The sequence below is a fragment of the Saccopteryx bilineata genome, chromosome 3 (genome assembly GCF_036850765.1).
Source record: "Saccopteryx bilineata isolate mSacBil1 chromosome 3, mSacBil1_pri_phased_curated, whole genome shotgun sequence".
NCBI lineage: Eukaryota > Metazoa > Chordata > Mammalia > Chiroptera > Emballonuridae > Saccopteryx > Saccopteryx bilineata.
The window spans coordinates 16180302-16411380 of NC_089492.1; the positions used below are offsets into that span (position 1 = coordinate 16180302).

General features: G+C 41.3%; 1 protein-coding gene and 2 pseudogenes across 3 annotated transcripts; 1 reads left to right on the forward strand and 2 right to left on the reverse strand.

Annotated features, from left to right (window-relative positions):
* Window positions 1-10044: 10044 nt before the first annotated feature.
* Window positions 10045-220712, reverse strand: COL14A1 (collagen type XIV alpha 1 chain). Of its 3 annotated transcripts, none has more exons than XM_066265751.1 (48): window positions 220431-220712; window positions 205406-205531; window positions 197582-197698; window positions 194238-194381; window positions 186266-186349; window positions 168211-168366; window positions 166603-166722; window positions 164475-164639; window positions 161665-161826; window positions 158806-158957; window positions 157555-157684; window positions 155886-156031; window positions 152897-153026; window positions 148430-148569; window positions 141971-142097; window positions 140127-140266; window positions 138822-138954; window positions 137445-137504; window positions 135718-135860; window positions 124868-124997; window positions 121531-121653; window positions 118811-118960; window positions 115225-115341; window positions 109020-109166; window positions 105123-105179; window positions 101757-101896; window positions 99691-99814; window positions 98578-98721; window positions 97024-97188; window positions 96397-96435; window positions 96109-96247; window positions 93510-93652; window positions 91892-92001; window positions 88545-88703; window positions 79600-79677; window positions 76638-76724; window positions 68496-68549; window positions 65114-65209; window positions 63947-64000; window positions 63611-63664; window positions 48794-48847; window positions 48234-48305; window positions 38577-38612; window positions 37518-37584; window positions 33559-33747; window positions 14303-14380; window positions 12526-12681; window positions 10045-10925 (listed from the first exon to the last, which is right to left on the reverse strand). In XM_066265751.1, the coding sequence occupies exons 2-48, from the start codon at window positions 205491-205493 to the stop codon at window positions 10846-10848; spliced, it is 5379 nt and encodes a 1792-aa protein (XP_066121848.1). In that variant the 5' UTR covers window positions 205494-205531; window positions 220431-220712; the 3' UTR covers window positions 10045-10845. The 3 variants fall into 3 exon arrangements, with proteins under 3 accessions (XP_066121848.1, XP_066121847.1, XP_066121849.1); XM_066265750.1 differs by having other exon boundaries at window positions 135709-135860; XM_066265752.1 differs by lacking the exon at window positions 10045-10925 and adding an exon at window positions 11360-11779 and having other exon boundaries at window positions 135709-135860.
* Window positions 132203-132426, reverse strand: LOC136328466 (small integral membrane protein 15-like; annotated as a pseudogene).
* LOC136332583 (small nucleolar RNA U3) lies at window positions 210980-211103 on the forward strand (annotated as a pseudogene).
* Window positions 220713-231079: the final 10367 nt, after the last annotated feature.

Consider the following 231079-nt stretch of genomic DNA (forward strand, 5'->3'; position numbering starts at 1 on the left):
GCTGCCACTGGGTCCGCGAAGAGCTCTTTGATTTCAAACACATCTGTCTTCCAAGGCCTCAATTGGCGCTCACGGCCCTCCTCACTTTTTAATTCCAAAGTTAATACCCATTAAAGCCTTGCAAACAGCGGCTGCTAGCAGGCCGGCCGCTTCTAGTGGAACACCTGGGCTTTATGGGTCGCGCTGGGGCTCCGGCTTGTCAACCTGCATTAAATCGTCTACAGTCCACCCTGAAATTATGATGCCATCTGGCATCTTCCTCGGCAATCACACAACTCAAAAGGGTCTAGAAATTCAGAGAAAGTTCTGAGTATAAAGCATCCGTCTTTGACTTTTTGGCAAAGGTTCACAAAGTCCGGATAAAATATTTTTATAACTTTTTAGAAAAGTGATTTTTTATTATTATGCACCGTTTACCGGCACGGTGTATACACGGAGCCAGCAAACCGTGGAGACATGTGAATGTGTGTATTCTTCAGAAAAGTTGATCTGGAAGTGGAAACCTTGGAAGCGGTGATTAATAGCCAACTCTCCAGTCTGTATTAACAAAGGATCAATCAGCCAACCAATATTTATGTTCCAGAAACTCTTCTATGTGCTTGAGAGACGTATCGGAATACATTTCTTGTGTTCCGTTACTGACACAGAGCTCCTAAAACCCTTGGAATGTCCTAAATGCTGAAAAGCTAGAAAGGCACCCTTTGTTATGCTAATGAGCGAGCTTTGAAAAGCACCGAAGGATGGGGAGGCTGGTTGCCACGCGGCCGACCATGTGATTAGAGATAGGGTTGGGACTTTCAGTGACACCCCCAGACCTTTGGGGAGGGGAGCGAGCTGGACCTTGGGCCAATTGCCAATGGCCAATGATTGAATCAATCATGCCTATGTAAAGAAGCCTCCACAGAAATGTGAAGGACAGAGTTCAGAGAGCTTTGAGTTGGCCGCAATTCAGTTGACTTGGGCTGGGCTCAGTCGGGCTTGCCTCCAAGCCACAGCTTGGGCCCAGGTCTATTCCACATGTCTCTGTTTGTCCTTGGGCTAGCGGCTACCTGAGGCCCATTTTCTCGGTGGAAGGCAGAAACAAGAGAGAAAGCCCAACCATACAAGCACATTTCAAACCTCTCCTTGTGTTAAATGCACTCACACCTCACGGGCCAGTGTAAATCAAAGTTAAGGGTTTGGAAGATATTTGGCTACCGTCAAGATGATGGACAAGGGTGGAGAGGAGTAGTTATTTTTGTGATTTCCCCATCACCTGGCTTAAACACCACACACCTTAGTGAGGCCTATAAGACCTGCTCAGATTCCTGTAGTCCCACTCTCCGTTCCCATCTCCATCCACTCCTGTTGTTGGACCGTGCATTCCAGGATCTCTAAACTTTCATTGCTAATGCCCACAAAACATGCCCTCATGTCTCCAAGTCTTGGACTAACTCCCCAGTTTTCCTCCACTGACCCTGTTTCTATCAGGTCTGAGAAATCTCAGTTCTTTCCAGGCATTCTTAGGTATTTCTTCTCTCTTGATATCTCTGTTCCCTGCACATAATACACTATAAGCACTCCCTTATGGTGTTAAAGTTGCTGCTCTCACTTGAGGAGTGGGCTTGCTGAGGGCCAAGAATGTGTCGTTCCTTCTGTGTATTCCCAGCACCTAGTACAATGTCTGGCTCTTGGAAACCCTTAAAGAGTGCCTGTGACACATAGTAGGTTTGTAGTCTATAATAACTGTTTGTTGCCTGAGTGACAGCAGCTATATATGCTATGTGATACTAGCTAATATAACATACATTTCTGGGCTCTCCTTCAATACATGTTTGTTTCTCATTCATATAACAATATAAAACAAATGTTCCTGATTAGTCACCAGCCTTCCATCAACTCATTTCAGTACTCAACCATTCATCTCAGGACTCCACCCTCCTGTAAGACCCTGGTGAATGGGAAGAAGCAGGTGGACAGGACCCACGCGTACTTCCTAATTCCCTTGACTCGAAATTCACGTACATATTTCATTGGATGAGAACATGTCACAAAGCCCATGCTGAGGGGATCTGGGCAGTGAGCAACTCATTTGTATTCAAGAAGAGGAGAATGTAGTTTTGGCCGAAGGGAGCTAGTTCTAACACAGCAGCCACCAGTATGAAATTATCGAAACCTCGACAGCAGTGTCTCTTTGGGGACAGCAGACTTACAGTAGATGAGAAGTCCAGACTTTCCCCAGTTAAGGAAAAAATGAACAACTTCAAGCTAATACAGGTCCGCCAGGAGGAACAAAGTAGGTGACTGCTTCCAAACACACCTGACATTTCTGCAGCCAGCAACTTTTTTGATAAGCATGAAAAAAACACATTTTTTAAAAAATGAGTAGGCCCTGGCCTATTGGCTCAGTGGTAGAGCGTCGGCCTGGCGTGCAGAAGTCCCAGGTTCGATTCCCGGCCAGGGCACACAGGAGAAGCGCCCATCTGCTTCTTCACCCCTCCCCCTCTCCTTCCTCTCTGTCTCTCTCTTCCCCTCCCGCAGCGAGGCTCCATTGGAGCAAAGATGGCCCGGGCGCTGGGGATGGCTCCTTGGCCTCTGCCCCAGGCACTAGAGTGGCTCTGGTCGCGGCAGAGCGACACCTCAGAGGGGCAGAGCATCGCCCCCTGGTGGGCAGAGCGTTGCCCCCTGGCGGGCGTGCCGGGTGGATCTCGGTCGGGTGCATGCGGGAGTCTGTCTGACTGTCTCTCCCTGTTTCCAGCTTCAGAAAAATAAAAAAAAAAAAAAAAAAAAAAAAAGAAAGAAAAAAAAATGAGTAAATGTTAAGGATAGAAATGTAGTCTAGGTCCTGGCTGGTTGGCTCAGTGGTAGAGCATCAGCCTGGTGTGTGGATGTCCCAGGTGCAATTTCTGGTCAGGGCACATGGGAGAAGGACTCATCTGCTTTTCCACTTCTCCCCCTCTTGCTTCTCTCTCTCTCTCTCTCTCTTTCTATTTCTCTCTTCCCCTATTGCAGCCATGGCTCGATTGGAGCAAGTTGGCATTGGGCAATGAGGATGGCTCCATGGCCTCCACCTCAGGTGCTAAGAAGAGCTCAGTTGCTGAGCAACGGAGCAACTCCCCAGATGGGCAGAGCATCTCCCTCTAGTGGGCTTGCTGGGTGGATTCTGGTTGGGGCACATGTGGAAGTTGGTCTCTCTGACTCCCCTCCTTTCACTGAATTAAAAAAAAAGAAAGAAAGAAATGCAGTTCAAGCCGCAATCTTGCTGATAACCATAAATGTCATTGTTCAGCCGTCTAGAAATATGATGGCAGAAATCATCAGCCTGTTTCCACATGGCAAACTTCTGGGTAAGCAGGTTGCTGGGTGAATGGTCACTTTGAGCATTCCCATTGGTGAAAGTTATTTTTAGCCATGCAGGTATAGATCCAGTTCCTTCAGAAACCACCCCAGATATGGGCAGCTAGATATTTCGGGAGAAGAAAAGCTTCCCCAGAGCTGTAGCTTGTGGATAAACGGTGATGGCTCCTGCTCAGTCAGCTTTGGAATTGTATCCAGTCTTCTAGCAACTCTGTTGCTCATAATTGCCAGAGCAGTGGCTCTAGCCTGGCTTGATAAAACACGCTCACACTTGAGTGTGGAATCAGATACAGAACCTGTTGGCCATGTTCCAAGAACATGAGCAGGCGGCCAATGACAAGAGAGATTTAGTTTGCAGCTTCCTGCGGTGTCCAGATCTGATAACCGGAATGTTTATTAAAAAGAACTCTTTGTGAAGTTCAACCCTTTCAGCCTCCAAATGTCCCTGTTCATAGGCACAACATAGACACGTACATGAGAAAGGACAAGGAAAGTGAAAACACATGGATTTTCGAATGACCCAGTTCTCCTCAATACATCTATTCAATAACTGAGCACATTTTAGATACCAATAATTTCTCATAGTGAAAGTTGAGCTGGTTAACACTCTTGTGGACGTGATTTTTAGGACCTAACAGGGCTAGAGGGTTTTTCAGGGTCCACTGAATCTGGGCTGGAGGACAGGACCCTGACAAACTAGAAAGGTCTTCGGTAATGACACGTCTCTTTTCTGTTTCACTCCATCAGTTTTGCTTTGTTACCCATACAAAACTCATTTTAGATTTGGAAAAAAAGAATAGTTTTACTTCTCTGGATTTTGAATAAAACATTTTTAAATTTAGATTAATAAAGTTGAGTTTCACAACATTGATCATGGGTATTTTAAAATCAGTAACATAAAATACAATTAACACAAAGAAACAGACAACCGAATGTGGTTACTCGTACCAGCATATAAGCTTTATTACTGAGCAGGATCCAGAGAAAAAATAAATGATTACTAATATGTATGCATTTATGAATGTTCCCACAAGAAGTAACTAATGCAACCACTCCTGGTAATGCAGTTAGCCACCTGCCCCGTTGTTGTTTTTAAAAATGACCAATGCCTACTGTCTTTCTAGACATCAGTAACTCATTCTTCTTCACTTATTCCTCATCATTAATTGTGAGGATATTACAAAGGTAATAGATTATTTTATAAAGTAGACATTCCCTCCAAAATCTTTTGTAATTTTCCTGTAAAATTTAAGCGCCGAGAGCACATTCTTGTTGCAAAATATATTTCAAACAATACAGAAATGTTAAAGATGAACAGTTAAGTGGAATTATCACTTTAAAAAGTATAAGTTCCCACAATCCCATATCCAGGAGGTAACCATGGTTATGTGCCTGGATAGTACTCATCCCAATTTTTCAATACAGATAGATGAACAGAGTAATAGATAAATACTTATTGTAATACTATTCTTCCAACTTGCTCTTTCCATTTAACCATAGATGTTTGTTATCTTGTGTCAGCCAAATTTTTAATCAAATTATTTGGTTTGAGAATAATGTCAACCTATTGTAAGTCTATTCATGTAGTTAATTTTTGTTAATGACAGAGTTAACCTGAAAAGTATAGAAAACCCAGGACTCTGGCAAAGGAACTCTCTGACTCTGAGCTTGTCTAGCACAAATGAACCCTTTCATCAGCATTTCCAGTGCCACATCAAATCAGAATGAGTGATTTTTTAAAACCAAATATTTTGGTTCATACCTTGGCAACCTCCATTCTTCATTTGAACAGCCCTTTTTGCTGGAGACAGGCCCCAAAGGATTAAGTCTTGCCCAGTTATTACAGCCTAAATTAGTCATCCAAAATCATTCCACCCTGTTCCATCCTTCTTAAGCCCCTATCTGCTACGAAATATTGCACTTACTCTGGAAAAAGCAGAGAAACTTCAAAACCAGCATGCCATTCCAGAATCATTCTCTCTTCCTCCACAAGTTCCTATCTCACTTAGTGAAATGACCATTCACTTGATCCTCAAAACTTGAGATCCTGAAGCCGTTCTTACCTTCCACCTGTCAACCCTCCCCGCCCCCATTCAACCCATCAGAGGTTAAATTCTTCCCATAGTACTTCCCCATCAGTGCCCGAAGCTGGCTTCTCCTCTTAGTCCTCACTGCCTGCTGTGGTCCAGGCCCTCCTCACCGGAATTACGGTACCAGGCAGCATAGTATATACGGGGGAGGGGTCATGGGCAATGGGGACAAACTAGTCAGAGCTGGAACCCATTCTTTGCCCCTTCTGTGTATGTGTGTGCCCTTGGACATGCTGCATATCTTCCACGTGTGATCATTTGTAAAAAGGGAATACTTACCTTAACTTGTAAAAATCAACTTAATACAGAGAGCCTCCAGAACAGAAGCTAGTAGTACAAGGCAGGTCTTAAATGTCTTTTTTCTTTGCTGATCTTTCTCCTCACTAGTCTAACATGTACACTATTATCACAATTCTGCCTCCAAATTATAAGCCCAATCAGGTGACTCATCTGCAGAAAGATACCCCCTGATTTCCTACTGCCTACAGGCAGAAATCTGAACACTTTAACAGAAGCTAGCTCTTTCACAATCTGATCCAAATGACCTTACCTGCTTCAACTTAGAGCAAGAAGTTAGGAAGCTCCTATGCCCTTGTAGACATCTTTTCTTCTCCAGCACCCCAACACATGGCTGAACTCCTGGCGGATACTAATTAGAAGCTTGCTAGATGGATGGATCCATGCACAGAGAGATGGACAAGCACATGAATGAATTTATAGGAAGACAACATTCAAATACTTCCTTATAGTCTGAAATACCTAATTAATGGGAAGTTGTAATCTTTTAGAAAAGTTGATCTTTCATTTCTAGGCATTATTCCTGTCTCCCAAATGCTCTGGTGTAATTCTAGAGGAAAATGTCTCCACTGAAGAGAGAGGGTGAGATTTAATGTAGATTATAAGTGAATCTGTGTAGGGTGAAAATGATTCTGGAAACATTTATCGAGCTGCTGTCACATGCTAAGCACACTGTATGCAGTCTGAACCTTCTTCAAGGATGCACACAGCAATATGGGAGCAGAGGGGTTAGAGAACTAACTAGAAAAGGGAACTGAGGTGTCATGATTATCCAGGTCGTCCAGGCGGATGTGCTCGGGCAGGGAAGGCTTCACACAGGCAGAGGAGCCACGCTGAGTTTGGAAGATGGAGTATGACTCTAACTAGGTCAGTTAGACCAGGGTGAGGCAGAAAAGTAGGGCTTTCTAAGCAGGAAAAAAAACTGTCAAAGAGAGAAACAAGAGAGAGCATGCAACAAGGTTGTGCAACTACTTCACTGTGACCGTAGTTTGGGGAAAATTTAGCTGAGTGGTACATTTCAATATAAAATAGAAAAAAAAAAAAACCAGGTTGGGAAATTTGTAGAAACAAAACTAGGAGAGTAGGAGGCAGGAAACTGTCTAGTTCGTCCCACTCATTCCTGTGGCCTAAGCGCTACCTACATGCGCACGACTATTAAACTTCTGTCTCCAGTCCTGGCAACTCGCCAAAGCTCCCACTCGCCTACTTAACACCTCACACTCAGTTACCTCCTAAGCTGAGCTTTGTAACCTCTCTGCCCCAAATCCGCAGTTTCCAGAACAACATACGTAGCTCCGCCCACCTAGCTGTTAGTCTCCATTTCTAGTTAATGGACAAGTCCTGTCAATACCACGAGCTTGGTCAGTCCTGCACCGGCTTTTATTAGACCATGGCGATGTGTTCCCACCCACTCTGATGCCCCCCAACCCACTCTCCACTGTGCGTCCAGAGTAATCTCAGAATAGTGGTTCTCAAAATGTAGTAGTCCATGGTCACCAGAGGTGCTTGGTTAAAATAAAGTTCTCAACCCAGATGATGGAAACAGATTTGGGGGGATTTCTCTGAGTCCAGAAGTCTGTGCTTTAGAAAGCCACCCCTTATTGCCATTAACATTTAGGAGTCACCAACAGGTGGGGCGGAGGAGCCTAGAAGTGAAGATTGGATACCTTGAGCCAAAATGCCTAAGTTTGAACTCTTTGGCAAATAACTTTTCTTCTGTCTCCTCATTGGGACAATAGTGAACTAGCACTTGGGTTGCTGTGACAATCAAATGAGTTAAAATATAAGTGGTAGTTTTTATTGCCTATCACTAATATTTCTAGTTCTCTTCTGCTTTTCAGTACACGGGAAGATTGAACTTCTCCACCCCGCTGAAGCTAAATGTGCTCATGCGATTCACTTAATATAATGAAATGTGAGTGGAAGTAATGATGGAGATGATTCTCCATGTTCTCTCCTCTCCTTCATGGCAATCATGGAAGCACATGCTGATATGGAAGTGTCTAAGACAGCAGCAGTCTGGAACAATGAGCCAAGACATGGAGGACAGCTGGTGCGCTCTCTTGTGTGGGCAAGAAACAGAGGTCTAGTGTGCTAAGCACTCAAGACGTTAGGGCTGGTTGTTACCGCAGCCTAGCATAGCCCAACCTAACTGGTACAACTTTATAGCCCTCGGAGGACGCCTGGCTGACTCTTCAGAAGAGATGTTCAGCAGCATGGCTCATTGGAAGAGCAACTGTCCCTTCACTAGCTTCAAACATACACCAACCAGATCATGTCGCTTCTCAGCTGAAATGTATCAGTTGCTTCTCATGGAAACAGATCTAACTCCCTGACTGCACGCAGTCCTGCTGGCTTCGACCTCCAGCCTTATCGTGTTCACACTTCCATTCGTTGTCCTGCCATACGGACCTTTTTGGTGCCTTGAACATGACATGTATGTTCCTGATAAAGGGCCTTTGTGCTTGACAAGAGCTGAGCTTCAGTTTGCCTCCCCCGCCTTCTCTCGTCTTCATGTGTCAACTTAAATGTCAGGCGATCAGAGAAGGCTTCCCAGTGTGTGTGACGGAAGCAGACTTTCCTTTGTATCCATTCATACCCCCATCTCAGCAATTTTCCTGTGTCTTTCACACTATTTATCACAATTTGAAGTTAACTGTGCTTATTTGTTTATACATTTCCTTTCTCCAGCTCTGGAGGGGCAGCTCCATAAGGACAAGCCACATCACTCCTGTTCATGGCCTGGTCCTCAGGACTGAACCAGGTCCTGGTACACGGCGAGATTAGTTATAGAAGGATGGGGTGGGGCCGAGGGGGAAGAGAAGAGAGAGGGAGGAAGGGAGAGCTGTCCTGGAATTAAATGGAAGCCTATCTGAATATGAAACACTACCTTCAAATAATTATTCCTCAAAGAAATTGAGTTTCTAATGGAAGTGATGAAAGTTCTGAAGAGTAATGTCTTTTTTAAAATGAAATGATGCTTTATTTCTTTCAGAAATAGTATAAACTATAAATTAAGGTATAAATATATTCCTGCCAAAACAGGTAAGTCAATAAAAATACTGTTCAAAATCAGGTGAGGTATTAGAAAGACAAAAATCCTGAATCTGAGTCACACCTTTTATTTTGAGCATTTCACTCAATAAAAAATACAGCATATTGGGTCCAAGTGGCGACACATTCCAAACTAAGGAAACTTTCCTATAGTTGAAGTAAACAAATGTAGATCACCCAGTAAAACCAAAGCCAAGTATATTAGCACAACTCAAGAATGTTGGGAATGGATTAAAACCTCTAATAGTTTATACGTCATCACTGGTAACAAACTTCGATAGTCTTGAGTGACACCTTATTGGACTGAGTATCCTCTCTCTACTCACTTGTTAAAAGACTAAGAAATCTAGGATTCAAGGGTAGGAGATGACTGGGGACATACCCTAGTCATTAAGGAGGCATTCTCTCAGGTGATGCTGGGTCAGACCATCCTCACCAACCTTGGGCAAACTTTCTTCTTTACCACTCCTGCCCCCTCCACGTGGAATCACATTGCTTAACTAAAAGGGAACCACTGTGGGTTATCAGCTCACTGTCTTCTCTCATTCCTGCAAAAGTGCCGAACAACTCTTTGCCTGGACTCCCCCCAGGCACACAAGAAGACCCTTCTGCTTCAATCCTTTAGCTGGAAAGGTCATAAACCAGATCTGTATGGTGAGGGGAACCAAAGAAGGTCAGATCTTCTTGATCCTGGAAGAATCCAGCTTCTGGTTATAACTGACCCCATCTCTACTATTTAAAATGAACTGTTATTAGAAAGATGCTACAGGGAAAAGAGCACACATGAAGTTTATGGTTCTTTACTATTTCTATTTTCAACAGTAAACAACAGAATGCAAATCTTTCCTCAAATATCTAGCCTTTGTGAACAAAAGATAAGTTATAGTGTAGGGGTTAGAGTTTATTAGATTCATTTATTTCTTCTCTGCCTTCTAGAGTTCTTTAGGTTTTTTTTCTTTTTAACGTCAAAGGATATATGGGCTCTTCAGTCAACCATTGGTTAGCATTTCATTAGCATCTGTCTTGCATTTTCACTGCTGTTGCTGTTTAGTGGGTTATAAATGAATAATAAAATCCAATACAACTGCTTCCTCTGTTAAGCTTCATACTACACACAGAAGGAAGGAAGGAAGGAAGGAAGGAAGGAAGGAAGGAAGGAAGGAAGGAAGGAAGGAAGGAAGGAAGGAAATAGTTTTTCTGGTAAAAACTCAGTTAAAACTCAGCTAAGTTTAAGGTGACATTTAGAAATGTGGAAAAAGAGTCCACACATGTTTTAAATTTTTATTTGCTTACAAAAGACAATGGAAACAGGTTTGCAAAAACTTATCTGCATGTACAAAGTAAGCCACGAAGATAAGGAGGGTGAGCCTTGGAATAGGGCTGGATAAATTGTTCATCAACATTGGGTCTCTTTGTATCAGAGCCGGTGGGCAGTCATTACTGTACACATCAAAAGCCACTGCAAAACTAAATCTATTTCTAATATCACCAAACTCAGAAAGGTTCCACTGTAACACATATTCTTGGATAGCAGTGAAACTAGTTACCAAGTGATCTCAGAGTTGGACACATCAATTAGGCAAGAGGTAGTTTCTCCAATAATATCCCTTTCTTTTCTTTCAGCAAGGCTGTAGGCGATAGAAATAAATGGCATAATCTTTGAATCTCTTTAAATTCCTCTTATGCTAGGACCCCATTTCCCTTGAATACAATCACATCTGTCTTGTAGCATTTTAGGACTCGTGATCATCTAACACAGAAAAGATTCCATAGTTCAAATTTATTTTTTTATTTTTATTTTTTTGCCAATTTTTCTCTGAGCACTCTTCTCTGGAAAAACCAATAATCTGGCATATCATTAAAACAACAAAGAAAAACCAACCCTGCCATGTCCACAGATCAAGTGGATTTTTTAATATAATTTTTTTTTGGTCAATAGTCACAATATCCAAGGAGGAGATTTAGGCTGATGAAACAAGCCCCTAAACGGTAGTATACAAACCATATAATGACACTTGTCTTGAACAAGGTCCCTTAAGCGTTCTTACAGCTGGTCTTCCGGAGGCTCTCAGATCCCAGAGCCCCAGAGTTCCATGGCTTCCAGCTCATCTTGGACAGGAGTGAACTCCGGCTGATCAGGATGGGGCACTAGAGAGGAAGAGGGGGGGTGGGGACTTGATAGGACCCAGAAACCACAAACTGATATTCTCCCCTCATATGGACCCACCGAGCCATAGATGTGATCATTGAACTACAGAGGCACCCTGCTTGGGTGGGAAGCAGAAACGGCAAGAGCTCCCGGTGCCCACCACACTGCTGTTCCTCCCCCGTGAGGTTTCAGATGGTTAGCAAATGAAGGGAGGGACAGATACATTATAGACATGGTTAGAAAACTAGAGTGCAGCCAACTGATTAAATAGTATGTGTTTTATTTACAAAAGGAACCCTGAAAATTCAGCAGAGTTATGAAAAATAAAATTTAAAAACCAATCTCATGTTAGAAGTCCATCACCAGCGGGCAGAAGGGAGGGGAGGTGATCAGAGGGACAATGGAGAGTAGGGTGGTCAGGGAGAGAGATGCCCATCCACCTTGTGTGGGGACAGGATAGAGGAGAAGGCGTATCTAAGTGGCTTCATTGCTGAGCCTTCACACAAGGGAGTGTGGGATAAATTCTTGGCTTACAATCATATACTTCTCTCCCAGCTGATATTGACACATGGGATTTGGTTAAGTTCCTATTTCCATAACAAGTGACACGTGATTTGGTTAAGTTCCGGTACTGACAGTGTTGTGTATTGGGAGCAAGGAGGGCAAGAGATGTGACAGAGGGCAGACAGGGAAGCAGGGGAGGCAGGGAAGCAAAGTGCCCATTGTTAGGGGCAGGGGCTGGGTGGTGGCGGTCAACAGGACAGTTCTGTCTCCAGAGCCAATTTCCCAGGCCAATGCCATCAGAGTGGAGGACCTCCACTTCAGTGCTGGTAATCATTGTAAGGGATCAGATCTTAACAAAGGACAGAGAGAGTTGAGAGAACAGGGAGGGAAGAGATGAACAGAAAAACACATCAGCAAAACTTCGACCAGTTCCTTTGGCAAATAAGGTTAAATCTTCCCTAAAGCAGAAAACAAATCAATCGACTAAAAAGCTCATAGCCTCAAAGCAGTCTCTGAATCTATGTCTTGATGCTCCCAAGAATGACTATGTCAGAAAATTTCTCATCACACAACCCGCCAGCATGTAGACTGCAGATGTTTTTAGGAAGCATAATCTTTTCAAAGTCTCAGTCCAAGGATAGCATGGCCACCTTTGTTTCTTTTTTTTGTTTGGTCATCTATGCAGGTGGTGGGCAGGCTGACACCCCAGAGAATCTAGGGGATCCCAGTTACGGGCAAATTCTAAGGTTGAGGATTCCCCCAAACAAGAGTGAAATGTTACAGGACATCATGGCCACACCACAGTAGTAACACAGAATGAGGGACCCCAGAGAATGTTTGAACGTGCCTCCCAATGACCAAACATGAGGTCAGAGGCCAAGCCAATGTTTAAACTTCCTCTCCCAGTTTTTAAAAACTTAATCTCTAGAGTCCTTTGCAATTTAAAGAAGATGTCTCTGGATAAGTTAAGGTAGTGAGAAATTCAAGCTCTGCTTCCCTCCCATAGTTGGTCTACTTTTTATAGCATCCCTTGGCCATTACGGTAAGAATCATACTAAAAACACTGCTCCAAGCCCACACGATGGTGGCACTTACCTGCTACCCCATAGGCAGAACATGAAGAGGGGTCGCAGTATCCAGGTTGGCCGGAAGGACCTTGTGGTCCGGGCACCCCCAGGTGACCCGGTGGACCCCTTGGTCCTGGAGAGCCCGGGGGCCCTGGGCTTCCTTGCCGACTCTCCCCTGCAGGCCCTAAAAAGCACCCGCAATGAACACAGTTGGTCTTTTACCACCACAGGGTGAGTTTTGAGTCACTAAGATGTAAAGTAACTCTAACCAGAAGCAGCCTTATACATCTCAACTCTTAGGGCGATCTGCCTCTCTCTTCCCATTGAGTTATTTCTAAATCGCAGCCCCTGGACGGAGAGGACTGAGCTGGAACCCCACGTTCTCCTGGAGGACTGAGCTTTTAGTCAGCTCAGAAAACTGAAAAACAGATCTACTCTTTTCTATCATCTCTTGGATATTGAAGGAAAAGGAACACAGCACTCTCAACCCTGTTTTCTTTATGAAACCCGTTTCCCAATATGAATCCAGTGTATGAGGGTGCGTGTGCACATTAACAGACACACGGACACATCTCAGCCGCATCATCAGCACTGGTTGACGGTCCCAGGGAACTGAAATAAATTAGTCTGAATCTGAAAGAAGGGATCCTATACGGGAAAAAGAAAAAGTCTAAAATTGGACCCAATATACTAACCCACAATGTTCTTGGGCTAACTTATATCAATTAAGAACACAGATTGTGTGAACGCGGGGATTAACATTTTTGTGAATTTAAAAAGATTGTTTGACTGGGTTTGTTGTTTTGTTTTTGTTTGTTGGTTTTTAGGCTTGGATTCCAGAAGTATTATCCCAAAAGACATTCTTCAACTAGAAATGAAATTCTTTAACTAGAACCGACATGTAAATGTAAATTAGGAACATATTTGAAAAACATTGTGGCTCTCAGATGCATTCAGTTCCGTTTCATCAACATTCACCAAGCGTCAGTTCCATGTAACTCATGATGCTGGATCAGTTCAACAATCTCAAGTAACAGGAGTGTTTACACTCAGAAAGGAACCTATTGCATTAGGAATCTCTACTAGAAGAAGTGTTTTCCAAAGTAATTATTAGGTGGAAAGAAAAGTCTATAAAGCATTTGATTCAATGTGGTGCAGACTGGGATTGCAAATATCTGATAGAATTGCTAACTTATACTTCTAATAATGAGCGTGATCGTCCGAAGACCCTAGTAGTGCACACAAAACTCATTCAGTGAGACTGTCGTGGTGGCAGAAGCTATCAGTGCCTCTCAGAGCTCCGTGTGTTCCTCTCGATTTTGAGTCTCCCCTGCAGGCCAGTTGGAGCTGCAACTAGTTCCAGCCAATGAAATATGACAAGTGACTTAAATCATTCTGCATTAAATTTGAGAACTGATATGCCTCCTTTATCTTTCTCCTGGGGGCCTTTGGCTCCACACGGTGGTGGGGGGGGGGGAGGGGGGAGGATGCCTTACATCAAACTTTGTATCATATGATATAAGCCTTTATGGTGTCAACCCACTAAGCATCTGTTACTACAGCATAACCTAGCCTAGCCTAACTCGTGCAACCAATAATATCGCAGAACATACTGTAACTTTGGGAGCTAGAATTAGGAGGATCGTTACTATCGAACTGGCCTCCTGCCAACAATAAATGAGAGATACAGTCATTCCAGTCAGACACACGGGTGTAATACGGCCATTTTCCTCATCTGTGGTATCCAGTGAATGTAGAAATTTAGGATTTTCATATGCAATTTTCTGTTAGGTCAGAATATTTACCTGCTGGCCCAGGGGGTCCTCTTGGACCTTGGCTTCCGATGCCTGGATTTCCTTTTTCACCCTTGGTACCAGTTAGACCTGTTTATTTAAAAGAAAAAGTTCTCTTTAACGTGATATCTGGGTAGTCCATTTTTCTAGATTTCAAAAGGACCTCTCTAATGAAGACAACGTTGTGGGTTGGTCTGGGCCTTTTCAATTAAATTCTGACACCGGTGGCTTTTGGGGCAACCACATGGGGAAGCTTGGTTCTGCGTCTGAGCACACAGTCTGTATCTGCAATACTGCGAGGTCATCCTCCTCCTTCACACTAAAGTGGTTCAGTCTGCCAGGAGCCAGCCTCTGCCTTTGCACGACCAGGCCGCTCCATGTATGCAGCTGGCACTCCACAAATAACACAATAGAAGCCACCAGTAAACGTGTCTAACATTTTCCTCTTGGTCCACCCTGTAATGTATCTGCAAAAGGCATGAATTATAATTAGGCAGCAGAGTTCCGAAGAGCGTGAGTTTCCATTAAAAACTTGGAAGCCTCAGGAAAGCGAAAGCCTGTGTTTGATTTGGCTGACTCAGCCCCATAAAAATCTAAACCTATTCATGTGTCTTTGCCACGGGACAGACTTCTGATTCCAAATAATTTATGGCGCTATTAACAAACTCGATGTTTTCACAGGCAGAAAACAAAGACGCACATGCTCTGACACCTCGTTGCCCCCACGGGTTCTACCGAGAGCGCTGGACAGGTGAGAGCACGCGCTACTCAGGCCCGGCCAGTCCGAGAGAGAGAGAGGGGCATCAGACTGGGATCTGGATTACCCTGACTCTCACATCACAAAAGATCTCTGGTGCCTGTTTGTCATGGGCAACAATGCTTTGAAATAGCAAAATACTGAACTCTGGCTCCGTGTAATTAATTACACTTAACAGGGAAATTGTGCGATTTGGCAAAGCCTAGAGGGGAACATAAATAAATGGAAAACATAACCAACTTGAGAGGTGGCAGGCGGACACGTGATTGAAAATGTTTAAGATTACAAATTGCTGTTTTTGTTCTTACTCAATGCAGCCCATATTCACTGTAGACTAATTAGAAGACAAAACAAGCAGGAACCCCAACCTTTGAAAAGAATCACTTTCAACATCTCGGTTTATGACTTCCGGAAAGAACGGTGTTCATGTAGTATTTGCTCTGGAAATAGTTGATCAAAAAAATAAAAATAAAAATAAAAGACTCATGAGCCCCTAACTGGTGTTTCTATGTGGTATATGTAAACATAATCACTGCATATAATTGTCCCTTGATTTGAAGCTTGGGTGACTGCTGTGCTCCTTGTAATCACCTCTCTGGTTAAGGTATGTTAGCATCTTTAAAAAAGCTCTTCCTCCTTGTTATTGGTCGTCAGAGCTACTCCTCCCGCTGCTATGCCTTCCCAACAATCCATGCCTATTGTGCGCTAGCTTTGTACGGTTTCTGGACTCCCAAAAGACCAGCACCGCAGAAAGAGGTCAGGGCGCTGACCACTGAGCACACGGGTTCCTGTTTCTGGCCTGAGTCTTGTCTTTCAAATGGATGTGGAAGAGAGTGATTTCTCAAAAGAAAAACAGCATCAAAGCTGTGTTTAAAAAGCACACAACTTTTTAAATTTTTTTATTGAAATTAAAAGTAAAAATAGCACATGACTGAACTTGAATGAGTCATATTTAATGCTCAGTTGCTAATCAAGCCGTTCAGACAGAAAGCCCACCCTGAGTGCATCTACCAGGCATTACCCAATTAACTAAACTAGTAGCTAATTGGTTAATAATTGGAGCGGGTACATTTTAGCTGGTATGCACTTGCTTGCTTGCAGACGAGCGTATCCTAAGGTATATCGGGGGGGGGGGGGTTAGCAGAAACTGCCTCGTCTGCTAGAATCAGAGTCACTTTCCCCACAGGGAACCACTAATGTTTAAAGCCTTAGAACACAATAAAATACACCACTGACTAATGCCAGGCTGCTCCTGATTAACTGTGGGGTGACTAAGGGCCTCCCATGACCTCATGGTTCTCAAGGATCGGCATTGACAATGTGGCTTCTCAGAGATTCTGCACAAATAGAAGACACAGGTGAACAGGCTGAATGGGACATCCAGGAGCGTATTCTCAGGAATAGCCCTCTGATAAGGGTTTCCTGATCTATCCTTTCCTCATTCATAAAGAACACAAAAGGTGGGGAAGATTGGGGAGTAGAAAGTCTAGTTGTTTTGATGTTCTATTTTGTGTAGTTGGTGGTTTTCAACCTTTTTACACTGGGGGACCGGTGAAAATAGAAGAATTATTCTGGGGACGGCTAAGGCAGAAATCACCCTGAGCATGAACGAATTCAACCAAGATCACCGGGTCTGCAGTCTTCACACAATGTTAGGGTGGTTAACTTTTTGGCAGACTGGCATGAAATTTCTGGTTGAAAACACTGGATAGATTAAAAAAAAAAGTGTACTTTGTTATTATCTGTACTATATAAGTCAAGAGAGGAAGAGCCTCACAAAAACACTGGCTGCGGTGATTACCCATAATTATCACTCTGATATCAGATCCAAGCAGTGTCTCACACACAGTCAGTGACCTATGACCCACCGGGGGACTAATCAAACAACGGACTGCTGCTACCAAGGAGCAGCCAGCAGTTCAAGGCAAGCGTGACATCGAAGGATCAACAAACAGAATGCCTTAGGTGGGAGCTCCACTTTTACTTTCAAATGCCTGGCGCATGTGAACACTGCTCTTTCTGCCAAGTTCTCGTGTGCCATTATGAACTTCTAGTGCCTCTCAGAGGTGGGCATCCTGGACTCCAATGATGTTTCCCTTTCTGCCATGTTTTAAAATGCTCATAACTGATATATATGAAGGCCTAATTTACCAAAATATGATTTAGCTGGTAGCCTTCATTTTCTGTGGAGTTACCAAAAATATTTAGGATAATCAGAGAAAGGTCTTTTCTATTATTCATCCATTACTTTCTGTGTGTGTGTGTGTTTTTTGTTTTTTTTTTTTTGTATTTTTCTGAAGTTGGAAATGGGGAGGCAGTCAGACAGACTCCCGCATGCGCCCGACCGGGATCCACCCAGCATGCCCACCAGGGGGCAATGCTCTGCCCCTACGGGGCATCGCTCTGTTGCGACCAGAGCCACTCTAGCACCTGAGGCAGAGGCCATGGAGCCATCCCCAGTGCCCGGGCCATCTTTGCTCCAATGGAGCCTCGGCTGCAGGAGGGGAAGAGAGAGACAGAGAGGAAGGAGAGGGGCAGGGGTGGAGAAGCAGATGTGCGCTTCTCCTGTGTGCCCTGGCTGGGAATCGAACCCGGGACTTCCGCACGCCAGGCCGATGCTCTACCACTGAACCAACCGGCCAGGGCCTGTGTGTCTTTTTTTAATGAGAACTTTTATATCTTACTCTCTTATTAAAATCTTGATATCTTACTCTCATTTCTTTTTTTAAAACTTCTTTATTATTTATTTATTTGTTTACTTCTAAGTGAGAGAGACAAGAACAGAGAGAGAGACAGGCAGGAAGTGAGAGAGATGAGAAGCATCAATTTTTCGTTGCGGCACCTTAGTTGTTCAGTGATTGCTAACTCAAAGTGCCTCGACTGGGGCTCCAGCAGAGCCAGTGACTCCTTGTTCAAGCCAGTGAGTTTGGACTTAAGCCAGTGACTTTGGACTTCAAACTAGCAATCTTTGGGCTCAAGACAGCGACCCTGCGCTCAAACTAGTGAGCCTGCACTCAAGCTGGATGAGCCCGCACTCAAGCCGGATGAGCCCACACTCAAGCCGGATGAGCCCGCACTCAAGCTGGTGACTTGGGGATCCAAACCTGGATCCTCTGCGTCCCAGTTTTAATGCTCTTTTCACTGCACCACTGCCTGGTCACGTTCTTTTTTTGAAACTTTTAAAAATGGATCTTCCTTTAGAATAGTTTTAGGTTTGCAGAAGTATTAAATAGAAAGTACAGAGCTCCCACAGACCCCCTGCCTGACACTCACACAGCCTCCACCATTATTGACATCTCCCCCTGAGTGTTAACTTTGACATCTTCATTCTTCCTCAAGAGTCTCATTAGAAATGACTTAGGGCTACCTGAGTCTCCTTTACCCCTAACATAACACTGCCACTCCAATGTTTAATTTTACTGGTCTATTAAGTCAGAGACCTGTTTGTTTTCTTCCCAGTTAAAGGCACATAGTAGGCACTCAGGAAATATCTGTCAGACAAATGGATAGAATACAACATCCGACTGTGGACCTTCACAAACCAAACATATGCTTAGTTTGCGTATCAGCTATGCTTCTAAATGACCTCAATAAGTTTGGAATGCTGGATGCTTTATCATTTAGTCTTTGCAAAAACAAGAGGGCAGGTGCTACAATTAACCCTTTTTGAAAAGAGGACTATAACAGAGAGGTTGAGTCACTTGTCTTCAGCTAGTAAGAAAAGGAGCTAAGATTTCAACACAGGCATGTCGGTGTGGGGACTTACGCACCTGGCCTTCGCTGTCCCTGCCTCTCTCCACCCCAAGCTGGCTCTCCGGGTTGTGTTTCTAGTCTTGTTAGCTGTGGCTGGAGCTTCCTGAACTGCCTGCCGAAACAGTCTGCACATTTTCTCTGGCCCGAAATCAGCCCTGTGGTTACCGTGTTTCCTTTACTGGCTTCCCTGGGTTTATACATTTGACCTGGGCTCTGAGCAAGCTTTGGACTTGATTTTAAGAGAATTTATCTTGCTTATACGGACAATATGTCCAGGGTCTGACCCTTACTGGTTTCTCACTTTTCTTTAACCTTGGAGCAGGAAGATTTTACTAATTTCTTTGCCCCCTGACCACACCAAGCACTCCAGGCTGGAGTCTAATGCTACTCCATAGAACACAGTAGTCATTCCGAGCCACGCCCAGGATTTATGTGCAGACAGATATGCAAGGCCGGGTTCACACTTTATTGTAATTCTACCAAAACGTCACAGAAGCTGTGAGACAAGGCTGCAGCTCTGTGGTTGTGTTGTCTGTTGCCGGGGAAATGCTGGCAATGGGCTGCAGGTAGAGTTTGCTTGTCATTCAGCGTGTTTGCATGCCTACTGGGTGCAAGGTACGGGACCTGCTGCCTGGCCACAAGGTGGCAGACGTATTAGACTCACTTCAACAAGCGTTGTTTGTACTTATCCAGGCGCTGCTATTTCTACACGCCTGGAAGAGGATTCGTGCCAGCATGTGTAGCTTTATGCTCGGGGCGAAGGTGGCCAAGATTAGAAAATACATGGTTACTTTAAAACTAAACAAACTTTGCCAACTGTTGCTAAGTTGCCTCTTCGTATTGTCTTTTCTATAACACAACAGTCTATCTAATATGCCTCTCCAGGACAGGGGTCAGCCAGGAAAACTTAAACCATTCTAGATCTTTGAGGCACAAGGAATTTAATATAGGGACTTAGTTGCCTCAGTGATAGAAGGACTGAGCAACCAAATAAAGATGATGATACAAACTATAACTTAGCAACAGCAGGAAGCCACCATCAGCACTAGGAGGGTAAGGACAAGGGGAAGGAAGGGTGTGACTGGAGCCCAGTGCCCAGGGCCTTTTGGTAGGATCTAGAACAAGGGTCAGGAAACTTTTTGACCGAGAGAGCCATGAACGCGACATATTTTAAAATGTAATTCCGTGAGAGCCATACAACGACCCGTGTACGTTATGCATTATCCAATAATAATTTGGTGTTGTCCCGGAGGACAGCTGTGATTGGCTCCAGCCACCTGCAACTATGAACTTGAGCGGTAGGAGATGAATGGATTATAATACATGAGAACGTTTTATATTTTTAACGTTATTTTTTTAATTAAAGATTTGTCTGCGAGCCAGATGCAGCCATCAAAAGAGCCGCATCTGACTCACAAGCCATAGGTTCCCAACCCCTGATCTAAAATGACAATAAGACACTGTCCAGAAGACGCAGGAGTCACACAGGGGCTGTGGCCACCACTGGAGTCGCAGAGGAAGCCAGGGTACAGTGGAGGGGAGAAATACCCTGACTTTCCCCCTCGATGACTCCCATTGGCTGAGGGTCCTGGAGCAGAAGGCGGGAAGTCTGAAAACAGAGATGCGCAGAGAAAGGAGAGAGGGGGGCAAACCACTGAGCTGCATCCCAGCTGCAGGATCAGGCACTGAGAATTCAGAGTTGAAGCACCCTCCCTGCCCAGGGCAGGTCACCATGTCATAGAGGAAGCAAACAAGTAGGCATACAGCAGTGTGAGAGCTGCTACCAAATATGAGAGCACAGGACTGCGGCATTGGCGGGGAATCGCAGAAGGCTTTCCAGTAGGCGCTCTCTTACAGCAGTCCCTTGAAATGAAGTCTTGAAAAGCCGGCCATAGCTGTTAGGAAGGAGCAGATAGACGCGCCCTGTGCAAAGGTTTGCAGGGGAGAGAACAGCACCACCTGGGGGACTAGTTGGGTGTGGCTTTGGCTGCTGCAGGTTGGGGAGTGCTAGAGCAGTGGTCCCCAACCTTTTTTTGGGCCACGGACCAGTTTAATGTCAGAAAATATTTTCACGGACCGGCCTTTAGGGTGGGATGAATAAATGCACAAAATAAAATTATGTGACCGGCATAAAAACTGTGGTATTTTAAAATATAATTCTTGAACTTACAAGACAAGCGTCAAGAGTGAGTCTTAGATGGATGTTACAGAGGAATCTGGTCATTTTTTAAAAATAAAATATCATTCAGACAAAGATAAATAAAACAGAAATAATGTAAGTTATTTATTCTTTCTCTGCGGACCTGTACCAAACGGCCCACTGACTGATACCGGTCCGCGGCCCGGGGGTTGGGGACACTGTTAGAGGAAGGCCAGGCTGGCCCCCTCATGACACACTTTGTGCATCAGACTAAGGCCCCTCTTTCATTGCCTGCTACCTAGTTTTTTGTTTCTAATTTCACATTCTTTTTTTTCAAAGAACTCCAATCTCTTCAAGCTTCAGGCCCCGCAAAACCCGGATCTGCTCCCTGCCGGGAGCAACCCTGCTGTGCAGTTAGTTGAGCAGGGGTTGGAAGTCTGGGAAGCTTGATGCCACCAGTAAACACGGTGCTAGTTCTATGGAAAAGCCAGAGGGAAATGTGCTGATTACATTCCTGCCCAAGGGTCCAAAGAACCTACTAACCAGGTCAAAATCAAGGCAGCAGAATATTTACACTTTCGATTTTTGTACTGTAGTAATGTCGGAAAGGGGTCCTTTTGGCTTTTGACCCAGGCATCTGTGACATTGACACACTGATGCTTGGGCAGTAAGGGGAGGAAGGAAGTACAGAGGGGAGGAGGGAGGAGTGCAGAGGGGAGGAGGGAGGAGAGCAGAGGGGAGGAGGGAGGGAGGAGTGCAGAGGGAAGGAGGGAGGGAGAGAGGAGAGCAGAGGGGAGAAGGGAGGGAGGGAGGAGAGCAGAGGAGAGGAGGAAGGAGAGCAGAGGGGAGGAGGAAGGGAGGGAGGAGAGCAGAGGGGAGAAGGGAGGGAGGGAGGAGAGCAGAGGGGAGAAGGGAGGAGAGCAGAGGGGAGGAGGGAGGGAGGAGTGCAGAGGGAAGGAGGGAGGAGAGCAGAGGGGAGGAGGGAGGGAGGAGTGCAGAGGGTAGGAGGGAGGGAGGAGAGCAGAGGGGAGGAGGGAGCAGAGCAGAGGGGAGGAGGGAGGAGAGCAGAGGAGAGGAGGGAAGGAGGAGTGCAGAGGGTAGGAGGGAGGGAGGAGAGCAGAGGGGAGGAGGGAGGAAGGGAGGAGAGCAGAGGGGAGGAGGGAGGGAGGGAGGAGAGCAGAGGGGAGGAGGGAGGGAGGGAGGAGAGCAGAGGGGAGGAGGGAGGGAGGGAGGAGAGTAGAGAGGAGGGGGGAGGGAGGGAGGAGAGCAGAGGGGAGGAGGGAGGGAGGGAGGAGAGCAGAGGGGAGGAGGGAGGGAGGGAGGAGAGGGGAGAAGGGAGGGAGGGAGGAGAGCAGAGAGGAGAAGAGAGGGAGGGAGGAGAGCAGAGGGGAGAAGAGAGGGAGGGAGGAGAGCAGAGGGGAGGAGGCACATGAAGGTGGGAGAATGGAGGTTGTAGAGGGGAAGGGAGAGAGAGAAGAGGACTGTGAGCTGCAGACCACCCATGCACACCAAACCCGCATCGCTGTTTGCAGTCTGACTGTTCACAACTACAGGGGCACAGCAGATAGAAACATGGGTTAAATGGGGCACCAGGAATCCTCGCTGTTTGTCCGCCTACGTTTGCCCCGGATATTACGAACTTACAGGGACATCATAAGAATGTCAGGCCAAATGCTGATCTATCATCATCAGTTCCAAAGTTATGATTGCTCTTCTTTAAATATCAGTATATTATTTCCAGCATTGACTGTTTGGAAAAATATAAATATCATAACTCAAAGTTAGCCAGGGAAGTGAGCCAATTTCTACGGCTTAACAAAGATGACCATTTCAGGTTCAGAAGGAATACTCAGCCAGTTGAAGATCGCTAACGTGAAGCTTGGTCTGGTCTTTGCTTGCAGAAATAAAATGTGGACTGATGCCCTGTACTCTTGGGAAGAGGAGAGTTGCCTCTGGGGACAGGGAGAAGGCCAGGGTCTGCAGCGTTGAAAACAAAATATGATATGACCAACAGCCCTTCGTAATAAGTAGGAAGAATCCATTATCAAGATAAAACATCTTGTGTCTGGGATCCTTATCATGGTTTTCCAAACCAGCAAAGAGGTTCAGAAAAATCAAACTACTGTACTGTAGTCACACAGTAATTTAATGTCAAATTTAAGTTGAGAACCAATGAAAACGGAAAGGGTTAACGGATAGATCTTTCTTATATCTGTTTTCACCCAGCTATACAAATGAATTTTTGGTATATTTATTTATTATACTTATTGCTTTAAAAGTCATGTAAAAAAATTCAGTGGAATTGGTTTAAAGCAAATATGAACAGCCCTGGCCGGTTGGCTCAGCGGTAGAGCGTCGGCCTAGCGTGCGGAGGACCCGGGTTCGATTCCAGCCAGGGCACACAGGAGAAGCGCCCATTTGCTTCTCCACCCCTCCGCCGCGCTTTCCTCTCTGTCTCTCTCTTCCCCTTCCGCAGCCAAGACTCCATTGGAGCAAAGATGGCCCGGGCGCTGGGGATGGCTCTGTGGCCTCTGCCCCAGGCGCTAGAGTGGCTCTGGTCGCAACATGGCGACGCCCAGGATGGGCAGAGCATCGCCCCCTGGTGGGCAGAGCGTTGCCCCTGGTGGGCGTGCCGGGTGGATCCCGGTCGGGCGCATGCGGGAGTCTGTCTGACTGTCTCTCCCTGTTTCCAGCTTCAGAAAAATGAAAAAAAAAAAAAAAATTAATAAAGCAAATATGAACAGGTTGAGTTTTATCATATAAACAAACACCTGTTATCTTGACAAATCACTTGCTTACTTATGATCAAGGCCAGATATTTGGAAAATGGCAAAACACTCCTACATTTTACAAAAAAGGGAGCATCTCTCAATCTCTCTCTCTGTTTCTCTGTACACACATACCTACAGACTCACACACACACACACACACACACACACGCACACACACAGGCAATGTAGGCAGAAAGTCTGTTGGTCTTTGATCGCAAACATCTCAATTAGACACACTTACATTTGGACACTGAAATGTCCAATGCATTTGTTATATGCATTTCCTAACCAGTGTAACCAAAACTCCTATTCAAAAATGTCACATTACTCTTCTGGCTAAATTTATACGATGATGACTTGAATAAAATGCTGACACTGTCCACTTGGCAGTAGTTGACAATTAACAGGATGTCTTAGGATTGACATACTCAAACCACATGGGGTTCTGCTTAGAGCACGGCTCGAGGGCCAATGAGGACTGGCAGCTGAAAACCTAATGGTAACCAACAGCATAAATCACTGATGACTCGTGAAATAACTGTTGTATTTCAGGTATCATGAAGAATAAAAGGAAAAGAGACATTAAGTTCGGGCTCTGGGGAACGTGTAGCCTCATTGGTGAGATAGGATTAACAGGAATGAAATCAATGAAGGACAATTAGAGAAAGTATACTCTACCTGGGTGCTAAATGATGTTTTCCACCCTAATAAAGGAGGGGCTTGTCCTCTATTCATTTATCAAGCAAATGTTTGCTCAGACTCCTTGTGGGGCCACAGAGAGATGAAAGGGACAGCCCCATCTGAGCGACTCCCAGCCCAGGGGGGAGACAAGGACATGAACAATCACAGTGGAACAGGAAAACGCTGTGATTGGAGGCGGTGTCTGGGGACAGAGCAGCATAACCAGGAAGATCTTAGTCCAGTTCAGTTGGAATAAAGCAGGGTTGCATCAACAAATATGTCAGCCAAACAAATAAATCATGATGAGGAAGGAGTGGTCTGGCAGAGGTGGTTCTTGAGATGAGTTCTGAAGCTTGCATACCAGTGAGCCAGAGTTAGAAAGAGGGTTCTGGGGAGTGGGAAGAGCATGGGAAAATCCAAGACAGGGTACATGAACAGGGCACAACAGGGATCAGCATTGAGGATGGTAGGAAAGGAAAAGGCCTGTATGAATAACACAGTAAACTGAAATAGTGGTCTAAATTCTTTACTACTTTACAATAGAACTAGCCATCCATTCTCACACTGTGGACTCATGCGTTTTCCTACTCCTTGGATTTGGGCTTGACCATGTGACTTGCTTTAACTAATGGGATGTTGTGGCAATGACAGGAACAGAGGCATGAAATGGGAATGGGGGGTTGGGTAGCCCTGTTTTGTTTCTGTCATTGCCACAAGGAGAATGGGGTGTTGTTTCTCCTCTAGCGAGGGTCCCAGCAGAGCAGAGCTGCCCTCACCTCCCACAGACCGGTGATGAGAAATAATGTTTATTGTTGTATGCTACCAAGACTTGTGTGGTTTGTTATGCAGCAAATGCTGACTCATACCTGGAACACTGAACAGTTCAGTTTGGCTAGAGTAAAGGGTACATACTTGAAGGGAGGCTGATTAGAGAACAGAAACCGAGACCACACAAAGACATCTTACTGAGATGGCGTTGAACTTGAGGAGTATTTCTAGCACAACACCCACGACCCCAGACAGTGACTAAAATTCAAGGCAAGGACTGTTCTAAACCCTACTACACAGACCTTCCAATTAAGGGCTTAAAAAAAAAATCTTAAATCACAGTAACAATTATATTAACTTTCATGGCTAAAAGCAAACAAAACATCAGTTACAGTTTTTTGTTATGGTAATTGTCATGTTCTACTCAGTACAGAGTGTAGGGACATAACTTGATGGTAATTTTAGTTTGTCAACTGCTTTTTAAAAATAATTCTCTGTGTTTATTTGGAAAATGATCTTTTCCTGACTACATTTAGTTCTAGAGGTAGGAATACCAAAAAAAAAAAAAAAAAAAAAAAAAAGTCTACAGAAAACTTTTTTCCAATAGGTGCTACTCTTTCAAGGTGCTTAAATCTACATCTGATATTTCCCTCCAAAAAGCTACATCTGGCATTTGAATAATTTCAAAGGGGCGGGAGAGAAAAATACTCATTTAAATAGCAAAAACAGGCATACACAGAGGAAGCCAAGCCTTCAAAAGTGTCCTACAAGTCAGACTGCTTGGAAATCATTCTTCGCAATGAAAGCATCACCGTGTTTACACTGCAAGACCAGAGGCCTTGGTTTAATTTAGAAGAGTGTTTTAAATACATATTCACAAATTCTGTGATACTCCTGTCTTTGAAACATACTGCCTAGTTTTCTCCCACTTGAGCGTGGACTGAGTGACTCCCTCCTCATAGAATAAGCTAAAAGTAAAAGCTTGTGACTTCTGGAACGAGTCAAAGAAAAAAAAAGGCACTGTGAACTCTTCCAGGCTGTCTCTGTTGGGTCACTGGCTCTGAGGAAACAGGCACCATGTTTTGAGAACATTCAAGCACCCCTGTGGAGGCACCCACCCCTCTCACACTGACTGTGAGTGGAGTTGTCAGGCAGGGCCCCAGGCTCCTGCCAATGATGCCGTGAGTGAGCCAGATCCAGTGACATCTTCAGATGACTGTGGCTCTGGCTAATATCTTGATTGCATCCTCATGAAAGATTTTGAGCCAGAAGCAACCCTGACCCATAAAAACCACGACCATGTACGCGCTGCTGTCTTATAGGAATAAATTATGGAGTAATTTGTTACATAGTAAGACACCACTAATACTTAGAGCTTCTCCCTGCAGCCATGATGAATGTAGAGTCACTTTGCAATAAGAAAAAAATCCCTACCAAATAAAAGATGATACAAAGAGAAAAGGAGAAAGAACATCCATTCAAGTTACTGTATATTGCACTAACACAACCCCTCCAACCTTCAGGGAAAGGCCTTTGTTCCAAAGGACATTCAAATTGAACCTTAGCGGATAATTATCAGGTAAGAGAAAAAACTGTCTTGTTCCTCTGGAGCTCAACTCAGGAGACGAGAGGCAGGGGATGGGGTAGCAGCAGAGGAAGAAGGTGAACATGTATTTCAGCAAATGAAGACTGCCTCATGCAACACAGTATCAACTAGAACACATCACAGGGAAGGCTTGTAAATATTTAAGCAACAACCAGCAAATTATTATGAGAGCTCCACCAGCCCCCCCCCTTTTTAATCAAGTTAATCTGTCGCATAAAGATAATTTTTTCCAGGAATTAAACCAGGATACAAGGGTCATTAAGAAGTTTCACAGATGCTTACCACCGAGGCATTGCTGGCTCCTAACTGCTATGCTTTAATTCTGAACTTGTGACCAAATCTTTCTCGCCAAATGTATCGTCAGTGCCAACAGCCCTTTCCAACCACGGGAAGGAATACTGAGCCTAAGAATCTTACTTCTTTCACAGCTTTGAATGCATCTGGGCTCCAGTTTTCTCTCTAGCCGTCTCAGCCTTGTTGATTCATAACGAACTGTGGCACGAGCGTTAGGGATGCAGATGTAGCTTTAGGGTGCGTGCAGCCTTTCTCTGTCCCGACTGCCATGTCTGTGTCTCCCAAGGGTTTGCCGCTGACTGATGGCAACCAGAGCATGGCTGCTTCCTGTAATACCTGTGGCTGCTTCCCGTGATACCTGTGGCTGCTTCCCGTGATACCTGTGGCTGCTTCCCGTGATACCTGGGGCTGCTTCCTCTGATACCTGAGGCTGCTTCCCGTGATACCTGTGGCTGCTTCCTCTGATACCTGAGGCTGCTTCCCGTGATACCTGAGGCTGCTTCCCGTGATACCTGAGGCTGCTTCCCGTGATACCTGTGGCTGCTTCCTGTGATACCTGTGGCTGCTTCCTGTGATACCTGGGGCTGCTTCCTGTGATACCTGTGGCTGCTTCCTGTGATACCTGGGGCTGCTTCCTGTGATACCTGGGGCTGCTTCCTCTGATACCTGGGGCTGCTTCCTGTGATACCTGTGGCTACTTTCTGTGATACCTGTGGCTGCTTCCTCTGATACCTGTGTCTGCTTGGGGCAATTCCGTTGTGATTTCTCTTCTTACCCTTCTCCCATCCCCTTTTTCTCATTTTCTGAAACAAAGTCCATCTTTTTTTTTTTAAGTTAACCACAGAACCTTAGGATTAATAAAAATCAATCCTTAAATCTTTATTTACTTAATCATTAGAAATTAGGTTATCTACAAGGCAGGAAAAGTTCAAGGGAAATAATTTTCCAGTGTCCAAAGCCCTTCAGGGATTTTATCCTTAACAAACAACAAAAAAGCTAATATGTGCAGCTAATAAAATATAACATTTTCTCTTGATTTAAGATGACATTTCAACACAATTATTTTTATCCTCAATAATAATACTGGAGCGACTAGCACGCTTAGCACCCAAAATAGTTGAATCGACAGAGTAAACGTAAAGTGCCAATGACATATATAGGAAACAATGAGTTCCAATGGGAAAGTCGTTGGAATGACCCCTCCCAGTCATTTTCACTCAACTTTTTACAGGTCTGGACATAAAAAGACACTGCCACCCTCAATTGGTTTTAGGGGACGGTCAGTATTAGAAGGCTTCTCTGCAGAAGGCCTTGGTAGGAAAAAGGAATATAATAAAAACCAACAGATGTGTTAACCCAGTAACATGTGCCTTCATCCATCACAGGAGAAGATAATCTACATTTATTTGCATAACGCCAATGATGTGTTTGCTGTTAGTGGATCTTCACTGTGAACACCATAGAGACAAAGGTAGAAAGACTAAGTAGTTGATAAAGCTCAATTATATCAGACTGATTTGGTAGCTGTTGCATTCTCAGTAATTCTTACATATAAGTACATTCTGACTTCTTCATTATGCTTCCAGTATAGTCATGCTGAGTGTTTGCACATTAGAATAAATTATTAGACTATAAATTACTTCCCTTTTACTGTTTTATATTACACTAGAGAGTATTCTAGTTTTTAAAATTATGTGTAAAGATAGGTTATATTGATTATCTATGAATTTTATTTTAGAGCAGTGGAAGAGATGTTGCAAATTATTTGTTACAGAAAAGAAACAATATATTTGGTAGGGTTGAGAACCTGGCTTTAAAGGTTTCAAGTCCTTTCCCATCTCAGGACCTTTGCACATGCTATTGCTACCTCTGCCTAGGATGGTCTCCTCTAACTCATTTATATGCCATACTCCCAAACTCGCTCAGCTAAAGCATCAACAGACTATCAGATTTTCCTCTTTTATGCTCATACAGCATCCTGCATTTGTTCATAGCACTTATAACAACTGATATTAAACCATTCATGTATTTTTGGTTTAATGCCTGTCTCTATGCTGGGTACATGAAAGGCAGGACATATATGTCCTATTTACACTATTACCTTAATATCCATCACTATACCTGGCATGTAGTAGATGCTCAGTAAATGCTGATTAGATAAATAAAAGAAGATCTCAAAAAATTTAAGATATAAAGTCAAGGAGCCAAAATGACATAGCTAACAAGTGGCAAAGCTAACATCCTAACCCAGGGGTCCCCAAACTACGGCCCGCAGGCCACATGTGGCCCCCTGAGGGCCGGCCCCTGCGCACTTCTGGAAGGGGCACCTCTTTCATTGGTTGTCAGTGAGACGCGGGAAAAGTGCGGCGTTGCTCACGTACAGTACTACTTCCGGTGATGGCTCCGGAAGTGCATCATATCACTTGTTATGGCTACAGTGACAAATATGGAACCAGACATTGACCATCTCATTAGCCAAAAGCAGGCCCATAGTTCCCATTGAAATACTGGTCAGTTTGTTGATTTAAATTTACTTGTTCTTTATTTTAAATATTGTATTTGTTCCCGTTTTGTTTTTTTACTTTAAAATAAGATATGTGCAGTGTGCATAGGGATATGTTCATAGTTTTTTTTAGAGTCTGGCCCTCCAATGGTCTGAGGGTCAAGAAACTGGCCCCCTGTGTAAAAAGTTTGGGGACCCCTGGCCTAACCTGTATATGATTGATGCCTCAAACTCCATGCTTTCTACCCATCATCATGTTTCTGACTAAGGCAGTCTCATAAATGGTTTCTCTTCTAAGATATCAGAAGTAAAACAAGACTGAATCGCCTTCTTCCAGGTTTCTCCCCTACTTGCCCCTAAGGTGCAATATTAGAACAGAAATATAACTTCTATAAGTATAGCCTAAATTGTTAGACCCATGACCAGTTTCCCTATAGGGAATTCCCCTACATGGGCTCTTACATAGCCTGAGCACATGCTACAATCTTAGAAGAAGAGTCAAGTGCCCAAATGTGTAACTATAGGGAATGTTTTAATTCCATTCCTATTTATCCAACAGATCATCTGGCTTCATCTCCAAGCAGGTCATTCACCAAGCCACGGATGCCCCAAGACGACCCAAACACAGCAGGACAAACTACACAAGGAGCTTGCAAACAGCACAGCCAGAGCCCACAATGACACTCTGATCAGTCCCGCAGTTCATGCGTTTTGAAATGTGGTATCAGTAGCCAAGTTGAAACAGGGTTTGCCAGACGCTGCACAGTTCTGGCCTCTCATCTGTGAAACGTAGTAAACAGTAAATTCACAGGTAGCAACAGGGCAAAATGGAGCAAGTACAGATACTAGAATCACACAGATCTGGATTTAAATTCTAGTCTCCTATTGGTCAGCTAAGTGACCTTGGACAACTGACCATCAGTTGATCCTTTAGCTTCCTCATCTATAAATGGGACTAACACTGATGGCATTAGATTTGTTTTTAAAATTTTTCTTAAGTGAGAAGTGGGGAGGCAGAGAGACAGGCTCCCGCATGCGCCCTGACCGGGACCCACCCGGCATGCCCACTAGGGGGCGATGATCGCATCAGATTTTGATGAGCATTAATGATGTGCTAAGCAACCAATAGATTATCAAATAGTTACTTGATAAATGCTAGTACCCTTGCATCAAAGGTCATGTGATGTCTTCCTCTAAAGTCTGCAGCATTTACTTTCTTTTAAATTTTATTGATTTTAGCAAGAGAGAAGAACAGGGAGAGAGAGAGGCAGGAACATCGATGTGTTCCCGGTATGTGCCCTGACTGGGGATTGAACCTGCAACCTCTGCACTTCGGGCTGATGCTCTAACCAACAGAGCTATCCAGCCAGGGCAGCATCTTTTTTCTATCCGTTACCCTGTATCATCTCCTGGTTTGTACATTCAATATCACTTCATCTTCCTTATCCAAACCACATCTGGTGTTTTACCCAAATGAGAACGTGCGTATATAGGACTGAGCACAATACTGGCCAATACATTTGGTGCCTGAATGGGAAAGCCATCATTATAGGATTATCTCGCACATTGCCAAGCCACAAGTCTTGCATCAACATTGCATCCAATAAATGGTTGCTGATTTATTGTACCAAATAAGCCAGCAATGAATTCCAGCTGTTATAGGTCTACAATTTCAGCATGAAAATCTTTAACTGGATGCTTCTTCTGGTCCTGTATTTTTGGGGCATTGGCCTATAAATCCCAACCTTAAACCCAAAGCCACACCCTTCAGTTGGTGATCAAGGAATATCACCTTCCCTCGTGCTCAAAGGGCATCTCACATTCTGTCCCGCTGCCATCCTTCCTCCCTGTGTCTGTGGACTAGGATAATGCTTATCTACTGTGTTCTTTGGTAATATCTATATCAACATCTATAAACTATATGTAGGTAAGAAAATTATACCATGGAAATTCATATTTCAAGGGTTGTCTGGGCCACTGCCTAAGAACTCCTGGGTGATTTTCCCCTGGTCTAAGCCTACAAGCACTCTTGCAGAACAAGAAAGACTCAGCCTGGCAAGAACAACGATGGGCCTTCCAAATAGAACAAAGACAACTTGTGATTTGTTGAGAATGACTCAGGTGCTGGCTCTGTGCTCCCTGAGTCACAGCTGGTCCATCACCAGCAGCATTCGAGGGTGCCCTGCTCCCAGAGCTGGCCTCCCTCCTGGCTGCTACATCTTTGGTGTTCTGCGAAGAAATTGTGCCCATCTCAACATTTGCTGATTTAGTGCCCTTACACAGGAAAACTCTTAAGAAAGGAAAAGCATTTGCCCTGAGATTTTTGCTTTCTTTTCATTTTTATTTTAAAATTATTGTGTTGACATGGTTTCAAGTGTCTTATTTAATATACAACCCCAGAAGTTTTAAAAAAAAATTATTTTTAAAGTATTGTGCTGACATGGTTTCAACTGTCCTATTCAATATACACCCCAAAAGGTGTTTTTAATTTTAATTTTTAAATTATTGTGTTGACATGGATGAGATTTTTGTCTTAATGAAACCTCTCCCAAGTCAAAGCAACAATTATCTAGTGAGTACCTGTTATGTGCAAAGCAATTCACACCTGACCCCACTCCCAGAAATCTGGAAGCCCACTGATACCTGCTGGATGCTAAATTAGGTGGGAGAGATGGTCAGGGGGTCAGGAGGTGGAGATACTTGCGGTCTAGGGCGATCAAGCCAATGTCATGCATGAGTCAGGGGTTAAGCTGAACTTTGAACTCAGTGTAAGACATACAGAAGACATAAAGTGAAAAGAATGTTTCCAAAGGGGAACAATGGGCATAAAAGTGCAGACACAGAAATGCCCTTGGCCTGTTGGCATGACAAGAATGAACTGAAATAGTATCTCTGTAACCTGCATTTTACATCCCAGATTTTAGAAAAGGAATATATCCTACCCCTCTCACAAGAGCAACATGGCCCCAGAGCAGACAGATAATTAGTTTTTGCCCAGATCTACATCCTATGAATTGTGTCTTAGAAAATGCTTTTATCAGTAGTTTCGTTTCCCATCACTTTTTGTGGTTAATATCTAGCCCCAATTTCCCACATGGCTTTGATCTTATTATTGTATTATACAATACTGTTAAGACCTGTAAAAGATAGAAAGAAAAGGCTAAGTAGTATCTCTTTTTAAAAAAAAAATTAGAGGAATAAAGCAAGATAAAAGGACAAAAAGACAACAATTCATGGACATGGACAACAGTGTGGTGACTTCCAGTGGGGGTTGGGGGAGGGGGAGGAGGGTGTGGGGAGTTAGTGGCGATGGAAAAGGACCGGCCCAGAGCGGGGGTGACTATACTGCACAGAGTACAGAGATGTGTTAGAGAATCGGGCGCTGCAACCTGTACAATTACGTTCACCGTCGTCACCCCAGTACAATTCAATTTTTTTAAAAAATAAAAAACCCCACTTTAGTAGAAAATATAAAACATTGACCCATGAAGTTATTAAATAAAATGCGGTCTCATATTATGGGAAGATGAGCCATCAACAGCATTTACTTTGAAGTGTAGAGCTGGCATGCTCCGCCCAGGCATATGTGACTCGTATGACAATGTGACTCACGACTCTCTTTCAGGGCTGCCACTGACTGTCACCTAGAGCGGGCACTGCGCAGGAAAAGCACCAGGCCTGAGATGTGAGCTCCTTGCTCTCCATGATGTATCCGTGATGTCACATACGTCCAGAGGGGACATCATTCTCTCATTAACACAAAAGCCTCTTAGAGGTGAATTGGGGTCTGACCGTCTTTTCTCACATAAGCAGATGTGGCTTTTGAGAAACACTTCATAGATTATTCAGTGTTCTCAATCTTGGGGAAGCCTGAGAAGCTGCTGGGTAAATGGGGGAAGATTAACTTAGGTCCATTGTTTCAGACGTTATCATGGTACACGCACCGCTGTGAGCCTCCGCCTGACGCCCTCAGTGTGGGGAGTGGCCCAGCTTACCTCGTTCTCCTGGGGTCCCCGGCACACCTGCGTTTCCCGGGAAGCCCGGCGATCCCGGGGGTCCTTGTTCGCCGGGGGCTCCAGGTGAGCCCGGCCTCCCTGGCTCCCCGGGGGGACCCTGGATGGTCCGGATCGACGAGGAGTGGCTGGGAATCTGGTTGAGGATGGCTGTGTACCTAGCCATGTGACCTGAGACAGGAGGGACAGAGACAGCTTTCAGTCCACTGTCACACAAACAAAAGGCGGTGTGACTCGTCGAGGCGCCGAACAGTTCTGTTCGAGTCCCACCAAAGGGGGAAAGGAAGCACAGCCCTCTGAAATATGTTGATTTGCAATTTAAAGAGTTTTACATTTTACTTTGGACAATCTTAAGTGCTGGACCGCGTTCAAGTTGCATCTCATGTGCTTGGAATTCCGCAGCTCACATCGGCATCTCAGTAAACACCATTTGAACAGAAGTCATAAATTTTGTCTTCACCCCCCAGCTTGTATTTGACCCCCTAAATCCTCACCCAGCTGCCCCTTTTCTCCAGAAATGTCCCCCAAGTTGTCTTTCCCCCAGCCTACAAAGTCTGTCCCACCCGCTTGCTCACAATCCTCAGACAAGTCTTGTTTCAACTCATCTCTTTATTGCCAAGGGTTTTTACAGGAATCTTACTTGGGTCCCAGCTGCAGGAAACTCCCACTAGCTTTATTAAAAAAAAAAAAAAATCTGGCTTTCTCTCTCATAGTCGCTTAACTCAGTTATGCCTGGAAGGTTGTATTTTAATAATTAGAAGTATAGATTAATAACGTGCTTGATACCATAATGCCTCCCTTTTCTAGCATCATGGGGGCAAGCTTTCCCCCCATAAATGAATGTTCTAGATAACTATCACTTATCCCGTTTCAAACATTCAAACTTAATAAAGAATAGTAACCACTGTCAGAGGGATTATTTCTTAAATATATTCAAGCGTTCTTACGCACTGGACCACTGGCTCCCTGGTACTTGGGGCCCTCAGGAGGCATGTCCATACATGTTGGGTGGGGTCAGATGTTTCTGCATCTCCTCCTTTGACGAGGGGATGTCCCCTGTCACTTCTCTTGCTGTCACCATTTTGGCCTCCCAGTTTCCCTTATCACCTTCCCTAGCGTAATTGTTCTGATCAGCTCTGGACAAAAAAACCCCAGATAACTGAGTCTGTGAAGAATTCAACACTAACTGATGAAGCAAGTTCTCTGGGATGAACGTGCAGAGGAAGCCGGAATAGCACAGACACACAGCCCCTGGGTAGGCTGGGTCTCCCTCGACAACCCCTTCCCTCTTTCTCTCTCACAACTGCATCGACAGGCAGGGCCTTCTCCTCTCACAGGCCTATCCCGGGGTTCCTGCAGGACCCCTGGCTGGCTTCCACTTCCCACAGGTCATTCACGAGAATCTGAGAATTCCTGAGGGGGAAACACTCAATTCTAAGCGCTCCTTTCTCAGTGCATGTTTTAAACAATCACATATTTATCCAAGATGTTTTCTTCTACAGTGGAACAAGACAGCCACTACTGTGAAATGCTCTACATATTCTGGCCAGTGAGTCGTATTAGGCTTTAACCCTTAGGTACCCTTAAAATAATGACCTGCTCCTTTACACTGAATACTTGGAATGGGAACCCTACAAAAGTGATCCAAGCTACACGTCAGCTTTGACACATTCTCCCTCCTGTTCAATTTCCCTTTGATAATTTGTTGTGTTTTGAAAGATCTGATTTTGGCATTCAACTTGAACAGTTTTCTTTAACTGGTAAACTTTCTCTCTCCCACACCTTCGGTTTGGGCAATATAATATAAAACGAAATAAAGTTAAAATGTAGGGAGCACTGGCACTGTGCCTGAAGACGGTAGCTGTGAACTCATTTGCCCTGAGATTTCTGTCATGATGAAACCTCTCCCAAGCTCTTGCAGACCTTTTTCTATGCCTTCCCTGGGGGAGAGCTGGTTTCAGCTACTACATATCAGTATTGGACCCTGACGCTAGGGCCTTCTTGGACATTTACTGGACTCCCAAACTTCCCTGGTTTAAGTGAAATATCACTTAAGGCAGCCACTCAGGTGATGTCAGGCCTGGAGGGAGGGGACACTATGGGGTGGAGGGCTTGACAGCAGAGGCCTGAGCTGGCAGGGTTTGAGAGGAATGCCGTATTTCCCCATGAATATATAAGAGACTTCTTTTTTCAAAAAATTGTGGGTCTAAAAACTGGGTGCGTCTTATACGGTGGTTGTAGATTTTTTTTACTTGCATTTCCTGCTTTTTACATGCTTATTTTTGCGCTCTTTGTTGTAGATAACTAAAACTTGAGTTCAGTAAGTTTATGTAATTTTTTTTTTTTCAAATATCGGGCCCCAAAGCTAATGTGTGTCTTATACATGGGAACATCTTACACATGGGGAAATACGGTATTTCACCTCTACTGGGCCTCAGAGCTGCCTGGAACTGAACTAGTTGGCAAGGAGAAGGGCCGTCCAGTTGTCCAGTTAAATTACTGGACAAAAGTCAGTCAGTGGACAGGACGAAAATTGAGAAATGGATGGGTACTGAGCAAATGAGCAGGAGTCAGTCACTGAAATCCTGGACTGTGGAAAAGTTCAGGTGTAAAGTGAAAAAATGGGGCAGGTGTCACGCCACGTGTGTTCCAGCCTAATTTTGGGCACAAAGCATAAGAATCTATCAAATGGCTCATGAAGATTATCTGTGTGTTTGTGTCTATTGGCATGAATCTTTTTTTTTTTTTTTTTTTTTTTACAGAGACAGAGAGAGAGTCTGAGAGAGGGAATAGATAGGGACAGACAGGAACGGAGAGAGATGAGAAGCTTTTGTTGTGGCACTTTAGTTGTTAATTGATTGCTTTCTCTTATGTGCCTTGACCAGGGGGCTACAGCAGACTGAGTAACCCCTTGCTCAAGCCAGCAACCTTGGGTCCAAGCTGGTAAGCTTTTTGCTCAAACCAGATGAGTCCGCACTCAAGCTGGCGACCTCGGGGTCTCAAACCTGGGTCCTCTGCATCCTACTCTGATGCTCCATCCACTGCGCCACCGCCTGGCCAGGCTTGGCATAAATCTTAAAGAATAAAGGAGAAGACTCTGGCTAACCACAGGAAATGGATAGGAAGGAGGCATTGGTTAAATGTAATGAGTTCATAGGAATCAATACTGTGAGTCATTTTTTTTTCAGGCAGACATGTGAACACTTTTACTGGAAATTTAGATACAGAGTCTTAGGAGTCTTTCTAAATCAAATACCACAGTATAGTAGCAAAATACGCTCTGAACTGTGAATTATAAAATCTAGTTAGATCAACTGAGAACATGGGGCCGTGGTGATCAGACCCACCTGAGAGGCTTTGTAAACCCACCTGTGTGGAGACCCAACCTAGAGCTACTGAACAAGAATCACCAAAAAAAAAAAAAAATGGGACTTAGGCACATGTGTTAACAGCAAAATAAGTTCAATAAGTTTATGTAATATTTTACGGTGAGATGAGCCTGCGATGCTGCCAGGATCCGGAACCTCACTACTAGATACACTATCTTATGTTAGGTTTTCCCGAGTCATCTTTCTTAAAGTAGCGGCTGATGCCTCACTTGGCAGCTTTCATGTGCCGAGTACTCAGGGGGAAAAATCCATCCATTTGGGAAGATGAGGAAGAAATAAAAGATTTGGTCTGGGCAGTCAAGTTCAATCTATCTGGACAAAGAGAGCTCTTGGACGTACGATGGAGAGGAATTTGGTGTCTGTACCATGGATGTACACCCTGGGGTAATCTACATTGATCTCCTAGATGCCTTAGTGATGGTAATCTACAAAGCTCATGTGTCTGCACAGACATAAATTTAGAGCTTTTTTCCTTCATCATTATGCTCATGGGAAAGGCCAATCCCTATTAGGACCAGTGACAGAAGACATCCATAACCAGAATGCACTTACTCTGGATGAGCTGTTCGCACACCTGACGCGCCACTGCTCTCACCATGGCCTGAGACTGCAGGTCACCCTGGAGAGAGAGAAGAGCAGACTCCTGACTCTCAGCCACAGCCCAGCCACATGGCAAGACTTCCAGACGGAGACCTGACCTGCCCAACTCTTCCCACCGGAGCTTTTTGGCTCTAAGCAACAGGTAGGGTTGACCACCATAGTACACGCAGAGAAGAAAGAAGCAATTTGACATTCCTGGGGTCAGGTTCCTGGGAACCTTTTTTTAAAAAGCTCAAGTTGACATTTCTGGTCCCAGATTCTAAAAAACTTAAAAGTTTAGAAACAAAACCTTATGTATATTTAATGCCTCATTTATAGCTCTTTGGAGCTTATAAAATGCAGCACTTTCTCAAGAAGTCGCTTACTTAAGACGAATAACAACTCAGAGGAAAGGTATTAAACCCATTTTATAGACAAACAGAGTTAAACACATTGCCCAGAGTTTCACAAAGGTAATTGGATGGGCCCAGGGTCACGTCTGTTTCTACTACAGCCAACAGCACAATTACATTAGCAGCCATGCAATTCCTCAAAGGAGAGATACGGCCCTAAAGGAAGCTAGTTTAAACTCTACAGCCAGTTCTTTGAGTCTCTGCCTGCCACTGTCTCTCTCAGCACCAATCTTGGAAAAACATGAGTCCCATTTTATGCCCTGGTCTTTGTATAGAGCTTTTATTTTTCCAAAGTCTTTTCCCATCCACTACATAGTTTCTTTGTCAAATTCACTTTGTGAGTTAGATGACTTTAATTCTATTTTTCCTTAGAGAAATGGACCGAAGGTCGTCCAGTTGGATGGTAGCAAGTCTGCAACTAGGAACCAGGTCTCCTGACTTCCAGCCCACAAGGTGTTTTATCACTTGCAGATGGGCTCACGGTCAAATGGGTTGAAGAGGGAGTGGGGAGAGAAATAATGGTTTAAGAGCAATGAACGATCCTGACAGTCACTGGGGACGCTTTGTCAGGCTTACGCCACGGAAGCTGTGCAGGTAGCAGGTCAGACAGGAGACTTACTCGTTCTCCTCGCTCTCCCTTTGCTCCAGGAACACCCTGTAAGATTTTAAATTGTCAGGTTACTGGTGACACTGCACGCAGCCACACATAAGGACAGTGCATCTTATTTTATTAAGATGTTTTCTTAGCTTTAGTAATTCTGCAGCAAAAATAGACACACAACAACAGGGATAAACAAACAGCAACCTGTAATCCCACCAGGCAGAAATAGCTCTTTTAAACACTGGGCTCCTCCAGGCTTTTAGTGTATAGACATAGTATGTTCTTTTTATTTCAGATTTTTTTCAATTATACTTTACATTCAGGATTACCATATCTTCCCATGTATAAGACGCTCCCAAATATGAGACGCACCCTAATTTGGGGGCCCAAAATTTGAAAAAAAATGTATTATATAAAGTTATTGAACTCAAGGTTTATTCATCATAAAATTCATACAACTCTTCATCACTGTCAAAAAAGTGGGAAATGCAAGTTAAAAAAATCTACAACCACTGTATAAGATGCACCCAGCTTTTAGACACTAAATTTTTTGACACATGGTGTACCTTATACATGGGGAAATATGGTAGTCTGTATTAGTTTCAGATGTGCAGCAAAAGGGTAAGAAAATCACATACGTTACAGAGTGGCTCGCCACCCACACTGCTTCAGGTACCCCTGGCCCATACATAGTTATCTCGACATTATTGACTATATTCCTTATGCTGTAATCTACGTGCCTGTGGCTATCTGCAACTACCAATTTATACTGCTTTATTCCTTCACCTTTTCCGCCCGGCTGCCCAACCCTCTTCCCCTCCGACAGTTGTCAGTCTGTTCTCTGTATCTATGAGTTCGTTTCTATTTTGTTTGTTTACTCATTTTGTTCATCAGATTCCACATATGAGAGAAATCATGTGGTACTTCTCTTTCTCTGACTGGCTTATTTCACTTAGCACAGTACCCTCAACACAGTGTTTTATTACAAAACTGGCACCATGAAGCAACACTGCTTTATAACACACTGTTTCACTGACTAGGCCATTCATATCTTTCCATACTGAATACCAGCCTATGAATCGTACTTTACTGATGTTTCATAATTTATTTCACAAATCTCTGCTAAAGAGTTAAACTGTTTCTATATTTTAAAGAATAGTTCTGGAAGGAAGGGAAAGATCTTCCAATATAGGAGTCCAAACAAGAGATGAGGGCTAGGAAACCCTACAACCTCACTGTGTACCTGTCCAGAGTAAAATAGCACACGATTCCCTGATAATGGGAGCTCCTGTGGACATGAATTTTCAGCTGAATGATTATTTCGTTTTGTGGCTTAACTACTCTTTGACCCATAAGAAACTATTATAATTGTAAAACGTTTTACTGAAAAACAATGGTGTTTTTGATGTTTCTGAAATGAAATTACACTTATAATGCAAAACATGTATCTTCAGAAGGATTTCATTGTTTTAATTCTGAGACAGTACAATAAGAGTAATTCATTGAATGACATTTCCATAGTCTCTACCCAAAGGATAGTGAATAGCATTTATAGATGGAATCTAACACTTTGTCAGACTGTTCCTGGTTCTTGCTACAATTTCAGATGGTCCGAAACCAAACTCAGTGTCTTCTCCAAAATCTCTATTAACAGTAACCAAAATTCAAAATTCTCGGTTCACCTCATGGTGTGATGGTAAACTGTTCCCCCAGAAGAAAAATGTCCTGACTTGTAGTGCTTGCCTCTACTGGAAGTGTAAATATTTCTACTATCGCTGATTTCAAACTGCAAGTGTGCTGTCATTGAAGATGGTGTACGAAGAGAAGCATGTCATCTGCTCTCCTGAGCAGGTGCCAGCCAGCTCAAGCCCACCACTGGTTGTATCTTTCTTCCTCTTTCCCTGGCTTCACACACACACATACACACACACACACACACACACCCCACTTTACAATACAATTCCTCTTAGATCCACCCCCTCTATTCCATCACTCAGGTGCTAACCTTACCATCTGACACCAGGGCATCTGTGAGTTCCTCCTAATTGACCTCCCTCACTAACTAAAGGCCTCCTGTCCAGTTCATCCTCCACACAACCACCAGCTTTATCTTCCTCAGGTATCATATCACCAGCATACAACTTAGAAAGCACAGTGACTAGTGACGGATGGCAGCTCTTCTATTCATAATCACTCATCAATTCTTAGTCATTCATGTGACGAAGTCAAAGTCTTTGGTATTGAGCCCCGTAGTCTCTCTCTACCACTCCTCCAAATTACAGTTTCCCATCACCACAGAACTGGTCTACTCAGTATATAAAATCGTGTGAAATGTGAGAAAGATGTTAAGCATAAATCTTATAAATTAAGGATCAATCGTAGAAATATTCCAATGCAGGACTTAGTTCGAGTATCAGTTTTTGACACTAAATTTTTATAGTTATATATATTTAACTACAATTCAATGCTTGAATTTCTCTTCTTTGCATAGGTGGCTAAAACTAAAACTGGTGACCATGATTTCAGTTATATATTTCCAAAACCAGCCAGCCTTTTACTTGCTTAAAAGAGTTGCTCAAATATTCAACTAAGTCCAATATTAAATATTAAATTGGAATATTTATTATAAATCTAAGACTACTTAGATTTCTACTTTCTCTGACTTTGAGTTTGCTTTTGTTTTGTTAATAAAATAAAAAAATATTTTATTAACTGACTTTAACTATAAATGTAAACCCACTTCCTTTAGTGTGCCATAATTTTCCAATGTACAAATGAGATCAATAATCAGCAAAGCCCAAGAGAACTTTATTAAAAATGTATACACACACTCATATGCATAATAGCAGAATTTTAGGGCTGGCCATATGGGTATTCAGTCTAAATTCTTTCAGTTTTGTGTGTGTTTGAGAATTTTCATACTAATACTTTGGAAAAAAAGGAATGAGACTTGGGATCTGCAAGTCACTTAAACCTTCTTAGTTCTTTGTAAGATGAGGCCATTAAATTAAGTGGTCTCTGGGTCCCTTACAAAGCTAACTTGCCGGTTATCTCATAATGCAGTCATTATTTGGAACAACGTAACACCAGTGACAGAAATTAATGAAAAATGCTAAGGCTGGGCTTGCAAGAAGTATCGCCACCTCTACAAAGACAGCAGATCCTCACTATCAGTGACCTCTCTCAGCATGTGAGTTCTGTAAGGCTAACTTACAGACTTCTGTACCCCCAGTTCTTAGGACTAAGTTTGGGACAGGGCAAGTGCTCAAAAATATGTGTTAAATGAATGAATGGATGAATAAATAAACAAATGGCTAAATTTCATTTCAAGTCTGGATGACAAACTAATCTGTTTCATTTTAGTTGCCTTAATTTAAAAAAAAATGTATTTAAGACATGCTCAGGCACTGGGCACCTAGATTTTATAAGGCATCCCTCCCCACCCTTATTCTTTTGGGAAATAAATTAACTGGCCATGCCCTCTTCTCCCTTTTTGTAGACTCCACAAATGGACAAGTTCCTAAAGATGCAGTCATGCCCTCTGGTAGGTCCAACTGGAGGAAGGAGCTACTCATGTCACCACAAAATAAACGTTTAATGGAGCCAGCTATATCTATGCATGCCCCAGTATACACCACTACTGCCTCGAGAGAAAGCACTCAACAAACTTGTTAAACAACATCTTCTATTCCAATGAAGATCATATTTTTCCTAATGAAATAATAATTTAAAAATCAGCTTTACATCCCCCGAGCCTAACTCTAGTTATTCAGAATTAGTTTTTAACTTGGGTCATTTGGTCTTCAGTATTTTTATTTCTGAACCAATAGACATTTTGACATTTCCATGGCTAGCTTATTGTTGAAAATAGGCTTGTTTAAAAGTTAGAAATTAGAGGCCCTGGCCGGTTGGCTCAGTGGTAGAGCGTCGGCCTGGTGTGCAGAGGTTCCGGGTTCGATTCCTGGCCAGGGCACACAGGAGAGGTGCCCATCTGCTTCTCCAACCCTCCCCCTCTCTGTCTCTGTCTTCCCCTCCCGCAGCAAGGCTCCATTGGAGCAAGGATGGCCCGGGCGCTGGGGATGGCTCCTTGGCCACTGCCCCAGGCGCTGGAGTGGCTCTGGTCGCAAAAGAGCGACGGCACGGAGGGGCAGAGCATCACCCCCTGGTGGGCAGAGCGTCGCCCCCTGGTGGGCGTGCGGGGTGGATACCGGTCGGGCGCATGCGGGAGTCTTGTCTGACTGTCTCTCCCCATTTCCAGCTTCAGAAAAATACAAAAAAAAAAATTAGAAATTAGATACAAAGACCAGATTGACAGCTGTCAGAAAGGATGGGAGTTGAGGCTGGGTAAAAAAGGTGAAGGATTAAGAAAAAAGAAATCCCTCCCAGACAAAGACAACAGTATGGGGATGACGAGAGGGAAAGGGGGAAACCAGGGAGACGGAGGGAGACCTGACTTGGGCTGGTGAGCACACAGTCCAACACACAGATGCTGTGTTATGGAATTGTACACCTGAGACCTATATAATTTTATTAACCAGTGTCACCCCAATGAATTCAATAAATTAAAAAAAAAAAAGAACAGAAATCACAGTGTAAACTCAAGTGAGAACATGAATGGGCACCCTCAGTGTGGGCACCTTTGGTATAAAGGGACGGATGTGTCTAATGGGCCTGAAATTCCTCAAACCCAGCCTCGCCACGCTTGTTATGAAGGAGCACAGGACACAGCGAGGCAGGCTCACTGAGGGGCCATTTAGGGAAATGTCTGTACGGCAATAAGTTAGTTTTCTTCCAAATTCTCTGACATCTTCCCTTTGATTTTTGCAAAGTAAAACAAAAACAAAATAAAAATTCTTGAGCAAGGGAAGGCCCATAACTCCACTAAAGTATACTTTTGAGGGAAAACACATCTTCCCTGCATATGTAGGCCAAAAAAAAAAAAAAAAAAAAAGGCACATTTTCCTTTCATTTCAGGAACACTTGAAATGTAAAGAAAAGAAAACACAGTAGCTACATTCATAGATTCACAGAATTTTAGTGCAGAAGGGAAGAGGAATAACTTCATGGTCCAAGTCCCATATAATAAAGATGTCTGTTAGCTAAAATGAAAACATCCCCTTCCAGCTCTAAACATCTTCCAATGGTCTGACCTCCAATCTGTAAGAATACTCTTCTAAAATGCCCTGGAACATTAGCCTAAGTGGAATGCAAACATACCTTCATTCTTTCTTTCTCTTAACAAATCCTATTAATTATTCTCTATAATAGGAGGCTGAAGTCTGGCAATGAAAACGTGAGTATGATAGAACTTCTACCCTCAAGGACCTGTCCTTTCATTGGAGAAATGAACATCAACAAGGTACTCAGCCTGAGGATGTGAGGGTGACCTCACACAGGAAGTGCAGTTTTTATTTGTTAGGTTTTAATTTTCCCAGTGATTTAAGAAAGTGGGGGGTGGGGGGATGGAAAGAGAGAGAGAGAGAGAGAGAAAGTGAAGCATCAATTCGTTGTTCCACTTGGTTGTTCCATTTAGTTGTGCATTCATTGTTTTTTGTATGTGCCCTGACCCACAGGATCGAATCTGTGATCTTGGCAAGCTAGAACAATGCCTTATTCATTGAGCAACCCGGCCAGGGCAGGAAGTGCCCAGGTGTAAAGAGAGAATAGCCAGGAGCTCACAGGTAGAGAAAGGGGAAGAAAGCACCCCAGACAAATAGAAGAGCATCCTAAGGGCAAATTAAATTAAATTAGTAAACTGTGGAAACATACAGTTTTTGGGGAGCTTTAATACATATATTTGGGGAGCTTTAAATAGTTTGGGATGATTCAGCTCCCAGGGGAGGGATGATGCAATATTAAGTTAGAGGGGAAAGAAAGGGCCCGTCGTGAAGGGCCGTGTCTACCTGGCTGCATATTTGGGACCCATCGTCTGGGGACAGGGATCCAGGAGGACATTCAGCCAGGGAGCCAGGGACTAACACATCAGAGATGTACTGGAAAGATCTTCTGGCATCTGAGAATGGACCAGACTGGGGCCGGAGCTTCTTGTGACAACCTTGGTGTGGAGTGAGGAGGGCTTGAAATAAAATTTGGCAGCAGTAAAAGAAGCAAGAGAAAGAGCTGAAAAACATTGAAATGTACAAAAGTCGGTGTTTTACTACACTCCCCACTGAAACGGTGACATCTTCCTGTCCTTGTAGGTGCAAATCGCACCATCCTGCGAGATCCCACTGGAACGCCGCCTCCTTCAGGGGCTGCTGTCCTCCCCGCCTCCGCCCAGAGGGGTATCTCCCGCTGTCTCTGTCTCTATCCACCTTTCCAATCCATGGAACTTTCACAGTGACTTCCTTGTCTTTCCCTGAAGGTACTTCCAACATTCTGCCTTTTATTATACCTACTTATACAAAAAAGTACCCTCTTCTCTCGATCATCCACAAATGTAGAAAAATATCTTGGTCACTATTGGGACCCCTCAGACCCTCCTCCCCCATGTGCCTACATGTTGCGGCTACTCAGTACATATGTTTAAGTGAATGCTTCGTGTAACTGACATCATGAGAGGCAAGATAAGTGGCTTAGGGGCTTGCGCGGCTAGTTCAAGTCATGTCAGCATCACATCTAGAAAGAACCCAGGTGTCCTGACTTCTAATGCAGTGTTTTTTTTAAATGATGTAGCACCGGACCTCTTAGCTCTGTGAATGTCAAGCTAAATGCACGAGCCCTTTGCCCACATCCGTCATCACTGGGCTCCCCGTGGGGAGGCACTAGATCTTAGCCCACGCTGACACCTCAGGAGGGAATCAGGACCACAGCAGCCGTGCACAGTCCGCCCTGGGCAGTCAGCGGCTGAAGCAGAGCATGTGCAAGCCAGCGTTCCTGGCAGGACTACAGGAAACACGTAGTTATTTCCAGTGGGGAAGTCTGTCTTTCTTGGTCTGTTTCCCTCCTGCCTTCCTAGACAGATATCCACGGGAAAACGATCAAAGTCTTTACACCTTGACACCGAGCCCGCTTTGCTTGTCACACCAGTCTGGCAGGAGCAGACATCAGGTGGCTCAGGGCAGCCAGGACAGAAGTCTGGGCTGCACAGTTCAGGGAACAACTAGCTTTTGAGAGGACACCCAATACGCACTGTGGCATCCTCATCCAGTGTCTCTGAAACCAGACGAATATGGCTTCAGATAAAAATGCCACCACCGCCCTGGCCGGTTGGCTCAGCGGTAGAGCGTCGGCCTGGCGTGTGGGGGACCCGGGTTCGATTCCCGGCCAGGGCACATAGGAGAAGCGCCCATTTGCTTCTCCACCCCCACCCCCTCTTTCCTCTCTGTCTCTCTCTTCCCTTCCCGCAGCCAAGGCTCCATTGGAGCAAAGATGGCCCGGGCGCTGGGGATGGCTCCTTGGCCTCTGCCCCAGGCGCTAGAGTGGCTCTGGTCGCGGCAGAGCGATGCCCCGGAGGGGCAGAGCATCGCCCCCTGGTGGGCAGAGCTTCGCCTCTGGTGGGCGTGCCGGGTGGATCCCGGTTGGGTGCATGCGGGAATCTGTCTGACTGTCTCTCCCCGTTTCCAGCTTCAGAAAAATACAAAAAAAAAAAAAGAAAAAAGAAAAAAAAATGCCACCACCATCAAGGGTCCTTTTCTGTTCATTTATAACAATCAAAGACAATTATTATTAACAAGTGTTTTATTTCTGGGAAAGAAATTATTGGTATTTCTGTATGCTCCATATTTGGTCTGTTCCGGAGTTACAAGCCCAGGTGGGTAAGCAGAGAGAGGTTCTCCTTCCCTACTGCCTTCCCCGCCTCACTCCACCCCTCCTGCACCCACTGTCCCACCCAAGGTCCAAGGTCTCCAGAGCTGCTCTTCTTCCCCAGCCCAGCCCTCTAGGCTCAGGAGCAACCCAACACTCGTTCTAGACGTCAGCAAGACTGCAACACACAAGATCACCTAATGCACAAATATGCATTTGTTTATTGTCTAACCAAATTAAACAGGCTTTTTTTCCTATTTCTTTCAGGATGCCTCAAAAGCCTCTGATGTTCTTAAATATCTCATGACTTTCTTCTTCTTCTTCTTCTTTTTTTTTTTTTTTTTTTGACAGAGACATAGAGAAGGACAGACAGGCAGGAAGGGGGAGAGGTGAGAAGCATCAATTCTTTGTTGTGGCACCTTAGTTGTTCATTGATTGCTTTCTCATATGTGCTCTGACTGGGGGACTACAGCAGAACACATGATCTCTTGCTTGAGCCAGCGACCTTGGTTTCAAGCCAGTGATGTTTGGGCTCAAGCCAGCGACCATGGGGTCATGTCTATGATCCCATGCTCAAGCCAGTGACCCCGTGCTCAAGCTGGTGAGCCTGCTTTCAAGCAGGCAACTTCGGGGTTTTGAACCTCGGTCCTCTGCATCCCAGTCTGACACTGTGCCACTGCCTGGTCAGGCCCTCACGAATTTCTAAGAGATTTAATATGTACTGTCTCGGACATTCCTTTAACCAGAAGCCTTCATTCTCTTGAGCCCTGCTGACGTATTCTGGAACTCTTGTCCCCAGGAGCACATTCTAAGGAGCTGACTGAAGCCAGGTAGCAGAGGTAATGCTTCAGTTCTCTTTCTGGTGAGGAATAGCCTAGAATCAAATGCATGGTATTGTTTGTGCGAAGCCTTTGGAAGCAAGAAAATTGATTCTTCCCTAGAACCTCCAGAGAGGAAATGCCAACAACTCTTGACTTTTTAACCCAGTAAGATCCTTGTCAGATTTCTGACCTGGAGGACTTGAAGAGAACACACTGGCGCTGTTTGAAGCCACTGAGATTGTGGAGATTGGTGACAGCAGCAACAGAAAGAGAACTCATTGACTGCTCTTACCCTTAGCATTCATATTTCACTGTTCCACAAATTCTTAGCATGTTTGCGGTTGTATAGATATTTACACATCTTGGTTATTTGAGTTGATGGATACAGGCTTAGCACATCACAAACAATATCAGAGTGCTGACTAATGTGATGCGACACCGGAAGGAACAACCCACAAGTCACAGAAGACGCCAAATGTGGCTTTGGAGGCCACGTGACACAACCACCATGTTTTGCAGATGAGAAAACGGGCCCAGGTGGACTCATGTGTCTCTTCTCCATCCTCTCCCCCCGACCCTATTGATCACATTTAAACACCAGCCTAAGAGATCAGAAGCACTAAATGGGAGTTACTACTTCCAATCACTGTGCTTTTATTTACACCATTATCCTCTTATGAGTATGTTTTAACAACAAAAAAATATTTTTTTTCTTGTAGAATTTAGAAAAGTCTATTTCTATACTCACCAACCCTTGACTTTCTCAAGCCTTGTAATTCTGTTTCCCCCAGGAGACGGGGCAAATTAACACACCCTGCAAGGTGGCATTGAGTTTAACTAAGCCAAACACAAAATAACAAATGACGAGGATACATAAGCAGAAGCGTAGCTGGTTCTTCCCTGTTGGGCCCTCTGTATTCAGCCACGACATGTGCCCAGTTTGATCTGAGTCTGCCTCCCACAAGTTTCTGTTTTCCCTTATGGATTCCTGCAGTGTCCAAGGCTAGGTAACATTTTTGACCAACAGAGATGCTGGTAGATTTAAATACATAAATAAACCAGAGGGATGGCTGGGAACCATCCTGACTGGTTTCTGCTGCATACTCACAGGAGGTCCCAGGGCGCCTTGGGGTCCCACGCTTCCTGTGATCCCTGGGACTCCGGGGGCTCCGGGAATGCCCTGAGAGAGAGGAGGGCAATGAAGCCAAGGCGAGGACTCCCACATTCTCCCCGAAGACGGCCAGCTCTCAAGGAGGAGCAAGGAACACACACAAGGATAGCTCCCTTCCCCCTCACCACCAAGACTTCAAAATTCACTGCTCATTTCTGGCCCCAGTTACGAAAGAAATAGGGAAGACATTTTTTTTTTAAAGTCTCCAAACTACCAGTCAGATGTAGTTCTTTCCAATGCAAGCCTTATCTGTGTCTGCTAAAAACTAAGTTAATGCTGGTGATCTCATGGCAAAGTGGCTCAGAGATAGAATGACCAAGCCATATGGGTGTATTAGTTTTAAAGGATATTTTAGGGAGAGGTCTTTACCAAAGGCTAAGCCATTATACTACAGCAAAGATGGCTGCCAAGGTAAAAGGCTGGCAAAAGAAAATCTCTCAAAAGAAGCAAAATGCTTTCGAGAAGAGCCCATCCAAGTAGTTTCTGGAAATACTTACAATTGGCCCTGGTGGTCCTGGAGGGCCAGAGGACCCGTCCTTTCCAGGAAAGCCCTGGGGAGAAGAAACACAGCACGTCAGCTACGCAGTTGCTTTATACGGCTTTCAAAATAAGTGCCACCTGAATCCATTGACTCTTTGGGGGCCAAGTCTTGTCCTTGCTCTGAACTTCCACGGATTCACTGCTTTTAAACTCTTCATGGGAATTGTTCTTGGCAAGACCTGTGTGTCTGTTGGCCCTATGCAATTGACTAGGGCAAGAGTTTTAGGTGTGAGAAATGCTACTTACAAACTTAAGCAACAACTTGTTTCCAGAAAGTGTTTTTATTAAATGAAGCATAGCAAAGGGGAAGGGAGATCAAGCCCTGGTAAACTGATGGTCAGACAAAAGGATGGATCAGTGTCCCCGTGACCTAAGAGAGTTTGGGGGAAGGGGTCCCGATCACAGGGAACTGTGTTACAAAGTGGAAGTACTGTACTATCTGAACCTGTAGCTGTCCAGGAACGACCTGGAGGAGAAGCCGGGGTGGTGGAAAACTTCCTGCTGCAATGACAGGTTTTTGCACTGCTGGGCAGGCTTGTTACCAAGGGCTTACAAATGGGGCACCCTTATCTCTCATTCCATGTTGGAAGAGTTTAAAGCAGAAAACAAATTTTATTCTTTTTTTAAAAAAGCATTTATTAATTTTACAGGGAGAAGAAGGGAGAGAAAGCGAGACAGAAATATCGATTTGTTTATATAGTATATATGTGCCCCTGACTGGGGATTGATCTCACAGCCTTTGCGAATGGAAACAATGCCCTAACCAACTGAGCTATCCAGCTAGGGTACAAATGCTATTCTTTATTTAAAAAAAAAATCTCCCTAAATTACTGAACATGTGTATATGTTATTTTTATGTGTGTAAATTTTTTTTAACAGCTGGAATGACTTACCCTTACATAGCTACAGTTCTTAATTGTAGATACTGGTCTTTATAATGCAGTTAAAAACATGAGAGAGAATTTTCTATCTAAATTTTATAACAGGCTCATAAATTGTTGTCTAAAACAGCACCTTCTACTACCTAGAGAAATGGACTTTTCACCTTGGGATTTGTCTCCTATTAGAATAATCCATTCCCATCTTGAACCAACCCAAACCAACCTCTCCCAAGTTCCTGGCTGGCCTTTTCCAATTCTCTTACTAAAATGCGTCCCACTTTTCCAGGGATCTCCTCCTTCTGCTTATCTTGCTCATGAAAATCTACCTTCTTAGGGCTCCCCGTTCAAGTTCACATTGTTCCTTCCTCCCTTGAGGCATCACAGAGAAGAGAGGAAAATGAAGATGGTGGAAGGAAATGGTGTGTGAGTCGGGAGGGAGGGTATGAGAGGCGGCGTAAAGAGGGGTAGGCAAAGCATTGGTCAGCTCAAGACCCTTTTATTATGACCTCAAGCTCGAGTACTAGTGAGTCCTAAAACCAGACGAGGCAGAGGGTTCGAGAGCTCACCCCATTCGTGGTTCTCCTTCTCTGCCTGGGCGCATTGTGAGGCTACATTTCCAGCCATAGGACTGGGTTCTGGCCAGTGGAAAGAAGACAGTTCCAGTTCTGGCTCCTAAAACTTCCCCATGGGTAATCCTTCACATTCTTTCCCCCTTTTGTAGCAACTTTAGAGGCCACATGTTGAAGAGGAGAATGTCCCAAGATGGAAAGACCCTGAATCCCAAAATGATTGGAGCAGGGATCAGACCTCCCTATTCCCCAACCTACTCTGCTGACAGTAATAGATGGTAAACAAACAATAGACTGCTCTATTAAGTGCATTAAACCATTGTAATTTACAGTTGAGATTTTAGGGTTGTTTGTTATATTGTTGTTCTATACTAATACACAAGCAAGGTTGTTGTTGTTTTACTGTGGTTACTTGGTCAAAAACATTACATCAGAAAGCTGCAGTGATAAACTGTGATACAGTTTAAGTTACACAAATACACACACATGCACACGTATACATTCTTCCTTGGATCTGCTAACTAGACAACAGAAATTAATACTGGCATAGGTGGAAATATATTATTTGACATGGAATGAAATATACCATGTCCAGGAAGAAAAGTATTAAAAAATCAGAATATGTGAGAGATGAACAGGACTCTAGAACTCGTCTGGTCCAACCAGCTCTTAAGTGAGAAAACTTGGGACAAAGAGGTTAGTTAGCACAGCTTCCCATGAAAAAATGGATTGTTAAAAACCTACTTTTCTTTTCCAGGTGAAGTTCACATGAGGAAAAAAGACAGACTCTTCGCACATACTCGATAATTTACGAAGACGTTTTTAAAAGGACAGCTTTTGTTTCCTGCCTTAAAACTCTTCCAGCTCTGGATGGTGAGCAGGCGTGCAGTCACGTGCAAGCCTGCACAGGCGACACACGGCCAGCACAACTGCCCCCATCAAATCTGTAGCCCTGCTGCTGCAGGACGCCTTCCTGACTTTTCCAGGCTGCACCCAGAGGGGAAAAATCTCAAAAACAAGTGGGGGTAGCGGGGGGGGGGGTGGTTAACACACACAGAGAGGCCAGCCACAGCATATTTTCCTAAAGGAAGGGAAGATCAGCAGGAAATAACACATTTACTCCACTCTCACTCATGTGGAAGGAGTTTACAAAGCAGGGATCTGTCAGTATGCTCCTCCATGGTGGGACCATGGATACTCTGGTGGACAGTTCTGAGTTCACGTGATTTATGGATACCACGTGTGCATCATCTGAAGGGAAAGATGATGAAATGTTGTCCTTGCAAAGGAGCTAAGTTTGGCAGAGGGGCTAGTGCTTAAGTGCGAACACATCCAAAGAGGAGACTAAATGACCTGTTTTTCACTGTTTTTCTACCTGATGACCATCCTCAGAGCTGAGATTTTTTCCCTCCCTCCCTCCCTCCCTCCCTCCCTCCCTCCCTCCCTCCCTCCCTCCCTTCCCTCCTTGCTTTCCTTCCTCCCTCCCTCCTTTCCTTCCTTCCCTCTTCCTCTCTCTCCTTCTTTCCTTCCTTCCCTCTCTCCCTTCCCCTTCCTTCCTTCCTTCCTTCCTTCCTTCCTTCCTTCCTTCCTTCCTTCCTTCCTTCCTTCTTTCCTTCCTTCCTTCCTTCCTTCCTTCCTTCCTTCCTTCCTTCCCTCCTTCCCTCCCTCCCTCCTTCCCTTTTGAGGATGGATATTATGTTTTAATCATTGTTCCATTACTAACACTTTCTTAGCACATTGCTGGCACAAAATAGATACTAATAAAATGTTTATTTTGAATAAAATTATTTTTGAAGAAGTGTTGATTATCATGTTAAATAAATATTAATCTCAGGTATAGTCAGTCTGGAGATGTATAATATAAGGCAGGGGAGAGGCCAATGTCAGCCTTCCTTCTTCATGAACATCCCACAAACAGGGAATTATCCACCCTCAGAAGCTGAAATTTCATTTCCGTGAACAACATAGAAGGGATTTTCTAGAAGGAGATCTGAATGTTGTGACTCTGATTTATAGAGGGAGTGTTATTGGGAGAAACCTTTCAGGTAGGAAAGGAGGCAAGAAAGGGCAGGGAAAAGATTAGGTGAGAATTAGATTTAGCTAAAGTTTGGCCTCCAGCTAATCCCACGGCAGCTCTGGAGCGTGGGTTACACATTGGAGCTGACTCAGAATAAAGTTTTATACACTTGTAAGTTAGCCACTGACCGGGACCACGGTGGCATTTCCAAGGGCAATGCTCTGGAGAAGAGGCAGTTGTGAGTTGTTGTCAGTCAACACCCAGAGCAGCTAGGAGCAGCTCCCCTGCCAGGTGAAAGGGAGCTGGTCAGGGCACCAGCAGGATCCATGTCAATGCAGGTTTCTCTAGCACTTTCTCTCATGCCTGCCACAAGGAACCAAGTGCTTACCAATATAACAGTCAAAGGACAAAGGCATTCTAAGGCTATCTACCATGAGTTACTGGCTCCACTCATTCCAAATTAAAAGTTACTTTTCACATATTGTTATAACAACTAAAAGAACTGTAAGCTTTAACACCATTTTAGAAAAGTAATCAAAGCTATTTCCTCCCAAATTTCTTCCTAACCCTAGAAAAAAAAAAAAGTTCACATTTTTCATCACATAAATGGTTTTATTTTTTAACTTTTTTTGTCCTTAATATTTTTTTAAATTTCTTATTCATTTTATTTATTGTGTTAACATGGATTCGAGTATATTTTTAAACTCTTGAATACACTAGTGAATTTACCTTTGAAAGATTTTTCCTTGTAGGTCTCACATCTGTCCCATTATTAAAACCTATCGACAGAGTTACTATGTGCTGGGCATTCTGTGTCAGTTTGGCGTAGACATTGGTGAACAAGAGCCTCTTTCAGAAAAGTTGACAATGTTGAGAGAAGTCAACAATTGGAAGAAAATGACAATGCACTATAGTGATGGAACTGGAGAGTTCCGTGGGCACACGTAGGAAGAGCACCTCATTCAGGAGTGGGGTCCAAGGATGAGTTCATAAAAGAGGTGGTGTTTAAGTCCCGGGACCCAGATGGCTGGCCCTGCATCTGTCTCCGGCTCATCCTGAAAAGCCATCAGCACTTAGCTCAGGTTCCTTTTCTCGTCTCTTCATCTCAGAATAAGCAACAGTTTTTTATTTTTTATAGAAAAGCTGGTGAAAAGAAAACCATTATAAAATGCCTACCCTTTACAGGGCAAAATAACAGGCACATTGTCACTTCGGGATTCCATTTAACTTGAAGTGAAAGCTCATGGAATGGTCTTCAATCCTATAGGCTTAAAATGTGTTTGCATTTTCCCAAACATTTCTCTATAAGTTATAGATTTGTAAATTATTTTTATTTATTTATTCATTTTAGAGAAGAGAGAGAGAGAGTGAGAGAGAGAGTGAGAGAGAGAGAGAGAAGGGGGAGGAGCAGGAAGCGTCAACTCCCATATGTGCCTTGACCGGGCAAGCTCAGGGTTTTGAACTGGCAACCTCAGTGTTCCAGGTCGACACTTGATCCACTCACTGCGCCACCACAGGTCAGGCTAAGTTATTCATTTTTAAAAATTTGTTGATTGATCTTAGAGAGACAGAGGGAAAGAGAGAGAGAGAGAGAGAGAGAGAGAGAGAGAGAAGCAGTTATTTGTTGTTCCACTTAGTTGTGAATTTATTGGTCACTTCCCATCTATGCCCTGATCAGGGATCCAACCCACAACCTCGGAGTTTTGGGACGGTGCTCTAACCAACTGAGCTAATCAGTCAGGGCTAACTCATCCATTTATATCAGGAAGCTAATCTGAGAAGAATTGAGTTTGTGGATTAAGCACCCTCATAAAAAGCAGAAACTCTTAATTAAGCACTAAAGAATGAATAGAAACTAGATTAAATAATAAGCATATATAGGAATTTACTTGAGCTGATGAATCTGTGTTTTAAAGTACATGAAATGAGCCACCCACAGACAGGGATGCTTTATAATGTGAATAGCTCCAAGCATTTTTCTTTTTTGGGGGACTCCCATCTCAAAATATTAAAATGTACCCACAACCCACATTAAAAATAATTTTTGCTATAAAAACTTGAAAGGATTTTTATAATTTGTTTTTGAAAACATTTGGCTATGACCAGCTTGTTAAGTTATTGTTGGCAATCATTCATCAGCAAAAGGAAATCTAACCTAAAATTTTCTTCCAAAATCCCAAGTATCAAACAAATACTAAATTTAACTATAGCTAAAACTGGCAATGCATACCATTTTATAGACATTTAATTAAACATTTATAAATTTCCATCTTTCAGTTTTCTTCTCCATACTCTAGAGCAGCGGTTCTCAACCTGTGGGTTGCGACCCCGGCGGGGGTCGAACGACCAAAACACAGGGGCTGCCTAAAGCCATCGGAAATACATATTTATTGGATAATAAAGTCACAACCCACAGGTTGAGAACCGCTGCTCTAGAGCAAATATATATACTTCTCTTGGTCATAGCATTTTTTATAGGCCCCTAAGTTTCTAGTTTCTAAGTAGTATGCCTATGGTGTCTACAGGACGAGGAGGCCAACATGCCCACAAACAGCACTGTAACTGAAATTAAAGACACATGCTAGATTATTTATTTTTAGGTAGCTGCTAAGAGAAAGAGTCTTCAGAACTAGGGACTTATTCACCCTCCATGCCTTCTTTGAAGCTACAATGGTGGGCCATGGAAACTAACCTGAAAATTCTGGAACGTCAATTGTTAAGGTCCTTCAATTAATGCTACACTCTCAGTTGAGTGGGGTCAGTAAGCAGTTGGCATCTGATGAGTTTGTGGACACAAACCAAACTCAAGCAGTGAGGGCTAGAGAAATACTTGTAGAAACTCCTGATGCACAATTTCCAGCCTATGGCATGGCTCTGGACGGCTGTGAGTGACAGTGGATAGACCCATGTGGCAGTCAGCCATAAGAAATAATGCTGCCACTTGAATCAAAGGATTAAGACCAACCACCAGATTAAGAGGCCAAGCAGCAAAAGCCACAGCCTCTGTAAACACTGGTCCCGCTGGAGATCCAAGGTCAACCTTTATGTGTGATGCCATGTTGGTCACACTGGGAAACTTTCAGTGATATATACACACACACAAACTTACGTATGTGTGTATATGTGTTTATACTTAATAAACTACATTAATATGTGCATATAGGTATATATTACATATATAATTTAAGTGTGTACATATATGTATAAATATATATAAACATATATATTTTTGGTAACCTGCAGTGATAACTTCAGTGAATTAAAAGAATATCAGCAATGGCCCTGGCCGGTTGGCTCAGTGGTAGAGCGTCGGCCTAGCGTGCGGAGGACCTGGGTTCGATTCCAGGCCAGGGCACACAGGAGAAGCGCCCATTTGCTTCTCCACCCCTCCGCCGCGCTTTTCCTCTCTGTCTCTCTCTTCCCCTCCCGCAGCCAAGGCTCCATTGGAGCAAAGATGGCCCGGGCGCTGGGCATGGCTCTGTGGCCTCTGCCTCAGGCGCTAGAGTGGCTCTGGTCGCAACATGGCGACGCCCAGGATGGGCAGAGCATCGCCCCCTGGGGGGCAGAGCACCGCCCCTGGTGGGCGTGCCGGGTGGATCCCGGTTGGGCGCATGCGGGAGTCTGTCTGACTGTCTCTCCCTGTTTCCAGCTTCAGAAAAATTAAAAAAAAAAAAAAAAAAAAAAAGAATATCAGCAATATTCTACCCAAGAAATCACTTAAATATATAACAGGCCTAACAATATATACTATCCAGTGATTCCAAAACCTAGCTGATTATGAGAATCATTAAGCTTTTTATAACTATGCATTCCCAGTTGTATAGTTCCATGTGTAGGTCATGCCTAAGACCTTTCGTTATCTGAATCCCTGAGGTTGAAGCCCAGGAATCTGTATGTTAAAGACAAACAAGCAAACAAAGCAAACGGCAAAGGCAACAACCTGATCACTTAAGTGGTGAAACTGCAGGTTTACAAATATAAAAATGTCTGGCCTGATCCAAAAGGATAGCAACAGAGCCAGAGTGCATGACAGACACTGTCTGTATCCTGTGCCCCAACAGAAGTATCTTTACAGCTCACAATAACATGCAACTAACTTCCTATGCCATGGTTCTCTCTTTATATCTGCCCAGATGTACCAATATCCAAGTAAAGGTTTAACACGATCAAAGAAATACATTCTTAGGAGTGAGATCTCAAGTTCTGCTTCCCTAAGAAAGTAACCCACACTGAGTTCCTACTACCCCAAAATGCTGGGTGCGACATCGTCAGTGATGGGGTCCTGCTTCTTCAGTATCTTTGTGGAAGGCTGTTTTACATGAACAAGATCCCCCAGTGACCTTTGTTCATGTAATCTCACAGAAAGAAAGCGTGAGGTATTGGAGCCAAGGAGATGGATTATAATCCTGGCTCTCATGCGTATTAGCTGCATGGCCTTGTTCAAATACTGCTTTCTGGGCTCCCAACTCTTTGTCTGTAAAATGGGGTGGCAGTGCCTAGCATGCAAAGCTATTCTGAGGATTAGAGAATATAACATTTGTGAAGCACCTGCATTTTGTCAGTAATAAATAATAGTGGTGGCTATTTTTATTCAAATGATCTGGCAAGTCCCCATTGCATTTATTATCATCACTGTAGTCAACTGTGAGAATGTTCTCTGGTGGTTTTGTAAAATCCCATCTAGATCCATGAAATAGAAAAATCATTTTCTCCACTAGCTTTGTTATGGTATGTTACATTTCCTCTTCTGAAGGAGAAAGATACTCAAGGGGGTGATTATGAATCTTACTGTTTAACAAAATATTCCTTAGCTGACACTCTCATCACTGTTTAACATTTACGAGAGAAATTAAATCCAGATAGTTGACTCAAGTTCAAATTCTTGAGTACATTTTAAATCCAGATCACTTTGATGAAATGGGGCATTCATCACAAACATGGTCTTTGTATACTCAAACCCACATAAAAAGGAAGTATGTTCCAAGTGTCTTTGCAATATGGAATCTGAGAAATTAAACACTAACAATAAACTACTTGCTTTTCCTTTAGACATTTTTTCATAGTTCTTTAAAATCTTTTAAGGCATCTTAATATGTGAAGTACAGGCATTATAATAAAGTATTATCCTGCCCTGACTGATTAGGTTTACATTGAAAAGAGTTAGTACTAATATCAGCTAAAACTAAATTTTTATATAGAAATTCTTTATATGAATGAATCCCCACAACGACTCTGCAGAGTCAAATATTATTTTTTCCACTTTGCAGATGAGGAAAGTGAGGGTTGGAAACATTAAGTAACTGGCTCAATATCATATGGTTACGGTTCAAACTCAGGTCTGGCTAACAGTCCAAGTCTAGAATATTCACCACTGGACCATTCAGCTTCTCAAAGCCTCACAAATGTTGCAGAACTTAGATGTAGAAGGGTTTTTTGTTTTTTAAACAGAATCTCATCTTTTATAGGTTAGAAAGAAAGTCTGTGGTCACCAAGGGCATGGAGACACAGGGAACAGTAACCTGGGGGGAAGGAAGTAATTTAAATTGTTTACTTGGAATTTCAAAACTCTGTTCCACACAGGAATGACTATCTTCAGTTGCCATGAACCATATGTCTCCCTCTCTTTTTCATTTCTTGTCTCTCTGACTTTTTGTATAACCACTTAAGAACTGAAAACACCAATACTTTTTGACATTTCTATTGAGAATGTTTGACAAGGAGCTAGCTGGTGGTCTTGGATGTGAGTGAGCCCCAAAACTATAGAAAAGACATTGCTTTTTCTCTTCTTTCTTTTTCAGTTCCTTCTCTCACTTTCTTACACTCATCATCCATGTCTTGCCTGTTCTTCCTAATTTCTCTAAGGATCACCAGGATGTCTGGGGAGAAGGCTGAAAAATCCACCCAACAAGAGAGGAGCTCAAAGGTCACAAGGTGACAGACACCCAACAAGAAAAGTGGAGGGAGGGGACAAGAAGGAGGTGGCAAGATTTACAGTGGAAAGGGAAGACAGACATGACACATCCAGGTAGTTTAGTTGCTAAGTGCGTGGTTCCAAGGTTTCAGGTTCTGTCCTTGGTCAGGGCACGTGCAAGAATCAAGCAATGATGGTATGAATGAATGGAATAACAAATTGATGTTTTTCTCTCTCTCTCTCTATCTAATATGAATAGTAATAATAATAAAGATGAGATGAGAATGCTGTTGTTGGCATGGCTCAGAATGAAAACTGGATGCCTTACTGTATTCAGCTGTTACATCTGCGTCTGCACTATTGCTTTATCAAGTGTGGTTCTCTGACCAGATGGTGGTGCAGTAGATGGAGCATCAGACTGGGATGTAGAGGACCCAGGTTTGAAACCCCGAGATCTCCGGCTCGAGTGTGGGCTCATCTGGTTTGAGCAAAGCTCACCAGCTTGAGCCCAACACGAGCTTGAGCCCAAGGTTGCTGGCTTGAGCAAGGGGTCACTTGCTCTGCTGTAGCCCCTGCCCCATCAAGGCCCATATGAGAAAGCAATCAATGAACAACTAAGGTGCTGCAACGAAGAACTGATGTTTCTTATCTCTCTCCCTTCTTGTCTGTTTGTCCCTATCTGTCCCTCTCAAAAAAATAAAAATAAAATAAAATAATAAAGTGTGTCCTGCACTGTGCTGTCCCTTCCCTGGCAAGAAGCTGGGATATGCTCAAGAAAGAAGTCCAACTCTTGCTGGACCTGCGCTGTGGCCTCAGGCCCAGGATGGAATGTGAGCTGCCTGGAAGAGTCAAAGATCTCCCATGGGAAAAGGCAGAGAACATTAGAAAACAAGTTCCCTGTTTAAAGAGGAGATGTTTAATCTTCCCCTTTGTAGTCTCTGTTAAGCTTTACCTTCTGCCAGGCTAAAGGAAGGGGTACGACTGGCATCAGCTCCGGGAGAGAGATGCCTACCTCACCACAGTGGCAGTGCTAGCTTTGGGCTGTGAGTTCTTCACTGTCAATACGAGAAGACAAAGATTTAACGGAAAGAATCGCAGTAATATGGGACCGCCCACCACTCCTACAGCACACCTAGCTCACTTCCCGTGAGACTCTATGGAGCTAGAAGCACTGATTGGACATCATCACCCAGATTTATTCCAGCTGCCTCCTTCTGTGCGTACAGTAGGCTTTACTCACTCAAGATCAGAGGGAATAAAGGCACAGTAACTGTAAGACACTAAAGTGCTCAGAGTGATGAAAAAAAAACAACGTAGTATCTCTTGCTTCTGGGTTCCCTGCACACTCAAGTCGAACCGGACAGTTTCCTAAGAAGTGGATTCCCAGGCATTTCAGCAGTTAAGTCTCATGCACTGGGTTTGTTTGGTCTGTTCTACACTGTGGTTGTTATTGGTATTATTGTCATTATTATTTTCTGACTGCAGGTTTGCCTTTTAGGATGGCTTAAGGAAGAGCAGAACTCATCAGAAGAGTTCATTTTTAATACTCTTTCAACAAACCCCCCTCTCTTCCTGGCTAACCACAGAGACCTAGACGTTCCTGCTGCCCCAGGAAGACCTGGCCTTCAATGTCCTAGATCTGCCCTACAACCATGAACGTTTGTCCTGAATTTCCTACTTCACAATCCTGCTGAATAACTATCTAAATGTTTTAAACCTTTTACTTTTCTTAAGCCCTGAGATAGCTGACTAAACAGATCAGAGCCACCTAAATAACTCAGTTTTCACCCACCTCTCTTCTTTCTCAACTATCTCTGAGAAAGACCCGTCGGTTTTCCTGGACCAGGAGAAGAATCATGCCCTTGACACCACCTCATCCCACCACCCCCTCCAGGTCTACAAAGTTCCTCTTAGCTATTGAAAGTCTCTCCTTTTCTGCATCCTCCGTGTCTATAGAGTAATGGAAATAGCTCTCTCAGCTGAGCACAATCCATGGTACATAGTATGTGCTCAATTAATATATGTATATTATTAACTAACATGTCAGATATTAACTATATATATATACACAGATATATATATACACATATGTATATATATATACACACATAATCCTTTCCTCAAGCAGGGAAGCCACATTACACAATTTCAGGGGACACTGTTCTATTTTGTTTTCTGTGAATCACATCCCCTAAAGTTGTACCAATAGTATTGGCCTCAAATATTTTTTTATGTGTAAGTCTTTCTTATTTTTAAAAAATATTTTATTGAGTTTATCGGGGTGACATTGATTAATAAAATTATATAGGTTTCAGGTGTACAATTCTATAGTATGTCACCTGTATATTGTACTGTGTGCTCACCACTCAAAGTCAAGTCTCCTTCCATCATCATTTGTCCCTTTGACCCTCCTCTACCTCCCTCACCCCCTTTCCCTCTTGTAATCACTGTACTGTTGTCTGTGTCTGTGAGATTTTTTCTTCTTATTGAATTTTTTTGGGTGATACTGGTCAACAAAATTATACAGGTTTCAGGTGCACAAGTCTATAGCACATCACCTGTACCATTTTGTGTGTTCACTCCCCCAAGTCAAGTTTGCATCCATCACCATTTATCCCCCATCCCCTCCTCCACCTCCCTCCACACTCCCCCCAGCAATCACCACACTGTTGTCTATGTTTGTGAGTTCATTTTTTATTCTTTTTTTGCTTAAGCCCTCCACAACCCCAGCCACCCTCCTTCACTATCTTTTCTGAAACCATCACAGTATTACTAATCTTTTTTTTTTTTGTATTTTTCTGAATACAAAAGAAGTGGAGAGGCAGACAAACAGACTCCCATATGTGCCCAACCAGGATCCACTTGGCAAGCTCACTAAGGGGCAATGCTCTGCCTATCTGGTGTGTTGCTCCGATGTGACCAGAGCCATTCTAGCACCTGAGGCAGAGGCCATGGAGCCATCCTCAGCACCCAGGCCAATTTTGCTCCAATGGAGCCTTGGCTACGGGAGGGGAAGAGAGAGACAGAGAGAAAGGAGAAGGCGAAGGGTGGAGAAGCAGATAGGCGCTTCTCCTATGTGCCCTGACTGGGAATTGAACCCGGACTTCCACACACTGGGCTGACACTCTACCGCTGAGCCAACCGGCCAGGGCCACTAATCTTTTTTCAAAACGTGGCTCTACAAGGAATGAGTATCCTCTGAAACCAGTTTTAAAGCGTAAGTTAGTTTCCATATAAGAGTTTTTCACTGTAGGAGTTGGACATACTGTGAAAGTTTTCCCTGCAAGGGAGGAAAATAAAATCCAGGCACAGCTATCTTATCGCTTAATTACAGCTCTAAGACTTTTAATCTTATAAAAGAAAACATGTTTGGAGGAATAGAAAAATATTTATAAGAAGTCTGTGTTGATATGTTTTCTTAAAAAAAAAAAAAAAGAATTCCAAAGCCAAATAATCCCAACACTAATCCAATATATGTGAATTGGGAGTTCTTGGCCAACACTGAACTCCAGGCACAGATAAATCAAGTCAATTCCCTACACCGAATCGGTAGAGTTGCCATTTCCAGAGCTTCCAGACTCACGAAAGAAACTAGGACTGTAACCACACAGGATCTTAGCCTAAGTCATTTGCCAAAACATATAAATCCTTCTAGACACTCCTTTCACATGGACTAGAAACCCACATAAATCTAACTTTCAGAGAATTCTTCCTTTAGATACATTCATGGCCATGCTTTGTAGACTGAGTAATTCCACTTGATGGACAGAGACTAAACTGAGTTTTTAAGCCATGAAAGTTTGGTTAGAAAAAGAAAAAGAACCAGGAAAGAATTTAAGGTCATACGCCTAGCTTTCTATAGAGAAAACAATTTCCTTATTTTTGAGCAATGTAGGTCCCTTGTACTCAAGGCAAGCTTTGTTTGAGTAGAGAAGGGAGTCTTCTAGCCAATAGTTTTTTTTAATCTAATGGGTAAGTTATACCAAAGATACCACTGAATGCCAACTGTGTTGTCCTTCATTGGATTGGAACCAAGTGGCTGCCACTCCATATAATTCAGCCTTGAGAGAAACTAGGGAGCGGTCTACATGTCTAAGGCAGCGACCATTTAGGGAAGACCAGTCCCTCTCTCCTTTGCTGAAAATTCAAACCTCCTGTTGTCTTCCTGTTAAAGCTCCAAATACTTAGTCTGAAAAAATATAGATGATTTAAGTGGCTGTTTACCTCTGCAGTATCATTTTTGATAACCTCCCCACTCAGTGTATGTGCACTGTACGCACACACACACACACACACACACACACACACACCCTGCACCGTAATCTCCAGCCACACTGAACTCTACGTGATATTGGGAATGCTTCTCTTCTGTACATCTCCACTCCTTTGCATATGCTATTTTCTCGGCTTGCTATAGCTTTCCTCTCCTCATATACCTTATTAGTTTCTATCTCTTAGTTGATACTCAACCTCCTCTGGGAAGCTTTTCCCAAGTCTGGATGAGTTATCTATTCTTTGTATTCCCATGGGGCTCTGTAAATACCCCCACCATAGCATTATTATAGCTCCTGATTTGCTTGTAGCTCCTCCCATTAAGCTACAAAATCTTTTTGAGAACAAAAACCCCAACCTGGCTCAGTGAAGACATGGAGTAACATTAAACATTGCCTCGGCCTGACCTGTGGTGGCGCAGTGGATAAAGCGTGGACCTGGAAATGCTGAGGTGGCTGGTTCAAAACCCTGGGCTTGCCTGGTTAAGGCACATATGAGAGTTGAGGCTTCCAGCTCCTCCCTCCCTCTCTCTCTCTGTCTCTCTCTTCTCTCTGTCTCTCTCTCTCCTCTCTAAAAAATGAATAAATAAATAAATAATTTAAAAAGGAAAAAAAACCTTAAAAAGAAACGTTGCCTCGTCCCTCTCCTAACCATCCTTATCATTTCCCTGATTACTGTGTACTTCAACAAATTAAAAAACAGTTGACATGCATTAAGCAATCAAGAAGCCTGCAGATCATCGTAATAATTTAAGTTCCTATTCACGTGATTCTTGATTTCCTTTAGGGTTGTGCCTTGAGAATTAGGAAACATTGGCACACCTGCTTCCCCGATATACACAGTTCAGTGAAGACTGTATTCAGGTTATGGGAATGTTGAGAAAGAGGGATTGCTAATTTGGGATGGTTTGACGAAAGTTTCCTGTTTTTGATGAATGTGGTAGAGATTGAAGGTGTCAGTGAAGGGAAATAGAATAGAGAGACTGTAAACAGATGGGAGGAAAAAGAAAAAAAAAACATGACACCTGATTTGATTGGCTTCCCTGCATAGAAACCTACTAGAAGCAAAAGGTGACTTGGTGAGGAATCTACTGTGTTAACAGCCAGCCTTGGGTGAGTCCTTACCCTCTGGCCCGGAGAGCCATCGCGTCCTGGCGCACCAATGCCTCCTGGGATGCCCTACATGGAGCAAGGCCAAGGTAAGTGTCAGATTCATGGAAATGAATTACCCTCTCCCCAGCTTCCCTGAAATGAATCAAGGCCTCCCAACGAACCATCATATGACCCTCAAAGTGGGGCATTAATGTAAATACATACAGACTAACCGTCTTTAACATAGACACCACTTACTGCCAAGATCCCGGCTGACTTCAGAACCACTGTCTTTTTCCTTCCCTTAGCAAAGCTCTAGTCTAGAGCTGAGAGCACTAGACTAGAGAAAAAACAAACCAGAACTCATACCTGTGGACCAGGCAGACCAGTCTCTCCTTTCTCTCCTTTTTCTCCTGGCATTCCCTGAATAGCAAAAAGGACACGGGGTTAAGTTTGCATAGGTCAATTCCTAGTCTTTTCTTTTTCTCCACGAACTGTCCTAATATTTTCAACATGGCATGGCTTTCACACTAACATCCAAACAGAGCATATTTCACTTCTCACATGCGCTTATGTAAGCATTCCTATGAATCTGAACCCTTATATATCAGAATAGTTTAAACACAGAACATACAGTCTGATGTGGCTCAGCCCTTCCCGTAAATATGCAGAGGGGAAGTCTTGAACATTTCAATATGGTTTATAGTTTAGATTTTAAAACCATTATCCATATAGATTTTTGCTTTGCTTTGGCTAGAAATTTATAAGATTGGAAAAGCAAACACAGAAACTGCCAGGTAGAAAGACCTCGACAAATGCTTCGTATTAGTAGTACTGATTGTGCAGCTTGGTGTGTTCGTGCTTTCTAAGACGTGAACAGAGCTCGGGACAAGAAGACTGAGTTCGGGAGACGTGTCATATGCACAGAGAGGTTGTTCAAAAACGGCTAATAAGGATCTGTTTAATTCAAACATTAACAACAGTGTTTGGTTTTATTCTGTAAGTCTGGATCTCTATGACATGTTTAATGATAATCAGTGACTGGAATGAAATTTGTTTTTGGTGGTCCAAACAGCTTTTAAAAAGAAATAAGGCTATAAAAAATACACTGTTTATGATCTAAAACTCACACTAAGTGCACTGCACTTTGATGTTTATCGAGATAAAGATGGTAAATAAAAGACTCTCATGAGTCTATATCCACCATCGCTACAAACACATAATGAATAACTTAAATTTTCATAACATTTGTGAATGGTAAGGATTCAGTCGAACAAGAAAAAAAACATGGCAAGTCCTGTTTTTATTCTATAGATAAGTAGTGCATGGATGTACTTACTCCCTGGCCTTGTATGTGTTTACAAAAGACCCCACCAGGGAACAAAAATGGCTAATGACTGAGCTCTCAATCATTCCTTTCATTTCTCAATTCTTATTTGTAGGCGTTGACAGGAGCCAAGGCTCATAATGAAGGCACAGAAGACATGGAGAAATGATCATCATAAAAACCTATCTGAACGTTTGCATAGAACTCACAGGCATTCCTTGAATGGACAGACCACTTGGTCCTTGAGGTCCAGGGGGACCCTGAGGTCCGGCAGGACCTGTTTCACCCCGAGGGCCATCTGGTCCCTGGAAAGCAAGAGAAGAAAGTCAAGTCAGAGGTAAATTAGACCCTCCGGTACCCAGGAGACATTTCTGCTTAGAGCACTTACAATGTATTTCCTTAAATAATTTTTTCCTTAGCTATGAAATAGTCATGGGATAATAAGACACCGAACCTCAGATGATTCACCTCCAGGCAAAATGTTATCAATAAACCAAAAGAGTAAACACACAGGGGTTGCTGCAACTTTACCTTTTTTTTTTTCTTCCATAAATAAGAGTGCAATGCCTATTATGTGAGTTATAGACCTCCCACACTGTGTAACAAATCCAAGAGATATAAATGCTTTGAGACCACCCTCCTGGCCTGTGAAGAGGTATACCACCCAGCTGAACTACATTCTCTCTGCCTTCACCACTGTCAGTTGTCTACCCTCGGGGCGTTCCTCTGCATTTATTGAAGACTTTGCACCTACACTCTGTTTTCTTGGACATCATAATTCTGTCACCACCCCTGTGTCTCTTCAGTGGCCAATGAATGACCTTCCTGTGCCTCAACACGATTTAATTTCCTTTCTTCCCAGAATCAGACATTCCTCTCAGTTTAACAACTCTAACTTCTACAGTTTGGAACTTGTTGTGGTTTGGCTAAAATGACACATCTCTGTAATATCAGACCCAGAAATCCTACTTATTTTTAGCCTTGTTTCTTTCCCCTTCTCCCATTTTGTGACTCCAATGAAAGCCAATCTTTTATAAATTAAGACCTTCAGCACCTGGGTGTCATCTTACACGGGAGATTGACAAATCCGTTACTTGGGATAGCAGATACAAAGAAAAAGCAAAATGGTGTTTAATGGGGGTTATATAATAAGTGTTAAACATCAGCATTCTGAGCTGAGATGGATTTTGGACTGAGGATGTATTTGTGGGTGAGGTCATTAAGATTGTTGATAGAGTAAAAGAGGAAATGGATAAAGATTAGATGACAACTTGGTAAAAGGGAGAGGAAGAGAAGCCTGGGAGGGGGGCAGGAATCTGAAATGAAAAACCCTAAGCATTAGGGAGAGAATGAAAACAGAGAGGTGGAGTGTTTTAGGAAAGACCATAAAAAGAGAACATTTCAAACACAGAGGTGACAGTCATGTCAAATGCTAGAGAGATCTCCAGTAAGGGAAGAGTTAAACCACAGCCCACGGATTCAGTACAAGGAGGTAACTGGTGACTAACACGAAAGGACTCCTAGAGGAGAAATCATCTGATGGTTAAGAATGATTTGGGTTGCACATAAATGGATTTCCGGACTCTGTGCTCCTGTGTTTGTTGCTTTGTTCACATGACAGAGTACTTTGAAGTTATTTTACAGTGTGGCATGTTTCAGTAGGACATTCCTTTTGATTGCTGAGTAGTATTCCATTGCATGGATAGACAGAAAATTGTTCATTTGCCTATTGGGAGACATTTGAAATGTTTCTCGTGTTTTGCAATTGTGGATAAAGGTACTGTGCCTATTTATGTACCCCCCAGAAGAATGATTTTTGAGGTGACAATGTTGAAGCACTGAGTGAAAGCTATTCTAGCAAGAAACATTGTGTAAGAGAAAGGGAGACAGAGACAGCTAGATTTTTAAAAATATGATGGAGGAGACATGGAGGTGATTTACAAATATTAATTAATATTTATAGTAGTTTAATAATATATTATTTACATATTATTGAAGAATTGAGTAGAAGGGCAAAAGGGAAATCCCATTTTATTCTGTATAGTATGAGATAAAAATGACTGGGAGAGACCAGAGAAAGGGCTGCTTTGAACTTCTGAATTATTAACTATTTACTACAACTGAAATACAAAGCCACAAAGTTTAAAATAATGCAGATGATTGGGGCTTTGCATCTGGAAAGTATAGTTTATCTCTTCTTACACTGCCCACCTTAGTGGACATGCGAGCATCCTTTGTCCAGCAAGACTTTTTCCTAAAGCCACGACATACTGGCATCACCAAAAGCATCGCATAGAAATAACCACATCAGTGGTGGTTTCGTGGGAATGGATTATTAGAGGAAAGAGGTAAATCTTGAGATCATCAAACACCTATGAATTCCTAATATGTCTTCATGATCAGAACCATCATCCAGGGAACGTTGAACAACAGGGTCAGGGTGGTAGAGATAGGAGGGTGCCCGCATCCGCAGGAGCTCATCGGGACTGCCCTCGGGTGACACCAAGGAAGACCCTGTGTATCACTGTCTGAGAAGAAGCTTTCAAACCACTGGCCTTCTTGTAGCATATAAGATATGAAGCCAAGTAGGATACATCATGTCTATGCCCGAGGAAATGGGTCACAATCTCAGGAAACAAGAGGAGATATCTTTTGGTCTGGGTTTTGGGTTGGCTAGTCCCTGAGTAATTAACCTTGGACTCCCTTCGTTTCCTACTCCCCGCCTACATTCTCTTCTACCTTGCTTCACTTGTTTCCATATCTATAGTAAAAAGCCTTGCAATGCTCTCTACTTCAAGGATACACACTATGCAAATTTAATAAGTAACCATATGAGGCAGTAAGTCAAGCAAGATGGATGGAGGGCAGATCACGTGGAGTAACATGGTGAAAATGAGACGGGGAGTCAAATTACAAGGGGCCTTGAATCCCACACCAAGGAGGGTGAAATGTATTCTCAAGGCAAACTGCCAAATGCCAGAGAGAAGATGGTGACGCCTGGACTCAGTTAGTGGCTGGGCTTCTGCAATCCATCCGGGTGCTTTCATGCAAAGTAGGAAATCACGGGCCCTGACCTAGCTTTGCGCTCCTTGGTTCTCTTGGTTGGTGCCTTTGTGCAGTGTACAGCCCGAACCATCACACCTGGTGGCCTTGGGCAGTAAGAAGAGAAAGTAGAGTTGTGTGTTTGCTTATACACAGCTGGGAGAGAGAAAGAGGAACTCACAGCCTGAGCAGCTACTGGGAGGGACTGCGGCCTAGGTGTGATTCAGTGCTCCCCCAGAGAGACACGTTTGTTGTAGATAAAGAAAGAAAAGATTACAAGACAGAGGACGATGCCACTCAGAACACCAACACTCCCTTTCTGACCCAGACACCGTTCTTTTCGCTAAGTTATTAAATATTCTTATTAATAAAAAGACTCAAGTCTGAGAATAAGGGGAAAAGACTGAGACACAACTTTGATAAAAATGTAAGGACCTTTAAATTGCACAGGGTAAATAGTACTGAACTCCAAAATTATTATTGCTAGTTACGAGGAAGAGAAGAGAGAGCCGGAGAGAGGTACTGAGATACTGACATTGACAACGTTACCTTTGGACCCTGTTCACCTCGTTGGCCCTTGGGTCCTCTGAGTCCTGGACCACCCTGACAAACAGATGGTAAGTATTAGCACAGAGACACAACTTAAAGACATTTACTTTATCCATTTTCCTTAATAATATGGATTATGTAATTCTTATTTTGTATCAAGGCCAACACGTTATGTAATGATACATGTTCATCATGATTAACTGGAAATCTGCCACCCAGACCCAGCTTCCCTGCTAATGATTTCATAGTCTGAGCAGACTTTCTACGCCAAATCTTTTTGTTTGTTTTTGTTTTTTTTTATTGATTTTTATTTATTGTGTTTACATACATTCAAGTGTCCCACTGAATACATCCCCTCTACCCCCATGTTCCCCTCAACATTCTCCTTGCCCCCCTCCACCCCAAGTCCTTCCCCCTTCCGTCCAGGATTTGCTTTTCTGCTCTCTATAACACTGTGTTTTGTCTATATAATTTCACCAATCTCTTTCCCTTCTCTGATCCCATCCTCTCATCCCCTTTCTGCTTTCCCTCAGGTCCCTTTGATCCCACCTCTGCCTCTATTCCGTTCCTCAGTTCACATTGTTTATTGGATTCCTCAAATGAATGAGGTCATATGATATTTTTCTTTCTCTGCCTGGCTTATTTCACTTAACATAATGGTTTCCAGGTCCATCCATATTGTTGCAAAAGGTAAGATTTCCTTTTTTTTAATGGCCCCATAGTATTCCATTGTGTATATGTACCACAGCTTTTTAATCCACTCATCCACTGGCAGACACTTGAGCTATTTCCAGATCTTGGCTATTGTAAACAATGCTACCATAAACATGGGGGTACATAGGCCAATAGGCATATGAAAAAATGCTCAACTTCACTAATCATTAGAGAAACACAAATTAAAACCACATTGAGATACCACCTCACACCTGTCAGAATGGTTCTCATTAACAAAACAACACAGAATAAGTGCTGGCGAGGGTGTGGAAAAAAGGGAACCCTCCTGCACTGCTGGTGGGAATGCAGACTGGTGCAGCCACTGTGGAAAACAGTATGGAGATTCCTCAAAAAGTTAAAAATGGAACTGCCTTTTGACCCAGCCATCCCACTTTTAGGAATATATCCAAAGAATACCAAAGCACTGATTCAAAAGAAGAAATGTATGCCAAATCTTTTTAAACTTTAAAAAATTATGGGATTAAAAGAAATAATTTAGTGATGTCAGACTTCTATTCCTAATGGATGCAAATAATAAAATATACCACTAATCTAAAGTTGTATGTCTTATACCTTAACTTTGAGATTCAGTTATTTAATTAAATTGTAAAAAGCATGTGAGAATAGTAAAAATTCAATTTTCTTCATTTATACCATACAAAGCTAATTCGATTAGTCTTTTGTAACTTGTTATTTGTATTTCCCCTCAAGATTTTTGCCATATTAATGCACCAGCTGCATTATTATTTAACAGCATTTTTCTTTACATAGGTACATGTACACATAAATGTATGCCTACTTATTTTTTGCAAGCATATGTTCCTTGTAAATATGTATGTTAATATATATGTGTACATATATAAAACCTTTGATTATTTTTGTTTGACTCACTATTTCACTTAATTTTAAAAGCAAAAATTATGGCACAATGGTAAATGGATAAAGTATCACTTGTTAAAATAGAAGAGGCCCTGGCCAGTTGGCTCGGTGGTACAGCGTTGGCCCAGTGTGTGGAAGTCCCGTGTTTGATTCCTAGCCAGGGCACACAGGAGAAGTGCTCATCTGCTTTTCCACCCTCCCCCCCTCTCCTTTATCTTTATCTCTCTCTTCCCCTCCCACAGCTGAGGCTTCATTGGAACAAGTTGGTCCAGTCATTGAGGATGGTTCCATGGCTTCCGCCTCAGGTGCTAGAATGGCTCCGGCCTCATCAGAGCAATGCTCCAGATGGGCAGAGCATCTCCCCTTAGTGGGCTTGCTGGGTGGGTCCTAGTCAGGTGCATGTGGGAGTCTGTCTCTCTGCCTCCCTGCTTCTCACTTCAGAAAAATAGAAAATAAAATAAAAAAGAATAGAAGTTAACCTTAAAGATATACTATAAATAATGTTATTTAATTTAGCTAGATGTTGTTCCTATTGAAGTGTTTGAGTCACAGGTTTGCTGTTTGTTAAAAGATAATAAGTATTAGAATGTCATGTGGGCACCAGACTGAGAATATCACTTTCACCTGTGCAGAAGGATTAGAAGACAAGCACTCCCTTGTTTACTGTAGTATTTCTTATAGTAGCCAAGATCTGGAAATAGTCCAAGTGTCAGTCAGTGGACAAGTGGATAAAAAAAGCTGTGGTACATATACACAATGGAATACTACATGGCCATGAAAAAGAAGGAAATCTTACCATTTGTGATGGCATGAATGGACCTGGAGATTATTATGCTAAGTGAAATAAGCCAAGCAGAGAAAGACAAATATCATATGATCTCACTTGTATGTGGAATCTAATGAACAAAGTGAACTGAGGAATGGAATAGAGGCAGAGGCGGGGTCACAGAGAACAGAGGGACAGCTGTCAGAGGGAAAGAGGATAAGAGAATGGGATCAGAGAATGTGAAGAGATTAGTGAAATTATATATACATAACGCAGAGATACAGGTAACAGGACAGCAAACCCCAGAGGGAAGGGCAGAGGGAGCCAGGGGGAGGGGAAGAAAGGGAGGGTAACGGGGGACACGGGGGTGGAGGTGAGAGTGTTATATTGAGTGGGACACTTGAATTCATGTTAACACAATAAATTTAAAACATTTAATAAAAGAATAATTATTTTTGAAAAGACCATTGGAAATAGAGTATCTTTCTCACTATATGATTTCAGTTTATTTCCTGCTATGTCCATGACTACTGAAAATCATGTGGGTACCATTGGCTTGCATCACTTGGGAAAAGACTAGATCAGATGATCTTTAAGGTTTCTTCCAGCTTGTGGGGGTTTTTTTGTTTTTTTTTTGTTTGTTTGTTTTTTTTTGTGACAAAGACAGAGAGAGACAGAGAGAGGGATAGATAGGGACAGACAGACAGGAAGGGAGAGATGAGAAGTATCAATTCTTCATTGCAGCACCTTTGTTGTTCATTGATTGCTTTCTCATATGTACCTTGACTTGGGGGCGAGGCTACAGCAGACCGAGTGACCCCTTGCTCAAGCCAGTGACCTTGGGCTCAAGATGATGAGCCTTGCTCAAACCAGATGAGCCCATGCTCAAGCCAGCGACCTTGGAATTTCAAACCTGGGTCCTTCACGTCCCAGTCCAACACTCTATCCACTATGCCACTGCCTGGTCAGGCCAGCTTATTTTTTAACTATTTTAATTCACTTCCCTCCCCCAAAACAGCTGGTTGCTTATCTTCCAGATTTTTTAAATACAATTATAGAATTCATTTTATACACAGATATATATGTATCCTTAGAAATTATTACCTATAGTATTTTTGTGGTATTATTTGATGTATGTAGACTGCATACATGACATCAAACTTTTTATGAGTTTTTTAAACTTAATGTTTTAAAGATTTTCTATAATATAACATTTGGATCTAACTTATTGTTAATGAGTTGCATAGGTGTTGAAACCATGGAGATATATATAATATTAACCATTCTTCCACTATTGGAAATGTAGAAGATTCCCCCACAATTTTTTGCTGTTTAAACAATAATGCAGTTAATATCCTTAAATAGTCCTTAAAGATTAATGTTAATATTTAAGTAAAATTTTTAACATTTAAGACAGCAACAAGTAGAACTACAAAGGAAATTTAACAAATATGCAAATACATTCTCAAATTGTGCTCCAAAGAAACTATGCCATCTGCCAAGAGTGTAAGAGGGTCCTTATTTCTCTGTTAGTATTTGATGGTCAAACTTTACATTTCTACCAACCTGATTGGTAAAAAGAATACCTTATCCTTATTTTAATTTTTGTTTCCCTTAAAGCTACTATGATTGAGCATCTTTTCATAATGTTCGTCCATTTGCATTTTATCTCAATGCAGCTACCTATTTACATACTTGGTTTTCTACTGGGTTGCACATCTTTTTCTCTTTAATGAGCAGAAATCCTTCATATATTTTGATACTACATCTTTAACTGTCTTAGATGATGCAAATATTTTCTCCCGGTATGGCAGATATTGTTGGTCTTTCCTGATTCCTTTCTATTTTATTTCTCCTACTATACAGGTTGAAAAAAGACAGAGATTTGCTTTCCCAGCCTCCTCCGCAACTAGGAATGGGCGTGTTAGCCAGTTTGAGCCAATCTGATCAAGAAGCAACAAGCCAAAAAAAAAAAAAAGCCCAACGGAACAACCTGGGTCCTTAACAGAGTGAGTGAGCAGCCTTGATTCCCTTGGGATCACCCACCTCTCCATCTTTTTTTGAGCAAACAATGCATGTCCAAATGTCCCAACGGGTTACACCACTGTGTTAGTCAAATTTCCTGTTTCCTGTAGCAAGCCCAATGCATCCCAAGTAATATCCCTAGTCTGGCCAACTCTTTAATTTTGTTTGCACATCTTAAATGATTGTGACTAGTTGACTCACAGGTAGTCATGCCAGAGGCACCGTGTCTAAGAGCCAGAGACCATTTCACATTTCTAACTTATTTTCCATCTTTTCCCTGACCCTCACCACTGAGGACATGACAAGTATTCAACAAATACGTGTGGACGTGAAATTCCATCTGTTAATAAGAAAGGGTTAGTCTCGGCAAAGGGAGCACAGTTCCTTCGCCCCTTCTCCCTGCAGCTCTTTATAGTTTCATTGGCACATAATATTACTGTGTGAATTCTTGAATGAGAAGGTAATCACAACTGTGTTAATCATTCAACAGGGCTTATTACACATTGTTTGGAATACTGTTTCCTAAATAGTTTATTATACTTTAAATATTTAAAAATTTCAATAGCTTTTCTCTATTTTACTGCCCCCAGCCCTTACAAGTCAGAGCTCAACCCTCTTGAATTCACTCCTCTGCTGCTTTCTTCTTATTATAAAGTTAGACTCTTAGGTCATATGTAAATATTTTATAACTTGTTCCAGCAGTATTGCAAATAAAAAAAACTTGACAAGCTTCCAGCTAAGAACACTTATTAACGCTGTTTAAAATAAAATAAACATTATTGTAATTAAGAATTGAATCCTTAAGTACCAGAAAGAAAAGGCGACAAAGAAGCAGAGTGGCTGGCATGTGCCCTGAGGCTGCCTGGGGGGTGGGGTGGGAAAGAGGCGGCTGACTGCAGAGCCTGTATTTTATTGCCTACACAAGGCAATGACATTTGAACTTGAGTCTGTGATAGGTGGGGGAAGGGTAGGATATGAAATATGCATTGAAGCTGAAGAACTTGCAATGAGCAGGAATAAAAAAACAGCCCACTAGCAGGTGGATGACCAAGATGTTGTTTTCACTTTAGCTATGGGAGGAGTAGAAACTATCTCCCATAAGAACTCTTACTCAGTAGCTGATTCTTATATCATGCAACCTAGGGACCAGAATTCACACTGCTTGTGAGGATCAAAAAGACTCCCAAGTTATACCTAAGGTGGTTTTTAGTTGGCTGTATACTCAGGAGCTAAGCAGAAGCAGACACAGATATAAATATTTCCTGGAGGAATATGGCTCAAGTACAGGCTCAAAATCATCCCAGAGATAAAGTCTCAAGTAATATGAACTAAAGTATACACCAGGGGCATCACAAAGTACACATGGAAGCAGATGGCATGAGTAAATTCATCAGGAAAACAAACGGCAGAACCAGGACCACTGACACTGCAGATATTGAACCTCTCATATTATCAGATAAAGGACCACAAAGCGAATCTCAAAGAATCAACAAATGTCCAAGAACTGGGACTGTACAGACCATCCCTCATGATAAAGTACAATAATATTAGTATCTCAATAAGAAAGAGATAAAAATTGCACACGTGACTGAACAATGAAAAACCCTTTTAAGTAAATCGTGGCTAAAAGCAGGGATAAACAAAAACATTAAAGATGATAGCTCACAGAAATATTCAATTTGGCTACATTAGAATGAAAATTTCTAGGCAATAGAAATTCCCATAAACAACAACAGAGAATCAACAGAGCAGGAAAAGATATTTGCAAACCGTATTGTTAATAAAGGGCTAGTGTTGAGAATACATAAAACCTCTTACAAGTCAGTGAGGAAAAAACCTGTACAATGAAAACCCAGCAAAGTTTATAAACATATATTTATACGGGGAAAAAAAGTCCGAATGGCTAAGAGACCAGTGAAACACCACTCCACCTCACTAGCAGGGAGGGGTAGTCCTATTTAAAATACCACTGACACTGGGTTTCACAGTCATCAGATAAACAAAGGCGCTCAGATTTGGCAACATCAGAGGGTTTTGGTGAGATGCATGGGAACTTGCTCTCACGCAGAGTTTGGGGAGGAGGATAGTGGGACAACCACCTCGAGAAGCAATCTGGGGTTTCTTCATGAGGTTGAAGAAACACCTTCTTTGTTCTTCAACAAGTCTAAGGGCCGGGGCAAGAGCACTCCCTCATGTTTGCAAAGAGACATACAAAGAGTGTTCACTGCACTAATATTGTCATAGGGACGTACTCCACAGTTTACATAACGGAATACCTTACAGCTGGAACGACGTGCAGACTAAACAGTGTGGCTAGCCTTGATAAAGTTCAAAGACATGCTTTTGGGGTAAAACAAAGAAGAAGAAAGCAATCTGCACACAGTTTGGAAATAAATCTTTGTTTTCAATTCCCAGATTAAACTAAAAACAACCCTTTACATTTGATTCAAGTTTTATAATGCCAACAATCCTTATATACACATTATCTTGCAAATTCTTCACAACAGCAGTTAAATAAGTGGTTGTCACTTTACAGGGAAGGAAATGGAGGTCACAGTAGAGCAACGACCTGCCTGATCTTATGAATTAAATGTAGTGCTTCAACTACTGCCCCACATTTGTTCTTTGGGATACAGAGACCTTTAAAAAAAAATATTTGTCTTCCACATTCATAACTTTAAAGAAGATTCTATATGCCAAAGATAAAGGAGAAATTCCTGGGATATATTTCAGATGAATTCAGCGAGTTCTCATATTTATTTATTTATTTTGTTTGGTTCAGGAAATGCAGTCCACAAATAAAGAAAAATTACGTTGGTGGTGGAGCTGATTTGAAGTGAAGTTTCACGCTGCATGCCAACTGTCCATGTGGGTTACATGCTGCGCCCGTGCGGACTGGGCCGGGCCACCTCTGGGAAGCCAACACACAAAGGCTGGCTGGTTGTTAGAATATTCCTCCTGTGAGATCCGGGCTTCTTTTTTGCTAGCGCCCCCCTCCCCCGGGTTTCTCTGTCTTTTGTGCTGATAGAGCTGTCAGTTCCTAACCAGAGACCAGCTACATCACACATATCTCAGAGAAATGCCGATAATCCCAGTCTAGCAGGTTAGACATAAATGAACAGTCAAACATATTACAAAAGATTTATCATGGTAAATTCAAAGACCCCGGTAGTGCAATTTTATATATTTCATACTTGACAAAATATGTTTTGTTTTTCTCTCTCCTTCCCTTCCTTCCTCCCTTCTTCTCTCCATTTTTTCTTTCCTCTTCCCCTCCCCCCACCCTTTTCTCCCTTTCTCTTTCTCTGTAGAATGTCCCAGGCAGTGATGGAGAACTTCTTGCTCAGATGAGATGCTTTCCTGAGAAATTCAAAACCCTCTTTTCATATATACATGTGAACAGCGAATGGGCAAAAAGGAGGTATGCAAATCTCACAAGAGCGAGTAGAGGGCCCATATTGGCAGCACATCCTGAGAGTAAACCACAGCGTTGAAAGAGAAGACTCTGAACACTCAGCAGCCTGCGAGCTTGTCTTGCACAGTCGTCAAGAGCATCACCTCTAGGAGTCACAAGACCTGGCTTGGAAGAGCTGCTCCTCCAAGCTGTGCTCTGTAGGCAAGTTATTTAACGTCTCTGTGCTTTGGTTTGCTCACAGGATTAAGTGTTTAGCACAGTGGAGAGCACATGTTAGACACACAACATGGGATAGCTATAAGTATTATTAAAAACAATTGAAGCCCAACGAGGCGAGACTCACCGGTGGGCCTGCTGGTCCCAGAGCACCTGTGTGGGTTTCAGAGCAGGAGCAGGAGCGTGGAAGGTCTGGGCAGATCTCCTCGTTCCTCTGCGCAGAAGAGAAGCAGCATAACCGGTAACAGGCTATTTTACCCAAATTGTTTTATGAACTCGAAGAAGAAACTCTGATTTAAGACACTTTAATGTGAGCATTAGTCTAGAAATGTAGGGAATATTCTCTCCTGACCACAAAAATCTTTAAAGAACAACGAATGGGCGTCTGGTGAGTCATTGATAATCATTGTTATTAAAGGAGGTTGTTAAAACCAGTTTGGGATTCCAAGGAAAGAAAGAAATGCAGAACTGGATGGAAAGAAAGAAAGAAAAAAAGGAAGGAAGGAAGGAAGGAAGGAAGGAAGGAAGGAAGGAAGGGAGGGAGGGAGGGAGGGAGGGAGGGAGGGAGGAAGAAAGAAAGGAAGAAAGGGAGAAAGGGAGAAAGGGAGAAAGGGAGAAAGGAAGAAAGGAAGAAAGGAAGAAAGAAAGAAAGAAAGAAAGAAAGAAAGAAAGAAAGAAAGAAAGAAGGAAAGAAAACCCAAACCTGCTTACTACTGTACTTAATTCAGATGCAGCAGTAATAGTCTACAAACTAAAGGTCTTGCAAACTTTCTGTGAGTTACAATATTTTTTCCTTTTCAAAGAATAAAAGAAGATTGTGGGAATTGTCAACTAAAACAATTGCATCTATACTAAAACACACAAAACAAAATTAAAACAGTACCTAAACACATCATCAATTCCCTGTAACAGTTTTAACTACTGCTCACTTTCTGTGGCTGGGGAAAAAAATGATCACAGCATCAACCTAAAGGTTTGAAAGAGGAGTCATATTTCTTCTCTTGGAGAATTGTATCGCCATGTGACATTACAAGGAACATTATGAATGTCAGGCTGAATATATCTGATGAGTTCCTGGGGTGTAGAGAAGACAGAGCACCTGCGAACAGTGATTGAATGACTGTGAACATCCGCTTGGAATAGCAGCCAAAAAGAAGTCTACACTGGGATCAGAAACTATACAACTTCATAGAGTTCATCAGTCAGTCCCTTTCGGAGAGAGAAAATGAGCTTCATTATTTAAGACTTTGGGAAAAAGCAAAGCTAGTACTGAATAGAGCCCAGATGATAATTAAATGTTCAAACTGAAAATAATCTCAGTCTCTGAAATATTCACAACAGAATCCCGAAAATGTTGAGCAAAGGACTGGTATGTACTGTGTATACTTTTCCCTAAATGCTGGGCAAGAATCAAAGCTTTCTGCTCATTACAGGAAAACCCCCTGCTAACACTCTGGCCAGCTAGAGTGAAATACAAACTTGAGTATCCTGGAAGATTCCCAAGAGAAGGCTAACAGCAGGTCCCCTGGGACCAGAGACTCAGCAATGGTTTTGTCGTTGCTGTGCCTGTCTCCATCCATGTCTTCCTACTATGGAGTGAAAGAAAAAGTTCTGAGAAGGCCTAGCTTCTTCCTAGGAGAAGTGATCACATTTTGCTTGATACACCATAGGATTCTGAGCACTTCTTCTAATTTCCAATCTACCTGCACTTAGGGATGGCATCACAGTGTCTCTGATTTAAATCCACCCCAGAGTCCCCTTAGAAACTCATTTTGATGAGTTATTTCCTTCTCAAACATAGTCACCGTGACTTGACTGCCTGCAATAGATGATGTGATCTATTGTAAGATCTTAAAGGCAAATCTCTCTGACTTTATGGTAGCTTCTCTATACTCATTCTTCACATATATTTTTTAAAAATTGTTTATAATTGATTTTAGAGAAATAGAGAGAGAGAGAGAAAGAGAGAGAGAAACATTGATTTGTTGTTCCACTTATTTATGCCATCCTTGACTGATTCTCCTACGGTGCTCTGATGGGGGATCGAATCTGCAACCTTGGCATAGTGGATGGTGCTCTAACCAACTGAGCTACCTGGCCAGGGCTCCACAGGTAACTATTAGGCATGACTACCACCCAACCATTATAAGGTCATCCACTTCAGCTCACTGGCCCTAAGGACCTTAAGATATCAATCTACTTATATATATATACAGGTATATTCCTATTAATTACACATGGCATTAATAATGAGAAAATGTTTGGATTTTCTAGTACCATCACATAGGTTAAATAGCCTATGACTATGATTGAAAACCATATACCAAAATGCCCTGAAACACCATAACAAACTCATAGGGGCACTGTAAATGTTTTAAAAACTCAAGAGAAATAGCAGTATTAGGCACCTGTTGGATTTTATGTGAACAACTAGCTCAAAGTAGTTCACAGTTTCACGATCAGATTTTGAAATACTTTTTTGATGATGTGACATATTTGCAAATCTGTTTTTTAGCAATTGCTATGATGGAAATCAAATGCAATGAAAAAAATCAATATGGAAAAAAAAAGTAAGGGTGGAGATGTCCAATCATATTCCAAAGTATAAGAAATTATACATTCTCAGTAGACACACATATCCCATTAAGTAACTGTAGTGATTTAAGAATAAAGTAAGTATATCACTTTCTTCTTTCAATTTTTTCATATGGCTACTGAGTTATTAGGACATAAACAGTAAGACATTTGGACCTAATCACTTCAGAAATGGAATTGTTAGGTATATTTTTTGGCTTAGGTAATCCATAAAATATTCCACCACTGAAGGGTTCATGAACCAGGAAGCCTGGGAACATCTGGACCTTGTAAATGGCACCTCTGGAGCAGGGCAGTCCCATCATGCACGTCAGTGTGTCCCACTGACTTCAGACACACCCTCTTCTGAACATCCTTCTAACTTTCATTATCATCACAATGAATCATCTCTGCTATGGACTTTGCAAAATAGCATTTCATTTTCAGGGCAAATTCATAGAACTTTAGAAATTTTCCATTAAGAACAGACCAAAACATGAATGAAGATTTCTTACCAGGCCTGGTAGCTCACAGCATTTGTCATTATTGGCCCATGACGTGGAACAAACAATATCAAACATCTGTAACTGGAACTGCAATTTAAAGTGAAAATTGTCATTCAATAAAAGATAGAGACATTGTGTTTATAACCATAACAAGTTCATGTGATATATCAATAATAGAACACTGATACACTTACAATATAACATTACCAAAAATAAATTTAAAAGTCATTTAAATAGTATCAAACTAGCTCCTTAAAGACACAGTGGTCTCTACAATTCTGTCTATAGTTACCCTATCTACCATACAAACTCCTTTATTTATCACAACTTCCCTCCCATCTCCACCTACAGAATCTAAGCGACTTCCCTCCCATCTCCACCTACAGAATCTTAGCGCTTCTGCTGAACCCTTCCCAGTACTGTCCATCACAGTTATCCTACGTGCCTCTGTAATCCGACAACACTCCATATGTCTCTTTTATAGCATATGCCCACCATGCAAAACAATTATTTTTACTCTCCTCCTTAAGACTATGATTTCATCAAAGGACAGCGAACCACTTATTCAGCTTTGTGTCCCCTATCGCAATATGTATCACATAGTAGGTATGTCATGAAGGCTTGATGAATTAATTCCGACTTTAGACATTCAGGCATACATTTGGAACTTTTTTTCTTTAGTAATACATAATACAAGCCGGATACCATGTAGACCTTCAGGATGCAAAATGAACAAAACCACAGTACAAAGTATTCTGTCTTCTGTGAATTCCCAGGGAGTGAGACACAGCCACATAAACAGTTTTCAACATGGTGTCACGACAGAGTCACACATGGTATTGTGAGAACCTGGGCCGAGTGTATTTTTATTTAAGCCATTGACTGTGCCATAAATATTTGGAAGGCCTTGTTCTATTTGTCTATATAAGTAATAATTCTATATGTATCTTGAAATATACAGAACTATCGTTATAATATCATGAGGGGCTGACACTAAGGTCATGCTCTGAATGACCACTTCAAACATTATATTTCTTCTTATATTATTTTCAAATAGTAAAAGTGTTGTCAGTTATAGAGCCAGGAGAAGAATAAGGTTCTTTTCATTTTAAATCTTCAGCAAGTGATGTTTTTAGCAAGAGCCGGTGCCTTATTTTCTCCCAAGGAAAACTATTCATCCCTGTCAATACTATTCCACCCCTGGATGACAATGAGAATGTCCCAGTAGATAGGACTGCTGAAATGGGTTAGCAATGATGCATGTATCATCACAGAAGATTCTGTCCTATTTGATCAGAAATCAGGCTTGCTCTTAGTATGCCCAAGAACTGTGTCGTGCTGAAAACATCTTTCCCCAAGTGAGTTTTACAAAATTAATGAAATAACTCTTTAATTTTGAAAGCAGATACACGCATTAAGGTATCATGTTTTCTTGTGTCTGTACACAACTATGTTGTTTGTTTGAAGAAATATGTGTGTGGCTCACTGATGTATTTTTTTAAACAATTTTTTTTTTTTAACCAAAAGGGTAAGATATCTGACTCTGTGCAGGGCAACCATACAACAAAATAATGAGCATGAAACAAATTTTTTTTTCTATTTTTTTTAATTAAGTGAGAGCAGGTGAGGCAGAGAGACAGACTCCCACATGTGCCCTAACCCTGATCCACCCACCAAGCCCACTATGGGGCAATGCTCATTGTTCAGCAACCGAGCTATTTTTAGGTCTGAGGAAGAGGCCAGGAGCCATCCTCAATGCCCACCCAGGGCCAACTCACTGGAGCCAATCAAGCCATGGCTGCAGGAAAGGGGAGAGAGAGAGAGAGAGAGAGAGAGAGAGAGAGAGAGAGAGAGAGAGAGAAAAGAGAGGGGGAAGGGTGGAGAAGTAGATGGTCACTTCTCCTGTGTGCCCTAACCTGGGAGCAAACCTAGAACATCCACATGCCAGGCCGATGCTCTACCACTGAGCAAACTGGCCAGGGCCACAAATTAGGTTTTTAAAATTAGAACTCTAAAAAAGTACATGACTGTTGATTTTTGTGAACAAGAGAAGCATATTTCAAGAAACATAGTGGTTAGGAGGTTGAGAAGCTATACTATATAAGTATAATTCCAGAATCTTCTCCTCAAAGGTTAATTCATTTTGATCAAATTATTTAACGTGTTCGAGTCTCAAATTTCTTTGTCAATATAACAAATATACTAATAGTAGATAGTGAATAGTAGCTATTTATTAGTGTAAAATAGTAGTTATAACAATAAAATGATGTTAGTACAGGGAATTAATTAGAACAGTGCCTGGAATTTAGTAATTATAAAGAATAAATATTTTAATGTAATATGTACAGCCCTTTCATAATTGCATTCTTTCAGGTACTGGAGTATATAATATGAAGGCCAGAAGTGTAGAATCAAAATCAAAGTGATACAGCATTGAGGGCAGAAATATAATAATAGTTTTGTTTCTATAATAATCATATCTTCTTAATGTTCTGGTTGAGAAAAAAAACTTAGTAAATAACAGTAACAACAGTAGCAAACATTTAGTGAAAACCTATGATGTACCAGACACACTGGAAGGATACTGCCTACATCATTTAATCCTCAGCTTAATTGAGGCATAATAATAGTACTATCATCCCCATTCCACAAAATTACTACCTGGGATGGAAAGGCCAAATGATTGCAGCACGTGTTAAAAGCCGAGTTCTGGCTGGGAAGTGAGTGGCCTACCTCATTTTCTTGTGGATCATTTTGTCAGTGAATCAATGAAACACAGTCACCCGAGCCTAACAGTACAATGCCACTTGTCTGGGGACATTTATTAAATGGGTCCCCTTATGACAGCATTAGATAGAATGAGCTAAATCTGTAAGTCACTCACCCATTAAGAAATGTTCCATTTCCAAACAGAGCCCTCAGTGTGAACTCATGCTGGTGACTGGTAAGACTGATTCAAAGCAAAGGCCGTTCACTAGCCCCAAGCTGGCACCAGGCTTTCTTGAAGTTTTTCAAATAAACATTCGCCATCTAATAGCCTATGACGGTGTGATGTCTACATACACACCTTTCGCTAAACTTCTGCCCCATTGAGCTATTGGAATTCTTATAAGCTCTGTTTAGTTATTCAAGGGGTAGAATGCCTACTGAATGCTGACTGAAGCCAGTGCTATCATATGAGGAATGCTCGTGGGCTGCCTGCCTTCTTTTTCAACTTTGATGAAGTCAGCAGTCTTTCTGTGTGTGTGTGTGTGAGCACAACAAATTTATTCATAATTGTTTTGCATTCGTAATAGTTTAGATTCCTCAGCCTTTGGGTAGGAATTGCTTTTTTCCAGGCATATGCCTGAGGATTGATTAAAAAAATATCTCTGGCTTTTATTTCAAAAGAAAGGACACACATATCTGCCCCAAAGATATAGGAAACAGTACAGAAATGGCATATCAAAAAATTTTATATTGGAGAGCCTATAAATGCAAGTCATGATGGTTAAACACAAACCATACTGCGAGCAACTAATGCCAAGAGGCAGTCCCTTTTCATTTCTGTAACTTTTTTTTCTTTTTAATTGACTAAACATTATAAAAAATATATCTGTGCAAAAGACAAGAAAGAGAGAGAGATGCAGATGCTCCCACTTTTTATAATCTCTTTCAAGGGAATAGTGAGCCAATTACAAATGCTCACTTTTCACTGTCAGACATTTTTGTCTGGGTGTAGCACAAAAGGCAAGTCATTTGGGGTCAAATGTTAGCATGAAAATAAGAAAATAAGATTAAAATACTTCTCGGCAGTTGTCACTGTGAATGGTGATTAAAATGTATCCCTGCCTCCACTTTCCGCTCAGTACCACAGTTGTTTTTTTTTTTTGTTTTTTTTCTAGCAACACATAACTCAGCCTATAATTTGAAGTCAAACTGTACCTGAACTTTTACTACTATTTAGAGAGCCTCACATTACACAAGAATACTAGAAAAAGATTACTGGGGACCTATCTCATCTTCTGCTTTTGACTTGGTATTCAACATGTATTGACTCTATTTCAAAACTAGGATTTATTAAGCATATACCTTTTGTCAACCATTCAACATAGTGTTTTTGCTTGTTCTAGTTGACAGAATTGCAGGAAAACCATAATGCACTAATTAAATTAGGAAATGAGCATTAACAGCTGTTGTACTTGTTAGTAATTAGAATACTGAGATGAAGACGTATTTAGGGTAAAACATTTTGATTACATTAACTTTCAAGCTTGTAATTCAGATAATGTAAGTCTTTGAACTTTAGTAAACTGACGGGACATGTGATAACTCCTTCCTCTGCCTTCAGTTCTGTAATAATCAGTTTGACCCAGGGTAGAGAGCTTAGAATGGAAGGCAGGTAACCTTACACAGGTTAGACATGATCTCAGCTCCCTTTCCTCACTTTTGGAAAGGGGATCCTTCCCTAACTTCAAGTTTCAGTTTCTGCATCTGTAAAGTGGAGCTTAAGTATCTCTTTTTAGGATTATTGGAAGATTAAATGAGATCATCACAAAAAAGTACATACTGCCTCGTCTGAAGTAGGCATGTTATAACATTAACTACTATTATTATTTTGAGGATTAAAGGATAGAATTCTTGTGGAATCATTTTATTGTAATTTAGAAATATTTGTTTTTATAGAATTATTCACTAGTCTACTGTTGATTTTTACATAAAAGGCTTTATTCGGTAAATAAATTTATTAGCCTGACCAGGTAGTGGCAGAGTGTCCACCTGGGACACAGAGGATCCAGGTTCAAAACCCAAGGTCGCTGGCTTGAGCAATAGCTCATCCAGCTTGAGTGACAGCTTATCCAACTTGAGTGCAGGGTGGCTGAGCATGGGATCATAGACAAGACCCATGGTTGTTGGCTTGATTGCTGGCTTAAAGCCCAAGGTCACTGGCTTGAGCAAGGGGTCACTCACTCTACTAGAATTGATACTTCTCATCTCTCTCCCTTCCTGTCTGTCTGTTCGTATCTCTTTGTCTCTCTCTCTGCGTTTCTCTCATATAAAAAAATAACAACAAAAATAATTACATAACAATTTGTATTTATCTTTAACAGCTGAGGGCTAAACACATGTCAACTGGATAAGTGTTATATTTGAAAGGTGGAAGAAAGACATTAATAAACAGGATCCTATACCACAGGGGTCGGGAACCTATGGCTCACGAGTCAGATGTGGCTCTTTTGATGGCTGCATCTGGCTCACAGACAAATCTTTAATAAAAAGATAATAACATTAAAAATATAAAACATTCTCATGTATTACAATCTATTCATTTCCTACCGCTCATGTTTATGGTTGTGGGTGGCTGGAGCCAATCACAGCTGTCCTCCGGACAACACCAAGTTTTTATTGGATAATGCATAACATACATGGGTCATTATATGGCTCTCACAGAATTACATTTTAAAATATGTGGTGTTCATGACTCAGCCAAAAAGTTCCCAACCCCTGCTATACCAGATGATCAAAATTTTTCTAGAATCATCTCTGAATGGCATCACTATAATTTCATTAGGTATCAGAAAAAGTAGAAGACACTTCTTAGGAGAAAGAAGATGGGGAAACAAGAACAGTTGTTAAGTTTCTTCCCACATGTGTTTTGATGGCTAAATTAAGCCTGCTTATTAGTTTAGTCCCACTAGGGCCTTTCATTGCCTATAAAATCTTGCTTTGCAGAACACAAGTTGTTTTTATTATAAATGTGAGTACTTTCAATATAGTAGTATCATACTATATCCCTAAATCCATTAATCTCTTCTCCACTCAACTTTGGTTTAAAAAGGACATATTTTGTTTCAAGACTAAATATTTAGAGTTTTTCCATCATTTGGCATTTCTTGAATCATTGTTGAATTTTCCCAGGGACTGCTGATCTGTAAAACTAATCTCAATGATGTGATAAGCCCCATAAAATAATCCAAAACTTGCACATTACACATTCCCTTTTGCTAGGTAGTGGAATACAAATGCGTATCAAGATTTTTTTTTTTTTTAGTAATCTGTAATTTCTAAATTGAAAACTGAAGACTGAAGCTTCTCTCTTGCCCTGCACTGAAACAAGTAATAACCCCCCAAAAGCAAGTAAGCTTCCAATCCCATTCTTAAAATCTAATCTAATGTTACCCATTTCAACATAATCAAATTCTTCAGGAAGTGGGCAGACTGAAAATCTATTTGGTAATCCTTTGTAGAATTCTAGATTCTAACAAAGGCCACAGCTTTTTTCCCTACTAGCCTTACAAAGAACTCTTTTAATTATTGACTTCTATAAATTCCCCATTGTCTACTATTGGTTGGAAGTTACCACAGAGGGTGCTCTGTTTAATTGCTTTTCTTTAATGGACAAGGTTAAAGATTTATTGCCGGTAGGACTAAAATCTGCAGGAACTTTTGCTTTCAGAAATAAATTCTTTGATGTTTAATTGGCCATATATTTAAGTACCACTATTACATAGGGTGTTGAAATAATTGCAATTATAAAACTGTAACTGTAATTTGAAATGATTGTAATTATAAAACTATAATTGTAAAATACAAATTAGGAGAGGGTATGATATATATCACTCAATGGTCTTCAGTACCATACATAAATAGAATCTATGCAACACATTTAAAAAAATGATGTGATAAAATTCAAACTGATGACACTCTAGTTCATTTCTATCATGTATTTCTTGAGAACTTAGTTTGTTCATATAAGATAAGTGAAGACCACGACATACTGTGGTTGCTATACCGAAGGATTTATACTTTGGCTAGAGGGATGGACTGCAGATATGTGAAAGAGGAAGAAATATATGACCAAAAATAATCAAGTGTTAAATAAAGTAGTAGAGGTTTAAAAAAGGTGAGATGGAGAAGGTATTATTGACATCCTTCAATAATAATAGCTTCTCTTCACTGAATACTTATTAAGTGTAAGGAATTTTATATGTATTATTTATAGAATAAAAAACATAATAATTTAATAAGTAATTTGGGCCCAGAATAGCATACAACTAGAATTGTTTTCCTTAAATTAGAGTCTATTCACTTGTCCATCCAAGCACCCATTTACATACATCCACTTATCCCTACAAGATAGCCTTAGTTTGCTAATTCTGGATCTTTATAAATTCTGGAGTGTGCTATCATAAAAGTATCTTCCATGAAGCACAAGATGGCATGTCTGTTAATCAGCATAAAATGCCACTCATTAAAAGGAGACAACTCCTCAATATCATGTAAACATTTTTAAAGGTCTCTCACTATAAGTGAAAGCAGGAGAGCCTTCCACAGCTTTTATAGTCTATCTTTCTAATCACTTAATCTGTAGTTCTCCAACTAAAAGTAGAAAAGCATTTTTAAAGATATCTCAACACTCATGCTTAGTGAAATAAGTCAGACAGAAAAAGGCAAAAATCATATGCTTTCACTCATATGTGGGATAGAAAACTGAAAGCAACAACAAAACAAACAAGGCAAACAAACAAAGAACTCATAGACACATACAACATGGTGATTACCAGAGGTAAGAGTGGTGGGGAGGTAACAAAGGGTCAAGGGGGTCAAACACTATATATAATGACAAGAGAAGATTTGACTTTGGGTTGTGGGCATATAATGTGACACACAGATGAAGTGTCACAGAATTGTATACTTGAAACATATATTATTTTATTAACCAATGTCACCACAATAAATTAGATATGTTAGCATCAATGTACATAAAGATTTCATTTCTGTTGTTACCACAAAGAGAAATGCAACGAAATAGCAAAGAGTCCCAAATTAAGTCACTTGACCACTCCAGACTGTTGACTAGCGTGTAAAGGAAATGGGTTACACTAGAGTAGTGCGATGAGAGCTGTGCTCCCTTAGGAACCTCTGGAGGTGGGGACAGCCATGACCCCGTGTCCTCTCTCCCACTCAACCAGCATGGATCTCTCCATTCAGTCGGCGTGTTTCATCCTATTTATGTGACAAACTAGACAACTTCACTTGTACAAAGCGACTGTCCGTTTAAATAGATTTTGAGAACCACCAGGTCTTTCTAAAGTTTCATTTAACTGCCTAGCTTTCCCGATCTATGAAAGTGTCAGACAAGAACAGTAATTCAAGTAATTCACAAGTAACTTTATTTTTCTGTGACATAGAAGAGAACTGTAGATTAGAAAAGTTGGAGTTGTTTAAAAGAATAAAACTGGTTCTAACTATAGAATGGCTCAAATTAGAGAATGTTGCTAATTAGCTATGACTGCATGGTGTTAAAACAAAAGCTTGTGTGCACCATCCTTTTTGTGGGAAGTGAGTAAAGAGAATGTGATTTCTTTGCCACATGGAAGTCTCCCAGGCTGAAGTCCATGTTGTACGACGGAAAAGATTATTTTAGAATAATTTGTCACCTAAATAACTATATGATTAAAGGATGAACTTCACATTAGCCATGGCAAAAATCTAGTTGTTAAATTTCCAAATCTAACCCAAATGAGAGTGAGAGACTTATGTCAATTTCCTGTGTATAATAACCATATATTTTGTATGAGTCTATATTTGCTTATATAAATGAAGTTCATTTACAGTTTTGGTTCTCGTTAACAAACCATTTATGCCACAAGCCATATGATGAATATTTTACTGTTTGAATTTTAAAATATCTTTAAAAAATAACTAGCTTAATTCTTGGAGTATAACATAGCAGAAGTTTACTGCCCAGAGCTTTGAGTATCCATGTTTTTATTAATTTATAAAGGCCATCATCTATTGACCATCCCTCCATCTATCCATCCATTCATTTATCCATTCATCCATCCATTTATTCATCCATCCACTCACCCATCCATCCCTTAACTGAACTTATCTTCTTGGTAATAAATAATTATAATTTAAAAATATTTTTTCTATAACAATAGCACAGCTTCACTTGTTTATCCACTTACTGGGGCGGAGTTTCCATTTGGTCCTCTGGATCTAACCATTCTTCCCAGGACTTCAACACCGTCTGCTGTGATATTAGCTGACTCATTTATTGCCTTCTCACCCACTTGCTTGCAGTCGATAACCACTTTGGCCAAAGTCTTGTTGACAGTAATGTGGAGCTAGATAAAAGTCAAAATGTTTTAGTAGGCAAGTAAGAGGAACACTAACCAAATTTACACGCTTGCATCACTAAAAAAGTATGAAGGAGAAGAGCAGGAATTCCACCAATATGCATTTTGTTAGAGGAGAAAGGCTTTTTTCCACCTCCATGACTGTCCCACATTTAGGTACCATCTCTGTTTTTATTTAATTAATACTTTCAAGTAACTTTGAAATGATTCCTTTTTTAAAAAATCTAGCCTTCCTCTAAAGCAGTAATATCTTGAAATCACAAGGATGTTGTAAGAGTTATGCCTTTTCTGAATGTGCATTAATATAAACATGAATGTATTAAAAATTTTTAGAATGCTGATTGACTTACCAGCATGTTTTCTATAATATTATTGGTCATTGGCAAACCATACTTTGAAAATATTTTATTTAAAGTGAGGAGAAAAGATCTACAATCTAATGGGGAAGTAGGAATGCTTTCTAGCAACTCCAGGCACAAATAAAATAAAGCTCTTTGGCTTTAATATATGGTCCAGTTTTCTGAAACTGGAATTTCTGAGATCAGGAGGTCCATGGTAATATATATATACATATTCAGAAGTCAACACATTCTTTGTGACGATTGGAAAAAATCTGCATTATCATGCAGGTGATGGTCAAAGGTAAGTTTATTCTAAATGAGACACATTGTAAGCAAGTTCTGCCATGAAATTTTGATGCATTTCAGTTTATGATGTTTTTGCCCCACGGGTACTTCTTGTTTGTGGTGGGCTACTGTACTTGTTTAGTGAGAATTAATAGGAAAATAATAATTTTACATTAAATGAATGCCAAAAGAAGTTACAAATAGCTGTACAAGGGAAGGTATCATGGCAGTTCAGAGAAAAAGTGTTGGACATGAATCACAGTTATGAGAATCAGAGCAGCTAGTACTATATTGTAAACAGAGGTTGAGTGTCCCTGAAATAATGTCATCTTTCAAACAAAAATAATGTTATTTTTAATTTTATAGATTTTATTCCATCTTAATTTATTTTTGTTTATTTGTTTGTATAGGAACTAAAAGCATAAAAACTTACACCAGTTTTACTTAATATTTTATTTAAATTGTATCATGATACAAATAATTTAAGTCAATAGTGGAGGCATTGGGGAATTCTTTCTTCTTCATAAAGGAATTAACCATAATCTACCCAGACAAACAATATTGGAATAAATTACTTGTTTTATAATCATTTAGAAGGGTATAATTTGACTCGTGTTTTTGAGCCTTGGAATAGTTTTAACTATTATAAATTATAAAAATTTTCATGCTGAGTGCTAGAGAACCTGCTATATAATATTCATACTTTAAGAACTATTAACGTGAAGAAGATTATACACATTAAAAAAAATCTTTTGCTTTACAAAAGGAGACAATGAAAAGTTTTCAAGAATATTTTGCTTCTTTGATTGTACTTAAAGATCTATTTATATAATTATAACATTTTGAAAGAAACCTTGAGGCCATACTTCTTATCCCACATGTAAAAAAAGCCAACTGAAGATCACTAAGAAATTAAGGTAAAGTAGTTATTTAATTATCACTTAAGTTATAAGTAAATCAAATTTGATCTGTACAAATGGAATTTGCATCAAGATTTACCATAAATATATCTAGTAGGAAAGTAACTTTTTTATGATATGCCTTTCTTACTTTATTTGGCTGTTTACCTTTATTAAAAACTTAGCAAAGTGAAGGAAAAATTTTTCTTTGTATTACTTTAAAAAACTTTAAAATTTATAAATTTGAAACCAATTTTTAATGAATGTTACCTACAGGTCTTTGAGTTCTTCTGGTAAGGTAAACAAAGCTTACCATTTACCTAAAATTCACAAAGAATTCTTTGGAATGAGAATGATATGTCCGTGCTCATTACACAGGCGAAGATGGCAATGTATTTTTTTTTTAACAGTCATAAAATCTCATATGCTTTTCATGTGCCTGACAATTTTCTTGAGGACTTTGCAGTAGACATTGCCTCACCAAAAAAAGAATTGTGTCAAAAGGAATTACGATATCTCCAAAGAGATGCTAATGGGACCATTTTGAACCACGAACTAATTGATCTCGTGTTTGCATGATACCTTGTAAAGTCCTATTTAACCAGGAAAAAAGTTATACTTTTACGCAACTCTTCGTATGCAAAGCAGAGTAAAATTTTGTTATGTGATTATTCATAGGCAGTTACAGTATTCAAAGCCCCAGAAAGTAGCAAAGTTGTGTTTTGACCGTGTTAGGAGACAGCCACGATGAAGACGGCTGTACTACATCCCTTTTCTCACTTAACAGGGCAAGAAGGGCTGAGCTGAGAGGCTTCTGCCCCACCACCTAGTAAATGCTCTGCTCTCCCTGCAGTCTTGGTGTTGCACACCCAGCAGCCCAGAAATCGGTGGGCTTACCTGCAAACACAAAGGAAACAGTAGAAATTGGAAGGAAGCATGTCTATTCCAGTGACCACCAAACCTAAGTGTTTCACAGATGTACAATGTGAAGGAGCAGGGCTCCTACCACAAGCGCCAAATCAGAATAAGAGCAAGTAAAGTCACGTTTTACAAAATGTGTCCTCAGGGTAACTTTTATGGTGGTAGTGATAGGTTATCTACATATATGTAAAAAAATAAAAGTATAATCCGTTATATCTATCTTTACATTTTAACATGATTCATCTGATTGCACCCTTTTTTTTTTTTTAAGTGAAGGGAGAAAAGCTAGTGAGGCTGACTCTGGCATGCTCCCCGACCAGGATCCACCCAGCAACCCCAACTAGAGCTGATGCTTAAGTATCTAGCTATTTTTAGCACCTGAGGCTGATAAGCTTGGACCAACTGAGCTATCTTCAGCCCCTGGGGCCACACTTGAACTAACTGAGCCACTGGCTGTGGGAGGGAAAGGGAGAGAAGAGGAGAGGGATGGGAGGAGAAGCAGATAGTCGCTTCTCTTATGTACCCTGACTGGAAATTGAACCTGGGATGTTCATATGCTGGGCATATGAACTATCAGGGGATAGTTCATATGCTCTATCCCCTGAACCACTGGCCAGGTCCTGATTGAGCCTTTCATCTGCACTAGTAGCCAGGTAGACCAGCAATCCTTTCTATGTCACACATAATGCCTGCTTAATAACACAGTCCCCTCTACCAAGGCACTACTTACCTTATGAAAGCTTCCATGGAAAATTTTTCTAATTTCAGGTCCTTCAAAAGTAACGGTTTGAAAGTCCCCACTGTAGTCATAGTTGAAATATGTTAGGGTTTTCCCACCATCTAATCAAACAAATAAAAATAAAACATTTTAGAAAGAATTAAAATGGATGAATAATTTTCTACAATTCAACACAAGACTGAAAACAATGCATCCATTGTTTTTGAAGCTCTGTTTAGAACACAGCAAAGAATAAGGAAGGATTTACAGTCCTTGGGTTGCTCGGGCTGTTCCTTGGTTGTCCTAACTGATTTAACTATGTGGCGATGATAGTGAGGCAAAGACTCCTATACCTACTCTTCCTCTATCCTTCCTTGTCTATACTTTCAACTCCATCACCCTCTTGAAAGTCAGTTGTCTGAAGCTAGGACCAGAGGCAAACAAAAAGGGAGAATAAAGTTAATCAAATCTTTAGTAATAGAAACCAGACTCTTTACCTAATTAACCCACTATAGCAACCAATTTTCTCAGGACATGCAACTTACACCACCTCAAAAGAGTGATATTCCAATGTCTTATTATGACCAAACAAAAACCTTCCTAATCTTGAGCATTTCATGTTACAAAGAATATTTTATTACATAGAAATAGGAATATTTTTTTCTCACTAATTCATTCCCAGGTTACAATTTAATTCTTCACTCTGCTTTCAAAAGGAAAAGCTAGTCTTAATCATTTTGAGAGACTTCATTGTTTTCCAGTCCTGGGTGTATGTGTAGTTAGTGGCTTGCACCTTTTTCATCTGTAGCTTTCCCTTAGTTTTAATATCAATGCAAAACGCTTTCACAATATCATATTTAGTTGTTGACTCATTTCCATATACTGAAAAGTCCTTTCACAAATACTAGCTGAAAACAAGCTTAACATTCTTTCCTTATCCAAATGTTTGAGTTAGCACCTAACAGTAGCCACTAAATTTTTGGTTCCTTGCTTCATTCGAATTCTAAACTAAAAATCCATTTAGATCACTCATTGACATTAACCAAAAACTTGATGATCTTCTTCAGTGATTCTTATGTGTGACAGCCAATAGTGAGAGGTTAAGAAGCTTCCTTTGTTGGTTCCTTCTCCACCTTTCAACATCAGAACAATGGTGTTTCCCAGTCTTCAGATCTATTCTCTTCTCTTTCTGGACCCACTCTCTAGACACAACTTCCAAATTCATTTCTCCATGTCATAATTCTTCCCAAATACACTGCTGCTGATCTGACGGGGCAGGGGGTTGTATGTGTGTGTAGAATATACAACAGGCATCTTAACAACTATCATATCCAGGTTCAAAACATGAACTCCTGGCCTCACCCCTCTGATTGACTCCTCCTTCCCCATCAACTTGACTCTTCCTTGCAGTATTCACTATCACAGTAATTTTCTCTTTTACATGAGTACTACTATATTCTAGAACCTGGTGCTGGCACATAGTAGGAACTCAGTGAGCAGATAAATGAATGAATGAACTGTTTCATAACTACATTGTTTAAGTGAGTTATCCCACAACATACACAAAACAGGCAAGATGGAATGCCGCATGCATTCTTCATAGATGTGGGTACAAATGTTATCTACTTACTATCTAAAATGACCCCAACCAATGGGTCTGAATTTCTATTTAAAATCTCCCAAAGGGCAAATGGCTCCTCCGGAGTGTCTGGAAGAATCCGGAATAAAAAACTGATTGTATAATCAGAAGGCAATCCATCTGGATGCAAGAACCTGAAAAGGGAATGACAATAATATTTAATTGTATCCCTCTTCAAAATGGCATCTAATTATAAAAGCAAGTACAATGAAAAACACAAAAACACTTACATTATACAAGAATTGGGAAAAGAAACACAAGTAACAGCTCACCATTAGTTCCATCCAGAGGTGATCACTGTTTTTGATGTATTACATTTCCATCCAGTTTTTAAAGAATGCCTGTATTTGTCCAATTTATTATATATAGTTCTGCACCTTTATTTTCTTAACACCATTTACTACACATTTCATATTTCTTAAATATTTTTAGGCTCTGGCCGGTTGGCTCAGTGGTACAGCATCAGCCTAATGTGTGGAAGTCCCAGGTTCGATTCCCAGTCAGGGCACACAGGAGAAGTGCCCATCTGCTTCTCCACCCTTCCCACTTTCCTTTCTCTTTCTCTCTCTCTCTTCCCCTCCTGCAGCCAAGGCTCTAATGGAGCAAAGTTGGCCTGGGTGCTGAGGACAGCTCCATGGCCTTCACCTCAGGCACTAGAATGGCTCTGGTTACAATGGAGCAATGTCCCAGATGGGCAGAGCATCACCCCCTAGTGGGCATGTCAGGTGGATCCTGATAAGGTGCATGCAGGAGTCTGTCTTTCTGTCTACCTGCTTCTCACTTCAGAAATATACAAAAAAAAGCCACAAATCATATCTATTTTTAAAGGCATGATATTTAATGTCTGTATAGCCTTTTTTTTTGGCTATTCATAATTTATCTATCAGGTCACTGCTTACTGAACATTTAAGTAGCTTCAAAAGTTTTATTATTATTAGTCACATTTATTTATAGTCCTTTGGTAAAATTTAAGACATTGTTAGTTTCTATGACATGTGGGAGTTAGTCATATTCCTGTCTGTTTTGTGTGGCATGATGGCACCATACATATCGCCTTTAAGGCTTAAGACCATCTTATTCCTGCTGCTGGCAATAATGTCTGTAGACAGCTCTCAGATACCAGCTCCCTGCAACAATTGCCTTAGCTGAAAAAAGAGGCCTCTCCTGAGGTCATGTCCACTTTTCAATGGCATCTCTTCTCAATGACTGGTTTTTGAGGATATACAAGGTTCAAAGCCTCACAAGCCAATGGTGATAGCTCCATTTCCAGAATGCCTGTGGGTGGGTCAGCTGAAGCTTTCTCGAGACCGCTTCACACCTGGCTTCTCTCCTGGGCCCCATCCAACTGCCTCTGTTTGTTTCCACATGGGCACGTCCTCATCAACCTCTCTGCACCCCGGTCTCCCTCCCCCTCCAGGTCTGCCTCCTGGGGCACCCAGCCTGCTACACCATCTCATCTCTCTAACAATGATGTAGATCAACTACACACTCTACATCTGGGAAGAGCCCCATAATAGTTACTAATTATATGACTAAATATGTGAATTTGTGACAAGATAGCATAGATTTGAAAATGAAAGTGTGATTTGCATAAATAAAAATATCCCATTCACTTGTTTATATATTAGTTCATTCATTCATTGAACAAATATTCCTACTGTATGCCAGACATGGTAACAGGTATTTTGAATATATCAGTGAACAAAACTGACAAGTATTCTTGTATAAGCACTTAAATTCTTCTAGTGGGATGAATTATACAGTATGTTGGAATATAAGAATTGCCAGAGAAAAACAACAGCAACAACAAAAATACAGCAGCAGAATGAGGATTGGGAATGCTGCAATGGATTATTTGCAATTTTAATTGTCATTAGCATTAACTTGACCTAGAGGCTCATGAGAATGTTACATTTGGGGGAAAAAAAACCCAAAGGGGGCAAAGTCATCAAGCAAATGCAAAGAGACAAAAGTGGGGTGTGCCTAGTGTGTTTGGAAAATGGACTAAAAGAGACATGAAGTTAAGTCAAAGATGTAACAAGTAGCCAGATAATGTAGTGCCCTGTATGCCATTCAGAACTTTGGCTTTTACTCCAAGGGGAATGAATGAGGAACCATTAGTAGATCTTAGAGTGATGTGGTCTGACTTACATTTCACAAGAGTCATTCTGACTGCTACTTGAGAATAAACTCTAAGAAGGCAAGGGAAGAAGCAGGGAGACCAACTATGAGGCTGCTACAGTGATCTGCGGAAGAGATGGTGGTGACAGTGGAGGTGTTGAGATTCTGTGACAATAGAATTTCTTGATAGACTGCATAAAGAGCATGGAAAGAGAGAAGTCAGGCTTTTAACCCCTGAGAAACTAGTTTTCATTAATTGAGCTAGAACAGGTCTTATTTTAGGTGAAGCTGGTTCTGTAAGGAGGATAAGGGATGTGAGTCTAATGTTTTTAAACATCATCTGCTCTAAATAGTATAGAAAATCTTATCGCAAACTATTACAACATATCAAAAGTTGGTATCATTTTCCCAGTGAGATATAGTATAATAAACACACGATTGGTTTCAATAGCTAGCAAGGGAAACATACTTGGTTGGCTGGGAAACCAGAGCATCCTTATGAAGTCGGTAACAAGGATACACATTGAAGGTACCAGGCTCCATAGAAACTCCTTGCACTGATGAAAAATCCTTTTCAACTAAACCAAACATTTCCATCATCTTAAATCCTAAAAACAACCAGACAGAGCAAAAGGATAAACAGACATCTTAGGATCTTAAATGTCAAAATCAGCCTATTAAAAATGAAAAGACCCCCCCAGTGGGAGTTATTTAATATAATTCTATTTGGAAAAAATGTGATAATGATAATGCATACCAGCAAGATCGATGCCATCTTTGTGCACCAGTGGGCAGGCTGGGAAACAAATAGAAAAAACACACAATATAAAATCCTCATTCAGATATTTCCCAAACATATTCTCCCTTGTCCTGAGAAGAGGAAGCTAACAACCTTTCCGGAAGTCAGTTGCGAGGGAAATCCAAACCAGATGTGGTTATGGTTTTCTGTGGATTCCTAAATATTGAAGTGCTCTCCCTCCTTCTATTAAAACCAAAGGGGCATAGCTTCCTTCTCCCCTTCTGAGTCCATGAAAATCTATGGTGGTCACTTAAGAGCATACGTTGGGATGTCTCAATTCTGGTTAGCCTGATGAGCAATCTTAATGGAGTTTTGAAAACTATTTGTTACAGCCGTTTCAGCAGAGTTGCGTTCGAACACGAACTCTCATCTCATGAGGGAAAGTCTTACCAACCTAAAACTCTAAACCTGGGAGAGAGGAGGTTTACTTCCAAATATTCTGACACATAAAACAATGTCTGCATAAGGAACAGCTCTGCAAGACAATATTCTTTCCTTAGATCAAGATCGGACTCATTATTTAACTGGTATGGATCAATTCAGACTTTAAGCAGCAAGAATAAGCACACATTTCAAAGGACTCACTTGCTGACGCGGTTTCGCAGACAAAAGTAATCAACTCATCTTCGATTTTCTTAAAGGCGTCAAAGTCATCCACAAAGAAGACGTGGCGTGCACTGGGCTTGCTGCCAATGTTAACCAACTCCGAGTAATCTGCATCGGCCACGCCAATTGCAAAAATGTTGTAGCCTGTGGCAGAACGGAAACAGATTTCTGATTACTTTCAATTGCACAAGATACAAATATTGCAATATAAGACATGTTTAAATGTTTAAAATATGTTTTATCAAGAAGGGGGGGATGGATAATTCATTCTTTACAGTTCATCAGAATCCTGCATGCACGTATTTCATTATACTATAACTATTCCATCATCCCCTACAGAAACTTACTTTCTATTTTAATGAAACTCTCAAGCAGGCGATTGCCCGAGTAAGTACTTGAGACAAAGTTGTTACCAGTAGAGTAACATCTTTTCTTCTTTTTTTAAATTTTATTTATTGTTTTTAGTGAGAGAGGAAAAGAAACAGAGAAAGAAAAAGAGATTGTTCCTGTATGTGCCCTGACTGAGGAATTGGACCAGCAACCTCTGTGCTTTGGGATGATGCTCTAGCCAACTGAGCTGTCCATCCAGGGCTGGAGTAACATCTTTATGTTCGCATATTTTTGATAATTATTTTAAAATTTATAAGATGAAGTGCAGTTGAAATAGAGAATTTTTATCTCAGTGTTTATTTCAGATGTAGAAACTGAGGTGTTAGTAGGCTTAGCAGCCTGAAATGAGTCATATCAACATTGGCAAATAAACATTTAACTATTTGTCAGACACATTATATAAAATGTAATCTTCACGACAAGGTTTTGAGAATCTCCATTTTACAGATGATGAGGCTGAGGAGTTGCTTTGATCAAATTCCCTCTCTGGTCCTTTATGATGGTCCCTTTCATAGTATCAGTTGCTGGCATTTCTTTTCTTTTTTTTGTATTTTTCCAAAGTGAGACGCGGGGGTGGGGGAGTGGCAGACAGACTCCCGCATGCACTCGAACAGGATCCACCCGGCATGGCCAACAGGGGGCGATGCTCTGCCCATCTGGGGCATTGCTCTGCTGCAACTGGAGCCATTATAGTGCCTGAGGTGGAGACCATGGGGCCATCCTCATTGCCTGGGCCAACTTTGCTCCAATGGAGCCTTGGCTGTGGAAGGGGAAGAGAGAGACAAAGAGAAGGAAGAGGGGGAAGGGTGGAAAAGCAGATGGGCGCTTCTCCTGTGTGCCCTGGTTGTGAATTGAACCCAGGAGTTCCACACACCAGGCTGATGCTCTACCGCTGAGCCAACTGGCCAGGGCCGCTGGCATTTCTTATACAGGGCATCCTATAGGAAGCAAAAATATTAGGAAAAATACAGAAAAATAAGCTTTATAACCAGGAAAGTATTTTTTAAATCATATTATCTAGCCATACTGAGAAAGATTTGGAATTATTTAAGTCATACAGATACAGCTTATGAAGGTCTCGTCTGTTCAGAAAACGTTACCATATTATTGGTAGTCACTAAGGCTTATCTGTACAGAACTCACCATCTTCTTGCATCTCCCTGGAGATTTTGTTCACATCATCTTGTGATCGCCCATCAGTTATAACCACGATGACTTTTGGGATGCCTTTTCTGGTACCTGACTCTGAATTAAACAAGGTATCTCGGACATGCTTAATGGCTTTTCCTGAAACAAAGGGAGACAACAGTTCAGTTTCATTCCTGCCCATTTTTTTGTTTGTTTGTTTTGTTTTGCTGGTGAGGAAAGGGTAAGAATAAAGTTCTTATATCCATAAAAAAAATCTTTAAAAAATTTATATTACTATGCCCCCCCCCAAAAGTGATTATGGATGATTAGAAAATGAATATACAATGGAATACTATTCAGTAATAAAAGGATGAAATATTGCCATTTGTGACAACATGGATAGATCTAGAGAGTATTATACCAAGTAAAATCAATCAGATCAAAAAAAAAACAAAACAAGACAAGAACCATGTGATTTCACTTATATGTGGGATACAAAACAAAAAAGTAGCAAATGAACAAACAAAGCAAACTAATAGATACAGCCAACAGGATCACTGTTACCAGAGGGGAAAGTGAAGGAGAAAGAGGGAAAGGTGGTCAAATACATGGTGATGGAAGGAGACTGGATTTCGGATGGTGAGCGCACAATAGAGCAGGGTTCGGGAACCTTTTTGGCTGAGAGAGCCATGAATGCCACATATTTTAAAATGTAATTCTGCAAGAGCCATACAACGACCGGTGTATGTTACGCATTATCCAATAAAATTTAGTGTTGTCCCGGAGGACAGCTGTGATTGGCTCCAGCCACCCGCAACCATGAACATGAGCAGTAGGAAATGAATGGATTGTAATACATGAGAATGTTTTATATTTTTAATGTTATCATTATTTTTATTAAAGATTTGTCTGCGAGCCAGATACAGCCATCAAAAGAGCCACATCTGGCACGTGAGCCATATGTTCCTGACCCCTGCAATAGAGTATACACAGATGTCACACCTAAAATTCATATAATGTTATCAATCGATGTTAAACCAATAAATATAATTTTAAAAAAGGTAATTTCAGTAATTCCTAATAATCAGTAATTACTTTGGGTCATAAATGGGCTTTTTTTGGTTTTACCTGTTTTTGTATTTCCACCTTTGTATGAAATGTGTTTAATAGCATCAAGAAGAGTTTCTTTGGTTTTGTAAGTGTCTAGCTTAAATTCTGTTCTGGGGTCATCAGTAAACTGGACCATTGCAACCTGGAGAGAGAAGGAGTATGAGTTTTTACATACATAGTATGTAGATTTCCTCTGGGTCAGACAGCACACAAGATTATGATCTATACTTCTATTTCTTACTCAACCCAGTCCACAACTTCCTTAGTTTAAAATGCCATACAAGTTACATAACAAATCTGATCACACATGAAATAGTATTTTTTTTTTCTCTGAGCACTTTTCAGGAAAGTACTTTATTTTAAAAATTTATCTCTAATGCTTGTGGGCCTTTGTCACCTCACTTAGATGGAAAAATGACAGTGTAGGCCTTTGTAATGTAACCGAGTTCAGAGAATCAGAGTTGGATTCTTTACAAGGATTTCTTCACAGAGCAAACCTATGATTACTACTCCCCTACCATTTTACAGATGATAAAACTGAGGCACACAAAGCCAAGGAATTTGCACACATCACAAGAGCGGCCACTGGTAGAACTCACAATTGAAGACAGGTATATTCTACTTCAAAAATCTGTGTTCTTAATGCTTGCAGTGAAAGCCTTCCTGGCTTCTTTTTCTACCATTTATTTTTATTTCTGTGGAACTTTGGGGCCATTTTTAATTGGCGGGTCTTGTTGGTTTTTCAGACCTCTGATAGGGGGAGTAAATCCAGCATCTTCAGATTGTTGGCTTTGATTTTGTGAGCCGTCAACTTTTACCATTTTATAAAGGTCTACTGCAGATATCCCCATCTTTAGAAAACCTCTTCTGGTCCCTCTATTCAAAGCAAATTTCTTCTTCTCTGAAATGCCTCAGTGACTCTATGTATTCTGCTTTTACGGTGCCTCTTATACCCAAATTTTCTCAGCTGTTCCTCCAAAATATGTTCCAAAACTGTTCATTTCAGTGCATCCCATCGCGAGCACCCTCATGGACCTCCATCATCTCTCTGATGGGCCAGTGAGCAGCGTCTTTACCGGTTTTTCTGCTTCCACTCTTACCCCTATTAATATTCTCATTCCATAACGCAGCCATTCATCCCTTTTCAAAAGCACATCAGATCTCTGCTCTTCTTACTTTCCACTGGCTTCCATTGCATTTCTGATGACACCCAACTCCTTCAGTGGTCCCTATGACTCAACATCATCTGGCTTTTGCTTACTTCTTACACCCTTCTCCTGCCCCCTGCCCCACGCTCAACCACTATATGCTAGCTACGAGTTTTAGCATCGGAAACCTCAAATCTTATTCTTGTCTTAGGCCCTTTGCACTCACTATATTACCTGTCTGGGAATTCTACTCTCTGATTTTCGCTGTTATCAGTCACATCTTAGTTCAAAAGACACATCCTCAAAGAGGACTTCATTGAGCACAAATTTTAAAATACCCCTTTTACACACACACACACACACACACAGACATACATACAAACACACACTTTTAAGTAATTCTCAGCGAATTAAAAACTCGTCACTGTCTTCAGAGCTCATATCCTTACCTGGTGAATTTATTTATTAGCTTATTTATCTTTGTCTCTCAGCCTCCTCATCTCTATGCCTTTAAGAATATGGGCACCATGAAATTAGGGATATTGTTGGTCATATTCATTATGACAGTACTGTATCTGACCATAATAAGTCCTCAATGAATATTTGTTGAATGAATAAATGAGCTTTATGTTCTATTTGATCTATACTAGTGTGGCCACAAACTCTATCTTTTAAGACATAGAAAAGGCACTCCTGTGGACATGGCCATACTAGCCTGTCTTGCTTTGCTGAACTCAGTAGCTTTTAAGGGTGAGTATCTTCTCAAGGTCCATCAGGCATCAGTAAGCTGCTTCCAAATGCAGACTGTGTCTCCTTTCATTTAGGATTGGATCTGATCATTACAATTCTTTATCCAGATCCCTGACTAGCAGCCATCATGATACATTAGGATAACTTTTTAATGCATGGAATGGATAATTGATCTATTTGCCTTACTTGAGTTCCATCGGCACCAATCTTGTTGAGGGCTCCAACGGTGTTATACAGAAAGTCGGTGATCTTGTTGAAATTTTCGTCTCCAATACTCCAGGATCCATCCACCATAAACACCAGGTCAGCCTTGGCAGCTCTGCACACTGAAGATCGAGAATAAATTTTGAATCAGAGGTAAGGGGAAAACATAGTTGTTATTAAAACAACAAAACAGATGATGGTTTCCCTCTGGTAATGTGAGATTTTTCCCAAAGAAAAAGTATCAGTTCTTTAAGTTTTATATTCCAAGCTCTTGCTTACTGTGCTTCCTGACCATCATTTCTTTTCTATACTCAAGGTTTCTATTCATGACTCAGAAGCTTCTACCAAACACTTGGAATGAGAAAGGAAATAAATCCATCAACCATAGTTCCAAAGAATAAAAATGAGAGAATAGAAAAATATAGAACTAAAGGGATTTGCAGACAGAGGACTCAGCAAACATGCTCTGTTATGTACTGATAAGAAGGAAGTCCAAGCTCTCACCCTGTGCACCCTGTCCTCTGCTTGTTGAGTTAGTAAACTTAGATTCAACTTCCGAAGGAAGGCATGTGATATCCACAACTTGATAGGTATCAGGGCTGAGGCCATAAGCAAATTTTCATTCCAGCCTTGTTCAAACATTCTCTCTATGCCTTTCCACCACCCGCTGATACGTGTCAAAAGTGTACAAGTAACATAAGCCCAGGGAAACTATTGGTAGGTATTACTGATGTCAACACTAACAAGTAAAAATTATAATAGCAAATGCCTAGTCCACTGAAAGCATTTTAATTGTCTTTTTTTTTCCTGGTTATCATGTACAGTTTCAAATTATCTATGCTTCTTTCCTCTTCCTTAGTGTGGATCATTGTGACTGACTGTGTCTTATGATAAAGTGATTTACCGTACTCTTCAATAATCTGAGTCTTCTAATTTTAGGCGAGTTACACACACATATTCTTTGAGATATATGTGCCTTTCTCCTTTCTTTAGGAAAGAAAACCTCACTTGGTTTTTATATGATTAAGTACAACGTTATCCTCTTAAAGCTATTTATAATATAAAATAAACCGTCTCCAAGTGAGTCATATTCCAGGAATAATAAGGTTTGAGGGAGGTTGCTCTCATGACTTCTGTGCTTTATAAAATTTTACAAATCCATGGTTTTCATTTAAAGCTAAAAGGGATACAAAATCTGCTAATCATAAGCTTGTAAAGGAAAACCTGGTCCTCCTGTTTCCAAGGGAAGATGAAATCTAGATTAGGTTTCACCTTTGAAATAAAAGCAAAATCTATTTGAATATATAATCAAAATGAAAAAATTAACAAATAAAAAAAATATATCAAAATGCATGAAGAAATTACCTCTGGAATAGGAAACTTTTTAATTTTCTTCTGTGTACGCTTTTCTACTTATTACCACATGTTTAATAAATATTCAGTATCACTTTAGCAATAAAAATTTACAGGCTTTTTAATTAACCACACTCAGCACAAATGGAACCGAAGATAAATAATGCATTCAAGGTGCAAAAGCCCCACCGTCTGGAACAGTGTTTCTGCTTTGTCAATCCTTCCTCTCACAGACTTCACATATCTTCCATGAGCATTCGTGAGCGTTTACTGAATGGTATCCATGTTCAACTATAAATAAACATTCTGACCTCAGAGTATTTTGCAATCTATCTGCACATCAGAAATGCCTAAATAGTAAATTCATCAGTCAGGATTCTGCTTTCGGTTCCAATAGCGAAAATAATCATAGATAGCGAGATTAGAGAAAGCTACATATGAAGACAGAAGAAAAAAATATTCTGGCACTCCAGGTAGGGTAAGTAGCATTAAAAGATGCAGGACAGCTTAAGACATGTCCCGGGACCCTGAGCTGTACAGTGTTGATGTTACCTAACATCATCTGGGAAAAGAGTTTGCCAAGGAGGCTGATCATTGAAGACGTTGCATGGTGTGCTAGAAAGAATGCTGACCTTCATTAGAGTTTCTCGTTGCCTTTTTGTTTCTTTGATCTTACACCACTCCCATGTCTGATCCCATTGACTTTAGGCTGCTATAAGACAGGACCTACTTAGCTTTATCCTGATTCACAATGGGGACTTGAAAATTCATAACGAAAGGAAGAATTCTTCCAAAACAGCGTTCCAACTAGATGCTCCAGCCTTCCTCCGCCCTCAGCACTGCACCAAGCTTATCTTTCTCGAACAGATTTCCCCAGTTCAGCCTCCCTTCGCAAAACTTTGCACGGTGCGCCATTTCCTACAGGATAAAGCTCAAACTCCTTGTTCCGGCACAAAAACCACTTCCTAACTCTGTCTTCGCCCTTTCCCATGTGTCACTCATTGTTCCCCAAATGCATTATCTGTGTAGGTCATCCCATGACCTTGGGTGCTCTTCTCCCACTTATTTGCCTGGAACACTCATTCTTCAAAATGTAGATCAAATTTCTTCTCTTTCTCCTTTGCAAGTCTTTAGCCGTTCTCAGTTCTGGACTACCATAGTATAATCTCCATTTTTGAACACATGTCCTTGACCTGTAAATACCTCGGCACACACCTAGTCTCTTGCAACACTGAGAATAAGCACACAGCAGCAATCATATATTGTTACTGTATTTTAAGTGCCTGTATTTTAAGTTTTGAGAATGAATAGTAGGCTTAATAAGTGTTCATTAATGGAATGAAAAAATATAAACTGTACTGCGTGGGGAAGTTTTTATGAAATGTATCTCAGGTAAGAAGTGATGAAAAACTCTTGTGATGAAGATAGAACTGGAAGAAACAGCTGGGAGAGGCATTTCAGAGGTAAGCTGGGGAATTATTACCCTGTCTACTGAATTATAAACTAGATTCTCACTCACAATATTATGTAACTATTCCTTGATGAGCATTACTACTCTGATATTTTCAACAAAATCAATAGGAAGCAATTCTGTTAGAAAATCTACCCTATCTATAGAATATATGCAATTACATGGGTATTTTTTCTATTTTAAAAATTTGATATATTTAATATATAATATTGCATAAGTGTAAGCTATACAACATGTTAATTTGATACAGTTATATATTATAATATGGATGCCACTGTAGGGATATTTAGTACCTCTATCATATTACATAATTATTGTACGATGTTGTTGTCAATATTCATTATACTGTGCATTATAGCTCTGTCTTATTTAGTACTGGTTGCAAGTTGTACTTTATCAGGATTTGATAAGACTTTGTATTAAGGAGAAAATATCTTTTATTAATACCTTGGTTTTTAAATAAACAAACCAATAAAAGATTGTCTTAAACCTAAACTCACATCATTATTGTATTATTCCTTTACCTTCTTTTGCTGGTGGAATGGTTGGAGGAAAAGTAGGTGGCTGAGTGGGAGGTGATCCTGTAAAAGACAAGGAGAAAGAACATCAATTAGCCATCTCATTTGTATTGAAGAAAGGCAGGTCATGGAGTAATAATTCTTTAGGGGACTCAATGATTGGGAAAGCTCTCTTAGAGAATTTAGTGACTGCCATAAATCAGCTATAGCCTGTGAAAGCTGACTCCATTCAACCTCTTAGCCTTAGACGGAAGGCTTGAAATGCCATTTGCCACGGTTCAGTTAACCCAGCAGTCGTTAATGCCATCAAACTGTCAACTACAAAATGATTCTAATGCTGATTTAAGGCAGGAATCCTGCCAACCGATTTCACATCAGTCTCTTGCTGCTTTCACCCATGTAGTAAACTTCATTTCTATTCTGCCTAAGTCAGGACTGACCATCAGTGCTTGTTTAATAGCACTGTCCCCCTTCTCAACCAGCATCCCCAGGATGTGGTCCCCAGTGGAATCTGATTCACTGTTCTGTTCAGACTGTATCTGGAAACTTGCAGCTCTGGGGACCAAATGGCAGGACATTGGGATGCTACATATCAGTTCAACCTGGATGATGCAGGGTGAGAAGTCCGTGGAGAATGTGGAGGTGTAGTTTGGTTAAAAGACATGGACATGGTCCATCAGAACCAATATTTCTATAAGAAAAAATATCAAAGACATGGATATGGTCCATCAGAGGACTATCATCCCAGTTCATGTGGCAAGTTGCTAGGAAGTTATGGCATCATTAAGCAAACAGCTTAAATATTATTCATATAAATGTTCTTTCCTATTATTATTTGACACTAAAATTTAAGAAAAACTGAGAACATTCTTGTTTTTCCAGTTTCATATGTGGTAAAACCCTCAATTAATCATAGCCATCCACAGAGGGGGGAGTCCAGCCTCTAGAGACAGTGAGTGCCGTGTAGCTGGAAGGATTTGAGCTCAGGCAGACTGGTTAGTTGCCGGGAATGTTGTAAAGAGAATTCCTTCCCTGGCAGGAAGGTTGGAAGAGATTAATTTTTAGGTCTCTTCCAAATCTAAGAGCCAATAAAATAAAATTGAATAAAACAATTCAATATTTTAAAAGAATGAGGTAACAGAATATTACTGATATGGGAAAACCTTCAACAATTATTATGGGAAATGAAGCAAGTCACAGAATACTGTGATATGATCCCACTGTGAAACATAAAAAACTTGTGTCTCTCTGATATATGCATCCATCAGATACATATTGATATATTTCTATAAGAAAAAATATCAATATATCAGTTAAACATCAATACATATTGATATAGTTATAGATGCATATATATCAGGTAGATTTATAAGTCTATATATGCATCAGATAGACTTTTTTTTCAGGAGATCAAGCTAGTATAAATGGATATTTTTGGGAATAAAGAATGGATAAAAGGGGAGGTTGCCAATGTGCTTTATACCTTCTGTTTCATTATTATGACTATATATCACTTTTATTGTTTAAAGACAATTTTTAAAGCTAAAAAATTTCAAAAGAAATGATAAATAATCTTAATGCTAAAAATAGGATTGCAAAACTTTCTTTAAACCAACACAAAATGCCATGGAAGCCAGGTTTATTTATCTTAAAATCTGTGGAGAAAGATTTGTGCATCTTCTTTAATGTAGAAAATTAAGGCATCTCCAAAATTCAGTCAATAAACAGGAACAAATCAATGGGAGGTTATGGCAGACAGATCAATACGTTGGGGCAGAACACCTGCTCAAAGGACTCTTGGGAAGGGAGAACAATAAACTGGTGACACATGTTTACATTCCCTGTGTGGCATACAGATGGTCCTTGTCCTCAAGTATGCGAGGGGCTGTCACACAGAAGGGGCCGTGTTGATCTATCTGTGAGGCTTCAGAAGGTTGCACTAAAGCCAGAGTGTGGAAGCTGCAAAAAAGACAGATGTCCCCAACATGCAGAAAACACTGACATCAAACACAGCTATTCAGACTAACCCTGGGTTGGTAGTTAACAGTCATGAGGTTAAGATTAGGGAAAGTGAAGGAGAGCAGAGGTCACAAACTCAGATGTTTTTAGAGGTCAGGCAAGTAATGAATAGGAGCCAAGAACCAGCCCAAATTTTAAGACGTGGCAACTTGAGAGAACACTGTCTAAAAGAGATAGCAGTTATTGGTCTCAGCAAGTTAGCAGCACCATAGGGTTCTGTGTGCCCTGTGTTGTCAGAGCTTTAGAATTTTCTAAGCATTTTAAAACTTACACATACATGTATATATGGCCCAAAGAAAACATTCTGACCCCTTGGTCATCACTTAGTGTCTTCCAAGTGATGACCGAACGTACTTGCTCAATAAGATACACATTGAAAAGCTGTTCACCACCACTGGGCTAAGAGAGTAGGAGTGTCATTTTACTGATGAACAAAAAAGCAGCTCAGAGATGTTGAATTGCCTAAAATAAAAACACAGCGCTAGATAGGGCTCCAGCTGAGCCTGTTTGATGAGACATCTTGTGTACCACCAGGCCTCTAATAACTTTAAAATTATAGGATCCTCTATCCATAAAACAGAATGCCAATCAGCAACAAGAAGCAAACTACTGATACATTCTACAACAGGCATGAACCTCAAAAACATATGCTAAGTGAAAAGACGCCAGATGCAAAAGATGACGTATTATATACTTCTATTTATATAACATGTCCAGAAAAGGCAAATATGCTACAGAAGACAGTCAGTTGCCTGGAGCTGAAGATGGGCCTGGGGTCTGGGGCCTGGCTGAGCAGTGAAGGAGGTCCTTGTGTTGATGGAAATGCCTGACGGTTGGGTGGTAGCAATGGGCGCACAACTGTTTACATTAAAAGGTACCGAATTGTATGCTTAAAATGGGTGAACTCCGTGGTATGTAACTTACACCTCAAAAATACGTGTGTATTAGAAGTGATGATTATTTCAGTTATGAAATGAAGTCTTTATATTAGAAAAAATTAGATGATTCCATTTATTAAACTTGGACTGACGGTTTTCGAAGGTCACACGTCGATGATTTCCTTCTGCCTGTCCCAGATCAACCGAAAGACGGGCTCCTAGGCCGGGGAGCTCTCTAAACATTAGATAAATTGCAGAGGGGCGTCCTCCAGGAAAGCCCACTGCCCACCGCCTCTTCAGACACAAATCCTCAGGGATTTTGAGTTTAAGTTCAAGGTACTGAGTTAAGTACACAAATGTGCCCCTGAATTCACTGCAGTTCAAACCCTTTTAGTGCTTGTGGCCTCCAGGGTCAGGAAGCCCTGATTAAAAAGCCATTCCAAGAAGCTGACCCCCTCCTTGCTCTTTCGAACATGTAAAAAGTGCTTTGTTTTAATTTTATACTTTTGCCTTTCCCTTTAGTGCATCAGATCTGCTGCCAACTTGGAAAAAGTACAAGGGCCTCTTAAATAGGCAATAACTTTAAGGCCAGCCAGTTGGAACATGTTGGCTCCCTGCCCTCCCGCATGGCTGTGGTAATATGCCATTGTTTGAATGTCAGGACCCGGTCCTTAAACTTCATTTCACACTCCACATACCACAAATGTTCCTTATGGATATAGATCACAATATAGGTCATTGTTCCAAGCACTTTGCCATCAGACGGCCTTACAATCCCTTGTGAAGCATCCGGAGGACAGAGGGGGAAACACACACACAGATGACATCAGTGGGCTACACACAGTGAATTCTGGGACTGGACGGGAGGAGTAAAAATTGGATTACAGATATTCCTGGGCAGCAGTAGCTGACATTTGTCTAACTGGAATAAAGGTTTCGAACCAAAACAGGATGCCTAAACACTGTCCATGGAGACAGGGATCGGGAGAGAAGGCACCCGACTTACGTGTTTTTTCCATTATGCTCACGCTGGGTCCCTCAATTTCCTGGAGCTTTGTGTAAACACTGATTTTATATTGTGAATCAGGCTGAAGTCTATAGAAGCAATGCCTGCTGGTTCCTCCACCCACAGTAGATTCTTGCTTTTGTGTATCTATAATAAAAAAAATTAAACACATACATAATAAAATGTTAAAAAAGCCATCAGTAGATTCTGTGCTTCTAAAATGCTTAATATGCATTAATACTCAGATAACTCCTGAATGGTTTATGCTTGTTTGAGATGTTGTATCGTATAATTGGTTATAAAAAGAATCACTGTCTCATGCACATTTCCATTTATATCATTTTTCCTCTAAAACAATTATGTAAATTTCCCTCTGGATTGATTTCCTTCCAATTCATAAGTTGCATCCATCTAGTCAAAGCCTTATATAGTTTTATTTCTAGAAATTCAAATACCAGTGTCAAAAAATTTCATTGATTAAACATATCACATAGTATTTACTGGTTAAAAAATAAAACTCATTCAAAGTGTGATCTGCAGTTTATATTTAATAAACAGAAAACATAAAAACAGAGCAGTTGCTTTTATAAAGTGTGAAATGCAAAAATGTTAAGTATTGACTTTTACCTAAAGTATAATACCTATTAAATTTAAATCTATATTTTAATATATAAGAACATAACATACATATATATAGTATATTATACATATGTCAGAACAAACAAAACATTTAAAGTTTTGTTTATGGACAAATCCTGCCTTTTAAAAATATAAATAAAGCCATTTGCTCAGTGAAATTTAAAGTTTATTTTATAATTGTGAGTATTAAAGAGTATCAAAAGTGAACTTGAGAATATAATGTTTAGTAATATATATATTTGTTTGGAATGAATTAAAGCCTATCTTAATCATTTCTTTAATGAATGTATGTTTTGCAAAGCGATGAAATAAGAAAATTGTTAAGGAGTTTGTGAGATTATATGCTGCCGTGAAAGGTACTCGACAGTAAGGAGATGTTAAGAAGCGTGCTCTGCTTTGCTGATTGATGTCCAAGCGCAGTCTGGCTTAGAATCCCACAAAAGTGGCTTCTTACTAACCCTTAAACACAACTTTGGGGCCTCTTGCAAGCTTCTGTGAGCCAGCTGTGATATAAACACTTCCCAAATCCTATGTATGATTCGTATTTATCTATCTCCATAAAAGTTTCCAGGGACTCTCTTGGAATCCATTCTATAGAAATGTGCTTTCCTGTCATCTCCTCTATTTCTTATGGATACTCCTGACTTTTATAGACCCTTGACAGTAAGAATACAAATGGGTTTTACTGCTCAAAAAACAAAACAAAACAGAAAATCCCCCACAACTATAAACCTTTGGAAAACTGAAACGAGTATGGTTTGATTCCCAATACTAACAAAGAGGGGTTACATGAATGGGGCTGGATCCATGTTGCTTTTGGCATGTGCGATTCAGGTCTAATGGCTTTGCCTTAAAGGAAAACATTTAAACTGATCAAATGATGCCTAACTTCCTCAACCCCTTATTTCAAAAGCAGGGGCTTAATTTACTTTTTGGAACAGGGAGAAAGGATTCTGTCTCTGCGTCCATTCTTAGGAAGCGAGGCTAACTACAGGCTCTGGGTTGTTATCATGGCGATAATGATGCCATCAACCTGACTCACCAGAACATCTTAAGAGTAGTTCCTGAGATCCACAACAAAAGACAATACAGGGTCCAGGATACTCTGTTGAAACTTTATGATATAAATGCTTCCATTCCCCAAGTGTCTCAACAATCATAACTTTAGTCTTGAGAATAGATTTTGTTTTATGATCTTTACTTTTAAAGGTAGGCTCACCACTCTGCTGTAACTCTCTTTGTTAATAGATGGTGCTGCAAAAGTGACATTTCGACATCTAAAGATAGAAGACAAGTTGAGCATCCTTTGAACTGTTTCCTTTTAAGCAGACTGAAAAGAAATTCATCAAGTTATGGAGATGAGGGAGGGGATATTACAGGTGGTATATAAACACATGAACTTGAAGGGAAATGCTATGCCCAATATTGGATGCCAAGTCAACTCAAAACAGCTGGAGAGAGACAGGACTCCTGAGCATCCGCAGAACTCATGGAGACTCTCATGTGGTTCTGATTCACCCAAGATCTACCAGAAACCTCCGACTTTGGTCTGTCCTACTATTAACCAAAAGCCTACAATTTAATCTGGCAAGTGTATGACTGACTCAAAAACAGATTTTATTTCAGTCTCTTCTGAGAGGATCTTATCCTTCTGGTAATCTTTTTCTTTTTGGGTCTTGGCTATGAAAAACGTCATAATATTTACGTGGGTATAGAACATCTGTTGTTTTTGCATGATTTGCATCTAATCCCTCTTTCTTTGAATCTGTTCTTCCCCACTCGTGGTCTTTATGATTTTGGAGGAAAAAAACCCAGAAAGACAACACCCCTCCCTTTCCAGATACAGGGGTGGAAGGAAACCAGGTCCAACCAGTGCATTTATTTCATACCCTTGAATTCAGTGACAGATTGGGGGGCATCTGAAACAAACTGCACCAACGTGATTCAGTTCTTGGACTTTTGTTAGAATTGAGAAAGAGAAGCTTTTTCTTTCTTCCATTTTTTTTTAAATATAGACTGTTACTGGAAGCTGGGAAGTTGTAATTCTGGATCTGACTGGGGCCAACTCACAGAATCTGGTTGAGAATAAAGGCAGAGGAACGGAGACAGAAGAATGAAGCAAGGTTTAATCTGAATGACATTTTTTAACACCTAGATCCAGATGTGCCTGAAGCCAGATACTTCTGAACTTTGCAGTACACTAGCCAAGAAGTTGATCCTTTTGCTTGAGTCCCTTTTATCTGCATCTTTGCCATTTACAAACAAACAGAATCTGAATAATACAGCCTTGCTACTTTGTTCACAAAACCCTTGGAAATGTAGAGGTCTCACCTGAGAGAAAAACCCCAAAAGAAGACATTTTAGAGAAACTGAAGACCAAAGAAGAGAGTTGACCGGGAATTACGGTTATAACAGAGGTCTCGTCACTGACTTCATTTCAAAATACAAGTGAACATGACCGAACCACAGAAAATATATTTTTTTAAAAATTAACAAAAAAAATCTGGAAAATGTTACCTGCCAAACAGTAGGAATTTGTCAGAGGCATTCAGAAATAGGTCAGCCAGCCCTGGCTGGTTAGCTCAGTGGTACAGCATTGGCCTGGTGTGTGGATGTCCTGGGTTTAATTCCTGGCCAGGGCATAAAGGAGAAGCGCCCATCTGCTTCTCTACCTCTCCCCTCTTGTTTCTCTCTCTCTCTCTCTCTCTCTCATTTCTCCTCTCACAGCCATGGCTTGATAGGAGCGAGTTGGCCCTGGGTGCTGAGGATGGCTCCGTGGCCTCGCCTCAGGTGCTAAGAAAAGGCTTGGTTGCTTAGCAACAGGGCCACACCCCATATGGACAGAGGATAACCCTATGGGGAGCTTGCCTGGTGGATCCCTGGTCAGGGCGCTAGAGAGTGTCTGTCTCTGCCACCCCTCCTCTCACTTAATAGGAAAGAAAAGAAAAGAAAAAAGAAAAGAAAAGAAATAGGTCAGCCAGGGATAAAGTTCTTCTCCATCACTTGGAAAACTTAGGTCCCATTTCTCTCTAATATTTCCTTGGGATGCAAATTTAAAAGTCTGCAGCCACTGGGAGCTATTACAGAGTTCAAACAGCAGGAACTCCGGGACTCATCAGGTTAAAAGGGGAAGAAGAAAGAAACAACCCAATTCTTCCCCACTCCAAAGTAGAAAGACTATTCCTTGACCTAAACTATGTAAGTTAAAATATCTTACCATAATCCTCACTGCCGTCTCCGCGTTCAGCCACCACCCCTAACTCTCCTTTCTGAGGCTGTCAATTAGAGTCTCTTGCTGTCCAGTTGGTTAATGATATTCAGTGAGACTACTGGGTAAATGAGACGTAGGCCAATTAGGCGCATAAATCTTTTCAGTTACAAATATTGATGAAAAATAGGTTTGTTCATTCTTGTTTAATTGAGACTATAGAGTCTCTGTTAAAGAGGTTTCTGGCAGCCTGAAAATTATCCTGAAGGAGTACATGTCAAGTTAACCTGAAGATAAGAAAGAAATGTGGATCTATATATATATTTTTGCTAGCAAAGACCTTGGCTTCAAAAAGAACTTATTGAGGTTTTGGATTACCGGGTTGTTGCCAGACACATCGATCATATCCTCTGATAAGAATCCCATTGCTGTTTTGCAAATATGATAAATTAAAAGCATTTAGTTAAAATACTCATGGATTTCACCAATTCCACTGATAAGTCAGTTTTTATACCATTTTATATCAATCTACATAATTATAATTTTTATGAAAGATGATAAATATGTTCCCTCATGTCAACTTCTTAAGTGTTACATAAAGATAAAGGAATTATGTGGTCATTCAGGACTGTGATTTTTAGACTTATTGTTTTGTAAAGCTAAACAAATACAACTAAATGTCAACCCTTCCATATTAAAGTGTCAATTAGCTAGTCATTTAAAGATAAATAAAACATAACTCAAGATTTTATACTTGTTTCTCAAATAGTTGTAAATCTTTCATCCACTGTGGCTTAAGCTTTCCATTAATCATGTTAAATACAACCACAAAATCCCTGTGACTTGTCTCGACTTTCCCTTAATCAATGTTCATTCTGGATTAAAACCACTCCCTTGTGTTTAGCCCATGTCAGGCTAAAACAATTCCCAGGGATCACACACAAGCAATCAAGGAATTAGGGGTTTAGCCCATGTGCTGAGACAATACTGTGGTTGGGGTGGGCACAATCTCTTCTCATGGTGTTCTTATTCTATTCTCATATTCTCAGCATATTTCCAAATGCTCTGAGCACTCTGTGCTCACAAACTGTGCTTTTCACTGTCAGGATTAGATCAGAAGTGGGATTTTTGCATTTTGAATGTATTTATAGCCTGTGATGTATAGGCTACTAAACCCAGTCCTACCTACACCCCCAAAATTTGCTCCTTCTGCATTTAAAAAAAAATTTCTTATTGATTTATTTTAGCCAGAGAGGAAAGGGGAGAGAGAGAGAGAGACGGATAGTATATGTGCTGCCGAAGCGAGCACAAGAGAGAGACGGATAGGAACATCAATCTGTTCCTGTATGTGCCCTGACCGGGGATCGAACCAGTAACCTCTGCTCCTTGGGCCAATGTTCTAACCAACAAAGCTATCCCTCCAGGGCTCCTTCCGCTTTTGTGAAATAGGAAAACCATGATCATTTGTCCAGAAAGAAAAAAAATTAACAATTTTATTAACTTGAAAGATTAAAAAAAAATCACTGGGATTCTCTAGTGTCTCCCATAGCCCCCCCTAAACTTAACAAGAATATATATATATATATATATATATATATATATGATATTTTTTTCTATTGATAACACAAATTTGATTACAGTAATTTTCCTTATTTGATCTCCTCTTCTGAGTATTATCTATGCTGGTAATGTGGAAATAAATTTAACATTTCCTAGAAACTCACTTTTTGGGAATCAGACTTTTGTTGTTCTTGACATTGTAATCAAATAAGCAACATTTTTAGGAAGCCAAATCCCACACTGTAGGTGTGTGTAAGAACAGTAATGCTGAGGAACCTGCCGGGATAGCACAGGTACATTATACTATCTTCTGAATGAGAGTTTGGTGCTCAGCAATTACCCCCAGAAGCAAAAAGCATCACTAAGGAAAACATTGAAGTCAAACCTGGATCCCCACTAAATAACCACCAAACAAATAGCGCTAATTTTAATGTATATTGATCCTGGTTATTCTGATCCTACAACTAAGAGCAGCTAGCACTTCTCAGTTGCTTAATGTGCGCAAAGCACAGTTGCAAGTTCTTGACACAGATTTCTCTCAACTTAATCCTGCACAGAATGCCACCAGATCAGCACTACGGTTCCACTCATTAACAGAAGAGAAAGTGGAGGTTGGAGAGGTCCCGTATTTGGCTTACCCAGCCCGTCTAGCTCCATATCCTGCAAGATCCACAACACAGTATGGCCTCCCCAACAACAGAGCTCTTGCCTAATATTATGGGCATGTTGTCCATAGTGACGCGCACAGAATAAGGACTTGAGTCCTTGACAAAAACAGACGCAGTGAATTGCACTTACCCTGCACGGACTCGATAACTATCCGGTAGGCAGTGGCGTGACGATGCACTTGCCACTGAGCACACAGGCTGGTCATCTGAACCTGGTCTGTCTGAAGATCGGTCACACCCAAAAACACTGCCAGGAAATAGAAACATAACTGTGTTACATTGCAGTCAAGGCCACAAATGTCCCCAAGCCTTTCACATGATAAAATTTTAATGCAAAGCTCCTTAGCGAGAGGAGGGAAGAAATCCATCAACTCTCAATAAAGATTTTGCAAAAAAAAAGCAACGTATAATATAAAAAAGCAGTTGCAAAACATTATGTATTATATAGTCTGTCATATTTGTAAACAAGAGGAAATATAGGTCCAGAGTAAAAAAAAAAAATTGATGCAACAGTGAAATTATGCAGGACTTTTCATCATCCCTTTTTATATTCAAAATTAATATAATACTTTTATAATAAAGACTAAATACAATATGTATTTACCAACCACTAGAAGATAGTGATGGCTTCAATGAAAGGGAAGAGCAAAGGGCACAAGGGGAAGTCGGACTCAGAGGAGAGCAGTCTCATGAGGACTGGCCTTCAAACCATGACTGAGAGGGAACACGTTTTTGAAAATTTAAAATGAAAGATTTAACACAGAAAACAAAAATACAATTTAAAAAACAGACACATAGATTCCTATTAATCGTAGAACACTAATATTCAAAAATAATTCACCAAACAGCTATTTTGAGAAGCAATAAAAATATTGCTTCCCCAAGATATTAGAAGAGTAAGTGTACAATGTGTATCATTTAATCCAAGACAAAAAAAAAATCAATAATATTTGCTTTCTCTCATGACCGCTGATTCTCAGCCATCTCATTTTTTTCTTACTTCTCTCTTAAGTACCTTGTAGGATTTTAGAGAGCTCAGAATTACTTTTCTTCAAAATGGTAAAAATAATCTTATCTAATCACAATGTACATCCGTACTCTGTTCCTTTGTGTTATATCAGAGAGGGAAGACCCATTTTCCTAAGGTCAATTAAGCGCCCTTTCTCCCCCCACAAAAATGAAAATCAGTAATGGTTTCTATAGCCACACTCAATTTAAAAAACACCCGAATGACTTTCGTGGCTATTGTACGGAATGTTACTTTGCTTGGGAGAGAGAAAACAAATAATAAGCTGATCTAATTTTTTTACTTTCACGATAGACTATAAAACAATTTAACCTGCTCAGTCTTTTCACATCTCTTTGGAATACTTAACATATTTTTGAAGGGAGGGAAGAGGGCTGGAACAGAAGGAAGAAGAAAGCAGGCAAGGTGAATAGAAAGAGACAAAAAAAGAGTAAGAGAGACTGATTTAAAAAACCCACAAACAATCAGAGAGACAGAAAAGATGGTACAGACCCAACGGGGAACCTAGAGGGGAAAATGAAGAGAAGCTGGAGAAGCGGAGAGGAGGAGAGGTTGAGAAAATGCACCGGGGTCCTAAGGCGTTTCTAAGGAAGGCCTGTGCGGTACCCTAACAGCACAACAGAGGGTTACTTGGAGTTAAGGCAGTGCCCAGAAGAACAGCACTTGAATGGCCAAGTACCAGATCAGGCCCAGAGACCAAAGGCTTCCTAGATCTGTTGACAACAGAGACAGTTTCTTTGGAGATTAAATCAACTCTGTATCTAGCCTGTAAGATTTCAGGATCCTCCATACAAGAGAATTCACGGAAGCTTCTTCTACTAAAAGAGCTGTCTCAGTGTAAAATACTGATGGCCAAATATAAGTGGCTTGGGATCTGGCAAAATATATACCTGGTCCTTGCATAATTCCATGGATCAGATTAATTACTTGTTTAGAGATGAGTGAGAGATATGAGCCAAGTGCATAAAGCACAATTACTACAATTGTAACAGCAGTTATTACCTGAGCACTTTGCCCTATGGTTGACGCTGTTTGTGTATTATCTATTCAACCCTCACAGTCAGCCTGTATATGGTTGTTAGGACGTTCATTTTACTGTGAAGAATCCTTGGGTTCCGAGAAGTTAATTAATTTGCTCCAGGTCACACTAACAAGCAGCAGATTTAAGGTTCCTACTCAGAGGTGGATTTAACGGTGGGCGCATGGGGTGTGCACCCTGGCCCCCAACTTCTGAAGGGCCCCACAAAACCCCAACTTCACACTTTTTTCTAATGGCACCAAGTTTGGTTTCATATGTGCACTTTTAACATTAATAGTACAAAATAATTTTTATTTATTTAAAAATATGGTTAACATGTATTTTTATTTTCCCTCTCTCTCTCTCTCTCTCTCTCTCTCTCTCTCTCTCTCTCTCTATTTTGTATTTTTCCGAAGTGAGAAGTAGTGGGGAAGCAGACAGACTCCCACATGCGCCTGACTGGGATCCTCCCAGCATGCCCACCAGGGGGTGATGCTCAGCCCCTATGGGGCGTTGCTCCACTACAATCGGAGCCATTCTAGTGCCTGAGGCAGAGGCCATGGAGCCATCCTCAGCCCGGGCCAACTTTGCTCCAATGCAGCCTTGGCTGCAGGAGGGGAAGAGAAAGAGAGAGAGAGGAAGGAGAGGAAGAGGGGTGGAGAAGCAGATGGGCACTTCTCCTGTGTGCCCTGGCCAGGAATCAAACCTGGGACTTTCATACACCAGGCCAACGCTCTACCACTGAGCCAACTGGCCAGGGCTTGTCTCTCTCTTTTTTTAAGGGGCCCAATATTTTCTTCTGCATCCTGGGCCTCACCCCACCTTAATCCCCCTCTGCTCCAACTTTTGACTGTACCCTGACATCACTCTCAAGTGTGGGGCATGCACTCAGGGCGGGTTCTCTGAACACACAGCCGAGTGGAGCTTTCGGTATTATCTTGAATGTGTATTAAAAATACTGGTCTTCTGTTTAGAGTAGTTATGTGGGTTTTGGAAAGTATTTAGGTAAAAAAAAAAAAAAAAAAGGTCGATTTAAAGAAGAAATACATTAAACAGATGGTTTGGAAGTATAACAACCATCAGGAATATGGAATATACACACTGGAGTTTGGAAACACTGCATTATGCCATGGGTGTCTGGGAGTTGTGTATGCCAATGAGGAGTCCCAGATGCTGTGCAGAAAGTGTGGAAACCCTTAAAAGGTAGAGAAGGAAGTCCTTAGGCTGATGCACCTGTCTTATAGACATGGGGTGTGTGTGTGTGTGTTTGTGTGTGTGTGTGTGTAAGGAGGGGAGGGGTGAAAGCTTTGAGAAAAGACCATCTCCCCTTCCCGGTCCCAATTTTGCCTGGCTTGGCTGTGTCAGCCTACAGGCTGGTTGGAAAGTTTCACCTAATTTGAAAAACGCCAACAAAGACTTTCCAGAAGGAAATCCTATCCACCCCCATCAAGTGCAGCTGAACGCCAGGCTCTGACAGTCAGCCTGCCAGCCAGGACTCTGGACCACAGCCCCGAGGGGGAACACGCCTCTCCTTCCATGCAGCGCCACCCAGAAAGGGCGACGCCGGGGAGAAGAAAGCCCGAGCGCCGAGTGGAAGGAGGGGGTGAGTTACAGTACAAACAGGGCGGCAGAAGCATGCGTGGGGAGGAGACAAAGGGACATCGGTCTTACGCGTTTTCACCACGCCGGTCAGGGCGTCGCTGAAGCCCGAGGCCTGGGAGGCAAATATTTTCACGTTGTAGTCCATCCCGCTGAGGAGGTTTGGGATGAGAATGGTGTTGACGTTAGCTCCCACGAACGTTTCCAGGGTCGGGCCAGCCACTGAAAGGAGGAAGGTGTATTTCAGTGACAACGCAATATGAAAAGAAATGGAAACCCTCCTGAAGTGAACTGTGCTCCTGCAACTGTTTCTCAGCTGCCCAGGACTGGCCAGTGGAGCTGGGGTTTGAATCTGGCCCCATCCAGCTCTCAGATCGCGGGCCGGGCCACCATGCTAGGGCTTTTCCAGGGAGAGCGTTCTTTTCTCAAACACAGTTCTTTCCTGAGCGCTTTCTCAAAGAGGCCGGGGCACCTCGCAGTGCACCATCCACCACACTGCGAGGCCTTCGCAGGGGAGCGGTTACGTTGCCATAGGCTCTGGGACACTTGCTAAACTGAGGAAGGCATCCCCCATTGCCTTTTCTCGGATCCCCAGCTTTGCCCCAGCAGGTGTGCAAGCGGCAGGAGCAGCAACATTTATCACGACGCCACGCCTTACCTGACTCACCACATGGGTGCCGGTGTGTATGTTACCACTGTTAGTTATATCTACTCCTCTAATAATCTTTTCAGACCAGACATTTGACTGTCTTATTCCAAGGACCTTGCCCGGCTGGCTTCTTTGGGCCTTTCCATTCCCCTCCCCCTGTTTCAGCCCAGTGGAGTTTTGATTTAGCATAAGAAACATTCCTTGCTAAGTTCCATGCACATTTGTACACCTTCTGCCTCTTCCCACATGTACTCACTGATTTTCTTAAAAGTGAGAGGAGGGGGATAATGAGACAGACTCTCCGCATGTGCCCCGACAGGGATCCACTTGACACAGTAGTCTGGGGCCAATGCTTGAATCAACTGAGCTATCCTCAGGGCCTGGGTCTGACATTTGAACCAACCGAGCCACTGGCTGAGGGAGGAGAAGAAGTAGAGAAGGGGTAGAGGAAGGGGAGAGAAGCGGATGGTTGCTTCTCCCATGTGCCCGATAGAGAATCAAACCCGGGACTTCCACATGCTGGGCTGACACTCGATCCACTGAGACACTGGCCAGGGCCATCACATTCTTTAAGAGCTTTCGTGACTCATGACTAAAATACTCATTATTTTACTACAGAACTTCCCTCCCAACAATATATTTATATATTTCTGTATATATGTTATTTCAGTTGTATTTTTCCACACCCTTAAACTCTCACTGCGAATGCTCATGTACAATTCTTCCACTTGAGTGTGAACAGAATTTCTCAAGCTCAGCCCGGTCGACACTTTGGACTGGATAATTTTTTCCTCTGGAGCAGTAGTGAGAAGGTAGTGTGACATGCATGATGCTTACAGTGCCTGCTAGGTGTCAATGGCAGTTCCCTAACCCCCACCCCTGCCATGTTGTGACAATCAAAAATATTTCTTCTGGGCAGCAAAATTATACCAGTTGAAAACCACTGGCCTAAAACAAAGCTACTTTTCTCTCAGAAAACCTAATCAATGTTTATAAAAGGAGCCATAGAACATAGTTAGCAAGGCTGTTTTGCCAATTAACACATGTCTCAGTCTTAAATAAAAGAAACAAATAAAAAAACAATTGGTGATGAACCCCCCCACCCCCCACCCCCCAGGGAATCCATCTCGAGCAGACGAGTGCATCCATGGCACATTCTTGCTGTTTCATTTTCATGGCTCCTAGACATGCATGAAATTGGAAGGTGGGCTGTGTTAGTTGTATGTACCTGGGTACAAGAACACAGAAAAGGCTGAAGAGTGTTACCGAGGCAAGAACAACATCTCAGATGACAGCTTGAGACTAATAGGGTTTTCGAGAGCGGAATAATTTATTTTAATGGTCCAAAAAATGTTTTTTAAAATTTCCCTGCCAAATAATAAAAAAAAATAACTGCTGAACTACTTTCTGGTGAACAACCAGAGTACTGAATGCTGAGGTCCGGCACCCTGAGGAGACCCTTAGAATAGCTATTTGAGTCCTCTGTGAACACTTCATGACAGGTGACGGTGTATACAGAGTCATCTCCACTGCTGTAGAGAGGAGGGCACGATCGCCCCTACTTGGGTCATTTCCTGCCTGCAGGGTATAATAACGTGATAAGGAGAGAGTGGTCTCCTTATCAACGTGGCTAAAAGGATAATGGAAAAGGCTTTTACTATCACAATCTTAGGGTTTCGATTAATTTTATAACCCAGCAGAGTTTCCATAGGAGGGAGAGGCTGAGAAGTTGGTAAATGGACTTTTTTCAAATAACACAAGAAGTGAGAGGTAGAAAAGGAATTAGAAATTAGAGATTGTGATTGTTGAGAGCTTATATATCCACTGAGCCATAGATGTTTCCTGTTTCTATACAGTCAAGATTTTCTTAGGTTGGTTCCTTGTCTGGGGTGTGTGTAGGTCAGGTGCACATCAAGTATGATTCTGCTCATTAATGCGCCCGTCGTTTCTTAGGTAAGGTCATAACGTCATCATTCTGATAATATCTACTCTAACACTAACCATCCTAGAAACGCCTTTTTGTTTCCAAAAAAAGAGATTCTTCCCACTCCTTAAAACTAAAGATAGAAAGTCAAAACAAAAATAACTTATTAAGATGCCTTATTGTGCTAACAATATATATATATTTTTAAAGCACACTTACCGCTAACAGGTTTGTAGACAATCCTATAGCCCTTTACAGGGGCAGACGGGGGATCCCATGTAATACGTAATCTGTTATACCATTCTTCTGTGACCCGCAAGTTTTGAGGACCAGAGGGTGGCACTGAGCAAGAAAGAAAAGGAAAAACAGGACTTTGTATGGTTTCCATCTTTATACCCTACCGTGTTGTTGACAAAATCTGAAATATCTTCTGAATGTTAAAAATATTCACAGGTAAAAAATGCACTAAAATGCATAGTGAGGACCATTTGAGAATCCGCAGCTGTTTTAAATATTAAATATCATACATAGAAAACCATTGTGCTTGTGATGAAATGCTTTTATCTGAAGATCAGCAGTTCATCTAAATGTCAGTTTGGTTTCTTTTTCTCCAGTTAATTTGAAATAAAATTGGATTGAATAGGGTTTATTAAAATTTCTGTTTACATGACTCCCTGTGCCACCATCAAAGTATGTGCACCTAGCAACCTCAAAGGTGACCACACACAGTGATGATGGTCATTCTCGGAGGTAAGGTTCCCATGATTTTGTTTTTTTACTTTTATCTTCAAATTGCTTATATTGTTTAAAATTTTTTTGTTATCGTTTACCAAAAGGCCAAAACATTAAGGCTTTTTATGTGAAAGGACTTTGAAAACTATTACGCCTATTGGTGGATAATAGGCTTATCATTTTGTTGTTGATGGAATTAGTTGTGTTGGCTATTGCTTAAAATAAGTAGGCCATACACAAACACTCTGAAATAATTCCACTCTGGGGCTATTGCTACATGATGGTGTTTCTGTAATGAGATTTGTCATATTTCTACAGTAACACTCTTTAAAGAGTTTTTTATTTGTGTGAGTATACACGTGTGTTTAACATGGAACCCTTTTACAAATGATGCTTATTTTTAACATATAAAAGTTAAAAATAGATCTCTGAGCCCAGGTCATCGGCAGGTAGAGGGAAACCCTTTGCCTTCCCACCTATTTCCTCCCCTCCCTAACCCCCCCCCAGTGAAGGGGTTTACACTGACTTGATGAAACATTAGAGTGCTAAATAACACAGTTCAAAACCAACTCAGAATAACAGATTACGTGAATTCTAAATCACCCTTACATGCATTTTTTTACAACTCTAATTTAAGACAGATAAGAATGATGTATTTAAAGCACACAGTAGGTACTCCATATTTGTTAGGTGAATACTATTTGATTTTCTCCTTTAATTGCTGTTTAAGCCTGTGGTTCCTAAACTAAGTTAGAAATTCCAATGTCTTGACCAATGTCAAGTGTTAAGATCAAGTCGAGATGCCCAGGTACGGGCGAGCTGGGAGAAGGCTTGGAGCTCCCCACTGCTCTGCTCCCCCCACCCCCACCCCTTCCACCAACGAGGAGGCAACTGTAGCAACTTTTAGAACTCATAATACCCTGGCTAATCCTCAGCAAAATAAGCAGGCTTGGTGGGGGTGTGGATGGAAGCACTCAGCATGGGCACGGGGTGAGGAGGAGACGCCAGCACTGTCAGATGAGGAGATAACACCCATCCGCTCAGCTGAGCAGAGTCAGAACTTTGGGCTGCAGCTACAGAATTTTAATGACTTGCACACCTACTTGAAAAAATCCATATTTAGGTGACCAGGTAGAGAATTTAGCCCTTGCCACTATTCTGCACCAAATCACACCTAACCATTGGGTAATTGTGTTAGATTAGAGATAGGAGTAGTTATCTGATTCTCCTCCCATTGAGTGGTGGAAGCTATGGTCCTCTCTTTGAATCTGGATGGGTTCTATGACCACCTTGACCTACAGACTACAGCAGAAGCGACACGGTATTAGTTTCAGGATGAGCCCTTAACTGTCCTGTCAGTTTCCAATTTCTTCCTCTTGGAACCCCTGCTCTTATAGTCCTGAGTCGCCGCCTAAGAACTAGGACTGCTGTGCTGGGAAGACCACATAGAGAGGCTCTGAGACGACGTGGAGACAGAGGGACTCAGCTGAGTCCAGACTTCCAGGCGTCTCCACCGAGATGCCAGGCATGTGAGTGAAGTTGTCTTGGACGTCCACACAACTCACTTACCAGGTGGCCATATCAATACTATGTGACACAGAGGGTTTCCCAGCAAGACTTGCCTAATTTTTTGACCCACAAAATCATACATTATATAGTAAAATGGTTGCTATTTTGAGCCAGTCAGTTCTGGGATCGCCTTCATGTGAGTATAGACAACCACACAGTAATCAAGACAACTAAGACTTCCTAGTACTTGGACCAAGGGTTTCTATGCATGGTCCTCACTTAACCATCATGGCCAGTTCACCTAAACCAACAATTTCGTGAGGACGCCTCTGTGTTGTAGGAGTTTGGCATGCAGAGAGATAAACAGTACAGATGAGGTCCTGGGCTTGCGTGGTGCTGCCTTCCAGGGATGAGTGACACCCAGTGAGCAAAGACATGAGTAAACAAGAAAATATCAGACAGTGGGTAGTGCCATGCCGTGAGCAAAACAAAACACGACACAGCAGGATGGTATCATGGAAAGTGGGAGCTACTTCGCATGGATGGTCTGAAAAGTATGGGGAGATGACATTCCGCTAAGACCAAAATAACAAGAAAAAGTTAAAAAAAAAAAAGCAAACATCTGCGAAGTGCTATTCCACTCGGAAAAACTAGCTAATGCACAGGTCGTATGGCATAAACAACCTACAAACGTCCAGTGAAGAGCAGAAAAGAAAGTATGTCTGGGGTAATTGTTAGGAGGTGAGGTTACAGGGATGGGAGGGTGCAGATCATATAGGGCCTTGTAGGGTCTTGGGAAGAATGTTGGATTTTATCCTGAGTACAATGGAAAGCCATTAGGAGACTTCAAACAGAGGCACGACATGACATCATTTATGTTTGGAAAGTCCCCTAGGCTGCTGTGAGAAGCAGAAAGACTCCATAAGCATTCAAGTACTCATTGCTCATTTTAGTGAGATCGAGTGTGTGTGTGACTTGGATTGAGGGGAAACAGTTAGATGAAGATGAAGTGGACAGGGACGTAGAATGTATTTTGGAGCATCAACGGAGCTTGTGATAAATTAGACGCTGAAGAAGTAAGCTATAGTTGCTCTTAAACCTTAGCTTTTACAGACAAGAAAACTGAAGCCCAGAACAGTTAAGCAACTTGCCCAAAGTAACACAGCTTGAATGTGTGAAGACAGCATTCAAACCCCAAATCTCTTTTGCTTTTTTTTCAACACGGTACTTTGAGTTTTTCAGGGTGAATTACAAGAGGGCAAGCATTTTTGATTGATTAGTCAGATAGCATCCACAGGAGGAAAGCTCCACTCACAGGTCTTTCCAGGGGCAGAGACACTGACGCCTTCGCCGTCGTTGTAGATGGGAGTCACCGTGACTTTGTATTCGGTATTGGAAAGCAGAGGTTTCAAAAGGAGATTGTTCTGGGTCCCAGGCACCATGATCTGCTCAGAAAAGCAAAGGGCAGTGGTCTTAGTAAGATCTCTGTTCCCACCGGTCTAATGGAGCAGGACCATAGACACGTTGAAATGATCAGAAGCAAGATGGGTTTGGAGAGTAATGAGAAGAGAAAGCATCCATGCAAAAGCATTCCTCTCTGAAACTGCCCTCACAGTAACCCTTGGTTTATAATCGCTGACATGGAAGGTTTAAATGTAAAGCTTTTTGGCTCTGAGGAATGGTCTTCCCTCATAGCTTTTTAGCACTTGCCAAGTATCCAGAAGAGACAGTAATCATCTATTTGGAAAGTGGGCACTCATAGCTCCGGAGTGTTCATTCTAGAACCTGGCTTGCTTACCCTGTCTGATTCTACATAAAGTATCCTCTTGAAAATTCACCTTTCATTCTTTGCCCTTTCTGAGATAATCTAACTTCAGCATTTCAGAAAAGTATGATGCTAGCTAGCCAAGAATAGCGGAACCACACAGGCAATCCAATTCAAGTTTTCCGCATTGAAACACATTGACTGGTAACACTAAAACACGTGGCAGCTTTCTTATTTCTTAAAAGGAGATACCGTCCTCATTCTGACATCACACCACCCCTCCATCTGGAGGGCTGCAGGAAATGAAGTGCAGGCGTGGGGTGCACGTGGCAGGAGCATCACCGCACCGCACCGTGTGGCTCAGCAGGACGAACACTGGCCGCCCTAGAGTAAGTCCGTGGGCCGGGAAAGCCACATGTTTTCAATGCAGAAACCACAAACCTTTTCTGCCTGGACTCCAGCAGTCAGATGCTGACACATCTTGGGCCATTTAAGGAACTTAATCAGGGCTGGAAAATGCTGGGATGTAAGAACTGACCCAAAGGCGTTTAAGGCAGTCACAAGACCGGGACAGCTGGAGTTGCTTTTCGATGCAAATGCCAGCAGGCAAAGTGCTGCACTCCTTTTGGATGAGAGAAGGGACCTATAAATCATGGAATGAGCCCCAGAAAGCCTCGAGTTGAACCCAGAAGCAGCTGTTGCTAAGATATTGCTAAGCTCTAAAAACAATGCTTTAAAAAAAAAAATATATATATATATATATATGGAAAAAAGAAGTCTGAATTAGATTATTTTGTATTCGATTAATACGACTTCACTCCTCAGTGGAAAGGGACACTGAAATACACAGGATTGCACTCATGTGGTCCTGGGAGGGACGTTTCTTTATAAAGAGCATGCTTTCCTCTAGAACAAGTTAGGTTACCCTGGTGTTAAGAGATACGTAAAGGAAGAATTGTGGTTACCCTCACGTGCATTGTTACCCCATCGACATAGCTTCCTTCGGGGTGTTGCTTTTAAATAAAACTCGGCTGGACCACAGAACCTGGGCTTTCGTTCCGAGCGGTTTGCTTAGCAAACCACCCATGCTGATGGTCCTTAAATAATGTCTTCCCTTAAACTGAGAAACACATGCTATTGGAATCAATCAAATTTCAACTGTGTAATTCTGAAAAGCAGTAGGGCCATTTTGGAGGAAGCATTTAGCCACATAGCTTGCCAGGAGGTAGTTGCTGTGGTTTATAATTGCACGTCTATACCCTAATGATAACACTGGGGAAAAAAATTCTTTTTCATTTTTTTGTTGCATGTAGTTTTAGAACTGTTTCTATATATTTCTGCATCACTGATTCCAAATCTGAAATCTGTTTTTTGGTGCATGATCTGATCTAGTTTTTATGCAATTTTCTTTTTGTTACAGTTAATGGCATGCATTGGTTTTTATTTATTTATTTATTTATTTTATTTTTTATTTTTTATTTATTTTAGAGTGGAGAGGGGGAGAGAGAGAGAGAGAGAGAGAGAGAGGAGAGACAGAGAGAGAGAAGTGGGGGAGGAGCTGGAAGCATCAACTCCCATATGTGCCTTGACCAGGCAAGCCCAGGGTTTCGAACCGGCGACCTCAGCATTTCCAGGTCGACGCTTTATCCACTGCGCCACCACAGGTCAGATGTGAATTGGTTTTTAAATTGGAGTTGAAGGGCAATGACCCTTGGATTAAACATAACCACAAGGCAATTAATGTTTTATAAACATCACTTTTACATAATTGTAGTTGTTTTTAAATGTAAAAAAATATTATCTGATAAAAACATCCTCTTATTTTGTTTTAAGATTGAATCATGGCTTCTTCGAGTAGGTGTAAATGTAAGAATACTCCCGACACCTTCTGTTATATATGTGGCTGTTACACACGTCAACATCAAAGGCGCAATATTTCATCACTTGTGACACGTGTGTATATTGCCTATTTTCAAGTTCCCCTTGGCGATCAAGACAGGAATAGGGCTCCTCATATTGTGTGTCATAATTGTGAGGAAATGTTTTGTGACTGGACAAAAAGAAAACACAAAGGAATGCCTTTTGGTATTCCCATGGTTTGGCATGAACCTAAGGACCACAGCAGTGATTGATCCATACAAAGGGCATCAGCAAGAAAAAACGGCATATGATCACATATCCTAATATTCCTTCAACAATACGACCTATCCCACACTCTGAGACACTCCCGGTTCCAGTTTTCAATGGTTTTATTTCTTCTAAGGACAAAGAAAGTGAACACGGTGATCAAGTGTATTTTGATAAGATGCATGAGGAAATGGTTGTAGAATGTGAAGGGTCTTCTTCTGATGTCAAGCAGTCATTAACCCCTCAGCAGTTTAGCCAACCTGAATTGAATGATTTAGTAAGAGATTAGGACCTATCAAAGAAAGCAGTGAGTTATTAGCCTCCAGGCTTCAAGAAAAGAATGTACTTCACCGGTCAGCTAAAGTATCCCATTTCAGGAAGCGTGAACAAAGTTTTGTGGACTTTTTTCCTGAAGACAAACACTTCGTTTACTGTCATGATATCAGTAGTCTTCCCAGCCAGCTAGGTGTTACCACTTACAGTGCAACAGAATGGCAGCTATTTCTTGACAGCTCTAAACAGAGTCTGAAATGTGTTCTCCTACACAACGGTAATGTTTTTTTGTTGTTTTTTTTTTGTTTTTGTTTTTGTTTTTTTTGCATTTTTCTGAAGCTAGAAATGGGAAGAGACAGTCAGACAGACTCCCGCATGCGCCCGACCGGGATCCACCTGGCACGCCCACCAGGGGGCAACGCTCTGCCCACCAGGGGGTGATGCTCTGCCCCTCCGGGGCATCGCTCTGCCGCGACCAGAGCCACTTTAGCACCTGGGGCAGAGGCCAAGGAGCCATCCCCAGTGCCCGGGCCATCTTTGCTCCAATGGAGCCTCGGCTGCAGGAGGGGAAGAGAGAGACAGAGAGGAAGGAGAGGGGGAGGGGTGGAGAAGCAGATGGGCGCTTCTGCTGTGTGCCCTGGCTGGGAATTGAACCTGGGACTTCTGCACGCCAGGCTGAAGCTCTACCACTGAGCCAACTGGCCAGGGGCCCACAACGGTAATGTTTATACAGTGGTTCCAATTGGTTATTCAACTCATCTGTGAGGAGATTATAATGACATAAAAATTGTCCTCGACTTTCTGAAGTATGAGGAGCATAACTGGATCATTTGTATGGATCTTAAAATGGTATATTTCCTGCTAGGACTACAGAGAGGTTTCACAAAGTGTCCTTGCTTTCTGTGTTTGTGGGACAGCTGAGCACGGGAGAAACACTGGACACAGAAGGAGCGGCCGAAACACGAAGCTCTGGAAGTAGGGATGCAGAATATTGTGAATGAACCTGTAGTTAATCGAGACAGGATCATTTTTCACCCACTTCACATCAAACTTGGCTTCATGAAGCAGTTTGTTCAGGCTTTGAATAGAGAAAGTAAATGCTTTCAACATATTATTTCTGCTTTTCCTGTCTTGTCTTTCGAGAAGATAAAAGCAGGTATATTCAATGGGCCTCAAATTTGAACCCTCATATGTGATGAAGAATTTGCCAGGAAGATGAATAAGGAGAAGAAAGCAGCTTGGCAGTCTTTTGTGGCAGTTACAAAGAACTTCCATGGCAACAAAAAACCAGAAAACTATGAACTTCTGGTTCAAAGGATGCTGTTGGCTTTCCATGACATTGGATGAAACATGAGCGTTAAGATTCACTTCCTGAACAGTCACCTTGATATGTTTCCCGAAAATCTTGGAGCTGTTAGTGATGAGCAGACATCATCATACTTACTGCTGGAGCATGAAACGAGATTGTCCTCAACAAGTACACAAACGCAAGAGCTACTAATGCAAATTTTTTTCCTGAATTGAATTTAAATAAGTTTTGTGCAAATTTTCTGATTAAGATAAGTGTTTTAATATGTTCTATTTTGAAATTGTAGACAAATTCTGATGCAATCATATCTTTTAGTGTATTAGTATATTTACCGCATTATATAAAATATTATAGTTTCACAAAGATGATGCTCAAGAAGACATTCTACTTCATTGTGTTAAACTAAATGTTGAAAATTTTACAATAAGATAAAAACCTAAAATCTTGAATTGCAAAAAAAAAAACAAAAACCTGTAGTTTACAGAGAAAAACTAATGTCAGATTTGTGATCAGCACACTCGAGTTAGGTAAGAACAAGTGTTCTCGTGGATGCAACAAAAATTTTGTTCCGCAGTGTAATCATTCCCAGGAATAAAACGCAACTCTCCTCTCGGGTATGCAAAGTTCCTTCTGCTTGTTTGCAACAAGCGAGGTAAAGAGGGGCCTTTTACAAAACCAGATGCTGGAGATCGTAGCAGATGGTGGTTTTGTTTATAAAAAAAAAATCTGTCAAAGGTGCTCATGGTCCGAGTGAGATGCAAATCTAACCAGTGAGCTTCGTGTTTTTAATTTTTGTCAGAAATGCGGCTTCACATCTGGCTCTGTTATTGGCCAAAGCTCTTCAGAGCAGCCTGGGTTCCACCCAGAAAGCCGTTCCCTCCGTAGAAGAGGATTCCTTTCATTTCCTTCTGTTTCCGGGCAGAGATTCTCACGCTATCTGCGGTAATGAATTAGGTGGTGTTGGTGCTCTGCTTTTAACTCCCATCCACTGAAGACTAATACTCTCATGAAACACAAGAAAACAATTGCTAGGAAAATGATCATGTTCTTGGATGTTACAACACTGTCCAATTCCTATAAACATTTCAAAAGCTTAATCTTAATCTTTTTTTTTTTTTATAAAAAAGTACCAAATTTATTTCAACATCATTTTTAAATTAAAGCTGTTGGACAATTTCTGTGATTTAAAATTCATTACCAGAGATGAGGAACATGTTAATAAGCTATTAGATACCGACAGCAAGAAAAATTATTGGACCATGACTTTATAAAAACCATGTTTCATAGTAAAAAGTTCCAGTTATATTTAACTGAAGTTAATATCCTTTAGCTTTTTATTTCTAATTACAACACATACTCATTTTGACATAATTTATCTTTTTCACCCAATTATTATGCCAAACAAAATGTTAAGCCTTTCTTTACCACTTATAAAATATGACTTACTATTTAAGAGTTCTTTAAAAGAAATATGAAATTTTAATTTTCAACACGAGCTTGACCAAAAATTGTAGGACATCACTGCCACATGAGTTAAAACAATGGAATATAAAGTAATAGTATCTATATAATCAGCAAATTATCAGATAAGATGTTTTAACTACTTTACCTCACACTTCTACTTAGCACAAGTAAGAATAAACTGGTTCCAAAAAACTACATGGTTTGGCTTTTTTTTTTTTTTTTTTAAAAGACACAGAGAGAGAGAGAGTCAGAGAAAAGGACAGATAGGAACAGACAGACAGGAACGGAGAGATGAGAAGCATCAATCATTAGTTTTTCGTTGTGCGTTGTGATACCTTAGTTGTTCATTGATTGCTTTCTCATATGTGCCTTGACCACAGGCCTTCAGCAGACTGAGTGACCCCTTGCTCGAGCCAGCGACCTTGGGCTCAAGCTGGTGAGCCTTGCTCAAACCAGATGAGCCCGCGCTTAAGCTGGCGACCTCGGGGTCTCGAACCTGGGTCCTTCTGCATCCCAGTCCGACGCTCTATCCACTGCCTCACTGCCTGGTCAGGCTGGTTTGGCATTTTTACTGCAAGCTTTAAATCATAGCATTATGCTGTTCAAGAAGTCATCTTTAAGTAACTGGCAGTATTTGTAAGTACAAAAACTGTTCTATCCAGTAGGTGGTCTTCTATATAGTCAAGACAATAAGACAATTTTTTTTTTTGTATTTTTATGAAGCTTAAAACGGGGAGAGACAGTCAGACAGACTCCCGCATGCGCCCGACCGGGATCCACCCAGCATGCCCACTAGGGGGCAACGCTTTGCCCACCAGGGGGCGATGCTCTGCCCCTCCGGGGCGTCACTCTGTCGCGACCAGAGCCACTCTAGCGCCTGGGGCAGAGGCCAAGGAGCCATCTCCAGCGCCTGGGCCATCTTTGCTCCAATGGAGCCTTGGCTGCGGGAGGGGAAGAGAGAGACAGAGAGGAAGGAGACGGGGAGGGGCGGAGAAGCAAATGGGTGCTTCTCCTGTGTGCCCTGGCTGGGAATCGAACCCGGGACCTCTGCACACCAGGCCGACGCTCTACCACTGAGCCAACCGGCCAGGGCAATAAGATAATTTTTTATAAAATTAGACTTAAAAAGGCAGAATATCTAATAATTAATAGCATCTCAAAGGCAAAAATGAAGAAAATTGCATAAAATTAAAGTACTCATTGATTAATAATACTTTGCTTTTGAGAAAGCCAGAAATGATTCTAAGAAATAAGCAATAACGAAAAAAAAAAAAAGTAATGAATACACTGTATCTCTTTGAAGCCAAAGCACACTTTTGTCATAAGGACAAATCTCATTTTTAGTTTTCTTTGTCTAGAACAGGACCCCATTCTGAGCCAATATTTGAATAAAGTTCATAGTCTGAAGTCATTTTTTTCTCCATAGGATGTTAACATTTCAGGATATAAGCTGCAAAATGGCAAATGACTAAAGTCAGTTAGAAAGAATGTGTGGCATAATAAATGCCCATTTATAATAACTGTCAGCAGACTTCTATACTAAAGCCTAAAAGTTGCTACAGTAGAGGTCAGACCTAGCATGATTCTTCCATACGCTCAGGCTTCGTTTACTAAATACTGTCATAAATCCAGAAAAGGAACCTCAGTGGGTCCTTCCAAAGCGACATAATTTCCCAGATGAGCTTCCTCTGGTGCAGAGCCTCTTCAGTCCTTCAGTCCTTTTCCAGTCACTTAGCTTTTGCAATATTTTCTTGACGTTTTTGTTTTTTCTTTTGCTCCTTTGCCCTGGGCTCAATCATCTTGGCCGATTTCCAGGACAGGACAGCGCTCGCTAGAAACGATGGAGTAAGGGCCAAGATGACTGTGGTAAGGAAGCCGTATGGGTCTTTGCTGCCCATTCCACAACATATTCAGCCCAAGCTTTTAGATCAAACATTTTTATAGTGGTCATGGGAGGGGGGGGGCACCAGGCCAGAAACAGGAAGGCAGAAATTAATCTTAATCTTTGAATTTACCTTGTGGGAGACGGAGTCACACGCAGAACCCTTGCTCCAGAACGTTTTTTTTTTTTTATAAGTTGCAATTCAGGTCACGGTTATAGATTTTGACATCTAGTTTCTAGAGAAGTCTAGAATCCTGATTAGCCTTTCACAAAGACAGAAGTGTGAGACCTCCCACCCCTGACAACAAAATTCAGGGCAATGTCATTGCCACTCCTCCGTAAGTCAGAGCTGAGTTGAAAGTCAATCCTCATAAAACATGTGACAGGTGCATCTACTTCTAAGAGTTTGAAAGCTCTTTATTGGCAATTATTTGGTAGATTTGATTATGCTTAGAAAATATATTAATATGCCCCCTCAACTGGAAAAGCAAGTTTCATTACCTTTGTTATATATATATTAAAGCTTGACTTTGGTTTACAATCTTATATACATACACTATTCTCCAACCTTAATACCGTATCTTGTCATTTCCTGAAGTAAATTTAATAAGCTTTTATAGTTAGGGAAAACTTAGAAAGATGGCAAGAGGCATTTTGCATATCCAGACACATTTCCTTGATCACTTTTATAGTATATTTTAACCATCTCTCTCTCCCTGCCACGTATCATTATTTTAAGATATTTCTTTGGTGTCTAGGAAGTCAAGGCCCTTGGATTTTCATAGAGGTCTGCTACTGTCTGTCCTGCCTAGGTTTTATAATATAAATCTGAGGATGCACCCACTTTCTGTCTCCAATAACAATACGTTCCACATGTATAGCAGTAACACTTTATAAAACACAGAGATATGGATTCCCAATTTATTCTCAATTGAGACCCTGAAGATATGCCTGCCCGACTTTAAAGTAGGTGTGTACAAATCCAACTTAATTAAACTTCATAAAGAGTACTTGATAGTCAGAGACTTCTAGAGTACTTTCTTCTGCATAGTGAAAGCAGTTCTGTACAGTAAATAATCACTACCCAATTTATCAATATTTTTCATTCTCTTTATGGGTTTGTTTAACTGGGCACACGTGCTTTAAGACTTTTGATCTCTTTTTCCATCATTGAGGTTGTCCAAGTGTTTTGAAATAAACAGTGTGAAATGAAAAGCCACCAAAGGGAAATTATCTAGGGACAACCCAAAGAAAATATTATTATTATTTTACCTTGCATAGTTTACAAGTGCATGCGTGAGATTAAATTGTTACTCTTTCCAAATTAGCAAGAATAATCAAACAAGAAGCTTAATGTGTCTCTTGGAAAGAGTAGAAACAAAACCCAAGAAACAAAACTCTCATTCTTGGAACTTTTTTGGGGTCTCGTTTTTAGGAACTAAATTAAAATATGAGGGCAATAACAGGAGAAAATAAAACACCCAAATGATACCTTTAGTTATCATTGCTAAGCACATTTTTAATTGTTTTAAAGTTTCCAACCCATGGATCATTTGAAATCTATGGCCTGAGTTAATTTATAATTTAACCTGCGTTGTTTAAGTGTTCATTAGCTTTCCAAAAGTACCCCCAGACCAATTTCATAGACCCTGTGGCTATTGACAGGAGATGTGGCTATTCTAGGATTATCATTGTGTTCCGTAAGGATTCCTCTATTGGCCTGAAATAAAGCACTATCCTGACAGGATTCTGAGCTCAAATAATTGTTTAGATAAGAACATAAATAAAAGTAATTTTTCATCAAAGGCCCTATAAGTAGGGAAGAAAAAGGAAGGTTAATGATATTATCCTTAAGCAATAATGAATTTAGAGACTTCTTTCCTAGAATGGCCAAACATGATGCACAGAAAGAAATGTAAGTATGAGCCCGGCCAGTTGGCTCAGTGATGGAGCATCGGCCCAGCATGTAGATGTCCTGGGTTTGATTCCCAGTCAGGGCACACAGGAGAAGCGCTTACCTGCTTCCCCACCCCTCCTCCTCTCTCTTCTCTCTCTCTCTCTCTCTCTCTTTTACTCTCCTGCAGCCATGGCTCAATTGGAGCAAGTTGGCCCTGGGTGCTAAGGATGGCTCCATGGTCTCCGCCTTAGGCGCTAAGAAAAGCTCAGTTAGAGCAATGGAGCAACACCCCCTACTGGGCTTGCTGGGTGTATCCCAGTCCGGGCACATGCAGGAGTCTGTCTTTCTGCCTCCCCTCCTCTCACTGAATTAAAAAAGAAAAGAAAAAAGAAAAGAAAGTAATGAAGCTAAAGAAAGTATGTTCCATGATAAAAAGAAATTGAAGGGAAAAATATCTTTTGGATGCAAACTAGCTATCAGCTCTGGATAAGAAGCATAGCTTGGAAACAATCTTCAGGTTCTAGACTAAAAGGAATGATGCAGGATAAATTAAGAAACAGGAAGCCATGATTAAGAAGTAGCCAGGTTTCCAACATAAAAAACCCCAAATATAGATGGTACAACTTTAAAAAACTCAACACACGAAAAACTAAATCCCGAGAGATGCTCATGATTAAGAATAAATTACAAATGACTATAAATCTGTTCAAAATGAGTTGATGTCAATGAAAAATATAACTGTTAAGGGATGACATTTTATTAGGAATACTTCAACTACATAAAAAAGATTATTCTTGTATATGCTTTGCTTAAAAAGTTATCAGATTCCCAAGGTCAATAAAGTTTTACATATACATACACAGAGATCAGTGTCTAATGGCCTATTTATGACCTGACTTTGCTTTGGTGCTCTAAGATGCTGTCAAGGCAGCAGAAACAACCCAAAAACAAGGTTCAGCCTGACCTGTGGTGGCGCAGTGGATAAAGCGTCGACCTGGAAATGCTGAGGTCACCAGTTCGAAACCCTGGGCTTACCTGGTCAAGGCACATATGGGAGTTGATGCTTCCAGCTCCTCCCCCCTTCTCTCTCTCTGTCTCTCCTCTCTCTCTCTCTCTCTCTCTCTCTCTCTCTCTCTCTCCCTCTCCTCTCTAAAATGAATAAATTTTAAAAAATAAATAAAAAATAAATTATAAAAAACAAGGTTCAGAGGCTTCATCAATTTGTAGCAGATTGTATGTGGAGCAAGTTATGGGGCTAGAAAGGTCATCAAGAGACTAGTATTTAAGTTTGGATTAAATGAAAGCATCAGTTTAGGGAGATGGTAGAAGTCACCAAGTAGCAGTAGAGAAAGCTTGCATCATCAGTCTCTGCAGACAGCCTTGTTAGCTTTGTTAGTCAAGCAGCCTCAGAGTTTCCAACCAGCTGTATGCGTACAGACCGTTCCTACCACTTCTTCCGCAGGGTCCCCTTGAGCGGTCAGGTAGGTCACCCTGAACTGCTGCACACTGCTGTCTGAAATATCCCATTTTACCCGCAGGCTAGAAGTTGTTTCATCATCTACAACCAGGTTTCTGATTCCTGTCCGGAAAACTGGAATAAACACAACCAAGTATTAAAAGAATTTTTAACTCATCATTTTCCAAAATTAGCTACAGAGACCATTTGTAGACATGACAACAAGTATCACTTAATGTGTTTCTCTAACATAGACCCACATGAAGAAGAACAACTTAGTTTTAGTAGTTAATGGCGAGCCATGATTCCTACCAGTAGCAAATAAAAATAAATTTAAGAGATGCTGACAAGGTGAGACCATGGACACCTCAAAACTACCAGCTCTGCATACACACTAGGAAAAGGAACCGGGAGGAGCCCTTAGACTAGAAAACCCAAAGGGGATCCCACCGTAGAGCATGCTCACGAGAACCTCACACCAGTGCTCTGTGGGAGAAACAGATCTGGTGGACCAGTTGTGGTCAGCCTCAGTGTGCGTGCGATCCAGCATCCAACACCCCCCCGTTCACCTGTTCCCCCATTTCGGCTTTCTGCGTGTTTCTTAAGCACAAATATCTCACCATGGCTGCCTGTATCTATTCACCCCCAACATGTTGATTATCCTCTCTCTGATGTCTGTCCAAGCTCCTTCCCCCTGTACTCTCTGACGCATTCTTTCCCATCTTCCAAGGTGACTGCCTCCTCATTTGTCCCATTTTTCTATCTCCCTTTTGTGCTGACTTCTTTTCGTTCTGTCCATTTCTGCTAACTTTCTTTTCTTCATTCATTTATTCAGTCAGCGTTCACTGAGCTTCTCCTGTGTGTCAGACTCCTTTAGGCCATTGGGATAGACTGTGATTAACAGTTGATAAAAACAGTGAAAGTGTCACAGAGGAGCCAGGAAAGTGACATAGGGTACCAGGCAGTAGGAACAGGAGGCAACAAGATCTTACCTTCAGGACCAGGAGTGCTGGATGGCAGAGAGAAATGGAGAAAGCATGAAAAATATGGTTGGAGACCAGGAAGAGAAGCAGGACCCAATCAGAATCTTGAGTGTTATGATAAAGAGGTTTAGGGTAACAAAGAAAGGATCAATAAAGATTAACTGAAGAAAAAAATACATCAGTGAATGAATGAATAACAGAAAACCCCAGACATTAGTTAGAGGAATAAATACCATCAAACTTGTATTTTACCTAGTTGACTGTGACAGTTAGTTGGGAGGTATATTATAATGGAGAGAGAAGTTAAGCTGAGAGAGAGAGAAAACAACTGATATAGAAAGACCAAGAGACCAGCCAGGTCACAGATACCCACAAATATGCAAGGAAACCATGATATGAATAATTGTCAACAGAGGACAACAGAAGAAGTTATTGAGATTTCGAGGAGGACAGAGATTCTAGGTGGGCTTGCTAGGCTAACATCCTCTGAAAGATTAAATGGGAACCCAAAACAAAGATGGAAGAGGCAGAGAGATGTAACAGTGAGATGAGTAGACTAGAGGACCTGTTAGTATTTCGGGGTAAGAAGAGGTTGAGATGTCCTGAGAGGCATGAGATTTGAACTGGCATGCCCTCTTCCTAATTTTAACGACATTAAATAAATAAACCGGGATAACATACCTTCAGTTTATATCAAACTTTTCTTATAGGTAAACAGGCTTTTAGCTGTCCTTACCTGACGTCACAGGTCTGGTAGGTACTATGGTTGTAGCTGGTTCCGTCCAAACGCTGTCAACTAAAAAAGTACGTATTGCTTTAAAGTTCTGTAATAATAATAACTATATATTTGTGTAGAGTATTTTATAGTTTCCAAAGAAAATTTCACCTCTATTATCTCACTCGCTTCTCACAACAATCCTGGCTATGGTAGCAAGAGCAAAGAAGTGAGCTGCAAATAGGGCAGACATGGGGTCTATTCTGCAGACAAGGAACTAACACCCAAAGAAGCTAGCATTCCTTATCACAGATACCGGCCTTCATATAAACAGGTGAATTGCACCTGTAAAACTGTGAGGCCTCCCGGTTGCCGTGAATGAGGCAAAGCCATGGTATTTCAAAGAAATGACACGGAACTGTAGATCCAGTTGTGAAAGCTCTGCCAAAAAGGCCACCCAGGAGGACAACGGAAGTGCACCTCTGTTTCTTGTACCCACCCTGGGCAACCAGTGGATGGAGCACCTGTGTGGCGTTCCACCAACATCCCCTCTCCAGGGTCAGCATACTCCCCCACCAGCTTCTGGAATACCGAATTGCTCCGAGCTCTGGGATCTGTCGTGCCTGAGGTCAGAGACTCTGTCAGGGGATGGCCCACTTCCAGTGATGGGCGGGGTGGGGATACACAGGCCCAGCATCTTTGATTCAGTTTGGGACAACTCAGAAGGGTCATCCCAGGTCTAGAACTCCTAAGAGCATTAGCTGAGGTCTCATTTTCACCTTCTGTCTGTGCCCCATCCGGCCAGCCTTACTTCCTTACAGATGTATCTCCCAACAACACTCTTGAATAAACCTTCTGGATGCAATTTTCTGCTTCAGACTCTGATTCCAGGGAACCCAATCAAAGAAAACTTAATATGCATTTAATACCTCATACTTAAAAAATGAAGGGATGAATGAATCAGCAAGTGAATTTTGTACATAATTCTTGGAACCAAGATCAACTTGGGAGAGTCCATAAATTTCTTTGTGGACATGTTTCCCCTGGTTTATTTGTTTGTTCATTTATTTATTCATTTATAAATTATTTCATCCATGCATGCATGCATGCAACATTTAATGCACGGTTAAAATATGCCAAGTGCTATGCTAAGTACAGGAGATATAATGGTGAATAAATAGATGCGGTCCCAGCCTTTGTGGTGATAATAGCTTAAGATACAAAGATGCTTCACATATTGATTTCATTAAAGGTAAAGATACATGAAGAATTTGGAGGGACAAAGAGATCTCAAAGCCTCTGTAGCCCAGGAGAAGGCTGATGGACAGAAACCTGTTGGGGTGAAGAGGGTGTGGGATGGTGGGAGCTGATGTCCACCTTGGCCAGAGCAAGACTTACGCGTGGTCCCGACAGCAGTCACCACCTCACTCTCACTTCCATCGTCCAGGACAGCCAACAGTGAGACCTCATACTCAGTGCCGGGCTCCAGGCCTTTGATAACATGGGAGTCTTGATCTTCTTTTAGGACAACCTGAAAAGCATGCAGTGTTTAGTAGCTGGGCTTACTTGAATAACAGAGGAGAGAGTTAAGGGAAAAAAAGAAAGAAAAAATGTTGCCCTAAGTATAAGCAAGAAACAACTAAGCATAGCCTGACCAGGCGGTTGCTCAGTGGATAGAGCATTGACCTGGGACACTGAGGACCCAGGTTCTAAACCCTAAGGTCACCAGCTTGAGTGCAGGCTCATCTGCCTTGAGTGTGGGATCATAGACATGACCCCATGGTTGCTGGCTTGAGCCAAGGTCATTCCTCTAGTTAAGGCACATGTGAGAAAGCAATCAATGAACAACTAAGGTGTTGCAACTATGAGTTGATGCTTCTCATCGTTCTCCCTTCCTGTCTGTCCCTATCTCTCTCTCACTTAAAAAGAAAACAAAACAACAACAAAAAACCTAAGCATAAAGAACTCTAGAGTCATTGATTCAATTTTAAAGTCAAACCAAAGAATTGCCCTTTCTGGTTGGCTCAGTGGTAGAGTGTCGACCTGGCATGTGGAAGTCCTGGGTTCGATTCCCGGCCAGGGCACACAGGAAAAGCACCCATCTGCTTCTCCACTCATCCCACTCTCCTTTATCTCTCTCTTCCCCTCCTGCAGCCAAGGCTCCATTGGAGCAAAGTTGGCCCAGGCATTGAGGATGGCTCCATGACCTCTGCCTCAGGCACTAGAATGGCTCCAGTTGCAATGGAGCAACAGCCCAGATGGGCAGAGTATCGCCCCCTGGTGGGAATTCTGAATGGATGTCGGTCGGACACATGTGGGAGTCTGTCTCTCTACCTCCCTGCTTCTGACTTCAGAAAAGTATAAAAAAAACCCAATAACAACAAAACCCAGAGACTTTATTCCTTTCAATTCCCTCTGCAATTGAGTAATATAAACATCGTAAAAAGCAGCATTTAGAAGTTCTATTAAATGTCACTGAGGAAAGTCAACAAATCTGAAAAGATATAAAATACGTTACTAAAGCACTAGCAAAAGTGCCTTTCAGATCATATGATTTGACATTCGTAAAACTCCACGCTGTGCAAAATACTACTGGGATTCTCCTTCGGTTTTAAAGGGAAGACCAACTCAAATGCCGCAGTGGGTATTCGCTTCCAGACAAAATGCTCCAGGTTAATTTCCAGTCTATTTCTTTCAACTCACTTCTTCAGTCTTCCCACCATAGACTGGAATCCACATGAGCTTGTGCTGCCCTTCGTCCGCCGAGAGGGGATGCCAGGTCACTCTGAAACTGTCTGCCGTCACCTCATCGATTTCCAGGTATTGCTGGGCTGGAACTTCCTCTGTGAGCCAAGGAAGGAGATTTTGTGAGCAAATTGAGAAGGCCAGGAAGCCAGCACCCCTGGGGGCCAGGGGAGGAGAAGGACCCCTCTGAGGAATCGCTTGCTTTGGGAATGGAAGCCCAGGGGGGCGCACCCATCAGTCCAGTGTGTCTTCCTGACATTTCTGTTTCCCACAGTATAAAACAGGAAGACTTGGACACAGCAGGTTTTACCAGTTTGCCAGTAATTTCCAGGACACCTAGGTTGTCTATTTGGCTCTTTTCATTAACCATAAAAAATATAAGCGTGCCATACTCATTATTTTACAAAGATAATATTTTCCCAGTACTTTGAGGACATTAACAAAATGGTTGCCTAGAAACCTGAAAAATGTCCTTTTTTAGCTTTATGCACTTGATTTAAAATTTTTTTTTTCTATTACAGTCTACCTTCAACATTATTTTGTATTGGCTTCAGGTGTACAGCACAGTGGTTAGACAGTTATATACTTTATTGTGTTCCCCAACACCTCCAGCATCCGCCGGACACCACACACAGTCACTGCAACATCACTGACTGTACTCCCCATGGCTTTGTTCACTTGCATGCCCAGAGCACTCTCTAGGAATAGGCTGAGCCTCAGGGAAGGACTTCATTCTTTTCATCTTGTATGTAGGGCGCCCATCAGAGGTGAAACATACCAGACCTTCCATTACTTCACTGTGTATGTACATCTGGGATGAACAACAGAGGGAATAACATCCAACTACACCTCAAAGAGCTTGTCAATGAAATACTTTTCTTATCTGGAATCAGAGATTCTGAAAACTCTCTTTTAAATAGAATATATTGGAGTGACAGTGGTTAACAAAATTATACAGGTTTCAGGTGCACAATTCCACAACACACCGTCTGTACACTGTATTGTGGGTTCATCCCGTGTCAAGACAGGACACTGGGAGGATTTCAGCCGGAGTTAGCTCTCACGGGGTTTTGCGAAACGACTCAGGTTTTCCTGGTGGACGTGATGTCTCAGTCTGGCTTAATTCTCATCTGTCTCTGAGTTACCTTTTTACTTTGTTAAATTTGTTTCCATGTGCAACCTGATTAGGTTCAGAAAGAAAACAGTAGAATTGCAGCCACTAGGAGGCAAAAAGGCTTTTACATTTATCAGGTGACTACAGAGTTCTTGTAGAAAAGAAAAATAATGCATTCACGCCTCATTTTTTATTTTAGCACATAAAATATCCCATATTGCTGTATTACTTTTTAGGCTGCATGAAAATACATTATTAGCTATAAACTGATATATTAGGTTAAATAGTTAGTATAAAACTCATTTTGTAGGTCAAAAACTTTTGGACATCAGCAATTTTAGAAGTTGAATGTAATAGCCACACAGAGGAATGCAAGAAAATTGTGAAAATTTTACACCGATAGAACAAAAGAAACAATGTGAGGTAGGGAAGAGAACAATGTACACTTTCATTTAATTGAGACCTTTTGAATTTCAATGATCTTTTTCTCTCTTTCCCTTGCTTGGATAGACAATAATTAGCTAGTAGGCATTCCAACCACCTAATGGTTGGTTTGTCAATAATAATATAAAATGAACAAAAATTCAAATGCAATCTCTTTAAAATCACAATTGAAGAAGCTACTCCATTCTGTGGCTTCTACAGTGTTGCTTTCAGAAATTTTCAAACCATAACAAGGTTTGCCTACCTGTAGTAAAAACTCCAGTGAGGGGCTCTGACTGCCCTTCGTCATAGATGGAGAAGATGGCAATAGTGTACTCTGTGAGCGGTGTCAAGCCCTTCAGAGGGAAGGTAGTAATAGGATCCACTTCAACCTGCAGAGGGGAGAAGGCATAATAGCTATATCAGATACTCCCAAATGCTGGAAACAGAAATAATTTTATTATTTCACTTGGAGTTCACTTGGCCGGCAGCAGAGCTATAAGCACTGCAAAAATAATTACTGAATTATAAAAACAGTCAGTTTACAGACACACATTTCTAATCTTATACTGTTAAATAAATTACTTATCTGTTAATTCTCAGGGCTTCAATATTATTTACATTTATTAATGATATGGAAAATAAAATGCACACAATTTACAATGTTAATATAAATACAATGTTTCCAGACTGGTCTGCTAGGAGCAGCTGGATTTTGGCTTCATTGTCTGGGCTCTGCTGACTCCGTGTCTAAGGAATACACAGTAACTCCTAGAAGAGATGCTTAGATAAGTAACGATGCAGGAGCAGAATCAGGGTCACATTCAGGGTAAGAGTAAATATTTGAAATTCTCCTTTATCTTTCACAGGAAGACATATTTAGGAAACATAGGTATCATTATCATTAGAGCACATAAGGCAGGATGAAGACAGAGCCCTGAGATAAGTCATCTTCAGACTCAAAGACTAGACACAGCTTTACCTTTGAGAGGCCGGGTCTTGGGCTGCTGAGTTATATACAGGGGACATAGAGTAGACCAAGTAAAGGAACCTCCCACCTAAATGCTTTATATATATTGTCTCAACTAATACTCACAAAACCCCTATAAGGTAGATACTTATAGTAAGGCACTCTTGCTCTAGTGATACTCTTTGGAACTTAAGAAATGAACCTATTTACCTCTGCCAAAAAATATCTGACTTAGAATGTTTTCAAGAGGTCCTGCTGGTTGCTCAATAGTAGAGCACTGGACCAGTGTGTGGATGTCCCAGGTTCGTTGCCTGGTCAGGGAAGAGAGAAGTGACTATCTGCCTCTCTACCCCTCTCCCTTTTCTCTCTCTCTCTCCCCCTGCACCCCCCCCCCCAACAGCCATGGCTTGATTGGTTCAAGTGAGTTGGCCTCAGGAGCTGAGGATGGCTTTGTGGCCTCTGCCTCAGGCACTAAAAATGGCTTCATTGCCAAGCAATGGACTAATGGCCCCAGATGGGCAGAGCATCACCCCCTATTAGGCTTGCCAGGTGAATCCTCCCCTCCTTTCACTAAAAAAAAAAAAAAAGTTTTCAAGAGACATCTGGAGCAATATCACTAAGATATCTGTTGTTTTTAATACTATCAATCACTGATCTTGATGCCATCTGAGGCTAAGGGAAAGGTGACTAAACTCACTGTATTTGCTCATGGCAGTCAAAGTGACCTTGACTAAAATATTAAATGTGTCACATTCCTACTTTAAATGTCCACCAGCTAGCTATTGCCTTCCAAATCAAAACCAGACCCCTTGCTGTTACTTTTTGGCCTTGCATAATCTGGAGCACCTCTCCTTTTTTCTACCATACCTTGAACTGCCCTTTGGGCTCCAGCCACACTGACCTTCCATCAGGTCCAAGTCTTTATGACCTCAGGGCCTTTGCACATGTAATTCATTTATTCTGGGTCCTATTTCCATAGGTCTTTCAAAATTAGGTTTTCTTTACCTATCAGTACTGAGCTCAAATTTCACCTCCTCAGAGGGGGGTTTCTCTTTTCACCCATCTCAGCACTCTTACTCTCTAACAATGTCCTTGTTTGTTCCCTCCCTAGGAGCAACTGCAACTTGAAATTACTTCATTTCCTTACGTACTTGTTATTTACCTCCTGCATAGAGCGTAAGCCCTTGAGGGCAAAATGTTGTTTAGCTTTTTCGCCACTCTATGTTCAATTGTATTTTTTTTGAATGAATAGAGTAAGTGAATATTAAAGTGGAGGCAATAAAGAGCCTTTTAAAAAGAGATAATAAAGGGCTCATCTAACCTGAGAGCCAACCCAGAAACCATACACATATCTAAAAAAAAAAAAAAATCAACTATTGTCCAAAAACAGAGCGACAACCTTGCAGAGAAGTTTCCATTTTTATCCTTTTGAGACCGTGACCAGTCTCGTTGGACAGGGAGGCCAACCCCTAGCCTTTTTAGCCACCTCAGCTGAAGTGCCAGACATGGACATGAAGTCATCTTGGAAGTTCTGGCCCAGTCACAGTCCCACATGAGTATAGGAGTCACCCCAGCTGACACCACATGGAGCAGAGACGAGCTGTCCCTTCTGAACCCCAGCCAGGTTGTATAATCATCGGCTGTTATTTAAGCCGGAGTATTAGTTAAATAGCAATAGTTGATTGAAAAAAAAATGTAGCATCTTCTTCTGAATCTGGACCTGATATTATAAGTCTTTCTTAGCATTTAGTATTTTCTCTGGTTCTGAGTACTGTGTGCAAGCTTTACATTTATTAGTTCACTTCATCTTTATGCAACTTTGTTGGGTGGGTAATTATTACCCCTCATTTCAAGATGGGGAAAATGGGACTCCAGAAAGTTAAGGAATTTGCCCAAGGTAAACCCGGCTAGTACACAGGACTTCAATTCAAGTGTTTCAGACTCTAATCCTATGCTCAGAAACACTATTAACAATCTGACTTCATTATTTGAACTCATAGGAAAAACAAATCCATATTTAAAACATCAGTTTAAGCCCAGGCTGGGTAGGTCCATTGGTTAGAACGTCATTCTGATAAGCCAAGGTTGTGGGTTCAATCCCCGGCCAGGGCACACACAATACTCAACCAATGAATGCATAACTAAGAGGAACAACAAATTAATATTTCTCTCTCCCTCCCTCCCTCTCTAAAAAAAAAAAAAGGTTATATAAAAAAACCACGACTTCAAGATGTGTTTTTCTAAACTATGTTTACATATTGCTTTCTGTTAGTTTAAGATATACTGATCACTTATACACTAAGTTCTGAATCTGGTATTGTTGGTAATAGTTTTAAGATGTAGGAGAATTTGAGAAAATGATAACAAATGGCCATGATCTCATCGTTATGCAAGTGTCTTTGAGAATAACTTTTCAAACAGACTGGCTAAAAGCTTAACTCCAGCCTAATTCTGAGCAGGATAAAGACACAGTCCTTGAGGAACATGGGACTTGAGCTCCGCTCTGGGCTCTACTGTTGAGTCGCTGCTGTCAGGCCCTGGGCTTGCTTCTCAGAGTCTACAGAGTACGGCCTTTCATTTATAAAACTCAACTAGCAGCGCGTTAGGTCTCAGTCATGTCTGCCCGTTCCCCCGAGTCCCTTCACAGCACAAGCTCTCCGAGATGGCTTCTGTCCTTGGTTCAACAGGTCATGCGCTGGCAGCATTTTTCTGTGAGGACTGCCCTAAGAGCTGACTGTAAAGCTCAGATCTGGGACTGGCTCAGGGTGAGCCCTCAACATGTGTTAGCAGCCATCATCATCATCATCATCATCATCATCATCACTGACATTTAAGTGCTCTGTTTTATTTTCTTCTTTAGTCTCCAAAAAGTTGGGGAGAAGGCTAATGCAGAAAAGACACAAAGGGCGGAAGAAGAAGAAAAGGAGGAAAACAGAAATCAAGTCAAAAGCAGAGCTTCCCCAATCAGTTGCACTAAGTGCATTTTAGTTGGGGCATTTTAAAGTTCATTCCAGAATGTTTTGGAAACTTCCTAAAAACCCAATTGTAAAATTGTCTATAAATATAAGCTCAAATTAATTGAAGTTAAAGCAAAATATGAGAGAGTTAAATCATATATTCCAAAATTAGGCAAAAAAATATTTCACTTAAATGAGAGACACTTGTTGAACAAACCCTAGTCTCAATTGCATGGCCAGAAGTTAAGAAATGAGAACACACACACACACGCACACACCAGTCAAAATGAAAATGTTACAAAATCTACACATTATTTACGTATTTTACTCAAATGAAATTGTCTCAAGTTTTCACTCAACGTCTATTTACTTATATTCCAAATTCAGATTTATTAAACATATTTTTCTAATTTCCCAGCACAATAAAAATTAGAAATAGCAAGTCCCAAAGGCATCCTCAAGACTGAAAAACACAACAAAAAAAGACATGTATTTCTCAACAAATGTAGTAGTCTGGGGGGTCTTTTCTTCATAAAGGCAAATAATGTAAAATACTTTAAGAGGCCACAACTGTAGTTTTTTAAAATGAATGTTAACTGGACCAATTGTGGCGATCATTTTACAGTTCTACAAATATCAAATCATGATAATGCATACCTAAAACTAAAAAATGTATGTCAAATATACCTCAATAAAAACAATTTTATGATGCAGTTATATGTATAAATATAACTCACAAATATACACATGACATTATTACCATAGACAGATGCTCTGCAGTGAACAAGCATTTATTGGTGAGTATGGCTTGTTGTGTTATTTTGGCTGTTCAATGAGTCAATGTTTTTAAGTTGGTAAGCTTCACACAAAAATAGAAATCCCTGGTCACAAGGTCAAGGGTCACGAGCTTGGGCAGCCCCTGCCTGGCTTCCTATGCAGAAGCAGCCAGCAGGAGCCGGCACTGGTCGAGTACTGGATGGACACGTAGGCATTCCGCCGCACGTCTGTCCCCACCACAACCTAGCATCCCTGTCACTGTACCCACTGTCCATGTTCATCTACCATCAATCTTGAATTCCTGTCTTTCTTTCAGTGGCAAATTTCTTCTACCTCTGTATCCCCCCAAAATAGGGATACAAAATATATGAAATATAATCCAGGTTAGCCTCGTGTTTCAAGAAGAAGAGGTGAAAGCGTAATTCTTTGCAGATGTGACTATTTGTACACGTTTAATGGCATGCTTCACTCATTGCTGTTATCTGCCTGATCTTCCTACACGGCTGAATTTGCAAACCGTTAGTTTGTAATTTATCACAGATAACAAAGAGACACTGATAGCTCAGTGGTTTTTATTTCAGTCCTTTTACTATTTCAGACTAATGTTTTCAAAAGCAAAGCAACTAGTCCACGTGGTCCCAACTTTGTCAGAATTATTTGGCCTTAGGATTTATAAAGAGTTAATGAAAGCTATTGAGCTGTATTTCTGTATCTTTAGCAAATGTGTAATTATTGCCCATTCATTACCCAATGTCCTGTATGATGGTGCATTCTGAAAAATAATAATTGGATTTAATTACGGGCAAAAGTTTGTCTCTCCATATGAAATTACTTGCTTTATTTGGTCAGAAAACAGAAATGAGGTAATCCAACAGATTTCCTTCTTTGTCTTAGTTTCTTGGACTAAGATAAGGAAAAATAATAAAAATAACTTTGCTAACTATTCTGCTAAAACATATTGCCAGGAAAAGAATTTCTGAAGTATTAATCACTGAGTATGGGTTACTATATCTCCATGGGTTTTAGTTAAGTTCTAGTAGATGAAAGGATCTACCTATACCAAATTTGAAGCATTCAGTTTTCAATTTAAGTGCATCTAACTAGGGTCTTTCAGATGCTAGTTTACTCAAAAGCAGAGGGAAAAACTAGGTAACACACGTTATTTCTAGCTTATTATTTCTATGAAGATACACACTTACCTACCCCAGTCCAATGGGGAGACAGTGTTTTCCAAAGATGGCCACATCGACATACATCTCCCATCCCACATGCCTCCCGCTGGAGGAAGGGACCTGTGTTCCACTCTGTCTTGAATACATCAGGGCCTAGTTCTGTCTCCTACCACTGGAGTGTGATGGAGGTAACAGTCTGTGACTTCTGACTTCTGATGCCAGTTAACTGTAGGTGACATAGCTTCCATGTAGCTGTTTTTCTGCCTCTGTCTCTTTGAACACATGTTTGGGACTCCCGAGCCAACCGAAAACGTCCAGGTCCCCAACAGCCACCATGCTAGAGGGATCATGTGAAGGGTCTACTTAGACACACAGAGAGCTACCCCTGCCCCCAGCTGACCCATGCTTCCCAGACCAGGCACCATACACGCAAAAGAGAGAGCCATATTGAGTTCACCAGATTCGGCGCTAACTGGCTTCAATCTCCTGAGTGACCCTAAGCCAGAATGGCATACCAAGTCTCAATTCTTGACCTAGAAACTGTGAAAGAAAATAATTAGGATCGTTTTAAGCTATTATGTTTTAAGATGGTGGATTCTGCAGCCATAAAAAGGTAATCACAACCAGTGGAGCCCTGGGTAGCTCAGCTGGTGAGAGCATGGCCCCAAAGTGCAGAGGCTGTTGGTTCTATCCCCGGTCAGGGCACCTACAGGAACACATGTTCCTATGTCTCCTTTCCACTCCCTAAATTCAATAAAGTAAACATTAAAATAATAAAATAAAATAATTATTAAGAAAAAACTAATACACAACTAGGGGGAAAACAGACATTGTGTTCCATAGCTTACCTCATTGATTTCCGTCCCATCTGCGTTGTTATATACAATTCGATAACCAGTGACCTTTCTGGAAGTCGGGTCCCAGGCTAACCGAGCACTGTTAGAACCAACATTGGAGATTCTCAGGTTTCTTGGCGGACTTAAAGGTACTTTGCAGTAAATGGAATAGAAAATAATTAAAATTTAAATAATATACATGTAAAAAAAATACAAAACAGCATCTTTGACTTCCGAGCTACTTACAAATGAAACATCTCATCCAGATAATGTATAACAGAAAAACTAACAAATAAAAAAGTATTCCTTGTAAGGAATGAATAGTAGTAATAAATTTCACATGCTTAGAAATTAATACGATTTAGGTAAGTTTTCTGTGCCTTTCTCCTCTAATCATTGCTGGTAGAGGCTGGAGTAAATAAGCAACCTAATAGGTCAACCAGGACCCCTGACATTAAACCTTAGCTATTCCACTCACTTATCCTGTGATTCTGGCAAAACCACTCTACTTGCCCACTCCACAATCTCCAATGGGCAAAGTGAGGGTGATGCTGACCTGCCAGCTCTACTTGGGTCTAGTAGGCATTTCAAAACATGTCCAAAACTGAGCCACTGACTCCTGCAGCCTCTCCCAATTTTCTCCCTCTGAGCAAATGGAAACTCCACTCTTCCCATTATTCAGGCCAAAAACCTTGGAGTCAGCCAAGATTGAGGGTTTGGTTTTGTTTTTTTTTTTTAAGACTTTATTCATTTTAAGAGAGAAAGAGAGATTGAAGGAGGAGCAGGAAGCATCAACTCCCATATGTGCCTTGACCTGGCAAGCCCAGGGTTTCAATCCGGTGACCTCAGCATTTCAGGTTGACACTTTATCCTCAGTGCCACCACAGGTCAGGCTGAGATTCAGGTTTCTGAACATATGTCGCCCTCTCAGCGAGGTTTCTCCTGATCACCCATGCTACCTACCCCACTGCCCTGACTTCTTTTTTTATTGCACCTTGATTGGTCTACTGTATCTCTTCCCCACTGAATTATAATCTCAGAGGGTTAGGAAATTTGGCTTACTTTTGTTCTGCGCTTTATCCCTAACATAGCAAGTACTCAATAAGTATTTTTTTGCCTGACCAGGTGGTGATGCAGTGGATAGAGTGTTGGACTGGGGCACAGAAGCCCCAGGTTCGATACCCCAAGATTGCTGGCATGAGCACAGGCTCACCAGCTTGAGTGCAGGGTCTCTGGCTTGAGTGTAGGATCATAGACCCCATGGTCACTGGCTTGAGCCCAAAGGTCACTGGCTTGAAGCCGAAAGTCGCTGACCTGAGCCCAAGGTCACTGGCTTGAACAAGGGGTCACTCACTACTGTAGCCCCCCAGTCAAGGCACATATGAGAAAGCAATCAATGAACAACTAAGGAGCCTCAATGAAAAATTGATGCTTCTCATCTCCCTTCATGTCTATCTGTCCCTATCTGACTCTCTCTGTCTCTGTCACACACACAAAAATTTAATCAATGGGCAGAATTCCTGATTGGGTAAATCTCCGTGACTTTGTGAGACTAGATAAACTTAAACATTTTGCTATTGTATTAAAAATACTTAGAGAGGATTAGGTATTTCTGCAGATTCCTATTGATCCCATGTTCTGCATTTCTTCAAGGTCCTCCTTCTGATTCAACAGATCAAAACTCATCAATAAGCTTTAAGAGGTCTGTGAACTTTTACAGGTTTATAGTAAAAACAACACTTAAAATTTATTGCATGCTTTTGATGAGTTTGCAACCTAACATGTTAACTCATTAAATCCTTACATTAGACTGCAAGGACAGAGTTACAATTATCCCTACTATATAGATCATGAAAGTAAGATAGCTTGGCCAAGGTCATGGTTAGCAGGAGGAGAAGAGCAGTTAGGGTTTAACCCAGGCAACTGATCAACTGCTTTAAAAACTTGTGATAGAACCAACAGAGCAAAAGCCTAGAAGATAAATAATGACGATTGTCAGCAATGGTACAAAGCATGTTTCCTCTTCCTAAGGACAATTCTTTCATTGAGTGTGTGTGTGCGTGTGCGTGTGCGTGTGTGTGTGTGTGTGTGTGTGTGTATGCAATAAAGAGCCTATAAGACTTAGTTCTCAGATTTACCCTTAAGTATTGAGGAGAAACTACCGGAGAGAGAATAGCCATAAAATAATTTTAAGGGTTGTACACATTTTACTCTATATTTTTGTGGAGTTCAGTTAAATTTGGCAGTATGATGAAACAATGTATCATTTCCTTTGTTCATAAAAATGCCAGCCTAAACGGTGATGGAAGGTGACTTGACTTTGGGTGGTGAATACACAATATAATATACAGATGATTAATTATAGAATTATATACTTGAAACCTATTTACTTTTATTAACCAATGTAACCACAATAAATTCAATAAAAAGACAAAAAATAAAAAGCCAACTAATAAAAAGAACACCAGTCTCGGGAACAAGTACCCAGAATGTCAGTTTTTAGGACTTAAAAAAAAATCAATTACTGCCTGACCAGGTGGTGGCGCAGTGGATAGAGCGTTGGACTGGGATGTGGAGGACCCAGGTTTGAGACCCCAAGGTCGCTAGCTTGAGCGTGGGCTCATCTGGCTTGAGCAAAAAAGCTCACCAGCTTGAACCCAAGGTCACTGGCTTGAGCAAGGGGTTACTCGGTCTGCTGTAGCCCCACGGTCTGTCAAGGCACATATGAGAAAGCAATCAATGAACAACTAAGGTGTTGCAACGAAAAACTGATGATTGATGCTTCTCATCTCTCTTCGTTCCTGTCTGTCTGTCCCTATCTATCCCTCTCTCTGACTCTCTCTTTGTCCCTGTAAAACAAAAAAAATCAATTACTAATGGTGGAAAAGAGTGATGCAATTTTATTAATTAATTAAATTCAGTGAGAGTAGGGGAGGCAGAGAAACAGATAGGTTTGCCCCGCAAACCAGGATTCACACAGCAAGCCCCGTAGGGGGTGATGCTCTGCTCATCTGGGGCATTGGTCTGTTGCTCAGCAACTGAGCTCTTTTTAATGCCTGAGGCAGAGGCTATGGAGCCATCCTTAGTGTCAGGGGCCAACTTGCTCCAATGGAGCAATGGCTGCACGAGGGAGGGGGGAAGAGAGAGAAGCAAGAAGGGGAGGGGTGGAGAAGCAGATGGGCACTTCTCCTGTGTGCGCTGACCAGGAATTGAACATGGGACATCCACACATTGGGCCGACTATCACTAAGCCAACTGGTCAAGGCCAATTTGTTGGGGTTTTTTTTAATATAAAGAAATGAGTATGCTAAGTAAAGAATAGATAGGCAGTTAGAAAAAGTTCACTTAAGTCAATTGATATATCAGATGCTGTCTGGCATGACTCATTTCTTTTCTTCCATTTTGGGCTCTCCTAGGGGGAGCTTGTTTATTTGCTGTTTTAACTACATTTGTCTTCCCTCAAAGAGCAAGAACAACACAGCCTAATTAACAAAGAGTGAATGTAGAATAAAACTTTTTTATCATTAAATGTTTCCGTACATTTCAAATGGAATCTTAACAATAAAAATGCTGTAGAAATTGTGCTTTTCACCTGTTCCCAAGGCTCAAAGGGCTGGGCAAGACCCTGAGTGTCCCTACATGTTCCTGTATTTACATTTTCTAAAAATATTATGAACTCCCTACATTAAGACATAATTAGACCTGCTAATTAAATTATTTCTCTATAAAAAAGCTAACTATAAATATAATAATAGCCTGAGATAAAAAGAATTGCAAAGAAGTTTTTTTGAAAAAAAAGGTAATTTTGATAAGAGTCGGGAAAAAGACCCAGTCCACGTGTGTTAAGTGCTTTCACCTGTCCGACTGCATTTCGCCTGTAATTATTATTCCTCCTCTCACAGACCTGCCCATTGTCACCCACTTAAAATATGACTTGAGCCGGATTCCTGTCTCAGCTGCTCTGATTCCAAAGCTCATGTTCTTCCTCCTACATCCTGATCTAGCCTTTGGGTTTAGACGAAGATGTTGGTGGCTAAAGGGTGCCAAAGTTCAGTTCTGGAGTCCGTATGACATAATCTACTGCTCACAAAACTCAGGGGATATTGCAAAATGAACAGGAAGCTATAAAATATTCCCTGATTGTTGTGAGCAGTATAAGACTAGAATACATTTCTTTCCCCTAAATAAAGTATACATTTTCTTTTTAATTAAAAAAAATTTTTTTAATTATTAGACATTTACATAATTTTAGAAGTGATCCTCCTAATAAGTCTAGTATCCGCCTGGCACTGCACACAGTCATTACGATGTTATTAACAATCTTCCTTGTGCTGTACTTTACATCTCAAAATACACATTTCCTTAAGTTACAACTAGCTCTGAAGGGGCTTCGACCTAAACCGGCACTTCCAACCCAGAATCCCAGTGTTGATCTGGGCGTCTATTACAGCATCTCATCGGAATGACAGAACTGCTCACATGTTGTTTCTTGTCCCGAAACAGGATCGCTGGCCTCTTCTCCAAACATAGCATAAACTGTAACTGTGTATTCCGTATTGGGCAACAGCCCACGCAATTCAATATCGGTGTGGGTCTCTCCGATTTTCATCTGAAAAGAACACATGTTATCAGATTGTGAGCCAACTGTGCGTTATTCATGCCGATCAGAGTGGGACTGGATAAAGGTGAGATTTCGCAGAATAAAACTGTCTCTTCACCACCCCTTCATCAAACAGGCTTCAGCCATAATTTGTTTGTCGTCACATCATTTTATATTAGAAACAGATGCTACAGGACCATATAAAACTAAATATACCCGTGCATGCTCTTTCAGGATAACTCTTCACATCTGGCCAAGTGGTAACGGCAGCAAGAATAACAGGGTTGAATATTTGGTCCCCAGAAGAGTGTGGGCAGAACCGAATCAGAAATGTTCTCTAGAAAGTGTGCTAGCTCCAGGCCAGCGTGCTGGAGGCGGTGCCAATGGGCATCTTTCCCCACTTGGCTAATTCTAACCAGTCGCTTGGCTGGATGCCCGGCCTTTGCTTCCAAGCCGACAGAGCTGGACCAGTTCTGTTGCCCAGTTCAACAAAGGGACTGTTCACCTGGATTGCAAGTCTTTTCCAGGATTCAGAAGACATCAACTCACCCTGGTGCCCAAGTTGGCAATTTGCTTTTTGATTCTGGGATGGTTTTTATGACACTTAGAGTCAAGCTAGCCAAGATTTTCAGTTGTGTAGCAACTGACAGCCACATAACAGGAAGGTTTTATTTTTGTTTTTGGAAGAAAGAAAAATGTCTCCATAGACAATGTCCAGTCACACAACTTCCTGTGTTATTATTGTCAAATTAAAGATTTTAATTTTGAGACATCTCTACATAGACAATATAAATGTAGAGTAAATACTATAATACACCCTTATGTAGCCATCACTCAAATTTAATAAATGTCAACATTCTGTCATATCAACTTCAGATCTGGTTTTTAAAAGAACTAATATATTCGGATAAAACTAAAATTCTCTCTCATTCTTTCTGTTCTCTACCTCTACTCTAATGTTGAGGTAAATCTTATTGAACCATTTTTTTACTTCTACATACATACGTATATATCTATAAATAATATATGTATGTTTAACAACATATGTAAATGGAACTATAACAACATAATATTTTCACAATTTTTTTTCTCTTTCAATATTCTCTTTTAAGATTTATCCATGTTGATACACAGGGACAGGTCTGACATTATGTAATTCCTTTATGGTATTCTTTTGTATAAATATGCCTCTCTTTCCCATTTCTCTGTTGATGAATGTCAGTTAGTTTTAATATTTTATTCTGAACAAGTCCCTGCATTACAAAAAATCCTTGCAGAATGTTTCCCTATGATAAATACTTCAAAAACTACACATGTATTTAACTTGATAAAACATTTCAAATTATTCTCTTAGGCAACTGTACAATTTATATGAGTGACTGTTTCCCCACATGCTCTCTAATCTGTAGTATTAACAGATTTAAAATGTTTCCTCAGTGACTGGGTAGGAACCAGCACCCCCTCTTTTTCATTTGTCTCTTTCCTGGTGAAGCTGAGCATCTTTCCGACATCATTGTGTCCTTTCTGTCAAAATCATTCAAATCAGCATTAAATCCAAATGGATAAAAGCTGTCTAAACCTTGCAAATAAAAGAACACGTCACCAGTGCTCTGATCTTGACACACTCAGATTCACCACATGTTTGGCCCTATCATCTCTGTCACCAGAAGGAGATTTTAGACAATATTAAAGAGTCAAGTTCTGAACTCCCACTCTTGTCCATCTGTAGTCAGGACACTTCCAAGTGTCACAGACACTTCCTCTTTATTCCTTGAACATCTATATTATAGAAATTGTTTCCTATAAATTAAAAGTGAGGGCTAACATAAAACATTCAAGAGTCAAAGTTTCATCATTTAAAATGGAATAAGCACACACACACAAAAAATCCATATCAAGGAGATATATTTGTCTACCTCATAAATTAATAAAAAAATACCATATTCCCCCATGTATAAGATGCTCCCATGTATAAGACGCACCTTAATATTGGGGCCTGAAATTTGAAAAACAAAATGTACTACATAAAGTTATTGAACTCAAGTTTTATTCATCATAAAATTCATACAGCTCCTCATTACTGTCAAAACTCCCATCTGTTAGCTGGTCTTCATCTGTGTCTGATGACAAATCACTATCTTCAACAATGAGCACAAAAACAAGTATGAAAAAGCAGAGAAAAAAATCTACAACCACTGTATAAGACGCACCCAGTTCTTAGACACCAAATTTTTGGGGGAAGGGTGCACCTTATACTGGGGGAAGTACGGTAATTTAAGTCAGTGTACGTAGGGGGAACAGTCACTAGTGAACCGTGTATTGAAACGTAAAGTATGTAGAACTTCTCTAGAGTCATTCAGTAATACTTAGTGTAATAATCGACGTACCCTTTGAAAACAGAAAGTCTATCTAGGTCTTTATCCTAGGGAAATAACCAGACAACTATACAAAGTCATATACTAGAAATGGTCACAAAAGCATATTTATCCAGAAAATTATCTAAATGTCCAATAACATGAGATTATTTTAACATGATTTGGTACAAAACAATAATGGTCTACTGTAAAGATGTTTCAAGTGACTATAAAATATTATTTAATGGTATGGAAAGATAGTCAGAGTCAACAAAATGAAAACAGAAAAGCACAAAACCATTCTCATTGGCTGTGGTCAAAATGCACTGGAAAATTTTGACTTTAAGTAAATATGAATAATCTGCTACCTTTAGGTGGTGGGAATAAAAGTGACTTGACTTTTCCTCTTGCTTCATGTGAATTTTCTAAATTGTATACCTTAAGTTTTTATAGAAAAAAGCCTATTTTAAGGAAGTCAAAGTTTCTAGGACTCTAGTGGGCAGCAGGTGGTTACCTCTTTTTCATCCCCGGCCAGACCCTCCGTGAGAGGGGCGTAGAGGACCAGGTAGCCCGATGCCCCGGCCACCGCATTCCATCTCGCTCTCAGGCTGCTCTCGGTCACATCGTACAGTTCAAGGTCGGAAGCCATGGGTAAAGCAACTGCAAGAGGACAGGACTTTCTTTTCATGTCCAGCCATTACCAAGGGGCTTGCTTATTTCAAAGTATCCATATGGTACTTAAGTAAACATTGCCTATTTTTCAGATCATTTCCATCCTTAAATCTGGTCACACAGCCTTCTGGGAGGGTAAACACAGTGAATGCTTAAAGCAGGAACAACATCTTCTAGTGTCTTCTACGCCCCTGCAGGGATGGGTGCCTTGCTCTGGGAGCCCGTCAAGAGCAAGAAGACTATTCTAACCATTGTTTTATGTTCATCACCAAACAGGGTCTGACATGCAGCAGCCATTAAAAATAGTTGTTAGGTCACTTAATAATGACGGAATGGGCGGCAGGATGAACAAACAAATGAATAAATACTCACTGCCACACTCAATAAAGGGCAGTGATGAGACATGACAAAGTAGCAATAAGCTTGAGAAAAATGGAATAATCAAGAAATACGACTGGCTGTATTTGAGAGCTAGAGAGAGAGGGATTAAGGATAAATGATGAGCTCCTGGCTTTACCAAGGCCAATGAGGAGTATGAAATGGTGTTTCAAACACACGCCAGTCCTTCTCACTCTGGCTCTGCCTGCTTTTCCGACCACAATGGCAAGTTCAGCACTTGGTTTCCACGTGCAGCTCTCTGTCACACATGGATTGAAGTGCCTGTAACACTTCATGGCACTGATTTGTCTGCATGTCTTTAGTCTTCATTCCCTCCCTTACTTAAGACAAATACTTGCTTCGGGGCAGAAATTGTTGCTAAAATACTTCTGCAAAGAAGGAGGATAAATACCTGCCTTATACATCTTGTCAGAGATTAACCTAACAGTGTATCAGACAGGAATGTGATTATCATAACACCTGGCACATGGTTAGTGCTGTCACTAATTTTGCTAGTTTTACTGGAGGCAGAGGTTTTAAACCAACTCCACATACTGCCTAGTGTGTAACAGGACCTCAACTCATGTTTAAATAACTAAATGAGCAGGTAATCGTGTTTTTTAAGAGCATCTTTTCCCAGGATTGTATGTGTGTGTGTGTGTGTGTGTGTGTGTATCATGATTATACTCAGGTAAGGAATTACTAGTATTCAGGAGCTTATTTTAATTACAATGAAATAGATAATAAAAATAGATGAAACAGAATTGCCTTCTAATTCCTCCAGGCAGGAGAGCTACAAAGTTTCTTCTCGACTTCTACTGATGCATTCAAGCTCAGTACTTAGTTCATAATAGGCGTTCACTAAATATTTGTTTATTATATAAATACCTGTGTGTTGCACCCTTCACCACCAAGGTTGCTCCCTCCTATACATACCAGAGTTTTACAGTATCCCTATAAACAAGCTATGGCTAGAGCGTGGTCCAGTCTGGCACGCAACATAACAGCTATTTCCTAGGAATCTGATTCAGGATGTCCAGGAACCCCACCTGAGCAGAATTCCCGTTTAGGGAAGGAAGGCCGCCTGAGCCATGCGGCGCACAGGCAGAGGCGGGGTGGAATCCAGTACGTACGTGTGGTCTCCGTTCCCCGCAGGCCCTCGCTGGCGGTGTGAGAGTACACGGCAAAGACCGCCACCTGGTACTCAGTCAGAGACATCAAGTTCTTCAGCACTGTGGAGGACACGCTTCCACCCACCACCACCTGCGCAAAGGACAGTTCAGGAACAAGAGTATGAAATATCCCACGCGCGGAATTAAAATAAAAAACCAGAAATGTCTCCAGCAAGAACACGTCATGAAATATCTTCTTATTTGTGCCACACCCTCTTTCCACTGTGGCAGTTGATCCTTCTTGAATTCCTGCATGAAGTGAGGCACCTTTTGTGGGACGTGTCCGAAAATCCCTTATTAATTCCTATCTAATGGAAATTGTGTCATTCTCATCCTAATCGCATCCACTTAATAACTGTTAATGTAATATTTGTCCTTGTGGCTTTGGGAAGCATTTAAAAGGTTTATTAGTCATGAAAGAGAGAGAAGCATTGGAAACAGTATGATTTTTTTTTTTTAGTCCAGATGGTTTATTTCATGATCTACTCACTTCTCTAACACTTAAAAATGATAGTTCCCCCCATAACACGGAAGAAAATTGTGTAACCTGCTGAGGTTAATCAGGGGTTAGAATAATAAAAGGTTGGCATTTTTAAAAGAGAGAGAGATTCCATCACATGTTAAACATATTCCCTGTGAACTGCTGTAGCAGAGGTAGGAACGGGGAAGAATGCAATCATCTGGCGGTGTGCATTCTCTTGTGATGGCCCGCCCTGGAAGAGGCCAGCTCCAGATGTTGTCTTATGGCTTCTCCATCGCACTAATCTCCACAGACGGCCAGGAAATCCCAAACCCTGGAGGAGGGCTATCTGACCTCGTGATTCTGAACACACAGACTTCATTAAGTCAGAAAGTTCAGACCACTCTCACAGTAGAAAGAATAGATGATTGAAAGCAAAAGGCAGTTCTGGCCAGATAATTAACTACTGGTTTCTTGTGCCTTAGAATTCATTCATTTCTATGAAGAAAAACAAGTCAACATACGTTGTGCTAAAAACAGACACATGACCAGTTCTGAGGATTATTTGATGGAGACAGGGAGAAAAGATGTAAATAAATGACACGGACACGTGGAAAATTATTAAAGTCAAATAACTTAAAAAGTTTGTGACAGAGTAACCTCCTCATACATCCATTTCTGTCTTCGCCTCACAACTGCAGAAGACTTGAGAAAATGAAAATAATGGTTTGAAAATATTATCTCCATATTACCTCGTCTGGTTTTCCACCCCTGGTCGGATAATACACCACTCTGTATTTTTCCACCTTGCCTGGGGCTTGAGTCCAGTTCACCATAAAGCTCCTGGCGGTGACTTCAGAGGTAATCAGTTCCGTAGGCGGCCCAATGGTGGCATGGGCCAAAGCTAAATTAAAGAAACACATGACATGAACCTTTTGACCAAAGTTATTTCTTATGAATCTAGGAAACCCCAGTAGTCAGAAATGACTATTGATTGTTAGGCTGCCTCTAAGATCTTCATCTCTAGATAAGTTGATTCTGTCTGTTATTCACTCCTACATTTGCTCCTTGAAGCATTTCTGTGTCTATTAAGTACCAATCCCTATGCTAAATTCTGAGAATACAAACTTAAATAAGATAGCGTCTTTGACGCTAAAGAACTTGCTTAGAGAAATCGCTATAGAATAGTAAGAAAGAAAAACAGTATTAATTGAGCATGTGGATATCAGCAGGTACTCTTCTAAGCTCATTACATGTATTATTTTATTTAATTCTCAGTGATTACTGTTATTCTTCCTATTTCATAGGTGGGAAAACCTAAGCACAATGAACTTAAAGAACTCACCCAAGTCTTAAAATTAGTATCAGAGCTGAGATAATAATACTCCAGCTTCTTGATACAGTGTGTCTTTAAGCCTCAGAAGGTACAGTAGCTATACTGAAGACTTCAGTTCAACAAATGGCCAATATCTCAGAGCAAAAAGAGAAGGAAAAGCAGCTAACATACTGAATGCCCACTATGAGCTAGACACTATGTAAGCACTTTGTGTCTTATAAATGTTAAAGCAAATGATTCTACAAAAGAGTTGGGACATGTCAAGTTCAGGGTCCTTGAACTTTAGAATTTCTTATCCTCTAGGGGCACTTAGGGGACTTTAGTATCCGTAATACTGGGGAGAGGGGGAAGAACAGAGTTATTGAGCACTAACTATGACCAGATACTATATTACATGCTTTATCAGCGACGCATGTAGAGATTTGTTGTGTGTATGTGTGTGTGTGTGGGGGGGGGACTGGGTTCTAAAGTACACTCGTTAAGAAAGCAGAGCCCTGGCCAGTTAGCTCAGTCAGTTAAGAGCGTCGTCCCAAAACAAATTGTGAGTTTGATTTCCATCAGGGGATCAACAAAAAAATGCATGATTGAGTGGAACAACAAATGCTTCCCTTCCTCCTCTCCTCTCTCTCCCTTCGTCTCTCTGTTTCTCTAAAAATCAATAAAAATTAAGCCCTGGCCAGATAGCTCGGTTGGTCAAGTATTGTCCAAGAGCACAGAGGTTGCTGGTTTGATTGCCTGGTAGGGCATATACAGGAGCAGCTTGGTGTTCCTGTCTCTCTCTCTCTCTTTCCCTGTCCCCTCTCTAAAAAAAAAAAAAAAAAAATTAGAGGCTTAGAGAAAACTGTTGAAGAACTACTGCTTGGCTGCCCAACCCAGTCCCTCATTAAAAATTAAAATTTCTTGCTCTGCAGAAAACCTTGTTAAAAACATGAAAAGACAAGCTACATATTGGGAGAAAATATTAACAAATCTCATAACCAAAATATAATTAGTATCTGGACTATAAATAAAGAGTTTTCAAAAATTCACTATTAAAAACTAAACACAATAAAACAAAATCAAAAGAAGCCCAACTAGTAAATGGGCAAAAGACATGAACTGACATTTCACCAAAGAGCATGTTACAGATGCAAAATAAGCACATGAAAAGGCATTCCACTTCATTGGCCATCTGGGAAATGTGAATGAAAACCACAAGGAGCTATCCCTACACACTTTTCAAAATGGCTGAAATAAAAAATCGCAGCTACCATAAATGTTGGTGACAACACAAAGAAACAATCACCTATGTATTGCTGGTGGGAATGTCGAATGTTATGGTCACCTTGGAAAACAGTGTGGCAGTTTTTTTAACTAAAATTACACTAACCGAAACAGAATACTACAATATGATACAGCAATTGCCTTCCTGGATTTTATCCCAGAGAAATAAAAAATGTTTGTTCCCACAAGAACTTATACATGACTGTTCATAGCAGCTTAATTTGCAACAAAGTGTAGAAACAACCTGTCTTTCAGTGTGTGAATGGGTAAATAAACTGTGGTATACCCATATCTATCCCGTGGAATACGACACAGCAATGAAAAGGAAAGAGCTATCAATACATGCAACACCTTGATAGAATCTCCAGGGAATTACCCTGAGTAAATAAAGACAATCCCCAAAGGTTACATACTATACAGTATAATCCCATTTACATAACATCTTCAAAACAAAAAATATTTAGACATGGAGGACCGATCAGTGGTTGTCAGGAATTCGGGAGGGGTTGGGGAAGGAAGAGAAGTGAATGCAGCTATGAAGGACCACAGGAGTGATATTTGTGGCGATGGAAGTGCTCTGTGTCATGGCTCTGTCAATGCCCACGCCCTGCCCATGATATCGTAGTACGGTCTTGAAATACGTACCATCGAGGGAAACATGAAGTGTACATGATCTCTCTCTACATTATTTTTTACAACTATGTAAATGGAAAATTACTTCAAAATCCAGAGTTCAATTAAAGGAAACAAACATGATGGTCTAAATACAATACTGTGGAGAAAATTATCTAGCGGTTAAAGCCTTCCTCCCTCATACCCTCACCCCCACCCCGCCACACAAAGCCACCAACATACCCCCGTGTCTACTCTGATGATTCACTTCCCAGGAGAATCAAGGACTGGGCTTCGAAAGTCAATGTGAAAGATGGTAAGAATCCTCATAACCCATGACAGGCTATCGCTCAGGTGACACCCACGTGCACAGAGTGACTGCTCTCTGCCATCCGTTTACCTTTGATCTCCCTGTCCTGCTCCTCCACCCGTAAGCAGACAGCCCTGGTCAGACTCTCCACCACCGTGTGCATCAGGTCAAACTCGGCCACGTTGTACACGTGAGTGCTGTCCGGCTCAGAGGCGATCTCCTGCAGTTCATTCTCATCCGCGTTCTTGACCCCTTGCATTGAGAACAACAAGAAGGGCTGTGACATCCATGCTTCATTTTTAAAAGCAACGGCAGGGTTCCCAACGTGAGCCCCTCAGTGTCTACTGCGATCAAAGCACCTGCCCCTTTAAAGATGCCCATCCCTCCCATCTGATGCTTTTTAAAAGTCACCTTCAGAATCATATTTAAATGGCTTATCTTAATTTCCTTCAATATGTCTTAACAGGAAGATGTATGGATAAAACTAACTTTTGTCTTCCTTGAATATTGCAGAAGCAATAGTAATTAAACCAGTATTCGGAAGGATCAAAATTACAGGTTTAAAAATTCTATAAAACAAGTTTATTTAAATGGAAAGATACTGCTCAAATAAAAATAATATAATAATTATTATTAATCTTATTATCTTATCAAGAGACAGCTTGGGAAAAAATGTTTAACATACTCAAATACAATCGCCTGGCTAATAACCATTGCAAATAGGGAAGCTCTGGTTCTTCCACAGTATTTATTGAATTCCTTGACTATGGGTCAAGTGCAATGCTGGGGGTTTGGAATACAGTGGGGAGTAGAGTGATACCAAAAAAAATACAAAAAACCTTGGTCCTCATGCAACCTCTCTGGTCTCTGTCTTAGCAGTGAATGCTAACACTCAGAGTGTGCAGAGCCCCAAGTACTCAGTGTTTTATGTATATTATATATTAACTTAACATCTAATCCTTACAACCAACCCTAGAAGTTCGGCACAATTGTTTCTCCTGTTTTACAGATGAGTAAACCGATGCACAGAGAGGTTAATTAACTTGCTCAAGGAAACACAACCAAGAAGTGTCTGGATCCAAAGTCCTCTGCTCTTTACCACCATGTCATGCTCCCTCTTAGGAGACTACACATTAAAATGACTAAATATTTACAACTGGAAACGGAAACAGACAAAAGGAGGGCACAGGGCTGGGCTTTCTGGGTGTGGCGTAGACTTCTCTGCCCCAGGCTCCAACGAGCAAGGAGCAGTTCAATCCTCCAAGAGTGTTCAAAGGGGTCCCACGGAAGCCAGGAAGAGAGATTACACCTGGGGCAGCATGAATGACTTCTTAGATGCCTGGCTGTGCTACTTAATTCATCTTGTGCCTCAGCAAACACACTGAGTAACAAAGCATTGGTTGTCTCTCGACTATTTGCTTTAGGGGGTCATAGGATAATAAATACTACTGGTTTTCAGGTAATTTCCAAAGGAAAAAAAAAGTCCAAATCACATCTGAATTCACTTAAAGCTTTGTTTAAAAACTCATCCATTCATTATTAACAAGACCAGAAAATCGAGAGTAAACACATGAATTAATCCCCCATTAGTTTATGTCTTCTGAAGGGATTTTCTTTGTTGGAGGAAAGGATTGTGAAATAGAAAATGAAAACTGCATCCATCTCTCTGATGTTTCTTGCCTGAAGGACTTCTACAATAGCTTCTAAAATGCACAGTTGGATCTAGGTCCACAATAACACAATAACATTAGAGCATGCTAAAGCAATGAGCTTAACCTCGGTGACGCTTTCGCATGGCTTTTAGTTAAAACCAACCAAGTTTGAATTTATATAAAACTGTTCGAGGAATATATATATATATATATATATATATATATATATATAATGCATAATTTCTCATTTTTATATTTTCAAACAAAACAGTGTGTCACTGCTTTGGACGGAGAGGAGCCAGTCCTCAGGACTGGGAAGAGATTTGTTTTGCAAGGACTTGTCCCTCCTGCTTCCTGTGCCTCCGCACCTACCACAATGCCTGGCACAACGCAAATAAGAGCATGCTTCTCGAATGAAACACTCTGTAAACCACATTTTGATAGCAAACCTAGAATTGGACCAGAGGAGCTGTGTCTTGTTCCAGGGTTTGTTTTTGTTTTGTCGGTCTCTACTAACTAGAAGACCTTCCTACTGCCAAAGGAAATATAAACATTTTAATCAAGAGCAAAACTGCATCATCGAGATATTTTACAGTTATTCTGCATGTGGGCCGTAGACATATCATTTTCCACATAAATAATACCTTAACCCTAGATGGGTAGGTCGGTGGATAGAGCACTGTCCCAGCCCCTTGAGGTCATGGGTTCGATCCCCATCAGAGCACATGTGAAATGCAACCAATGAGTGCACAGCTGGGTGGAACAGCTAGGTGGAACAGCAAGTTGATGTTTCTCTTTCACACTTCTTCTTCTCTCTCTCTCTCTCTCTCTCTCTCTCCCTTTCTCTCCTTCCTCCCAACCCCCCTTCTCAAATCAATGGAAAAAACAAAAGAATAATACCTTAAAAAGAGTTTCAGAAAAATAATACTGCATATCTGAAACTTTGTCCTTTCTTTACATAGCGGCAGAACCTTAATTACTTGAAAGCGATGAATTCTACACCATATACTACCAAAAAAGAGATACTAAAGAGAAAAATCTTGACTAATAAAAGGTAACAAGAATAAATCTAACCATTGCACTTTATGCTTTTCACATTTGATGTGTGGTAACTGACCCGGAGATCCTCACACTATAGAGTGCCTGACAGTCTCCTCTGGCTTTCAATGAAGTGCACTTTGCATGACATTGTGTAAGTGGCTCTGGGTCTGCACCCACTGTGGAAACAGGACTGGATAGAACACGTACCTATGGCAAACAGTTCTACACCAGATTCACGAAGGTTTCTGGATGGCGGGATAATATCATCCTGGGACTTCCCGTCTGTGATCAGAATACCAATTTTGGATACCCCAGTTCTTGCTCCTGCTTCTGGCTTAAAGCTATTTTCAAAAATGTAATTCAAAGCAAGACCTGGAATGAAATAAGGAAAAATAAACACCAACCAACCACTTCTAATAAAATGCTTTCCGATCCTGCAGAATGTAACCACAAGATGAGAAACTTATTAAAGAAATTGTATTAGATGCAAACTTTCATCTTCATTTTTACAAACATTCTCTTCCTCAAAAAATCAGATGAAAAACTAAAATCTAGGCCCTGGCCGGTTGGCTCAGTGGTAGAGCGTCGGTCTGGAGTGCAGAAGTCCCGGGTTCGATTTCCGGCCAGGGCACACAGGAGAAGCGCCCATCTGCTTCTCCACCCCTCCCCCTCTCTTTCCTCTCTGTCTCTCTCTTCCCCTCCCGCAGCTGAGGCTCCATTGGAGCAAAGATGGCCCGGGCGCTGGGGATGGCTCCTTGGCCTCTGCCCCAGGCACTAGAGTGGCTCTGGTCTAGACAGAGCTATGCCCTGGAGGGGCAGAGCATCGCCCCCTGGTGGGCAGAGCGTCGCCCCCTTGTGGGCGTGCCGGGTGGATCCCGGTCAGGCACATGCAGGAGTCTGTCTGACTGTCTCTCCCCGTTTCCAGCTTCAGAGAAATACCAAAAACAAAACAAACAAACAAACAAAAAAAAAACACCTAAAATCTACTAGAAGAGAGGTAATAAAGATAACTGAATACTGCCCCATTTCAGAAACCAGCATTTATAAAGAACACTGAATTCATGGCCAATGGACATTGACAGATCTGTGCACGAGAAAATTCATACCTGTATAATTTAGAATAAGAAAGAATGCTCACACAATAGTGACTGTTCCTATTATCACTACACTTTCACTTTTGCTAATGATGGTCCCAAGAACCAGAAATTCTTTCTGACTCTCTTTTTTAGGTAGTGGGGGGGGGGGGGCATATCTTAAAGAATAATTGAACTCCCATCTCTTGAGTGTGACACTTTTTACCAAGAAAGAAAATAAAAAGAAATCTCTATAATATTATAGGATTTGTGTTAAATACTTTTTTTGTTGTATTAACAACAACAACAAAAAAAACAACCATTTGATTATGCCTCAACTTGGCAAAGCAACTGTCAGGATTTCAGCAGTTTTCTTAAAACTTAATAACAGCATCTATGTTTTGACTGAAAAGGTACATCGTACACCTATGGAAGGAAGTAGCAAGCAGTAAGGTTAAAACCTGGTATAACCTTTTGTGGCTGGGAGAATTATCATCTAAATATTCTTCCCTCTTTTATTTATCAAAATGATCAGTCAGTCAGTCAAAGATCCACAAATAATTTCTTGATTACCGATTGCAGAACAAGGGCCAAGCAAATACCTTCACTGAATGCAAGGTAAGAACTTGCTTTGACTCATTGACAGGTGAAAAGAGAGGGATGAAAAAGGACTCACAAAGGTTAAGACAGCGACTGAATGTAGTCAGCTTCAGAAACAGGTCCATTTTTTTCTAGGTCAACCAAGTCCTTTCTGGGACAGTATATCCATGTGGAAGGAAATGTCTAGGTTCTAACTCCTAACGCTGAGTTTGAGAAAAGACCTGATGAAGAACCTTACATCAGTGGTCCCCAACCCCCGGGCTGCGGACCAGTACCGGTCCGTGGGCCATTTGGTACCAGTCTGCAGAGAAAGAATAAATAACTTACATTATTTCCATTTTATTTATATTTAAGTCTGAATGATGTTTTATTTTTTTTTTTAAATGACCAGATTCCCTCTGTTACATCCATCTAAGACTCACTCTTAATGCTTGTCTCGGTCACGTGATACATTTATCCGTCCCACCCTAAAGGCCGGTCCGTGAAAATATTTTCTGACATTAAACCGGTCCGTGGCCCAAAAAAGGTTGGGGACCACTGCCTTAGATACTAGCTTTGTTTTGAAAAATACTCCGCTAAGTCTTACAAAGAGGCAGACTGAAGAAATAAAACTATTCTTCTGCAAAATACATTGCTAAAAGTGTGGACTAAACAAGACATACCTGTTAGTGTATTTCCACCCTTGTATGGTAGATTTCGGACGGCTTCAATCACCTCATCTTTTGTGCTAAAGGCATTCAAATGCCATTCTATTCTGGGGTCACCACTATACTGTGCAAGACCTGGAAAACAAAGATAAGAAAGCCCACTGAGAAATGATGGGTTGTATGTAACTCAGAGGTCTAGTGGACTAGTTGAGAAATTAGAACGCTGAAGGGCTAAATTCTTGCAGAACATTTTTCTCTGACTCCCTATGCAATTTCAAGAAGGATTCCCAGAGAGAGGTGGCGGGGAGGGGAGGATTCCTGGCATTAATTTAAAAAATTAATCCGGAGAACTAATAATCTGGGGGCTGAGGAAATGTATCTATTTTCTAGCTCTTTAAAAGTGACCACCTAATTAGGTACTTAGCGTGTTTCCTAAATATCTGATTATGTTCATAGATAAAAGGTCTAGATTTATGCATTGGTTTTTATTCTCAAAGAAAAGAGTTGCCTTAATGGGTATTTAAAAGTAAAACTAGAAGACTTTTTGTAATAAAGTGAACATGTTGCTTGAAGATTTAAAATGTTTTTTATTTGCTTTTTATCTCAGCAAGATTTAATTTGGCAAAACTATTTCCAATTTCCTTTTTTTTTTTTTTAGTATAATGTTTCACTACATTGAACTGTTTCCTAAGAAAACTTATCTGATAAATTCTTAAGCCAACTCTAACTTGGAAAATATTATTGCCTGTCCTGTAGTGGCGCAGTGGATAAAGCATCCACCTGGAATGCTGAGGTCACGGGTTTGAAACCCTGGGCTTGGCCCTGGCCGGTTGGCTCAGCGGTAGAGCGTCGGCCCAGCGTGCGGAGGACCCGGGTTCGATTCCGGCCAGGGCACACAGGAGAAGCGCCCATTTGCTTCTCCACCCCTCCGCCGTGCTTTCCCTCTCTGTCTCTCTCTTCCCCTCCCGCAGCCAAGGCTCCATTGGAGCAAAGATGGCCCGGGCGCTGGGGATGGCTCTGTGGCCTCTGCCCCAGGCGCTAGAGTGGCTCTGGTCGCAACATGGCGACGCCCAGGATGGGCAGAGCATCGCCCCCTGGTGGGCAGAGCGTCGCCCCTGGTGGGTGTGCCGGGTGGATCCCGGTCGGGCGCATGCAGGAGTCTGTCTGGCTGTCTCTCCCTGTTTCCAGCTTCAGAAAAATGAAAAAAAAAAAAAAAAAAGAAACCCTGGGCTTGCCAGGTCAAGGCACAGATGAGAAGCAATCAATGAACAACAAAAATGAAGCAACTATGAGTTGATGCTTCTCACTCCCCCACCCTTTGCTCTCTCTCCTCTCTGCAAAACGAATAAATATTATCTTTAAAAATATATTAGTATTATTATCATTATTAGGCAGAGAAGTCTTTGACTTCCGGATAATTAAAATATGTTCAATAATTAATCGAGTGACAGTGTCATAGCAAAATTAATATTTATTGATCCAAACTTACACCTCAGGGGAACACCACTATAGTTGACCCTATAATTCTGAAAGCAGCTTTGTAAAGAGTGTTTGAAATTTCTTGAGAAGCTCTCCCAAAGTTTCCCCTTGACAGTGGACTGTTATTAATAGCAGAAGGTGTACCAATGCGCGTCTTGTCTGAGCCCACGTCGAATGCTGTCACCAGGTTTTCCAAGAAAAGTCGAACCAGTCTGAAGTTGAATCTTCCAATGCTCCATGAGCCATCAACCAGGATGACAATATCCGCAATTGCTGGAGTTTGACAGAAAAACTTCACTTCTGCAAAGTACAAACCAGAAAAGTACCCATGTCACCATTGGAACTTCGAAAAGAGTGAGTCTATTTTAACGCCTTTCAAATAACTTAGTACTAAGACTACAATAAAGTTCCCATTAAGGCAACCATATTTTTATAACTCTTCCCTTAACTGCGTTTTCGCTGGGCAGAAATCGTGGTCACGGTTGGCGGCAGAGCCAGTGCCCTGGAAAGGTAGTGAAGTCCTGGCGGGCTCGTACCATGCTGGCAGCTCAAGGCTCGGGCGTATTTTAGAAAGCAACGTCTGTGCAGAATCATTCAGCTTTGGGCGTCAGCCTGCGGATTCTTTCCAGGAATGATCTTAGCAACGCCCGTGTGAGAGAGTAAGCAGGGATGGGGAAGGTGGCAAGCAGGCATAGGCGGCCCTCCTGCTCTGATAAGTGATCTGGAGGGAGGAGCAGGAGAGGAGAGCAAATGTCAGGCCACACATTCAGCCTGAGGAAGGCACACGGACCTCTGCTGAAGTAGAAAGGGTTTGTGGAAGAAGAGAATTGGAAAGGGCCCAAGAATATCTCCAAATTCAAAATCTTGTGCTCACAGCAGTCCCCCTTATCCATGGGGGATACATTCCAAGATCCCCCAGTGGATGCCTGATACCTTGAATAATACCCACCCATGTATGTGTTTATGTGTTTGTGTGTGTATGTATATGTATGCATACACACACATATACACATACATATATATACATACACACACATATATATACACATACACACATACATATACACACACATGTATATACACATACATACACACATATATGTATATACATATATGTATGTGTGAGTACATATATAAATAAGATATACACATATATATATATATACACACACACACACACACTATGTTTTTTTCCTATTCATACATACCTATGATAAAGTTTATGACTTCTTTCTCTTTGACATGTCCTAACTGCCAGCACCACTACTTTTGTGCTTTGGGGCCACTTTTAAGTCAAATAAGGGGGATCTTATTTGACACAAGCACTGCGATACAATGACAGTTGGTATGACACCCTCAACGGCTAAGCAACTAAGAGGCGGGACGAGTATACAGTGTGGGTATGCTGGCCAAAGGGATGGTTCATGGCCTGAGCAGGGTGGGTCCGGGTAACGTAGGACGGTTACGCAGAACGGCACTGTACGGGGGAGGGGGATGCATTCGAGGCAACACCAGAATCTATGTAAACACAATAAATTAAAATAAATTAAAAAAAAGACTTGTGAATTGTTTATTTCTGGAATTTTCCATCTAATATTTTCAGTCCACAGTTGACCACACTGATCATGGGCAGGTGCCAAGGGCAGACAGCTGGGTTTGCAACAAGGCAGGAGGCTGTCTGGTACACAGGGGAGGTCTGTGTTTGACTAGGTGAAAACCACCACTTGCATTCATGCAGAGCCAAGAATTCTTCATGCGTTTAAGAATCCTTAAAAAGTGCATGGTACTGTTAGCACCTTTAGGAGCATTCCTTCATACTGTAGTTTGTGCTTCTAAAAAGAATGATTAACTTTGCTGACTTTCCCTATGAGTAACAGAGATCGTGAATTGTATGTGTTTGTGTCTAGTCAACTTCTGGAAACGGCCCAGCAAATCCCTAGTTTGCTTTCTAACACTAACATGACCATAAAACAATATTTGAAAATACAGTTTATGGAATGAAAAATGAAATATAAAAGTACTAAAAAATACACTGAATATATTTTTTCCTGGGGGAAAAGCAGTTGAATTACTATGGTTGGACTAGGTAATTTAATATATATCTCTGTACCTAGCAGGCCACGCTTTGCTAAAAAGATCTTGTTTTTTTCCCTCCAGACATAAATATATGCCTGGAATCTTTAGATCCTTCTAGCAGATGGGATAAAGATGTATTTGCCAATGAACTTCTCAGATACTCATATGGAAACTATACAGGACAGCTCAACCCAAATTTGATATATTATGTTTTGGGGCACCAAATCTCCCTTCTTTAATAACCAAAGACAAAGCCACCTTCAACTTAGGATTCAATCTTATTCTACCAGACTAAAATATTCTAAAACAGGACACATACTGCAAGAAATCGTGGGATAGAAATGTATTTGTTTTTTGAAAATAATCAGAAAAAATGAAGTCTTACGAAGCTTTAAGAATCTATTTCTCTCAGTTTTGATGGGGAAACTTGCCTCAAATGGAGAGTAGTTTTCTTTCTCCTCCGAAACTATTGGGAATATTATTTGACTTTTTTGTTTGGGAACATTAAAGTCTTAGAAAGGGAACAATCTCACTCTGTTTCGAATAAAACTATGAAAGCAGGTATTTTCTATTTAAAAGTGTTTCCAGTAAAAACGTTCTGTCTAATTAGTTTATTCAAGTCATTTTGACTTGGAAATATAAATTCTATATAGCTCCAAAGTAAGATGTAAAATTAATTGACTATAAATTAGAAGATTTATACATTTAATTATATTAAAATTTAAATGTTGTTCATCAAAAAAATACCTTAAGAAAAATAAAAAGACAAGTTTCAATTGGAGGAAGGCATATACAATATAAAAAGTTAAAACAGAATTAGTATCGGTCCTGGCCAGTTGGCTCAGCGGTAGAGCGTCGGCCTAGCGTGCGGAGGACTCGGGTTCGATTCCTGGCCAGGGCACATAGGAGAAGCACCCATTTGCTTCTCCACCCCTCCGCCGCGCTTTCCTCTCTGTCTCTCTCTTTCCCTCTCGCAGCCAAGGCTCCATTGGAGCAAAGATGGCCCAGGCGCTGGGGATGGCTCTGTGGCCTCTGCCCCAGGCGCTAGAGTGGCTCTGGTCGCAACATGGCGACGCCCAGGATGGCCAGAGCATCGCCCCCTGGTGGGCAGAGCGTTGCCCCCGGTGGGCGTGCCGGGTGGATCCCGGTCGGGCGCATGCGGGAGTCCGTCTGACTGTCTCTCCCTGTTTCCAGCTTCAGAAAAATGCAAAAAAAAAAACAAAACAAAAAACCAGAATTAGTATCAAAAATATATTAAAAAGCTATGAATAAAAACTTCAGAGAATAAGAAATATCTATCTATCTATCTATATCTATCTATATTGCCAAAAAATCAATGAAGAGAATTTTAATTACATTGGTGATCACAGAATAAAAAATCAAGGTCACAATGATATACAATTTGTGCTCATTCGACTGGAAATCAAAGACATAAATAAATAAATGGAGCTGTGTAATATGGCCATGGATTGTAAGACTAAACATAGTAGAGATGTTAATTACCCACAAATTCATCTATGGGTTTAATGTGATTCCTATTAAACCTCGAAAAGGTTTTTATAAAAAAGATACAGACAGACTGATTCTAAAATTTATAAGGGAAGGCACAGACCCTAGAATAGCTGAAACAATTAAAGAATAAAGTGGAGGAAACATTGTATCAGATATTTAGCTTATTAACTCTACAGGTATGGTAATCAGTAGACTCCGGTATTTCAGAGGGATAGGCACAGACATCAATGGAAAAGAATAGGAAAAACAAAACAGACCCATATAAACATGCTCAACTATATGATTTAAAATCTAAATAGAATTTTAGACAAATGTGCAAAAATACTTCAACAGATGGTGCTGGGACAATTGGATAGTCATGGAAACAAACAAACAAACTTGACCTAAACCTTGTACCTTATATCAAAATTAATTCAGAGTGGATCATCTACATCAATGTAATAAGTAAAACTATGAAACTTTTAGAAAAAAAAAAAAAGAAGAAGAAAATCTTTGGAATGTAGAGCTAGACAAAGGGTTCTTAAAATTGGCACCAAAGTACAAACCCATAAAAAGAAAAGTTGGAAAATTGGACTTTATCAAAATAAAATACTTTTGCCCTGTAAAAGGTCATATGAAGAAGATGGAAAGACAAGCAACAAACTGGGGAAAATATAGATTTGCAGAGCACACATCCGACAAAGGATTAGTATATAGAATACATAAAGAACTCTCAAACTCACAAGTAAATAAAACCAAAGAATTCAATCAGAAAATGGGTAAAAGACTTGACCAGCTCTTTCATCAAAGATAACACACAGATGGCAAGTGAGCACATGGAAAGATGTTCAACATCATTAACCACCGGGAAAATGCAAATTAAAACCACAGTGACTTTTCACCATATGTACCTATCAAAGTAGCTAAAAGAAAACCTAGTGATAACAGCAAATGCTGGCAAGTATGCATAGAAGTTGGATCACTCACACATTGCTCAATGGAATATAAAATGCCCCTCTGGAAACAATTTGGCAGTTTCTTTTAAAAGTAATACATAAAATTACCATACAACCCAAACAATTGCACTCTTGGACACTGATTCCGGAGAAATAAAAACTTACACTCACACACACAAACTATACACAAATGTTCATAGCAGTTTTATTTATAATAGCTAAAAGCTTAAATTAGTCCAGATGTCCCTCAACAGGTTAATGGTTAAACAAATTGTGGTACATTCACAGCATGTACTACTACTCAGTAATAAAAAGGAAAGAGCTACTGACATACGCAACCTGGATGAATGTGCCAGGCTCCCCTACCACCAGAGGCAGACAATGGTCACACACTTGGGGCAAGAGGCTGTGTTAAAGCTGCCATGCTTGAGTTCAATAATCACACATTTCAAACATGACTCCAGCTGCTATAGTGAACCTTTTAGGAAATATATTCAAATTTTTACTAAATTTGGGGTATAGTCAAATGTTCTTTTAAAATAAGAGCTCAGATTCAGCACTGATGATAATATATCCTTTCACTGGCAAATATATTACCCACTTCAGCTTCCTTAAATGGAGAGAGGTCAGTCAGCAAGAATTAAGTATCTTCAAGTGTATCAAGGAACTGAGTGGTGAAAAACTAGACACACCCAGGAGCCCAGGTGACTGCTGTCTAAAACTCAGCAACCAAATGTAATTTAAGACTGCATTTAAAAGGAATATAAGCACATATGTTATTATTGTTAAAAACAATATTTCATTATTCGTATTTTAAAGAAAGTAAACATTTTTTTTTTACCTCATTCTTGTTCTTAAAGTTAAAGCAAAGAAGCAGAGAAAGTGACTTCTTGAACTATATTTTAATTCAGCTCTTGGCTTAACATGGTCTTTATCTATAATACAATTCCCAAAATATACTCAGTGTTTAAAAAATAAAGCTAAGCGGTGACTGTCATCAAAGGAAAGCACCCAACAGATAGCTAGATCACAAACATTGTAACACTTTGATGTCACAGGTAAAAGCAGAAGGGACTATTCCCTTCATATGCTACACCTTCTGGAGGTGCGTGATGAGGAGGCATGGGAAAGCTAACAATTTGCTAACATTCTCTCTCTGAAAGCCATGTACATCGTTACATTTGACCTTACCCAACCCTTTTTCTCACTTCTACATCTGTACCTGGTTTGTTGTGCTAACACTAGACTCGTGGTTTATTTCCCCTTCTATCTCCCTGACCAGACTTAACTCCTTGAGAGGTAAAAGAAATTTGTGTTTTAACTTTTTATTCCCTTTGTCTAGCTCAGCTCTTGGCCTATAGTTCATCAATGAATGTGAACGACACTGAATAGAGCCGTTAAAAAACAACTCCTCTTTCCACATAATTCATCCATCTGTCCAGCGGGGCGCTAGAGAAATGAACCATGATGGCGGAATTAAACGTGGTCCTGCCCCCACCCCCTCCACTGCCACACTGGGAACATGGATTACAGAGATTTAGGAACCAGGGAGATTGTATCAGGTTGCCTGTCTTCCTTGATTTTTCCAATTTTGCTGGAGGCACAACGGAATGAAAGGCGAGCACGTGCTGTTTTTACTCAGGCTATTTTAATATGCAATCAGAAAAATCTCACAATCATTTTCACCAGCTTTAGTCTGACTCATATAGTGGCTTTGCATTTTTTTTTTTTTCTAAGCCACTAGCAAATACCTAGGCATACCATTCATTAACCAAGACATCTGAAGGAAGAGTGTGGTCACGGAACAATTTTTCACTTAATCTCCCATGAGGTTAAGTTTAAGTTTTCAAACAGAGTTCGCTTTCAAGATTGGCTTTAGCTGTATCACTGGATTTCTAAAGTTTATATTATTTTACATTTTCCAAAAGGTTAATGGTTCTGAAAGGGTTTCCCAATAAATTGTTACATCTAATACAACATTCTTATGGACAGCGTTAATTGTTCTCATTTTTCAGAAAATGAAACTGAGGTTCAGAGAGCCAAGCGAACAGCTTAGTGGTTACTGGCCAAGCCTGAACTGGATGTCAGGTCTTCTAAATGTTTGGTCCAATGTGCCTTTTCCATCATCCATGCTGTCACGACCATAGAAGATGTGCTCACATAATACAGCATGGATGGCCATTAGTTATCTATTGTATCAATGTTACAATCTGTCCACCTAGCAGACGGGCGGCCGCAGGAGGCTGATTTCAGTCGTATTTGGAGCTCATATTAATCAGAATGAACTTAGTGCTCATTTAGTCCCATCTTGGGGGACACGTACCTTTCAAAGTCTCCCTGACAGATGACTATCTAATCTAAAACAGCACTTCCCATCCCTCACTTCTTATTCTGTTTTATTTTTCTTTCCAGATCTTCTTATTTCCTAGAAATACACTATATATAGTGATGATGAATTGCATGTGTCAACTGGACTAGTCCGTGTGGTGCCCGGACATCTGGTCAAACTTTCTGCTGAGTGTGTCTGTCTTTCTAGATGACATGAACATTTGTCTCTGTAGACTGAGTAAAGCAGACTGACCTCCCTTGTATAGGTGGCCCTCATCCAACAGACTGAGGACCTGAACAGAACAAAAAGGCTGAGTAAAAGGGATCGGCTCCTGCCTGACTGCCTTGAGTTGGAACACTGGACTCAAATTGAAACACTGGCTCTTCTTGAATATGGGTCCTGCCAGTTTTCAGACTGGAACTTACACCATGGGCTTTCCTGGGTCTCCAGCTTGCTGACTGCGAATCTTAGGACTTCCTATAGCCTCTGTAATCGCATACGCAATTCCTTACAATAAATCTTTTCATAGATATATGTGGATCCTGTGTCCATAGGGAGAAACCTGACAAACACATATATCGATAGTAACTTATGTATTGACTCTGCCAGACACTTTTATTGCTTTCTTTTCTACAATGATGAAAAAGCCTACCATTTAATGACTGCTTTCATCAGACGCTTTTGCATAAGTCTTTTCCATTTAAGCCTGATATGAATTCTGTAAGATATATGTTCTTCTCACTCAGTTGAAAAAAAAATGGTTAAGTAACTAGAAAGGTTAAATAACCTGCCTATCATCACATACAGGACAGAGAGAAAAGCTGGAATTCAGATCGAGAGCTGACTCCGTAGCCTGAACCACTTAGCTATTGAGATATTCAACTGCTGTCACAGAAGAGAAGTACTGGAAAGGAAAGAAGGAAGAAAGGGAGGGAGGGAGAGAGGGAAAGATAGGGAAAAGGGGGGAGGAAAGGAAGAAAGGAAAAGGGGGAGGGAGGGAAATAAGGAGGGAGGAAGGGAAGAAAGATTACCAAGCCTTACAACTAGAGATAGCCTGAATCAGTCACACTCACTTGCACTATATCCAATCTGGGATAAGTTACACCATGGCAACTTGCAAGCACGAGGCACCCAATCCCTGAACCACAGTCAAAAGAACATTGCAGTTGTCACTCAGAGCCCTGCACCTCAGGAGTAACTGACAATTCTGTAAACATCACATTTCTCCTCTGCTCATAAGCTGCAAGGAACCTGAAGAGGACATGACACCTGTCTTCGAATACTAAAGGGGCTGTCCTACAGAAGGGGGGTTAAGGGTGATCTGTATGCCCACAAAGAGACATATTTCCAACTCAAGTCAGAAAGAACTTTCTAACAAGCAAGATTTCCATAGACCACAGACTTAAAAGACAGTGAGAATTGTGTCAATAAAAGCAGATACTGGTCAACCCTTCGATGGCATGGCTGAAGAGCCTCAACCATCTTCTCAACTGATCAAACTACATGGCTCTCAAAGTACTTTCCAATTCTAAATTTGAAAACTGTTCCTCCCCTCCCTCACCTACCAAGTTAAGCCTAAACTATTCACCCTGCTCTTTGGGCTCTCCAGAATTCAGCTCTACTTGACCTGTTCATGTTTATTTCTCACTCCATCGGAGTGCAATCTCTCTTCTTCCCCCAAACAACATTCCCATCTCTGAGACCTCTGCTTCTGAGTCCATCTTCATTACCTTTACCATCTCTTCGTTTCTATATTCTCTAAACTCTACCTACCACAATGTAAGATACCTAAAATGGGTTTTACTTCCTTTGAAAATATATGATCCTTTTGAAATACTTTTACATCAAGTTTTCTCTAAAATTTTATTTGTATAATTCTCTGTTTATTTTCTGATGATCACAAGTTAATGCTAATCCAAGGGAGGGTACTTAGCCTAACCACCACTAGTTAAAAATAAAACTTCCTCATCTCCAAGAGCCAGTGTATTACATTACCAATTATTTTCAGCTCTGTACATGGACCTACATGATTTGACTCTATGTCTACCTTGGTTGCTCAAGGTGATTTTTCTGAAAAGGAAAAAAAAAAAAAAAGAAAATGCAACAACTCAATCATCGTTTTTACTCCAATTTATCAATAACTAAAAGATCCTGCCATTCTGCAGTTTCTAAGGTTGAAACACCTTCTCAATTTGACACCAACAGTCAGCTCTGCAGGTATAGAAACAAGATGTTTAACGGAAAATTCTTAGACAAGAGAAAGGTAATAACCAGACAAGCCCAAGCATACCTGTGGGGGGGCAGGCTCCAGCCAAAATCTATCACAGTGCCCCTGGTGGGGAAGTATCAGATTGAAAAGAGAAAAAAGGGATGCTACAAGTTCTTCTAAAAATGAGGACATGTGCAAATTTATTTAAAGCAGAGCTACGATTTCTTACCCCTGGAGAATTCATAGGTAAAAAAAATTGTTGGAAGCCAACAAAGAAGGTGTCAAAATCCTTTAAAGCTGACTTATTAAGACGGGGGGGGGGGGCAAGAGAAGACTGGGGTCTGTTGCTATGCCCTTGCCCTCTGGGAAATCTTGTCATTTTAAGCACAGGTACAATGCACTTTGCAAAAGTTCAATGATTATTTTCTGAATGACTGATTCTGTCTCATGTGCTTTTGAATTCCTGAAAACATAAATTATCATGCTTCAACATCAAGGTAAAAACAAAAACCTACTTCTGCATTTTCAATAATAAAAACATTCTTTTCATAAAAACAGTCATTCTTAATTTTCTCCAAGGGACTCTGAACCTTATCCTTTGAGTCTAAAACACGCCAAATCCAAATATTCAACAAATAGCTACTGGTAATGTAAGACATTTCGCTGCATTCTATATGCTAATATTTTCTCTTTGAAAATAAGACATTAAAAAAAAGTAGAAAAGAGGGTGGAAACTGACAGCCCTAAGTCCCAGGTGTGTCATATACAGATGTGATAGCATCTATTCCTCACAACCCTGGCTGCTCATTTTGACTATTGTGCTCCTTTTGCTAATGAGAAAATTGGGACGTAGAAAGGTTAATATGCCTAATGTTGCACAGCTTGGTAAAAAGCAAGAAAAGATTTCATTCCAAGAGATGTTTGAGCATAAAACAAACAAACAAACAAAAACTTGTGCTCTGTATACTAATCTACACTAATCTCAATAAATAACCGAGAGAGAGAGAGAGAGAGAGAGAAGAAAAAAGAAAAGTGCAATAGGAGAAGAAATAAAATATCCTGAAGAAAATGTTAGTTTTCATTCTCTTAAACTTTGGGCTGGAAAGCAATTCCTAGGATCTTCTGATTTTCTCCTCTGAGTATGGTTACCCAGACCTCAGGGACCTCCCATGTGTCTAATGCCTTGACCACGAGAGATTATCTTCGCAATTGCTCTGTGCTTCTATGAAGCATTATGGGCTGTCTGAGGGACAGAAGTGAGGAGAAACAGGCCCAGAGTTATATCACAGTTTTTCTTTTATACATTTGTGTCAGATCAGGGCTTCTCAGCCTTTCTTTTTAAATTAACAAATTAATTTCTTTTTTTCCTTAAACACGTCACTGATGTATTGAGTGTGCTGAACTTGCTGAACTTCTCGGTCCTTTTTTTTAAATTAATAAATTAATGAATTAACATCACTTTTGAAAAGCAGTGGTTTGAAGAACAGACTACACAGAGCTAGCTCTCCATTACTTAGAGGTACTTTTACAAGTACTTTTACTCCTCCTTGGTCCCATTTTGTCTTTTAAAATCTCATCTTTGACTTCGGTGTTCTACAGCTTCGCCAACATGGTTCTGGGTGGGGCCACCTTTTTATTTAGGCTCAGAATTCTGTATGTTCTATTTGGTGCCATTTCAAACTTACCTATTCTTCTATGTAGGCTCTCATTGTTTTCATCTCTTGTTTTGAATATTTCTGTGACTTTAATAATGTTACCATTTGTTTTAGAGTGTTCATGTAATCATTCCATAATTAAAATTCATGGGATTCTGACACCACCATTTTTGTGACTTCTGACTAATTGAAAGTTTGGATAATGAACTCTTCCTTGACATTGTTTTATCTGTGGCGATCTAGAATTTGAGCTAAGCGTATAGTCCTCAAATACGATTTCATGATTGCTTCAGCTAGGCACCCTACTTTTTACCAATTTAAGCCACTTTTATATTAATTCCTTGAATGGAAGAATCGCAGAGCATTCACAGAGTGCAAATTTGCATGTCTAATCGGAATGTGGCACAGGTCCATGGTTGTGAAATCTCAGGGAGATATTTTCCCCTCGAAGGACACAGGCATTGGGATAGGGGCTTTCTCGAATTCTCCCTGTGCTGATGAGCAGAGATATTCTAGTTCACCCTAGTGTTGTTGCTGGCACTCCATATCAACTGTCTAGATAACAGTAATTATAACAGTAAAGGGAATAATAAGGAAGAGAAGAATTAAGAAAAAGGAGTAGGAGGAAGAAGACAAAGAGGAGGAGGAAGATGAAGAGGACAAACCTTTATAGACATCAGTTTAAACCTGTTAATGCATGAATCCCAGCCCACAACTTAACCTCAATGTCCAGTTGATGACTAGACCCAACCCCTTCCCTCTCTCCTCTACCTATTAGCAGCAACCTCCTAAATCTGCCCATTTCTTCTGACTCTTCTGACTCCTGCCTTTCCAACATTAACATTCCCACCACTGCCATTTCTGTTGAACTGAACTCACAGTTCTAGGTTCGGCATCTAAGACCCAGAATAACTAGTAGAAAAGGTGGTAAAATTTCAAATTGATCCCTTAATCATGAGCCACAAACCATAAAAATATTGATGGAAATTAAGCAATGTCAATAAGTAAAAATACACCCTGAGAATAATCACATGCCCTGACTGTGCTCAACCATAACAACTATACACAATTCAGAACTGACTGTTCTCCAAGACAAGGCACTGGGAACATGTGTTGAGTTCGTGCTAGTCTACGTCTGTTTCATGAGGGTGAATCCTGCCTACTGTGATCATCAGAAACTGTCTCTAATTCAGTGCTTAGCACTAAGAGGGAGTCTCCAAACCTTCTCTATGCATTTATGTTAAATCAATGACATAAAAAATTGGCCTCTTACATTAATTCATGTCAACTATTCATTGTAATGTTAATAACAAATATTTAATTATCACAACTAACTTTCAGGAGTTCTCATATTTCATCAGGTAAAAAAATCAAATATGGGAATGTGAGAAGTAGGATCCTTTGAACGTTTATATGTGAGAGTATATCTCATGCAGTTCTTATTGGAACTACCAGAAACAGACCAGCTGTCCTCAGAAAAGCATGAATTATTCAGTTCATCAAGTGATTCTGTTCCAACACATTCAAAAGCAAGGATCAGCCAACTTTTTCTGAAAAGAGCAAGATAAAAAATATCGTAGGCAGGTCATATGATATCTGTTTCATCTGCTCAACCCTGATATTGTGAAAGCAGCTCTAGATAAAATGTAAATGAATGGGCACAGCTATGTTCCACTCAAACTGTTAGAAAATAGAGGACTGTTCTTGACCAGTGGGCCATAATTTGCCATGCCCTTGAAAGGATCATTTAAACTCATCTCATTTTTTTCCCAGAAAAGGAAAACATTGTGACGCTACCTTTATCTTCTCATTGTAGAAAACGAAAATAGATAAATAAATATTACATTATGAAAAAGTACATCAGAGATCTTAATTGGAAAATCATTAAAAAGAAAATAGAAGGGAAATTTTATCCTACTTTTCCTCTCTGTCTCAATCCTTCTCAATCAGAATCTTCATTCCTATGCAAACAGCAGAAATAACTGGAGAAAACTGTTTAGACAGCAAAAGAGAAATAGCCGTTGATACAAATATGTCGATATTATTATGCTCAAAGGCAAACACCACTTTTGTTTGGGAGTTAAGTTTGGGATTAGTGAGGAAACACATACAGTAGATTGAAAACAAGTAAATATTTAACTGCATAGCAACATCTCTTAAGGTTCTTAGCTCTTCGCATTTAAATTAAAATTCTAAAATATGTGAAATATGTCTGATTGTATCTAAGCCAGTATCAATGTAGACTCTTGTACCAACAGTTGTAGAGTGTGGGGAAAACAAAGAGCTGCTAGCAGAGTTGAATGCAAATGATGGAACAACTTGAAAGAGAGGGTATGGTAAGTGATGCAAGGCTTTGGTGGGAAAGGCCTTTTTGTCTCTAGTGGAACCCATTAACATTTCCCTTCAAGCTCCTAGGAGCCATAATTCTGGGCTGTGTTGTCACCATTGTCTACAACTTTCTTCTTTTCCTTTTTTTTATTTAAGTGAGAGGAGGAGAGATAGACTCCCATATGAACCCTGACTGAGATCCACCCCTGTCTGGGGCCATTGCTCTGCCCATCTGGCATTGATGCTTACAATAGAGTTATTTTTAGCACCTGAAGTGAAGGCTTCATGGAACTATCCTTAGCAACCGGGGCCGATGCACTCAAACCAATAGAGCCATGGCTGTGACAGGGGAAGAAAGAGAGAGAAGAGGGAGGAGGAGGGGTAGAGAAGCAGATGGTTGTTTCTCCTGTGTGCCCTGACCAGAATCAAATGCAGGAAATCCACACACCAGGCCGATGCTCTACCTCTGAGCCAATTGGCTAGTGCCAACTTCCTTCTTTTTTTTTTTATTAATTTTAATGGGGTGACATTAATAAATCAGGGTACATATGTTCAGAGAAAACATCTCCAGGTTATTTTGACATTTGATTATGTTGCATACCCATCACCCAAAGTCAAATTGTCTTCCGTCACCTTGTACCTGGTTTTCTTTGTGCCCTTCCCCTCCCCCCTCCCCTTCCCTCTTCTTCCTCCCCCCCCCCAACCACCACACTCTTGTCCATGTCTCTTAGTCTCGTTTTTATGTCCCACCTATGTATGGAATCATGCAGTTCTTAGTTTTTTTCTGATTTACTTATTTCACTCTGTATAATGTTATCAAGATCCATCCATGTTGTTGTAAATGATCTGATGTTGACTACAGTTTGTCCCCTTGAACTAAAATTAATTCAAAATGGATCAAAAACCTAAATATAAGACCTGAAACAATAAAGTACATAGAAGAAAACATAGGTACTAAACTCATGGACCTTGGTTTTAAAGAGCATTTTATGAATTTGACTCCAAAGGCAAGGGAAGTGAAGGCAAAGATAAATGAATGGGACTACATCAGACTAAGAAGGTTTTGCACAGCAAGAGAAACTGACAACAAAACAAACAGACAGCCAACTAAATGGAAGATGATATTTTCAAACAACAGCTCAGATAAGGGCCTAATATCCAAAATATACAAAGAACTCATAAAACTCAACAACAAACAAACAATCCAATAAAAAAATGGGAAGAGGACATGAACAGACACTTCTCTCAGGAAGAAATACAAATGGCCAACAGATATATGAAAGGATGCTCATCTTCATTAGCTATTAGAGAAATGCAAACCAAAACTACAATGAGATGCCACCTCACACCTGTTAGATTAGCTATTATCAACAAGACAGGTAATAGCAAATATTGGAGAGGCTGTGGAGAAAAAGGAACCCTCATACACTGTTGGTGGGAATGTAAAGTAATACAACCATTATGGAAGAAAGTATGGTGGTTCCTCAAAAAACTAAAAATGGAGCTACCATATGCCCCAGCAATTCCTCTACTGGGTATATACCTCCAAAACTCAAAAACATTGGTACATAAAGACACATGCAGCCCCATGTTCAATGCAGCATTGTTCACAGTGGCCAAGATATGGAAACAACCAAAAATACCTTCCTTCTTTTTTAAAATTTGTTTTTTGTTTTGTTTTGTTTTGTTTTTTGTATTTTTCTGAAGCTGGAAACGGAGAGAGACAGTCAGACAGACTCCCGCATGCGCCCGACCGGGATCCACCCGGCATGCCCACCAGGGACGATGCTCTGCCCACCAGGGGGCGATGCTCTGCCCCTCCGGCTCTGCCGTGACCAGAGCCACTTTAGAGCCTGGGGCAGAGGCCAAGGAGCCATCCCCAGCACCCGGGCCATCTTTGCTCCAATGGAGCCTTGGCTTCAGGAGGGGAAGAGAGAGACAGAGAGGAAGGAGGGGGGGGGTGGAGAAGCAAATGGGCGCTTCTCCTATGTGCCCTGGCTGGGAATCGAACCCGGGTCCCCCGCACGCCAGGCCGACGCTCTACCGCTGAGCCAACCGGCCAGGGCCAAAATTTGTTTTTATTTATTAATGTTAGAGAGAAAGGGAGGGAAAGAGAGACAGACAGACAGACAGAAACATCAATCTGTTCCTGTATGTGCCCTGACTGGGGATCGAACCAGCAACCTTCGCATATGGGGATGACACTCTAACCAATTGAGCAATCAGCCAGGACTACAACTTCCTTCTTAAGACAATCTTCCCACACCACCAGTGCTCTTAGAATGCTCACTGCTCTTATATACTCCTCATATTAAAGAAAAAGCCACCTTTCCCCCCCAAAATCTCCTAAAATCTTTTGCCTTAGCTGAGGTCCTAATCACCACAAGAAATGCCTTGAAACAGTTCCCACCTGACAGTGGGCTCAGAGGAGTCTCCTCCATAAACACATGTTTAGTGAGTGAAGCAGATTAATTCCTGGAGGGATAGTCCTTCTGCAGGTGTTCATTAGCATTTATCAGAACCTACAGAAAAGGTTTTAATATCCAAAATGTGTAGAAATGTTGTATATATTTATTGAAAAAGGATACAAAACACAAAAGAAAAATGGACCAAACATGGGAAAAACATACAAATGACCATTAAAGATATGAAAAAAAAAAGTTCAGTCTCACTAATAATCAAAGAAGTATAAATTAAAGTAATAAGATATTACTGGAAAAATTTTAAGTATTGAGAATTTTAATTGTTGAAAAAATGTATGTTTTAAGAATAAATTGTTTTTGAAAATTGTCAATTTGGTAGATAATCAAAAATGTCAACACTGCAGCTCCTTTAACCTGCCACTTCACTTTCAGAGTATTTTTTGCAGCACGTTCATAATAGTGAAAATTAGAAAATATGTAAATGCTCATTAGTATGGGAAATGGAAAATTAAGATCTATTCCTTAGGATACTATCTGGCTATTAAAAAGAATGAGGGAGACTAACAATAATTAATAGCTAACAGTATTCAATGGTAGGAAGTATTCTAAGTATTTTACGTAAATCAACACATTCAATAGCAAATAACTTAATTAAATAAATTCTATCATACACCTTTTACAGATGAAGAAACAGAGATGCAGAGGTTAGTTAGGACCGTGATGGTGAACCTTTTTATAAAAACCGCCTACTTTGCAGTGCTGGTCAACCTGGTCCCTCCCGCCCACTAGTGGGTGGTCCAGCTTTCATAGTGGGCCAATCACTGTGCTGTTTGGTTGCTCCGCTACCGCCCACCATGAAAGCTGGAACACCCACTAGTGGGCAGGAGGGACCAGGTTGACCAGCACTGCAAAAGTGGGCGGTTTTTAGAAAAAGGTTTGCCATCTCTGGATTAGGATAACCAATACAAGTCACTTCAGCTTGAAAGTGGCAACGGCAGGCTTTGAACTCAGGCAGGCAAATGCAGTGCTCAGGCAATGCTATGGTTCCTCCCATGTGCAATACTATGGAAAGTTCCCCAAGTGACAAAGTGATGCCCAGAACAAGAAATGCAATATGGCAGCCTGTACATATGTTTGCATATGCATAGAAAAGTGACTGAAAATTCATGCAATATGGTGAAAAAATAACCACAGGCAAACTAATGGGCAACTATATTTTTAAGTATTGATATTAGGAGGTAACATTTTTAGTTGACCATTTATTTGTCTGTCTATTCAGTGACTATAAACTGGACATTTGTTATGTAGCAGAAACTGTTAGATACTGAGGAGTCACTGAGGAGCCAACACAGACACAATCCTTGATCGCTTGGATTTTACAGTCTGGTAGAGAAGGCAAACATTCAAATTATAAGTAAATGTAAAATTACAACTATGGCAAATGTTGTGAAGGAAAGTTGGTTGTTACATGAGAGCCTGTCATAGAGGAGAAAGGTTAGGAAATATTTAGGACAGGGGTCCCCAAACTTTTTACACAGGGGGCCAGTTCACTGTCCCTCAGACCATTGGAGGGCTGGACTATATAAAAAAAAAAAACTATGAACAAATTTCTATGCACACCGCACATATCTTATTTTAAAGTAAAAAAACAAAACGGGAACAAATACAATATTTAAAATAAAGAACAAGTAAATTTAAATCAACAAACTGACCAGTATTTCAATGGGAACTATGGGCCTGCTTTTGGCTAATGAGATGGTCAATGTCTAGTTCCATATTTGTTACTGCTAGCCGTAACAAGTGATATGACGCGCTTCCAGAGCCGTGACGGGTGTGTCCTGCATCACCGGAAGTAGTACTGTACGTGAGCAATGCTGCGCTTTGCAGTGCTGCAACATACAGTGCTCCTCTCACTGACCACCAATGAAAGAGCTGCCCCTTCCAGAAGGGCAGCAGGGGCCGGATAAATGGCCTCAGGGGGCCGGCCACATGTGGCCCGCGGGCCGTAGTTTGGGGACCCCTGGTTTAGGAGAAAGTAATGATTGAACTGCGCTTTGAAAGGGGGAAAACAGATATTTCAGCAGAGTGGTGATACGGGAGAGCGTTCCATGCAGAGGGTTTGGCAGGTGCTGTGGCTGTACAGGAGAGACCACTATCTTTAAAGAATCTGAAAGAAGGCCAGCGGGTAGAAAGCACTGAGTTGTTAGGTGAGAAAGAAGAGGAAGGTAGGTATGTTATGAGACACTGTGGGGACTTCGAGGTCTTGCCAAGGATTTCTGGAGTCTATTCTAAGAGCAGTAGAAAGATACTGAAGGAGTTTTAAGGTAAGGGTAGGGAGAACATAGGGTCAGATTTATTTTGAAAGGAGCACTCTAATTTCTGGGTAAGAAACCCATTGAGATTCTGCTTAAAATATATTTTGCCAAGAAAGAAAAGGAACCTTAGCTGAGTACTGGCAATAGATATGGAAAGAAATGAGCAGATTCTGTCAGTATTCCAACAGAAAATAAATTCACTGCAACACGGTGATGTATTGAATACGGGAGAGTAAGGGAGTGGAAAGTGCTGACAGTTATTATGTGTGAGGGAGGAAGGAAGAGTAAACTGGGCTAAGGAAGATTTTCACATTAGATCCCATCTTCGGATGGGACCAACAGCCACATGTGTGTGCATTGCCTGTGTTATTAAAACAGCTCAACCCCCCAAAAAGCAAATAAGAAAGAAGAACTGACCTTCTGGTATAGACGGTTTATTCCCATTTCCTTTGTCCACCTTGACTCTGGGTTTTGAATCCTTTCTTTTTTCCAAATCTTTAACTGGAAGAAAAGTAGAAATACAGCAACATGTTATGTTAGAGTCTAAAAAAAATAATTCAGTGAGTTTTACTAAAGCCCTTGAAAGTATTGAAAGTACTAAGTAGAAATTAGCTCCGTGGTAGAATTTCATTCCCAAATATTGGAAGTGCTATTTTTTTGCCCCCTTGTCATGAGAAGGTGTGGTAAAAAACTTAAATTACTCTGATCAAGTACTCATTATGAGTAGATGTAGCAAATAAATTTCATCCTTCAAAACTGCTATAAAATTAGCACAATTATCCTATATGATAAGTAACTTAAAAATATCTCATAAAATCAGGCCCTGGCCAGTTGGCTCAGTGGTAGAGTGTTAGCCTAGCATGTGGATATTCTGGATTCGATTCCCAGTCAGAGCACACAGGAGAGGCACCCATCTGCTTCTCTACCCCTCCCCCTCTCACTTCTCTCTCTCTCTCTTGACCTCCTATAGCCATGGCTCAATTGAAGCAAGTTGGCCTGGACTCTGAGGATGGCTCCATGGCCTTTGCCTCAGGTACTGAGAAGAGCTCAGTTGCTGGGCAATGGAGCAACAGCCCAAATGGGCAGAACATAGCCCCCTAGTAAGCTTGCCAGGTGGATCCCAGTCAGGTGCATGTGGGAGTCTCTATCTCTGCCTCCCGTCCTCTCACTAAAAATAAAAATAAAATAAAATAAAAATATCTCATAAAATCAGAAAGTATTGGCACAGGATTCAAGCTCTATCTTCAGGTTTCTGGACAAGACTTGTAAATTGGTCCTTGTTCTAGAAAGATCTTACCCATGATTATTCTCATTTGGAGCTGATCTATCTGCAATAGACAGTGGAGAACCCCATAATATTTTCCTTTCAAACTTAGAATAAAGTTTCCTTAGTAATAAACAGTAGTATTTCTTTGTTCTTTTCATCATGAAATATTCAGGGGCCCAGAAATGCCCCTTGGTCCTTTAATCTATGTTCATACCAATGGACTTCATTAGCTTGACTTTCCGTTGCTTAAAATGCTACAGTAGCTTTCCTTAAGTTCTATGAGTCAGTTGAGACCACTGCCAGCTGGCGATGGTTTCTGAACAAATAAAATGCCCTGTGAAAAAACAGAAGTGATCCTATGGCAAGATATTTCATTTAATTGTTGCCTTCACTTCACAGAAATCAGCAAATCTACTGGAGGTGGGCTATGCAGGGAAGCAGTAATTTCCTCTGAACTCCTTTCTGCCTTCTCTAAGATATTGTCTGTTGATCCTGTCTTTTTCATCTCTTCCCCCTCTTCTTTCTAGTGGTTTTCATTCCTTTGCTAAAGGGCTTGAGACTTGCCATCTGCCAAAGTTGTATCACTATAGGTTTATTATTCCTTTCCTTAAAAACCTTCCATGTCTTCTGAAGAAATTAAAGAAGATACAAATAATTGGAAGCATATACCGTGTTTATGGATAGGAGGAATAACATCATTATAATGTCCACACAACCCAAAGCAATCTATAGATTCAATGCGATTCCTATCAAAACACCAAACAATGGTGTATTTCACAGAACTATTGAATAGAATAAATATTCCAAAAATGTGTATGGAACCACAAAACACCCGAAAATCCACAGCAATCTTGAGGGAGAAAAATGTTAGAGGACTCATGCTACCTGATATAAAACTATAATTCAAGGTCATAGTAATCAAAACAGCATGATATTAGCATAAAAACAGATATATAGCTCAACGGAGCAGAATAGACCAGATCGGGCATGTTCAGGGTAGTATGGCCGTAGACGCCTAACGGAGCAGAATAGAGAGCCAAGAAATAAACCCACACATTCATGATCAATTAGTATTTGACAAAGGAGGTAAGAATACACAATGGTGTAAAGATAATCTATTCAATAAATGGTGTTGAGAAAATTGGACAGGACATGCAAAAAAAATAAAACTAGATCACATTTTTACACTATACAGAAAAAAAAAAACTCTAAATGAATTAAAGATTTAAATGTAAGAGTCATAACCAAAACCATAAGAATCCTAGAAGAAAACATAGACAGTAAACTCCTGGGCATCCTCGTAATGATATTTTTTCTAATATGTCTCCTCAGGCAAGAGAAACAGAATCAACAGACAAATGGGACTACATCAAACTAATACATGTTTTTTTTGCACAGCAAAGGAAACCATCAACAAAATGAAAAGACAACCCACTGAGTGGGAGAACATATTTTTCAATAATACATCTGATAAGGGGTTAATATCCAAAATATAAAGAACTTATACAACTCAACACCAAAAAAAAAAAAAAAAAAAAAAAAAAAAAAACTGGTTAGAGTGTCATTTTGACATCCTGAGGTTGTGGGTTTGATCCTCAGTCAGGGACCACAGAAGAATCAACCAATGACAGCATAAATAAGTGGAACAACAAATAGATGTTCCCCCCCTTCCCATTCTTCTGCCTCTAAAATATAAGTAAATAAATAAATTTTAAAATGGCCAATAGACATAGACATATGAAAAGATGTTCAACATCACTAGTCATCAGAGAAATGCAAATTAAAACCACAATGAGATACCATCTCACACCTGTGAGAATGGCTATCAGCAACAAATCAACAAACAACAAGTGCTGGCAAGGATGTGGAGAAAAAGGAACCCTCTTGCACTCTGGTGGGAATGCAGAGTTGTACAGCCACTGTGGAAAACAGTATGGAGTTTCCTTAAAAACTTAAAAATGGAACTGCCTATGACTCAGCAATTCCACTTCTCAGACTATATCCAAAGAAACCTGAAACACTAATTTGAAAGAATATATGCATCCTAATGTTCACTGCAGCATTATTTATAATCGCTAAGAGTTGGAAGCAGCCCAGGGGCCCAGCAATAGATGAATGGCTAGAAAAGCTGTGGGACATGTACACAATGGAATACTACTCAGCTGTTAAAAAGAAGAAAATCTTACCTTTTGTGTCCTGGGTACTATGCTAAGTGAAATAAGCCAGTCAGAGAGAGACAAACACCATATGATTTCACTAATATGTGGGATATAATAAAAAATAAACTAATAAAATACAGACTCATAGAGACAGACAACTGTCAGAAGGATGGGGTTGAGGGACTGGGTGAAAAAGGTGAAGAGATTAAAAACAAACTCACAGACACAGACACCAGCATAGTGATGACCAGAGAAAAAGGGGAAGGGGAGGTGGGAGAGGGGAAAGGGGGGTAAATGGAGATGGAAGGAGACTTGACTGGGGGTGGTGGACACACATTACAATATAAAAATGATGTATTATTAAACTGTACACCTGAAACATATATAAACTTAATCAATATCACTCCAGTAATTCAATGAAAAAATTTAAAAATGGGGGAAAAACCCTTCCATGTCTTTCGGGTACCTGGAAATTAAATTCCAAGATTAAAAATGAAAAAGAATATATCAGAGGTGTTGATCCTGCTATTGCCAGCGACCTAATTTTTTTAATTCATCTTTTAGATCTCGTTTTCTGATTTTCTTTTTATTTATTATTTTTTAAATTTATTTAATGAGAGGAGGGGAGGCAGAGACAAACTTCCACATGTGCCCTAACTGGGATCCACCTGGCAAGCCCACTAGGGGGCCATCCTCTGCCCATCTGGGGCTCTTGCTCCATTGCAACTGGAGCCATTTTTTAGTGTCTGAGGTGGAGGCCATGGAGCCATCCTCAGAGCCTGTGGCCAACTCCCTCCAATTGAGCCATGGCTGCAGGAGTAGAGGAAAAGAGAGAGAGAGAGAGAGAGAGAGAGAGAGAGAAGTGAGAGGGGGAGGGGTGTAGAAGCAGATGGGCAATTCTCCTGTGTGCCTTGACTGTGAACTGAACCCAGGACACCCACACACCAGTCTGATGCTCTACCACTGAGCCAACTGGCCAGGACCCTGACTTCTTTATAAGTCTGGGCCACTTTGAAAAGTTCCCTTCTTTATTTTTTAAATTAATTCATCTATTTTTATTAAAGTACAGTTAACATAAAATATTATATTAGTTTCAGGTGTACAATGTAGTTATTCAAAATGTATAAAGCTTCCAATGTAATTGCCACAATAAGTCTAGTCACCATCTGTCACCATATAAGGATATTACGATGTTATGGACACTATTCCCTAGCTGTACATTATGTCCCTGTGACTTAATTAATTTACAACTGGAAGTATGTACCTCTTATTCCCTGTCACCTTTTTTTATCCATTCCCTCATCCACCCCCTCCGGCAAACAGCATCTATTAGTGTTTCTGTTTTTTTGTTTCTTTATTTGTACATTTGCTTTTTTAGAGTCCACTTATAAGTCCTCTGTCTGACTTATTTCACTTAGTATCATACTCTCCGGGTCCATCCATGATGTCTCAAATGGCAAGATTTCATTCTTTTTTTATGGCTAAGTAACATTCCAGTGTGTGTGCATTCTTTATGCATTTATCTATTGATGGACATTTAGGTTGCTTCCATATTTTGGCTATTATAAATAATGCTGCAATGAAGAGAGACGTGTAATACATATTTTTTTATTTTTTTTAAAGATTTTGTTTATTGATTTTTAGAGAGGGGAGAGACAGAGAGAAAGGGGTTGGTGAGCAGCAGGAAGCATCAACTTGTAGTTGTTGCTTCCCAAATGTGCCTTGACTGGGTAAGCCCAGGGTTTCGAACCGGCAACCTCAGCATTCCAGGTCAACACTTTATCCACTAGCGCCACCACAGGTCAAGCTAATACATCTTTCAGAATTAGTGTTTTTGTTTCTTCAGATAGACACCCAGATATGTAAGCGCTGGGTCATATGGATCACTCCTTCCTTTAAATTCTTTTTTTTCCTCTCAGGTTTTACAAAGGCATTATCTTGGGTTTTCTTGTAATCCTCTGACCCTTCTTAACATTCTTATTCTTTGGGTCCTTGTTTATAAAACATGATTATATACTAAATTAGCCTTCATCTCTGTATGCCCCACCTATAATTTTATCATCTCACCATTGTAATATTCACCCTTTTGTGGATAATTTCCAAATCTACATCTTCAATCCCACCCACACATAGGCCATGGCCTCAAATTGCTCACATTTCTGGGTAAAAAAAAAGTATGCAACTTCAGTGTGAGGAAAATTGTGCCAAGCAGTGCTATCAGAAGAAATAAATCTGAGAAAGAATAATTTTAGAGACTCGGAAAACATCGCTGGGAAAAAAATGACATTTGAGCCAGACTCTGAACAATGAAACAGATTTAATAGGCAGAGATAAGCAAAATGTCATCTCAAATGGGGGAAATGGTAGCTGAAAAGGACGTTTGCCAAAATAGGGCCACGGCCCACTCAACCAATGAACAAGTAAAAATAAGTCGCCTTGAACCTGGCCACTAGGTCACATAAGATGTAACACATATGCCACATGAAACTGCTGTGTCCTCATGCAGAAGGAAAATCAGTAGAAAACAGACTGTCACAAGCAAAGTGGCATTAAGCATAACAATAGCTACCGTGCCCCTTACCATGTGCTGAAATGATCTATCCTGCACAATCATAGGCATGTGTCATCAGCCCCGTTTGGCGATGATGAGGACACTGAGGTTAGGCATGGGTGAGTTGCTCTGCCAAAGACACACACCAGATTTGGAAACCTACTGTACAGCAGATCCGACATGCCTGTCTGTCTTCAAAATCCAAAGACTATTTCTTAGGCTTCCCTGTACCAGCGAATGGACGTAGGGAGAATTCAATCCCCTATACCACTGCAAACCTGTATTCATAGCATTTGTCTTGTCCTGGGTCCCACCGTGAAAGTTTTCCAGGGAGGGGGCACCAGGCTTTAGTACCACCTCCCAGGGAGCTAAGACGTAACTAAAATGCAAAATGGAACAAGAAGCCATCCAAAGAAGTTATTTTGATTTCATTCTGACAGACTGTTGTTTGGGAAGAATTAATCTCTCAACCCTGCCAACAAAAATAACATAGCTAAAAAATAGAAGCTTTCCTCTAATGTATCCAACTCACCAGTTAGATGGTCTCAGGAAGATGCTTTCAGCAGTGCTAAGCAAGCCAAAGACAGAGGGATGCTCTTTTACGTGTTCAGAGTAAATAGGTCTTGGGAAATCTTTTAAAGGTGACCTGTGTTTTTTATGCTGCACACTCAGTGGAATATGCCCAATCAGCAATTTCAGTACCTTCGGGCGATTGTCAAATGATCAAACCCTTGTCCCTCTTACTGCTTCTCACGAACTTGGAGAACAGTGATTTTGCTTATTCATGTAGGGATGTCAGAGGCCAGAAACTGAAGCTTAGTGCTAATAAAAGAGACAGAAGTCTGTTTTATACTGAAAATAACATTTTTTAAAAAACCCTTTTCCTTGGGCTTCCAGACAATGCAAATCTCAAAAGAATGTAACATTTAAAACATTTGTATGGCCTGCTGACAGGCAGATTGACCAAATATCTTTGTTCAGGAGTTTCAAGAGGTAGTAGGTTAACAGAGTTGTGGAGGTTTTTTAACTTGAAAAGAGTTAAAAAAAATTGCAAAATATGTCTCATAAAACATTCCTAGAACAATAAGAAGAAAAAAGGGAGGGAGAAATAAAAAATCCAGACAGAACATTGCTACACACAGAGTTCTAGAATCCACAGCCTCCCGATTTGGGGATTTAATCCCAGCGGCAAGATTTAAAAAGCTATTAAGTGAAATGTTGTCTAGGATTTGTTTCAAAATAATATGGGGGAGGGGTAATAGATGGAACAAGATTGGCCATGAATGGCAAATTGTTGAAGTTAGAGACAGATACTTAGCCTTTCATTATACTATTATTCTGCTTCTTCTTTTTATTTAATGTTTAAAACTGTCCTTAATAATAAGTGGGTTTTTTTTTGAAGAGTCTATTTTAACAATGAAGCAACACCGAAAGTTAATCCGGGCAGGCCTCTTCCATTTGCATTCGTGACACACAGAGCTGTGCCCTCCACGACTGAAACGCCACCTCCAAGAAGAAGTTGATGTAGTCTCTAATCACTACTATAGGGCCCATAGGGGCAGAGATTTGTCACGCCCCAGTTCCTAGAATAGGGCCTCACTCTTAGTAGACAAGCAACATATATTTTTTAATTAAAAAAAAAATGAATCAATTAGTCAATGAATATCTCCTGAAAGGCAGAAGAATCAGAGCCTGTGTGAACAAGTTTTAAACTCAGTGTAAAGCAAAGCTTTCTAAAGAAACAGTGTGGACATGGATTGGGCTGTCTCAGAGCTGTCCCCTCTGCGTAGACTGTCTCTGTAGGCCCCACCCTTTCTGTTCGCCCCACTTACTACTTGAGCACTAGTTCAGACAGGAAGCCATTCCCTATCCACTCTCTTACCAGCCCATTACCTGGGAGGACAGAGAGCACCTCCCTTCACAGAGTCCTGAATGTATTTCTGTCTCTAATATTTACCATGTTGCTTCTGTTCACAAATTTGTTTGTCATGGGACCTAGTCAACAATAACTGATTAGTTACTGGAAAGAGTTAAGTTCCTTGTTGATAGGTTGGTTTTGTAAAGGCTGGATGGACACTTATTAGGGATACTATAGAGGAGGAACTGGCATCATTCATTTAGTCATTCGTCAAGTATTTATTGAGCACCCATTGTATGCCAGGTATACAGATGTCTGGGTAAGGATTAGCAGACAGAGTCATGGGTAGCATTTGAATGATTTGGGTGAAGCAAGAGGAAGAAAAAAGCACTGGTAACAGAAGAAACTCATGGAAGATTATACTAAATATCTTTTAAGATTTCTTTACATCTAAACCAACCTAGAATTTCAACCTGTTACAATATTTACTGCAGACTAAAACTCAGAGTTGGGACAGAGCCCATGACAGCACATTAGGACCTGAAAATACGTACTTCTGAATTGACCTTGGGCTGGCTTGCTTTCTTTGTCTTTATTGTATGCGATAATTTGAACTGTGTAATTCTGGTCTGGCATAAGACCTTGAATAATCGCTTTAGTTGCAGTGTTCTGGAGAGTCAATTGATTGACTTTTCCACCTATAATAAAACAAAAAGATAAATCAATTCTAAAAAGCCAGTTAACCGTGTACACTAAGAGATGTTACTAACAAGCATTCAAGCTTGTAAAAGGTGAAGACATTTAAATATATATCATGGTATATATGTACACTTAATTTTAATATACTTTTCATTTTCATTCTCAGTTGTACTTTTTGCATTAGACAACTTAAACACAGTTTTCCAAATAAGATACAAACGCATTCACAAAGCCCCCTCGTCATAACCTCCTATCACTTTTCTCTACCTCAGAAAACCATGGTACTGGATTAGAAGACAGGAAGCCGTCAACGTTCTTCAAGCAAAGAATTTCACTGAAATGTGAAGTGAAAGATATGGGCAGATTAAATGTAATTATCTGCACTGGAATTTTTCTTATGGACTTTCTTACATGAGTCAAGGTATCTTTGAAAGATTAGCAATTTAATTATCTTTAAATCTCAGCATCACCGGCTCAGGATGTTGAAGGAACCACTCATTACCTGGCTACTTAAACATTAGCTTAGTTCATGAAAAGATCTCAAACCCTCGTTATCTCTCCATCAAATTAGACTGACAGCCAAGGCTTTCCTAAAAATGGTATTGATTAAAAACTTAGTCTTGTACACAAAATTCCAAATATACTTTTCTTCTCTAATTTTTGGCAGTGTTTACTGTGTCTGAGGAAAGGGGAATTAATTTAAAGCATCTGCCTCTCTAGAAGGAACAGCAAAAAGGATCTGAAACTTTCTGGTTTAATAAAACATAACACAGTTTACAATACATTTTAATCATATTCTAATAAAATGAATGGCCTTAAGTCTGAAATTTGATGCCACTGTCATCCATGCCTCCCGCTACAAGGCAGAACTGAGCTTTTCTCTTGCCAAAACCCATTTTGCTCAATGCATTTGTGTCCAAGATGTTAAATCTGATTTCATGAACTTTTATCAATTAAAATTCATGTACAACAAAAGAATTTCCTGAGAAAACTGTGTATTCAAATTCTTCTCTGAGAGGCATAGAGAGTATTATTTTAAAGACTTTGAGAATCCTGCAATTTTAAAAAAGATGTAAACCCTGTTTAGAAAAGCACTTCTCAAATTTATTCGACCATTAAACTATTTGGTTGTATAATAGCTATTAGCATCCTGCAGAATGCCATGGAATACACTTTAGGAAAAATTGGTATCAACAATACTTTGAGCGTGTCATGGAGTGCTAAAACATCTATAACCATTTTATGACTAGATGTACTTACTACTCTTTTTTTCCTCTATTTATTTTATGTTTAATTAAGTAAATACCAGAGTGTCAAGACTGTCTTATTTGATTGGGCCACTGCAGGAAGGACATAGGGTCACTGGGGAAAATAAACCCAGGACTTATGAAAAAAATAATTTGCTTTCATCCTCAGTTTGTATTTTGTCACTAGAAGTGTGTGAGCAAGAGTTGGAGGATCTACAATATCCCTATGTTTCCTCTTTGCGGTAATTCAAATCTGGTATTACCAGCAATTAATTAGGAAAGGTTAAAACACTGATGACCTGGAAGAAAAATTTACCTTTCAAGATAGGACATGAGAAATTTTCAGGCGTACAATATATTAGCAATTTCTATTTTGATCTTTAGAGTCACAGTAATGTTTAAGAATCTTTTAAATTTCCCCGAATGGCTTTCTTTAGAAAACAAACTGTATTTTTAAAAGTCAGGGATACTTCAAAATTGGGCCATGTTCCAAAAAGAAAACTCTGAACCAAACAGTTCAAGAATAAAATATTGCTTTCTACAAGTGAGTCACTTCTGCAGGCCAACACGGGGAGAGTTGGCATGTGGTGGCACTAAACCAGAGGCATTCTAAGGAGCCTATGTAGAATATGTGTTAATGAAAGAAGGTTTCTTTCTGTGACAGAGCAAGAAGCCAGGTGTTCTATCTGCTTGTTTTGTTTGAGATTTTTAAATCAACTATTAGGTAAGAGGGCCACACTTAGGAACAATAGAGCATCTGTTTGCATGATTAAATTAGTTGAGTAAGCTCTCCAACTGAAAGGAATCCTCCTCCATATAACCATCTTTATAACCAATAAAGAGAAAAATTGTTATATTTATATAAACACACCTAGATTATACACATTTGCTATTATTAAGTATACACAGTTGTCCCTCGCCATATCACGATTCACTTTTCACGGTCTCACTGTATCACGGATCTTTAAATTGTATATATCTAATTTTGTATCATGGATTTTTTGCTATATTGCAGGAGTTTGCAGTATATAGATATTTCTATATATTTATTATTTTAATTATTTTTGTGGTAAAATAAGTATTTTCTAGCTTAAAAATATTGAAATGTAAAAAAAATTAATTAAAACATATTAAAAAAACATTACTGTATATTCACTGGTGAGTACCCATATCGAATTTTATATGTTAAAATTACATAAATTTAAGAGTGTAGAAAGTGTTTAAGAGCATAGGAAGTGTTTATAAGAGTGTGGGAAAGGTTAATAACAGTGCGGGAAAGGTTTATAAGAGTGTGGGGAGGTTTATAAAGCCTAAGGTCACTACTTTGCGGATTTTTGTCTATCACGGGGAGGGGGTTCTGGAACCTAGCCCCCGCGATAGACGAAGGACCACTGTTTTATGTACTATGTGAAAATGGATCTTAGAAGAAATGAGACCTGACAGAGATCCTAAAGAGTATCTTTTTTTATATAACTACTTCACCTTCCTGATCAACAAATTTGTTTAACTTTCCTTTTCCAGCTTTAATTTATCACTTATTTTTACCATATCTACTTCGCTTATATAATTTGAATGTATAATTGCTGAACAATATCCTATTGCGTTACCTAATTCCAATGTAGTCAGCCAGTCACAGCAGCTGACCATCCAGATGTATGGTATTTTTGTAAAGTGTCATTAAATGAAAAGCATTCACCCTATATTGAGACAGAAGTAAGAATTTTTGATAGCCTGGAAATTTCACCTGAGCAGAGAATTATGGTGAACCTAGTGGTCATTCTTTTGACTTTGGGGACATTATTTCCTTAATTAGAAGGTAAGATTTCAAGCTCAAATATTAAATTAATTAAAAAAAAACCTTTCAGATGATTTGAAAGCAGCATTTAGCACTACACAGTTTTAGTTACCTATGCGTAAATATTGCTAGTGAAAATACAGTGGATGGTTTTTACCTGAAGCTGGAGACACAAGAAGTTTGTATCCACCAAATTTCCCTCTTGGAGCCTTCCATGAAATCTGTATACTGTCATGAGATAAGACATTATATCTTAACCGTGTGGGTGGAGCCACTGAAAAGGAGAAACAAACAATGATTAAATGTTGATACATTTAAGCTACCATTTGCTAAATTGAAAAGTCACCGTAATCAAATGCACAAGATCTTTTCAGTCTCAAAATGTGTTCTTTTGACAACCCTATTAATGAATTAATCCATTTGTAAAATATCACAAACCTGTTCCATTTGTTCCTGAAGAGATGAGTATTTGCCAAACAGTACTGACCTAATAACAAAGACGTATGAATTTAACACTCTAGTTCAGTGGTTCTCAAAATTTTGAAGTCAGGGCACATTTAAAATCCTACAAATAATTGTAGGCACACTATATACAAATTTCTGAGAAATATGTTATAATAATTAACTCAAATATTAAAGAAAAAAATATAATGTTTAAGCATGCTTTTATGGTAATTAAATGAAATAAATATGACAAAATTAAATTTAAAACATTAAAGAACATTTTTATGTTACTTTTTTGAGTTATGCTTTTAGAATTCTTAAAAAAGGGTTAAAAAATAGACAAAAAAGTTATCTTTTTATATATATAGATACATTCTTAGTAAGATTTAGTAAATTCAGTAGGTCCCAGCGCAAACGTGTTAAGTTTTTTCATTCTTGTGTTTATGAGAAACGTGAGTCTGATGTGTCCTAGTGATTTCTTCAATGTTTAGGCTTATATTTGAAAGGCAAACTCTCATTTCCTCATCAATACATTGAAGAATTCCTCTCTTTTTACTCTTAATCGTGTTGAGTGCAGAAAACCCCCACCATACATATCATCTTGACTTTATACCAAACCAAGGATAGAAGAAACTTGCCTCCAGTCTTTCTGGGGAACATGGGGGGTAGTGTAAACAATCCAGCTCCACAGTTTAACAGTCTTTTGCAACGTAATCAGGCAAGTGAGGTGGGGGATTGGGAAGACTGTCAGCTTAAAGCAGCCAATTTTCCACCTCTGTCCCCCAAAAATCTAAACTCCAAAAACCCTGTTGGTTTTTTGTTCCCCAACAGGCACATATTTCTCTGGAATACCATAGGGCACACCTGGAGATCTTCTAGGGTGCACCAGTGTGCCCTGGTGCACACTTTGAGAACCACTGCTCTAGTTTAATAATCAAAGCCAATATCATAAAATGATTCCAATATGTTACAAGGATGAATTTTTCTTCTTGGAACATGTGAGCTTTAATAATCAACTCTAGTGGGACCTGTTTTATGCCTTTAGGTATTTCACTTTAGCAATCCAATATTTGTTATAATAAGATCATTTAAGAAGGCTATTACAGACATATTATAGTCATAAGATCTTCATGTAAAAACATTTGAGAAAAAGATGGTAAAGAACTAAAATAACAAAGACCAAATACAAGATAATGATGTTTTATAAACTTTGTTTTATTCTTCAAGTGTAGCTGATTTATACCTTTCAGAACGATACAAAGCACATAGTCATGAATCACCCTGGTATATTTACTCTTCTCTGACAGTTCACAAAAGGGGTAGATCTATATTACTTTTGTGCAAGTTATTCAAACTATAAAATGTGTTTTTGGAACTCTATTTTCATGTTGCCAAATTTCACAAGAAATTCTGTAGTTTGGACATTGGTTTGATTCCCATTTCTGTCACTTATTAGATAAACAACCCTGAGCATGTGACTGTTTCTTCCAAAGCCTTTTTTTTTTAAAGGTGACAGCAATACTTTCTTCCCAGGATAGATGACATTAAACAGGATAATGACTATGTCACATTAAACTAGATGGTCAATAAATGTTGGCTCGCTTTCCTCGTTATATTATTATCTCCTATCTCCATTTTATACATAGGAAATCAAGGAGAAGCTAAGAGACTTCCCCAAGTTCACATTCTAGAGAACAACAACCTCTGACCCCAAATGAAATGTTCTGTTTCTTTGATAGGAGTCCTATATTAAGAAGTCACTCTTGCCTGACCAGGCCATGGCACAGTGGATAGAGTGTCGGCCTGGGATGCTAACAACCCAGGTTCAAAACTTCAAAACTCATGATCACCGGCTTGAGCATGGGTTCATCTAACTTGAGTGTGGGTTCACCAGATTGAATATGGGGTTGCTGGCTTCAGTCCAAGGTCACTGGCTTGAGCAGGGGGTCATTGGCTTGGCTGGAGACCTCCAGTTAAATGCACATATGAGAAAGCAATCAATGAACAACTAAAGTGCTGCAACTATGAGTTGATGCTCCTCATTTCTCTCCCTGTCTGTCCTTCTCTCTCTTTCTGCCCCCTCACTAAAAAAATAAATAAATAAATAATAGCCGTGGCTGGTTGGCTCAGTGGTAGAGTGTTGGCCTGGCATGCAGGAGCCCTGGGTTCGTTTCCCGGCCAGGGCACACAGGAGAAGTGCCCATCTGCTTCTCCACCCCTCCCCCTCTCCTTCCTCTCTGTCTCTCTCTTCCCCTCCGCAGCCAAGGCTCCACTGGAGCAAAGTTGGCCCGGGCACTGAGGATGGCTCTGTGGCCTCTGCCTCAGGCGCTAGAATGGCCCTGGTTGCAACAGAGCGATGCCCCAGATGGGCAGAGCATTGCCCCCTGGTGGGCATGCTGGGTGGATCCCAGTCAGGCGCATGCGGGAGTCTGTCTCACTGTCTGACTGCCTCCCCGTTTCCAACTTAAGAAAAATACACACACACACACACACACACACACACACACACACACACACACACACACAAAGTCACCCTTCACTGAGCTAGATGAATGAGTAATTTACTCCCCTACAAACAATCCACTCATCTGAAATCAGTCAGCATTGAAAGACACAATCTTAAGAGTAGCATTCTCTTTCTCATTGCCTTTTTCGAACATTCAATAGAAAATGCTAGCAGCCATGCAGAACAAACACATTAGTTTCCCATTCTCAATTTGACATGAATGAAAGGGTTTCCATGTCTCTGGAGTTTGGGAAAGTACGGATTCATTGTAAAAACTATGACTTTGAAATAGAAAAGGAAGGTGGCTAACGTGAACATTTGGATGAATAGAGAAACTAGACCTATTTTCCTTTGTCTGAACTCGGGCAGCAACAAAATTAAGAGTAAGAATTTAAAATATTTAAACAACATATCCAGTTCTGGAGCCAAATCAGGGCTGATAGATAGCAGTGGCCAAGCTTATCGCAAAGTTTTGCCTGGATGCACTGATGAGAGAAAGCTGGCGTGCCTGGGAGCCAACACAGGGAGGGGGGAAGGACCACAGGCAGAATGGAGGCTTCAGCGGACGCAGTTCCGAGGGGGTCGGTCAACTCCGTCAGCACCCCAGGTGTTGACATCTCAAGGAGGGCAAAGAAGTTAACAACAGTCGGGATTCCTAGGTTAAAGATTAGAAACCTTTATAGCATTTCTACCCAGGCTTCTGTGCTTAACTGTGGTCTGAGTGCTGAGCCTGCAGCTTACAGGCGATAGCTAACCTTCAGAACCTGCAGGAGAATAGAATGACCATGCCCGAACAAGACCCCGCTCAGACAACATGATGCGGCCCCAGAATCCGGCCCCGGAATCCACGATGGCACTGGCTTCCACGGAACGACTCAAGGAAATGGATTGGGAAGCAAATACTTCATCAATATTCAAATCCATCAACATTCAACTCTTCCAACAATTTACCAACAATTCGTAGAACTTCCATTACCATTATAACTGCTAGCAAATAGCAATACCACATGGTATTGCTCTTTATCAATGGATCACATCTATCGCCTATGTAAGCATAAAGGCTCTCATAATCATTAAAAGAAAATCTTGGTTAGACTCGAAGGTCACATTTCCTTTAGGTTCCGGCCTTTAGGGTAAAAACACTGAAAAGAGGAAATGCTTGTTAAGAAAGAAAGAGGCATAAGGTCCCAGTTATGATCCTGAAAGTTAGCCCTTTTTTTTCCAGTACAGAAGGTTCTGGGGCTCATGCCAAAGCCAGGGCAGCGAGATTGACAGGCAGAAACACTGTAAGCTCACTGGAGAAATACCTGTTCTTATCTCATGGAACAAAAACTTGTGCATATTTAATACCAGACCCATGGTTTTTCTTCGTGTGAGCCCAGCTTTTCTATACATATACTTAACTTCCAGTAATAATTATAAATACTTGCATGAACTTGACTCACAGTTAATTTGTGTCAGTTAAAATCCTAAGCTTTTAAAAAAGATGAAAATCAAGCGTGAAGCTTGATGTCTGGCCCACACCAAGAACCAAGAGCAAGCTAATAAATTCATGCTTTGTGAAGTCAGGCTTCCTGGTGGGAGTGGGCCAAATACAATATATGCAATTCATCCCCAAGGGGGAGCGAAGGGGAAGACCAGGGAGGGTCCATTCGCTGTCTTCCCCTCTGTGCAGGATCAGGATTGTTCCTGGAAGGATGGCGGTATTTTTGTTTCATGTTGTGCTATTTCACTTTTTTTAAGGGGAGATTTTTCTTTAAACGCCCAAGAATTTTACTGCAATCACGCTTATAGAAATCAGATCTTGTGTACAGAAAAGGAATGTTTATGAGATTCCAATTGAAGCATCACTCTTATCAGGTACTCTGGAAATTTTATTTCACAATATGACTATTTATTAAAGGGCTAATTTTCTGCCCTCCCTCCTTTCCTTCCTTCCGAGCTTCCTTTCCTCCTTCCTTCCTTTCTTTAACTTTAAATCAACTCAACTGAACTCTTGCTGTTATGATGTGTGACTACCTATGCAACAGTTTGCCTTAATTTCTGGAAACACAACTTTTTGCCCAGAAACACTGGAATGGAGATCTCTGTTCTCCACTCCTGATAATCACCTCCCCTCTTCCTTTCTGAAGCACCTTGGTTTCCTGCCAAGGAGCAACACGCCCTCCCCACTGCATGGGGCCTTGGCTATGCTATCAATCAGCCAGCCTCCCCTGGCTCGGGAATGGGAGCTCAGGCCAGCTCTTCCAAGAATCTGCCCAATGATGGGAGGATGGAAAATAGGTCCAGTTCATTCCAAGCCATGCTCTAAAATAAAAGAAAATGGTTACTTCTAGAAACTATATCCAGGATGTTCCCAGGTGCCTATCCTTTTCAAAACTTAATTATTTAACTTTCACTTGAATGTCATGAGCTACTTTATTAGCTACACAAATATACTTTTTGCTTAAAGTGACCAGAGGAAGTTTCCATTATTTGGCAGCAAAAATCTCTGACCGATAGAGAGGAAAGAACACTGGGCACTGAGAGTGATTTCCCTTCAAACCAGTTTAAGGCGCTCTGTCAATGGAACCGTCTATTCAATGTAAGCAAAAGACCTTGAAATAAATAGCAGGGAAGTATTTAGCTAACTCTTACAAGTTATCTAAAATAAAAACAAGCCCAAACAAACAACAATAACAAAAAATCCTTAGCTTTTTATCTCAGTCATTTTTTAATTACATACATTGCCTGAATATTCCATAAATAGAAGAAATTAATATTTGTGAGAAAAGAACTGAAGGACAGGCAGAGAGTGGGGTTCTTTTTATCTCGCTGAGAACCTAACAAGTTATCATTTCACAATCCATTATAAAGATGCTGAAAACAGAAGGAAAATATTCTCAACTTCCAAACGTGTTTGACTACTACCAACAGCAAATAGAATGTGTAAATATGCTAACAAAGAGGTCTTTATAAGGTTCAATCTAGCCCTGATGCAAAGTCGCCAATTTTATGTGCTTTGAGGTTTTTAAATGACAGTTACTTTAACTTCGGTGGTTCTTTCTTGTAACCACCCAAAACAAACATTGCTAGAACCAAGTACTACAGATTGACGATGAAATTCTGAGAAAGTATTGGTGCCACCATTCTGTCATGCTATACACATTTTTCTTCTTCCAACCAACACATTATTTTTTCTGTGTTTCAGTTTATTTAACGGCTTGTCTTGAAAAGAAGATGCTGGACTAATTCAGGTATAAATATTGAGCCAGTGTGGGTTCACATTCTCTGTCTAGAGAGGGAAAGTACTTCACAAAGAACTACCTGGAAACACTAAATGGTAAAGCATAATTGGTGAATTAGCAATTTAAGAGGGGAAGGTTAATTTCCAGCATACCTTTTAATACTTACTGACTGCATTAGTTCTCTATTGCTGCTATAACAAATTATTGCAAAGTGGCTTAAAATAATAAAAATGTATGATCTTACAGTTCTGGGGGGTCAAGAGTCTGAAATGGGTCCTACTGGTCAAATCAAGGTGTAGGTAGGGTTGCAAAGAATAAAGTTTTATTTAGCTTGTGTCCTAAACCTGACACATAGTACGTGCTCCATACTATTTAAAGTTGATTTAAAACAGAAGTTGGCTAGCAATGTCTATCTGGTAGACAGCATCCATGAAAAGTACCCCAGAAGAGCTGTGTGATCAGTGACTCCTTAAATGACTCTTTCTGAATTAAAATAGACTGAAGTAGCAAGGACCTGTAGATGGTATTCCATAGTTTAGAAGGTGCGTTACCTAGGGTTTCTATGATCATTTCTCTAGTTGCCACAGCTGACACCATTCTTTCACCGATGTGAATAAGGTGAGCAGAATTTGCCCAATTAATCCCTTTGTGTTGCATGAAGTCTTGGAAATATGGTCATTAACTCCAAGTATTTTAACACTATTTGAGGATCCAGAGAGTCAAGTTCCCTTCCTTTCCAAACAAGTGTGCCTCACTTGAAGGAACCAGGGTGTGGTTCTGGCATTTGATTTGTTTTATAACCTTAAATTCCAAACATAATACATTAACATTCCTAAAACAATGTTATCACATTTAGACTTCCTTGCTCAGCTGATGAATGTCTGTTTCAGCACCACCATTTCTGTTTCGACAGGATTACCTCGTTTCTCTAATAATGTCACTTTGAGGATTTATATATATTTATATTAATGCACTTACTTTGGAGTTCAGCACACTTTTTCTGTAAAGAGCCACATCATAAATATTTTAGGCTCTGTGGACTTTATAGTGTTTGTCATGACTACTCAACTCTGTTGTTGCTGTGAAGTCACAGGTATATATAAACAAATAAGCATGACTGAGTCCCAATAAAACTTTATTTACAAAAGCAAGCCCTTAGGTGGTAGTTTGCCAACTATTGACACACTTTATAAAATTGACTGGAAATCAAAAACAAATATGTGGATTCAAAATACAAATATTAGATTTCAAAAACCAAGTTCAATGAAAACAAAGCTAGAAAGGGTTCAAACGGCGTATCAGCAGCTCCTGTCAGACACTTAGTAAACTTTACGCAATGCACTCTGTTTTTACAAAAGGAGCAAAATTCAGTACCAAGTATGAAGAGATAGTAAGATTTTGTAGACACTCTAACAAAGTATGACTGGGTTACATATGCATGTTATAGCTCTTATTAACAGAACTGATTATATAACATGCAAATTTGATGTTACTCATTAAATTTGCACAGCCTGAAAAGCAGCTACTGAAAAGAATCAAGTTAAGAATGAGCTGTTTTACTAATTGCCACAAAATTCCTATGCTCAGTCAGTGGTGAGGTCGTAACCCTCATCAAAGTCGTGCCACATTTCTACAGTGCAAATAGTTGCAATAGTGAGTAAAACCGACATATAACTGCAGACAAATGCTATTGAACCAGTGAAGCATTCTTAGAGTAAAATGAAAAAAAAAAAAAAAAGGATGATCAGAACCAAGACAACTGGAGTCCCAGAACCTAATGAATTATCTCAAAGTCTTCTATTACCTTGACACTGGACGATGGTACAAAAGTAAGCAATTGCCAACACAGCTGGAAACAGCCAGTACTGCATCGTGCACCAAAAAGTCTTCATTCGATTTCTTGTCTCTCACATGCAATGCAGCACCAGACCTGGAAACCGAGGACACAGGGATATTTTAAGAAGGCTGTATATAAAGTAGTTAGATGTAGTCGTCTAGGACACACAAACAAACCAACATGGATTAGTAATGCCAGGAAGTAATTCATTCCTTAGGGTATCATACACTTCACTCTAAAGTAAAAACCACTCAAAGATATTTGAAAAGGCATCTTTTCCAAATGGAGAGAATCATCTGAAATATTTGGGAGAGAGGTTCAACAGGTACTCTGTGACTTTTTTGGAAGACATGAATTAAACAGTGAATTAGCCAAATGGGTAAATTCCAAAAGTTTACCTAAAATAAATATTATAATCAGACAATCACAATTTCCTTATCAGTAAAATTTTGGATGAATCACAGGAAAAATGCTACTCAGCTCCTCCAGTATTTTTCACATACAGTTAAAAGTCATATATTGGAAACAGTACTTAATGCCAGTAGTAAATCAGTACTGAGCTTTTATATCACTGCGCTGAGTAATCCCTAATCTTTTCCTATAACACTTTTTTCTCAAAACTGTGAATCTAAAACTCTCCCAAGTTGTCCTTTTTCATTAGAATACTAATAAAAGAAGAGCTACAAGGAAGAGAGAGATCAAAAAGGAAGGCGGGGAAGGGAGAGGAAGGGAGGGGAAGGGAGAAGGGGGTAAATGTTTGGTATTAATTTTAAAGGCCAATCTACAAACTGTTGACTACAATTCTATTACAAGCCATTAGAGAGTCCTTTCCTTGGAGATTAAACTATCTCAAACATTTACCCTGAGTATATTTTTTTATTCATATATTCATTCACGTATTCCTTACTATTGTGCCACAAAAGTTCTTCAGAGAATTTAATAAGAAATAAATACAATATATAAGGTAGAGTTGCCAGATTTAAGATATAAAAATGCATGAATCCCAGTTAAATTTTAATTTCAGGTAAGTAGCAGTAATTTTTTAAGTATGTCTCATGCAATATTTGAGATACTAAATACTAAAAATATTATCATTGTTTATCTAAAATTCAAATTTAAGTGGGTGGCCAGGGAAGTCTAGAATCAGGGACAACTGGTAAGAAAATAGTACAGTGTTAAGTTAAATGAGCAGAGAAAATAGATTTGGTTCTGGTAGTGGAGGTGACCATGAATTTGGTACAGAATTTATTATGAACTAGCAGTCCAAGAAAGAAGGAAGCATGCTAAGTATGAAATTTGACTATAGTACTAGATTAAATTTTAAAACAGTTTTCTGGAGATGCATAGCTTTTCCGGATACTAAGAGCTGAGTAGACTTTTGCCCATGGTTCATCCAGAAAAGGTCCCTGTGCTTTATCCAGCGTAACATTGATTGAGCCCTTACTATGTGTGAAGATTACTGTATGCACTTTACGCAAACATAAATTCCTTTAAGCCCCATGGCAATCCTTTGAAGTAGGTATAATTTTAATAGCAAATTACAGATGAGGAAAGTGGGGCAAACAGAAGTTCCCCAAGTCACATAGCTTCTGAGGTCAGGATCCAAGATTATAACCCTCAGAGATGTAACGATCAGGCCTGGTGGAAGCATCTTAGGAAAACGTTTTGGTAGTATCATGCTTCCTCCCACTCTCTTTTCATTGTAAAACATCTTTTCTTGCTCTGATTACCAAAATAATGTTTTAATTGTGCAACATTAGAAAAGACAAGAAAGCACACCAGAGTGTGCACTTTTTTTGATATCTATTTTTCCCTTACTGAAGTGCAAATACTTTCTGATGATAGTAAGTGTGCTGTTACAAGATATATGGCAGTGGCACTATTTATTATTCATATTTATTTGGAAATTTAGTTGATTTCCAAAAATTCCCAATACATGTAACAGTAGTGAACATCTTATTTATATCTTCTTAAAAGCATGACTATTGAATTCTTTTGGCTAAATTCCCAATTGTGGACCTGCTAGGTAAAACAAATGTGTGCCTTAAGGTTTTTAGAACATATTTACATAATGCCCTATACAAAATTACACTTCTTTTCAGTTCTACCAGCATCTTATACAAGTACCACATCAAAGGATGGATGGAGGCTTAACTTGGGGTGGTGAACACACAATACAGTGTACAGAGGATGTGTTGTTTAACTGTGCACCTGAAACCTATATTATTTTATTAACCAGTGTCACCCCAATAAAGTCAATTTTAAAATGCCTAGAATTTATTTATTATAGATATATGTTTGTTGTAGCAAAAATAAAATAAATACAGATCAATTCAAGTTACCTATTTGCAAAAATTAAAAATACAGTCAATGCAGGACTCATAAAAACTGGATATTAATTCTCCTTAAGGAACAAGTTTGTGAGAGTACTATCCTAGGTGACACTTATCCCCAAATATGGGTTTTTTTAAAATTATTATCACTATGGTACTTTTAAGCCATATTAAATTTATCCAGTATTTTCTATTTCTATTTACTATTATCACTTGAAAAGCTTTGTTACATCCACATAAAATCCGTGTCATTACTGTAGCTTTGGATTGTATCTAGTGGAGTGTGAACTATCTCCTACTTGCAAGGGCTGGGAGGATGCTGAAACCTGCATGATTTTAAAAACAATCCATGTTGTGTGTTCAATCCCAATTATTTTTTAAATTGCTACCACATTACTTCTCTCAGTCCTGGCTGCTGTTCTGTAGAGGGAATCTAGTCTGACCCATTCTGTGAAACGACATATATAACCCAGTGAGGCACATGTCAGCCAGGCTTTAGGTTGGAGCCATCCCAGGATAATATATTTCCAACAATCTTGTTTCCATCCTTTCAGTCTGGAGAGCATCATTGAGTGGATGTTGGGTCCCGTAAGAGTCTGATTCCTCTAAGATTCTGTGAATGGAATGGGTGGGAGGATTCGTACAGCCTTCAGGTGATAGCTATAGGTGCTAAAGCTCTGGTGACCTCCTTGAATGAGTTTCCTAATTTTAAAGTCCAGCCTGTGCCATTCTTGGGGGCACCTGAGACCTGGCCTTGCTGGTGATAACCACACAGGGCGATGCAGCTCAGTGACCATCGCTGGGTGAAGAAGTGTGACCCAGTGAAGATCACTGGGTCAGACCCACTGTAGAGTTGAGTCAAGGCTAGATCCTGAGTTCTTCCTTTTCTATGTAAAACCATAATTATCCTCCTTTCCACTCTTCCTCTAGTTCCTCCCAGGCTGTTCGCTGTCCTTGAGATAGGATTCTTGGTGACACTTGCTCATCATGACCCAGTCCAGGGCCACATGGGTGCTCCTCTTCAGGGAATGTTGGAAACACGGGAGATGACTTCCTGCTGGGAACACTTTGTTTCACAAAGGCTTTCAGGCAGTCATTGGAAAATGATTATTCACTCCCGAAATCCCAAACACGATCTTCTCCGTGTTTGACTCTAACACGGGGTGATAGGTTCTGCTGCTGGTGCTGAGGTCATGAGCACGTCTAGATCATCACTGGCGCAAGCAACTGCTTCCTGAGCACTGTCAGTAATTAATTCCTTGGTGACCCTGTGAAAGGCCAGCGCACTGGAGGGGGCACTGACCAGGACCACTTTAGCTGCCTCCCGTCAGGCCTCAGCTCTACTTAAGCAGCACCACAAGTTGCCACAACAGTGTCCCCCTGGGAGGGTGTCCCATAAGTCACAAAGGGAGATTTGTGAGATGGCATTAACTTATAGACCACCCCAACTTTTCTTGGAAAAGCCATTCTTTGCTGCTTTTTGCTTTCCCAACATTTCAGTAACATCGATACAACATTCAAGGGTTTCGAGATGACAGTGTCTCAAGGATTCCAATGTTCTATCCATCATGGATCTGTTGCTGCAAACCTTGAACTGAGTGATTCATCTCTCAATTCTTGCAGTCTTGGTCTATGCACTGCATTACCAAAGAATCCCTTTAAACCTGCCAATCAGACGTTTCCCAGAGTCTAGAGCTCCCTAAGAGGATCCACTTCCCAGGCTCACTCATCTTTGAGGTTGCCACATTGTATGGTTTTTATAAATTGTTGCCTGTCTATAGGTAATTTTTGGATCTACATTAATAACCAAAATTGACTAACAGTTTTCTTTAAAGGTTTTGGTGGCAAGATTATTCCAGCCTCTTAAAATAATTTAGAAATCTTTCCATATTTCACTGCTTTGTAATTATTTAGGTAGCATGAGAATGACGTCTTCAATGAAGACCTATGAATAATTAGATTGAGAAAATCATATGGGCATATTTTTCTTCTTTGCAACTTTATTGAGATATAATTGACATACAACAAACTGCACGTGAAGTATACAATTTGGTAAATTCTGCCATATGTAAACACTTTTAACATAATTCCTTTTTGAGGCTAATCCTGCACAATTTTTTACTCTTTTCTTTCTGTTTATAGATATACATACATTGTCTACTTCTTGGTTCTAGCCTGGATATTTTCCCATAAAGTTGTTTTTTCATTTTTCTTTTCAAATATAGTTGCAGAGTTGTGTAACTTCTCAACTTAAAACATATCATTTCTGATTGTAGCTCTATTATCAATATTAAATTGATGTATTTCTGACTTCTCTTTTTTTCTAGGATTGATAAACTATCTTTTTATACAAATTGTACTTTTTGAGAATTTTTTTAGTTTGTCAATATTATTTTTTCTGATTTATTTCTATACTTATAGTAATTGCTTTCTTTTTCCTTTTCTGCCTTTTTTCCCACTTTTGTTGTTGTTCTTTGTGATTTTTATTGAATCCTTAATTAATGTAATATTATTTTTCTTTTTTTGTGGGGGGAGAGACAGACAGGGACAGACTGGAAGGGAGAGAGATGAGAAGCATCATCTCATAGTTGCGGCACCTTAGTTATTCATTGATTCCTTTCTCATATGTGCCTTGGCTGGGGGGCTCCAGTCGAGCCAATGACCCCTTGTTCAAGCCAGCGACCTTTGGGCTAAAGCCAGTCACCATGGGTCATGTCTATGATCCCACGCTCAAACCGGCAACCCTGCACTCAAGCTGGTGAGCCCATGCTCAAGCCGGTGACTTCAGGGTTTCAAACCTGGATCCTCAGTGTCCCAGGCTGACACTTTATCCACTGCACCACTGCTTGGTCACGTAATATAATATTATTCTTTATTTGAGACCATTAATTTTCCTCTGAATATGCTTTCCAGCATCATATAAGCATTAATTTCCTTCTTAGCCCAAGAGTTATTTCAATGAGTGTAGCAAAGCATAATTTTACAAAGCCTCAATGAAATGCTACTCAGGCATTTCAGCCTCTGAAATTCTGGTTTTATTCTAGAGGAGAAGAATAAATAGTGTTTCTTTAAAGCAATCACTCTTCTGTGTTTCCAACTAAAGAGAGAAGCAAGATAAGTGATCAACATAAGCACTAATATAAGTACTCACGTTAAGATCTTATAATAAAAAATGTAAAATGTACTCATTTGTGTTTAGGGGTCCCCTAAGACTATACTTTCAGGGATCATTTCTATAGTTTGTGTTTAGGGGTCCCCTCCCAGCCTACCATAGTTCCAAAATGCTCGTTACTAAAGAACGTTTCCTTGATTTAAGACATTTACTGGGAGCTCCTTAAAATCCCCAAGGGAACTGGAAAGACATTAAGTGATATATACATGGTATTTTAGCCTGGATTAATTTAGTACAAATTAGTAAACCAACCATTTATCAGGGCACAGAGGAAATGAGACAAATGATGAGTCACCTTTGATGGCAAGGCCTTGGGCCATGTAGAACCCTCACCGGAGGCAGGTGGAATGAGAGTAAGTCATTTCCTCAAAGGGCTGTGAGCAATCCTTACGTAGAGGGAAGGCGTGAATACAGAGGATTTGCAGGCTGCAGCCCTATGACCACTATGACATCAGTAAATCTGCCGGTCACCCAGACAGCTGCCCATGACACCCAGAGAAAACTACAGCAGCAGAATCACACCCACAAGTCAAACAAAATGTTCTTCCTTAGATTTTGTTCTCGAAACATGATAACCATAGGTTTGAATCAGAACAAGACAAAAAGAAGGAGAGGGAAGGAAACAGGCATTTGCATTTTTGTCCTGAACTTGAAGCGTAGAGGAGTTTAAGCAGATATCGCGTGATAGTACGTTAACATAGGAGAAAAAGTCCTTCGACAAGCCAGAATCCTATATAGCCCGTCACTGTCCTCATCAAAGCCCTGCAGTCTTTATGTCCCAGTGTTTTGAAGCAATACTTAACATGCTGCAGTGGGGGTTAATCCACATTTCACATCATTTAAATAAATAAATAAATAAATAATCGTTATCCTAGAGACTCAGCCTTTTTTTTTTTTTGACAAGTAGGTATTATTTATTGTCGCCATAGCTTATCTTTAAATTCTTCCCTTTTTATGTTGTTTATTTAAAATTAGGATGAGTAATCCCATATTGGGAGAAGTAGAATTTTAGTTTTCCCAAGGTTGTCTGCCAAGTCTCCAAATTTTTGGACCATGAAATAGGGGCAAAACACTAAAGTAAAATCCCAATTTCTATTCAAATGCATGACATCGTTTAGCCTCGACCAAAATGTCAAGGCCTAATTTGTTGAAACTTTGCCCAAAAGCCTGTACAAAACAAATAACTCTGGTTTAATTTTGTGTGTGTGTGTGTGTGTGTGTGTGTGTGTGTGTGTGTGTGTGTGTTTTGTTTCTGGTTTAAAACATCATGATAAAAATGGCTACTTAGCTCTGAGTTCAGAAGGTATAAACCAATTTGGGTAAAGTTGAAAATGTTTAGTACACGTTTTCTCAAAACACTGTCACAATTTTGTAATCAGTAATTTAAAACCCCTAATTTGGGTGAATTTGCCCTTCCTCTACTTCAGACGTTTGTTTATTATTTAATCTCATTTGTGCAGTTAAATTTAACAAGGAGCCCTGAGTGCAGCTCATTTTATCAAATTTCCTTATAATATTTATTCTAAAGCTTTTGTAAACCATCCATACACACACAGACTTACATACATATACACACTCAAACCTTGGATAATGTTCTATTCAATAAGTGCTGATGTACAAAAAACCCATAAACTTAAAACAAAATTGTAGCTAGCCATCTGGCATACAAAGCCCTGAGAGATGACTTAGAGCACGATTTTTATTCCAGCAATCGCTGATTGAAACCAATCACTACTATAGAACCAAAGCTCTACTTGGTACTAAAGAAGATACAAATGTTCATACTTTATGATCCCTGCCTTTAGTCAGCTCACCTACAATTTTTTTCAAAAGGAAGAAGGCAAGCAAAAATGTTGCAAAGTTAAATGAAGTAAGTAGGAAATAGAGCAAAAACTTAGCACAAACTGGCAGTATACACAGAAAACGGGAGTTAGAAGACAGTTCTGCCAACAATTTGCTAACTGGTTTAACCATTCTATGTCTGGGTTTCTTTATCAAAAAAATGCGCAAAGGAACATCTACATAATAGAATGACTGTGATCATGTTAATAACGTACTTAGAACGCAGATAACTTTCAAAATGTTCTAACTTAGTAGCATGTTTGCAGTGGGTTGAAAGAATGCAAAGGAAAAGGGAATGACAATAAGCAACATGCTCGCTTCTTGAGTAGATGCTAAGGAAGGAAGGAATCGAGACGTCTCTATCTCTACCATCATAGGCAGGTTGTGGGACTAATCTGGCATAAAGCTGTAGGCAAAAACTGAAGACACAGCCTGACCTGTGGTGGCGCTGTGGGGAAAGTGTTGACCTGGAATGCCAAGGTCACCAGTCCCGGGTTTGCCTGGTCAAGGTACATACAGGAGTTGAGACTTCCTGCTTCTCCCCTCCCCCCTTCTCTCTCTCTCTCTCTCTCTCTCTCTCTCTCTCTCTCTCTCTGTCTCTCTCTCTCTCCTCTCTAAAATGAATAAAATTTTTAAAAAGTTTTTAAAAACCTAAGATCCAGATGACAGGCATGAGATTCTAAATACATTCCTATTCGTTTTTATCATTTTCTAGATGACAGCTTTATATTGGCTCAAAACAATCAACCATATGAAGTTGTGGAAGCTTTGACTTAAGAGCAAGTCATAGACTTAGAAAAAGACTGAGCTGTTCTAGTTAACAAGTTCATGCAAAGATCTGAAAAAAAAAAAAAAGAAGAACGTTTAAGCACGTTTTAACTAAGCCTAGGAAAATAAGGATCGGAGGCACATGTGGATGTCTGCAAATATTTGAAGCACTTTCATGTGGAATACAACATAAGATTATTTGTCCAGCTGCTGTAAATAGAACTTGGATCAATGGACTGACCCACCAAAAAGTGAGTGTGAATATAAAAAGACTCTAACACTTTGAAGAGGTTCTTCTCTCTTACTAGAAGTTCTGAAGCAGAAGTGGGTTAAGCTACACCCATATAAGATATGTTATCAAGGGATTTCTGAATTTATGGGCAGGTGAACTGTACAAAATGACCTCTAAGATGTCTTCCCCAACTCGACATTGTTAAAATTTTAATATCCACTTTGTAGAAAGAGAATTTTATATTCAATTGATGAGCTAGGTCATACAGATGTGTAGATAAGAGGTCTAATGTATCAGCCTAGCGTGTTGACATGGCTTAGCATTCCTTATGTCTTCACTCTAATGAAATATCACCCTCTTCACATCCAGAATAATCAAATGGGTTTTCAGGATTAGCTAATGGGGTCGTTCTACTTAAAAAATAAGCCCTATAGCCCTGGCCATTTGGCTCAGTAGTAAGAGCATCGGCCTGGTGTACAGATGTCCCAGTGTTTGATTCCTGGTGAGGGCACACTGGAGAAGTGCCCACCTGCTTCTCTACCTCTCTCCCTTTTGCTTCTCTCTCTCTCTCTCTCTCTCTTTCTCTCTCTCTCTCTCCCCCTCTCTCTCTGTTTTTCTTCCCTCCTGCAACCCTGGTTCAACTGGAGCAAATTGGCCCCAGGCACTGAGGATAGCTCCCTGGCCTCTGAATCAGGTGCTAGAAAATGGCTCCAGTTGCAATAGAGTAAGGGCCCCAGATGGGTAGAGCATCTCCCCCTAGTGGGCATGCTGGGTGGATCCTGGTTGGGCTCATGCAGAAGTCTGTCTCTCTGCCTCCCCGCTTCTCACTTCAGAAAAATACAAAAAAAAAAACTTAGTGAGAGGAAGGGAGACAGAGACAGACTTCCACATGTGCCCGACCGCGATCCACCCGGCACGCCCACTAGGGGGTGACGCTCTGCCCATCTGGAGCATGCTCTGTTGCAACCGGAGCCATTCTAGTGCTTGAGGCGGAGGTTATGGAGCCATCCTCAGAGCCCAGGCCAACTTTTCTCCAATGGAGCCTTGGCTGCAGGAGGGGAAGAAAGATATAGAGAGAAAGGAGAGGGGGGGAAGAGTGGAGAAGCAGATGGGCGCTTCTCCTGTGTGCCCTGGCCAGGAATCGAACCCAGGACTCCTGAACGCCAGGCCGACACTCTACCACTGAGCCAACCAGCCAGGGCCTCTCACTAATATTTTTTTTTTACTTTTCAGCTAAACTAACAATGTGCTTAGTAACATATCTGATTCACATCCTGGTGCCATTTTATCTCATCAGGGGAAAGGAACAGCTTGTGGATGGGCACCACCCAGCCGCTGAAAACTTGAGCAGCACTGGTCCAGATCCCTCACTGGCCAGACACCTCCGATGGACGACATCTGTCCCTTACCTCTGCGCCTCTCCAGCTAACTTCATGGCCTCACTGGCTATGTTTATCTTCCTGGCCTTGCGTACTGTAAGACATCCAGATGGACAGTCTAACTCATAATCAAAAAGATCCAAAGTGCATAACAGGCAATCAGTATATACTGATGGAGTTAATAGTCAATCACTGAATAATCAGGGGTGATGTGTACAATTCACAGTTAATGCACTGCATAATTTGCACTTGGCCAATGGGGAGTGATGCTTGAAATCGGCAGATGTGCTCTCAGAGTCGTATGCCAAGGTATGTTATCCAGAGGAAGGGGTGCTGTTTTCTTCTCCCAAAGGCCCAGAAAAACCACCTTTCTCTAAATCGCAGAAAGGCAGACCCTATGGAGGTTAAGCAAAGCCCTGGGAATTACTCAAATGCAAGGGATCTGACCGCAAACCAGCCTAAGCAATGCAGCTGCTGTTTTAAACTAGGTGCCTCAGCTCTACACATAGAAGGGCTGAACTATCTCAAAAGTATGGCAAATTGAGTGACAGCTCCTCCACTCAGGAATATTCCATTACCTGGCTTGTCTTTCCTCTCTCTTCTTTTAAGGATTGACATTGCTCCTAGGACAAAGACATGGGGAATTGTTTTTTTTTTTTTAAATATACTATACTAAAATCTACACCAGTGGTAGTCAACCTGGTCCCTACCTACCGCCCACTAGTGGGCGTCCCAGCTTTCATGGTGGGCGGTAGCAGAGCAACCAAAGTATAAATAAAAAGATAGATTTAACTATAGTAAATTGTTTTATAAAGATTTATTCTGCCAAACTTAGCGAAAATCCGACATAAAGTACTTGGTAAGTAATTATTATTATATGTTTTAACTTGCTGTAACTCTGCTTTATAAATTTTATAAAGTAAAGTTACTTCCCTACTTTATAAATCACCATTACTGTGGAACTGGTGGGCGGTTAGAAAATTTTACTTCTAACAGAGATACAAAAGTGGGCGGTAGGTATGAAAAGGTTGACTACCCCTGCTCTACACCTATAAGCAGTATAACGGTAGTCACAGCTCAGCAAAGACCTCCCACCCACCCCAGGGGCTTCCCTGGTCTTCCAAGTCTGGGTCAGATGCTCCTCCTGTACTGTAATTGGCTATGTGCACATCTGCCTCCCAAGGTGTGTTCTTCACCACTGACCACTGCACAGGCAGGAGGCAGGACTGGGAAGCAGAGGAAGAATGGAAGCAACACAAGCCTGCAGTGGAGCGTTGGCTTTGGATATCAATTCAATGAGCTCCTCGCTACCAAGTCAGACAGGAAACCACCCAGGAGCAGATCGTTACCCAATACAGGATTCCCTGACTTTCCCTAGTTACGGACATCCTGGGACACTTGGACGGATTCAGCAAGGCCCAGCCTCTCTCCGGATCCATTTTGATAAACAACTCTGATCATTTCTCGGGTCGGGGTGGGGAGAAGAAACCAAGCATTATTCCCTAAAATTCAGAGTCAAGGATACCTGCCAGGCTAACTCCACCAATACCCACTGGGAGCAGAGTTTGCCAGCAACGTTCATAAATGATTGCCTTGAAGAAACAGGGAGTGTGGGCTCTAAGCCCTGGCTTAAATAGACACTCAGAGCTCAGAACTTCCCATTGCCTTTCTATTCGCAATCCGTGCAAACCAAAACAAAAAACCAGAGAGAGAAGGGGAAAGTGGGAAGGAGAAGAAAATGGAAAGAAGAAGAAAAAAGAAGCAGGAGACAAGAGTAACCATAGTTGCCTTGCAGCCTCTCACTAATCCATCCTGCTCTTACAACAACCTGTTCAGTGTCTGCCGTTCTCCCTGGCTGCTGCATGAGAAAAATGGAAGCTCAGAGACAGTAAGAAATGCAGAAAGGGGCTCAGAAGGAGCTGGTTTAGATTTCACCCATATCTCTCTGCCTTCCGTCCCGTTTCAGGGGCTAGACTGTATGGCCTCAGTGGACAGCATCCACTTCCGGTCACACCCCCTCCCCCCAGCACCCTCCAAGAAGCTGATGCGGACCATGTGCAGTGGGATCTGAGTTCAAATCTCAAGTTGACTTTTCTTAATCAGGCAGCTGTCACTTGTTGGTTTTGTGACCCCAGGCAAAGGCATTTATATCCCTGAAACTCAGTGATCTCTAAATTGGGACACTTAAGTGCATTTCTGAAAAGGAAAGGGCAGATACTCAATAGGCTCTTAAAAAAAAAACAAGCCAGCAATTCTACCACACACACACACCCCCTACCACCCCCCCTGGAACAGGAGGAGGTCTGGTCTTTATTCAAGGCTCATTTTATAAAGAAGAGTAACTGGATCTCTGCCACTTTCTATTTGGTTGTAGAAGGAGCAAGGGGAGGTTGTCTTCCTGACATTCAGCACTAACGGAGCAAGTCTGTTAGTCACTTTCTCCTCCCTGCCTCCTCTCACTTGGCTGGCCTCTCTGTGGGTTCCCTCTACCGGGCCCCCACCCCCAGGAACCATCCAGTGTATTTAGCAACGCCCTTGTTCTATACAAACTGTCATAATCACAGATAATGTGTTCGCTCATTGGTGCTCCAATCTCACCGCCTCAGCCCGCAGCAATTCAGGAAGAACCTGGTCCTTTAAAGAAATCTCTGGTTACACTTGACAGGCCAGGAAATGGCAGTCATTTGGCTGCATTGGGATTAAATGACAGCAAATGTGCCTCCAGAGTCATGTAAACTGCAGAGACTGTCAGCTAGAAACAGGCTTTGTGTTTCACTCTGTGTGTGTGTGTTTGTGTTTTACTAAGTGACACCAAAAGTATTTAAAAGCCAAAGGGAGCACATTTCCAAAGGGCCTTTTTGGTAGGCTAGAGCTGCCCCTGTGCCCCTCGGACAATACCAGTTTGCTCAGCCCATTCTTCAGGCCAGCCCTGGCTGAGTTTGAAAACTAAGTCATACAGAGAAGGCCCCAAAAGTTCTCTGAAATCCTCAGCTGGACCGTCAGCCACTGGGTAAGGGCCAAAGGGCTCCTCCCATCAATCCCGAAGCTTGGGACCCACCCAAAACTGCTTCAGGAATTCTAATGGGTTCCACTTAATCCCATCCAGGGAATTAGCACAAAGCCTCACCAGTGTGACTCCTATCCTTTCAAAGGGACCTCTGGGAGGCCAGGGCTGCAGTGGAGGCTCAGGCCCTGGCTCAGGGCTCCCCAGGCAGAAGGAGGAGATGCCCAGTGTTTGGTGAGAGTATCCTGAACAGCATGGGCAAACCTTGAAAACATTCTGCTGGATGAAAGAAGCCGGTCACAACGGACCACACACACATTGCATGCCTCCATTTATGTGCAGTGTCAACAGAACGTAGATTTGTGGTTGCCAGGGGCTGGGCAGGGTTGGGAAGGGCAGGCTGAGAAGAAATGGGGAGTTACTGCTAACAGGTCCAATGTTCTTTTTGGAGTGATAAAATGTTCTCAAATTGACTGTGGTGATGGTTGCACAACACTGTGAATATACTAAAAACCACAAAATGGTACACCTGTACGCTATATGAATTATATCACAGTAAAGCTATTTTTAAAAATGTGGCTTACAGCCACCATCCATGTTCAGACATTACCTGTCCAAGTTGCTCTTTTGGAGCAACCAAAAATCCAAATGCTATCCATTCATTTAGCCATCCACTCATTAATTCATTCTTCCATTCATTTATTCATTTATCCATTCGTTATTCACTTAGAGTCATTTATTCAGCTGACTCTAAATTCCCCAGTTCTCTGCATGTAAACTGGGCCACCTTATCAGAAACAGCACACTAGCTCACCTCACTATCCAGCCTAACAAGCTCCTTTGCTGGATTTTAGTAGGACCTCTTTATCACGTGCTGCAACTAAGGAGGACCCCCCCCCCCCCGTCCTCTGGAGGTGAGGACCCAGAGCCTGTAACAGGGGGGCTTCAGGAAAACTCCCTTCCGTTTCTGCTCCCTACAGAGCCACCCAAGTCCTGTCCCCAATTTCCCGGTTCCTGCCCCCTCCCACCTCCTTCGCTGCAGCCAGCAGCAGACTCTCAGAAACTTCCAGAAGTGAGTCCAAAACTTCCTAAGGGAATCGGGAACAGTTCCAGAAGCAATTCCGGGGGTTAGGGGGATCCAGGGCCCTGTGAGAGCGGCACACAGGCTCCATTGGATACTTTCGCTAAGGACAAGTAGAAAGCGCGAACCTAAGCGAAGGTGCGACCCCAGGTCAACCCGGAGCTCACGCTCCAGAGGGAGTGCGTTCCACAGAGGACCCAAGAACCCTTCTCCAAAAGCTGAGTGCCTGTGATCTGGAGCTGGACGAGGCGTCCAGCCTCACCTAGGACCGACCCCCTCCAGTGGCCCACGCGGGCGCCTCCTGGCCCGGCCCCAACCTGTATTGCCTGGGCGCACTGCAAGCTAAAGCTGGGGTTCCGCGCACCGCGTGCATCTTCGCCCACACGGTGCACACTAGGAGGCTTGCGACAGGGAGGGGTCCAGAGGGCTAAAATGGGGGCGGGGGAAAAGCCGGGGCAGAGAGGACCTTCCAACAACACAGCCTGGTGGTGCATCTCAAAGCTGCACCCGAAGCAGAACGCGCGAAGATTCCCGGTTTCCTGACTCAAAGATACCGAAGCGTGGCTACCACCAACATCCTTCATCAATGCGCTCAGCCTGGCGGTCCTCTTTGCGCCTAGTGCCCGGTCTCCAGCGCTCCGCTGAGGCAGTACCAAGTAGTGGCCGGGTGAGTTGTCCCCCATGATCTCTATCGACTGCTCTCCCAATTGATCCCTAATACAATCTAAATAAAAACAGCGTGCTATTTATGTTCAGCTCTCCGAGACAAGTTCCTAAGCCCCCTTTCACCAGACTGTCGCCTTTACTAAGCCCCTTCTACTTGGAAAGCCTGGTATCGCCACCGTCTCGAAGCCAGACCCTCTTCTTCCCGCTGCACGCTACCGGCACCCAAGTGCAGAAACAAGCTCCCGGGAGCAACACAGGGCACGGTCACTGTCTTTGCATGCACCTCACGCAGCGCCTCCAATCTCCCTGCGCAGCGACCCTGGCGAGGAGGTTATCCCGGCGCACGGTGTCATCCCACCCCAAAGGCCCCGGGACCAGCCAGGGCGCGCGCGCAGCAAAGGTCCAAGGAATTGCATTGCATCTGCAGGTGGCTCACCCTCTCCATTTTTCCTTCTTCACCTTCTATTGACTTCTCAAACCCAACCGAGGAAGGGCAAAGGAAGCTTTGAACTCACCTGTGCAGGGCAAGATTCCAGCCCAGGTTAGGGACCTCTCGGTGCCCAGGGAAGATCCAAGTGCCGGGTCGAGTTGGTTCTTGGCAGCGCAAGGCGCTCACTCGGTTCCTTCCTAGTGCCCCTTTTTAATTAGCCTCTCTCCCTCTCTCACCCTGTCCCGCTCCCACTCCCGGCCGCCAGGAGCCGCCTCCGCCTCTCCAAGCTTCCCTCCTGCTGGGCGCCCGGGATCAGATAAGAGGAAAGGAAGGCCAGCCGGCGGCCAACTATAGAGCGGAAAGTGGCCGCAGGGGCGGGGGTTGGGGTAGTGGGAGGCAGGTCTAAGTCCCAGACACCCCCACTTTATTTCCTCCCCCTCTCCCTCCCCCGCCCCAAAAGATGCTCTGAGGGTCCCGCCCCGCGCCACGCACGCGCTCGCGCAGACCTGCCTCCCCCGCTCCCCCAAGGTGCGCGCTGAGTGCAGTGTGCCTGGAAGGAGCCGCTTTTGCCCCTCCTCTTCGACCTAGGCTAGTGTGGGGCTGCAAAACCCCGGGCCTGTGGTCTTTGGGGAAGGTCAGGGACCCTTCGGTACCCAGGTGCTGCGTATCCACTTCCAAAGACCAGCCTTGCCCTCCCGCGTCGAGGACCCTGCGCTTGGGGGGCCCTTACTGCAAAGGAGTACCCTTCCTCCGAGGTCTCCTCGCCCTTCTTTTTTCGAACGCCTCACAAGGGCTGTGAAATGCCAAGGCAGCGATGTCCAAACGTGAATGTGCAGGAGAATGATCTGGGGTGTTGAAATGGACATTTTGGTGGATTTAAAAGGGAAAACCCACAGTTTCCTGTGGTGGTATTTTCCAACCTGCAGATCCCCATCCACAGAGATCTTGATTCAACAGGTCTGGGCTGAGGCCACGGTCTCTACAAGGATCAACCAGCCTTGTGGTTCTGACCCATGCAGGTCAGCCTTCAAGATGTAAAGCATATCTACCCCCGAGATGAGAAACACAGAAGGCGCGCCAGAGCCCCGCGCCCTGTCTCTAGGGACTGACCCAGCACTGTTCCTCGGGCCCCCTTAGAAAGTCACCATCGTTACCCATTTTGAACTGTGCAAATAACCCCCCCTCCCGCAGCGTTATTTACAGTCGAGCTTGTTTGTTCTGTGCGCACAAATATTGGGGAGGGAGGTATATAGAGAATTTCGCAAGAACTCGTTTTTGTGAGACAATATTTTTTTCGCCTTGGAAAACCGAGAAGAGAGTAGTTCACCACTGCAGGACGGAGACGGAGAAAGGGCAGGTGGTACTCTTAAAAAAAGGCATGGGCTTCCATCACGCCCAGCTGAGAACGCAGAAAGAGAGGCTGTGCGTTTGAAACCTTCCGAGGGGGTCCTCCGACATTCTCACCTTCCCAACAGCTGTTAGCCACCAATTCTGCTTTGCCGGAATTTGCTTGGTGTTTGCATCTTCGCTCCTCTTGTGATTGGAGTAGAAAGAGTCCATTCCAACCACACCGTCGTCCTGCGTCCACTGGTCCCTTTCCAAACTGAATTCAGCTCAGCCAAAGGGCCAGGTCCAACCAACACGCTGTTTGTTTTTCTGCGCTTCACTGGCCGCAAATCTCTGGGGTCTGGCACCTAGCGCAGCTTCTTAGGAGGCGCTCGGAGTCCAAGGGCTCCGGGGGCGTGACTGAAAGGTTGCGGGCGCCACCTGGTGTCTGCGTTGGGAGCTGGGGGTAGCGCGGAAACCGGAAGGAAGATCTCCACCTGTCCTAGATGGACACGCAGGAGCCAGACCTCCTTTCCTCGGCAACCACCGAGCAAGCCTCATACTCTGATCCCCCCTTTCACTAAAAATCTCTTATGCCTTCATTTTTACCCAAATCTGCATGACTAGCATAAGCTTAACTTGTCTTGTAATTCCTTGGAAGATGTAGCCTGTTAGCTCAAAGTTTTAAGCAAACTCGGAGAAAAGCTCTTTGTGAAGGAGTTATACAGAATTGGAAATGAGGAACTGGATGCTTTTAAAATGTGAAGTAAGTGTACAGAAGTCCACACACAGCAAATAAAGAAGCATAATATTTTTTAATAAAAATCTTACACAATTATATATATTGATTTTGGAATGATATAAAATGTTATTTATTTTGAGATTTTTTTTTTTAAGTGAGAGGCGGGGAGATAGTGAGACAGACTCCCCCATGTGCCCGGACTGGGATCCACCGCAAGCACTGTCTGAACGGATGCTGGAATTAACATAGCCATCCTCAGCGCCCAGGCCAGTCCTCCAACCAATTGAGTCACTGGCTGCGAGAGGGGAAGGGGAGAGAAAAGGGACAGGGAGAAGGAGAAAATCAGATGGTTGCTTCTCCTGTGTATCCTGACCAGGAATTGAACCGGAAATGTCCATACACCAGGCCGACACTCTTATCCACTGAGCCAACAGGCCAATGCCAAAATGTTATTTTTTAAAAATGCTAACTCATTCTTCCTTCCTCTCTTTAACTTTTGACTACTTGCACTTCACTTTCTATGTACCTAAGCTGCAGTTAATGTTGAATCCAAATAGCTGGTTTTAATCAGTTTCTATTAAGTTGAGTTGCCAGCCCTTTCATCGGAATGTTTAGTCAACGTTTATTTTAGATCAGCACTGGTAGAGTGTTGAGAACTGAATCATTGAAACAAAACCAGGAGGTTTCACTAAAGGTCTTTACCTCTCAATCTAGAAAAAAATTGCATTTGAATGAATGAACATGGGAATAAATAGTCAGGCCCTTTTCAAAGGTATCCAGAAATTCCCCCAGTGATTGACCCCAGGACTCAACACCTGCTCCGAGTCTCATCCCGAGTTCATGACATGACTGATCGTGTCTGTGTGAAGGACTCTGCCACCCCCTGTTGCCCACTTCCTCTCAGTCCCCTGAAACCTGGCAGGAAGACTTTGGACTTAATCTTGAATTGAAGGGGCTCTGCCTCCTGCTTGTGTCACTTTGGTGAAGTTATTCTGAGTCTCTCGACCTAACTCCTCGTGTATAAATAAGGGGAAATTAATTATGTCTTAGAGGATGGTTATGCAGATTAAATGACGGATGTGTTTATGGACTAATCCATAATAAATAAATGATGTGGTGTTTTTGTTGTTGTTGTTGTTTTCATCAATTTTAGAGAGAGAAAGGTGGGGGAGGAACAGGAAGCAATTTTGTAGTAGTTGCTTCTCGTATGTATGTGCCTTGACCAGGCAAGTCCAGGGTCTCAAACTGGTGACCTCAGCATTCCAGGCTGATACTTTATCCACTGCGCCACCACAGGTCAGGCATAAATGGCATCTCTGTCACTCACACTGGGATGCTGCCTCTTCCCATTGCATATGGCTATACTCTCTTCAGCAGCCACTTCTGGAAAGTTCTCCCTGCAATGTAGCTAAACAAAGGTGCTCTTGGCATTTTGGGCTTCTAGAGTAGCATGACTGCCCAGACAATGCAGAATATTTATTATTCCTGAATCCACCAAATTCTCCATCTCCTTGTCATTGTGAAGACCAAAATACTGCCACATTTCCTCACACAGTCCGTAGCAAACCATATTTTCCAGCTTCATGAGTTGTTTGCAGCCCGGCTCTGACCCTCTGTAACACCTGGCTGTGAATTTTCCTCCACCCAGTATCCATGTCCCCTTCTTTGCGTAACAGAGGGTTCATCCTCGATCAGCAGGCTGGCATCAGCTGGTAACAGTACACCACACCCATTAGCAGTCACCCTGGCCCAAGCCCACTCCCACGTTCCCCTCCCCATTTCTGCTCAGGAAACTCGCAGTATTTGCCCTGATCTTACAAGAGAATGGCTGGTAACAAAAGGTTAACCCCCATCAAAGCAGGGAATCTTTAAGACTCTGCCCCATAGTCAAGGGCTGATGTACCTTCTAACTGATTGGTGTCCCTGCCACCCTAGCTGTTAAATACTTTGTGTCTCCCACTAGAGTAACAGAGCTCTGAGTTCCTTTCGGAAATCACCTCCAAGCCGCGGGATGTGGGTGTGGTGGTGCGGGCGCTTAGAGCGCCCTGTTCCCCCCTAGCCCAGGGTGGGCACGAGCGCTGAACCAGGCCAGCGGATACTCTCTCTCTCAAATGTGAGTGCGAAGTGGTGGGACACGAGGGTGGAGAAAAGTGTTCGCTGAATTTCTGTCTCAGTTCATCCTAGCAATGAGTCCTGAAGGAACCATAAACAGTTCTTTATACCTAGACATAGCTCTAACATCCAGCAGAGACACATCAGTGCAGTTGTTAAAATATTGAAAGACTTTCACACCGGTTGGAAAATGGCTGTCTCCCCTCAACCGTGAATATCTTTTTTCTTTTTTTTTTTTTTCTTTTTTTTTACAGAGACAGAGAGTGAGTCAGAGAGAGGGATAGACAGGGACAGACAGACAGGAATGGAGAGAGATGAGAAGCATCAATCATTAGTTTTTCATTGCACGTTGCAACACCTTAGTTGTTCATTGATTGCTTTCTCATATGTGCCTTGACCGCGGGTCTTCAGCTGACCAAGTAACCCCTTGCTGGAGCCAGCGACCTTGGGTTCAAGCTGGTGACCTCGGGGTCTCGAACCTGGGTCTTCCGCATCCCAGTCCAACGCTATATCCACTGAGCCACCGCCTGGTCAGGCTCAACCCTGAATATCTTGTTCACCATCCCGTTCCTGGACAGCTACCCCAGATCGCCCTTTGACCCAACCATTGAAGAGCTGATCCTTGTGCTATGATCTGAATGTTTGTGTCTCCCCCACAATTCCTATGTTGAAATCTTAACCGGCTCAGTGGTAGAACGTTGGCCTGGCCTGTGGATGTCCTGAGTTCGACTCCCCATCAGGGCACACAGAAGTGGCCATCTGCTTCTCCCTTCTCCACCCCTCCCCCTCCCCCCTTCTTTCTCTCTCTCTCTCTCTCTCTTCTCCTCCCACAGCTATGGCTCTATTGGTTCTAGCAAGTTGGCCTAGGGCACTGAGGATGGCTACGTGGGCTCCACCTTAGGTGCTAAAGAGTGGCTCAGTGACTTAGCAATGGAGCAACAGCCCCAGACGGGCAGAGCATTGCCTCTTAGTGGGCTTGCCGGGTGGATCCTGGTCTGTCTTTCTGCTTCCCCTTCTCTCACTAAAATATATATATATATATATATATATATATATATATATATATCCTAACCCACAAAGGTGATGGAAGTGGAGCCTTTGAGAGGTGCCTAAGACAAGAGGGTGGAACCCTCACAAATGGGATCAGTGCCCTTATGAGAAAGAATACCCCAAGACATCCCTATCCCATCAACCATGTGAGAGTATAAGCACATGTCTGGATGGTGCTGACACCCAGCTCTCAGACTTTGGGCCTCCAGAAATGTGAAAAATAAATTTCTGACATTTATAGGCCATGCAGTTCTGGGTTGTGTGTGTGCGTGCGTGTGTGTATGTGTGTGTGTGTGTGTGTGTGTTTTATCCTAGGAGCCCAAGCAGACTAAGACACCCTCCGTTTGTGGAGGGCCTCTAGGTCCCTGCTCAAGTGTGGTCCTTGGCATCCCTTCCAATTGGGCTGTGCCTGTGCCCTATTCTGTTCAATCCTTGATCACTGGTCCTGCCTGCAGCTGAGAACATCTCTGACTCCTGTCCTTCCTGGAGTTTTTTCTCAGCTCTGTGAGCTGTCCCATTTCTGCCAAATTTGACTTCTTTCCCTGCTAACCAAAGAACCCCAACTGAGTCAATATTCATGTTACCAATCCTGAAGCGAGGACAAAGGACAGGAGAGAGCCTGTCCAAGCTTACCCAGAGGATTACCAGCAAAGTCAACACTAGAACTCAAACAGCTTAGCTCCCAGACCAGAGCTTTTCCCACTAGTGTACATTGTCCTCTTCCCAAACAATACTATCGATACCCCCGTCCCGTGCTGATGTAGGGTTTACACTTTACAAGGCGTGTTCAAGGACATCGTTCTATTTTAACACGTAGCTCTGCAAGGGAAGAATCACTCCAGAGGTTAACATCGTATTGTCTGAGTCTGTCTTTTGGGTTGCTGGAGTGTTGTACCCCCACCCCACCACCACCTGACCCACAGTCACCTTTCATGTTCTCCAATCCGTAGTAAAGACATTCCTCATCCTCTCGGCTCCATGGCCCAGATCAAAGTCAGAACTTTAAAAGCAGCCAAGTGTTTCATGTATGACAGCACCTTGTGTGCTGCATAAAAGGTTCTATTCATAGCATAATGGGGCTGGAGCAGTACTAAGAGATTATATGGATGTGCTAACTAACCCTTTCACTTTATAAATGAAGAAACTGAGGTCCAACGAATTAAATCCCCTGTCCAATTCCCCAGAGCAAGTCAGGGGCGGATATTAGATTCAGTACCATCTGACAACAAGCCAAGACTCTTTTCTATAACAATAATACTGTAAGAAGAAGAACCTTTATTGAACATCTTTTGGATACCAAACACTTTGGTGGGACAATTTTAACATTTTAAATGATTATTATTTTATTAAAGTAATTTATACATATAATTTAAGAATTCAATTAATACTAAAAGCTTGTTTTAAAAAATTGCCTTGCCTGACCAGGCGGTGGCGCAGTGGACAGAATGTCGAACTGGGCCCTGGCCGGTTGGCTCAGTGGTGGAGCGTCGGCCTGGCGTGCAGGAGTCCCGGGTTCGATTTCCGGCCAGGGCACACAGGAGAGGCGCCCATCTGCTTCTCCACCCCTCCCCCTCTCCTTCCTCTCTGTCTCTCTCTTCCCCTCCCGCAGCCAAGGCTCCATTGGAGCAAAAGATGGCCCGGGCACTGGGGATGGCTCCTTGGCCTCTGCCCCAGGCGCTAGAGTGGCTCTGGTCGTGACAGAGTGATGCTCCGAATGGGCAGAGCATCGCCCCCTGGTGTGCGTGCCGGGTGGATCCCAGTTGGGCGCATGCGGGAGTCTGACTGCCTCCCCGTTTCCAGCTTCAGAAAAATACAAAAAAAAAAAAAGAATGTTGGACTGGGATGTAGAGCACTCAGGTTCGAGACCCCGAGGTCACCAGCGTGAGCGTGGGCTCATCTGGTTTGAGCAAAGCTCACCAGCTTGGACCCAGGGTCTCTGGCTCGAGCAAGGGGGTCACTCGGTCTGCTGTAGCCCCATGGTCACAGCACATATGAAAAAGCAATCAATGAACAACTAAAGTGCCACACGAGAAACTGATGATTGATGTTTCTCATCTCTCTTCATTCCTGTCTGTCTGTCCCTCTCTCTGACTCTTGCTCTGTCTCTGTAAAAAAAAAAAAAAAAAAAAAAAGTGAAAAAAAATTGCCTGAAGTAATCACTTTCAACTCTTTCAGCAGTTTTTTTTTTTTTTTTTTTTTTTTTTTTCAATTTTATTAAGCTGGAAACAGGGAGAGACAGTCAGACAGACTCCCGCATGCGTCCGACCGGGATCCACCCGGCACGCCCACCAGGGGGCGATGCTCTGCCCACCAGGGGGCGATGCTCTGCCCATCCTGGGCGTCGCCATGTTGCAACCCTCCTGGGTGTCGCCATGTTGCGACCAGAGCCACTCTAGCGCCTGGGGCAGAGGCCACAGAGCCATCCCCAGCGCCCGGGCCATCTTTGCTCCAATGGAGCCTTGGCTGCGGGAGGGGAAGAGAGAGACAGCGAGGAAGGCGCGGCGGAGGGGTGGAGAAGCAAATGGGCGCTTCTCCTGTGTGCCCTGGCCGGGAATCGAACCTGGGTCCTCCGCACGCTAGGCCAACGCTCTACCGCTGAGCCAACCGGCCAGGGCAGTTTTGTTCTGACATTTCAAATCCCTGTATTTCTAAATAAAATGCATGTTTTGCTATGTGCTTATTAATCAATTTTAGACATGATATTTTTTTCGATTATGGTAGCAAAGGATGTAGGTTTTTTTAGGCGGCCATCCCCTCTTCCATCATCCCAATATGATTAGATTACAACTTCTGGTTAAATTCATTTTCAGTGTTTCCATTTATATGTTGTACACGTTACCCATATAAAAAGCATCATAATGCATTATGATTCTTTTTCCTTTCTACTTTTAGTTTTTCCTGGAGTTATGAATTACTTTGCTTTTTCATTTGCTTTTCTTTTTTTCCTTTTTTTTTTTTTTTTTACCTTCCCAACTGCTACTTCCAATAACATCTATGTACAATGTTTCATGAGGTCAGTTACATGAGGCAAAAAATTTTAAGCATCCCTCCTTCTCCGGCCAGGTTTCCCTTTAGGCTGGGCGATCAGATGTCATCCAGGCCTTTGTTCTTGCGCCGTAGTCGGGATTCCCTTTGCCTGTCTCTAAGACCGGCTTCCCCGTTTCCTGGAGAGCGTGTCTTCCTCTGTCTTAGCCTGTCCCCTTGTTTCAGGTCCGTACACCCTCCAGAGGTTTTCTCCGGATAGAGGGATGGCGCAGCAGCCGCAGACACGGTGATGACGGCTCTCAACAGCTTGTCTCTTGAGTCACGCTGCTGCCATCTGGGTGGCTGCCCTCCCGCCACCCCGGAGCACCGTAACTATTCTGGGGGTTCTCCCGACTTCTCCCCAGCACTCGATATCCTGTTTTCCATTTCACATGTCTTCCTGGTTCAGTTTCGACCCTTTTGCTTTGCGGAAGGGCCTCCTGGAGTGGCACCCCAACACAGGTGCATGGGCAGGAGCAGATACACTCCGAGATGTTGCACGTATCTACCCCCAAATTTTATGACTATTCTGGCATAAAACTCTAGCTTCAATAATTTTTCTTTATAATTCCGAGGGCATTGCCACCTCTTTCTTGCTGTTGTGATGAAGCCATTCTGACCTTTGGTCATTTCCATTCAGGCAGAACTTGCCTCCTTTGAACACTTACAGTAGTTATTGACTATTTTTGCAAAATAAAATAAAATTATATATATATATATCACATATCACTTTGAAAGAGTTTTTCTGTTGCTGTCAACCGTGGTGGTTATTTCATAGACTTCCTTCTCACCTGCCCAGGTAAAGTGTGTGCTTCCTGGGCGGTGACGTAACCGTGGTGAAGAGCATGCATTCGGCATAGGGTTCTAGCACCACCATTGACCTTGGGCAACTTACTGAACCTCTTTATTCCTGTTTCCTAATTTTTAAAATGGGAATGGGAAGAGTACCTACCCATGAAGGCAGATGGTAATTAAATTAATTAGCCCATCAATCTAATTAATCTAGTAAAGCCCTTAGAAGAGAGTCAGGCACTGTTAGCTGATCTCAACTGTGCCAGCTCCAACTTTGTATTCCATCGCTTTGTATAACAAGGTCCTAATCTATATGCGTGTATTAAAATGTTCTCTTATGGAATCATACATATAAAATACACCAGAAATGAACTATATAAATATTTTCACAAAAGTGAGTTCTCAGTGGTCCAACAATAATGAGGGAAAACTATATTTTTTCACCAATTTGTATTATGTGTTTTTCTTGTCTTTATCAAAAGTCCATGATAGTGAGCAAGGTGAATGAATGACTAGAATTCTAATAGCTTTACTATTTGCACTTCTAGAAGCGTTCAGGTTAAACCACCTCTGCAGAAGTCTATGATCATATGCCCTATTGCTGTACAGAGTTCTTTTTTTCTGAGTATTCCATTTGCCATTCCTTTTTTTTTTTTTCCTTTTCTGCATTTTTCTGAAGCTGGAAATGGGGAGGCAGTCAGACAGACTCCTGCATGCGCCCGACCAGGATCCACCTGGCACGCCCACCAGCGGGGATGCTCTGCCCATCCGGGGCGTTGCTCTGTTGCAACCAGAGCCATTCTAGCACCTGAGGCAGAGGCCATGGAGCCATCCCCAGCACCCGGGCCATCCCTACTCCAATGGAGCCTCGGCTGCGGGAGGGGAAGAGGGAGACAGAGAGAAAGGAGAGGAGGAGGGGTGAAGAAGCAGATGAGCGCTTCTCCTGTGTGCCCTGGCCGGGAATTGAACCCAGGACTCCTGCACGCCAGGCCGACACTCTACCGCTGAGCCAACCGACCAGGGCCTCATTTGCCATTCTTTACAGCTGAAAGACTGGCGCCATTGTGAAGCACATTCGTTGTCCACCCGTAGCCTAGCACCTCGCTCGTGGAAGGGGTTGGACAAAGGCTAGTTAACGTAAGTTTATTTCAACAGGAATCTGAAGAGGAAGTCTAGTGGAAGAAGTCTTTTCTGCTTTGGCTCTTGCTGTATAAAAACTGTCAACTGGAAGGCCTCTTCAAAGAAGCAGATGTGCTAAGATCAATTCCAACCGAGGGCCTTGTCCATGATAGGGGCTGGTAAGTGTTTGCTGCATTGAACTGAATGAAATTAATCAGTTCTGCCTCCTCAGTTCTTCCCACGAGGCTGTCATCAGTTTTAAGTCATCTGCCTAACCCCTTATGTGGCTGTCTGACAAACAGGACAGGTGACAGAAGCTGTCTGCTTGTTCACACATCGATTCAATCAGTAAATGCTTAGTCAGCACCTCTGACCGTCCAGGTGACATTCCGGGTATGGAGGACACACGGTAAAGGAAAGAATTCCTGCTCCTGGGAACTTCCTTGTGGTGGGGGAGAGACAGAAAACACAAAACCCAATCTGTTTTTAACATGATGTCATTGGACAATATTGGGGAGAGGAAGAAGACAAAAGGTGGAAACGGACAGAAGCTGGTCTTTGAGATGGGG

What these genes read in the sequence shown, in the direction of transcription:
- COL14A1 (XM_066265750.1), bottom strand. Translation starts at nt 205,493, where the DNA reads ATGAAGACTTTTTGGTGCACGATGCAGTACTGGCTGTTTCCAGCTGTG. An exon ending in CTCAGACAAGACGCGCATTG is followed by an intron (nt 166,723 to 168,210) that starts GTACACCTTCTG and finishes TTTGTTTTCCAG; the next exon opens with GTCTTGCACAGTATAGTGGT. An exon ending in GTGCGAACAGCTCATCCAGA is followed by an intron (nt 33,748 to 37,517) that starts GTAAGTGCATTC and finishes CTCCTGTCTCAG; the next exon opens with GTCACATGGCTAGGTACACA.